This window comes from Podarcis vaucheri (assembly GCF_965113315.1).
Source record: "Podarcis vaucheri genome assembly, chromosome: 12".
Lineage (NCBI taxonomy): Eukaryota > Metazoa > Chordata > Lepidosauria > Squamata > Lacertidae > Podarcis > Podarcis vaucheri.
Genome location: NC_138750.1, coordinates 14,295,301 through 14,583,658, shown reverse-complemented (window position 1 = coordinate 14,583,658; position 288,358 = coordinate 14,295,301). Strand labels below are relative to the sequence as shown.

At 42.7% G+C, this 288,358-nt stretch overlaps 2 protein-coding genes and 1 long non-coding RNA gene across 8 annotated transcripts; all 3 read right to left on the bottom strand.

Annotated features, from left to right (window-relative positions):
- Positions 1–81,920: 81,920 nt before the first annotated feature.
- Positions 81,921–98,194, bottom strand: LOC309515373. The gene is made up of 4 exons (XR_014212431.1): positions 98,111–98,194; positions 96,162–96,308; positions 90,717–90,793; positions 81,921–82,171 (listed from the first exon to the last, which is right to left on the bottom strand). It is a non-coding gene; the product is annotated as an uncharacterized lncRNA (long non-coding RNA).
- Positions 98,195–103,878: 5,684 nt separating this feature from the next.
- Positions 103,879–110,780, bottom strand: EIF1B (eukaryotic translation initiation factor 1B). Its single transcript, XM_082193601.1, has 4 exons — positions 110,471–110,780; positions 106,398–106,561; positions 105,397–105,498; positions 103,879–104,252 (listed from the first exon to the last, which is right to left on the bottom strand). Exons 1-4 carry the CDS (start codon positions 110,499–110,501, stop codon positions 104,208–104,210), a joined length of 342 nt encoding a protein of 113 aa, XP_082049727.1. The 5' UTR covers positions 110,502–110,780; the 3' UTR covers positions 103,879–104,207.
- A 16,754-nt stretch (positions 110,781–127,534) lies between these two features.
- On the bottom strand, positions 127,535–279,305 carry MYRIP (myosin VIIA and Rab interacting protein). Of its 6 annotated transcripts, none has more exons than XM_082193000.1 (18): positions 279,128–279,304; positions 263,270–263,420; positions 215,675–215,896; positions 176,805–176,941; positions 172,918–173,001; positions 172,032–172,129; positions 170,819–170,899; positions 168,190–168,342; positions 157,041–157,218; positions 153,635–154,281; positions 149,715–149,948; positions 147,690–147,752; positions 137,521–137,715; positions 135,208–135,369; positions 134,688–134,792; positions 134,298–134,358; positions 131,386–131,507; positions 127,535–129,258 (listed from the first exon to the last, which is right to left on the bottom strand). In XM_082193000.1, the coding sequence occupies exons 2-18, from the start codon at positions 263,377–263,379 to the stop codon at positions 129,226–129,228; spliced, it is 2,685 nt and encodes an 894-aa protein (XP_082049126.1). In that variant the 5' UTR covers positions 263,380–263,420; positions 279,128–279,304; the 3' UTR covers positions 127,535–129,225. The 6 variants fall into 6 exon arrangements, with proteins under 6 accessions (XP_082049126.1, XP_082049129.1, XP_082049127.1 ...); XM_082193003.1 differs by having other exon boundaries at positions 279,213–279,263; XM_082193001.1 differs by lacking the exon at positions 279,128–279,304 and adding an exon at positions 279,076–279,097.
- Positions 279,306–288,358: the final 9,053 nt, after the last annotated feature.

The window sequence follows — 288,358 nt, the reverse complement described above, 5'->3', positions numbered from 1 at the left end:
ATTTGGGGGAATGGTTTTCAGAGGGGCATAGTTCAGAAGGCAGAAGCTGGGAAGTACTGGATGGGGAACAGCTAACTGAAGAAACACTGGAAGAGAGAGTGGGTTAACAGATTCAGTCTCTGGATAGTATTCATCTCCCCTTCCCCAAAGTCACAGAGAGCTCAGAAAGTGTCAGAACAGAAAGCGCAGAGGCTACAAGCTCAGAGGCTACAAGACGTAGGAGTGACGGTAGATTAATAGGGACGGAAGGGGGAGTGAGCCTTAATTGGGAGCACCGCCATTCTGGTTAGACGCTTCCTTTTGTCATTCGCTGTGTTTATTAAAAAAACTAACTGGTAAGAATTCCCTTTCATTTGATCTGCTCATTTATGGCCACAGGGGAGGAAGCTGATTCCCCAAAGCCTGACATGTATACCGTGGAAGCAAAAGGAGAAGCAAAAATATTCTGGTGAAAAGCTGTACTAGTTGAGCCGCTCAGGGGGCTGATGAGACCTTAGGAAGTGAAAGGAAGCATGTGTTCCATATCTCTTTCTGGAGTGATGGGATCTCTTGCACCACTAGTCCCACCCTGGCATGGATGACATAAGGATTTTCTCTTTGGTTGCATATGCACCATAGATTTAAAGCACATGCCCAAGAACATAATTTACCCATCATAGAGCTATAACCTACAGCCCTCTTAACAAACAATAGTTCCCATGATTCGGTGACTTCCGGGGTGGCGCCACCGGCAATGGCGGACTCCCTCTGAACCAGAGGGACCAGCTCCGCAAGAAACGGGTCTTTTCCGCTGCGGCGTAGCGGGGACCCTTCTGAAAATCACAGGCGGATGAAGCCTGTGACTGTGGGACTCGGCGGGTACCTTTAGCGCCCCCCAACCGACAAAGGAACCCACAAACGGGCTCTGAAGTGAAGAGGGGGAAGTGGCGCGGTGCTGTGAGTTTACTGCTTTTTCTGTGGAGCGAAGCCGCATAGCCGTTGCCAGAGATCGCTGCCTTTTTCCTGGGACAATTTGGCATCTAAAATAACTAACCGTGAGTACTGGAACAGTAAATATTTAGACTTCAGATAAGAATTGGCGAAAGAAGAAGGAATTTGGACTTTAAAACGAACCCTAATTTGGTACTGAAACGGGAAGGATAAACAGGAAGTCACCCTTCCGTTTCTTTGTAGTTAGAACAAAGCAAAGACAATACAAACTAGAGCCTTAAAAATTACTCCTAAAGGATCGACTTTCATCATTTTAAACCGCTGAACCCCTCTTCGGCAGCAGGAGAAGAAGGGGGAATTTTCCTGAGCTGTTTAAACCTGCAGAAGTGAAGTTAAAGTAAAGTAATTTTTCCACCGTCCTGACCCTGGAGCGGGGTGTCAGACTTGACGTTTGAAGCTCATTGACCAGAAATAAATGTCTTGACAGATAGTTAAAAGAAGAGAAACATTGTGATTCCATTGTTTCCTTTCGTCTTTTAAAAGAACAAATACGGACAAAATATCTTAAAATTGAAACTGTGTTGTTAATGTTTCTAAGGAAAAGAACCACCAGAAGCTTTCCCCCTAGAGGGGAACTGTGAAATTGTAACTAAATCCTGGGAACTTGCAGCTGTTATTGATTACAACTGTGGGAAAGAATTCGTGACCTTTCAGAACAATGCCTTCAGAAGCACTGTTGGGTGCTTTCTGTAAAATAAGTGCCCTATTGGATCAGTTAAGCCAGAAGATGGATTTTATGACTAATGCGGCCAGAACCTTTGAAAAGGTAGTGGGAAATCATATGGAGCCCACCGAGGAACCAAAACAGGAGCGTGCCATGACAGAACAACTGAAAGAAGAGGATTTTGTTGAACCATGGGCGCCAGGGATGGAGGGACTTTTGGCCCAGCAAGAAAATGAGTCTCTAGATTTGATAAATGAAGTTGGAAAAAACCAGATTCTGAAAGATAAAGTTTGGTTGGAAATGGAGGGTTGGATTGACCCCCCTATGCAGGGATGTTTGGACTCTCAGAATCTGGCAATGGGCCGTCAGAGGTTTGGAGCTGATGGGATTTATCTTGGAGGGAATTGGAAACATGTTTACTACCTGAAACATGTTTTAAAATACTACATGGAGCTTAGTCTGGACTATGAGAAAGGGGCTGATCTATCGAAAAGGGTCAAAAACATTATTAAGCTGGAGTTCCCACGAGTGAAAGGAAAATATAAAGAAGAACTGCGGAAGGGACATGGAAAAGATTTGATGGCCTCGGATATAAGATCACCAGTTTGAATGGGCCAGACTAAAGGGACAAAAAGGACTGATAATCCCGGGACTGGGGGGAGGGGACGCTGGAAAAAGATTGGATTGTTTTTTTCCTCTTTTTTCTTTTATCGCCAGAAATGTTTTTATGAAAGTTGCAAAAATGTTGAAATGGATTTACTAGGCTCTTGTAAGAATGCTTAAAGGGCAGCACCCTTTCAGCGAAGCGGCAGGAGAAGTGGAGCCCCTTCCATTTCTCCTCCCGCTTCGCTGAAGGGGCGCTGCGCAGAGAGGGAAAGCTGTGCAGCGCCTCTCCAGCGAAGCGAAGCCAGGAGAGCAAGAGGGATTGGTGTGCACCGATCCCTCTCGCTCTCCAGGCTTCAGTGAAAGCAATGCGAAGCCATGGAGCCTGCATTCACTCCATAAGACGCACACACATTTCCCCTTAATTTTTGGAGGGGGGAAAGTGAATCTTATAGAGCAAAAAAATACGGTATATATCTGTATCTGTATCTATATCTACCCAAGATGTTAGTATTTTAATTTTGCTGAATCTGTCTTTTGTTCTGTGGAACCTCGGGTTGCAGACGTAATCTGTGATGGAGGCATGTCCGCAACCCGCAACATTCGTAACCTGCAGCACCACGTCTGCACACGCATGTGACGCGATTTGGCCTTCTGCGCATGCTCGAAGGGCGATTTAGCACTTCTGTTCATGTGCAAGCGGTGAAACCTGGAAGTAACCTTCTGGGTTTCCCGTGGTCTGCAACCTGAAAACGCGTAACCCGAAGCGTCTGTAACCCGAGGTACCACTGTACTGCTCTGATTAATTGTAGTTTTTATTGCTTTTATTGTTATTCTTTGTCCTGGGAACTTTTGATTGGAAGTGCAGTAAATACATTTTAAAAATTTAAAATCAAATCATTTCACTCACTATTTAAATTCCAGCAACACTGAGAGAACTTGCCTGAATGAAAACTACATGTGTACATAAATTTGCTAATATTGCTTATTTCATTAAAGCACTATGTCTAATAGAAATACTGTAGTGCAATTGAATCATAAAATTAAAATGCCCAAAGCTCAAATATTGAGTTTACTAGATGAGGACAGCATCATTAACTGTTTTGCAATTGCAATGGACTGCTCTGAGACTTCCAGGTATTAATATTTACCACATTGCTCTTTTAATTATTTTTAATTATTGAGTTCCAGCATCAGGCTCCCCAATAACCCTACAATTGTTTACTTGAATTAAAAGAAGTCCAAACTGGAGACTATTTTGCTAAACAACTCAAGGGAAGAGTGTTCTCATTTTTATACATAACAAAATTGGCTTTCATTAAACTGCATGACCTTGGCTGAACATAAATTTGAGTTGTCAATACCACATTCTTCCCATAGCCCTTAATTGTCCCACTGGGATTTCTTTTGCAAATAAGGAGGGATTGAAAATATTGTCTGTAGCCGATTTGTTGTGCATACTAACATGTTTCTGGCCTTTAACAGAAGCCCAGTGTCCCTGAATTAAAGCTACATTTTCACTTGGAGAAACAGTTTCTCTAAATTATTGCCCTACTCTAGAAAAATCCCTCACTGAGCTTCATCAAGAAGCCCAAAGCACGGCTGCACTTTAGAAGGCAAACCAGTATTAAAACCAAATTAATACTATAAAAATCCAATTAGTTTCAATGAAGCCCCCTTACATGTAGCATAAACTAGAATGCCTCTTTGAGCTTCATTCACAACTTTTTCCTCCATTGATTGAAAGGTGGAAAGGCCCCTGTGAACCATTTAAAGTTATCTCAATGGCTAGATACAGCATCTGTTGCTAAATGACAGGGGATTATATGAAGAGTGTCCGTTGCAGTTTGGAAGGGATGAGCCCCAAAGAGAAAATCAGCCCATTCACATGTATACAAACTTCTAGTTCTTGGGCAGTAGCTGTGATCCATTGGCTAAACAGAAATAGAATTCTTGATGCTTAGAGGGCTGCTCATGAGCTCATTCATGAATGGGGGAGTGACTGGTGTTCATGCATACAGTGGAGCCCCTCTGCCAGAAATAATGCTATAGACCTATTCAGTCATTCTCCTCACTCTCCACATGTAATCACCATCACAGGATGCAGTGACATAGCATGGGTTGCCAGAACCCGAGGCAAAGTCTAGGGCCGTCTTAAGCATATGCGGTGCCAGGGTGCAAAGATGCCTGCCCCCCCCCCGGTTGCCCAGAGTTGTCAACCTTTTTTTAGGAACCTGACACCACGCTTATCTTATCTCTACTCAGGAAAAGAAAACAGGAAACATAAGGAGCCCAGTGCAACAAACAAGCCGGAGGTGTTGGCAGGCCTATCCATGGCCCTACACCAATCCCAGGCGCGCAGGAGGGCAAAGCCGGTCAGCCACTTCAGCTGGCCAAACTGCGGGAGGCAGTGGAAGACAGGCGTGCCTGGCGTTCTCTGGTCCAGGGGGTCACAAAGAGTCGGACACGACTAAACGACTAAACAGCAACAACCCCTGACCATTAGGTCCAGTTCGCGAATGACTCTGGGGTTGTGGTGCTCATCTCGCTCTATAAGCCAAGGGAGCCAGTGTTTGTCCGCAGACAGCTTCCGGGTCAGGTGGCCAGCATGACTAAGTCGCTTCTGGTGAACCAGAGCAGCGCACGGAAAAGCCGTTTACCTTCCCGCCGCAGTGGTACCTATTTATCTACTTGCACTTTGACGTGCTTTCAAACTGCTAGGTGGGTAGGAGCTGGGACCGAGCAATGGGAGCTCACCCCATCGTGGGGATTCAAACCTCCAACCTTCTGATTGGCAAGCCCTAGGCTCAGTGGTTCAGACCACAGCGCCACCTGCATCCCTAAAGTACTGAAGTGTTAATAAAAAACCATCTAGTACAAGCATTGATGCCACTAGCTGGTTTTTTGGGGGGTGGGTGGGGGATAGTTTGGCATACTACCGGACTAAGGAAAGCATCTAGCCGTTGACAAATATAGTAGGATTATGAATTTTGCTTTCAATTACTTTTCATAGTACAAGAAAGTGTTTTTCTTATCATAGGATTGGTCTTTGGTCAATGGTTTTATGCCTTTTTCAAAGCACCTGTATTCCTCCCAAAACGAATACATGGGAGTTGTTAATATGATGTAATATAGTCATTATTTGATTCTTTTAATTGCATTTGATACATTCTACACAATTAAATTGCGCTACAGCCTGCAAGAGTTCTTCCAATTCAGTTGGACACAAGCGTTTAGGAGAAATGGTTATGATTCTTACTACATACACAAAGAACTGGCGCACAAAGAACATTGAAGAAAACCGCCCAGACAAGAACTTAAGCCAGATTCACACCCACTCATCTGTTGCTTAACTTAAATCAGTCAGAAAGCAATTCAGTTTGTAAGACAGTGACATATTAAAGCCAGTGAAATTGGTGTGAGTGGTCTGTCATAACAAAACACATTGAAGAAATATGACCTTGTGTACTCTCCCATTTTGGCATGAGTTCAATAGGCCTTCCCCGGCAGCACTGTGAACTGAAGGCCACCCGCTAACAAGATCCTGATAGAAAGAAAAGAAAATGGAACGAATTCTTTCAGCAGCTGATCAATAGCATTGACTTGAAGGTGTTAAACGAATGGTGCAAAGCCAGCTCATGTCACACCTAATTGCCGTGGCACCCTATCAAGATTGATCTATGCAATTCAAAGTAAAGCATATGTTAAGCTGCCATTGATTGGAATAAAAGTGCGATCTCCTAAGCATGGCCTGCTAAAAGAACATAATGTATAACCCCAGCCACATGGAGAGCAACTGTAATACTACTACTACTACTACTACTACTACTAATAATAATAATAATAATAATAATTTATTTATACCCTGCTCATCTGGCTGGGCCTCCCCAGCCACTCGGAGCGGCTTCCAACAGAATATTAAAATACAATAGTCTATTAAACATTAAAAGCTTCCCTAAACAGGACTGCCTTCAGAATTAGCTCATGCTTGGCACTGTCTCCATGCTGTGGCACATAGTTCTACACATGGACTGCCAACGCAACTGGAGGGCGTCTTTCACACCACTACCGGAAGCCGTGTTGGTGATCTAGACAATGCAGAAGATTTTCAGGGTGATCCATACCACACTTTACTTGTAGAGCAAGAATGGGGAAACGGTGGACCTCCAAATCCCATAAGCCTCACCCACACATCTGTCAGGCGGCAGAGGAACCAACCCCAACCGCAGGTTGCCAGGAACAGATATGACAAGAAAAGTCCTAACCATCTGCTTTTTATTCAATATTTACAGAGAGACTTGAGAATGTAGCTTCTTGGAATAACGGCGTTGTCCCGAGTAAATCTCCACCTCCCTTTTCTCCCACTTCCTCATTCGTCAACAGCACCACCACCCCTATGGTTGCCACTTAGGGCCATCTGTCTTCAAGCTCTTTGCTCTCCTACTTTTAAGGCTCGCCGGGTTCTGAGAGATGGTGGGTCTGGAATGCTTTCTAATGATAACTGCCTCCTCCTCTCCCATTATTTCCCAACTTTCCCCTCATCTTCCTCTGAGCTGTGACCTCCCTCAAACCCCTATTGTAATTCTGAACTGTCTTCTTCTTCTTCTCTGCAAGGGTCAGGCTGGGGAGGTGGTCTCCACCATTCCTCCTCTGCCCAGTCCCTGACACCATCACATCCAAGGAGAGTTCTACTTTAGCAACTTATGGAGAGCCACCAGGTAGCCATTCCTGGTGAAAGCATGGAGAAGACACCATGTAGAAACTATGTCAACCAGCCTAACTGCAGAGTCTACCATTTCCTAGAAGAACTACAGCTTTAGCTGTGGCAGAGGCTGGTAAAAGAGAGCGAGTGACTGAGGTAGCAAAGTTGAGTAGCCTACTGCCTAAGCGCCAGCTCCCCAGCTCAGCTTCTTACCTTAAATGTTACATTTCTGTTTTGCTTAGAGATGGAATTAGTGACTCTTTGAGAAAAGTAAGGTTTCTTCCTTTTGTTGGGTGTTTGGGAACAAAATACAAGCAGGGGATCAATTGGGAGAAGGGATATTGGAAGGACAAACTATTTGTGGGGGGGGGGATCTGTGAGGGATTGCTTGAGAAATGATATCCAACAATAACATGCTCGTTTTGAATGGCATTTGAACTTCAGAAAAACTTAATTGCAGGTTGGAGGAGGGGGGCAGTTAAGTACATGGAAGGCCCCTTGTCATTACGTCCTAGATTTCGACTCAAGCAGAGCTCCTACTAAAGCATCATGGTTAGGTCTTAGGAGCTCCAGAAAAGAAACCATAGATCCTCAGTAACAGCCTTCATATTTACCCAAAAGGGGTCTCATAATTATACCTTCCTAGGTCTGAGAGCACATGAGACCATCATCTTGCTGGAGCTAAGTCAGAGTCTAGATTGGTGGTTGCCTAGGACAGAGCGGCACACATGCTGTGCACCTGGGGGCGGGGCTAGCCACCCATGGGGCGGGGCTAGCCACCCGCTGCGAGCGGTGAGCATCGGTGGGGGGGCACCTGTGATTGGCCACCCCCACTGCAACCACCTTCCTCCACCACTGGCCTAGGAACCACAAGTCTTTTTTTTTTTTTGAATATTTTTTTATTAGGAATTTTAACATAACAATTTATCAAAAACAAATCATCCCCATTTCCCCCCCTTTCCCCCTCCCCCCCAAAAAAACCACCCATCCCCACCCCGACTTCCCTCAGCTCCTCTCTGGTTTTTCAGCATATGTTATTCTCTGCATGTTATAAAATTGTAAAGCTCCTTAATTTATCTATCTGTATGTTATCAAGAATAAATTTGTTTATGTTTATTCAAAACCTGCCATGGAGTCCAGTTCATTTTGCTGTTTCTTTAAGTACTTTGTAAAAGGTTCCCATTCTTCTTTAAAGTCACAGTTGTCCTTATCATGTAGTTTGTACGTCAATTTCTCCAGTTCCAGGAACCACAAGTCTTCTGCAAGGTTCCTGAAGAAAGAGAGACAGAACATAAGGCAATAATATATATAAAAATAACGTTGGGGAAGAATGTTCTGACCCTTTCTCAGGACTTAGAAGAACATCTGCCTTCCCTTCTAGTGTAAGAAACAGAAGGTCCCATATGGCTTCTCCCTCCTTACTTGATACAGAGATGTAAACAAGGTGAATGTCAAGAGGAGGTAGAACATTCTGTTTTCTCTGACCCCTTCTGCTAGTAGGTGACGAGAGAGAGAGAGAGAGAGAGAGAGAGAGAGAGAGAGAGAGAGAAACTAGTACTTGCAGATTCTGTTTCATGATGTTGCTAAATATCAGCCACTCCCCCCCCCCCCCCGGATTTAATAAAGATGTTCTAAGGCTGCAGTCCTATATACATCTAACTGTGGAAGTTAGTCACAGTGGGACTTAATTTTGTGTAGACATGCATAGGATTGCACTGAAAGTGACTTCTCCATTTCTCCTTAGATATGCAATATAAGAAAGCTGCATCCTGGCTTAGGATCTTATATGAAGTCAGGGGTGGCCCATTCCATTTTGCCACCTGAGGCAAGATGGGAAGAAGCTACCTTCTTGCCTCTGCCTCCACGCCTGGCCAAAGCCTCACTTTCTGGGGTCAGCTCTGGAGAAGTGAGAAGAAGCAGTGGCAGTGATGAAATCTTGCGAGAGTTCCACAAGATCTCACCGGAAACCTCTGCTGTTGCTTCTTCTTATTTTTCAAGGGGTGGTGGCAGGGGCAGGCAGGGCACGCATAGAGGCGCTGCCCTTTGGCATTCTGCCACCCGAAGCGACTGTCTCAATTCGCCTCATAGGTCGGCCAGCCCTGTATGAAGTAGACTACCAAGTACGGTGGATGTAGGAGAGAATGCTTTCTTTTTGCTGCAGGATAGCTCTGAGCCTCTAATCCATAAAAAGAGGGGAGAAGTTTAAGAAAAAACTATATTAAGTGCCTGGGAATCTCGCCAGGTCAGTTTATTTGTTCATCTGTTGTTGTTGTTTAGTCGTTTAGTCGTGTCCGACTCTTCGTGACCCCATGGACCAGAGCACGCCAGGCACTCCTGTCTTCCACTGCCTCCCGCACTTTGGTCAAACTCATGCTGGTAGCTTCGAGAACACTGTCCAACCATCTCGTCCTCTGTCGTCCCCTTCTCCTTGTGCCCTCCATCTTTCCCAACATCAGGGTCTTTTCCAGGGAGTCTTCCCTTCTCATGAGGTGGCCAAAGTATTGGAGTCTCAGCTTCAGGATCTGTCCTTCTAGTGAGCACTCAGGGCTGATTTCCTTATTTGTTCATCTACACAATATTAAATCTTTTCTGATTGGAGTCACTTGTACTGGCTCGTATTGGCTCTCCAGCAGAGGTCTTTGTCATCACCATGACCTAAACCTGGAAATGCCAGGGACTGAGACCAGGACTTTTCTGCTGCCAAACCTTCAGCTCCACCACTGAGCTATGGAGGAGACCAGGCAGATAACATTTGCTTCTGGGCAGGAAACATAAGCATGTTTTAATTTCTGTGAATAGTCATACCGGAAAGTCGCAAGCTGCAATTAAGCAGTTTAACGGCACTGGAAATATTGGAATGTTAAGGCATTTCTTCTGGGCATCATTTACATTTACTTTTATTCTCACCATAATTCTGCTCCTTTACTAGGCTGTCACAAAGTCCCTTGTGAAACAATAATAAGCTGAGCAAACTGTAGAGCCATTTCTTTTTGCAGTGGCTCAGGTGGTTACAAAAGAAGTCAGATCTTGGCGGTGGAAGTTTGGGTGAAAACAACCTAAGTTTACTTTATCGTTTACCCTCTTTCAAGAGGTTTCAGGTGTCTTGGCTACTCTGACAAGGCATAGCTGGGATAGCTCTTAATCTGAGGGTCATGGGTTCCAGCCCTACACTGGACAAAAAATCCCTGCTTTGCAGCGGGTTGGATTATATGACCCACAAGATCCCTTCCAACTCTAGAATTCTGTGATAGCTGTGGATTATTGTTGGAAGGAAGAGTTCAGCAGGTACAGAAGAAATAAGGGAACTGCAGTCAGTTTACACTGGGGAAACTTGCAGAACTGTCCAGATTGGATGCCATTTTGAATCAAGATGGCAGACAGAACCTTTCGAATCCACACTGATTTTAACTACTGATTTCAAAGCTGCCGTATTTTGGGGGTTTCTCAGAATACACAAGCAATGCCAGGACCGCTAGTTATAAATACACCTTTGTTAAATCTATTCCATATTTTGCCTTCCTTCTTTGGTCCAAATGCATTGGTTAATTTAGCGTTAACAGCTTATTTGTGCATTTGAATCCCCCATTCTTGTACCTTAGCTATTGCTTTTACCCTCCAATACTGAGCATATACTGCATGATAGCATTTATTTATGTTTTCACCTAAGTCAATAAAAAAATAGCAATAGTTCCAGGCTCACTGCCATTCTAGTTACTCTAGCAATTGCTCTATTTAAATTGGTGCAATATTTTTGAGCCCATAGGCGGTCCCACTATAAATTCTTAAAGGGATTCTGGGTACTGTAATTTACCCTTTCTAACTTACAGTTCCAAGCCACCCTTAACAGACAGACCTGGTAAGTGAGGCTTTCTCCAGATGTGGAGGCAGAGGCCCAGGAAGGCAGCCAAAATTGTACCCTCCAGTTTTTTTGGGGGACTAACACATAATCCCTGGCAATTTTCCATGTTATCTCAGGCCGAATGCACACTGGGAGGGTATCAGGTGGGCCTATGCAATGAAAATGATCAACTCCCACCTGGAAACCTATGTCCCCAACTGTGGAAGGATGTGTGGATCCAGAATTGGCCTCCACAGTCACTTATGGACTCACTGCTAAGACCATGTTTTGGAAGACAATCTTACTCGGCTATGAGTGATCGCCAAAGAAGAAGAAGACCTTCATTGGATCCTTGGGAGGACTAATTCCCCACTCCTGCCTAGATGAAATGACAACTGAAATCTTACTTTCCTGTGATTAAGCAAAACTGAACACAGTAGGGCTCACTTCACAGTAAGCATGCATGGGTTTATATTAGGGTCAGCAACGTGTGGCCCATGGGCTGGATGCGGCCTACGAAGACTGTTTTACTGGCCCATGAGCCACCCCTGAACCAAGTCACCTGCTTGGTGAGTCCCCCATGAGCTGCGCTAAACTGGTGCAGAGCTGCACGGGGACTCGCCGAGCGGCACTGGAAATCGTGGCTGTGAACACGCAGATACCGGAAATCGCACCTGCGCATGGCCAGATGCTGAAAATCGCTTCTGCGCAGGTGCAATTTTCAGTGTCTGTGCATGCGCAGAAGCAAATTCCGGCATCGTGCTGCGCTAATCCGGCCCACAGACAATCTCCGTGGGACTGATCCAGCCCATGGCCAGTAAACCTTGCCGAACCCTGGTTTATATCGTACCCTAATAACAACACGGAGGGAAGAGAAACTGGACAAAATTTAGCCCTTTACCTTTAAGTGGCTGTTGTAGAGTTCACATGCACTTCAATAGGAAAATGCAACAAAATTTGTAATAGGCAACAAATGATACTCCTGTTACAGATAGGTCCTGTAAGACCTATTACAGTCGCTTAGAGTTGTCAACAGGCTCATCTCAGCTATCTGCCAATCTCCCATTCCCACCACCCTTCTGAGTAATACCCCTCCCCACCTTCTCACTATATAGAAGGGTCTGGCAACTTCTGTTTCAGTGTATCTGAAGAAGTGTGCATGCACACGAAAGCTCATACCAAGAACTAACTTAGTTGGTCTTTAAGGTGCTACTGGAAGGAATTTTTTTTAATTAAATGATACTCCTAACACTGTAAGTTCTCTGTGTGTCTACACAACAGAACTGCGCTTAATACTGGAGACTGATGCTCTTCCTTTTAAGAAAAGAAAATCACAGACCCCGAGAGATGTTGAAATCTTTGTCGTCCATTTAGGACGCCTATTGGCATTGTGATGCATGGGTCAATTATTTCAAAACATTCAATTTATTAGAGGAGGTTCACAAAAGGTATGGCAGTGCCTAGGCACAATATTCAGAACAACCCTATGCATGTTGACTCAGAATTAAGGCCTATTGATTTCCATGGGACTTCTTTCCAAGGAAGTGTGTGTAGTAATACTCTAATATTGCAGCCTTCAAATGAGTCTTGGCAATAGAATCTTGGATGGCACTGAACAAAAAGACACCATGTATATTGGTTGTATTTCTTCTTCTTCTTCTGGTATATATTGCTTTAATCTTTCTGCAAATCTTGGCACATTCGCTGGTAAAGAGAATGTTTTATGACAGGATTTTTATTTGCTATAAAGCAAAAATGCAGGACTGGGAGAATGGTGCTCTAGCTCATGTATCAGGGGAGGTAAACGCTTGAAAACAAATGAATTTTTAAAAACTTGGGTTTTCTCAACAGCTATCTTGAGATCAGAGCAGGCCGTTTTGGACCTAATTAGGTTTACAGAATAAAATGAGAGCGTGTGTGTGTGTTAAAAGATGAAAACAAAACAACAATGTTCATTAAAACTAATAAGGCCCCAAGGCAGGCCGCTGTGACCGGGGACATTAATGCTATATAAAGAGTTGTCTTTATTGGGAAAATTTCCTGTTTCATCTTGGACAGCCCTTATCTGATGCCCACCATTTTGCCAAATGCCCATGCCGTAGGTAACTCGCAAACAGGGATGGGGTGGAAATTTGATACCGTTCACATTTAAAGGTGAACGTTCCTAAGTCAGACTTTCTAAAACACTATGTCATTTATGTCCATTAATTTTTATGGGTCTACTCCTGAGTAGGACTAGTACTGAATACCACCCAGTATATTTTAGTCCTTGGCACACCTTGTTTTCCGTTGGTGTTTAATGCTATTTTCGAATGATTTTTGAAGCTTGCATTGATACTATTATCCTACGATATTTTAACTGGGGGGTGGCACTTGGCGTACTGGTTCTGAAGGAGGGGAGGACAGGTGACGCCACCTAGGCCCGAAGTCACCCCACCCTAAAGCAGGCTCAAAGCTTCTCAAAGCTTTTCAAAATCATTTTCTCAGCAGCTAAGCTTCTGCTCATTTGCTCTGCTGTGGCAAAGGCAAAATGTTACTTTTATCAGCAGGAGAAGGCTTCAAAAAGCTAATGAATAGACTCTGTCAGAGCAAGCCTGAGAACTGACTTTTGTCTCATTCAGTTGCAACATCTTGGACATGCTGAACCGCAAGGCTCCTCGACCCCCTTGGCTTCTCACCCCCTTCTGGGAAGAGCCCAAATGAGTCCCAAGACAGGAGCTTTCTGTTCATGCTCAGAGGAAACTCAACATGGGGCAGAACTCTTGAAGAGGAAGAGAAAGGAGAGGGAACTGGAAGGGGAATATATGCTCTGTGCAAATGACTGTGAACCCGTGCTTGTTTTGTGAATCTATCACACTTGCTCCTTCTACCAGTTCATGGATGGTAGAAATAAAGCTTTTTCTCTGAAACTATTCCTTGAGTGTCTGTTGACTCCCATCTCCCGGGCGCAAAGCTCTTCTCACCCGAGGCTAAAAAGGCTACAGTTCAGGAAACATGAATTAGACAAACGCAATGAATTCCTGGCCCCATACTTATATGCGTCAGCTATAGGCCTACATCTTAGTCGCTTTTTATGTTAGGATTTGCCTTGCCTCAGTCATAGATTTTTAAAGAATTTGCAACAAGATACTACTTTGGTTTGTGACCCGCAGTGAATTTCAAGGGATTCTGTAATGTTAAATCATATAAGATATAATGTAATGTTGCCTTAGTACAATTTTCGGTGTCTTGAGTAAAGTTTGCATTTTCCCATGCACTGAGGGAGGAGGTTAGGAAGTGGGGAAAGACATTGGGGAAGAATACAATGATCTTACAAAAGCATTCCTATGGCACAGAAGGGAACAAAGCGATAGGTATTTCTTTTACAAATGCAGATTAATTCTATATAGCTTACTGTTCTCAGTGGAGGAGAATGAACAAGCGCAAATAACAGTGGTAGATTTCCCAAGGGGGAAAGATGAATATGACAGTTTGCTGAAGGAACTCAGAGTCACAGTCAAAAATATTACCAAGCTTCAGAAGATCGAATGGATGGGCTAAAATGAACTCATCCCCACAGGTGAGAAAGAAATGAGACAAGATTCACTCCTGCATTGATAAACTACAAAGGAACTCTGGACAAAGCAAGAATGAAACTTACAAAAACTTACAAAATGTCTAAGGGGGTATAGAGAAAGAACTCATTAGTTACTGAAAAAAGTGTTCAATATTGCAAGTGAGGGGTAATTGTTAGGAGCGTGAGATTCAGATTGGAAGACGTACATTTTCTTGAAATGGGGTCAAGTGTTCATTCACTGTGGGGCGTCAGCATTTGCCAGCCTCTCGCATGAAACCTGGGGGTGTGGGGAGAAAGAAAGCACAAATCACTTACATTTCTTTGGAGGCAACTTCCCATGTATTAGCAGCCATGCCTTTTGTTATGTATTGGGTTTAACACATTTTATGTTACAAGGCGTGTTCTAACCAATCCTAGAAGCGTTGGCAGACGAATGTTCTAATGGCAAGTAAGCGCATGCTCTTTCGACTGTCAACGGTCAGTTCATGCTTGGGATTATTATCGTGTTGTCCAGTCAGTTTGGTTCTTGTGTTCCTAGGAGTGTGCTGTTGCGTGTCAAGGTCCCCAAGCCACCCCAAATAAACACACACTTCACACAGAATTTTGTTTAAGGTTTTTGGCATAATTTTAACCACAACTTTATTAAAATACAAAAAATGTGAGTGGTTGCTTAGGCATTGGTTGCAGTTATCTGACCCTGGTGGGGACAGACTGACATTTCGCACGCCCACGAAAGTCAGAAAGTGGAATACATTTTAGGAATAGCGACGGAGCAGGGAACCTGCCCTCACCTCTCCCCAAATGCTCAAAGGGGCTCTTGCGTGGCCCTAGCCCCTTGACAGGGTTCGGACAAAAGCAATGGTGAGCCCCTGTATTCCTTTAATGGAATATCCTTGCAGCAGCAGCATTAGAGGGGCAGGCACAGCCAATCCATGCCCCTCGACCAACCAAACCAAAAACCAATGCCTAGGACTTCCGGGTTGGCGCGATCTGGAAATGGCGGATTCCCTCCGAGCTCCGGAGGGAATCGGCTCAGCGGTGGATGGGTCTTTGCCGTGCCGGCGACACGGGGACCCTTAAAAACCGCAGGCGCGGAAGCCTGCGGACTGAAGACTCGGTGGGTGCCTTAAGCGCCCCCCCTGATTCGCGAAGAGCCTTTTTAAAGGCTGCGGAGGGGATACGGGGATGGCGCGGCACTGAGAGTCGATCGCTACCGCCGCTGAGCGAAGCTGCGAGCCGTGACTGGAGAGCGCTGACTTCCTTCCTTGAAATTTGGACTGAAAAGAAGAACCCGTGAGTAATTTGGAATCGAACTCTAAAAATTGTACCTTTTGAATTTGAGACGACCGGGGGGTGTGCTAAAAGGAAGTCCCCACCCCCCCTGCAGATGATCCAGAGCAACGATATAAGAGCTAAGCTGGAGTGCCTACCCTGTAAAGGGTGAGTTTCAAAAAGACAGTAACTTCCAAGATTTGGAAAGGTAAATTCGAGCAGGAGAGTGGAGTGTTGAAAGTGTCTTTGTTTTGTTGTAAACAACCCCCCCTCCCGGGCCCGGGAGCGACCTGCTTTGGAGCCTGTATAAGAGGAGCAGAATTTGACAGCTGTCAAAGCTGTCAAATGGACTGTTAACAGTGGAAAAATTGCTATTTAAGATCTCTCTGGATTAAAAAGAGCTACAATTGAATTAAAATTGTTGGAAACAAAGAAACAATAACAGGATAGAGGATTGTTGGAGAAAAGAACATTAAGTAACCAGATTCCCTCTAGGGGGAATTCTGTGGAATTACAATGGCTGTGGATGGAAAGATACTGAGAGAAATCGAAAGGATGTTTTGCCTGGTGGGAATCTTACAGGAGCAGACTACAGCTATGAGTAAACAACTGATGACCTTGAATTCTGAAACAAGTAGTTCTGCTGAATGTAATGAGGACCTGAGTGAGAAAGAATCCACAGCTGAATTTGAAATAATAAATAAAGAAGAGGAGAAGACAAAACAAGAAAGAGAACAAGTGAAGTGGGAAAACACTAACCAGAAGCTGACACCTGGAGAACACAAGCAAGGAGACTATTGGATTAAATCTACTTTAAGCCTACGAAAGATACAGAAGACGAAAGTGGAGGCCCTGGGAATTTATGGAATTCAGGAACTTGAAATAAAGAAGTACAATTGGGGCCTCCACATAGACTCTGATTTTGATTATCTTCAAGAGTCAGGCCTTGTGGAAATTCTTCAGCAGTTGTTTCTAAATATGGGAAGAGACCATGGACTGATTGGATTGATTGTGAAGGAACTCTTTCGAGACTTGATGACCGACATAAAGGACTACCAACAAAACCGGCGGAGAGGGACTGAAAGAGATTTGAGAGCCTCGGACGTGCGGAACCCAGGCTAAGAACTGTTATTTTGGACATGTTTTGGGAAGGGACGCAAATCGGGGATGGGAGGAAGGGAAGAATCTAAATTTAAACAACACTCAAGACCAGGGGGTTTAGTTAATAAGAAAATTATTCAAGATAAAATGAGAAATCGAGGGAAGAGAATTGGGGTCCAACTTAGGAAAAATGTATTTTTGCTTTTTTTTAAATAAAAGGATTAATATTAAGATAGAAAAGGAAATGCCAATTTGCTGACATAAATTTGGGAATAGGGATGCAAGGGAGGGGGTGGGGGGAAGTCAAGGACTAGGGTTAGAAAATAAGATTTTCGGAAATTATACATGTTTGTTGTCTTTTATGTTTGTTTTGGTGTTCTGTGTTTTGTTTATGTCTATATAAAATGTGAAAACCCAATAAAAATTTTTAAAAAAAACAAAAACCAATGCCTAACCACAACCTTACAAGTTGTGACGATCTGCTACGCAGTAGGCAAAAACCAAATGGCACCAGCCAATCAGCCAACTGGACAAAATTCCTACCAGGCCCCCACTCCAAAGCAGATGACCCCATGACAGGCATAGCAAGGTCAACACGAACAGCTCTAAATATAGGGAGGGAGGACAATCCGATGCACACAGCGAAAAGAGGAAGCTCAACTGTGCGTTCAGGGAGTTTTAACATTTCTGGCTGTCAATCACAAAATGGCAACATTAACTTCTCCCCAACAACAAGGGAAGCCCAATCACAACAGTGGCCAATGACTACTTAGCCCGCCTAAAAACTATGGGGTGTCTTGCCAGCCCCCACCGCAACACGTGCTCTCCATAAAGGAGAACACGCTTTGTCACTGACAAATGGTTGAATAAACTTAGTTGAGGAACTTATACTGCCTTGGGCTTCTGACTTTTCCCGAACATTTAACACCTTTCTACATACAGGCCCCTCTCCATGCAAACAGATAAATGGATACAAATCTGGCATCAGAAACAGCAGTGTTCTGAAACCAGTGGGCAGACATTGCCGGCTCTCCAGATCACCCTGTTACTGATAAATTGACCACCACTGAAGAAAGGACCTTCAAAGGGAGACTCCAGCATGAATCACGACAACTTATCAGGAAGTTTCACTCTATCACCTAAGGAATGGAGATATGGTGTTAATTGGCTAAATGTGGCCTTTTCTACATGGAACATGCCACCTTAAACATGCCCACATTTCATTGGATGTCTCACTTCCATTCTGAACAGGCTGAGAGAACTTCTGACTGTGATCAAGTGCAGCAGGGGTGGCCAATATAGGTGCCCTTTCCCCCATTTATGGAGCATGCCTACACCACTTTGTGGCCCTGTCTTTTTTCCTGCTCTTTCAGAGGCGGCAGCCATTTTGTGTTACGCCATATCACAACGTCAGCCATTTTGTATTCGGAGCTCCCAACCCTTTATGAGCATTCTAAATGTGCCTACCGGTGCAAAAGGTTGATGGTCTCTGCTTCACAGAGCCATGCCGTATTTTCATACTTCCTCTGTTTCTATTTTTGTGGCCCTTGGGGGAGAATGGAATAATATTTTCTTCACGACACCCGCTAAATAGCAAACAAGTGATGGATTTACATTTCCCATATTTTCTTTATTTTCATGTGCATTGTCATAAAAGGAGCAGGGATGAGGATAAATCCTGTATCCTTTGACACAAGGACTGTCTTAAGTAGAAATGACTTCTTTCTTGTTTACTTTCCTTTCTCTCTGGCCATCAACAGGTCTCTTCTTTCTCAGTTTGCTACTTTCCCACAGTATCTTGAAACCAAAAGGTACCATTTAAAGATTGTTCCTTCATCTTCTTTTAAACTCAAAAGGTATGAAAGTGATTGAAAGTTGGAGATTGCACATCTAACTGTATACACACACAGGAGAGGAATGGTTTTTCTTTTTTGGCTTCTGGACAGATATAGAAAGCTATTCTCAAGTTTCTTTTATTTGTTTCCTTGGGGAATTGATTGTGTCCCCCTCTTGTCACACAGTGTGCAACCTTATTCCTTTCTTTGCTCAACCAAGTTGAGAAGTTCCATTACTAATAGGGATGTAAGACATTGTTTTCCATTCCAATCTGCATCTGTTGCATGCACCACTGCTTCCATTCCACTGCAGTTCATCTTCTGCCAAAAAAGTACATCATGCACCTTGCTGTCCACTGTGTTGAAATGACGCCATTTATGTAACAAATTACTTAAATTACATTATTACTTTATTCCAACCCCATTCATTTCGGTGCAAAGGAAATGCAGTGCAAAAGGAGGCAGGGAATTTAATCAATTACATATTGGTGATAAACAGAACCTCCAGGGTCCGTAGCAGTATGCCTTTGAAAACCAGGTCCTATGGGTTAAATAGTGCCCAGAATAATTGGTCTGGACATTAATGGAAACAAGAGGATGAAACAAAGCATCTTCAAGCATTTCAGTTTGCCAGATAGAACAATCCCCCGTCTCCTCTTCATACACCGGCAAGGTTTGTTGGGTGAATTCCGCCCTATAATTATTTACGTTTCTCAGTAGCTATTTACAAAAGAAAGAGTTGCGAAGCAACTGGACAAGATTAAGCAGAGTTCTTATGAGTCTTTCCGACACTAGTGCTGATTTGGGAAGTCTATGGCACCTTCTGATCTTCTCAGATCTTTCTTGTTATGTATTCAGTGGTCCGTAGTGTCTTGCCTTGAATGCGTCGTGGGAACCCACCTACACTTCATTTCTTACCCACAGAATTGAAGTTGACAGAAGCATGAATATGAAATTAATGCAAACACTGAGTCACTAGCTTGCCAGTAACACAACTGAGAGGAGGACTTTACTTAGAATAATTCATTCAGCCTGGTTTGGTGCATGTTACTTTTATGTTTTTCCAGTTACTCATGCTTACCTGAAGGAGATATGAAAGCGGTATCACTGGAATTGGTCACACACACAACCTCCACACACATCAAGCAGAATAATTTCTGGAAAATGTGAGAACATTTTTGTTCGGAGAAAGATAGCAAATAGATGATTAAAAGTAAGGTATCAACTTCTAAATTTGATGAAATCCGCTCAAACAAGGTTTGGGATGAGGAAAGTTAAGCAGGATATTTTTAAAAAATGTCCCAAATAAAAAGCTATAAAATGGAAGAGTGATTTGGGCTGTCAACTTATACGGTTGTACCTTGGATCCCAAACACCTTGTGAGTCGAACATTCTGGCTCCTGAATGCCGCAAACCCGGAAGTGAGTATTCCATTTTGCGGACGTTATTTGGAAACTGAACACCCGATGAAGCTTCTGCAGCTTCTGATTGGCTACAGGAGCTTCCTGCAGCCAATCGGCAGCCGGGCCTTGGTTTCCAAATGTTTTGGAAGTCAAACGGATTTGTGGAACAGATTCCGTTCGACTTCGTACCACTGTATATACTTACCTGAGAATGGAACTTACTTCTAAGGAGACACATCTAGGATTGTGCTGACATTGAGGCAACCATGTGTCCTAATTTACAGGGAACAGACCCCTGTTTGGAGGAGTCTTCTATCTGAAGGCCTATCTGGTTTAAGTCCAGTTTAAAAGATAAAGGAACCATAAGAAGGGAGAGATGGAGGGGATGGATGTTGCCTGTTGACAGCAGACTGAGCAAGCACACAGGTCCCCTGTTCTCAGTCTTCCCCACTATGGGGAGAGGTATTGTCTTTCTATTAAAATTACAGTAATTATTTCTCAATTTGCATCTCTCTATAGAAATCAACACATGAACACTTTATGCAAGCTTATACCTTCCTTCCTTCCTTCCTTCCTTCCTTCCTTCCTTCCTTCCTTCCTTCCTTCCTTCCTTTTAGGACCCAAAACCAAGTCTGAAGAACTGTGGTCACACAAGCCAAACAAAGGCCATGGTGGCTTACCAGGGCTGGGCAGGGTGGGGGGACATTCTCTGGAGCTACATGAAGTATTTGGCACAATACATGACTGGCAGGCTGATTTTAGCCTGGGGAGGGGGATCGGATGCTGAGGAAGCAGGAGTGGGAAACACCACCAAAAGAATCTAAGCATAGATCTGGCGAGTGACAGAGAGCGGCTGCAGAAGTGGGAGAATTGTACCAATTAGGAAATGAAGAAATGCTAAAAGGAGAGGAGCTTGTAGAAGTGTGCGAGAGGATTGAAAAGTGACGAGTGTCACCACCCCTGTCTGTGCAATATACATTTAAGGCAGTATCATGTCACTTCAAAAAGTCATGCCTTCAGTCAAAGAATCCTGGGGATTGTACAGTCATACCTCGGGTTGAATGTGCTTCGGGATGAGTGCGTTTGAGTTGCGCTCCGCAGCAACCCGGAAATAATGGAGCGCGTTACTCCCGGGTTTTGCTGCTTGTGCATGTGCAGATGCTCAAAATGACATCACGGGCATGAACAGAAGCGGCGAAAAGCGACGTGCGCGTGCCGTTGCTGGTTACGTTTGCTTCTAGATGCGAACGGGGCTCCAGAACGGATCCCGTTCGCATCTAGAGGTACCACTGTAGTTCGTTAAGGGTACTGAGAGTTTTTTTAAAAGGTAAAGGACCTCTGACAGTTAAGTCCAGTTGCGAACGACTCTGGGGTTGCGGTGCTCATCTCACTTTACTGGCCGAGGGAGCCGGCGTTTGTCCGCAGACAGTTTTTCTGGGTCATGTGGCCAGCATGACTAAGCCGCTTCTGGCAAAACCAGAGCAGCACACGGAAATGGAGTTACAGTTCTCTGGGAATTATAGAAGAACTAATATAAAGCTGAATGATGTGCAGATGATCCAATAGAATCTCAACACTTACACACTATTATTGCATCAACGGCATGTTGCAGAATACACCCGCCAGAAAACTCCACCAGCTTTCGGTGAAAATGAAAATTTGTGCATGTGGGAAGGGGGAATACTGATGGTGTATTCCACAGATTATCCTCAACTTCCTCTGGCAACTGACTCTTGCTTCTTTCCTGACAGGAAACTCGCTCTATTATTCCACATGAGTATACCCTACGGGAACTCCATGGAAACATTCTGGGAGTTTAATTCCACCAGCCATGCTGCGTGCATTAATGCTCAATTCCCTGTGAAGTCAATTAAAAAAAGCAAGACTTTGCTAATATGCTATGACTGTGTCAACAGAATGGAAAGAATTTCAGTTTCACTGGCCCTCAAGTGCACTGAGGAATTTTCTGTGGGACTCTCGGAGGACAATAGGAGAGGTCTTTTGCACCTGGAGATGCCGGAGGTTGTGAGAATGCTGTAGCAAAAACCAGGGACGCACCACCGAGCATTTATTTAGGCATTCCAGTATTGGAGAACCTGATCCTAAAGAAACAGGGTGGTCTTGTGTCCTGCTTTACGAGGCAAGTCCTCCATTTGAAGCAATGGCGCTGCCTTGCCCCTGTGATTGAGGGGGCCCAGAGCCGTGTGACATCAGCACATTGTGTTTGCAAACTCTGTGGCATGTGCACATGACGTCAGCTCACCCCATGGCATGCGTGAGTGATTTCAACATGCCCTGTGGCATATTTGCGGTGCGCGCCCATGCCCCACAGTGTATTGATGTTACTCGTGCATGCCACGGGGCACACTGATGTGTCGTTTGGACGCCCCTCTGTTGGGATTCACAGAATGCTGTGTGAGATAGTAAGTCTGCAGGCTTGTGCAATCAGCCTGCAGTACAGTGTTGCCCCGCAAGACGAATGCCTCGCAAGACGAAAAACTCGCTAGACGAAAGAGTTTTCCGTTTTTTGAGTCGTTCCGCAAGACGAATTTCCCTATGGGCTTGCTTCGCAAGACGAAACGTCTTGCGAGTTCTTGCGAGTTTGTTTTTTTTATATAAAATTTTTATTGGGTTTTCATAGTTTATATAGACATAACACAAACACACAAACACAAAGACAAACATGCATAATTTCAAAGCCTTATTTTCTTAACCACTTTCCATGACTTCCCCACACCTCCCCTTCTTGCATCCTGATTCTAATAGTTAACTCAGCAAGTTCTTATCTCCAACTTTTACCTTATTAATATTTTACTTAATTCTTCTTAATTAACCAGATTTTAGTTTTAAACCTCAATTAAACCACGATGCTCATCATTTAAATCCTTTTCTAAGGTCGACCCACATTCCCTTCCACAAATTTCCCAATTTTTAAACTAATTAAAAGAATAAAGAACATAATAACATAAAACAAGATATAATTATACACCCTTTGTATTCCAAAGCTCTCGCCCCCCCCTTTCCCGGTTTCGATCCCCAAAGAATATCTATCAGTCTATCAGTTCTCAGCCTGGATTCCTCACGTCCAAGGCTCTCAAATCTCTCTCAGTCCCTCTCTGCCGGTTTTGTTGGTAATCCTTTATGTTGGACATCGAATCTCGGAGAAGCTCTGTCCCAGTGGGATCTATGTTTCTTCCAACCAGACCTCCATATTCAAAATCGGAGCCCAAATCATATTTCTTGTTCCTTTTAAGTCCAAATGTCCCAAGTGTCCCAAGAGCTCCAGTTTTCGTCTTAATCAAATTTGTAATCCGTAAGTCTTCCGATCTCCCCATAGGAAGATCTCTCCAATCTCGATTCTCAAATTCAAACCACATTCTCATCATCCAGTTCTTGTTTTCTTTATAATCCATTCTTTCAGGCCTCTGGTTGTCCTTTTTCTCCTGCGGCATTTCAGCTCCTCCTTCCCACTCCTCCAATTCAACACGTGTCTCCTCCTGTTTAGCTGCAGAATTTTCTTGAAACAAGTCCTTGGCACAATCCACAAATTTATTTACTTTAGAGTTCAAGGTCGTTAGGTCTGTAGCCAAAGCTTTACTCTGATCTTGCAACTTTCCCAGGAGAAAGAACATCCTATCCAACTCAGCCTGTATGTTTCCATCTGCAGCCATTGTAATGTCTCAGAACCCCCTCTAGAGGGATTCTAGTTACTTTGTATTCTTTCTCCAACAGTCAGGTTTTTATTTTGTATCTTCTTTATTTTCAACCACTTAAAGTCAGGTAAATCAAAACTAACCAGCAGAAATAGCAAGAAACAAATTTTCCAAAATTTGACAGCTTGTTTGACAGCTGGCAAACTCTTTGTATCTCCTCAACAGGCTCTCTCGCGGATCGCTCCCGGATCCTGGGGGGTTGCACGTCAGCTCCTAAAAATCAATTCTCATCCTCCAGCACAAAACTTCAAATGCCAAATCGTGGAATTAATAACTTTTGTCTCACACAGAGAGAAGTGGTCTCTCGACCTTAGTTATCCAATTCTTGCTTTAAATTATCTGCAAGACGGGGGGGACACTCCCTTTTAACGCTTCCCCCAATCGTACCGAATTCAAAGAAAAGGAGATTTTTAAGTCCAATTTCCGTACTACTCACGGGTTGTTACTTTTTGCAGTCCGAATGTTCAAGGAAAAAAGTCAGTGCTCTCCGGCCATGGCTTGCGGCTTCACTCCGTAGAAGAAGTGGTTTACTCACAGCACCGCGCCACTCTCCGTCACCTGCTCCGAAGCCTTCAAAAATGGTGCCCGCTGAGTCACCAAGTCCACAGGCATCCACGCCTGTGGTTTCTAAGGGTCCCCGCGTCGCCGCGGCGGCAAGACCCGTCTTCTACGGAGCAGATTCCCTCCGGAGCATGGAGGGAATCCGCCATTTGCCTTCCGCGCTAACCCGGAAGTCCTCTCTCGCAAGTTTATTTCCTTTTTCTTAAAGCCGCTAAGCCGTTAATAGCCGCTAAGCTGCTAAGCCGCTAAGCCGTTAATAGCCACTAAGCCGCTAATAGCCGCTAAGCCGCTAATAGTCGTGCTTCGCAAGACTAAGAAACCGCAAGACGAAGAGACTCGCGGAACGGATTAATTTCGTCTTGCGAGGCACCACTGTACTTTCTGTTAAGTTGTGGGTGAACATCTCAGATGACACAGCGATTTTTCAAACAGCTCTTGTTTATTCACAGGCCAGAACAGAACTGAACTGAAGGGTTCAGCCAGCCTGCCTATATAGAGCTCCGCTAGAACGCAACAGTAACCATTTTCTGTAACTATCCAATCACTGAACGTCACTTTTGATCCATTATTTGCATATGTGGACCTGAGTGAAAACTATCTACAGTATCCCCCTGCTGTAGAAAGGTCTTCCTGTTTGCCTTAAGGTGCAACCAGTTACTCTGTTTGACTGTATGAACTGCTCATGTATTATAGCCTGTAGATATTTGTATATATAGCTCACAAGAAATATACTGCACTGAAGAACCTGAAGCTCTGTGCATTTCTGCTAAAGCGCCACGAAGAATTCACGACACCCTTGGTATGCATTAGCTTGGGGTGCGGCCCTTTCATGCAAAATATTGAAGGGGCTGTGGCTCCTGGCCCCCTCCCACTTGCCACCTATGATTTGAAGGTATGTCCCATCTGAGTCCAGGTTAAAAAGACAGTGGTACCTCGGGTTAAGAACTTAATTCATTCCAGATGTCCGTTCTTAACCTGAAACGGTTCTTAACCCGAGGCGTGCTTTTGCTAATGGGGCCTCCTGCTGCCGCTGCACTGTTGGTGCGCGATTTCCGTTCTTATCCTGGGGCAAAGTTCTTAACCTGGAGCAATCACTCCCTGGTTAGTGGAGTTTGTAATCCGAAGCGTCTATAACCCGAAGCATCTGGTAACCTGCGGTACCACTGTAAAGATTTATAAGAACCGTTAACATGGTTGGCATTCTTTGGCACAGAGTCAGAGTTCTTTTGCCAGGGACTAGATGCCATGGGATTGAGTGCCACAGTCATCTCTGTTTATGTGTTACAGAGACTATATGGCAGCAATGTGCTTGTAAAATATAAAAACACGTAACTTTCTACAAAAAGCCTGAATTCTTAATAGACTTTTCTCCAATTCAAATCAAAGAGAAATGGTATACAACTAATGGTTTATGAGGACGTTTGCATATAAAACCCGAGTTAAACATTAGTTTAGACATCCTAAAACCTGGTCAAATGTTTGGCAAGTTCATAACTTCCCTGAAAATGTTAAATAACTTGTGAAAAATAACAAGATGTCGCTCTGCTGTAAAAATATGCATTGGTTCAGCAAAAAACATTATAAACCCGAGGAAAGATTATTGATTGTCCCAAACATGGTCTCAGCTTCCTTTTTAATAACTGGTAGATTGTTGAAATTATGAGCTCTTCAGAAAGTAAAGTTTACTTCAGGTTTTAATCTTTTTTTTATTATAACAACTGCATTTAAAGACAATTGGGGGAGTTGTCTGCTGTTAGTTGAATGGTCCAGAGCAGAGATAATGTTTGAACTTGGAGCCCATAGGAAGAAGATATGGGGTGGGGGTGGGGATTTGATTCAGATCACAATGAAAGGAGAACCTTCCTAATCCACACTTTTCCAGACAATATGCAGATGAAAACACAGCCATCCTTTGAGATTTGCACACCTCCAAATTTTCAGTGTTGTTCTCCAGGTAAAGCAATGTGTTCAAAAATACTTATTGCAAGCCACCCCAATCTTTGAGTGGCTCAAGTTTCCAGGCGTTCTGGGCACACTTACCCAGGGTCTGTGATTCTTTTAGGAAATGAGGCACAGTGGAGACTGGTGTCTTTATGATATATGATTTATTTACACTGAGCCTACAATGGAGGAATTCATGGCATTAATAATCCAAGATTATATTAGAGACAATTGCTTTGCAAAAATATGAATATTATGCATATTTAGGGGAAAAATACACTAAAATACTAGTGATTTTTCATGAGAACCTTTTTTTTTTTAATGCAAACTTATGTGGAAATAACTGAAGACTAGTGAAATGGGAAATTTGGAGAAAACTGTGAGATTCACTCATTCCTAGTAGGAAGATCTCCATACTTTTATCTGTTTTAGTATTTTAACTTTTGTATGTTTTAAAGTATGGTTGCGAATTTTCACCAGTTTATTGTTTTATCTTTTTGTAAACTGCATGGAGGTGTTTTTTTTCTTCTTTTTTCAATCAAGCTGTGTATACTTTTTTAAAAATAAATACATACGTACACTAGCCATGACTTGCAGAGTTCCCAAACATTGTGGCAACCATGATATCTGACAAATTATACCTCTTTTCAGGAAGCTAAATTTATTCCTTCCTGTGAGAACTGGAACCTAGTTGCACAGAATTCTGCATGAATTCTACTCGGGTTCCATGCTAACTTTGGCAAAAAGAAAGTCTCTTCCTCTACAACCAATGTGGAAACTCATCAGGCTAGCAGAAAGGAATGGATTCCTCTGTTTTTCTTGCACTAGCCTAGTTGGTTGAAGACAAGTATTTTTTACTAGCCTGCTAAGAGGTAGAAGCCAGCATTTCTGCACTGGCTGTTGAAGAAGGGATGCCCCTCCTCTGCAGAGAGCATCCAAATAAATTTATAAGACCCTTAAGGCAAAGGGACCCCTGACCATTAGGTCCAGTCGTGACCGACTCTGGGGTTGCGGCGTTCATCTCACTTTATTGGCCAAGGGAGCCGGCGTACAGCTTCTGGGTCATGTGGCCAGCATGACTAAGCCACTTCTGGTGAACCAGAGCAGTGCACAGAAACACCGTTTACCTTCCCGCCAGAGTGGTACCTATTTATCTACTTGCACTTTGATGTGCTTTCGAACTGCTAGGTTGGCAGGAGCAGGGACCGAGCAATGGGAGCTCACCCCATCATGGGGATTTGAACCGACGACCTTCTGATCGGCAAGTTCTAGGCTCTGTGGTTTAACCCACAGTGCCACCTGCGTCCCATAAGACCCTTAGGAAGCTAGTAAATGTTTTGGGGTATTATTAACTTTTGTTTGCAAGGTTCTGCTGATGGTTTAGTGTTTGAACCAGCTTGTGGGAAGGGGAAATTTTCAAGCAAAAATATAATACCTGCTCCTGTTCACAGCCTAGGTTTTAATTTGAGGGAAGAGAATGAGATGAATAAGGGTGTCTGCACTTCCCTCAAAGAAAGGCATGGCCCAAATTATTTGTCATGTGGTGCTGCAGACAAAAGTTGGCTAGACTTCTGAGCACGTTCTTGGTTCCTGTGCAGGGACCATGAGGCCAAACAGGCCTGATGTCAAACTGCCCCACACAAACTGAATGCATATTCTAGAACATTCTGCAACTTCACGGAATTTGCACATCAGAAAAGTCATCAAGGAAAGAGTTCCCTCTGGACAGAAATTTGAAACACTTTGGCCTAGAACAGTCTACACCATAAGGGCTTAATGGCATTCCTCTGTCTTGTTTTTGTCATCTATTACAATATTCGCCAAAAATTAGAGCTTCAAAACACAAATAAAGATTAGGTCTCTTTCTGCTCATTATGTAAACAAACACTAGTTAAGGCTCTCTATGCCCAAGAGAATATTTGTTTTAGACATTTACGAGAACATAATGCCATTACCAGCAGATGGTTATAGTCCATATGTTACAGCTGCGAAAGGGGAAAAATATATATAAAACAAGTTGAACACCGTAAAAGTTTCTCTCTCATTTGCAAGCAAGGTCAAAAAAAAACAAGGCTCAGGGGAACAGCTGTTGTGAGGGACTAGTTTGCAAATTAAGTAGAATGATTTTGTGGGGGTAACACATTCCTTAATTTCCACTCAAAAATGAGCCCAAAATCAATTTAGTTCCGTAACAATGGCATCCCCTGCCCTCAAGCTCTGCAATTAGTGTGTTGCAAGAGACAGTTGCTAAAACCTTTGTTCATAAAGGTAACGTAGACAAGAGACTCACTCACTCGCTTGCCCACTTCACATTGTTGTTGTATATAAATATATACAGTGGTACCTCGGGTTAAGAACTTAATTCGTTCCGGAGGTCTGTTCTTAACCTGAAATTGTTCTTATCCTGAAGCACCACTTTAGTTAATGGGGCCTCCTGCTGCCACTGCACAGCCGCTGCACAATTTCTGTTCTCATCCTGAAGCAAAGTTCTTAACCCGAGGTACTATTTCTGGGTTAGCGGAGCCTGTAACCTGAAGCGTCTGTAACCCGAGGTACCACTGTACATGGTAGCAGATCACTTCTTAGGTGGGAAAGCTTTAAAGAACTTAAAATGCTAGTGCATTCTAGTATAGCTCTGTTTTTTGGGGGGGATATTATTCGTGTTCACAAGTCTAACAACAGGCCTATTGTTTCTTATGTTTCAGTGACACAGTGCGTCAGTGCATATTAATATCTGTCCTGGAGGTCTGATCTATGCTGTGTGGGCCCAGATGATAATGAAGATAATTCATTATTTATACCCCACCCATCTGTCTGGGTTTCCCCAGCCACTCTGAGTGGCTCCCAACAGAATACTAAAAACATTAAAAACTTCCCTAAACTGGGCTGCTTTCAGGTGTCTTCTAAAAGTCAGATAGTTGTTTATTTCTTTAACATCTGGGGGGGTGTACCTGTATCTGCGCACATGTTGCCTCAAATCAATTTCGGGGCAGCAAGGGTGTTTAATTAGGTGGGTTTAAATATATAGGGAACACAGTTGTGAAGCAGAGCCCTGCAGTCTTCCCACCTGACAACCCATTTCCTGACAGATTTCCTAGATCACTACCATGGCCTGGCCTAACCCAGAACAATCTGGAAGTGCCTTGGCCCAACTTGGCCCAAGCCTAGCTCTCACTGAATCAGCTCAATTTGGATCAGGATTTAGCCAAATATGGTGCATTTAAATACAGTGGTACCTCTGGTTACATACTTAATTCGTTCTGGAGGTCTGTTCTTAACCTGAAACTGTTCTTAACCTGAAGCACCACTTTAGCTAATGGGGCCTCCTGCTGCCGCCGCACCCCCAGAGAGTTATGATATGAGTACTACGCAGCTGCGAACAAGCAGTACTATGTTTACATCACATGATGGGTCTAAGCGTGGGACATGATGTTCCAGGCGATTCTCAGGGTTATGTTCTCTGTGTAACATGAGACCTTCCTGTAACCTGAAGCGTATGTAACCTGAAGCATATGTAACCCGAGGTACCACTGTACAGTCATACCTTGGGATAAATACGCTTCAGGATAAGTATTTTCGGGTTGCGCTCTGTGGCAACCCAGAAGTAACAGAGTGCGTTACTTCCGGGTTTCGCCGCTCGTGCATGCGCAGATGGTCAAAATGACGTCATGCGCTGGTGCTGAAGCGGTGAAACACGACCAGTGCATGCGCAGACGCACAGTCGCATCTTATGTTCTGTTCAGGATGCGAATGGGGCTCCAGAACGGATCCTGTTCGCATCCCAAGGTACTACTGTACAACATTCCACCTGAATTTCGTTTTCTGCAAATATGGGTAGCAAGACCCTCTCCACCCTGTGGAAAACCCTAGGTCAGGTGAAAGCAAGAGAGGGTGCTGATGGCACTGGAATTATGCGATGGTTAGGGATGATACTAATGGGAAAATTGCCTTTGGCCACCATCACGTACCCTGGCGAGAGCTTGGTTGTCTGGCAACATCTGTATCACAATTGATCCTCTGGTGTAAAAGGCAGAGGAGAAATGGTCTTGCCTGTTGTGGCTGAGGTGAGGAGGTGACCCCAAATCCTTCCCACTGAGCGAGTGCCAAGGTTGTGACTAAACAGCTCTTGCTCTTATTTGGCTCCCAAATTCAATTCACGGCCTTGGGCTGGGGGCTGGGTGTGCTCTGGGGTAAAAGAATGCAATTGGCTGTAATGATAATGCTAATGATCATGATCACAAAATTTTCCCAGTCTGTATATAAAATAGTAGCTATAATGAAACCTGCCACTTTATAAATGATCAATGATTTATGTAATTCTTCACAATTGTATAAGAGTGCAGATCTAATGGCGATGATTCCTCCGACAATAGCATGTGCTCATTCAGTTATGACACATTCTATTATAGTTATCTTCGTTTAGCTCTGCTTTTCTAAATGAAACCAGGATGCAAACCTAGATCTGTCACAGCTGATGAACTTATTATTGGGCATATAAATTTCTGCATTTAATTTCTCACTGTATGTATCATCTATTAGTTCCTCATTTTTTGCATACATTTGCCCTGTCGTTATGAGAAAGATTAAGAAAGGACCATCAGTACCAGAAGTTGTGGACTTGTTCTTGTTTTTGTGTGTTAAGGGGTGGTGCTGTGGGTTAAACCACAGAGCCTAGAACTTGCCAATCAGAAGGTCAGCGGTTCGAATCCCCGCAACAGGGTGAGCTCCCATTGCTCGGTCCCTGCTCCTGCCAACCTAGCAGTTCGAAAGCACGTCAAAGTGCAAGTAGATAAATAGGTACTGCTCTGGCGGGAAGGTAAACGGTATTTCCGTGCGCTGCTCTGGTTTTGCCAGAAGCGGCTTAGTCATGCTGGGCACATGACCCGGAAGCTGTACGCCGGCTCCCTCAGCCAGTAAAGCGAGATGAGTGCCGCAACCCCAGAGTCGTTCACGACTGGACCTAATGGTTAGGGGTCCCTTTATCTTTATCTCTACCTCTTACCTCTTTTTCTTTGTCTTTATCATTGATCTGTTTTGATGTCACAGTGACCCTAGTTATGCAGATTTGTCCCAGACCCACCTCTGAATGCCATTGGTTTATAGGCTCTGATGTCATAAAGAGGTTTATCAACTTTGAGCAGATGCACATGGTAGCTAATGAACTTTTGAGAGGGCTCTGAATACTGGGGTCTATGAGCAACTTATAGGAATGAACATCCGCATCTCCGTGTTAATATCCAAAGTTCCTTTAAAGGTCACTTAGGAGATATTCAATAGTTCTGGCATATTTTGATGAACATAAATCCCAAATGCTGAAGACAGTTTGGAGACTTCAGCTGGAGCAGAATCTGGCGACCACATTGAGTGTTATTTCACCGATCCTGGTCTAACTTCACTGGCTGCCAATTAGTTTCTGGGCCCAATTCAAAGCGCTGGTTTTGACCTATAAAACCTTAAACAGCTCGGAACCACAATATCTTATGGACCACCTCTCTCCATCTGAACTGATCCAGACCCTGCGATCATCATCTGAGGCTTTCTTCATGTGCCTCCTCCACAAGAGGTCCAAAGGGTGGCAAGACAAGATCAAGCCTTTTCTGAGGTGGCTCCCCAGGGAAGCTCAACTGGTGCCTTTATTACATATCTTTAAGCGCCAAGTGAATATGTTTCTCTTCAATCAGATGTCCAGCTGATTCTATGGCCTTCTAAACATGTTTGTGGCAGGGGTGTTTTGGGTTTGTTTGGTTTTTTAATGTATTTTGTATTCTCCTTTAGTATTTTTCTGTTGTGAATCACCCTGGGATCTGCAGATGAAGGGTGGTATAAAAATTTGTTTTTATATATGCTGGAAGCCACCCAGAGTGGCTGGGGCAACCCAGTCAGATGGGCAGGGTACAATTATTATTATTATTATTATTATTATTATTATTATTATTATTATTATTTTACAAGTGTAGAGTTATAACAATACCAAATACATATCCATATTTAGAGATTTCTCTGAATCTCCAGACTTCCCACCCTCCCCTCCGTATCAACATTTGTCAACTGCGTATTATTTCATAATCTATATTTTATGTCTCTCCATATTGTCCATAATATTTGTTACATTACAAGTGTTATTAGAATCCTGCTAATGTTTTCATCTGCTTACAGTGGTCTCCTAAATAAATTATAAATTTTCCCCATTCTTTCTTGAAGTTTTGTTCTCTTGATTCCTAAGTTTTCCGGTCAGTTTTGCCATTTCGGCATACTCCAACAGCTTGGTTCGCCATTCCTCTCTGGTAGGGACTCTTTCTTCTTTCCATCTCTGCGCTAGTAGCATCTGTGTGTCTGTAGTCGCATACATGAAAAGTCTTTTCTGCTCCTTTGGGATATTGGTACCTACAATTCCTAATAAAAAAGCTTCTGGTTTTTTTGTAAAGGTTGTTTTAAACATTTCCCCCCCAATTCATTATATATCATTTCCCAGAATGCTTTTATTACCTTACATGGCCACCACATAAAGTAAAAGGTACCTTCTTTTTCTTTACATTGCCAGCAGGTATTTGTACTCGTCTTATACATTTTTCTTTGGAAAGGGTTAATGTATGAATCAGACTGCACTCTCCCCAAAATATTTTGTTGTTTCCTTTGCTCTTTGCCCCTCTGCCCTCCCCCTATGCTAACACTGGAACCACTCCCGGTCTCCTTAGATGTGAGTCAAATCAGCAGAATGAACCTCAGTGAATGAAGTGTTGCTTAAATTCTGCTATCAATATTTTTTCCCCTGTTTAAGAAAAGGATGATTTATGAGCTGTCTAACATTTGGTGACAGATTGCCTCTCTTTGCTTTTTAACAAAATCTTTTATTGCTTCCCAAGGATACTTCAGTGACCAAGTTATCACTCTTATATTTTATCCCTAGATAAAATAGTTGAATTCATTATTCCCTAGGGAACTCATCATAGCAGAGGGGTTTTGTTCTGTTTGGAGGAAGCATAGTGGCCACTGTTCATTCTGCTATTTCACATGTGTTGCATTGCAGCAGAGAAAATACTGCAGTATTGCAAATGGAAGCTGAGCAATGAGACACATTGGATGGTTACTGGAGCCCAAAGATCTGAGAAAGGAATTTGTTTCAAACAGCCTGTATTATGAGCCCTTTTACATATACAATAAGCTAGATATAATTCAGTCTTGTCTGTATTAGGCCACGATCACATGCACATTCATCTTGGAGTAAATCCCATTAAATTCGGCTGGACTTGCTTCTGAGTAGGCATGCCTAAGATACTGCTATCAGTTAAAAACAACAAATTCAGTTCCAGGGCTCACAGAAGAAAATTTATTTTTACGGCTGAAATCCTTTGCACAGCGTAAAGCGAATTGGGGGTTGCTCGTGCATAAGTTGCCGCCACTCTCAGTGAGGTTGCCTGGATAAACCTTTCCCTGGCTGGACAGTCCTGATTCTGCGTCTGTCTCAGTCACTGGCAGAATCCGTCAGTGGGCGTTTCCTGAACTTCTTCCAACATAAAAGTTCCTTGACGGATAGTCTCCGCCTAGCCTCCCTGCGCGGAAGTCTTCTGCGCAGGGTGGGTGTGGGCAGAGGAGGACCAATGCTCTCCCCGCTGGTCTCTGGCAAAGAGTCCTGGAGCCATCCCTCCGAAGCCCGCCTCTGCCCGCCTTTCTCCCTGGTGTAACGCTGATTTCCTTCCCCGGTCACTGAGTCCCCCCTTTTCCTGCTGGGACCTTCTCCGGCATCGCTCGGGAGCCCTTCCACCACTCGTGACTGCGATGGCAGTTCCCTGACACACAGTTATCTGGGGAATAAGTCCCACTAGATTCAATAGGACTTAATTCTGAGTAATTTGATTCAGTTCCCATTTAAAAGCAAATCTATCTAATTCATACTCTCTGAAACAATACACGAATTGAAACACAGCCATCCTTTGAAATCCCCACTTTGAATTTTGCTCCAGCTAAGTAATGTATACAAAAATGCATATACTATCGTTAAGTGGTGAATTTTCTTGAGGACTTTAACAAACAATAGTAAACTGATGTGGAAATGCAGAGAACTGATTTTAAGACTGGAAAAATGAGAAACTGGGAGAAACTGAAATGGACAGATTCGCTTATCTCAGCTTCTGAGTAAACATATAGGGAGAGAAAGAAATGTTGCTATTATTTTTCTAAAAGGAAAGAAAACCTATCCTTTTCTGCTCTGAAACTGCCAGGGGCTCTAAAGTGAAGCTGAACTGAGTGAATAGATTTCACACACACACACACAGAGAGAGAGAGAGAGAGAGAGAGCGCACCTCTAAGCTTTTGAGAATAACTGTTCCCTCTTGTAGTTTCCATTGTTTTTCAAGACAGCTGTGATAAAATACACAGTAGGGGGTTTAAAAGAATAACATATAATTTGTGATTGCATAAAATGGTTCCTCTGTATTAAATATTTTCCCCCTTTTTTGAAGTCGGTGCATTAGCTTCTTGAAAGAATATGCAATGCATGCATAAACCGAAACCTGATATTCCCAGAGTGGATGCTGCTAGCAGCCTACATGCCAATCTGCACACTGTTCCATTAATATTAAAGACTTTTTGGTATAGATTTTCAACTCTCAGCTTACATGCCAGCTAAACACACAGGCATTCCTGCTGGGTGTAAACAGAAACAACATTTGTTTGCTTTCAAGATATATATCACTTCAGAACAGGTTTAGGAAACTACAGCCAAAGTGCAGCACCTGCTCCTCTGGCCAATTTCATGAAGGTGGGATGGAAGGAGAAGGAGAAGGAGAAGGAGAAGGAGAAGGAGAAGAAGAAGAAGAAGAAGAAGAGGAGGAGGAGGAGGAGGAGGAGGAGGAGGAGGAGTTTGGATTTGATATCCCGCTTTATCACTACCCAAAGGAGTCTCAAAGCGGCTAACATTCTCCTCTCCCTTCCTCCCCCACAACAAACACTCTGTGAGGTGAGTGGGGCTGAGAGACTTCAAAGAAGTGTGACTGACCCAAGGTCACCCAGCAGCTGCATGTGGAGGAGCGGAGACGCGAACCCGGTTCCCCAGATTACGATACTACCGCTCTTAAGATGGAACCAGAAAGTGGGAGGGAGAGAGAGGGATAAATATGAATGTAATGAACCAGCCCTTCCTCACCCATCAGGCCAGTACAGTGGTACCTCAGGTTACATACGCTTCTGATTACAGACTCCGCTAACCCAGAAATAGTACCTCGGGTTAAGAACTTTGCTTCAGGATGAGAACAGAAATTGCGCGGAGGCAGTAGGAGGCCCCATTAGCTAAACTGGTGCTTCAGGTAAAGAACAGTTTCAGGTTAAGAACGGACCTCTGGAATGAATTAAGTACTTAACCCGAGGTACCACTGTATTCAAATTGGGTCTCTTTCAATGTAGATGCATTCAGTCCTAACTTAGATGAGTTGCATTCAGATCAAAGCAATGCAGATAAGTTGTGTTCTTCAAGTTCATCCCATCTATTGCCTCAGGGTTTCCTTTAGGTTCATTGCAGGGGGGCAGGGAGAAATCTGATTCAGTGCACACTGGTGGGCCAATCTACCTAATTCATCCTTTCTGAAACGTTTCGCGAAACAAAACCCAACCTTTCCTTCAAAATTTGCACCTCTCTGAATTTTGCCGTGCAGTTCTCCTGAAAAGTAATGCGTACAAAAATTCATATACTAGGGTAAAGTGTGGAAATTAGTGAACAAAGCATAAAAATAATTGTATAAGGGTTTTTTCTTTTTTCAAAAATGTGTATATTAGGCAAAATGCGTACAATGATATTAGGAGAAATTCACACTAAAATGATGCTGAATTTTCATGTAGACTTGGTTTTGTTTTGTTTTTTTTAATCATGTGAGGGCAAATATCATTTTGTTTCAAAATTAGTAAATTAATATTTGCTGTGACTGTTTTAGCTACGGGACACAGAATCAGTGTTGGATTGGGGAGGGCACACAATTTTAAGCTGATCTAACTTGGACAGGACACTTGACAATGTGTGTATCTTTGCATAATAGTGATCAATATGCTAACATTTGCTTTGTTCTCAAGCATGAGATGTGTATTGATATCGGACTGTCATAAACGATGGATGATGGTTCACAGGATTAAAGAGCTAAGGTAAAGTATCCAGGTCTTAGTTTGTTCCTTGCTTTGATCAATTGTCCTACATGATGAATGGGAAAGTTCAATAGTAAAGGACATCTATATTCTATAGTAATATTGTTGGGATAATTTAGTTACACAAGTAGATGGGTTGGTTTACTGTTTTTTTTCAGGGTCGGAGGCTGGTTTACTTTAATCACTCTGATTATTCACTTTAGTATATACCTCGAAAGAACCATATTATTCAACATTCTACATGGAACTAGTCGAAATAAGATTACATGCTACAGTGGTACTTTGGGTTAAGAACTTAATTTGTTCTGGAGGTCCGTTCTTAACCTGAAACTGTTCTTAACCTCAAGCACTGCTTTAGCTAATGGGGCCTCCCGCTGCCACCGCGCCACTGCTGCATGATTTCTGTTCTCATCCTGAAGCAAAGTTCTTAACCCAAGGTACTATTTCTGGGTTGGCAGAGTCTGTAACCTGAAGCGTCTGTAACCTGAGGTACCACTGTACTTGTATTTCATAACATTTGAAAATGTTCATTGACCATGGTCTGTGGCAAAAACAGAGGCCACATTTACATGGAAAGAAGTTTTAAATGTGCACCAAATAATTCAACATTAACAGCAAATGTAAACATAATGACAAAAGCCCTTCAAATATTCACCGATCATCATCATCATTATTTATACCCCGCCCATCTGGCTGGGTTTCCCCAGCCACTCTGGGCGGCTTCCAACATAATATTAAAAACACCATCAAACATTAAAAACTTCCCTAGACAGAACTGCCTTCAGATGTCTTCTAAAAGTCAGATAGTTGTTTGTTTCTTTGACAGCTGATGGGAGGGTGTTCCACAGAGCGGGCGCAACTTTGGTACCCATGGGAAGTCTTTGTGTATATAAACACTTTCATGAGGTGAAGGAAAAGGTGAAAAGGATTGTGGAGATCTCCCAGAGAGTGGAAGCCACTACAGAGAATGCCCTGCTATGTGTCTCAACCAACTTCATATCCAAGAAAGACAGAACATGAAACAAGGCCTCCCTATCTGATCTGAGGGTGTCAGAAGGATGCTAGACAGTGTAGCATTAAGTCACGTGGAGATATTTAGTCATACAGTATAGACAAAGGCATGGAAAAGGAAATCAGCTGATCCTGTAATTTTTGATAAGACTGAGCAAATTCAAGAGGGAATGGATTCCAAGCTAAGCAGTTGGCTCCTTACCTCTCTCACCCTGACCTAGCCACTGTGATCCACACGATGGTCACCTCCAGACTTGATTATTGTAACTCACTCTATATGTGGCTGCCCTTGAGACTAACCCAGAAACTCCAGTGGGTGCAGAATGCCGTGGCAAGACTCCTTACGGGGTCTTTGCTGCGAGATCACATTCACCCAGTGCTATACCAGCTGCACTGGCTCCCGGTGGAGTACAGGATCAGGTTTAAGGTACGGGACTGCCTCTCCTGGTATGTCCCACGGAGGATCTTACCGTCTTCAAATAAAAGCATCTTGGAGATCCCGGGCCACAGGGAGGTTAAGCTGGCCTCATCCAGAGCCAGGGCTTTTTCGGCCGGGGCCCCAATCTGGTGGAACGCTCTGTCACAAGAGACTAGGGCCCTGAAGGGCTTGACATCCTTCCGCAGGGCCTGCAAGACAGAGCTGCTCCACCAGGCCTTTGGCCAAGGCACAGTCTGACCCCCTCCTTCTGTAATCCTCATAGAACTCTAGCCCAATGGTTGCCATTAATTTGACTCTGAATTGATTTTAGAATGTATTTCAATTAATTGATTGTGATTTTATGTAAACTGTGTTATTTTTACTGTTGTTAGCCGCTCTGAGCCCGGCTTTGGCTGGGGAGGGTGGGATATAAAATAATAATAATAATAATAATAATAATAATAATAATAATAATAATAATTATTATTATTATTATTATTATTATTATTATTATTATTATTATTTCCTCCCTCCTCCCTACAATGTAGAACATAGGAAACTGCCTTACACTGACTAAGACTGAGCAACATCAGCTTTTCAACATTGTGATGCATCACCAGCCAAACATCGCGATATAGTGATACATTGCAATGTTGAAAAGGTGCATTGACCCTGCAAGGCACTAAGGTGAACCCACTCCAGGTCCCACGACAGGAGGAGCAGCAATTTCACACTGGCAGCTCATGGGGCCAGGGTTGAAGCAGCTTGTTCCTTCCTCTGCACATCAGGTGCTGGTGGAGGAGGGACTCAGAAGCGATTGCAGTTTCACCTGCAATATTCCACCGGGTGAAGGCGCCATTGTGCTCTGGCCGATAGGCTGGTCCTGGGCAACGTATCAATACATCACCCAGGCCTATCACTGATTGAGATCATTGGTCCATCTAGTTCACTACTGTCTACACTCGTGGTAGAGAACTTTCTCCACCCTGAAGGCCACAATCTTCTGAAGACCTTTTGCCAGGGGTGGGCAGGACCAGAGGCAAAAGCAAGGATAGCAACAAAATCAGATTTTACCTTTGTATAGCCGTCCACTTTCTACATACTCACACACTCTGCTCCTTCCTCCAGCCAGACAAGAAAGAGGCAGAGAATTATGAGAGTTTAAGGACACATTCCAGTTGGACAAAAATGATTGGGGTGCAAAGAAGAGCCAGGGAGGTGTGTGGCCTAGGGAGAATTTTGAGGGGCAGAGAGAGGGGCTTCGAGGGTTGCATTTGGCTCCCAGGTCTGTGGTCTCTCCCCCCCCCCCGATCTACACTGCCTGGAGCAGCTCTCCATGGTTTTAACTCTGTTTGGTGATGCCAGAATTGAATCTGAGACCTTCTGCATTCAAAGGAGATGGTTTATCACTGAGCTGCAGCCCTTTCTCTGTGTGGAAAATGGCATGTTAGGAACATCCTTCATATTATTTCCTTCCATAATTTTGTGACACACCCACATAATTGTCAAGAGCTCGTCCTACTCTCGAGTAGGACCCTGGCAGAGACACATGCCCGACTGGCATGTTCCCTCCCTCCTGGTCGATCGTTCGGGAACTTCAAAAGCTTTCTTCAGCCCGAACATCACAGCGACCGATGCCAACCGACACCGGCACACTTGGGGATCTGCAGAGTCTTCGCAGCTTGCGTAACAGACCTCAGCAACTCAGCATTTTTGCTAACCTAATATATTTACATATAAACACACATGGAGCACTGCAACACGGCTTCCTCTCTCTCTAGCATCAGACAGCAAAGAGAGAAAGAACAAAGGACAACAGTCCCACTTCACGGAACACAGTAACACAAACATCCTGTCTCCGTCACTTCCCACTCTGTGGAGTCAAAACATACACTGTCATGTGAAAGACAACAATCCCATGACTGCAATCGCGTAGCAGAAATTCTAACAATAATATTCTTTTGGAGGTCAGAATGATGCCCACTGTGAAGAGGCTGATCACCAGCAGAAAGGAAGGCAAGAAATGGATGGAAGAATATAAGCAGCAGGATTTATATGGTTGCCATCCCTTGGGCACTCATGTTTACATGGGGGCTGCTTAGCAGGAGTGTAGCTCAGCAGCTACACGCGGGGACACTTAAGTAATCTGGAGAACTGGGAATGATCAAGTCTGTTGCTGCATCCCTTCCCTGATGATAAATCCTGAAATTGGCAACGTTGAACTGCTTTCTCTTTCCTCACCACTGTAGAAGCCACCAGCACCGAAAGAACATTTGAGGCATAGTGGCCAAAATATTACACCATTAGACTAGCATAGACGGTACTATAGCAGAGAGTTTATAGGCTCAAATCTCTGTTGGGGATTATTTCCTCTTTGTTTAGCATAGCAAATCTAACCATAACTATTTCTGAATATTTGAGCATCTCTTGTCTAGGCAAAAATGATATATAGCTTTCTTCTCTGTTTCATTTTCTTACTATTCTGTTTTACCTGCAATTTTGTTTTCATTTTTATTGCTTACAGATTATTATTATTATCTTACTTATCTTTTTTTAAAAAAACAGAAACAAAACAGCTTTATTAAATTTTAAGGAGTTTGCAGAGTAAAAGGAGGCATTAAAAAGAAAGAGAGAGAGAGAGCTGTTTACTTTAAATGGGAGCCATCAAAGCATGGCTAGTTTCCCCCTTAGTTATAACTATATTTCAAATTTAGAGAAGTGCGTCCTTCATCATGTTTACAGAACAAGATACATTCTAGGGAACGACGACTATCAGGGGAAACAAATAAGACATAAAGAACAGGGGAAAGAACATAACAAGCACGTAAAAGTTTTGTTATCTGAAGTGATAATTTTTACCTGCCAGAGCTGTAGAAATCAGTTTCACCTGCACTATACTTTTAAAGCAGCATAACACCACTTTAAGTGGTTGTGGCTTTCAAAAAAATAATAATCCAGGGAACTGTAGTTTGTTATGACTGCTGAGAGTTGTTAGGAGACCCCTGTTCCCTTTACAGAGCTACAATTCTCAGTGTTCCCTGGAAAAGGCATTGATAGTTAAACCCGAGGCTTTTTTTCCAGCTGGAACTTTCCGGAATTCAGTTCCAGCTCTTCTCAGGTGGGCACCATTGCCATTCTAAGAGAACGAGGGAGGCATTCCTGGTGAGTTCCGGCACCTCTTTTTCTAGAAAAATAGCACTGGCTAAGCATCTCCCACATTGCAGCGTCTGAGATGAGCCCAAAGTAGCGTACAGTCATACTTCATGTTACGTCCGCTTCATGTTATGTTCTTTCAGGTTACGTCCCACGGTGACCCGGAAGTACCAGAAAGGGTTACTTCCGGGTTTCGCTGCTCACGCATGCGCAGATGTGCAAAATGACGTCACACGCATGCGCAGAAACAGCAAATTGCAACCCGCGCGTGCGCAGGTGCACCACTGCGGGTTGCGCTCTTTTTAGGTTGCGAACGGGCCTCCGGAACAGATTCCGTTTGCAACCAGAGGTACCACTGTACACCTTCTGTGAAGGTTCCCTATGTCATGAAGGGAGGGAGTCTTCTGTCTCAAGACAGGGATAAACCAGCTCCTTTAAGTAGTCTGCGAAATCCCAGTATCTGGGGAACCATGTTTCTGAAGCTAAGCATCCTGAATTGATCACCATTGGCCTTTCCATGTGAGAGTAGGATATGTATATAAACACATATTCCACATCCTCCAGCATTTTAATGGTGACATTAGATTAATTAATGGTATCTTCAACCTGGCTAGAAGGAAAGGAGTGCACTGGGAAGCCAGAGGTGTAGATTCCTCACTTTCCGATCAGAAGGTTGGCGGTTCGAATCCCCGCAACGGGGTGAGCTCCTGTTGCTCTTTCCTAGCTCCTGCCAACCTAGCAGTTTGAAAGCATTCCAGTGCAAGTAGATAAATAGGTACCACTGTGGCAGGAAGGTAAATGGCATTTCTGTCATGGTGTCCCGTTGTGCCAGAAGCGGTTTAGTCCTGCTGGCCACATGACCTGGAAAGCTGTCTGTGGACAAACGCCAGCTCCCTTGGTCTGAAAGCGAGATGAGTGACACAACCCCATAGTCGCCTTTGACTGGACTTAGCCGTCCAGGGGTCCTTTACCTTTTTAGAGTCCTCACAGAGCTACAATTCCCAGAGTTTCTTGTGAAATTGATTGTTAAAACACTTTGGGAACTGTAGCTTGGGCAGAGAGGTAAACAGGCGTTCTCCTAATAACTCTCAGCATGCTTAACAAACCACAGCTCCCAGAATTCTTTGGAGGAAGCCATGGTATCGCAATGCTTTAAATGTATGGTGTGAACACACCCCAAGAGTCTCTTTCGGCTAAAGCTGCAATCCTATGCATATTTACCTGGGAATAAACTCCACTAAACTCAGTGGGATTTACTTTTGGCAATCTGTAGGACTCTGCTGTAAAAATCGACGTGGTCTACTTCTGTTTCCTCTTTAGGAGCAGTACTGGGCAAATTTCCCTTTTTTATTGTTTTAACAGGGACTGCTATTATTCCACAGTATCACAGATTTACAATACATGGTGTCATCTTCCAATCACTGATGTCTGCAGTTTGAGCGGTCTGACAAACACCAGTTCCAATTCATGACCACAAGATGTATTGTTGGTCACCAGTTTGGATGACATTGAAAGGAGTTCAGACAAGGAGTTCCTGAAGGATAGTTCCATTGGTGGATGCTAGCACAATTGCTATGTTCCACCTTCCTGCTGGAGGCAGAATACCTCTGAATACTAGTTGCTGGGAATCACAACTGGGGAGGGAGCTGCTGTACTCATGCCCTGCTTGTAGGCTTTCTATAGGCCACTGTGAAAACCTGAAGGAGTGTCTCCACTCCCATCATCCAGCCTGGACACTGAGGTTCAGCTCCAAGGACCTTCTGGTGGTTCCCTCTCTGCAAGAAGTGAGGTTACAGGGAACCAGGCAGAGGGCCTTCTCAGTAGTCGTGCCCACCCTGTGGAACACCCTCTCATCAGATGTCCAGGAAATAAACAACTATCTGGCTTTTAGAAGACATCTGAACTTCCCGTATAGGGAAGTTTTCAGTGTTTGATGTCTTGCTGTGTTTTAATTTGTTTGAAGCCCACCAGAGCGGCTGAAGTAAGTCAGTCAGATGGGCGGCATATAAATAAATAAATAAATTGTATGCTTGTGAAACGTGGACCACTTATAAACGCCATCTCCAACTCCTCGAAAGATTCCATCAACCGTGTCTCTGGAAAATTTTACATATCACCTGGGAAAACAGGTGAACTAATGCCAGTGTACAGGAAGAAGAAAAGATCACCAGTGTCAAAACAATGATTCTTCAACATCAACTTCAGTGGACTGGTCATGTTGTGTGGTTGCTTGACTATCATCTTTCAAAGCATCTACTCTACTCTGAACTGAAAAATTGAAAGTGTAATGCTGGTGGTCAACAAAAGAGGTTCAAAGGCTCTCTCAAGGCAAATCTTAAAAAATGTAGTATAGACACAGACAACTGGGAAACACTGGCCTGCGAGCGCTCCAGTTGGAAAACAGTTTTTACCAAAGGTGTCATGGGCTTTGAAGATGCTCGAACTCAGGACAAAAGGGAGAAACGTGCTAAGAGGAAGGCACGCTTAGCAAACCCTCACCGTGATCAACTCCTGCCCGGAAACGTATGTCCCCACTGTGGAAGGATGTGTGGATCCAGAATTGGCCTCCACAGCCACTTACGGACTCACTTTTAAAACCGTGTTCATGGAAGACAATCTTACTCGGTTACAAGTGATTGCCAAAGAAGAAAGAAGAATATATAAATAAATCCATGTTGTTGTTGTCGTCACTAGCACCATCACTATTGTCTAGCTGGTCTTGTCTTATGCTCAGTGTAGAAAATCTCCCTTTTAAGATTGGGATCCAAATGACTAAAATGACTAAAACATAAGTTTTCCTACTGATTTCTCTGCCAGCATCGAGATAATACTTATGACTTCGATTTCATGATTGATGCCTGGCTGCCTTCTTTTTTTTTCTTCCTTTAATACATGCATTTATGGAATACAGAAAGCCAAAAAGAGAATAAAGCGAGGAATAACACACAAAACTCCGCCATATATACAGAAAGTGCTTGGCAAGGATAAATCCTTTTGTATTATTGTTCTCATATATTGCCTATAGCAAGACCTGCTGAATTCTAAGAACTTCTCCCCAGAATGATTGCATTCTTAACCATAAACAGGACCACAGCAAGTCTAAAATGGCAAGGCAATAATACCTGTCTATCAAATGACAAATTCTGCGTGGCACAGTTTAGCAGTAGGAAAGCAGAAGCAATCCTCTGGGGCCTCAGCGCTCTCCTGATGGCCTTGACAAACACAAATATTCAGTAATAGATTTGCTGTCTCATCCTATTACACTAAATTTTGCTTGACAGCTTCTGAATTTAAGAATGTTCACCTGCCGCACTTGTAGAAGGAAGAACTTATCTGAAGGGTCACAGCAGAAAGAAGCAGGGTGCATTCCATATGGCTCTGATCCTTGGCCAAACTTTTCATTGGCTTAAGATACAATATTACCGAGACATAGCTTGCAGGTCTAGTGCTAACCTCAAATCCATATACAACCATAAACCATGTTAAGGGAGTCAATGAGATACAGCAGCTAGAGCAGGCGTGGGGAACCTGTAGCTCTGCATATGTTTTTGGAGTTCCATCAGCCCCTGCCAGAACGGCCAATAGTCATGGATGCTCAGAGTTGTAGTCTAGGGCCACAGGTTTCTCACTACTGGGTTAGAGTGTCAAACGAGGACCTGGGAAACGAATGTTAAAATCCCCATTCAGCCATTAAGCTCACTTGGGCCAGCCAGTCATGCATTCTCAGCCTGCCCTATGTCATAGAGTTGATGCAAGAATAAAATGGGAAGAGGCAGTGGTGTAGCGTGGGTTGTGGGCACCCAGGGCAGGGCAAATGTTGTGGCCCCCTGGTGGACTGTGCAGCTGGGGTTGAGGAGGCATCGGCGGCATGCACAGAGCCCGTGTGGAGGGTGAACGGAGCCTGCTTCCAACAGGCCCCTTGCACGCTGCCGTCAACCCCCTGCTGCCAGGGCTCTGTGCCTGTTGTGGGGGTGCCTGATCTCACCCCTCCAAAATGTGCACCCAAAGCCACAGCCCCCCTGCCCCTGCTACACCTCTGAGAAGAGGGGCAAACGCGTGTGGCACCTTGAGCTCATTGAAGAGCTGGCGAGATATAAAATAAATGAACAAAACCTCTTTGTGTTTGAGGGAATCCTAATACCTCATTTACCAAAGATGGTCCTGAGAGTGTGAACACTCACAGCGAGACAATCTTTCAAGTGAATGAGAACCCACGTAAGTAAATTATGGTGCAAATGGTCTCTGTTCACTCAGATCCTTATGCTGCAAGAAAAGGCTGGGAGGGAAAGGAACACTCAGTTGTAGGTATGGAAGAAGAGGAAGAGTTTGGATTTGATATCCTGCTTTATCACTACCCTAAGGAGTCTCAAAGCGGCTAACATTCTCCTTTCCCTTCCTCCCCCACAACAAACACTCTGTGAGGTGAGTGAGGCTGAGAGACTTCAAAAAAGTGTGACTAGCCCAAGGTCACCCAGCAGTTGCATGTGGAGGAGCAGGGAAGCGAACCCGGTTCACCAGATTACAAGACTACCGCTCTTAACCACTACACCACATTGGACCGTAGTTCACACCAAAAGCGATTGCACCATCAGGAAAGAAAACCATTCTAAATCAAAGTCTAAAATGTGCTGGAAATGTAAAGAAAAAAGGGTACTTTTTATCATATGTGGTGGTCATGTAAGATGATAAAAGACTTCTGGGAAATGATATATAATGAATTCAAAAAAAATGTCAAAAATAACTTTTCCTAAGAAACCAGAAGCTTTTCTTTTAGATATTATAGGACCAGAGATCCCGACAGACCAGACAAAACTATTTATGTACATGACCACGGCTGCGTGGACTCTCTTAGCCCAGAAATGGAACGATGGTACAACTCCGACCAAGGAAGAGTGGCAGACAAAATGGATGAACTAGGCTGAGATGGCAAAACTTATAGGAAGAATTAGAAATCAGGAAGAAGAGGTCTTTAAATAAAGAATGGGGGGAAGTTTATAATTTGTTTGAAAAGCTATTGTAAACAACTACATACATTGGGAGGATTGACAGAAAACTTGTAGTAAAAATTTGAACTATGGATTGACAAAGGATTTATAAAAATATAGTTATGACAGAGATGCAGAGAAGAAAATCATTACATCAAGATCCACAGGGGGGAGGGGGAGTCAGAGGGGAGTCGGAAGGGTCTATATGTCATTTCTGGTAACTGTTATTCCAAAGTATATTGCCTCTGAGAGTAGAACTAAATATGGACTCTTAAATACAAATGAGACTGTTAATGTACAGTCACAATGAATCAATCCCCTTCTGTAAATTAGTATAACAGATTTACAGCACAAACCTCACAATTCTTACTGAGACATAGATCCTATTGAATTCAATGGGGCTTACTCTTAGCATTAGGATTGCAGCCTCAGGCAAATTTGCTGTTTTTTGCACTATTTCCTGGAAAGTTTGTCTAAATTTGAGTTTAAGCAGTGCTTTCTTCTTTTTCTTCAGGGAGTACTGAATGGCACACAGTACTGGTACCTCTTTTTTGTTGTTAAAAAGTGTAGCACTTACTGTAATAACTTCATGGTGAGTACCGGTACCAATTTTCCTAGGGAGGAAAAGCACTGGGTTTAAGTATGCTGACTTAAAAATATATATTCATATTCACACTGTGGCCTTGGGTTGGTTGTATAATAATGCCTTTGATCTGCTGGGTTTCTTACCATTTGCTCTTGTCATGCAATCTGTCTGCTTATATTAGAATTTTCTGTTGTCTTTGTTGAGGTCTTGGGATAATTCAGTTGCGGCAGTTTGACATTTTCTGTTCTTGTTTTCATTTAGACTAGTTGAAATCACGGCTCAGAACAACTTTGCTTTGGCTAAAATGATTTCCTTTTGCAGCTTTGATCTGGCTTAGTTTTGTTTTGTTTTAATCAAAAAGAAGAGCTTCAGTGTGGGTAACAAAGTTTGTTCTATGTGAATCACAAATTCATAGCCAGCTTGTGTTTGGATTTCCCCGAGTACACAAGATGCTTGGAAATGGACTGTAATATTATGAAGCAATGGACCATCATATTATGAAGATATATAACTTTTGGATTAAAACAAAATATAAAAGTTAGCTTTCAAAAATGTTTCTATTGCTTTTTGTTAACATAAATAAGGGGTCAAATGCTGATACCACAAGCTAATAATAACTAAGGCTGCAATCCTAATCTCACTTACCTGGAAGTAAGTCCCATTGAATTTAATAAGACTTACTTCTGTGTTGACATTGTGAGGATTACAACTTTGCTTGCCCCCCCCCTTTTTAAAGGTAGTTAAGCAGGCTAATAAAGTTGTCAGGGGCTTCTTGAAGGAAGGATAAAAGATCAGTAATAACAAGGGAGACCTGTAGCGAAATGTTGTATTCAGATGTTCAGGTAGTAAGTCACAAGCTGTGTGAGTGGTTAAAAAACATTGTTTCCGATGAGACCTGTGTACTGTCAAATATTTCTCCAATAGAAATTGGGACGTCCTACTCCATTATTATGATTATTATTATTATTACCCCACCCATCTGACTGGGTTGGCCCAGCCACTGGACGGCTTCTAACATATATAAAAACATAACAAAACATTGAAAAAATTCTCTATACAAGGCTGCCTTCAAATGTCTTCTAAAGGTTGCATAGTGATTTATCTCCTTGGTTTGCAGGTTGCACAACTCCATACCCTCCAATATTTCTCCAATGAAAATAGGGGCGTCCTAAGGAAAAGCGGGACATTCTGGGACCAAATCAGAAACCAAGGATGGCTTCTGTAAATTGGGAAAGTCCCTGGAAAACAGGGACATTTGGAGGGTATGTTATGTCATAGGTGGGTTCTAGTCAACCTGGAACAGGAGCCTCTTAGTGCTCCTGGCAATGTGGAGTTTCAGAAGGAAAGGAAAGGAAAGGAGAGGAGAGGAAAGGAAAGGAAAGGAAAGGAAAGGAGTAACAGTAGATGTCCTCCTCAGCTGTGCTATCTAACTTCATACATGGCAGGTGAAGGGAGTCCCTGGGAAAAGGACAGGGCCCTCCTGTTCATGAGGCAGACTGAAGCAGCTGCCTCAGGTGGCAGAATCCAAGGGGTGGCTGCAGCAGCTTCCAGGTTCTGGTGAAATCTCCTGAGCCCCATGAGATTGTGAGGAGGACTCTGAGAGATCCCACCGGAAGTTGCAGCCGCACGACCCCAGTAAGCGAGGCTTTGGCAGGGATGGGTTCTGAGAACACAGGGCATCAACTTCCCATTTCACCTCAGGTGGCAAAATGGGCCAGCCCAGCCCTGGAAAGGGAAGCAGCATCCTTTCCCATTTCCTTCCATCTTCCTTATAATGCAGGAAGATTGGCATATCTGAAGGAGCGTCTCCATCCCCATCGTTCTACCCAGACACTGAGGTCCAGTGCCGAGGGCTTTCTGCCAGTTCCCTCACTGCGAGAAGCCAAGTTACAGGGAACCAGGCAGAGGGCCTTTTCGGTAGTGGCGCCCGCTCTGTGGAACGCCCTCCCACTAGATGTCAAAGAGAACAACAACTACCAGACTTTTAGAAGACATCTGAAGGCAGCCCTGTTTAGGGAAGCTTTTAATGTTTAATAGACTATTGTATTTTAATATTCTGTTGGAAGCCGCCCAGAGTGGCTGTGGAAGCCCAGCCAGATGGGTGGGGTATAAATAAAGTATTAGTAGTAGTAGTAGTAGTAGTAGTAGTAGTATGTTTTTTACACTACTGATATATATCCCCAGTGCTATTTTTCCAGAAAAAGAATTTACCATGAACGCCTCCCTTGTTCTTTTATAATGCAATGATGCCCGTCTGAGAGGTGCCGGAACTGAGTCCCAGCAAGTTCCGGTTAAACAACAACATATGCCCCAAACCCTGACTTTCCCCTTCAAATTTAATTTATTAAGAGACTGAGAAGATCACTTAATTCCTCCCTCCCCTCTCCTCCTATTTTTTCTACCACCTTTAAATTCCACTTATCATAGAAGCTTACAGGTCCAGTCAGATTGGGGAGGAGGTGTTTAAAATGCCTTAATTTACAGACCCATGCTTCCTTATAGCCAGGGAACCCCCTAATTATACAGAAACCACTATCTTATTTTTGGACAGTCCTGTTTTGCTTCCCAACTGAAAGGAACTCAGTCACCTGAGTTCAATGTTAGAGGGACTGTTGCTAGCAATAAATTCATAAGGAATCGCAAATGCCAGCCTCAGATGTGCAGACACATCGCCAAATTACTCATATCTTTTAAAGTCAAGCTCAAACAGTGAGAGACAAATGAGGCCTGGAAAGTCCAGTAGTTTCCTTTGAATGCAGGGCAGCTATAGTTTTCCAGACTCATCGCGTGCTCCGTACAGTATCTTTTTGCACAGCATCAAGCAATTATGTGCTTTTTAAAAAACCCGTTGAATGATTTGTCCTGGTTTCCTAGTGCTATTTGGAATAATTGCTTGCCAGTGCAATGCAATAGTATATTGAGCATCTGTCTGTTAATATCTTATTAAACGATGGCCTGACTTACACAACCATTCTTCAAATAGCTGCTGTTTTCTGTGATGTTTCATTGAACTCTTTTGGGGAGAATGATCGTGGCATTTATTCGGTGCATGGGAGTAGAACAGGGCAGGGAACGTTACGAGACAAACTGGAAGTGTGAAGTCCTTATAGGTTTTCTTGGAGGCTTTTTACATCTTAATCCAGGAAAGTCCCTCCCATCTGCATTGAATCAGCCTTAACCCAGTTGTGTCATTTTATCACTGTCGAGCTACCAAAAAAAGAAGAAAAATGGAGCTGTCTGGGAAAAGGGAAACCACACTACTGAAAACCTCCGCAAAACTGCTTCAGTCGTGTGACATTTGCAGACAGAAGAATCGCAGAATTGTAGCGTTGGAAGGGACCCTGAGGATAATCTAGTACAACCATCAGCAATGCGGGAATATGCAGCTGTCCCTTGCAAGAATCGAACCTGCAACCTTGGTTTTAGCACCATCCTCTAACCAACTGAGTTATCATGACAATGTTATTTTATAACTGTTTTTTATTTTCTCGTGCACCGCTTCATTAACTTTGGGTTGTGCTTTATAAATCTGCAAATATGTAAAACAAAACAACCTGCTGTTCTTGAAAGGAGGACCTTTCTTGATCAGCACTGTGAATTCCCCCTCCTCATCGGTTACATACCCATATAAATATCTATCATAAATCTCTTTGGTTCACGGAAATACATCTTTTCGTTCGCCTAGAAACTTGCAGAAATGCCATCTCTTATTCCACATAGGGCTGCTTGCGCAGGGGTTGCGGGTGAGGGTGGTAAATGAAGAGAAGTCTGCATATTTCATTCATTTATTCATTTATTCGTTCATTAAATTTATATCCTGCCTTTCCTCCCAAAGGCACTCAGGGAAGCAAATGCAAATAAGTTAAGACAGTACAAATGGCAACAAAATAAAAACACATTTTAACTACAGTGGTTCCTTGGTTCTCAAATGCCTTGGTTCCCAAACACCGAAAACCCAGAACTAAGTGTTCCAGTTTTTGAATGTTTCTCGGAAGCCGAACATCTGATGCAGTTGTCGGCTGTTGTTTGTGGGGCGCCTGCACCAATCAGAAGCTGCGCCTTGGTTTTCAAACATTTCGGAAGTCAAATGGACTTCTGGAACGGATTAATTTTGGTGCTTTTGTTTTTGCTATTTGTTTTTGGTTTGAGGCTTTTCGGTTAATTTGTTTTTGTGACTGTGTGGAACCCAGTTCAGCTACTGGTTGATTGATTGTGTGACTGCGGAAATGGATAAAAGCCCCCCATCCCAAAAAAGATGATCATCGGTGCAGGTAAGAAAAAAAAATATTTTTTATTTTTATCATCTACAATACTGTCTTATTTATTTTATAGTACAGCACATTGATTATTGCTTTCATTTTATGGATCAATGGTCTCATTAGAAAGCAAAAATTGTGATAAATTGCTGTTTTAGGAGTTGTTTTTAAAAGTTGGAACAGATTAATCTGTTTTGCATTATTTTCTATGGGAAAGCAAGCCTTGGTTTTGGAACGCACTTCTGGTATGGATTAAGTTTGAGAACCAAGGTAAATGTAAAGGCACCCCTGACAATTAGGTCCAGTCGTGGCCGACTCTGGGGTTGCAGCGCTCATCTCACTTTATTGGCCGAGGGAGCCGGCGTACAGCTTCCGGGTCATGTGGCCAGCATGACTAAACCACTTCTGGCGAACCAGAGCAGCGCACGGAAATGCCGTTTACCTTCCCACCAGAGTGGTACCTATTTATCTACTTGCACTTTGACATGCTTTTGAACTGTTAAGTTGGCAGGAGCAGGGACCAAGCAATGGGAGCTCACCCCGTCACGGGGATTCGAACCACTGACCTTCTGATCGGCAAGTCCTAGGCTCTGTGGTTTAACCCCCAGCGCCACCCTTACCACTGTATTAAACACATCGAAAAACAAACAACCAGACCCCTGCAGTTAATTAGTCATATGAAGATAAAAGAGCCTGCTGAATCAAGTCAATGGCTTCCTTTTCTCACACTGGCCAACCATGTGAGCCTGTGGGGAACACGCAAGCAGGCTCTGAGTTCAAGAGCAGCTCTCCCCTCCTGTGTTTTCCAGCTACTGGTGTTCAGAATCTTTACTGCCTCTGTGGAAACTTCTCCCTGCTATGCACAATGCATAATGTTATAAACTTCCACAGTGTCACCTTTTAACTCTAAATGGAAAAGTCCCAAATTATGCAACCTTTCCACCCACTTCATAGTTTGGGCTGCCCCTTTTCAGCATGTTTCTTGCTGATGCCCACATTTGGGGGTTGGAAACGTGGCAAAGACTAAATTCACCCGATCGACTGTCAAAGAGCACAAAGAGAACAGAAAAGGCTGGATTGACCGCTCCCCACTTAAAACGGGGGGCGGCCTTTGCGTGGACGCGTGCAGCCCCTAGATCTGGAGCGGCCCCAACAGCATAGGCTTGGCTTTGCCTTCCCTCAGGTGGGATACCTGGAGGTCTCCGCCGACCTCAGTCAGTTGTCCAATCCCACCTGGGGGAAGCGTTGCCAAGGAGACCAGGCCAGGTAGGGGAGGGATTACCTGCCCACACAATAGAGGGAGGATCTTACCTGGGAATCCTCACTTGGCTCCAGAGCTTCTCCCACCCTACCCACCCTCAGTTAATGTCTTATTTTGCAGGTTAACTTTTCTTCACAGGTTTTGCAGGTTAACTTTTCTTCACAGGTATGCAGGCGCTGCTACGTTAAGGTCGCTGTTAAAGGGCCGGAAAGGAATTTCCCTGCATTGGCAGGTTTCGCCTTTCCCATAGCAAAACGTCACAACTTTGGCGGTATCAGGCCTTGGGCGGAATCCTTTTGTCCATCTTCCTCTTGCAGCAGCGATACCAGGGTTCCCCGTTAAAGGGGTTTTTCTGAAGGGAGGCTTCGGCCATACACCGAAAGGTCGTCATTGCTCTCTCCTGCGGCGGCGGCGTTACGGGGGCGGCCATCTCTGCTTGAACATATGTTCTCCAGAGCCGGCCCATCCCCCCCCCCACACTGGATAACCCTGATGCTCCCTAGGTCCCCGGCTGGGGACCGGGGAGGGAGAACACCCAATGCCTGAGCCAAGGTCTACCCACATTTGAAATTTAATAAAGTTGTGGCCAATTTAATCCCATAGCACGTTGTCTTGAGTCGTTATTCCACATGACGGGGGGGGGCGTGCAGGATCTGGGGACTCCGCCTGTCCACGCAATTAAAGGATAGGAGAGCAATCATGGACTCGGAGAAAGGAACAGCAACAAGCCACGCATCTATCTCTTGTAGACAAAGCCAGCTAGATGTCTGCCCCTTCTCTCTTTCATGCCCAGCGGCCTTTATCAATTAATGTTTTAAAAGTCTCATTGAGACCTCGCTAAATAATTGAGCATGGGAGGTGATCTTCCTTTATATTTTGCTAGTAAATATTTCATGGGCTTGCTTGGATTCAGAGAGAAACGGGGAGAGAGAGAAGGAGAGAGAAAATAAAGAAAATGCTGTTGTTGTTTTTTACCAGCAGTACTGCTTCTTTGAGATACTTGGCCCATACGTCTCTCATGACAGTACTATGAAAAAGAATAAATTTTCCAGAGCTAGAATTTCCTATTAGACCTATTTATCTAGCTATCCTGGGTTTGCTCTGTAGTGAGGTCTTGGCTTGAAAATCTTTCAGCAAGTTTTCTGCAGAGTTGTATGCCAGAACAGTGTTGTGGTGTGTCTTTCTCATGTGCGGTTAAAAGGAATAACATAGATCAAGCACTCGGCTCCTCCACAGTACCTTTTGCAAGAGATTTCCATCTTGTTTCCCCAAAGGTAGCGCAGTTTGCCTAGAGTTATCCAGACACATAAAACAGATTTGCTAAAAGCTTTTCACTGAACTCTGGTGAGCAGTCCCTCTGAAATCTCCCCAACACGCTATCCTTTTTGCCAAGAATGCACGTTGATGCTGTTTAAATTGTATACCATTTCAGCGTTCATGAAACAGATGGAGACATTGGCCTATGTGTACATGAATTGAGAATGGCCCATTTATAGGACCACAGGCCTTCTAAGTGTCCCTATTTTCCGGGACAGTCCCAGATTTACAGAAGTCGTCCCAGTTTCTGACTTGATCCCAGAATGTCCCACTTTTCCTTAGGATGTCTCTATTTTCATTGGGGAAATGTTAGAGGGTATGGAGTTATGCAATGCCCAAGCCAAGGAGATAAGTAACTGTACAACCTTTAGAAGACATCTGAAGGCAGCCCTATATAGGGAAGATTCTTAATGCTGATGGGTGGGGTGTAAATAATAAAATTATTATTATGGCATCGGACATCCCTATTTTCCTTGGAGAAATGTTGGGGTTATTTATTTATTTATCTAATATACTGCTGTTGGGATGCTGTCAGTGGCTCCCAGCTGGTTGCCCAGGAAAGTATAAAGACAAGAAGAAGTTTCTTGCCGTCTTTTTATTTCAGTATTACAGAGAGAGACTATAGAACCCAGCCTCTTGGATAATAGTGTTGTCCCGAGTGTATTTCCACTCCCTGTCTTTCCCACTTCCTCATTCCTCATTCTCATCACCTCCTCTATGGCTGCCACCAACAGCCCTTTGTCTTTGAGCTCTTTGCTCTCCTACTTTTAAGGCTCACCGGGTTCTGGGAGATGGAGGGTCTGGAATGCCAGCTGCTGCTCCGGTTCTCCTCCTCCCCCCCCCCATTATATCCCAGCTTTCCCCCTCATCTGCCTCTGAGCTGTGACCTCCCACAAACCCCTGTTGTAAATCTGTACGGTCTCCCACTTCATGCTCCCTGGAAGGTTCAGGATGGAAATGCGGTCTTCCACCATTCCTCCTCTGCCCAGTCCCTGACAACCGCCCTAGACCATGATACCTAAAAAGCTTGTTTCACTCCTAATATACCCATTCGATTGCTGCACTCTGCAGGACAGGACTCCATTAGTGAAAGCGCGACTCAGGATAAGAACGGTTTCAGTGTTGGTGTTGACCTTTAAAGCACTAAATGGCCTCGGCCCAGTATACCTGAAAGAGCGTCTCCACCCCCATCGTTCTGTCCAGACGCTGAGGTCCAGCACCGAGGGCCTTCTGGTGGTTCCCTTGCTGCAAGAAGCAAAACTACAGGGAACCAGGCAGAGGGCCTTGTCGGTGGTGGCGCCCGCCCTGTGGAATGCCCTCCCACCAGATGTCAAAGAGATAAACAACTACCTGACATTTAGAAGACATGAAGGCAGCCCTGTTCAGGGAAGTTTTTAATGTGTGACAAGAAATGTGAATATAGAAAAAATATATTCTGAATCCCAGAAGCCAGAACAGCAAGAGGGATCTGGCTTCTTGGATAGCCTCTTGCTGTTCTGGCTTCTGGGATAGCCACGCAAAGCCTCTTCAGGGCAACGGAATGAAGGCTCCCCCAAGAGCCGTGCTCCCTTTAAAGAGTGTGCGGAGCGTGTGTGGGGTTCTTGGGGGCTTTTCCCTGAGGAGGGAGAAGGGCAGCCCTTCTCGGGGAAAAGCCCCCACGAGCCGCACACACGCTCCACACGGCTCTTTAAAGGGAGCGCTGAGCAGAGCCTCCCACCTGCATTTGCTCCATAAGACGCACACACATTTCCCCTTACTTTTTAGGAGGGGGGAAGTACATATTGTAGAGCGAAAAATACGGTAGTTGGACAATATCGTACAGTTTTATTCAGTAAAGCCACCAGCTGGCAGAGTGCCACCTACAGCATATGCCAGGTTGTGGCTAGCGTGACATACAGAAGGAGAGAAACAACTGAGGCATTTGGATCCCAGATCTCTGTTCCAAATACCTATGGCAAACAACATAAATAACTGACAGTATCACTTAATGAATCATTGATCTCAATATCCTAAAGGCACAGATATATCACTCTGAATGTATCACCCAACCTACATCAGGAAGTTGACTTCAAGAGGCAATTATTTCTGTGCTTGATACAGTAAGAAGATGCTATTCTCAGTTAAGCTGAGCAAAAAAGACAGTTTCGGTTCGTTTTATTTGATATAGGTGCATAAATACTGCAATCATTATTAAGCCCCTTTTGAATTTTAAATGCATCTGCTTGAAAATGAGTTATAATTGGGGGGAGAAATGAAAAAACTCCTTCCCCAAGGAATAGAGGGTGAGGAGGTGCAAAGGACACAGGAGAAATTTTCCCACCGTCTACTAATAGCGTTTATATAACACATATTTCAAGACTCTTCACATAAATTATCTTGTTATAACGAATGCACACTAGCAAATTTCGTTTCAGCTGCCATCTCCTTGAGATGCAGAGAGAATTACCATTCTGATTTATTCACAAGAAGGAGGAAAATCAGTGGCTCTAGTGCAAACCAAGGTGGGTTGTGAGGGTGTCACTTAGATGACGCCTTCTTGCCTCCACACTTCCTGAGAATTTGGCTGCTTCGTCGCATTTCCAGATATATGAAAAAAAGATTTGGACAAAGGAATTGCTGAAATAATTAATAGAAGTGGAATACAAAAAGGGAGGTGTGAGGAGGTCATTGAAATAAGGGAATGAAAGATAAGATATTGAAATTGTTTGATGTGTTTTAAACTGTTTTTGTTTTGTTTTGTTAGTTTAATGTGTTAGTGTTATGTGTTAGTGTTAGTGTTATGTAGTGTTTTTGTATTGTATTGTTCATTTTTTTGTAGTGTTTAAATTGTTGGAAAAGTAATAAATATTATTTTCAAAAAAGAAAAAGAAAAAAAGATTTGGACAAACCTATAGCTCTCTGGGGCCCATAGCTGAACTATGACACATGCTGGAGCATTAATGACAAGTTAGATGGTTGCAACACAGTGGCAATATTATTTTTAAAAATCCATATCTTTATTTACTCCTTTCCTTTCCATGCTTCTGTTTAGACCTTCATTTCTATTCCATTGTTAGAGCACTGGCGTTACATGCTGAAGGACAATTGCGCAGCCATTCTGACTGCTGCATTTGTTTCCTCCCTTATTCTGTCTGTGTTCTGATATGGTTAGTTTAATTTCCAATGCTCTGTTTGGAATGGGGCAAGCAGCATGAAATCTGGCTTTTAGAGCAGACTTGCATTTAGCGGCTCACCAGATCGCCACAGGCGACCAGAAATCCCATGCAGGCACCTCTCTCCTCCAGCAGCTGTATCTGCTAGCTGTAGAACAAAAAAGAGCATCTTCCACAACCAGCATGGAAATGTTAGAATTCCTGCTCCGTGATTGCAGTCATGGGATTTTTGTCTATCACATGACAGTATGTGTTTTGACTCCACAGAGTAGAAAGTGACGGAGACGTGATGTTTGTGTTACTGTGTTCCATGAAGTGGGACTGTTGTCCTTTGTTCTTTCTCTCTTTGCTGTCTGAGAGAGGGAGCCATGTTGCAGTGCTCCGTGTGTGTTTATATGTGAATAAAGTAGATTAGCCAAAATGCTGAGTTGCTGAGGTCTGTTACACAAGCTGCGAAGACTCTGCGGATCCCTAAGTGTGCCCATGTCGGTTGGCATCAGTCGCTGTGATGTTCAGGCAGAAGAAAGCTTTTGAAACTCCCGAACGATCGACCAGGAGGGAGGGAACATGCCAGTCGGGCATGTGTCTCTGCCAGGGTCCTACACGAGAGTAGGATGAGCTCCTAAGAGGAAATACATCAGGATGGCTTGGTGCGGTGAAGTAAATGATGGAGGAAGAACCACTCTATCCCCCAGCCCACTAGGTCAGTGGTAGCGAACATGATGCCCTCCAAATGTTTTGTACTACCACTCCCACCATCTTTGTCTTTTTCTAAAAAAAAAAATATTTATTACTTTTCCAACAATTTAAACACACACACAAAAAAGATAACACAATACAATACAAAGACACTACATAACACTAACATATTAAACTAACAAAACAAAACAAAAACCGTTTAAAACACATCAAACAATTTCAATATCTTATCTTTCATTCACTTATTTCAATGACCTCCTCATACCTCCCTTTTTGTATTCCACTTCTGTTAATTGTTTCAGCAATTCCTTTCCATCTTCCTCTGTTTTCTATCCTATAATTATCTTGACACATTCTAACCTTATTTTTTCCTTTAATACTCTATTAATGTATTTATACTTAGTTCCTTATAACATTTCTACTAAAGCCATAGAACTTCATTCCAACATTTTTCTAACATTCATTAATTTTACAGTATTTCTGTAAATAGTCTTTAAACTTTTTCCAGTCTTCTTCCACCGACTCTTCTCCCTGGTCTCGGATTCTGCCAGTCATTTCCGCCAGTTCCATATAGTCCATCAACTTCATCTGCCATTCTTCCAAGGTGGTTAAATCTTGTGTCTTCCAATACTTCACAATAAGTATTCTTGCTGCTGTTGCTGCATACATTAAAAAAGTTCTATCCTTTGGCACCATTTGGCCGACCATGCCCAGGAGAAAGGCCTCTGGTTTCTCCACTCCCATCATCTTTGACCACTGGCCATGTTATTTTGAGTTGATGGGAGTTGTAGTCCCCAGCTTCTGGAGGGTATTGTGTCTGCACACACCCTAAGGTAAAGGTAAAGGTACCCCTGCCCGAACGGGCCAGTCTTGACAGACTCTGGGGTTTGTGCGCCCATCTCACATCTATTGGCCGGGGGCCAGCGCTGTCCGAAGACACTTCCGGGTCACGTGGCCAGCGTGACAAAGCTGCATCTGGCGAGCCAGCGCAGCACACGGAACGCCGTTTACCTTCCCGCTGGTAAGCGGTACCTATTTATCTACTTGCACCCGGGGGTGCTTTCGAACTGCTAGGTTGGCAGGCGCTGGGACCGAACGACGGGAGCGCACCCCGCCGCGGGGATTCGAACTGCCGACCTTTCGATCGGCAAGCCCTAGGCGCTGAGGCTTTAACCCACAGCGCCACCCGCGTCCCGTCACACACCCTACTGAGAGGCTAAAAACCTGATTTTTTTAATACTAGCTGCAAAGCAAGGTCTTCCCCTCCTCTACGACCAGCATGGAAATGCAGGTTATTGTCCTCTAAGCTACTAAGGTAAAAGGCAAAGGACCCCTAGATGGTTATGTCCAGTCAAAGGCGACTATGGGGTTGCGGCGCTCATCTTGCTTTCAGGCCGAGGAAGCTGGCGTTTGTCCACAGACAGCTTTCCGGGTCATGTGGCCAGCAGGACCAAACTGCTTCTGACGCAACGGGACGCTGTGATGGAAACCAGATCATACGAAAATGCTGTTTACCTTCCCACTGCAGCGCTACCTATTTATCTACTTGTACTGTGTGCTTTCAAACTGCTATGTCAGCAGGAGCTGGGACAGAGCAATGGGACCTCACCCCGTCATGGGGATTCGAACCACCAACCTTCCAATCAGCAAGCCCAAGAGGCTCGGTGGTTTAGACCACATGCCACCCGCTAGTGTTCTGTGGGTGGGTCAGGACCCACTAGCACTTCACAGCCTGATCCAATGTATATCCTGATCCATGTTTGGGTTAAAAGTAGGTTCTGGGTCTGAAAAGGTTGAAGACTATTGCTGTAAGAAGGTAATAAAAAAATTAAAAAATGCAGACTAGTAATTTTTTGTGGGATCATTAAAGGCTGCTTTAAAGTAACAGCCTATTTTTTACCTGCTAGACTTCTCCTCCTCCTTAACATTTTTAAAATAGTACTTTAAGATGTTCAAATCCCTTGACATAAATATCTCTCTCTTGTCATTACAACAACTCAGGAAGGTAGGTCAGTATTCTTTTATGCCCATGCTGCAGATGGAAGGCTGACTTAATAATGGCTTTCTTGAGGTCGCACAAGAAGCTGATGCCTGGTTCATCCATCCATTAGGTTGCAATCTTAGGCATGCTTAGCTAGGAGTCAGCGCCATTGAATACAGTGGCACTTACTTCCAGGTAGTATTTGTGGGCTGCCTTCCGTTTCCAAATATTTAAAGGCTGGAATCATTCCCAGCTGTCTCATGCAAATGTAAACATGATCTTCCCTCTTTCTTCTCTAGTCCTTCAGATCTTTCCCCCTTTCATGTATATTTTTGATGAGGCCTTTCGACCTGTGACCTCTCCAGAGACTGTCAACACATTTTGGTAGATTTGAACTGCTATGTCAACAGCCATAGCTATCTAAATCTGATAGCGAGGTGGCTGCTTGCGAGATCCGACCAAAATGACTTCTTGTCACGGTGGGGTGTTCTATAAATTGGCGAGCAATGGCTTTTCCATTCTGACCCCAAAAACACGGTTTCTCGGGGCAGTTGACTGGAAGGTTTTCTCATATCGCCTTTCAGAGATGTGCAGCAGGTTTTGTATTCCAAATAAGAGCAAGCAAACATTTATTGAAAGTTTAAAATTACAGAGAATAAAAAAGAGAGAAGGAGAAGAAGAAGAAGAAAGAGAAGGAAAAGGAAAGAAAAAAGGAATATATATATAATCAGAAAAACAAGGAATTAAGCAATACAAGTCAATAAAAAGAAAAAAAGAAAAATACAAAACACACAATACATCAAAACCAACAACAAAAAAGGAAAAACAAAAAATTAAAAACAAATCCAATATTCCCAAATCTTTATCTTTCGTTAACTTGTTTCATCGACCTCCTCACATCTCCCCTTTTTTAATTCTAATTATTAATTATCTCAGCAAATCCTTTCCATCTTTCACTATATTCTATCATTAAATTACCTTAATTTATTTTAATCTTATCTTACCATAAAAAGCCCTAGAGCTTAAAACTTAAAACTTATTTATACATAATTCCTTATAGTATTTCTACTAAAGCCAAATAGTTTCACTCCAGCATTTTTCTAACACTCGTTAATTTTACACTAATTCTCTAAATCAGTGTTTCCCAACCGGTGTTCCGCGGCACACTAGTGTGCCATGAGACACCGGCTGGTGTGCCGTGGGAGGGAGGCGGGCGAGTCGGGCGGCGAGAGGCGGCGAGGATCCGCGTCGAGCCGGGGGCGGCTCCGCGGTGGTGGTGCCGAGCGGCGGGGCAGCGCGCGCAAAAGGGAGGAGCGCGAGACAGCGGAGGAGGAGGAGGCCGGCATGTCCGGGCAGCAGCAGCAACAGCAGCAGCAGCAACTCCCGGCGACGGCTCCTCCTCCGCCCGCTATCGCCGCCACCACCACAACAGCTGCCGCCGCCTCAGCTGCCGCCGTCCCTCAGTCCCTCGCTCTGCTGCCTCCTCCCACCCCGGCAAGGGGAAGGGAAAAAACGTTCACTTTTGTGCGTCCCTCCCGGCGTGACGCTGCGCGCTGACGTCACGGGGCGGGGCTTTAATGGTGGTGTGCCGCGAGATTTTTTTTCGGTAAACAGGTGTGCCGTTGCCCAAAAACGTTTGGGAAACACTGCTCTAAATGAATTTTTAAACTTTCTTCCAATCTTCATCCATCGTCTCTTCTTCCTGGTCTCGGGTTTTGTCAGTCCTTTCTATCCCTTCCATCTAGTCCATTAACCTGGTGACCTTCTATCCGAGGCTCTTAAGTCTTTTCCATGTCCCTTCTGCAGGTCTTCTTCATGTTTATACCTGCACTTTACTTTATCTTCTGCTGATCTTATTCTTAATTTCCTTCCTTTCTCACTGAGGGGTAGATCTCGGGGAGACTCCAACTTGACAATGTCTTTATCCCTTCTCGACAGGTCAGCCCACTCTCCACAGTCAGCACCGAAATCCAAAAGATATTTGAAGGCATGTTTCAAAGTCCCTCCAAAGTTAAGGGCCCCCACAACTCCAAGCTCCCCCTGGCCCACAACCAGATCCCAAAAGTCAGAACATCCCTGCATACGGGGATCCATCCAGCTTCCCATCTCCAAACCAAACAGTACTCCATCTCTCCCAATCTGACTTTCTCCAGGTTCAGTCGTCAGAAACAACAACTTATTTTCCTGCAAGGCCGCGGCTCTCTCCATTTATATTACTTGAGGTTCAGCAACAACCTCCTCCTTTGTCTTCTGCACAACTTACCCTGTCAAAGCAAATTCCTGAGATGGTTCCTGAGTAGTTTCTATGTAGGTATTCACCGTTTGTCCAAAATTGCTAACTGCAACAGTCATCAGATCCATCTTTTCATGTAGCTGTTCCAGTAAAGCGCTTGTCTTGCAAAGAGCAAGCACTAAAACTTCTTCTAGACACATTCTTGCTCAAGGTCAATGTCAGGTTCAGACAATCTTTAATCTCTGCAGCTGTAAAATTCCCCAGATCGACTCCAGCAACAGTATCACAAGCTCCCTCTAGAGGAAACAATTTCTGTTTGTATCCGTCTTTTTGAAAGCAGCTCCAGCAACAAAATTACTTTCGTTTTCCAGATATTTTATTCCTTTTTATATGCAGAATGAAACATTGGAATCAATATGTTTCTCTTTTTTAACTATCTGTCAAAAAACGTTTTATTCACAGTCAATGAACTTCCCCAAAGCGTCTGTCTCTGACACCCCGTTCCCAGGTTCAAGACGGTGGAAATTTATCTTTCTTTACTCTCTCTCCTGCAGGTTTAAACAATCTAAGATTTCCCCCCTCTTCTCCTGCTTCCAAAGGGGGTTTGGTGTTTTTAGCTGATGAAAATTTAGTCCTTTACAAACGACTTTCCAGACTTTAGCTTGCAATGTCTTTGCTTCAATCTATTTACAAAAGCGGAAGGCGGACTTCCTGTTTAGACCTTCCTGCTTCAGTGCCAAATTAATTCAACTTTTAAAACTCCAATTCTTCACTTTACTCACGGGTAGTTACTTTTAAATCCAATTGTCCATAGGAAAAAGTCAGCGCTCTCCGGCAACAGCTGTGTGGCTTCACTCCGTGAAAGTAGCAATCAGTTCAAAGCACCGCGCCGCTCACCCCACTTCGCTCCGGAGCCCCAAAATGGGTTTCCCCACGAGTAGGGGAGGCGCTCTTGGTGCCCGCCAAATCCCACGTTCCCAGGCTTCCTCCGCCTGGGATTTTTAAGGGGTCCCCGCCTTCGCCACGGCGGCAAGACCCGATTCTCACGGAGCGGGTTCCTCTCTGTCAGAGGAACTCCGCCATTGCCGATGGCGCTAACCCGGAAGTCCTCTAAGAGCAAGCAAACAGAGCTAAAGGAAGATTCAGATATTAATCCATTCAGTAAACACATGGCATTGCTGCCCCTTCCCTCAGAATATGGGACAAAATGTATAATAGTTTTGCTTCTCAAAATAGTCAATAAATACCAGAATTGTCAAATTACCTAAAACCACAAATCATTACATAGCAATTTAAACAAAGAAAATATGTTACTTGCCACATAGGTCAAGCTTCACAATAGCATTGTAAGGCAAATTGCTACAGCTCCAATTTTATTGAGGGCCAATTCAAATCTAGTCCAGTCAGTTCATTTCGATGCAAAGAGTGCTCTGTGGTTTGTTAAGGGTAGTCCATTTGTTAAGCGTGCTGAGAATCGATAGTAGACCCCTATTCCTCTCAAATTTCAATAGAATTTTATTTCCTATTTCAACTCTTGGCTTATAGCGTCTTCAGACATAACATTGAAATGAACAGGAAATGAACGTTCCTCACACATCCTGTTTTCCCTTGCTGACATTAACTGAAATACCCCCCTTCCCATCCTTTTTCTTCCAAACCATAGTAGTAGGACTGGCCCCACCATTAGGCAGAGTAAGGCAACTGCCTCAAGTGGCAGATGTTGAGGGAGCAGCAATCCCACCTCCAAACATTATCTCCTTAGCCTCCAGACAATGGTTGGACATCAAAGCTATGTGAACCACAGGACCGTTGGGCATCCGCTAAACTAGCCCGCTGCCCCCAAGTTCCCTGAAGAATGCTTTCCTCTTGCCCGTGTTGAAGGAAAAGACAACAACTAGTTCATTCACGGAATGGGCAGGACACCATGTTATTTGCTAGGGTTGCCATATTTTGAAGAGCAAAAAAGAGGACGCTATGATGACTCTCATTTTAAATACCCTACTGGATGTAGGCTATAGGAGCTGTGGTATATTGCTGAGGAAGGCAGGAGAAAAGAAGAGGAAAGCAGGTCTTCAGCCACCAGTTATGTCTATGTCTCATCCAGAAAGCATAGCCAGAGATAGTTTGGCAAATCTTAAAAACCCAGCTGGGCAGAAATTTCACCCATTAAAAAGAGGACGTGTCCTGGAAAAAGAGGACACATGGCAACCCTAAAAATTGTCTTGGGCTGGTCCTGTAGGTAGATATGGAAGCTGTCTCTGCATTGAGAATTTATCAATTTATTGGTGATGAAAGGGTGCAAACCGAGGTTGTTGGGAATTGTAGCTCTGTAAGACATAAACTACAGTTCCTGGGATTCTTTGAAGGGAAGTGCTTTCGGTGTGGATTATTATTATTATTATTAATTGAATTTATATACCGCCCTATACCCGCAGGTTTTTCCTCAACCTACGTCTTAAATGGTTCATTTAAGGCAGACACATTCAAGGGCTGGTTACCAAAGAGCGTTCTTCAAGTATTAATAAATATCAGTCTTAATATTTCATGACAAAAAGCACCTCTTTAGCTATGTTTAAATAAACCCACTCCTTACCTATTAGTTACTGACATAAAGTCTGTGAGCTACAGACTATGCTGTTCCAACAGCCAAGGATGTGTCCCAATAGCTGCATGAGGTCATCAATCCACAGTAATTGCATTCATCTTTTTCATTGAGATATTTTTCTGTCTGGTTTACAAAATGATGCCCCAGGTGGAGAGTTAAGGACTGATTCCCGCCCCCCCCCCTCTGGGAACGAGCCCTTCAAAAGCAGTTCTATTAAAGAGACTATGCACAACTTCATAATCCAATGAGTGATCATTGCAGAATGCGTCTTCAAGTTAAATTACCAGCATGGCAAGAATTACTTATGTGAGTTTTAAAAATACATAACAAACGCATTCTTAAAAAAAGAAGTGGAAATATACCAGAAATTTAAATTCAGTAACAGGACCTACTGTTTGATTTGCATGACTTTTAGCTTTTTTGCTGTTCTCTGACAGGAGAGATGCTAGTTAAATGTCAACTATTAGCAGTTTGAAAGCATGTCAAAGTGCAAGTAGATAAATAGGTACCGCTCCGGCGGGAAGGTAAACGGCATTTCCATGCGCTGCTCTGGTTTCACCAGAAGCAGCTTAGTCATGCTGGCCACATGACCCGGGAAAACTGTCTGCGACAAATGCCAGCTTCCTCGGCCAATAAAGCGAGATGAGCGCCGCAACCCCAGAGTTGTTCGCGACTGGACTTAACTGTCAGGAGTCCTTTACCTTTTATTATTCCCTTTTAGCTTCACTATGGATATGTTTGTTATTGGATCAAGAAGGAACACTGATCATCACATGGATTTAACTGCTAAACTTAAGGAAGATACTAGAAAGTCTCAAGCACATTTTCCATGCGCTTAAAACATATTTGGTGGGTTTCCCCTCCTGCCTACCTAAATGTAGCATTTTACAAATAAAATGTGAGCTTCATTTATGCTATATAGATATGGGAAGAAGAAAAATATTTAGCCTGGTAAGTCCATGTGTGATGAAGAAGCACATAAACTGCTTTCGGAAAACCAAAGAATTTAAATTTCACCTTCTGAAAATGTCAGGTAATGCTAAACAACAAACAAACAACTGCAAGTCCTGGCAATCATTTTAATTATTTCTCTGCTATTTTGCACACATTTTACCTACCAAGCAAAACTAAATGATATTAATTTAACCAAAATATATTTTGAATACCCAAGTCATGTTACAACTTTTTAGCACCCCTCAGTTCTGAAATTTTGAAAGTTGCCAAACTCAACATGACCTAACATTGGTGCCTAATCCCAAAGGGATTAGGAGAATGGTACTGATCACAACTGTGGCATAAAGGGAAAAGATAACCCTCCTTCCTTTATGCCATCATCAAATTCCTGGCCACACACACCCCTGCGACTGTTAAGGAAAACCCAATTGTATCAAATGCATTCACATATTTAAAGTCTTGTTTGGCCCTAAATCGAGGAGGACAGAAGAAAGTGTCAGACATGGGAAGAAAAATCCATGGTATCAGTCCTTGCTCTGCCTCAGGGAATGACATTAGTCAGGATTGTGGGGTATAGGGTGATAGAATTAAGGAATTAATTGAGATTCACCATCCCTTTTCCATTTATCAAGCTTAATGGGTATTTTTCTAGTAAAAAAATAATAATGCTTTGCTTGCTTCTGCTCAAATCATTGTGGCATTAATATGTTGGATATGACTGTTTCATAGCAGAATTTTCAGTAGGGTCTGTTTGTCTGTTTTTCCCATCTGCCCCGTGATGTTTTTGTATCGCAGCTGCTCTTCTTGTCCTTGGTTTGATGCAATGAGAGAATATTTTAAGGCTGCCCACTGTGGAATCTGGAGAAGCGGAGCGATGACACAGCACCAAACAATTTAATTAAAAATCATCTTGAAATAGCCAACCGCCAAATTTAAGAAGAAAGAAGAAATGATGGGTAAGAAGAGCCACAGATCTATTTTTGGATACGAATCATTTCAAAATGTATTGACTCACGATGTTCTGAAGCCTTCTTCTGGCTATATGATATTGTGGTTTTCTGAAGTGAAGCACTGCTTTCATCCTTCATTATACAATACGTTGCAACTTAACTTTACAAGGGCAGTCAAATAAAACTTTTCGTTATGCCAACCATTGTTGGCAGATTTTCTCCTACGAGGACACTATGGTCTCCCCTCCTCCATATGCTTTAACCCTACTTACATATTGTGCTGAAAAGAGAGGCACCATTACACGGCCTCTTTTCATCACTGTGGTAGAGAGCTGTTTCAATTTAACAGTCCTCCTGATACACAGCAACCTGCCTCCCTCATTGGTTGTGATGATCTCTTATTACCAGAAGGATCATCTTGGACCTCCAGCACTAAATGGCTTGGACTGCTACTGCCTCCAGCCTTTGGACCAGGTTTGCTTCCCTGCTCCTCCACATGCAGCTGCTGGGTGACCTTGGGCCAGTCACACTTCTCTGAAGTCTCTCAGCCTCACACACCTCACAGAGTGTTTGTTGTGGGGGAGGAAGGGAAAGGAGATTGTTAGCCACTTTGAGACTCCTTAGAGTAGTGATAAAGCGGGATATCAAATCCAAACTTTTTTTATCATAAAGTGAAAATCCAGGCCAATTTGGAGAGATCCTCACATCTCTGAGAAGTGGGCTAGAGTGTAAAGAAGGTGGCGGGGAGGGGGGGGGAATCGTCTTGATTTCTTGACAAAAGGGATAAAAAGTTAACCAAAAGGAAAAGTTGGAGATTCTGTTTTCCTACCCAACCATGTCATGCATGGAAATCAAGAGTCATTTGACACTCAAGAATAAGACCCATGCAATGAAGATCCATTCTAATTGGGGAAGATGCATTTAGAATTGTGCACTCCAGCACAGGACATCCAAAGTGATGGGTCAGATTGCTCCTCTTCAGAACCTGTTGTCCTCAATTTTTCTGCTCCGCCCCTCCCTACGATATGCATTGTATGAAAATGCTTAGGGCCACAGTGGTGGTCCTCTGCCTTGGCCACTTCCCTTACTATAAGGCCTCATTGGTACTATCCATTTAAAGCAGTATCACTCCACTTTAAGCAGGCCTGGCTTCCACCAAGGAATCCTGGTATGAGGAATGATAATGTTGCTTTTTCACAAAAGCCACAATTCTGCAACTGCTAGATAACAACAGACAGCACAGACTTTCTTATACTTATATTAAGAGCAGCTTGCATTTAGCATGCTCATAAATAGGGCAGCTTGCAGTTGGAATAGGGTTTACTTGTCTGCTTCAGCAGGTATTGAACTCGTTTACACCTGTTAGTGGTCAGGGTGTGACTTTGTTGTTTGAGTCAATGTGTAAAAACATAGGAACATGGACCAAATAAGGAGAAAGGTAAACAGGAGCGGTGATCATCAAAATAAGAGTAATGGGAAATGTCAACAAAGGCGGGGATTTTAGTTGGGAACTTAGGCAGTCGTGATAGGCTGTAAACCTTGCAAGTACCCAGACAATGGGAAAACGGTGGGAATGTTCAGAGAGACAGGAGAGGATATATTCTTTAATTATATCCTTTCCAACTTGTGTTCTACAGTTAGCAGAGTAACATTCCCCATTTCAAACTTGTGCAGTGGATAGCGTTTGCGTCTAAAATAAGTTTCCTGGTAATTCCCCTTTTATTCCTCATGAAAAGATAGACACGGCACAGTCTTCTATAAAAGTGTAGAAAGAGTTTGCTCACTCATTCATTCTGTTCACAAATGGATCCCAAAAGGCAGACTTAAGTTACAAAAGTAATATAGCTGGAAACTATCCCATAAGGAGACAGCTCCTTTGTCCTCTCTTGGCTGGAAGCAGATGTTGCTTCTTTGAGGAATGGAGTCATAGCGAGAGAGGTGACTGTCCTACCCTGTACTTTTGTCGTTACCTGCATAGGGAAGGTCACGCCCACCTCTGGTCACATGTAGAGAAATCCTGTCCCAGCCCAGAAAGAAACAGGAAGTTTACCTGCTGGCTGGACAAACATTCCTCCTCATGTGCAAACATGTTCAGTCTAGGAATGTTTACTTGACTGCTCTGTGTTTTACATCCCACAGAAACAAGGGAGGGAACCTGCGCTTTGGGTTTAGGGAATATAAGCTTATGCTTTATCAATTTTGGGTGTGCCTACTTTGGACACCCGCTCTTGCAGTGAATGCTATTGTATTCAATAACCTCTTTGCTGCTCCACCAATTTTGTTCAGATTGTATTTTAAAGAGTGGGGTTAAGGGTCTTAGGACCCACCTTTTACCTCTAACACTGGGAAATGCAGTTTTTTTTAAGGATCCTGAGAATTATTAGGAGCAGAGCTGGCCTGCCCACAAGACTGTCAGAGCTTCCGTACAACTGAGCTGAAATAGCTCTGCTCCTCGTCGTACTTCAGAATCCATCAGGCTTTCCTCCTCCGACGGTGATTAACGACCTAAGCCTTTAATGAGGCTTCAGGCATGTTCCCCCATTCCGCAGAGTAACCAAACAGCAGCAGAAGAGCGAGAAATATGAGCTACATTGCTACGTTTATTACTAACTACGCAGGACAGAAAAGAATATACATCTGCTTTCTGTGAGAGTCAGTGAACAACTGGAACAAAGAAACAGGAAACCAGTAACATCAACATCTGTCTCCCATGAGACTTCCAACAGTCTGGAATGTAAACAGAGTCTTGTGACTCCAAATACTGCACAATGGCATAACAGAAAACTAACAGAGACAGGATTGAGCAGCCACCTTGAGTGGCAGAAGCTGAAAGATTTGTGTCCCTGCAGCTGCCCTGCCTGCCCCACTGCCTCTGCCACTGGTGGAGAAGATCTTATGGTGGGATGGAGTGGTGGCATGTTCTCATTTCCCCCTCAGGCGGTGAAACAGGTTGTGCCACCCCTGATTAGAAGACCCCCTATTCCCCTCACAGAGCTATGATTCCCAGAGCGGTTTAACAACCAATCCCTTTCCCCGAGGGATTCTGGGAATTGCAACTCTCTGTGGGGGGAATAAGCATCTCCTAACAATTCTCAGCTGTCTTAATAAAATACAGTTCCCAGCATACCTTGGGGGAAGAAGCCATGACTGTTTAAAGTAGTGTGATACTGCTTTAAATGAATGACTGGGCCTAAGGGTCTGTGCAATTTTAATATGAGCTTTACAAAAAACCTTTATAATGAGCTGTCATTTAATCACTGTTGGTTAACTGCTGTCAATACATTATGATCTTTGCATGTTTTTACACCTCTGTTGAAGTTGTACTTTATCGCTGCTTTCTCAGTGCCTTTTATCATTCCTCATTTGTTGCACATTCTTTCTACAGCCAGGTGATGGACAAGTGGACAGGTGGACAGGTGGACAGGGAATTTTGCCTGCTTTTAATTTTTTAGTTTAAAGCAATAGTGCTATTGAAAGTGCTACTCTTTGTGCAGAAATGAACCAGACAGAATTCCTCCCCCCCCTTTTTAAAAATCGCCACGTTGCTTCAAGTATTTCATGTCTGAAACCTCAGACTCCGTCGGACTATTCCACATAAACTGTTCTAAAGGACACGACTAAGCAACAAAGGGCAAACCCCTGGCAGCTTTGAAAAAGAACAGTCCTCGCAGGAAAGGATGAATTTCTGTTAATGAGGACCAGAATCCCGCAGAGAGAAAGATATCACAGAAGAATGCTTAAAAGAATGTCCTTCAGTTATAAGCCATTTCCGCTACAGATTGAAAGATCAGTATTCCATCTCAAAACGTATCTTAATTCTAGTGCAATGAAATCAGATTTGTGCTCTGAATGAATTTTCATCCACCTGGGACTCAGTTCTCTGGTAGGCAGTCTCAAGAGTTATGATCTTATTTTGTTACATGGCATGGGAGTTATGAAGGCAGCTGAGCCTAAATTTGATGGCGTGTTCAATGTGGTCCAAAAGTTAGCATGTGCTTTCTCTGTGTTACGGTTCATTCTTGTACGTCTGCATGGGCCTGTTATGAACCGACTTTTATATATTTTGATTTTTTTAAAAAAAAAACAACACCAACAACTTTGGATTTGTTCTTGGTTTGTGCTATTGTGGGGTTTGGAGCCTTAGGGGTCTCCTGTAATTAGGATATTTAATCAAGCAGCCCTTGTACATCTGCTTTGTGAACTGTTGTTGAACCACCACCACCTTCCATGAGGGAAAATGATCAGTTGCTCCATTGTCACATTTCTGCTTTGCATTTTGCTGAGCATATTTTGAAGTCTCTGGTGCTGCCCTATGAGACGGTAAGCTATTGGGTCTCTCTTTGGGGGCATCCTAAATGAATGAGGCTGTTGTGGCCCACTTAACTGGACACTCTAGGGAGCATTACCACATTTCTGGAAAGACTGTGGTCTCCAGTGCTTTCTTTCTTTTCTTTTTAAAATATTTTTTAATTAGGAATTTCAACAAGACATTTTATCAAAAAACATATCATCCTTAATTTCACCTCCTCCCCCCATAAAATAACCCCCCTCCCCCCTGACTTCCCTCAGCTCCTCTCTCTGGTTTATCAACAAATGTTATTCTCTGCATGTTACAAAATTATATATAGATCCTTAATTTATCTAACTAGCTGTTATCAATAAAAGTTTGCGAGTGTTTATTCAAAACCTGCCAAGGAGTCCAGTTCATTTTGTTGCTTCTTTAAGTACTTTGTAAAGGGTTCCCATTCATCTTTAAAGTCACAGTTATCCTTGTCCCATAGTTTGTGTGTCAATTTTGCCAATTCTGCATAATCCACCAGTTTTTCTTGCCATAGTTCTTTAGTCGGGATTTCCTCATTCTTCCATCCTTGTGCTATTAAGACTCTTGCCCCGTTGTTGCATACATGAAAATATATTTCAATTTCCTTGGCAGGTCTTTCCCTACAATCCCTAACAAAAATGCTTCAGGTTTTTTAACAAGTGTTAGATGGAACATTTTCTTCAATTCATTGTATATCATTTCCCAAAAGGTCTCCGGTGCTTTCTATCATTCTACGATGTCTGGAAACTTAACCTTATGCCTTTGTCTTTCCGCACATTGTGATTTCTTGGCCCCAGTTTCAGGCTGGTTTAATATTATTTGCCTTGAAGTTTTAGTTGCTTATATGTTCCACTCTGTTTCTCTTTTAGCTGCTCCTTGGTTAGTTGACACTAGGTGGGCAAACTTTTTTGATGTCCATGTTAAGTATAATCGTTTAATTGACACTGAAATGAAGAATGATTAAATGTGCATTGCTAACTCTGGGTTTTTTCCATGGCTGCATACTGGATTTTAACTAGCTGATAATGAACTGTGAATGTTCTCTGCTCTAGTGCTGAATATTTACCTTTGAACATGGGACAAAGGAATTTGGTTGCAAATCTCCATTTTGAAAGGGAGTACGTAGCTTCATGAGAAGAGAAGACTCCCTGGAAAAGACCCTGATGTTGGGAAAGATGGAGGGCACAAGGAGAAGGGGACGACAGAGGACGAGATAGTTGGACAGTGTTCTTGAAGCTACCAGCATGAGTTTGACCAAACTGCGGGAGGCAGTGGAAGACAGAAGTGCCTGGCGTGCTCTGGTCCATGGGGTCACGAAGGGGGACATGACAAAACGACTAAACAACAACAACAAGTAGCCTTTGGTTTTTCTTCCCAGGCTCTGTGGAGTGAGGATGTATAAATGACTCTCTTGAAGGGAGAAAAATCACTTTTGGTTTGGAATGGTTCTCTCTCAGCCTTACTAAGAGATGCCGCGAGCTTTGGATGGATGAAACAGTATTTGACCCACGCCTTATGCACATGAGCAGACAGGCAAGTCCATTCCATGTTCATGCAGGTTTTTGAGGGAACCCCCCCCCCAAAAAAAACCCCACATGCTTTCAACTGATATGAATACCAGAGGTGGAGCAAGCCGATTGGGCACCTGGGGTGGCGCGCATGCCCTGCGCCCTTGGGTGGGGCCAGCCGCCCATGGGGGCGAGCGAGGGCAGGATGCTCCATGGGGCCTCTTAGGAGCCTGCCTGCCTCTGTCCCCTCAGCCATCCTACAGCTGAGGGGAGGCGGTGGGCAGACCATTTGGGCACCACGGAGCCTGTATGTACCCAAGCCACAGCATCTCTCCCAGGAGAAACATGTGACTCAGACACACTGTAGACCCTGTGGTGAGTGCCGCCCGGCATTTTGTCACCCCCAGTGATGAAACCCAGTGGTTCACCTCAGTGGTGACACCCAGAGCAGCCCGCCCCCACCACACACCCCTTCCTCCGCCCCTGAGAGTGAGAACTGTCGGATTTCAAGCCTTATCAGAGGAACTGGCCATGCTCCAGGCACCCGGCTTGATCTCCTGGTTGACCTCCCTGTCTGCATTCCCGGCAGGATACAGGCGAGGTCATGATCGGCGATCCTCCTCAAGCGTGAGAAGAACACACCACTCTTCCCTGCTCCCTGCCTTCCCCCAGGGAGGGGAAAGAGATAGACAGAAATGTATTTACATGCCTTTATTTCTGTCTTTGCAGCATTACAGAGAAATGCGTCTGCTCTCATCAGACTCCAACAGCAGAGAGATGAACTCCACCTCCTGTATTTCCTGTACAGGTCAAATGACACTCTGAGCTAACATCCGGTGCTCAGCACAGTGAATAGACTGCCCCTTTTTTCTCACGGTACAGTCCCAAACATTCACATCCTGTTTTGCTTTCCAGCCAGCTGCAGCTCGCGGTCGCATTGCTGCTTTTCCGTAACAAGAACATGGTGCAATGGAAACACCTGCCTAATATCCTTTTTTTAAAAAACTAAATTTTTACTATTAAAATAATTCAACATTAATACATACATGTTACGAATATACAAACATACATTTCATGCAATCCTTTAAAAAAAGAAAAAGAAGTAGAAAGTTGGTTTAAAAGTGTGTGAAAGAAAGTAATAGAAGTGGAAAGAAATTGCAATTGAGTAGATTGGAAGTCTAACACAAGGGTGGGGTGAGGGGTGAGGGATGGTGGTGGGCAAAGGAAGTATCTGTGGGATTGAGTGTGGGTATGTATGAATATTTTTAACACCTGCCTAATATCCATTGGCAAGGAGTTCCAAAAAATAGGTGGTCACGCTAAAATATTGATTCCTTGCAAGTGTGGAACCAGTATCATATGGCATACAAATACAGCAAAATCTTTGAATAGAATAGCTTCTCTTCCATCCACCAACCTATTTTCTAGATATTAATCCAATTCTTTTGAAATGCTATTTTTACTGATTCATCAATCTGCTCTGTGTCAGCCATGCCATTGTTTCGGCATTCTCCCTTTCTCCCCAGCCCAGTTATTCTTATTGTTTTTTCACTGTAATTTGGCCATGATGAAATGAAGACCCCCCCTTTGCTGAATTCAATTTCAATTAATGGTGACAATGGACAAACTGTAATAATGTACCTTCTTAACCTAAAGGCAGCCGATTTCCACATTTTGACATTTTCATTATCCAAACTGTCAAGACTAATCTGGAAGGGAATAGAAAGTTATGATTGGGAAGGAACTACTCACCCCTCTTGTAATCTAATAATTCATGTTTCTTAGAACACACCATGATGACAATATATTTTATAATTATTTCATCTCTTGCTAACAAAGGCTAACAATGCTGAAAAATTAGGGCTAGTGTAAGGAACACTCATTAAATGTCCCCATAGACCTAAAAGAGTTGGCAACCCCCAACTTTTGAATCGGTCTTCTTCACGTGTTTTATTTATGGGCAGTGGAACTTATGTCCAGAACAGACAAAAGAACATAATTCTTGCCAGGCTAGACAGAACATCGGGACTGAGGTTTTGTTGTTGGGGACTGAAACCGGGAAAAGGGTGGGTGGAGTTTGGGAATCCAAAGGGTATATAAATATAGTTTGTTTTATTTTTATTTTTATTTTGTTTTGCTATTGGTATGGAAAGGGGGAAAGACGTGGAAGGGAAACTCTTGGTCGACCTTAGGAAAATGACGGGTAAAATTGAATAAGTTGAAATTGTTTTATTTTTTAAAAATGGCCTAAATTAAATGAAAATAAAGTGAGTAAACATAAATCGAAGAAATGGAAGAAAAAAGAAAAGTTAATTAATAAAATGATAGAATAAATTAAATTAAGTTAAATGGGAGAAGTAGATCAAGGATTTGTTGAACCAACAATTGAAACTGGAATACAGGAAGGGGAGGTGTGAGGAGGTCTGAGAAACAGGGTAAAAGAGAATAAGTATATGAACAATCAGGTGTTTTTAATTGTTTTTTTATGTTTTCGATTTTTGCATTTTTCTTGTTTTTTCTTTGTTTTTCTTTGTGCTTGTTGTTATATGTTTTGTTCTTTATGAAAATGCTAATAAATATTCATTCAAAAAAACAACAACAAAAGAACATAATTCTTCACAGAGCATGTAATTATACTAAAATTTGGTGGATATAGTAAATATGCATATCTCTGATGAGGAGCCAATACACCCTAGAGCAGGGGTCTGCAACCTTTAAGACAAAAAGAGCCACTTGGACCCGTTTCCGAAGAAAAAAAAGAACCTGGGAGCCGCAAAACCATTGTGACATTTAAAACATGCGTGCTGCTGCCCTCCGATCTGACAGCGGGCGGGAAGGTGATGTCGGGACGGTGCGTGACTAACGCACGCGCCGCCCCCATGCGACGTCACAGCCAGTACAGTGCCCGCCACAGTGGGGAGTGTCGGGGCGCACAATGCGCCTCCTCCCCTCGCTAGTATCCGCCCCGGAGCCGCGGCAAAGGTGTAAAAGAGCCGCATGCGGCTCCGGAGCCGCGGGTTGGGAGTCTGGCTTATACCTGTGCTCCCCGAGGTTATTTATGTATGCAACTACTGCGGCACGTGTTTTGTTAGCCCCAAAATGGAAAACTTAAGTTGACAGAATGTGCACAACTCGCAGACTTAATCTATAGAATAAGAGAACAAGAACATACATTTAAAGAAGATTGGAAAACATCTATTGAATATATGGGAAACAATTGTGTACAGCTGAAAATGCTGGCAGTGTTAAGATAAATTCAACCGTGTAAACAAGTTATGATGGATGCAATAATGGAATGCTGAATGTTTTTGTAAAATATGCAGGGATTTATGATATGCAAAATGAACCATGGAAAGAGAAGAAGGGAAGTCACTGATATCTTAAGGATGTAAAATGAGTATTTTAAATTGTAAACAGAAAACTTAATAAAATTATGTACAAAAAGAAAAGAAAATAATGTGTAGAGTAACCAGCCTGATATAATGAGCATGCTTGAGTCTAATTAATACATGAAAGAGTTAATGCCATAAAGTAAGCTGCCCTGCCAAGCTTAGCCTATGTCACTTCCCCTCACCTTGGGAGAAAATGGGCAACCAAGTCTTCTGTTGTACTTAGTCTACATGTGAATTCTGTGTCTGAGAAGCTCTGAACTGCTCCCTCCAGCTGCATGGCTTTTGTTCCAGATAAGAACGAAGTCTGAAACTAGTGTTTTCCTATGGTTTAGGAACTTTTACCATTTTGTAACCAAGCAACGTTTTACTGCCTGTGCAATTTTTTTGGACTGCCATATGGGAAAAGCACATGAATCTGACCTTTGAAGAGTTTTGTAAGTAAACCATTTTATAACTTACTAGATGTGTGGTCTGCCTTTATGCTAGGGAAGCTAGCAGAACAGCTATTAAAGTAGGATACTTTGGAATTCACATTTTAAAGGTTTTACAGCCTATATTTACATGCCTTTATTTGCTGCATTTTTTGCAGTTTTAAATCTCTGCTGTGGTTCGCCCACAAAAGTGCCTGTGCCCTAAACCTGGGTCTTGGCTTCTAAGATTGCCAACAGAATGTTTTTAAAAACGGTGGTCTTCAGAACTTCAGGCTGAAGGTCCCCCAGTAAGCTTCATAGCTGGGTGGGGATTTGAACTCAGATCTTCCAGGTAGAACACTCTAACCATTTTGTCACACTGGCCCTGGATTTGAAAGTGTTGCTGGTGTACCTGAATTGGGCTCAGACTCTCTTTCAGTCCTGATTCTGGGAAAAGTTAGAGGGGAACGCAGAGGGGCTGCCAGTTTTGAAGCGACTGCCACATATTGATTTCCCAGCTCCCTTTTGCGACAACAACGTCCCTGAAACTCCATTGTGTGCTGCTCCCATTTAGCCAGGACCCAAGGAGAGGGGCTGCATTCTTCTGTGGCCTTAGCCAGTCATCACAATGAAACCTTATTGAGCGGTGGAGAAATGGAATTAATGAACAGATTCTTCCTGCAGCACGAAGTGGCTGAAAATAGTATGCCTGCGCTGCAGAAGTTCTTCACGAGAGAACATTTCATTCCTACATTTAAAATCCAAGTTAAAAAAGAAAGGTTTCCACTTGCTTCTGTTCCAAAAATACAGGTTCAAAACTGCCCGTCCCCCGAAAATCGAATCGTATTGTTGTAAAACTCAGAACCAGCATGACTCATTTCAACAAGCATAGAGCTCTTCTTTAGAGAAGCCATGAGACGAGATTAAAAATTATAAACAACATTCCATAACTGTGTGTAACCGATGGCAATTATTATAACATATCCAATATATTTAGGGCCACTTTCGAACTGTCGCTGAATGAAGGAATCTTTATTTGCGTCAGCCATCGGCCATAGCAATAAAACAGCAATATGATATACAAAGAATAGAAGTAAAAAGTCAATTATATAAAATACATTTTAGGGTTGTGAGTCAATAGTCAAATAGTGGATCTTATTCTGATTGCCCCAGCTAAAAACCTTGCAACCTTTCAAACTGTCACTGTTTTGCTGGTGGGATTCAACCCCACTCCTTTCCATGGTAGAAATAAACTGGAATTTCTATTTTTTTAATAGTTTGTTGGTTTTTAAACATTTCCAAAGTGATAAAATAGAAAGGAATCAAAAAGTTGATTCTTGCAACATTGGTGGAATCTATGCGCATGCTAAAAACGTCGTGAAAATGCGTTTTTAAAAAATTGTTTTGAAAAATGTTTTAAGTTTGCTATAGCTCACTGTGGCCATATAGTGTCACAATTTGTTTTATTTACAGCTGTATAACTGAGTCCATTGGCACCCTTGAGAAAAAACTGGATCTCTGCACTTTCCTAAATAATGCTTGTAATTCAACTATAGATAAAATGAGATGGTTTTTAAAGATTTTTGCATGTTGGTGTTCTATTGTTTTGTTCTGTTATGACAAGATGAGTCACAGGTGGAAATATCCCTAATATTAGAGGGGGAAACTATTATCAGTATCTACCTCATGGTTTGTTTCCAACTGTTTTTTGAAAGTTGCTAACTTATGAGTCTTTAGTTTATTTTTCTTCCAGCTATAAACTTTACCCTCTTAATCATCTCTAAAATCCCTCTGAATTTTTTTTTTTTTATTTTTATTGTAGGCCTTTCATTCTGGTTAATTATTATCTGACTCCTTGATGATCTCACATGGTTGATCAGATCTGCTGTTATATTATCCGTTTTTCTTTTAAGTTCTTTCTTAATCTCTTTAGTCCCCTTTTTATTTTTTTAAATGATTATAGAATTGTAAAGTTGGGGGACCCAGGGGTCATCTAGTCCAACCCCCAGGAATTCAGGAATCTCAACTAAAGCATCCATGACAGATGGCCAATCATTTGCTCAAAATTGCCATCCACTTATTTTTAAATTCCTCATTTAATGGAAACATGCCTTGTTCTTTTAGAAAACTCAAACCTCTTGGGATAAGATTCTTCTTGCAATAATCCCTCTGTGCTTCAGATTTCATATATTTCATTTTTAAGAGCTCGTATTTATCTCAAAGAACTGATGCATTAGGTATGATCATTTGGATTGCTGTAATGTGTTCTGTGTGGGGCTGCCTTTGAAAGGTGCTCAGAAATTTCAACCGATTCAAAGAACTGCAGCCAGATTCTTAGCTGGGACTGGTTATATGACTCCCTTGTCACAGCAGCCTCTCTGGCTATCAGTCTGCTTTGGGACACAATTCAAAGTGCTGGTTATGACCTATAAAGGCCAACATGGCTTAGGTCCAAGATACCTGAAAGACCGTTTTCCCTCAAACAACCCTGCCCGTGTTTTGAGATCTTTGGGATCTTCACGGGAATGCTTGGTGGGGATGCAGAACAGGGCCTTCTCGGTGGCTGCTCCCACACTTTCGAACTCCCTCCCTAGAAAGGCTAGACTGGCTTCCTCCTTGCTGTCCTTCTGCCAGCGAAGATGGTCTTCTTCCAACAGGCTTTGGGGAACTGACTGCTTTTAACGAATGGGCTGATGCTATGCTGTTTTTATTGTAATTCACTGTATGTATTTAATAGTCTCTCTCTCTCTCTCTCTCTCTCTCTCTCTCTCTCTCTCTTTTCAGGTCATGTATCCACAGCAGGAACCAGGCAAGGAATGACTGCTGGGAGGAGTGCAGAAAGAACAGATGTCAGCATAGGCAGACACCTCCATCTGCCCCAGCTGCAACAAAACATGTCTCTTCTGCATCAGTCTCTACAGCCACAACTCTCCAAAAGTTTGACTTCACCCGATGAATCTGTCTGGGGAAAATCTGAACTTGTACAAAGATAATTATGAGAAATTATGGAATGAAATCAAGAGAGATTTGGAGATATGGTCAAATTTAAAATTGTCATTAATGAGCAATTCAGTGGTTAAGATGAATGTGTTGCCACAGATGCTTTTTTTGTTTCAAGCCCTCTGAATTATAGACAGTGTGAAATGTTTTACAGAATGGAAGAAAGCTTTATCTAGATTTATCTAGATAATTCTGGGATTAAATATTAAATATAATCAATTAAATATAAATTACTTACAGATTCTAAAGAAAGAGGGGGATTTTCCCTGCCAGACTTGAAAATCTATTTTGAAGCAGCAGTGCTTTGTTGGATTAAAGAGTGGATACAACTAGATAATGCTGATGTATTAGATTTGGAGGGATTCGACAATGTGTTTGGATGGCATGCATATTTATGGTATGATAAGGTAAAGGCCCATAATGCATTTAAAAATCATGCAATTAGGAAATCGTTGTACAATGTTTGGATAAAATATAAAGACCTTTTAGAAAGGAAGACGCCCAGATGGCTTTCACCAATGGAGGCAAAGGCCCAGAAAAAGTTTAATATGGATACCAAATGGTTGAGATATTCAGATTTATTATTGGAGGATAAAGAAGGATACAAGCTAAAACCATTTGATCAAGTTAAAGATAAGTTAAATTGGTTACATTACTACCAGATTAATGAATTGTATAAATTAGATAAGAAAAACATGTTTAATGCTGAATTGGGAAGATAAGAATGATGTCAAGAGAATAAGTTAAGTTTATGAGAATTTTGATATGGAAAACCGTTAAAATGATATGCATTGAAATTCAACTAGGGGGATACGAGGAAGTCACTCAACAATGTTAATAAGATTAGTTTTAATAAGGTTATGATTTTTGTTTGTTGTTTGTTTTTGTTAGTGTGTTTATAATTTTGTGAAAATTAATAAAAAAAATTTGGGGGGAAAACACAAAAGTTTGACTTCACCCCTGAAGGCACACTCTTCCATTGTCTCCTGAGACAGACAGATACTACACAATTTTACACACACACACACATACATATACTGTATATTTGTTGTTGTTGTTGCTTAGTCGTTTAGTCATGTCTGACTCTTCGTGACCCCATGGACCAGAGCACGCCAGGCACTCCTGTCTTCACTGTATATTTACATAATATTTAATTCTATCAATATTTAATTGTGTTGTTTTTTCTTGCGTCCCCCGCCCCATGCTTTTAGCTGTTCTTTTATTTTTCTGTAAGACACATTGAATCCCTATCAGGGAAAAAGGCAGGGTATAAATAAATACTAATACTGATGATGATGATGATGCTGTTAAAAAGGAGGAAGTATCTAATAGTTGTGCTATCTGTTCTTCTGTGTAACTAAATGTATCTATTTGGCTGGTCATTAGGACCACCATTCGGACTACCTTCTACCTTCCCAGGGTAGAAACCCACAATACAGGTTGAACATAGAAGGAAATATATCACATCAAACTGAAGACATGTGATTAAAAAAGAGAGAAAAGATTGGATTATAACTGTGGCTGGGGGCGTCAGAGAGACAGCAAACATCACATTTTTGCACACACAACAGCTAAAGAATTCCAGGATGTCAAGGGTAAAGTGCTAAAACACAACCTACACCCACGTAAGTCAGATTTTTACTGACAGAATAGTTTCCGAATTTCAGAGTACCAATCCTGAAATGCATGTGAACATGTCGGATATTTACTGGTTGAATACCAAAATGGAGAAGGGGTTTTTGGGGGTGATATTTTAAGGAGCAGATGTTCCATTAGAAAACATAACATAACCCGGTCTCACTCTTCAAAAAGGGTAGGAATCACTCTGATGGTGTGGGGGGGGGGCAATGTGAGTATACTTCTATAAACAATCCATCTGGTTGGACCACAGTCATTGTTTCTGACATGCAAGATGACTTTTGCTTTCATGCTCTCTCTATGATTATCCTTAATCTCATATAGTACCCTATCAATATCAGTACCATGATAGTCCAAGGACGTAATTGGTCTCAGGTACGCTAGTGAAGTGCCTTTTGTAACTTTTCTATCCTTCCTTAATATGAACATTTCTTTGCAATGGCAGCCTGGTTAAGATTGATTTTCTTTTCCCTCTGTTGCTTATCTCAAGTTCATACGTTTGGCTTCTGTTATTGACTTTCATCTTGGCTCATATATCATCCCATTGAGAGCGCAGGCAAATCAATGTTTCTCACTAAACATATGCTGCTGAATTGCTTTTTACATGGAGAGCGTTTACCTGCATACAGGAACAGAAATCAGTAGGACTCATACTGACATTGTGTAACCAGCAGCTGTATTCTTAACTCCACTGAGGTCTGTGAAACTATTCCAGTGGTTGTAACTTAGCACAGACTTCACATCCTTTTCTTCTTTCTATTGAAAAAGAGAGCGTACCTTACTTTGATGAGGAAAGGAAGGCTTTTTGAGGCCAAGCGAAAAGCTCTCCTTGAATATTTAATTTTTTTCTTTCTTTTCTGTAATTTTGAAATTATTAATAATTTTTTTTTTAAAAAAGAACCTGCTAGACTTGTTTGCCCAAAAGAAAACAGGGAATGAAAAGAAACGTGCATGCACAGCATGGAAAATGAGGCCTCTCTATAAACACAACCAACTATTTTGACAGCTATTATCTCCAGAATTGTAAGAATTGTGATACCTTGCCAAATCACCACACACACAGTTAAAATAAAAAAATTCCTTCCAGTAGCACCTTAAAGACCAACTAAGTTAGTTCTTGGTATGAGCTTGGTATATATCTGTAACACACACAGTTGTCAGTTGAAGTTGGCGTGTTTCTGCTTAGTTTTCTCCTGTTTCCAACAGACTACATGCATCTGGAAAAAGTGTGTGCACGCATACAGACAACACTCATGCGCACACAAGCTGCATTCTCACATAGTGATAAGCCAAACGATGGCTTCGCTCAAACGTGTGAACGTGTTGATTCCTGTGAAGGAGACTTCAGGTGTTTTGTCCATCTCCTCCCCAGGCTGTTTAGGTCAGTGTAGCAGCTAAGCCATGGTTTAGCTTAGCATGTCACCCAAACCTTGGATTGTGGTTAAGGTATCTGCTTCCACGATCTACAGCCAAGGTTTCTCCCATGGTTATAGATTGTGGAGCAAAGACCTTAAATCAAGATCCCATGTTTGGATGACACACTAAGCCAAACTATGGTTTAGCTACCTTTCTGCACTCAGCTAAAAAGACTGGGGAGGAACAAAGCACTTGCAAACCTTTTGCTGAAAGCCAGCACTCTCACAGTTGTGGTAAACCATACTGCGACTTATCGAGGCATGTGAACCAGACTGCTATTTTATCTCCCTCCCTGAGCACAACACAGCCAAAGGGAGCTGATAAGCTGCCTGTGTGGACAAAAAACCCTCAAAAAAAACCAACTTGAATATTTGTGGAACAAAAAAAAGTGGCCATTTTTTATTGCAAAGAGGAAGAAGAAACACTTGAGTTTGTTGAAAGCACCCATGCTGGAATCTGCCAGTTGGTTAGCTTGGCTTTAGTTCAGCAGCATCCACACTGTTCAGCTGCTGCCTCGATTGCCTCTGTTCTTCCACTGAGCGCTTAACCTCTCTGCTTCTGCAGCAGATGGGCTGAAATCTCTGTAGGGAACGTGTGTGATATTTACGGCCAGATTAGCTAGAATATAAGAACAGCCCAATCCATATGAGATAATCAATGGGTACCAGCAGATGTCATAGCACCACAGTAATTAGAAATGGAAAGCTACTGACGCAACTTTAGTTATTGTGGGGAGAGGCAAATTAGAAAACCCGAAGCTTAAGGGCATTCTGTTTATCTACCAGAGACTTGACAACTGTATGTCATGCAATTGATGGGCCCTCCCTATACAAGAGTTCGCTGGTGACTCATTTTATCTGTGGTTGTAGATCTGTTTGGTTGTCAAGTAAGTACTTCTCTTCATGTCAGATAGTTTTAAGGGGGAGCAGGAAACACTCAGGGCCTGGGGCTCATGTGTGCCAGAATCTTTGACATGGAAACTCTGTCCTTACACACCAGAAGCACAGCTGTTCATAAGAACACAAGAAAAACCCTGGAAGAGCAGGTCAGTAGCTCACCCAGAGCAACAACCTGTTGTGGTTCGAGGACCCGACCCCCGCGAAGTGAAATGAAGACACAAGGACACGTGATATAAGGTTGATGGGCTAGAAAAGGCCACAACTTTATTGATTACAGCAATGAAAAGGTATTGGCTTAGGCATTGGATCGCAACAAGTGGGTTTATTCACCAGTAGGTGGAGCCTGTTGATGCTAATCCAACTATAGGCTCACCTCTGCTGTCACCGAGGGTCGTGCTATGGCCTCCCACCAAGCAGGCATCGGACAGAATACACGACCCCCAGACCCCCAGATTCCTTTAACGGAATACCCCTAAAAATTGAAGGCATAGGCGATGGCCACACCTAGCACTTCGACACACCACAACACATTATTCCAATGCCTAACGACGGAGTGACAACGAGGAATGAGGCCAGGGAGAGGCTGGCGCTGCAGCAAAAGGCTGCTGAACACGCCCCCTCCGCGGCACCTGGTTGGGTGGCTACCGGGGGGGCGTGAGCGCCAGCCAGGTGAGCTGGAGGCAGGGGGCCACGCCCCCTGCTGGGTGGTGCTCGGGCTCCCGACCACAACCACTCCCCTCTCTTTCAGGGAGGAGAGTCTTTCTCACAGTGACCAGACTGGTGGAAACCAGCCACTAGAGAGTGTGAGTGCAACTGGACAGAGTGCCTCCAGCTGTGAAAGTAGAACAAAGCCATAGCCTTTGTGGAAAATGGAGATGAGAGAGCTCACTGCACATAGTTTGGCGCTCTCTCCCACAACCAGCTTGGAGCTGCAGAGGAAGATACTGTTTTTTCACCAGTGCAGAAGTGATTAAGGTCCTAAGTCCCCATACCATGGAGCCTGCGCTTAAAGCAAACTTTGCCGAAGACCTACTTGCAGCGAGCCAGCCAATCTGACAGCCAATCAAAATATGTCATGGAAATACCATCCAGCAACCCATGACATTGGTAGCGCTAGGAAGCGGGTAGCGCTGTGGTCTAAACCACTGAGCCTCTTGGGCTTACTGATCAGAAGGTTGGCGGTTCGAATCTGCACAATGGAGTGAGCTCCCGTTGCTCTGTCCCAGCTCCTGCCAACCTAGCAGTTCGAAAGCACACCAGTGCAAGTAGATAAATAGGTACTGCTGCAGCAGGAAGGTAAATGGTGTTTTCGTGCGCTCTGGTTTCCGTCACAGTGTCCTGTTGCACCAGAAGCAGTTTAGTCCTGCTGGCCACATGACCTGAAAAGCTGTCTGCGGACAAATGCCGGCTCCTTTGACCTGAAAGCAAGAAGAGCGCTGCAACCCCATAGTCGCCTTTGACTGGTCTTAACTATCCAGGGGTCCTTTGCCTTTACCTTTTACCTGTCTGGAAAGGCTAGTGGAGCAGCCCAAAGAGTTATCATATAGTAGAGGTCAGAATGAACCAAACTCCACTGTTACTGAGCTAAATGGCAGCATGACTTCCAGTTAGGCAGTAGCATTAACAGATCTTTTCTGGCCCAGAACAATTTGATTTTGGGTGCGGGAAACACTCTGGGTTTTTTCCCTTAGTGATTTGGAAATCTCTCTTGATGTTCACCTCTGGCAGTCAAAAGATCCCTGCCACTCCACTCTGTTTCTCTTGAAACATCTGGTCCTTGTGAATCTCAATTCAATTCAAAAAAGTCTGAGCAACGCACTACTTGGACCCACAGCAGTCAGTGCCAGGAGGCACCCCAAAGAAAAAAGGCAATTTTGAATACCATTTGTAAGTAGACTATTTGTATTAACTTGGCATTCCCCAGCAGAATACTTTTTGGATGGCACAGTTCCTTTCAAGGCTGTTTCACTGATTTTCTGTCCCCATCTCTTTGAATATAGAACTGCCAAATGGTAAAAGGTGAAGAGGCCATTCATTCTTCCCTGCCTCTGCCTGTTTTGCCTTCCACCCACCACTTAAAAAAAATACAATTAATTCCTCAGTGTTTTCAAACAAGCCCAGCAGAGGTGCATTGTGAACCAGTGCCTGCAAAGTGAATTTATCCTGTGGGTGATTTACGCAGTGGTGGGCAAGCTGTCACTCTCAGCCTCATTTCATGGGTGGAGCTGTGGGCCTTGGAAGGAGAAAAGGAAGGGGGAAATGGGAGGGGGGAGCCAAAATGGATGGAGCAATGGAAGGGAGAACGTGGGAGCCCTCTCCAAGCAGCCAGCTCAGACCTCTGCAATAGTGACTGGTCCTTCCTTTGGGAAAGAGGGAGGAAGGGAAGGAGGGAAGGGGAAGACAGTAAGTAAAGATGGATGAATCTGTCCATTTTGGTTCCTCCCAACCTGTCATGCTTCCAATTTTAAATTCAGTCCTCCACAGTTCTGCAGCAATTTGCCCTTTTTTTGTAAAAACAAATGAACAAACCATACACAAAATCCTTATGGAAATCCATTTGCATTGTTGTGCCAATTTCTCCCAATAAACACATTTTTATCCAGAAAATATCTAGTATTTAGTGCTTAGTCACAATTAAGAAATAAGATAAAGGCTTTTTTCAAAGGTGTATCAGTTGTTGCTGAAGTAACGCAGCACTAGGAAGCATAAACATATGTTAAAGTAGAATGAAGGAAGAGACACCAGGTGATCTTTCTTGCTTTCTTGCTTTCTTTTTAATTTGGGAAAGGCTCAACATTTTGAGCGGTGAAAACTTAGAAGGAACGCTGCTTTAAAAATGTCAATACAATTACGCTGGATACCATGGAAGAGTAAAGTGACAAGCTAGACAGGGGCTGTCAAATGCTGCCCCTATAAGCAAAAGGAAGAAAATAGGAGTTGGGTGGTTGTTGTTTTTTCATTTATGGTTGGAATGCTAGACAGTAAGGAAATATTAGTGAATGGCTACAAAAAGGTAAAGGGGTAAATGGACCCCTGGCCATTAGGTCCAGTCATGACTGACTCTGGGGTTGCAGTGCTCATCTCACTTTATTGGCCGAGGGAGCTGGCGAACAGCTTCCGGGTCATGTGCCCAGCATGACTAAGCCGCTTCTGGCGAACCAGAGCAGCACATGGAAACGCCTTTTACCTTCCTGCCAGAGTGGTACCTATTTATCTACTTGCACTTTGATGTGCTTTTGAACTGCTAGGTTGGCAGGAGCAGGGACCGAGCAACGGGAGCTCACCCCGTTGTGGGGATTTGAACCGCCGACCTTCTGATTGGCAAGTCCTAGGCTCTGTGGTTTAACCCACAGCACCACCCGCGTCCCATGTGAATGGCTATAATTATAGTCACTTTTTTAAACTGATAAATTTAGTTGTTAACCTACTATTGTGCCTTTTTAATTCTACTAAAGGTTACTGGATCACTAGGAAAATTCAGGTGCAGACGGTACAATTTGTTTTGAAAGAAATCTTTATGCTAAATATTGGAAGATAGATTCTAAACCAGGCAACATAAAAGTAGGTGGCAAGTGGTAGGAACAAGCTAAGAAACACTGAGTAGATGTGAAGAAAACACATGGCATATAAAGAAATAGGATAACTTTTAGTTGACTCATATTCAGAGTAAACCAACTGAAATAAATGGACTTAAGGAATTCACATTTAATTTAGATGCTCTTCTCTGACTTGATTGGCTATCACCCTTTTTAAGCAAATGGAATCCAGTAGTCCAATTTGCACAGATATTTAAATATTTTAGATGTTTAAGATCTTTAGGGTACTTTAATAATACTTCTTATTCTTATTTTATTTATATGCAACCCATCTGTCTGGGTTGCCCCAGCCACTCTGGGGTGGAATCTACACACATTTAAAAAACCACTCTGTAAAAGCATTTTAAAAAATACATTGAATTTTCCACAAGGCTCACCACTGCCATCTAGTATCACATTGTATATTGCACTTAAAACACACTTAAACCGTTTTATTGGTACAGTAGCTATATAGCTGAGTCCTGGGTGACTCCAAACAAAATATTAAAAGCACAATGAAACATGTACAAAAACTATTAAAGATACTTAGGATGTTTAAACAAGAAGTTTTAATAAGATAGGTTTATATGCAGTCCTTTTTTTCTTAAAAAAAGTTTAGAGGTACTCTCATTTTGACTCAAGAAAATCACCATTTTATAGTTCAAATTTGGAAAAATAAATACAGTAAATGGACAAAAGTACAAAGATTCACAAAATGTTTAGGGGTATGAGTACCCCTGCGTACCCCAGAAAAAATGTATGTTTATATGTTTATATGTATGGCTATTTTTGTAAATTGATTAGCTCCCTCCTTTTCTGGTTAAAATAATGAACAGCTCCCCCGCCCCCCCCCCCAAAGAGAGAGAAATAACATTGATAGGCTAGAGACTGTCGCCATATACAGCAAAGGACCTTTTCATAAGGATTATTGATCATCCTAGACAGCAGAAAGCAGGGGTGGCGCATCCTATTTTGCTTCCTGAGGCAAAACAGGAAAGTGTTGTCCCACCACCACTGCCCTGCAGCCGAAGACTCCCTTACTTGGGTTGTGCAGCAGCACCCATGAAGCAATGAGGATAGGTTCTGTCAAGATCTCATGGCACATATGAGATCCCACAAGATTTTGGCGACAGCTATGCAGAGATGAAATCTGTGGTCTGTAATGATCCAAAATATTTAAACATGCACTGTACACAGTGTCGGATTTACGTATAAGCTAAACAAGCTATAGCTTAGGGCCCCACTCTCTTGGGGGCCCCCCAAAAAAATAAAGGGGGAGAAAACTGGGTGTACATTTCCACAATATAAGATAAATAAAATAAAATAAAATAAAATAAAATAAAAAAATAAAACCTACATACAGCAACAGTGTTTTGTTTTGTTTTGTGTAGGCTCCTATGATGTAAGTAAAATACATATTTTGTTATGTACAAATGGCTTTAGATACCTATTAGGTCCATAAATTACCACATAGCATATATTCAACACAAAAAACATCAACAATTTGTTGTAGACAAAGGACATCTGGACATATAAAGGGTCTCATTCAGTAGCTTAGGGCCTCATCAAACCTAAGTCCAGCCCTGACTGTACGCCAGAAGCTGTTAAGGGCTAATGACACACACATACACACACACAAATATATATAGTAATATACAGTGGTACCTTGGGTTACATACGACGCTTCAGGTTACGGACTCCGCTAACCCAGAAATAGTACCTTGGGTTAAGAACTTTGCTTCAGGATGAGGGCAGAAATCGTGCTCTGGCAGCGCGGTGGCAGCTGGAGGCCCCATTAGCTAAAGTAGTGTTTCAGGTTAAGAACAATTTCAGGTGAAGAACGGAACTCTGGAATGAATTAAGTTCTTAACCCGAGGTACCACTGTATATATAAAAAGGCAAAGGACCCCTGACAGTTAAGTCCAGTCGCGAACGACTCTGGGGTTGCGGCGCTCATCTCGCATTACTGGCCAAGGGAGCCAACATTTGTCTGCAGACAGTTTTTCTGGGTCATGTGGCCAGCATGACTAAGCCGCTTCTGGCGAAACCAGAGCAGCGCTTGGAAATGCTGTTTACCTTCCCACCGGAGCGGTACCCATTTATCTACTTGCACTTTGACGTGCTTTCGAACTGCTAGGTTGGCAGGAGCTGGGACCGAGCAACGGGAGCTCACCCCGTCGCAGGGATTCGAACCACCGACCTTCCAATCGGCAAGCCCTAGGCTAAGTGGTTTAGACCACCCACGTCCCTTAATACACACACACACATCTAGGCTTCAACATACAGAGGTGGGAGCAAGTTATTGAAAGATTAATATCATCCCAATCTGATGTGACTCTTGCAGAGGTTGCTGTAAAACAGAGCTGGCCTTGCCATCTTGTGGCTGAAGCAAGATCTGGCATTCATAAGGCAGTAGGAGCCGACTGTTTCTACTTACTCCCGAGAAACAGGAATGAAAAAAGCAATTTGCTGTTACACATGGCAGAACCTTAAGCCACGATGAGTGAAACAAAAGAACTTCTCAGATCATAAATATATGATAAGCTTTGTATTCAAAGGCACCAGCTGACGAAACACAAAGGATAGCCTTTTGGAATGTTGTTGCAGAAATGGAATGAGAAATGGAATGGGAAGCGTTGCAGTAAAATAGGCGATAGTCCCAAGTTTGTGCCTGGAGCAGGTAAAACAGGAGGAGGAAAGACAGGGGCTAGGGTAAGAATTTACGTAAATGCAGTTACATTTACTGATGTCTTTATTACACTTACACCCCCCAACTTTCCACCACGTAGGTCAAAGCAATCAAAATGCCCACCCTCCATTTTATCCTTACAACAGCCCTGTGAGATAAATCAGGCCAAGAGGTAGTGAGTTTCATGGTTGCGTGGCGATTTCAGCCTAGGTCTCCTCAATCCTAGCCCAACACTGTAACCTCTACATGCCTCTGGCTCATATTTAGGCTCAGTTTTTGGATGAGGGCTGACCTGAGCCAGTTCACATAGAGTGGAAGCCCCCAGGCCCCTGCGATCACCTTGGAAGCCAGCATTAGCACAACCAGGTGTCTTCATCTGCCCCAGCTGCAGTAAAACATGTCTCTCCACCTTCAGTCCCTGCAGCTACAGCAGGCTCTGTAATTCTCTGCAAAGCGCATTCCTCCCATTGTCTTCCAAGACAGAAGGATGCCAACCAAGTCCCAAATGGGTTCAGCTCGGCTTCTGTTCTGGCAAGGGTTTTTTTGTTTTGAGCAGGAACTCAGGGGAACTGAGTTTCCTTACCTTTAAAAAATTGAATTATTAATTATTTATTATTATTATTATTATTATTATTATTATTATTATTATTATTTTGTCTGGGGAGGACTGGAATGGTCATACACCCAATTCCTGCCAAAAATTCACCTATATCAGTAATCAATAAAGTTGTGGCCATTTCTAATCAGATACAGTGGTGCCTCGCAAGACGGAAAACTCGCTAGACGAAAGAGTAGAGTTTTCCATTTTGGAGGTGCTTTGCAAAACGAATCTCCTATGGGCTTGCTTCGCAAGACAAAAATGTCTTGCGAGTTCCTGCGGGTTTTTTCCCCTTCCCCCCCTTTTTCTAAGCTGCTTCTCAGCTGATCCGATAAGCCGATAAGCCGCTAAAATCGCTAATAGCGCTAATCCGCTAATCCGTCAATGGGCTTGCTTCGCATGATTAAAAAACCGCTAGACGAAGAGAATCACAGAACGGATTCTTTTCGTCTTGCGAGGCACCACTGTTGTTGTCTGCTTGAGTTTATTAATCACATCTTATATTTAGCCTCTCTCTCTCTCTCTCTCTCTGTGTGTGTGTGCGTGTGTGTGTGTGTGTTTGTGTGTGTCACTGTGACTGGGCCCACAATACGCAAACTAACTAACTCCGTGGTGAGTTTCCCCTTTTTTCCAGAAAAAAAACTGTGTTCTAGTACGGTTTTGGATTACCGTATTAAGGATCTGCCTAACTACCCACTATCAAAGTCAATGTCCTTGGCTTTTTCTTGGTGGGGTGGAAGAAACCCAGCTTAAGGGTCGCTTTCAGTGCAGTTAAAAACATATGGATGCTGTTTGGAGAATCTGCAAACCTCTTCAAATAGATAAGGACCGCCCTCTAGTGGCACTTAAGAACTGAGCTGCGTGCACAAAATACTTTCTGACAAAGAAGGCTGTTACTCAAAGTAAGTAGCCTTGCATAAACCATTTCCTCAAATATATTCACCATATGAAGGCCAAAAACATAGATAAACACAGTACCATACCCTGAAAGCAAGCGCTACAGAAAAATGCCAGTTGCCATTTAAATTTTAAATCTGCTTAGGAAACAGTGGCCTCTACTGGAAAAACAATGTAAGTAGCAGTAGCCTGGGATCTGCAAAACCTCTGCAAAAGGCATGTCAACATCAAACATCAGGAGGCAAAGCAGAGAGACACAACTTGTGGAAGTTATTGTTATTATTATTAAATGTATTTAATAAAAGAGGGAGCCTAGAGGGAAGAGGTTAGGGACCCCTGAGAAGGAGGACAGCTGCCCTTCACCCAGCTGGTGACCAGATCTTCTCGCTGGGAAGAGGAGGGAAGGGGATGGGCAGGACACTCCCAGAATGCCTTGCAGCCCTGCCAGACCTTGGAGGCTCCATCGTGGGAGACACCCCATGCTGCAGCAACACCAGCAACTCACCAGAAGCCATGGTCCTCCCTCGACTCTTGCTCCTGAGGGTCATCAGAAGGGAGACGGAATCAGCTTGGATCAGTGGCCTAAAAACGAGGGACAGAGACATTCGGGGGGGGGGGAGCTAACCCTTCACCACCCCAAGCCCAGGGGGGACCTCTTATGGTATATGCATGCTTTTAACCACTTTATTTCATTCCAACTTTGTAGATTAAGTTTTAAAAGTTGTTCCTATAAGCCAGTTGAAGCTTTGCCGAATAGAAGGCATCAGCCCTTATAATATGGAACAGTTCAAGGCTTAATGACAGCAGAGCAACCAGGACAGGACCAGGGCATCCGCATGTGTTTGTGCTGTGTGCGCATGCACAGTGTAGGGCATAGCTGTCAACTTACAGATTTGAAAATAAGGGACCAGCAGCCTCAAAAATAAGGGATCAGCAGCCAAAATAAGGGATTTTAGACAACCAGCTCCCTTCCTTTCCTCCATAACAGTCACTCGAAGGAGCCTCCAAAACAAATCCAAAATCCCTCCCCAAGAGATCGCCGCCCGCCATTGTACTCAACCAGCTCCTTTCCTTTACCCCCACCATGTGCCCCCGCTCCAGACAGACCTTTTCCCCGGCAAGGGTGAGTGGGCCGTCAATGACGTACTGTATTTTTCGCCCTATAGGACGCACTTTTTCCCCTCCAAAAATGAAGGGGAAATCTGGGTGCATCCTATGGGGCGAATGCAGGCTTTTGCTGAAGATTGGAGAGCGAGAGGGGTCAGTGCGCACCGACCCCTCTCGCTCTCCAGGCTTCAGGAACACATCCTCAGCCTAGGCAGCCCTACGGGAGGTCTGGCAGGGATGTCTAGGCTGCGAATAGCAGCCTGCCGCCCGGCGGGCGGGGCGCCCTGAAGCAGAGCGCCCCCAGCGCCAGGCAGACATCCGCAGCGTGGGGAGCCTTGCAGGAGTTCCCGGCAAGGCTCCCCACGCTGCGGATAGCAGCCTGCCGCCCCGCAGGGGGGGGCGCCCTGATGCAGAGCGCCCCTCGCGCGGGGCAGACATCAGCCAGCCCCACAAGCTCGGGGGACAGCAGGGAGGCGCAGCGCCGCCATCCCGCTGTTCCTCGACCTGGTTCTGTTTCCCCGACCTGCTTTTGGGGGGGAAATAAAGGGAATTCCCCCCCTTTATTTCCCCCCAAAAAAACTAGGTGCGTCCTATGGGACGGAGCGTCCTATGGGACGAAAAATACGGCATCCATCTGATTCTGAGCACAGGTATGTTCAACTTCTGAGCCCCTCCGAGCCAAAGGCAGAAAGCCCAGCCAACAGCCAAACAAAGCCTCAAGCGGTGGTGGTTCCCACAGCGCAGCAACCTGGCAAAGGGGATGCAGCAAGGAAAACCACCGTCACCTCTCCGCTGGGAAGCGCTGAGCAAAGGCGAGTCCTCAGGCAATGTGGCCCATTTGATCGGCACAAGGCATGCAAGCTCCACCCCCCAGTCGTTCTTAGACTCCTTATTGGGTGAGCAACACAGCCAAGCAACACAGTTGGAGCCTCCCTCCTCCCTGGCCGGCAGGGAGGGAGGGAGAGGAGCTGCTTCCTTTGAAACCCGGGAAATTTAAGGGACATCATCAATAAGGGACAGCAGCAGGAAACAGCGCTGGGATAAGGGAGTTTCCCACCAAATAAGGGACGGTTGACAGCTATGACAGTGTAGGGGTGCTACTTGCTGAAGGTACAACTGAAATATGAAGGGGAGAGGGGAACGATGGGGCTTAAAAGGGAGACCCCTGCCTTCTTTCAGAAGCATTACAACTGCAGCCGCCAACTCTTCGTCTTCAGGAACACTATGAGATCTTTCAGAAGCAGGGCGTTCAGGCCTAACACACACAGACAGACAGACAGAGAGGGATTGTTGCTCACCCGCTCCACTTATCCTGAGGAGAACATCTAGGTGCCAGGCTGGAGAACCAGGCCAAAGGCCCAGCAAGTCAGAGAGACAAAGGCAGCTGGACCAAATCAGGCCCTTGAGCCCATCTAGACCAAAATGGCTCTCCAAGGTCCCAGGCAGGGAGTCTTCCCCTGAGCCCTACCCAGAGATGCCGTTGAGGCTGGGACCTTCTGTATGCCAAACAGGTGTTCTGCCATGCTACAAAGGCCCTTCTTCCACCCAAACAGGGTCTCTCTCGGAGAGTTGTGATCTGTGGCTTGTTGCATGAGAGCTCTAGCTACCCATGAAAGTTGGATGCTTCGACAGCTAAGGTTCTACTATGTTTTAGGGATTGCATTCTAAAACTGCTTGGTTCTCTTCATCTTTTCGAAAGGTGCCCGGCCACCTTTGTTTGGTCTGTCTAGCTCAGCCCTGTCTCCTCTCGCTAGACCACCACATTCATCCCAGATGTACAATTTCACCAATTTTGCCATCAAAGGAACTAGAAAAAGGCACCGAAGAAGTGTTGGCTCCCACTGACTGTCGACTGAGGCCAGACATCAGACACATGGAGAATGGAGAAATTGATCTGGCTAGCAAAGAGAAAGAGAGACTAGAAGAGCAGCAGAGAGCTGCTTGTAAGGAATGTGCAAAAGACGAAGCCAAATGGAGAACAAGATGGTTTTATCAGGGCACCAATCCATACCTTGGGACTCCTGACTGGTTATACTCAGGAGGGTACTTTGACAGAAACTTCTTTGACTGTCCAGATATATGCTGAAATCTTGAATGCAGTTGCTCCTTTGCCCAGGTTTGGCAGACTTTACTCCAGTGACTCTGGCACCACCATGACCAGAAACCATCCTTTTTCTAAAGCTAAATTTTAATGAAAATTATCAGTCATCGGTGAAGGAATTGTCACAGTTTTGATTACCAAACTGTCTCCTCTCGCTGGCAGAGCAGTGGCTCTCCAGGGCTTTTAGACTCCAGAGTCTTTCTGCCACAAAGCCACAACCCCTCCCCTTTTTGATTCCTGTCTTAATAGAAAGGGGGGTGTCTAAGTGGCAAAGCCAACTGCAGAGGACGAACGCATGCCTCTCCACTCTGAGAGGCCTGTGCCACGTATGTGTGTGTGTCTTGGCAGAAGAGGTTGTTTCTTTCACATGCCCACAGTTTTCTTCTCACAGAGGGGAAGAGCAGGACAAGGCCAGTGTTATGTACTGAGTTGAATAGGATCCAAATTGCAGCAGTCTGATTGGTCCTAGAACAATAGGATTCAGAATGCAGCACTCTGATTGGTCCGCAGGAGCCACCCAATCCAACTCCAGGTGGAAGTGAAGCCGCAACCTGATTGGCCTACAGGAGAATCCCAGAATTAGCCAATCATGTGGCACCCATTGTGTAAATAATGTATATAAAGCAGACATTTTGGGGGAACTTCCATTCCTCACCACTATGAGCTGAATAAAGAGCATGAAATCCACACTCGACTCCAAGTATATTTCAGGGATTGGAGGGGAGGGCAAGGGGAGGCCCTACCTGGAAATGCCTGGCCAGTGGGTGACCGTTCTTCCACAGAGACCTGGCATCCAGGCACTTTTGGTAGGCAGCCAGCTGCTGCTGGTACTCTGCCTGCCTCACTCCTTCAAGGAACTCCTTACACTCCTTGCATGCCAGGCAAAGGCACTGGAGCTCACAAATTGACTCTGAGCAAGGAAGGTGCAGAGAGAGAGAGAGAGGCATAGAGGCTGCCTGCAAAGTTGGTTTCATTTTATTAGCTTGAAACCCAACGCAGATCCCAGCACAAACTAGGAACAAGGCTGCATTGAAAAGCAAACAAAATTATTTGAATTTGTTGAATTAGCAAAAATGACACAAAAAATCAGAAACCAAAATAATACAAAGTTTATTAGTGACTGGAACAAATTTATGATATACATTGAAGGGAATTATAGAAACTTAAAAACTATAGCAGGTTTGACATAGATCTTACGATGTGTAAACCATGAACAATTATCGGCTGCAGGAGAAAGAAATTACTTATACTAAGAAGCCTGAATTCGGGAGGGATGGAGGTCAATAGGTGTGTAGAGGAATGATTTAAGCATTTAAAGACATAAAGACTCAAGTGTGAAGACTAAGAAATGTAATGGAAATTGATGTTATGTTTATATCTTTTTTGTAATTGTTGATTTGTTTTCTTTTTGGTTACCTAAGTGAAATGCTGATAGGAAAGTGAGCTGCTGAACCACACCTATGCCCTGCAGACACAGCCCCACAGGGCACTAATTCAAGCAGACGGGGTTGTATAAACACAGGACATCATCTCTCCCCCCACCATCACCCTCTTGGGCGCTGGCTTTCCCCAGTAAGGCAGGCTCAGTGCAGCTCACAACCTCCCAAAGTTAGGAAGCATATCAACATGGAATCATGGAGAGACCCAGCTCTCCTGGGACACCTTCCCCACCACACAAATATATGGAGAAGGAGGAAGAGGGTGCTGGGTGATATTATTCAGCAGCAGAGGGTAACTGGCCAGGTGCTGAATCTTGCAGTCCAGGAAATTGGTCAGCCGGTGGTGGTGGCATTCAGAGCCAGCATACAACAAAATGGATGAGACTTACCGTATTTTTCGCCCTATAGGACGCACCGGCCCATAGGACTCACCTAGATTTTTTTGGAGGGGGGGGGGAAATAAAGGGAAAAAAATTATTTCCCCCCCCCTAGGCACGGGGCTGGGGAAGCTCGGGCTTTGGCAGCTTTGGCATCACTCTGGGAGCTTGCAGGGCTGGAGGAGGGGAAAGCCCTCCGCCAGCCTTCTCCCGCTGTCCCCCGAGTTTGCGGGGCTGGCGACGGGGCTCTCCTGAAGCCTGGAGAGCAAGAGGGGTTGGTGCGCACCGACCCCTCTCGCTCTCCAGGCTTCAGCGAAAGCCTGAATTCGCCCCATAAGACGCACCCACATTTCCCCTTCATTTTTGGAGGGGGAAAAGTGCGTCCTATAGGGCGAAAAATACGGTAACTGAGAGCTGAATCGAACCAGAACTGAACTGAACCAAAATGGCTGCATGACTCTGCTTTTATACAGTCACACTCATCTGCTGAATAACTTACAACAGGAACAGGAAGTTACACACACACACACACACACACACACACACACACACCGGCTCTGTCCACTCTAGGAAGTAAAGCATGTTGTAACTGACTGCACTGATGTAACACATCCTACTACAACAACCCTGTGAGGTTAGACTTAGAGGCACAACTGACTGCCACTTCCATCCTCCCCTGCCCAAGGCAGTGGATACCTCTGAATAATCCCCATTCCTGGGGGTCATTGTGCTTGCGCTCCTGCCCTGCTGCTTGTGGGCCCCCCTGAAAACAGGCTGCAAGACTGGCTGGGTCCCTTGGGGCTGATCCTGCTGCAGAGCTCTTTGGGTGCTGTGCTTTCTCCCTCTGCTCCTGACCTGCCCAGGAAGAAGCGGAGGCCTGGGCCAGCCACAGAATGGGGACCGGTCTGGAGAGGAAGCAGACTTACTGTGAATCTTGAGCAATTCTTGTAGGTTGGGGAAAATGAGGGCCAGCTCCTCCTGTTAAAGGCGTTTCTATTTATACATCCATTGGCAAAATAGGACCACCAGACTATGCAGCGAGTGTAGGTGGGAGGCCTCTGTCATAAACAGCTCTGTGCAAAGAGGGCAGAAGAAGAAGAACATCAGGTTGAGGCTGAATCCTAGCAGGGTCTGGCAGTGGCGTAGCATGGGTTGTCAGCACCCGGGGCAATGCAAGTAATTTGCGCCCCCTAACCCGTGGATTTGCGCCCCCTAACCCTAACCCCCAGATGTTACGCCACTGGGGTCTGGAAAAGAGGCAGCTGAAGTGGGTTGTTCTTTCAAAAAAGACTTGGGCTCTGCCTTACAAGGAGAGATGGATCCTGCTCTCCTCCTGAACTGGGAGCAAAGCCCAGAGTGGCCACTGGTGGGGCACCAAGGAGCTGCCTTGTCCAGTCAGACCATTGGTCCACCTGGCCCAAAGTGACCTCCACGGCAGGTGGCTCTCCAGTGCCTCAAGCAGGGCTCTCTCCTTCTCAGGCCTTCCTGGAGATGCTATCACACTTGGGGTTCATGCAGGCAAGGCAAGTGCTCCACTGCTGAGCTATGGCCACTCGCCAGCCTAGACACCAGGAACCACCCAATGGCTCTGCTGGTTTTAAGGTGGCGAGACTGGTGTGGCCACACTGGGTGCCACACTGCAGGGGGTGCCAAGACGATGCTTTGAAACAGAGCACAAGAGGCGGCAGTGGGCTTGGCGGGGGGGGGGGGGAGTTGCACAGGGTGGCACTGGAATTTGAGAGCCCCAAGTCCACCACTGCCATTCTGGGTCTTGTTTGGAGAAAAATTCTCTCCTGGCCATTTTCGAGAACTCAAAAAGTTCCAGGCTACCCTTGGGAGAGAGAAGGAAAGAGATTATGGCTCTTCTGTGGAAGAAGGGAGAAGCAGGGGTCTCAAGTCTGTGCTATAGGTCTCCAGCCCTTGACCTTTGGGCTCTCTTGGGGTTCAGAGAGCCAGTGTGGTGTAGTGGTTAGGAGCGGTAGTCTCGTAATCTGGTGAATCGTGTTCGTGTCCCCGCTCCTCCACATGCAGCTGCTGGGTGACCTTGGGCCAGTCACACTTCTCTGAAGTCTCTCAGCCCCACTCACCTCACAGAGTGTTTGTTGTGGGGGAGGAAGGGAAAGGAGAATGCGGGATATCAAATCCAAACTCTTCTTCTTCTTCAGCATTTTAACAGGGGAAGAAAGAAGACATGTATTTCCCCGTTACATCACTGATAGCTGAACACTTTCAGTTTGGGCGAGGGGGGGGGAGGTTATTTATGTATGCTGCTACTGCGGCCTGTGTTTCGTTAGCCCAAAAATGGACGAGTGAGGTCCCTACTAAAAGTGATGGAATATGTTCAGCTTGCAGACTTAACATAGAGAAAAAGAAAACAAGAAGAACGTATGTTTAAAAAAGATTGGAAAATATTTATTGAATACTGTATATGGGTGAAAATTGTGTACATTTCAAAACGTTGGCAACATTAAGATAAATTCAAGAGTGTAAATCAGTTTTCATGGATGTAACAATGGAATACTGAATGGTTTAGTTTAAGCAAAATATGCAGGGATTTATGGTATGTCAAATATTTGATTATTTGATTGTTGTTAGCCGCCCTGAGCCCGGCTTCGGCTGGGGAGGGCGGGATATAAATAAAATTTATTATTATTATTATTAAATGAACCATGGAAAGAGAAGGGAAGTCATTGATATTTTAAGGTTGTTTAAATGAATATTCTAAAATGTAAAACAGAAAAACTTAATAAAAAATTATACAAAAAAAAATGGGGGGAGGGAGAAAGGTCAAATAAGCAAGGAGCATCTTTAAAAACTAGGCATGTGGAGGGGGCATGAATCTTCATGATGTCTCCCCCCTTTCCCATGATTTTACCTTCTGCGAAACCAGCAGCACATTATGCATCAGGTCTGAAAATATCCAGAACAGAAGTGATCTGATCTTCAACCAACTGGGCTTCAACTGGATCCTTTCAAACAATTCACCTGGCCTCCTAGGAAACAAAACATTCTGCAGGATTCCGCAGCCGGTTGTGAGGTCACAGCCTGGCCAAGGACTGGAGCCAATGGGCTCTGGGCTCCAGGAACGCTCTCTCCGCCATGCCCATGTCACCTGGGCAGCTGCCAAGCGTCTGGCCCAGCCCTGCATTGACCCCCAAAGCAGAAGGCTCAGGCAGCTGGAACCCTTAGAGTTCCCCCCAATCTTCCCAACCTTGCACCCCTCTGGAGAATCGAAGGAAATAAGGCAGGCCGTGACTGTGATCCAGTTTCTGGCACCTCCTTAAAACTCACCTGTTTGCCCAGGTGTGGCTGGATAGTGGGCCATCATTTGGTCACGGTGTAGTCTAGGTTCCAGGGAGGTGAATGTTCTTTTTTTAAAAAATGAGACGGGGGCTTCATTGTATTAGAATCATAGAGTTGGAAGAGACCACAAGGGCCATCGAGTCCAACCCCCTGCCAAGCAGGAAACACCATCAGAGCACTCCTGACATATGGTTGTCAAGCCTCTGCTTAAAGACCTCCAAAGGAGGAGACTCCACCACACTCCTTGGCAGCAAATTCCACTGTCAAACAGCTCTTACTGTCAGGAAGTTCTTCCTAATGTTTAGGTGGAATCTTCTTTCTTGTAGTTTGGATCCATTGCTCCGTGTCCGCTTCTCCGGAGCAGCAGAAAACAACCTTTCTCCCTTCTCTATGTGACATCCTTTTATATATTTGAACATGGCTATCATATCACCCTTTAACCTCCTCCAGGCTAAACATGCCCAGCTCCCTTAGCCGTTCCTCATAAGGCATCGTTTCCAGGCCTTTGACCATTTTGGTTGCCCTCCTCTGGACATGTTCCAGTTTGTCAGTGTCCTTCTTGAACTGTGGTGCCCAGAACTGGACACAGTACTCCAGGTGAGGTCTGACCAGAGCAGAATACAGTGGCACTATTACTTCCCTTGATCTAGATGCTATACTCCTATTGATGCAGCCCAGAATTGCATTGGCTTTTTTAGCTGCCGCGTCACACTGTTGGCTCATGTCAAGTTTGTGGTCAACCAAGACTCCTATTATGGAACCACCTTCTCTCTCTGGGTGTTCACTCACATTTGCCGCCTCTAGGCATCTTTTTAAAAACATGTTTGTGCACCTAGAGGCCTTTCTTGGTGCTTTATTGCATTATTACATGAAAACTCAATTTTTTTATCTGAGGAACTTGGTATACGATGCAATTCCTTTCTCCAAATGATCTTCACAAGAACCCTGTGAGGTACTCTAGACTAAGAGCCCAAAACCTGGTCCAAGCTCACCCAGGGAGCTTTATAGCCAAGAGATTTCAACCCCGGACACCTGGGTCCTAGTCCGGTCTGGACACTGCAGTACATTAACAACATGGATGGCTTTAAAGGAGGATCAGACTGAAGGAGAAGGCAAACCATGGCTGCAATACTTTGCCTTCCCAATCAGAATTACGGTTGTAATGCTTTGGAACAGGGCTGGCCCAAAACATTTTGGCACCTGAGGTGAACCATGAATTGGCACCACCCACCCACCCCAATTCGTGGAGGTGATGGTATGGAAGAAATTTGGCTTCGTTTGAAAAAAATTTACAAACCCAGGCTTTTAAACACAACGCTGTAGTCTCCACACAATGAAGCCCGCAAAAATAAAGTTGTAGTGTTTTGTGCCCTTTGGAACTTGAGTTTACCTGCTTTTAGCATTCCAATTCTGATACCAAGGAACTTTGTGCAAGTTCAGTGTTGTTCCCACCCGCCCCCCCCCCACCGCTGCCTGCCCAACACTCTCAGGTGTCAGGTTCAAATTCCAGCTTCTTTGTAAAGCTCACATGGTCACTTTGAGCCAATTGCAACCTCTCAGCCTAACCCATCTCACCAGATTGTTGTGAGGAAAAAAATTGCAAAGGAAGGGATAATGTGCAATACCTTTATCTCCAACAGATAAATGAATTTTTTTTTTTAATTTCTAGAGTTGGGAAAAATATCTGAGCCTAGCATGCAAAATCCTAGCCCTTGCATTGCATGGTGCCTTGCCGTCTACACACATTAATTAATCCTAAATTTAATTTTACAAAGACCCAGGGAAGGCAGCAAAGTCTGCCATCCTTTGCACACTCACCTGTGAGTAAGCCCAACTGAGCATAGTGTGGCTGACTTCTGAGTAAGCATGCGTAGGTTTCTGCTGCAAATCCTATAGACTGACTGACACGAAGCAACCAAGCAGGGCAAGCACAGAAAGGAGAAGTTAAAAATCAGCACCAAGGAACCAAAAACAATTTTTAAAAATAAAAATGCCTCTTTAAAGACAAATACTTGTGCCATCCCCAAATCCCGTGTGAGGCATGAGTCAGAAAAAATGAAATGCATTCATAGAGGCGCCTCACGAGGCTGGAGGAACATCGCCTGGCTGTGGGGCGTGAAGGCTGCTCCCTGCAAGGCCCTTTCCACCTGGCCTAGGGGGCGAGGCCCAGACTCTCCAGCCCCACTGAAGAGACTCCTCATGAGGCTGGAGGAAGACAAACTTTCCCTTTGCTATGCTTCTCTCCTGCTATTGAAAGCAAGCAGCATATTATTATTAAATGGCCTTGGTCCAGTATATCTGAAGGAGCGTCTCCACCCCCATTGTTCTGCCCGGACGCTGAGGTCCAGCGCCGAGGGCCTTCTAGCGGTTCCCTCACTGCGAGAAGCCAAGTTACAGGGAACCAGGCAGAGGGCCTTCTCGGTGGTGGCGCCCACCCTGTGGAACGCCCTCCCATCAGATGTCAAAGAGAACAACAACTACCAGACTTTTAGAAGACATCTGAAGGCAGCCCGGTTTAGGGAAACTTTTAATGTTTGATGTATTACTGTATTTTAATATTTGGTTGGAAGCCGCCCAGAGTGGCTGGGGAAGCCCAGCCAGATGGGCAGGGTATAATTATTATTGGCTTGCAGCAGCATGTGATAACAAGCAGGCTGTATTAGAGGCCTGTCTAGCAGTCTAGCTGACTGATTTGGGGCAAGGGTGGTCATCTTGAGGTAGTGAAGGCATGTGACGGCTTCCCAGCTTCTCCTTTCTCTTCTTTTGACAAAGGGGGGAACAAGACAGTATATGATTTTGGGTGGCAACTGGCGGCCACCTCATTCTGAAGCCACAGGAACCACCAGTTATGATAGCCGATATTCTGGCTAACCAGGGAAATGGGGATTGACAGCAGCCCACCCCAAGGAATCACAGCATCCACAACCAGTTTCCGGGCCAGGAGGAAACACTGGATGTGAATGGTAGCAGACACACATTGCTTCCAGTTTGAAGTACTGCTACCTGACCTTGGAGACCTGGTTGAAATGCTACACAGCTGTTGGGACCTGGTTTAAACTGGCAGGCACCTAAGTCCTTCACCAGTTATAGCCCATTGGGGTTTTCCTTCCTATAGCTAGGAGGAAGGATGTACAATCAACACAACATTCAGTGCTAAACCAATCTAATTAACAATTGACTATTGTATTTGATTGAGTTAATGTGGAGCGGAGAAAGCTTGGATTCCTCTTCAAAGCAAGCATGTGCACCATTTGCATGAACCTTACAGAAGGGTGTTTTCCGCTTCCCAGTGTCCACAAAACACAGCTACTTGTGCTACTGGAAGTGAAGCCAAGGGGCACACTCAGATAGGCAACTAGATTTAACATGTAAATGACAACACATTTCCCCACAAGAGCTCAAACCCGATCACATTCATAAAGATGCAACATCAGTGACATTTCCTGAGTTCGTCTGCCAGGGGAACCAGAGAAACCAAGCTGAAGTTTTGTAGTGTGTTATTTCATCTCACAATATTTATATGCAGCTTGAATGTCATAAAACTTCAGTGGTTTTAAAAAAGAATAAAACAATAAATTTACCAGTAGGAAACCATTAAAAGCAACTATTTAAAACATTTTAAAATATTAAAATCAATGAAGCTAAAAACCAAATCAAAATATAATGCTTGTCTAGTATTCTTAGTGAAAACTCAATGTCCAAGTCACAGGAAGTAGTTATATTTTTTGATAGAAAACCAAAGAATTTGAAGAGATTTACTGATTTGCCGAGTGTATTCATTCACAGAATAGAACTCTCAAAAACCTTCCCAGTCAGAAATAGGTCACTACCCAGCTTTTTCGAAGTATCTGGTTAATATGTTATAGCAGTGATCCCCTCCATTACAAGGTGGAATTTATTCCGACAATTTAAACAAGTCTGTTTCCCTTGCTCTTTCAGAGTACTATCTGATAGCTGTTTTTGTAGAAGGTTGCATAATCAAAGTCCGATACATTATGCACATAATGTCTTCCAAAGTAAGTCACTTTCAAGGTCATGCAGCAATCAGCAGAGCCTAATACCACTTTTTTACATGCAGTAGTTCCTATCAATCTTCAGCTAGTACATTCATTCAGGCAGAACTATGTCATAGGTTTATGAGACACTTCAAGCAATGAATGCTGTTAGGCTCTGTGCATCCACCTTTAGACCCCATGTGCAAGTAGGGACCAGTTTCTTAACGTTTTAGCATATGGTGGTTTTACTGCTAGTCACCCCCCCACACACACCCCACCGTAGGTCAGGTTATGATCTGGTAGCGGTCATGCACAACAGTAATTAACAGTAGCTAGCTACTAATAAACTCCTTGAATCTACTTCAGCTTGAAGTCAGTTCTTCCAAGACTTCCTCTTCATTTTCATTCTGGCTCACGGCAACAAGTATGTGAATAACCCAGACTGAAAATAACAAAGGGGCTTCATGCAGCCTGGAGAACGAACGGAGCCATGCTGTGAAATGGCATTGTGAGAGCAGAAATTGTCAGTATTCTTGCAGAGTTTGTAATATAAATGCCGGCAGCTGCCTAATAGTTTGCAATGTCAGCTAAACCTAGAATGGTCACATGGACGTCCACATTTTTCTGATCAAGCTGAGGTTGGCACCCACCATAGCTAGTAGCATTTGGGAATCATTTCAAAACCCCTTTGTGCCTTCAGACCCTGAGGAATAGGATTCACTGTGTTGATCCTGAATTCCAAGCCAACTTCATCGACTTCTCCTGCCAGATTTATAGTTTGCAAAAGTGGTTAGAGAAAGCACCAGCACTTACTTCAGCATGAATTCAAGCTCACCAACATATACATTCATGAGAACTTATGTTTTGTGTCTTCCAAGTTCAGGTAAGGTCTATATGCCAGGTTTAGAGAGATATCAGCAGTTGATTCTCCAGAAGCTATTTGAATATGATCTGGAATTCCACAGTATACTGTAGGCTCTCCAAGAATCCTTGTTAATTCTCAGCATTCAAGCACCGAATTCTTCATAACACATAGGATTCTCCTAACCTGAAGCTAGGAAGGAGTATCTCCCTGATAAAGCAGCAGCAGCTGACACTACTACAAAAACATTCAACAGAATTTCCACTGCCAGAGGCCAGGATTAAGGATGATAAACTACATTTTTACCCAATACAGTCTGTTATGTAATCTTTGGCAACGCTTACAGTCAAAGTATATTTAAATGTGTTTGTGTTGGCTGTTTTCTTCTCAGATTTTACTTAGTTTACCAGGTAGCCAAGAAGCTACTAACATGCTTATGATTCACTGAAGGATCTTGTTTAATGCATCCAAAGCAATCAGGAGTTTTAAGATAAGAGACGTTTTTATTTAAGCTGCAACACACATGGTTTTAATACAACATTTAAATCAGGTGAAAAGTAAAACACTGAACTATCAGCAGTAGAACATTTCCATTGGAAATGTGTTAAAATTCTCAAGGATCTCGTGTTACCATCTTACCGCAGTTTTCTTATGTGTTTCTAGCCTACACTCCATATGTTTTCTGTAGTCATGCAAAAGCAAATAAGATTTTGAATGGGAAGTCCATCGACTGCAAAGAATCATTTTTCACAGAGTAGCCAGCTTGGGCAAGAACAAAACCTGCAGAAGTTCTTCATGTAAACACACACATTTTAGAAGCCATGAACTTTCAGCTGCTCTTCCTTGACAATGCCAACCTGCAGAAGAGAAGGAGATGGCAGTAAGCCCGCAGCAGTTAGAACCTGAAAGTCCAACACAAAAATGAAGTTACACACTTATCAATCCCAAGGCAGATGGAGAAAGAGTTAACATACAGATGAAACTGTACCAATGTACAATGGGAGGGGGAGAGACTCTTTTCGGTCTAAGGTGTGCACAGCTTCCTGGTGTGCAACTGTCTATGGGTTGCAAGCCAGAAACAAAAATGAGTGGACCAATGGAGGCGAATCTTACCTCTGTTATAGTTGGCTACATGAGAGCCAAGGGTGGGGGGAAACCAGACACACACATGCTATCCAATGAAGAATTATTATTATTAATAATAATAATAAATTTTATTTATATCCCGCCTCCCCAGCCGAAGCCGGGCTCAGGGCGGCTAACAACAATCAAATAATCAAACAGTAAAATAGTTACACAATCTAAAAATATTTCATTATAAAAATTAGTTAAATCAAATTGAAGGCAACCAATTAAGCAAAATTCTGTGCAGGTTGCCAGAGGAGGGAGTCAGGCTGCGCCCTGACCAAAGGCCTGGCGGAACAACTCTGTCTTGCAGGCCCTGCGGAAAGATGTCAGGTCCCGCAGGGTCCTAGTCTCTTGTGACAACAGTATTACTGTTCAAGGACTTGTTTCAGGCAGGCTAAAGTACTCAAGGAGGGAGTGGAGCAACTCCTAGTACGGGGCATGGACCCAGGGAGTGAGTTTGGCCTTGGGAGAGTCCCGAGGGCTGAAGAGAGAAGCCTGGAAGAACACATCTGCCCCCTGGACCAGTGCCCCCCCCATGGTACAAGAGGATCTACAGCAGCCATTCTTTTAGGTTACATTCAGAGAAGTGCCAAGCAGTGCCTTATGTAATTAATTAATTTCTTGTGATAAAATCCAGATGCTCAAATATACATCTACGCCTTCCGAAGTCAGGCCTGTTGCACTCCTCCCCCCCTTGCCGCCAGTATGACTCAACTCAACCCTTTTAGTCCAGGCAGCAATATGGCTCACAGCTAGGGGTAGTGACTCACTCAACCCTGCCATGTTATGTTACATTCAGAGTCAAAAGAGTCTCGCTTAAATAGGCTTCCGACTGCATTTTAACATTTGAGCAAGCAGCCTGAGCTCACTGACCTCTAGGAGGAATTGGCAAATGTTCTTCCTCTGGTCCCCTTGCAACTGGATCACTTCCCCGTATTCAGGATGCTCAATCACAGTACCATTACAGGCAAATTTCTACAAAGAAAGGTTTAATGCTTTTAAAAACCCAGTTGCAAATTATGTTTAGATCACTTTCAGAAGAGAACCAAAATCCATTATTTTGGTTATTTTTTTCCCCCTTCAGAAGACATGCTCCAAAGGTTTTGCTAGCAAATGAGATATATGCTTTTCTAGTGATGGATTTTGGCCGAAGTTCCTAGATGCTTGGAGCTTAGAATTGCAGAGCTCAGCAATGCCTAAATCAACTGCAGGAGTCAAATCAATGTCCTGGCCCAACTTCACATTTCCCCCTACAACCTGACCACCACAAACTAGATGAGTACACTATGTTTTGCTCCACTCCACACCCAACCTCAGATATCTTCCCGTATCACCTCCCAGGGTTTTTCCTCTTTGCTCCAGGCTTGTCTCCCCACTTTTTTTACTACTGTTCTAGAAATATAGAACTAAATATTCAAAATAGAACTCGATGTAAAAATATCAATTCCTCCTCCGCAACACAATTGGCATTGTCAAAAACAGGCAACACGGTACTGAGCTATTCGTTCCCGGAACAACTTTCTGGTTACCTTTTGCAGCAATATATCTCCTTATGTGGCTTTTAAGTCATTTTAAAGGGTCTGGATCCATTCCTAGACAGTGACAATTGTAGAAAAGAGCATGAAAGCTGGTTATTGCAACTAAATTGACCAGCACACTGCTCAAACATTAATTTTTTTCAGTTAAGACTGGCTGCTCCTGTCAGTGCATTCAACATCTGAAATGGTCTTATACTGGAAAGCTGTCTCAACCAGAACATTTAACACGCCTGTCGCAGCATTTGATCTTTCACTTCCCCACTGGAAATTGTTAATTTACATGCATTTCTCTTTCAAGCACAAAAACTTCAGGACCTAGGAGAAGAACAGTGCTACCTTTTTGAAGGCTTTCACAAGCTTCTTTTTGTCATAGTCATCTGCAATTCCCTGAACAGTAGTTAGTGTCTTTCTGCCGTTTCGTTGCTGGATCCTTATATGAATGTAGTCTTCAGTCCCTGCCGGGAGTAAGTCGTCACCCTTAGTTGCATCAGCAAAGGGGTCTGGAGGGGTGAAAAGTCCACATGAGTTAGTCCGATGCAAACCTTCAAGTTCCTACATATTTTGAATGTCTTTTCCAAATGGTAGATAAAACATAATCTAAACTACTTAATCCAGGCAGCAGCAATTCTTTACCAGGTCAATACAAACATGATCATGATATATTGTCACATATGGTAATTTCTGCATATCTGTGGGTGTTGTCTGCTCTCTAAGGCCCATACCTGGGCCCTTTTTCTCATTGTCTACTACAGACTAACCCAGTCTTCATCTTACCTTGAGAACTTGCTCAAACACTAACCAAGAATACTCTAACACAAATGTATTCAGGACAGACTACTAACTGTGGGGAGAAAAACATACCAGCAACCATAAGTAGTCTGATATTCCATTAGGCACCCTGGTAGTGACAAGGTTTTTATTTTAGCCTTTGTCCGCTAGTGCTCCCAAACCCACCAATTCCTCCAAACCATGTTTCACTGCTTGCCTGCTACTAAAATAGAAGCTCTTTTCCACCTATGCCTTGTTTGAGGCTCAATCTGAGGAAGATCAGTTCCCTGCTTTTAGGCCAACCAGCTACCCGGATGAGGAAAAGGTCAATCTACCTTCAAAGAACTCCTTCCACAGCAGTCTGCCATGCAACTCCTGTGCATTGTAGAGGGGAGATTCTGGGGCCACTTCCAAGGTACACTGTCGGTTCACACCAGGCACTGGAGAGGCCTGTTGGGCTTACCCATTGACACATAGGAGCCCCCCTGCAGCTGCACAATGAACCTAGAGGTAATGCTTTGGCAAGTTAACAAGGGGAGGCAAGGGCAAGTCCAATATAAACACTGGGTACAAGCTGTACAATGAGGGAAGGCAGAGAATTCCAAATGGCCCTAGCATTCAAATCATATTGCATGAATGAGGAAACTGTGGCCCTATGAGAATCATTGGCTCCAACTCCCATCAGGCTACTTCTGCGTCACTGCAAAAGTTACAACAACTTGTTCACAAAGTCCAATATGTCAAAGGCTAGTTCTGAGAGGCTACAAGCCTGTGACACACTTCTGGCTGTAGGGAGGGCTGGAGCACCTTATTGTCTTTCGTGTTTTTATTCTGAATGAGAAGCAACGAGTCATATGACCTCCCTCCCTGCAGTCAGAGCTTAGACAAAGGTTGACTACCTCCGTGAACTCCTTAAAATGGTGCTGTGTTCTGTGAAGCAGAAAGTGGATTATGGGAGAATACGGCACAATTTTAGCTTAAAGAATCTTCCACTGCTCCCTTAGCTGCAGAGACCAAGCCTACAAAATCTGCACTCCTTCATAGCTACTTGTCGTTCCCCAACTGAAAGTCCAAGTGGAGCCGCACTGAAAAACCATTATCAATTTTCCACCTTTCCCTCCTTTACCAATCGACAAATTCTAAAGTCCTATCCAATTCAGGCATAAACCTCTACGAATGAAAACGTCTTCAAAAAGCTGTTTTCAACAGATCAGGGAGTTTATTCGTGGCAAGGTGGATGTATCTGTGTTCAGTACAAATCAAGGAGTGCAATTTTAGAACTGATGGCTATGGCAAAGATGATAAAATGAAGGCTCTTTGCATAGAAAGAGGAATATCACAAAATACAATTCCCTGATAAATTCCCTGGATAGAGGAGAAATTCACCTCAAGACTGGTAGGAGAAAATGGAGAGACTGAGGTACAAAAGCTTTGCCTAGGCCAGGGGGTGGGGGGAGATGTTGCTGGACTCCCATCTCTCATTAGCTTGTCCAGCATGACCTGGGATGATGGGCGCTGTAAACCATCAACATCTGGGGAGGGGGACAGGTTCCCCACCCCCTAAACCTAGACTGGAGAGGGGGGGAATCACTTGACTGAATGCTCCTCAGGAGAATAATGTCAGATAGGCACTGAGTCATTGATCCCTCAAGAAAGAACATGCAACAAGGCAGCTCTCCCCCCGCCCGCCCCCCCAAAATACAAGTATTAAGTTAGCAAATGAAAGGAGAAGGAAGGTTTCTCAGTTATTATAGCACTGAGGAATGAACTGCAGGGCTGGTGATCTCAGCTGCCCAGACAGCTTGCAAGATGTCAAGTGGGTAGAGCTAGCCAAATTCCTGAACCGCAATGCTGGGGAGGGGGGCAGGGGGTTCCTTGAGGCAAAGGGGTCCCTCTGCCCAGTCCTTCTGCTGGCAACGAAACTCTGCTGCAGGTGAGGAAGTCCCAGGAGCAAGGGGCACCCTAATGTGTCACTCAAACAGCAAGTCAAGTCGGTGGAAGCTACCACTGGTGTTACATTCCTGCTGTTGATAGCTAGCAGAACACACACCTCCCTAAAAGAAAAAGAAACAAGAGAAGAGCTTGCTGGTACAAAATCCACTGGATCCAGAGTTGGCCCTTCTGCCATCGTGTGACAGCAACAGACCCAGTTTGGGCCTCTTCCCATTACCAACAAGGGTTCCCTGCCCCAGCTGAGGATGCAAGACTTGCTACTACTCCACTAACCCCACCCTTGCCGGCCAGGAGGTTGCATTTTATCCCAGTTCTTAAATACGCTGTTAGTACAGCTTTATGTCAACAACTGGCAATACTAATGTGGAAGGGTCTACAGTAGGCTACAAAGCAAATTTGGTCAACACAGTAATAACAAATGGAAATAGCTGGATCGGGTGAGTGAGTGGGTAAGGTCTTGTGCACTAGGCTAGCTAGCTATATAGAGGGTGTTGCACTATATAGAGGGTGTAACTGATTTGTCACAAATATATCAGTTACGGGAGCAGGAGTTTACTGGTGAAGACATCAGCAAACAAAGTCTTAACAGCGGACTATACAATATGGACCAAGGTTAATAAAGTGGTTTAACCTAGCCCAGTGTTTCCAAAAGCTGCGTCTCCAGCTGTTTCTGGACTACAACTCCCATCATCCCTAGCTAGCAGGTCCGGTGGTCGGGGATGATGGGAACTGTAGTCCAAAAACAGCTGGCGACCCAAGTTTGGGGAAACCCACAAGCTACACTAAAAGTCCCAGTTAGCAAAACAACGGCCAACTAGCAGAACACAGTAGAAGCCTGTTAAAAAGATACCATAATGAATAATAATAATAATAATAATAATAATAATAATAATTTATTATTTATACTCTGCCCATCTGGCTGGGTTTCCCCAGCCACTCTGGGCAGCTTCCAACAAAATATTAAAATACAACAGTCCGTCAAACATTAAAAGCCTCCAGATATCTTCTAAAAGTCCGGTGGTTGTTTTCCTCTTTGACATCTGGTGGGAAGAACTCCGGCCCTCCCATCCACAAAACACAGGCACTTTTAAGCCACTGAACACCCAACATTTTTAGATAGCAGGGGTCAAGCAGAAGTGTCCCGGCCCCATAGCAAGGAATCAACTCTGCGTGAAAGGAGAGAGGGTGAAGGGTGTGGGGGCAAGCGCAGAGGGGCTGGCACAGCTCACCTTCCCTTTGTCAGACCAGGGGCAAGAAGATGCCAAGCCCCGTGCCAACCGGGGCATCTTCCGCAGCAAACCCTTGCAGCTTAACAAAATGGACTGGGCGCAGCGTAGGAAAAGAGGTGTCTCTGTTGAGACCCCCCCCCCAAATCTTGCGCGCTCCATCCATGCACCCATTTATCTCAACCTCCTGGGTGCTGCGCAAAGGGATGCAAAGGCTTTGCCGTGTGTGTGTGGGGGGAGAGAAGATGGCAAGGGGGGGCGGAGGCAAGAGAGGACCCCCCCTTATGCGCACCCCGTTTGCTGCCAGGATAACGGACACCTGGGATGGGCACCCCCGAGCCCCCTTTCCCTCCACCAAGACCGAGGGAGCCCGGGGCGGAGGTGGGGCGTCTTCGCTGCCGGGCCTTTGCGCCAGTCCCCGTCCGATCCTGCGCTAGCTGCGCGGGGGCCGCCGCTTCTTACCGAAGGATTGGAGGTTCTGGATAGTGGACATGCGATTCTGTGGCTGGGCGCTGCTCGGGGGGAAAAGGCCGCGGCTGCGTTGGCCCGGGGCTCCCTCAGGTTCAGCAGCGAGAGGAAGCGGGGGCCGAAAAAGAGAGAGAGAAGAGAGGGAGGGAGGGAGGCAAGCAGCCGGCGAGGCCCGGGCGGCGAGGAAGGCAGGCAGAGCGGACGCGGCGGGACAGAGGAGAAGCAGAGGCGGCGGCAGCAGCAGCAGCAGCTGATCTAACGGCGACGCTCGCTCACAAAATGGCCGCCCGCTCGCCCGGAGCCTCTCCTTCGCCCAAGCGCGGGGCACGTGATTGCAGTGGGATTCGGCCCCCCGCCCCGCGCGGAATGCCGGGAAACGGAGTCCTCTCCGCCAAAGGAGAGCGCGCAGGAGCTCGCAGGAGGGACTACAACTCCCGGCGGGCATGGCGGGAAAGGGTTTTGTTTTTGTTCTGGCGCTCTCCGCCTCCTCCCAACCGCCTTTTTTGGGTGTGCTTGCCGTCGAATGTCATGTCAGGACGCGTGCAAACGCGTATTGCGGGTGATGATGATGATTATTATTATTATAAATTGATGTGTTATATATTATATTCTAAATTATAAATTATACATATTATATAAAAATTATATAATTATATATAATTATTTTATGAATTATTTTATATATAAATTATATATATTATAAATTATATTTTCATATATTTTCATTTATGATAAATTATCGATATTAGTATTATTATTAATAATTATTATTATGTGGCCAGCATGACAGAGCCGCTTCTGGCGAACCAGAGCAGCGCACGGAAACACCGTTTACCTTCCCGCCGGAGTGGTACCTATTTATCTACTTGCACTTTGACAAACAAATAAAAATTGTGGCAATGCTGTATAGTGGTGAGTACCCTCAGGGGGGTAAAAACCACTGCTTATTACTGTACTTCACACTTTTAGCTAATAAAACAGCTCTATGACTTCCTTCAGATGTCTTCTAAAGGTTTAATGTGGAGTTACTTATCTCCTTGGCTCAGGGTGGGGGGGGGGTCACATAACTTCATACCTTCCAACATTTCTCTAATGAAAATAGGGCTGTCCTAAGGAAAAGCGGGACATTCCAGGATCAAATTGGAAACTGGGACGGCTTCTGTAAATCTGGGACTGTCCCTGGAAAATAGGGACACTTTTTGATTGAAGTGACCCATTTGTGAGCACCAGGCACTCTGCACATGCTCTCTTAAATTGCCTTTTCTGAAGATCCAGAACCCCAATTTAATAAGGTACTGGGGCTTCACCGTGGCTTATAAAATTGAAACTAAGTTATGATGCAAATCTCAAAACATTTCCTTCTGTTTCTTGACTTTGGCAGCCTATCTTGGGAACGCTGAGAAACTGCCCATCTCGAGAGGGGACAAGAACAGTTTGTACTTTGAGAATTAACAACTGATCTTTCAGACCCTCCAAGTACCCCTATTTTCCAGGGACAGTCCTGGATTTACAGAAGCCGTCTGGTTTCTGGTTGGATCCTGGAATGTCCCGCTTTTCCTCCAATTTTCATTGGAGAAATGTTGGAGGGTATGGAGTTATCTGACCCCCGAGCTATCTGGAAGCAGCCCTGTATAGGGAAGTTTTTCAAAGTTTAATAGGCAGAGTATAAATAGTAAAAATTATTATTATTATTATTATTATTATTAAACAGAGCACCCCTATTTTCATTGGAGAAATATTGGAGGGTATGAACTTTCCCTATCTTCTATGCATGTTTGACTCCCAGTCCATGATAATGCTCTGAAAGTTATACTGCTGAGTCTGTACACTAGATGGTGCTCATCTATAAAAAAACATTTTTTAAAATCTTTAAATGTGCTTCCTCTGAACCCGGAGAATTTGTGTTTGTGTGTGTGCCTGAGTCCCCCAATTCACATGCAAAAAACTGTTAATTATGCTCTGCTACATTTATGTGATGATTTGCCTATCCCTCATAACTAAACAGTAAACTGGGGGGGGGGCAGTTTAATGTAAATAGGAATAATTTACTGCTTCGTTCCCCAAAACTAGTTGACAATCCAAGCAGTTTGTTTCTTTTCTAAACAGCAAATTATGGTAGAATGAGCAAATTTTAAAGCAGAGGCTGGAAGGGACATCACAATAGTGAATTTTCTGCATCGGCAGGGAATTGGACCAGATGACCTTTGAGATGTTTTCCACCTCTACGATTCTACAGCTCCCAGTGTGAAAATACGTCTTGCAAACAATGTTGTAAAAAGTAAGGCAACTGAATACAGTGGTGCCTCGCAAGACGAAAATAATCTGTTCTGTGATTCTCTTCGTCTAGCGGTTTTTTCGTCTTGCGAAGCAAGCCCATTGACGGATTAGCGGATTAGCGCTATTAGCGGCTTTTAGCGGCTTATCGGATCAGCTGATAAGCGGCTTAGCGGCTTAGAAAAAGGGGGGGGGAACCAGCAGGAACTCGCAAGACATTGTCGTCTTGCGAAGCAAGCCCATAGGAAATTCGTTTTGCGAAGCACCTCCAAAACGGAAAACTCTTTCGTCTAGCGAGTTTTCCGTCTTGCGAGGCATTCGTCTTGCGGGGCACCACTGTATATAAAATGATGAGACAAGCCTCTCTTGGGAAAGGACACTACAAACCGCCCAGTGTTGGATTATGAATCTGCTGTCCTCCTTTAGCAACACAGTTCCTTTTCCTCCAAGGAAGAGTAGCTTTCCTCTGTGTTCTTCGCATTTGGCAGAGGAATATTTATTTATTGGAGAGTCACAGAATTGTGTCAAACTTTCACGTTCTCCAGAACTCTTCATCAGTCAAGATGATACAAAAAGCTGGCATTGGTGAGACGAGGAATTTTTAATTTTAAAAAAATATATAGAATAGGTTGGATGTTGTAACCTTGAGGTCAGCTGGTAGGGTAACTACAGGGGGAAATGGTATTACTTTGTGGTGGAGAAACTATGTATGGTAGGTTTTGCTTTATGCACACATATAACGTTATAAAGACAGCTGACGGTTTCTTTGGGTTGTATTCAAAGTAGTGCTAAGGGGAGCGTTCCATCAGCACGACTGCATAATTCAACTTTTCCATCTCTCCTCTCCTCCTCCTCCACGCCCCCTAAAACTGTTCTGGGTCCCCCCCCCAAACTAATATGAAGATGGGGGGCATGATGGGGGGAGCAAGCACCCTTTCACAATTGGAACTCATTCTGCTTGTGCAATAATTTAGATGAATACCACCCATTGTGTGGTTTCTTTTTATGGATGATTTTATTTTACTCGTGTTTTAGGGACAACTGAAGACGGTATTTTAGGCCTTTGTTTGCACTTTAAGTACAGTGGTACCTTGGGTTAAGTACTTAATTCGTTCTGGAGATCCGTACTTAACCTGAAACTGTTCTCAACCTGAAGCAAAGTTCTGAACCTGAAGCACTATTTCTGGATTAGCGGAGTCTGTAACCAGAAGCGTCTGTAACCTGAGGTACCACTGTACTATGATCAGGCCGATGAATGATGAGTTGGTTAGTTGACTGAGTTATTATCTAAAGAATTTCATATCATGTATGTGCAAAGAAGACACTACCATTTGACTCTACCAAATGCACCATCCCTATTTCTTCCAGAGATGCCTAACATCCAGATTGGCAAGAGCTCGGCAGTTGTGGCAGGAAACCTAGGAAAGGTTATCAAACAGTTATCAAGTTTGCTAATTCTGTCTTGAAAGTACTAAACAGGCCTAGGATTACAATAAGAATGTGGTGTAGTAATATGGATTGAAGACAATAAGAAAAAAGTTGAATATAGTAAATTGAAGGAACTAATTAGAAAGATGTTTGGGAGAACTGTTACAAGGTGCTATAACAAAATTCAGTTAGGGGGGATTTGAGGAAGTCACTTAACAATGGAATTTAAAATGAATATGAGAAGGAATATGTGTTTTTGTTTTTGTTTATTTTTTTTCTTTCTTAGTATTGTAATGTGCTTTGTTTTGTGTGTTTTATTATTTGTTATAAATGTGGAAAATCAATAAAAACATTTGGGAAAAAAGTTTGCTAATTCTGAGAGCTCCAGCAAGGAACAGCAACTTGCTGGTGACCGGTCTGCTTTCTCTCTTTTAGGAAAAAAAATAGTAATCGATGGCATCACTCGCCAGGCCGGTCATTTTGTCCGTTCAGCCTGACAGTGATGAGAACGCAGTGTTAGCATTCCAATCACGAAGAGAAAGCTATAAAAGTCACAGCCTCCAAGCTGAAGTAGTGCTTTAGAAAAAAAAAAACCCACTTTGTGCGTCTCAGTACAACACAGTACGTCAATGGAGACAAAAAGCTTGCCTATTTTAGCCTTCTGTGTTTTTTATGGTAGCCATTGAATGAAGTGCATGCAGCAGGGAAATGTGAACATGAATAAACCAAGCTATCTGTGTCAGCTTTACTTGCTTGGAATAAGCAAAGGGGTGTTTCTGGGGTCTAGTAACTAGACTCTAGTTCCTACTGAGGAATCTTTTCTCCTCTTCCTCCCCTTTGCCACCACTTCCAACTCTCTCCAATGTTCTCTGCTTTCTCACTTTCTCCTGAAGCTGATTCCTCAGGGCTCATTGGGCTGGAGTAAGAATTGGCTACAAATAAGTTGGTATGGAAAGTTCACAAGTAATTTGGGGTATGTGTGCAGAATGGGTGCAGGATGAACTGGAGCCAAGGAAGCCTATTTTAAAAGTATATATGTAACATTTCCAGTAATGTGAAAGACTTTGCTCAGCAGCAAACCACACATTATGCCAACTCAAATATTGAGTTGCCAGTGACCACATTTGGGATTTTGAGAAAGTGCTGTTGGTGCCTGCCACAAAATGGCTCCTGTAGAGTGTATGGAGTAACACAAAATGGCTGCCCCATCAATGGGGGGGGGGGAAGGCTCCTGTATCAGCTACCGCCACACTTGCGCACATAGAAAAGCACTTTGCCCCTCTCCTCTGTTCAGAACAGAAGGGGAGGTGGGTGCCCAATCTGTGGGATCGCCATCCTCATATAACCAACACGCTGAAGTCTAATTAATGCATGAAGGGGTTAATACCATGGAGTAAGTTGTCCTGCCAGGCTTGGCTGACCTTGGGAAGAAGATAACCATGCCTTTGCTCCCTTCAGTCTACCTGATGACCCAGCGTGTCAAGAAGATAAGCTGGTTGCTCCAGCTCAGCCGCATGGCTCTCACAAGCCATTCTTGTGTTCCTATACCAATAACTTAGGAACTTTGGAACTAAACCAGGCATAGGCAACCTCGGCCCTCCAGGTGTTTTTGGCCCATGATCCCTAGCTAACAGGACCAGTGGTCAGGGATGATGGGAATTGTAGTCTCAAAACATCTGGAGGACTGATGTTGCCTATGCCTGAACTTACTGCCTGTGCCACCTTTCTGACTGATGTAAGAAAAGGCACATGAACCTGGTCTTTGAAGAGTTTGTAAGTAAACCTAATTTTAACTTACTAAACATGGGGTCTTTTCCTGTGCTGGGGCAAGAGAGAAGCTTTGGGATGCACAAGGGCACATTTTAAAGGTCTATACTTCCCCACTTTACTACGCTGTGGATTTTTGAGGGGCTATTTACTGAAACTTTTTTGAGAGTGGTACAGGAGGCACTGTATGTGACAAAGTCTCTTTGGGGGACAGTGCCAGGAAGGAGAGGTTTAAGCAGTTCCTTCTTTGACGCAACCTGTCCTCTTCTGAGAGAGGGGAGCTTTGCAGCTACTTTAGACCGTTGCTGAGCAATACGTGGCTTCGCCCTTCATGTGTGCCTGGGTATGCAATTAACAAGGCTGCTGTGTCTAAATATTGAGTCGCAAATGCTCACCCTTTTGTTCCTGAAGTACAAAAGGAAATGTTCTGAAGGTAAGAAATGGAGAAGACGGGGCTGATATGCATTATTGACTCGGTCATCTTCAGAAAGCGGCATTGTGACTCCCAGTCTTTGAAGGGAGATGATGGCTCATCAATTAGGCAAACTCGCCGTGTTGGGTGATGGCTTCCTTAAAGCACACACTCCACAACCTGAGAATGATTCTCTTCTTAAGTTAGGGAAGTGGAACATAGCCAGTTGCTGCCCCATTGCTAAGGGTGAGCTGTGAGCAGTTGTCACAGGTGACAACTTGAGAAAGAGGGATGTGGAATACATCAATGGCAGGACATCTGCTTTGTCTGCAGAAGGTTCCAGGTTCAGCATTTGGCATCTCTGGGAAGAACTGGGAGTATCTTCTGCCTGGCATCTTGCCTCTCAGCCTACCCTACCTTTCAGGGTCGTTGTGAGAATGAAATGGGGAGGGGGAGAACCATGGACACCACCTCACGTTTCTTGGAAGATATAAGTGTAACCCTAAAGAAAATACAAATATTTGTTTTAACAAGCTGCTCTGAATGAGGATCTTTGGCTGAAAGGTCGCTAATACATTTCTTGAACAAATAAACTATGTAAAAAAAAAAATTCCACACTACTGGACATTAGTTGGGAGCGATGGACAGCATTCTTGCTCTGAAAAGATCAATGAAGCAGAAGGATAACTCATCCCCTACTATCTTGCTGCCCCTTTCTGGGCGGCGGTGGCTGAGGACGTTGCCCAAGTTGACTGTTCCTTGCTAATAAAGTGCTCCCAACACGTACTTTGTCAACACCACTTCCAGCTAGCCTCTTGATCTGCTTTTAAAACAGCACTACTAGAATGCATGTCCCTGTATTTAAATGTTGCTCATTGATGCAGCTGACGTGTTCTCATCCATTTCCCCTCTTCCCCTCCCCACGACCAGATCTATAAAGAGTCTAGCTATGGTTGGCTTGGAGCATTGGTCACCTGTTGAGCAGCCCCTGAGGAAGCAGGTAAGTGGGATGCTCTCGCTTTGCCCATTCCTCTTCTCTGGGTTCCTGGGAGGGAGAGAAAAAGCAGCAGAAAGGCTTCTGTCCTTTGAGACGGACTGAACAGAAAGAAAGAAGTCTAAACCATGTTATTTGTTGTGGGCAGGTATGAAGGCAGCCAAGTTAGACTGTTTATTCTTATTTTCCTCCTTTCCCCCTTTTTGTGGTGATCTCCCTTTCCTGCAAGTCTACCTGTAGAAACAAAGATCTGCTTCCCAGTTATTTGATTTTGTGAGTGTATATTATTTTTATAGCCCAAGCAGCTCTAAGGTTTATGTGCTGTGCTGCAAGCAGTGAACTTTATTTGCTAAGTGTGTTTAGGATAACAGCTTTATTCATAATTTTACCCCACCTGTTCGATCTTAACGAAGCTCTTCAGGCAGCTAGTTCAATGGTGTTTACTTTTGAGTAGGTATGTATAGGATCCCACCCCTAAAATGTGATCCCTCCTCACTGATTGGCTTATTCCTAAATTCCACTGATAAGGAATAAGCCACAGCGGGTAGCTCTGTGGTCTAAACCACTGAGCCTCGGGGGCTTGCTGATTGGGAGGTTGGTGGTTCAAAGCCCCGCGATGGGGTGAGCTCCCGTTGCTCTGTCCCAGCTCCTGCGAACCTAGCAGTTCGAAAGCATGCCAGTGCAAGTAGATAAATAGGTACCGCTGCGGCAGGAAGGTAAACAGCGTTTCCGTGCTCTCTGGTTTCCATCACAGTGTCCTGTTGCACCAGAAGCAGTTTAGTCCTGCTGGTCACATGACCCAAAAAAGCTGTCTGCGGACAAACATTGTCTCCTTTGACCTGAAAGCAAGAAGAGCGCTGCAACCCCTTAGTCGCCTTTGACTGGACTTAACCAGGGGTCCTTTACCTTACCCACATTGGAAATAGAAAGGTGGTTTTTGCACACTTGGTTTTCTGTGGCATTTGTCTGTGCCTCGTGGTAATCATGTGCAGCAGTAGATTCCCACCCCCCTTAAAAGTTCAACATTCATAGTTAAGGCCTGATATCCAAAACAAGTCTTGCTCACTGTTCGCCCAGCAGGCTTAAAAAGTCATCTACTAAAGGTCCTCACAGCTGACAGAGTAAAATGCACAGCACAGTTTGCTGAAAATAATCAGGTGTAAATCTTGTAGCCAGAAAGTCTGATCTTGTAATAGCGCCCTGTTCTCTTAGTGGCAATAGTCCCAGCGAATTCACCGCCTCAAGTAAGTGGGAAGGGATTGAGAAGTGCAAGCATATCTATTCCACTGGCTAATCGATGAGTGTGGAGGATTGTTCCTTCTGATGCCCTTCAGTAACTGGAATCCTGTGCACACTTACTAAGGAGTAAACACCACTGGTTGCAGCGAGGAATTACTTCTGAGTAAACATGCACGGGATTGTGGGGTAAGGGACCGAGGGGATGCTTGCATGCACAGTCCTGAAGTTAGTGCATATTGTAGAGGGGTGAGGTGTCAGAACCCCCAAATGTTCCTATTTTCCAGGTATAGCCCCAGATTTACAGACGCTGTCCTGGTTTCTGATTTGATCCCATAATGTCCTGCTTTTCCTTAGGACGTCCCTATTTTCATTAGAGAAATGTTGGAGTGTATGGAACTATGCGACCCCCCGAGCCAAGGAGATACCGTATTTTTCACTCCACAAGGCGCACCTGACCATAAGGCGCACCTACTTTTTTTTGGGGGGGGGGAATTCAAGAAAGAAAGAAAATGCGACTCTTGGGGGCTTTTGCGGGAGGTGGGGGGAGTGAGAGAGCCTCGCTCTGTCCCTTCCCCCACCTTCAGCAAAAGCCATGGATAGCCGCGCGAAGCCTCCCCAGGGCAGCAGGATGAAGGCTTCGCAGGCCACCCCAGAGCTGCTCAGGAGCTTGTGGGGTTGGTGGGGGAAGCCTGGCTTTTCCCCACCCCCAGCCCCAAAGAGCAGATCAGGGCTGGCAGGGGAAGCCCGGGGTCCCCCCCCAGCCCCAGGGACCACACATTCGCTCCACAAGACGCACAGACATTTCCCCTTAGATTTTAAGAGGAAAAAAGTGTGTCTTATGGAGCGAAAAATACGGTAAGTAACTCTGCAACCTTTAGAAGACATCTGAAGGCAGCCATAGAGCTGTTTTATGAGGTGAAAGTGTGAAATATGGTAATAAGCAGCGAGGTTTCCCCTCCCCCAGGGTACTCACCACTATACAGTATTGCCACCATTTTTATTTGTTTGTTTATTTGCTGTCCACAGCAGCCATCTTGTGCTGGCACCCACGGCACTTGCACCAAGATATGAATACCTTTTTCTTTCCTTTCCCCCCTTTCCCCCCAACCAAAAACCCAACTGGAAATGAGGGAAAATAAAGAGAGTGCCTCTGAGCATATGTAGAACAGGTGTTCATCCCCGCAGGCCTGGCGCAGCAATAAAACTGCCAGCACATTTGCCAAGCTAAGCAGGGCCAGTTATGGTTTCAAACTGGATGGGGAACTATATGTTGAGATTCCTGAATTACAGGGGGTTTGACTAGATGACCCCACGATAACTTCCTACTCTATGATTTTTATGAACTGAAATCGGCAGGCGCAGGTTATATAGACAGAGCAAGCTTTTTAAACGTTTAATATTTTGTTTTATATGTTGGAAGCCACCCAGAATGGCTGGGGCAACCCAGTCAGATGGATGGAGTGTAAATAATAAAATTGTTATTATAATGGAATAGGAAGTTCCTATTTTCATCAGAGAAATATTGGCGGGCATGAGGTGTTCTGACCATGAAAGGAGGGGAGCGAGTTATCTTCTCCTTTGCCTCAGGCAACGGGAATGGTTGCCTTAAATCCCTTGCTTGTACACTTTTGAAGGCATCTGACTGTTTGGAAACAGAATTCTTGACATCCTAGATAGTCTTGGTCTGATTCAGCAGTAGATGAACCCTGAATTGTTTTTCTTTTTTAAAAGAAGGATCTCTATTTAGCCAGCAGTCAAAGAAATAACACATTCATGATTTAACTTTTTAAAAGTGTACATATTTATTTCTTCATGCCTCACTTTTCTCAGAGACATAAACAATGCAAAGAATGGATTCCACATGGAAACTTTCAAAATGTGTGTGTTCCTGTTTGCTAAGGCTGCTGGGAGTTGCTTGGAGACCCCTCACGGCACCACAATTCTCAGCACCCTTAAGAAACCACAGTTCCTACGATTCTTTGTGGAAAGCCATAGCCGCTACAGTGTAAAAGAGGGCTTTCAATGTATGGTGTGACCAGCATAAATAAATCAGTCCACATGGCAACACTCCTCTGGGCCCCATTGCACTGACTGGGTACATCTTTTGTTGTCCATAGGGATGCCACCAGCTACTATGGGCTTAGCCACACCGTCATTTGTTCCACCGCTTTGCTCTGGGAATACCTCCTCTTTAGTGCTGAATCGGAACAAACAGCAATCGGGTTTCTTGCGGGTTGCTGTTTGTTCCAATTTAGCACTAAAGAGTGCATTTCCCTTGGGAAAGTGGTGGGGGATGGCCACTCAGATCCATGCCTAGAAAGTGCAGAAACCTTGCTTAGACCTGTGCGTGGTTGAACCCAGAGGGTCTAGTAAACCATGATGAGAGTGAGATTAGGGCAATTAAACTGAAGGAGAAGGCATTGATATGTCGAATTCTTCAGCTGGATAGTAGTTCCAGCAATGAAGAAAGGAGAAGTGTCATTAACACAGGACCATAACAGTTGGCAATGACTCCATTGAGAGAGCAGGGCTGGCCCTTAATAATCTTGTACCACACTATGTTATGTATTGATGAGTGAATTAGTTCACAAATATGGACTATTTGGTTCTGTTTAAGCCTCTTAAGCTTTGTGTGCAGCTCTCAATTGCCAGTTGGTGACTTTCCTCCTTCTCAATGATGCATTATAATTTCTTGAAAGCTGGTATATTTCTCCTTATTCTTTCTTTTCCATGTTTATGCCTCAGGTTTCTAGAGACGACTCATCATGTGTGGTCTTGCCTTGGGGTTTCCTCCGTATCAGTTTTGTCCTCGACCCAAATCACCAAAATTGATTACAGTCTACATCTTGGTGCTGATTCTATCAGTCAGTTTCACTTCCGGCCAAAGAAGCTACTTTAAACACCAGATTGACAACCGAAGTGAGTAGCAACTTCTCTGCTTTTCATATTCTTACTCTTTTGCTTTTACTTAAAAAAAATAATCAAGAAAATCAAATTTCAAAGGTCGTGTTAAAGGGTAAAGGGACCCCTGACCATTAGGTCCAGTCGTGACAGACTCTGGGGTTGCAGCGCTCATCTCGCTTTATTGGCCGAGGGAGCCGGCGTACAGCTTCCGGGTCATGTGGCCAGCATGACTAAGCTGCTTCTGGAGAACCAGAGCAGTGCACGGAAATGCCGTTTACCTTCCCGCCGGAGCGGTACCTATTTATCTACTTGCACTTTGATGTGCTTTTGAACTGCTAGGTTGGCAGGAGCAGGGACCGAGCAACGGGAGCTCACGCTGTCGCAGGGATTCGAACCGCCAACCTTCTGATCAGCAAGTCCTAGGCTCTGTGGTTTAACCCACAGCGCCACCCACGTCCTTTTAAAGGTCATGTTAGGTCTGTGTGAAATGTCAGAATGATGCTAGCAGGACTAAATTAGGAGTGGAGGAAGAGGAAGTTTTTAACTTCCTGTCTTGCATTTTGCCCAACTATGATTCCACCTCCAGGGTACTTACCGTAAGCTGTTAAAAGGGTTTGAGCCAGGTCAACAGCTCCTTCTCATTTTTCATCCCATCTTCCCTCAGCCAATGCTCTCAGCAGTCTGTGGCTCAACTGCTCTCAAGATTCCTTATGTTTTCGAAGCTCACAGAGCCATTTTAAGGAGTTTTAAAATAGCCAAACAAATTTACTTTTGGATAGCCCAGTTTTGCTACTAATGAAAAGTTGGTTATTGTAGAAGGAAATGATAACAAGGAACTGAATGAGTGAAACATAAACTCTGGAACCATGAAATAAGCCTACCTTAAGCCAGGTTGGGTTGTTGTTATTTTGTTCTCAATGAACAGTCTGTGGGGAACAGGGAGTCTTCTGGCAATTAAGGTGAAGATCATGAGGGACAAAACTAACTTCTGCAGAGCATAAAGACTCATTCCATTAAATGTTATGGAAATTTGCGGTTGAGATGCATGAGAAATTCCCTCTTTGCAAGTTTCTGTACCAGATGTCCTGAACTGCCTTTTTCAGACTAATATCTGCATTGGGACTTAGATGTTGCAACTCTCCAAATATTGTGATATAGTACTTGTGAGTTTAAATAGGTATTTGAGTAAGTATTTTTTTTTTGGGGGGGGGTAAACATTGCAAATTAGTGTGGACATGTAATTGACTTACGAGTAAAGTCTGTGTGAGAGAGATGGACATAAAATAGATTGATTCATCTGTCCCTAATCCTAGGTATTTTACAGAGAAAGTAAAAAGCAAGCTGCTATAGATTCTTCTGTACTGGCCCCCAAAATGCAAAGCCCTTAAATAACAAAACAAACAAGAAAATACAGGAGCCCTAAAATACCCAGACCTATATGTATTTCATCTTCAAGCAATGTTGAGTGCTGTGACTTGTAGTTGCGCTGCAAATTGGGCAAATCCCTCTCTCATTTTGTACCATTTTTTTCTGTATTTGCTTTGCAATTTGTGCATCACTTATTCTGGTCTTGCAAGTCATAGGGAGGGGCAATGCCCTATGGAAGACAGTGGGACTCTTCACCTCCTTCTCTGCCCCACCAAAGATCTGTTTTAGCCACTACTACTAATATACACACCTCAAGGGCACTGCAAGTAGGCTAGGCAAGGGAACTGTATTGAATCAGGTGAAAGAGGGGTCTTGTCCGGGCTGTAAGTTGTTTAGCCTCACCACAATGCATCTATCAACAACAGGATGTGGAACCACTCTGGCTGAATTCCAGATCCTGAATCCAATTAGGCCAATGTGGGTTGCTTTAGGATTGGGCTGGAGTGAGTTGAGGCAGCCCCAAGTCACACTGAGTTCACTTGGAGTAATCTGGGGCTGTCAAAGTGGGTGGAGACTGGGTGGCACAGGGAGGAGACACAGGCAGGGCTTAATTAAATTAATTAATCAATGTGCAACACCTTGATTCAGTTTGGGAACAGATCTGGGCTCGGACAGCTGCAGAGCATCCCGGGTTGTGCTGGAGCCATTCCAAAGTGCCACATGGTGGTGATGTGCAGTCTTGATTTCCATTTCAAGTTGCATAGTGAATATATCACCTGTCCTTTGACTCTTGTTGATACTATCCCTTTTATTATATGCATTACAGTGGTGCCCCGCAAGACGAATGCCTCGCAAGACGGAAAACCCGCTAGACGAAAGGGTTTTCCGTTTTTGAGCTGCTTTGCAAGACGATTTTCCCTATGGGCTTGCTTTGCAAGACGAAAACGTCTTGCGAGTGTTCCAATTTTTTTCGCTTCCCCCCCTTTTTCTAAGCCGCTAATAGCCTTTTAGCCGCTAATCTGCTAAGCCTTTAATAGCCGCTAAACCGCTAATAGCGCTAATCCGCTAATAGGGTTGTTTCGCAAGACGAAAAAACCGCTAGACGAAGAGACTCGCGGAACGGATTAATTTTGTCTTGCGAGGCACCACTGTATTGGTAAAAAATATTGAAGGCATGTTCTTCCCTTGGGTTTGTTTTATATACCGTCTGTCAATAGCGACAAACCTTTGAGTGTTTTCCAAGAGACCAGGGGATTTACATTGTTAAGCCAAGCATTGCTAACCGATAAATGGGTTGATAGGTCTATGTTCACCAACTGCTTTGAATTCCAGGTCCTGAGATTGATCCATTTTGGTATGTGGGGCGTGGAGTTCGACCCATTGGCCGGTTTGGGAAAAGGCAGCTGAAGTTCGGTTGGAATAATCTGCGGTCTAGAAGCAGAAACCTGGAACTTATCTTGACTGCTTTACAAAAACAAGCAGCACTAGAAGCAGATGATGATGGCTGGTGACTTTCTTTCTGCTCATTCTACTTAACAGAAACAAACTTTCTTTTCTTTTTTTCACTTTAAGTGCCATCTCCTTTCTACACACTCATGCTCATTTGCCTGGTCTAGATTTGCTGCCCTGTACTTATTTCGTGTGCAAATGGCATGTACTTAAGATTCAAAATCTTGAATCCAATTCACGTCCAATTCGTGTAGTGAGCACAAATTCAGTCCCATCTTCCACCCCATTACCTTTGTCAGGAGACCAACAGTCTCAGAGCTGGCCATGAGAGCTGTTTATGATGGTCCATACAGCATGTGCCATAATACACACATTACCAGAAACTGGATGCAAGGGGACTTTACTCCATGGGGTACCCATATGTATGCACAGGAAGCAGTGGTCACTCTTGCTTAACTGGGGTAATTTTACTATTACACTGGGCAAAAGATGCCTGCATTGCAGGGCGCTGGAACCTCGTGGTCCCCTTCCAACTCTACAATTCTGTGATAGTTCGACCAAAAAGATATGCGCTTGAAATAAGTTGTATAAAAAGTTATCGGTTGCATCCTCTCCTGCAATATTTCACAGTGTGTTATAACGAATGAAAACAACACTGATAAAAGCATTATGTAATGGTCACTATTAAAAAGAAAGAAAGATGTGAAATCTGAACTCTTGTCTGCTTTTAGACTGTTACCAATACAGCAGCTTGGCTGCATATCTCATTGGCACCGGCAAAGCAAGGCGATACCTCATGAACTGGAGTTGGTTACTGGAACCGGTCATTCAACAAGTGTACAAAATGTTAAGAAAATTGGATGACATGAGGTTAAAAAAAAGTTGGATCACTTGATGGAATGACCCATACGGAGAGCCACTTGAGATTTGGGGTTCTGTCAAACTCAGATCCATAGCCTGGGATTAATGGAGGGGACATAACAAAAATATGTGGATGGGAAGCATGTTGTACAAGTCTCTACTAGTTCTCCATGTATTGGGCTGTGGCCTAGTTCTCTTTGAGATGGACGTCTCCTTAGGGCATGGCTGGAAGCATTCTCAGGTTAATGCAGTCCTCCAACATACGATAGGAATGTATGAGCAGCAGGTTCATCTACTACTAGAGCGTATACTGTATTGTAATAGCTGGCCTTAAATCCCATACATACATCTGGTCAGCAATATATATATATATATACAAATCCAAACATACTGAGTACATTACATGTTTTCTGTATCAATCAGGGCCCCTAAAAACCACGTATTTTTCCGTAAATCATTTGTTTTACTCTCATATCATTTCTCTTCACAATAATTCCTGGCAAAAATGCAGATAACAACAACAAGGCAAGCATTAAGTTCCACTCAGACTGAATCATATTATCTTAACCATTAAAATATTCTTCATTTATATATATAAAAAAATCTAAATATAAATATTGACACTAAGGATTGAACTCACTGGATGACAAAATAATTATTTGTGTGCTATAACATATACATTTTATGGTTTTCTTTAAAACGGTAAATTAAATCTTTGCACATTTGGCACAGGTAAACCTTTGTAAAAATCGAAATGCCATACAGCAGGCAGGGATTTGACTTTTTTTTTTTTTTGCAATGTCTACAAGTACACATTTTTGTCAAAGATGACTGAATAGTTTAACATTTGAACACAGTAGTTGCTTCTCATGCCTCTTATGGAAAACATTCTATTCCAAACTCAGTTTTGTTTTATATCACACCAACAGAACAAAAGTCAAAGAGTTATCTATTAAAATTAGTCATGTTGGATTGAATATTACATACACAATAGTAGCTAATAATATCATTGGACAATTATGTAGACCAGCCATCATTATTGACATTTCATTAACACACACAGACCTGCAGAAACAAGAATCTAGGAATGTATCTTGGACAAGTACAGAAAGAGTGGTGTGAATGGAAACTGACACTATTGTATTAGACCCCTACTTTAGTTAAGTAGCTTAGTTTATTTGATCATATACTATATGGATGTTTTTTATATACTGCAGAAAAAAACCCTGCCATCTGAATAGTCAAGTTTTATAAAACTTAGTAAGAATTTCATGCATGTATATAATAGCATCATTTTGTCTGCAGCATTTTAAAAAAGGGAGTGAATGTGGATAGGGATTTTAGATAAGGGCCTAGGAATACACAAACCCAAATGAAAGTAATGAAACTAACACTGTTGCAGGTACACAATTCCATTGTAGTGCAATCCTAAGCCTGTTTACTCAGCAGTAAGTGACATTAAGCTCAGTAGGATTTACTCCCTGGGATTGCAGCCAGAATCTGTTTTAACCAATCTTCTATTCTTACAATTAAAGAGTGGTAAAGGTATTAAGTCTAGCCTTTTAATGCATGCTTATGAGTGAAGTGGGTGTTCTAATGTGTTAGCATTTGTCGCATAGAACCTGGGTTGCTAGTTGTACGAAGATTATCAGAGGAAGAGCAAGAGGCTGCAATCTTGTACACAGTGTCCTGACCACAGTAGGGCTTGCAGCAACAAACCTAGTTGCTGTTCAGACGCATTCTAATGTGCCCAGTGTTGCTGCCTGGATTTTAGCTCACATACTCAACCAAATCAACTGCTAAAGCCACTAAATGATTCTGGCCCATCACCAGTCTTTGCCAGCCAAGTCAGCCATAATGAGCACATAGTAAGCAGTACAGACTGATTGATGGACCTCACTTGTCTAGATTGTGGGGGTTGAGAGCCCTGAAACAGAACCATCCATCGAAATTATGACTTTCTGAAAAGGACCAGTGATTCCAAAAGCCCCTTCCGCACACTTTGGTGGGAAGAAAGGAATCAATAATAGACTCTCAGTCGAGGGACTATCAAAATCTGATCATTAAACTGCAAACACACACTTCTAAAAGTATATATATATATATATATATATATATATAGTCCCATATTAGGGTGATCACCTACACTTTATGGCTAGCTCACTTTTGTAACTGAAGGTGAAGCGGATGTGCATTAATCTGAATTTTATATTCTAGGAAAGGCTCTGAAGTTACAGACTCGGAGACCAGTTCTAGCAGTGGAAAGACTAGGACTGATTTCAGCTGCACGTGCCTTTTGTTGAGAATGGGAGAGATTTATAATTCATCCAGGGGGAAGTTCATTTAACAAGCAAATATAGAGTGCTTCAAGATAGGAATTTATTGTGGAATCAGGACTGCTCATGAACACAAGGTTTGCCCAGCATCTGCCTGGCACGGTTGTCATCAAAATGCCAGTCCATACCCTTTTCTATACACACACCCCAATTTCCTTAACATGGAAGGTAAAATACCTCATTGAACATGCACAGCCATTGCTGGTGTGAAAGTTCTTTAGCCCAGTGGTTTGTTAGGTATGAGTTGGTATATTGGTAAACGGCCTCTACCACCACACTCCTACCTATGAGTGTGCACTTCACATGAGCACAACCTAGCCATTTTGTTTCTGGTGGCCATGGCCCAAACAATACGAGTGTGCCTCTTTCTGCAGATTGCCACATGTGGAAGGCATGTCCGAATTTCAACAGCCTAGTTTGGAGCAGCTGCTCTCTCAAGATCCTCAAACAGTACATGCAGGGAATTACTGACTCAACACACAATTTTAATACAGAGGTCTTTGGATGAGCATTTCGGTTCTTCGTTGCTGATGTGCTGCTGTTCTTTTGGTTGGGGGACTGTTTGTTTATGCCGCTGATGGTTACAGGGGTCTGCAAAGTATTACATGATTAATTGTTTTGGATACTGCTGCATCCAAATCAAACAGCGGATTGATTTAGCTAAGTATCACTCTTGCAAAAGACCTCAGTATTATTATTATCATTATGGAAAAAACAAATGAATGGAAATTTATTCCTGCCCCCCAAGCACACCCACCCCGAAAAAGAAAGTACAAACCTCTGTTTCCTGTTGTGAATTAAGATAAATAAAGGCTGGTAATAGCACTTCTGGTGATTTTTTTTTTTTAATGAATGCACAAAAGTACCTGCACATACACTCAGAATGGAACTGTGGTGGGGGAGGGGGTTTGATGGCAGGGACATAAAAGGCTCAGCACAGATGCTTTATTTCAAGCTCTGTGAATGGCTAATAATTGAATAGCAACAGATGTCCATAACTGGGAGGAAACGGAAGCTAATTTGACAATAGTGTGCACATAAAAAAACGAATCTGAGCTACCTTTTAGATTTATAAAGCTCGTATCTGGAAGCACCCATATCTTCCACTTACAACACTCATGGAAGGCAAGCACAGATCACAAACGAAAATATGCTTCCCTCCCATTTAAGCTCCCCAGTGGCCATCCCTTTCCAGCATTGCTTTGTGATTTACCCAGTTACTTTTGGAGTTCCTCTTATTGCTCAACAATACATACATGACTATGACTGTGTGAACAGTAAGGTCCCAGCAAATCTGGATGACGGGGTGGATGGCTTGAATTTTTCCTTGATCTACACGTGGGATATTGGCTGACGTTAACGGATGAATTAGGAATACAAAACATACTGCAATTTAAAGACAACGAATTTTAGAACAGTTGACAATGTGGGGAGGGGGGGGGAGTGCATCTTAAAACATGGAGCCTTGCTTATATGAAACTCGACGTTCTTTTTGGAGTCTCATGAGAACTTTAAGGCAGAGCTTCCAACAGCAGACCACAATGCTGAAGACTTGAACAGCTTTCTCAGTGAGGTATCCAAGCAAAGCCCTATTACGGAGGCATTGTGGGTTCTTGAGGGTCCATTTTTTTATTGGATGTATACAATGGCTGTTATATAAAGGCACTCGAGTGTGTAGCCTCAGGCAGTGTGTTAATGGCAGTAGAATTCTAGAATTCTAGTACATTACAGCAGACCCTATTGTTGGTTCCTAAAAAGGGAAAATACAGAATTAAAGAAACATTAAAGTTGATAACGAAATAATATAAATATACAGCAAAACTTCTAACAGGCAATTATTTAACTCATGGGATCAGACTATTTATAGGCTCAACGATCCAAAGTCCACAATGGCGAAAGGGTTATTCCAAAAGTCTCTTGGTCAGTTAGACCTCGCTGTTCTCCCCACAGCTGAACAAAAATTGTAATTTAGGCTTAACATGTTACTCATTTCTAAAACTCAATTTTGGCTTTGAAGTTCAAAATTTTTTAATTTAGAAACTGAGATTTTGAAGGCATTTTATAACCAGGATGATGTATCACAAAAAAGATGGCGTTAAAAATACACAGGTGTTTTTTTGAGTCACAGCATGAAGTTCCTGCTTGATTCAATACATTTCATTGGTAAAGACTCTCCTCCCTGGAAGAGAGGGGAGTGGTTGTGGGCGGGAGACCGAGCTCCGCCCCTGGTAGGGGGCATTAGCCCCCTCCCCTCCTTACCTGGCTGGTGCCCACGCCCACCGGAGGTAGCCAACCAGGTGCCTCTGGGGGGCGTGTGTAGCAGCTTAATGCTGTGGTGCCAGCTCCGCCTCCTCCTCATTCGTCGTCGTCCCTCAGCGAGTCATTTTCCATTTGGCATTAGGCCTTTTGGTTTTTTCGCCTACCTCGTAGCAATCGTCACAACTTTTGTGGTATTGGTGGGTAGGTTAGGCATTGGATTCATGTGTTGTGCTGTGTCAAGGGCTAGGTGTGGCCATCGCCTATGCTATCTACCGTGGGTTATTCCGTTAAAGGAATCTGGCGGTCGTGTATTCCGTCCGATGCCATGGCACGACCCTCGGTGACATCAGGGGGTGAGCCTATAGTTGGATGAGCATCAACAGGCTCCACCTACTGTTGAATAAACCCACCACCTATAGTCATCCAATGCCTAAGCCAATACCTTTTCACTGCTGTAATCAATAAAGTTGTGGCCTTTTCTTGCCCATTAACCTTATATCACGTGTCCTTGTGTATTTATTTCACATAGCGGGGTCGGGCCCTCGATCCACAAACGAATTTTAGAATTCAAAACTTGCAATGAAGTTTGAATGTTTTTTGTTTCCCCCCCTCTTAAGATCTGGGTTTTGGGAGAGAAACAGCAAACCCAAGAACCAATGGGATGAGTGAGTTTGGGAGAGGTGGGCCTTGGGCTATCTCAGGGCTACGCTGGCCCCCCTCGAGCAACTTATGTTGGAAGCTCGGCTCTGCCCTCGCCGGTCCTGGAAGGAGCCTTTAAAAAAGTCCCATATGCTCAGAGACTTTGCGCCTGTTCATTGGGGGACACAGGAAGCCCGGAGCACTTGTTCTTTAGATGTCCCTTTTATGAAGAGGCACATAGTAAGACCATGGATCCCCTACTGGTGAGGCTCGCTGACCTCCCGGAAAAGCAAAAATTCAACCTTTTCCTGTTAGGCAAAGATCAGAAGATGACTCGGATGGTCGCCAGATTCTGTGTACAGATCTTCAGGCGCAGACCACCCCCCAACTCAAACTAGTGCGTTAAGAAAATCCCCAAACTTGGTTTTATGGGTGACTCTGGGTCAGCTCCCTGCGGCAGTTTATTGTTGTACATTGTTTTTAAATTTATTGTTGTGCATTGTTTTAATTGTTTGTTTTCCTTCTGTGACTATACCCCCACGTGTGTTTTATAAGCTGGTCTCCGACTGTAATCTATCTATCTATCTATCTATCTATCTATCTATCTATCTATCTATCTATCATCTATCCATATCTCTCTCTCTCTCTCTCTCTCTCTCTCTCTCTCTCTCTCTCTCTGTTGGCATAAGCCCCCAAAGGGGTGTTGTGGAGGGTGAGTAGAGTATTACACCTACTCCAAACCTCTTTTCACTCGGTCACAAGACCTGGCAACCCGGCAGAAGTTATACGGGCAAACGGGGTGGTGTAAGTCAGACTGTATTTCAAAGGCTTGTTTTCTTCCTGCCAAGCTCGTTCTGGATCAGCTAGCAATAACCTCACTCCTGAAAAGAGTTTGGAACTGGGGTAACTTAAACCAGCATCAACTTATGCCGGCTTCCTATGCTTCAGGTTGCTCTGTAAGCTTCTACTTAGTACTTACCTTCTTATCCTTGGCAGTGCTTTTCCTCTCCTTTTTGGTTCTCTGCGTAAGAGATCCTTGGAGTATGAAATTCCTGTTGAATGTTCTAACAGGTGTAACTGGAGATGCGTCCATGTCTTCACCTGAAAAAAGAGTCGTCACCAGCGTTCTGCATAAATTCAAGAGAATGATGGAGGAGGCAACATGTGTAGCTAAGCTCCTACAAAAGAAGGGGGGCAAGGTTCAAATCTGGAAGATGCAGTATGAGCCATTCTCAACATGGTGGCCTCCAGATGTTTATATGACTGTAGTGCCTATCAGCTCCATCATTCATCAATGATGATGGATTGTGGAAGTTGTAGTCCATCAAAGCTGGAATGCACCCATTTGCGAAGGCTGCAGTATGTCTTCCAATCATGAGACGACACTACCTCTTTCCTGTGGAGTTATCTCTTGCTGAAAATGCACCGCGTAATTTCCTAGGCTTCCCTCTGAAGTAGGAAATTTTGGAGGTGGTAGAAAGAGACTTTCAACCAAGTATTTCTTAGGCTGTGCTGTGTACATCTGAAGCACATTCAAAGAAGGTTCTTTCCCTCGAAGAATTCTGAGCACTGTAGTTTGTTACGGGTTGCTAGGAACTGTAACTCTGCAAGGGATAATGTACTGTGCTCAGAATTATTAGAGGAGGGGCAGATATGCTTAGAATGTGCTATACAGTTATAGTGCATATGCAAATAATCAATACAAATGACATGCTTGTTATAATGACCCTCAAGAAGAAATGGCAAAAGATAGTTAATATCAATTTCATTCAGCTTTAACGACAAAAAAGCCCAGAAAAAAATCCTGTCCCAGCTCCACCCAGATATGGGAAAAAATGGGAAGATTAGGGCGGGGAATGTAGCTGGCAACCCACCCTCTCAAAATTGTTTCTAAAATGCTTTTCTAAAATAAAACTGTTCCTGCTAACTTCCATTCATTTGCAGTGCTGTATATTCTCAGATGGAAGGGTCAGTGAATTCCATGAGATACTCCCAGGTAAGTGTACACAGAAAATATTTTAAGGCAGCAATTTTATTTATAATAACGTTATGATTGTTTGTTTTTAATCTGGCTTTGAAATATCCAAAATTTTAACATGTATAATAAAATTATAGTTAAGTGATGTGAGGTGAGAAAATTCTTGAGAATTCTCTGGAGAATATTCTTCACAAACTGTAAATTCTAATGTAAGAACTAGTTTTACAACCCACATTTTAAAGAAATCTAGTAAATAATAAGTCAAGTTATGATATTGCCAGTGTAAGTAATGAATAATTAATTTTTCATCCAGTTACATTAACGGGCATTGTGTCATTCGCCATTGGTAGTTCTGAAATGTAAGCTACAGAAAACATTTTTATTTATTTTTAGTTTTAAAAATGCTATTCATTTAATTTGATGAACATTTGTATTCGTATGTATTTCAACTATATGTAATAGCCTTTTTTCTATTTTGGTGTGACCTTATTCTTTGCAATTCTATACCCTTGGCCAGTGTGTGTGTGTGTTTTTTTTTTTTTTACAGAAAGCACGTTTAATGCTTTATACACTTAAAGTACCTAGGCCTATATAATTATGTGTAACAACATGTGAGGTGGCCTTGATTTAAACAGTTGACGTTTCTATATTTTTATTTAGTGCCAGTTGCTGGTTTTTGCAGTGCCATTTACCAGAGATTGGCATACTGAAATATATTATCATATAATGATAATATATTCAATGTTAATGGCTTCTTTATTATATGTATGCATATAGCTTTGTTTATCAAACTATGTTTTAGTCACCAAAATAGTTATTAAGTGTTAGAACTATTGGAAACACAAGATAGCCTATTACTGAATTTACTTGTATCAAACCTTAACATGCCAATTGTATTTTTTGACTTGTCCTATATGTACGTGTTCTAATGGAAGAATAAAATACGATTTAACTACTGAGTTTCATTACACCAAACCTTAACATGACAATCACTGGTGCCATCACCTTAGAATAGTTTGGTGCAAAAAATCAACAAATGTGAACTCACTGCATTGCCCCATTGCATAAAAGTATCTGTACAGTTTTTGGTTGCCATCTGAACAAGTTTACCCATGAATAAACATGTATATTAACTAACTATATCATTTTCAATGCATTAAAATTATATCATTTTCAATGCATTAAAATTATATCATTTTCAATGCATTAAAATGAATATTCTCCTATTTCAAATGAAAATACTCTAATATTCACATTAATCGAGAATATTCTCCAAAAGATCATTCTTGAGAATTTAACATCACTACTCATAGCATAATTTTCCATTGTTCCTAAATTGGTCATATTGGCTGTTGGCACCCATCTTTCTTGAGAGACAATGAAGGGCACCCCTGGGGGTGAAATCAAACCACTGTGTTAGCAGCACTGACATAATCTTCCTGGGATGCCAGCCTGGGCAGAGTGTCTGGAGTCCTGGGCTGCCCAGACAAGACCCCCCTCTCAGCCTCGCTGATGTGTTCCAAAGGAAAGCAGAGCAATGTGTTTGGCACCAGTTTGGCTGCAGGAGTTGCTGGAAGGAGACATAGAAGGTGCCATCCAACTGTCTTAGGGACTCCACTCTGGATTTGTGTAGGGTTTAGCCTTTTCTTCTCCCGAGGATACCCCACAAGGCAGCAGAGATTTAGGATCAGAGTTTTCCTTCTCTGGATGGGCTACCTTCCCAGGTTGACAGGCCCCATCCACCCCTCACTTCCCTCTAACAGCATATGCAGAAACCGCCTTCTTGACTGTTTGGACCCATTCTTGGTCTTATCCACTCAATCTGCCAAAGCCTGAGCTCAAGTGCAGGGGAAGTCAATATGTACTACAGAATCAAAACAAGCATACTGTTATTTTCCACTCTTTTTCAGTACCTGTCACTGGTGGAGCTGGAAGCTTTCGTCTCTGCTGTCTTGATGTGTCTATCGTGTGCATCTATGGGATGAAAAACGCCCCACAGTTTATTAGTAAATAATTAGCACATAACAGGGAACCAATACTGGCTCCAGTCCAACTCTGGCTACATACAGCTGGTCAAATGCAAGGGCAAGTAGTCTGGACCACAGTAGACCAGGGACATCCATCCCCACCTGCCTTACAGACCCATGGCCAGCTTAATGAGGACTAGGTAAACATTATGTTGCAGACGTTGACACACATTTCAATGGGCATCTATACCAGCTTTCGCCATACAGATGTGTGCCTGCTTCACTACACAGGTCTGGTTGGATCAGTAGGGTGGCTACTGGTTTAATTTTTCTCACCTGGTTTGTTTGCTGTTGGTCACGTTTCCTTGTCAGATGAACACACGGAGCTACATTCAAGCCTGCCACTGTTAGCGCTGAAATTCTGCTCTCTATATCTGAAATCTTTAAAAGAAACATTCAAACAATAATTAAAATCAGCAATAAAGCTGTAAACAGATGAAAACACATATCCGGGTAGACTTGTTCAAACAGAAATGTTTTTAGTAGGAAGGTGTCTGCCTGGTGTCAAAAAGCAGGGAGTCCCATGCTGCCACACCAAAGGATTGATTTCTTACAAATGTGGAATGAGTATTATGTGACATTTGTAGCAGTACCAGTTCCACAGATTGAAATGGTCAAGCAGGAATGTATGGGGAAAGAAAATCTTGCAGGAAAAATGCTTGCAAGTTGCTAAGGGCTTTATATACACTATTGTGATGAATGTAGCTGAGTCCATCTCACATGTTGTTGTTCAACACAATGAAAGAATACGAAATTATTGGCAGGTACGAACTGGGGAGCTAGCTGTTCATCTCACCTGAAGTTCTGCATGATGAACCTGTGCTGCTGCTGTTGCCACTTGGTCTTCCAGGTCAGCCAACTCTGATTCTGAACTAATGCTGTTAATTCTGCGTGCTGCATCCTCAAGGTCATTGAGCTGACTCTCCAAGCCATACACACTGCCGGCTGTTAGGTAGACCTAAGCAGTACATGTGCCAGAATCCAGTTAGGTAAGTCTACAGCTTTGGGGCCTCTTTAAGTACTAGGGCCTGAGGTTCCTGTTGCCACCCCACTGACCACTACTGACCAACATTCATTCATTCATTCCACATTTTAATGTGTTTCTCCATCACATTTGGAAGTGCAAAAGGCAGTTTCTTTTCTTTTTTTTGTGTTTTTGTTTTGTTTAAAGTGGATTTGTTGTGCTAGGGCACGCTTTAAGCCGCTTTAATTAAGCAAGCCTAAATTTCCTCCCTTCTGCAAAACACTAACAGTCTGGCAGAGGTGCTTTAGAGACAAACGTGTAAGTAGAAACAATTTGGGATGCCAGTGTCTGCAAAACATTGCTTTGGCCAAAGATCATACTGTACAAGCAAGAGGCACTTTTGCTCATGCAGGTGGGGAAAGGGAGAAGTGATTTTCCTCTTCTCCAGCCCCAGGTCCTGCATTACCAAAAGTGGTTCCAGAGCAAGTATTTCAGGAGAATACAAGAGGACTTTTGATATGGGGGGGGGATTGTGAGTCCCATCCCTCCAAAGAAGCAGGTGTGCTCCTAACTCGCACAGTGGGATATTTGGTTCCAAGCCAATGACTCCAAATTGGTTTACATTCATGTAACTACAGTGGTGAGTCTGTGTGTGATCATGAGGCTATCTTCAACATGACAAGTCTCAGCTCAAAGGATAAAGGTAAAGGTAAAGGGACCCCTGACCATTAGGTCCAGTCATGGCACTGGGGTTGCGGCGATCATCTCACTTTATTGGCCGAGGGAGCCGGCGTACAGCTTCCGGGTCATGTGGCCAGCATGACTAAGCCGCTTCTGGCGAACCAGAGCAGCGCACAGAAACGGCGTTTCCTTCCCGCTGGAGCAGTACCTATTTATCTACTTGCACTTTGACGTGCTTTCGAACTGCTAGGTTGGCAAGGATACAGCCCTTTAAAAAATGCTCCCTCCCCCAGGTGATTTTACATTCATTCTGTCCCCAGAGGAGCTTAAGACAGAAATGGATGAATAAAAGATGAACATTCTGACTTAACAAACAATATGCTTGATTGATTTTGGAATATTAATGAGGACTAGTGAAAATTCGCAGACGTGCTCTGTTTGTAAGTTAAACTTAGAGAGCGTACGTGTGTGCTTGATTTTCTTTGCTAATCTACTTGTTCCGTGCTTTGGTTCGAGACCTCATTCATCTCTCGCTGACTATGGAAAATGCCCCAACAGCTCATCCAAACCTGGCTTCAACTTTACTACTACTACTGCATAAATGTGTTTTCCTGAATCAGAGATAAGTAAGCATGAAAGAAGTGATTCACACAGAGGGACAGATATTTATTATTATTATCATTATTATTTATTATTATGCTGCCCTATACCTGCAGCTCTGTCTCTGTTGCTCTGTGTCTGTTGCTATCCCATTCTTATATCTCCTTTGCCTTTGTCAGACACATCTGCTGCAAATAGCAACACCCTAGTGGTCCCGGGCCCTAAGGAAGTTAGATTAGCTTCAACCAGAGCCAGGGCCTTTTCAACACTGGCTCCGGCCTGGTGGAACGCTCTGTCTCATGAGACCAGGGCTCTGCAGGATCTGATTTCTTTCCGCAGGGCCTGTAAGACAGAGTTGTTCTGCCTGGCCTTTGGCTTGGAGCCAGTTTGATTCCCTCCCCCTCTTTCTTTTTTCTTTTTCCTTTCTCCTCCTGTGATGAGGCTGCATTTTAATATTTTAATGTTTCAATATTTTAAGTGTTGTATTTTAATCTTGTTTTTAAGTTGTATTCATTCAACTTGTTTTTATTATTGCTTGTTAGTAGCCCTGAGCCTGGCCTTGGCTGGGGAGGGTGGGGTATAAATAAAAATTATTATTATTATTATTATTATTATTATTATTATTATGCTGCCAGATGCATTTTAGAACCATGATTCTAAATTTCACAGGGATAACAATAAGAATGGGGGGCTTTGCTCTGATTAATAATACCTAAACAGGGCTTTTGTCTTTTAGTTTGCTTGGGTTTTTTGTATACACAATTGCCATTCAAAACCAGCGGCTCTCTTTTCCCACAAGAGTAAGCTAAGCAGGACTACCCACAGCACAGACAGATATCACATGAAGTCTTCTGCCACTCTTACATTTTCTTCCAGTGTGGTGAGCTGCTCATCAAGTCTGATAGGGTCTGCACCCAGGGGGAACTCTCCTTTGCCTTTGTCAGACACATCTGCTGCAAAATCACAAGGACCTGTAGATTCTGCTATGAGCTCCTCTGTTGCATTGATGACTTTTAGGACCTCAGTAGATATGTTGCAGAGAGACACTGCAGAATATTTCTGTTGTAAAACAGGAAAGTTTCTTGTTAGAAGGAAGAGGCAAATGTAGTGAAATTGTTTTGCTTCATGAATACACAAAGGCTCCCACTTTCCTTTTTTGATAAGCTCCCGTTTAGCCCCATAATCTGCTTACAACACGGAAACCATAATAATAATAATAATAATAATAATAATAATAATAATAATAATAATAATAAATTTCTTGTCCTGCCCTTTTTTTTTGCAAAATTTTTATTAGTTTTTACAATATCAATGACAAACAAAAACATAAAACAAACAAAACGTAACAAACATAAATCATAACCTTATTGAAAATAACAGTTATTTACTTTGTAAAACGACTTCCTCGTTTCCCCTTAGTTGAATTTCATTGCATATCCTTATTACGGTTTCCCAAATCCCAATTTTAATACCCTTTAAATTAAACATTAACATCTTTAAATCTTCTCCTTGTTGTATTAAACATATTGTTTTATCAGTTAACATAGATACAATCCTAAGCCCTTTAAGTATCTGGATGCTATTTCCAGTTATTTTAGCTTAACAAATTTAACTAAATAATCATTAAATTTCTTCCATTCTTCATGATGTTCCTCCTCCTTCTGGTTGCGGACTCTTCTGGTTAGATCGGCTAGCTCCATACAGTCCACCATCTTCATCTGCCATTCTTCTACTGTTGGTAATTCTTGAGTTTTCCACTTTTTAGCTAACAAAATACGAGCCGCAGTTGTGGCATACAAAAATAGATTAACATCTTTCTTGGGCAATTCTGAACCTGTTATTCCAAGAAGAAAGGCCTCTGGTTTCTTTATAAATGTATATTTCAACATTTTTTTCCAATTCATTATAAATCTTTTCCCAGAAGTCTTTCACCTTGGAGCAGGTCCACCACATATGAAATAATGTTCCTTCCTTTTCTTTACATTCCCAACATGTATTATCACTATTATGATACATCTTTGCTAATTTTTCAGGTGTCAAATACCATCTATACATCATTTTCATAATATTTTCCTTTAACAAAGTACATGCGGTGAATCTCACAATCTCACCCCTATCTTCCACAATCTTTCCCAGTCCTCAAACATTATGTTATGTCCTAAATTCCTTGCCCAATCTATCATCACCAATTTAACTTGTTCATCTTTCGTATGCCAGCCCAGCAAAAGCTTGTACATTTTGCACTTTGCCTAGCTAAACAAAAAACTATTTGGGTCTCTTGCTCTTTCAAGTCACCCTCTATCTATATAATGAAGCTGAATGTTGCAGAGATTTTTCCATATGGACTTTTTTTTAAAAAAAGCAGATTACGACTAAAGATAATGGGCTTATGAATCAAACACATGTAAAATTGAGTGAAATAGAATAATCTATCTATCCTGAATCATACCCACCATCTCCCTAGTCTTGGAGTTGATTGGGGTTTGAAGAATAGACAGGGAGATTGGCAAAGCCATGGTGAAATCTACTCTCACCAGTGATCTGTATCTCCCACCAGTCCAGTTGGTATAAAACACCAAATCCAGACCATGGTCTACAATGTGCTTTTGAACATGTTGCCATTCTCCTTATCTACTCATGCATGAGCTTCATAGTTTATACAGTGGTATCTCGGGTTAAGTACTTAATTCGGAGGTCTGCACTTAACCTGAAGCACCACTTTAGCTAATGGGGCCTCCTGCTGCCGCTGCGCCGCCAGAGCATGATTTCTGTTCTCATCCTGAAGCAACGTTCTTAACCTGAAGCACTATTTCTGGGTTAGCAGAGTCTGTAACCTGAAGCATATGTAACCCGAGGCACCACTGTACTGGCAATGTTATTCAGCACTCACAAACAAAAATCTGATGTAAATAATAAAAAAAACCAATAGTTTCAAGAATGGTTTATTCTTTTACAACAAATCAGATCCCATTGTATTTTGAGCTGCACAGGGAACGAGTTGGCTCTCCTGCAAGAGAACTGACATGACAGAATGTTTGCTTATTGTTGAGGACAACAATAAGTAAACGTTTTGTCATGTCGCCTGAGACAGTCGGCTTCAAGTTTGGTTATTTGCAGACTATAACAGGGTACAGATAAGTGGAAGCTCTGCTGGCTCTGACCACGCTGTAATTGCTTTCCTAGCAGGTTATGGTTTCCTATCCACAGAACAAGCAGTGTTGTACTTTAGCTATTTGGGAAGTAGACATAATTCGGTGGTACTGCATTTGCTGTGTACACAGGCGGCTTCCGGTTTCATCTCAGAAGATGTGTACGTAGCAGGTCTAGAAAAGATCTCAGTTCGATACCTTGGACAGCTCCTGCCATTCAGAGTAATTAGCCCTGGCAAGATAGGGCAGTGATCTGACTCAGCGCAAGGCAGATTTGTATGTTCGCATTCTTCACATGCCAGTTCGTCAGTAAGATGTTTACCGAATAAATGCTCTTTCAATGCCTTCATACATTGATCTTCCAACATATGGTTGAAGCATCATGATTAGAGAGACACTCAGGCAGCAGGTTAGATAGAATCAGGTCTTTGGCCTGTCTGGCAAGAATAACAGTGATAATTAAAGCAGCCAAATGTTACCTGTCTTCACAGACTGGGAGATACTTGAATCATGAAGAGCTGCTCAACCTCTCATGATGTTTCCAAGTTTCCCATTTACTCTTGCAGATGCCAATTAGTTTGAAGGAAATCAATAATATTTAGGGAGAAATCAATGCTGTAGAGGTGCTTGGTAGTTATTTTAGGTATTTTGCTTTCACTGGCCTCTTTTCCATGCCCCATTATTCCATTAATTATAATTAATTTTTTTTATTAAAAAAAAAAAGCTGCCAGAGCCATTACATTTTCTTCAAAGTATCTACATATTGACAAATGTTTCAGTCTTCAAAGAAATGTGCCCGGAGTTCTTCCTTCTTCATAATCCAGACAGCACTTGAAAAATATTTATTAAGTCTTAGATCTTTATGTCTTGCTGCAATCCTTTATAAACAGGTCACAAATGATGTGAAACATTCAGAGCTTATGCACACAACCCGAATATCACCAGTTGTTACATAGACCAGCAGTGATGATGGTTTTACTTTATTGACTGTGTAAACACTTCCAAAAATATGTACAATCGTATCTTGGTTTTCAAACAGAATGCATTCCAGAAGTCCGTTCGACTTCCGAAACGTTCAGAAACCAAGGCGCGGCTTCCGATTGGCTGCAGGAGCGTCCTGCAGCCAATCAGAAACTGTGGAAGCCACGCCAGACGTTCGGCTTCTGAAGCAAAGTTCGCAAACTGGAACACCTACTTCCGGGTTTGTGATGTTTGAGTTCCGAGTTGTTCGTGAACTAAGCTGTTCAAAAACCAAAGTACGACTGTACCAGTGCCTGACTCAAGCAAAAAGATGACTATCACGGGCATCCCACAATGGATCATTGGCCAGTGGCAAAACCTCAATGGCAACTACCAACATGGATGCTCTCATTCCTGAACCAGCAATATTACATTTGATTTCCCATGAATTACTACTGCTTCCTATCATGAGAATACCAGTTGTGGCAAGTATTAGAACTACTGTAAAAAGAATCCATTGCATTAAAGTGGATTAGAAGAGACTCATTAGTAAGGGTTATCCAGAAGAATAGCTCTATCTGATAGACCTATTTTGTTTTTGTTTTTTTAAATAATATTTATTGCTTTTCCAACAATTTAAACACTACAAAAAACAACAACAACAAAAAAGAATAGACAATACAATACAATGCACAAACACTACATAACACTAACACTAACACAAAACACTAACACATAAAACTAACAAAACAAAACAAAAGCATTTTAAAACACATCAAATAATTTCAATATCTTATCTTTCATTCACTTATTTCAGCGACCTCCTCACACCTCCCTTTTTGTATTCCACTTCTGTTAATTATTTCAGCAATTCCTTTCCATCTTCCTCTGTTTTCTATCCTAAAATTATCTTAACATTCTGACCTTATTTTTCCCCTTTAATATTCTATTAACCTATTTATAATTCCTTATAACATTTCTACTAAAGCCATAGAACTTCATTCCAACATTCTTCTAACATTCATTAATTTTGCAGTATTTCTGTAAATAGTCTTTAAACTTTTTCCAGTCTTCTTCCACCGACTCTTCTCCCTGGTCTTGGATTCTGCCAGTCATTTCCGCCAATTCCATATAATCCATCAACTTCATCTGCCATTCTTCCTGGGTGGGTAAATCTTGTGTCTTCCAATACTTCGCGATGAGTATTCTTGCTGCTGGTGTTGCATACATAAATAAAGTTCTATCCTTCTTTGGCACCAATTGACCGACCATGCCCAGGAGAAAGGCCTCTGGTTTCTTCAGGAAGGCATATTTGAATACCTTTTTCATTTCGTTATAAATCATCTCCCAGAATGTCTTAATACTTGGGCATGTCCACCATAGGTGAAAGAATGTACCTTCAGTCTCATTACATTTCCAACATTTATTCTCGGGCAAATGGTAGATTTTTGCAAGCTTGACTGGTGTCATGTACCACCTATAAATCATTTTCATTAAGTTTTCTCTTAAGGCATTACATGCTGTGAATTTCATACCTGTGGTCCATAACTGTTCCCAGTCAGCCATCATTATGTTATGTCCAACATCTTGTGCCCATTTAATCATAGCTGATTTCACCATTTCATCCTGAGTATTCCATTTCAACAGCAAGTTATATATTCTTGACAAATTCTTAATTTTGGGGTCTAATAATTCTGTTTCCAATTTTGATTTTTCCACCTGGAAACCAACTTTTTTGTCCAAATTGTATGCCTCCATTATTTGGTAATAATGGAGCCAATCTCGCACTCTGTTTTTCAATTTTTCAAAGCTCTGCAATTTTATTCTGTCTCCATCTTGTTCCAAAATTTTCCAATATTTCGGCCATTTGGCCTCCATATTGAGTTTTTTCTGTGCCTTCGCTTCCATTGGTGACAACCATCTTGGGGTTTTCCTCCCTAACAAATCCTTATATCTTATCCACACATTAAACAATGCTTTTCTAACAATATGATTTTTAAACGCTTTATGTGCTTTTACCTTATCGTACCACAAATAAGCATGCCAGCCAAATGCATTATTGAAACCTTCTAAATCCAACACGTCAGACCTATTTTGGAAGCAGTGACACAAACTCTCTCTCTCCCCCTTCCCCTGTGCAGAAAGCAGGGATAAAGGGCATAAGAGAAATAATTGGACATGTGGCCATGAGAACCAAGAACCACAAAGCACAAAGCACAATTTCTCCAGGCTGTAGCGCTTTTACAAACAGATCTCTGTGCTATCATATCTCTGAATTGCTGTTTTAAATCATGGCCTATATTCAGCCTCTAACTGCCCAGTCTATAATTTCAATCACCTGGATGATTTGACTCACCAGGAGAAAGTGGGTTTTTGGAGGTAATGGAAGAACCCTGAATCAGGAGGCTGGCTCTGATTTTCCTACTATAAATAAAGTAGGTCTAGCCATCAGAATAATGTTGAAATGTTTAGGTGGAATAGGCGTTCCCTTATAGTCATAAGAATGTACAAAGAAAGGTCAAGTAAACAGGTAGACAACTGGTACTGGGGAGAAAGCCCTTTTGACTGGCATTTACTGTATCTGACTCTTCATACTGCTGAAAACTCATCCTTACCTACAATAGGCAATTCTCAAAGATAGCTGTCACATCTACTCTGTTTCTCAGCTAAGCAACTATTAGGGAAGTGACAGACATTTAGGCAATCTAGCTGTGCTGTTGCAGTTATAGAGCTAAAGAGAACCGAAATCCAAAATATTAGCTAAAGCTTCTGCATCAGCTCTACCAGCATTAACTTTAAGCAAATGGCAATTGCTAACATTTAACTGCAGTAGCATAGCATAGGTTGCCAGTGTCCAGGGCAAGGCGAGTATTCTTGGCACCGCCCACTGATAGGCTGGAACGAAGAGCCAATAGCTTGGTGACCTATCCAAGTGGCAGCTGTGGCACCCTGTGAGCATCAAGCATGGTGGAAAGCAGGATGGGGGATTGGGTGGCAGCATGTATCTTTCTAAAACCCATGCAGAGGGCATCCTAGGAACTGGCTGTCATTGCAGATAGGAACATGGGAATGTGTCTTTGCATCATTGGTCTATTTAGCTCAGTATTGTCAACATTGACTGGCAGTGGCTATCCAGGGTTTCAGGCAGGGGATTTTCCAGCCCCTCCTGGAGAAATTAGGGATTAAACCTGTAACCTTCTCTTTTCCATTGAGCTAGAGCCTTCCCCCCTCTGGAACTAGCTTTGACTTGGAGACCTTCAGCGACTGTTGATGACCTGCCAGTAGGGATGGAGGAGACATTTTGAAGTGAACTAACCTAATTTGCTGATCACAGACAATTTAAATGATGGGGTTTTTTATGCTTAAAAGGGACTGGCCCTATGATTGAGAAACTGACCTGGGGAAGGCAGAAACCGATTCATCTGTTCCTACCTACTGGTAATTCCACTAATGACAAAGAGGCTGGTCATGAATACAGGAATGTAGCAAATAGCATTAGGCTGAGATCTTTCCCATACATCCTTTCCCCCAGTCTGTTCTTGTTACTTGCCAACTGAAAGGTTAATGGTGCCAATTTGAACACTGAGATCCCTTAAAATTGGTTCCACTGAAACTACGGGGTGATAACATTTGTGAATGGCAACCAGTAAATTCAGGAGGAGATCCAGCAAAGAATGGGACAGAAGTAGAATATGAGAGGTAGTTTAAGGGGAAACCAGCACTTTTGTTTTCTGTACTAAAAACCTACATCAGTTCTTGTTAACTTCCTCACTTATGTAGTTACCAATATTTAAGTGGTTGTGGTACTGGTATATTGTATTTGCATGCCTGATATTGAACTTCCATCATACATTATTGCATTGGAACCTGATTTTAAAGGGTATTTGAATTCTATGAATATTTCCATGCTCCACTCCAAATATCCTACTTTTAAACAGGGTTTTGTTTTTTTTTAGATGAGGCTCAAAAAGGGAACAAGTGGAAGGGGATCTTTCTTGCCAAAGCAGTTGGGCTGCTGTTCTTGAGCTCCAATTAAGATGCAGTTGTATCAGAATGTGGATAGGGGTGCGCATTTGTATGTGAATCTCATTGAAAAACCAATTCAATGTGAATAAGCAGCATCCGCATTCAGATGTGCACTATTTTGTACTCACATCCAGGATGCCTCCTATCTAGACACACTGCACTGCTAAGCAACGGTCTCATGGCAATATAGTGGGCACCCCAGTATGGCGGCCTCAACACTCTCCCCTCCCGAAAACTGATGGTCGCTCCCCCCTCCCTAAACCAATTTAAACTGAGGACAGACTTTTGGTTTCATTTGCACCTGTCAGTGATGCTGTCACTTTTAAGTCTGATTGATTTCAATGGGAGAAATAAACTTGCGCTTAAATTTAACCCATTTCAATAAACTGGACAGAAAAGTGCTTAACTTTGACTGGGCCATTACTTCTAAAGTTTTGGTCATAGCTGAGTGAGGTAGTAGGAACCTTGGACACTGAATTCAACGGTGATTTATGCAGTGACTTACGCTATCTCTGAGGAAACGTCAAATCAACATGAGGCACACAGAATGAGTGCATAAAAATCTTTTCCATCGCTAATGGTTCTTGGCAGTATTGACCACATCCTTAAATCACCATGCACACATTACAAGCTCCATTATTGAGGTGCTTTATCATGCTCATAGCCGTGTGGCTGTTCTTCAGTCAATATCTGTTGTCTTCATCTAAGGGGTGGTAACAGGTTGTACATTGATTCATCATTGTTGGAGTTACGCAATTCACTTCAGACTTCACAAAAATATTGAGGGGGGGGGGGAATTGAACTGTACTTCATACCATGCCTTTGACTCACTTTCATTCCTTCAATTTGCATTCCTTTTAAGTCTCACAGTAAAAATGGCTGCGCCAACTAGTTTCTTAGAACTAACAGCAAACTTTCTGAGTGCTGAGCCCAATACTCTGGGGCATTTTTTCAGCCAGAACTCAATAGAACCCTGTTCTGGTACCTCTCAGGTGGGTGCCATTGCCATTCTAAGAGAACAAAGGAGGTCTTTAAGGAGGCATTTTCTAGAAAAATAGCACTGCTTATACTGCCAAAATTGTACCATCGAAACACAACAGGGAGGTATCAACAGGCTTTAGGGAACCCCAAATAGTCTGCCCTTGGATAAAGCAACCTCCTACATCTATATTATTGTGTGTTCTAAGCAGTTTTCTCCAAATTTCTGATTGCAAGGCACACTTTTTCCAAATTAAAATTGGAGTCACACTTCTCTTCTCCAGCCAAATATCCAAATATACTTCTCTTCTCCAGCCGAAAGCACCAGCCTGAAGATGACGAGTGAGACCTCGTCGAAACGTCGCCCAGACACCCCGACTCTTACACGGGAAGACACCCGAAGACACCAAAACCTACATTCCTGTACCCGTGAAAATCTACGAAAGCTCTGTTCCAGTAACAAGAAGCCGAAAGCACCAGCCTGAAGATGACGAGTGAGACCTCGTCGAAACGTCGCACAGACACCCCGACTCTTACACGGGAAGACACCCGAAGACACCAAAACCTGCATATATATATATATATATATATATATATATATATATATATATATATATTATTTTTACTATGTAGGAGCAAGAATAAGCTGCCCCCAGAAGAGTCCAACATTGTCACTGTCACTGTCTTAGGTCAGAAGTCAGGCTGACCTAAGACATTTAGCTGAAAGCAAAGGACAAGATGGTATTCCAGTATATTTGGGAAGGGGGAGAATAATAATAATAATAGTAATTCTATTATTTATACCCCACCCACTTGGTTGGGCTTCCCCAGCCACTCTGGGTGGCTTACAGCATATCTAAAAACATAAAACATCAAGTATTAAAAACCTCCCGATACAGGGCTGCCTTCAGATGTCTTCTAAAAGTTGTGTAATTCTTTATCTCCTTGACGTCTAAAGAGAGGGTGTTCCACAGGGAGGGCACCACTGCTGAGAAGGCTCTCTGTTTGGTTCCCTGTAACTTCACTTCTTGCAGTGAGGGAACCAGCAGAAGACCCTCAGTGTCTGGGCTGAGCAATGGGGGTGGAGACACTCCTTCAGGTGTACTGGGCCGGGGCCGTTTAGGGCTTTAAAGGTCAGCACCAACACTTTGAATTGTGCTCAGAAACATTCTGGGAGCCAGTGACGATCATTTAGGACTGGTGTTATATGGTCCCAGCAGCCACTCCCAGTCACCAGTCTAGCTGCCGCATTCTGGATTAATTGTAGCGCCACGTAGAGTACATTGCAGTAGTCCAAGTGGGAGATAACTAGGGCATGCACCACTCTGGTGAGACAGTCTGTGGGCAGGTAGGGTCACAGCCTGCATACCAGATGGAGCTGGTAGACAGCTGCCCTGGACACAGAATTGATCTGCGCCTCCATGGACAGCTATGAGTCCAAAATGACTCCCAGGTTGCGCACCTGGTCTTTCAGGGGCAAAGTTACCCCATTCAGGACCAGGGAGTCCCCCACACATACCCTGTCCCTCCCCGCCAAACAGTACTTCTGTCTTGTCAGGATTCAACCTCAATCTGTTAGCCACCATCCATCCGCCAACCGCCCCAAGACACTCACACAGGGCCCTGACTGCCCTCAAGCCCAGAAGTCTGGCTCATGTTTTATGATTAGGGAAAATGAACAGGTTGACTATCAGCAGCATACAAAACAAAAGTTTGACTCCTTTGTTATTGTTTTCTTTTGCTACAATAGGTTTTATCTGAATGGTGAGCAGAACAGTTAAGAAGCAACTTAGAAATGCATTATTAGAATTGCTTTTTATCATATCCAAACCCTGCAAACCTCAGAATACGAGTAAATGCATGGAAGAGCGATTATTTCAGATGAAGTTCACTAGCACACATAAAATCGTCCAGTCTCACCTGCTGAAGTGCTGAGGTTAAAAACTGGAGTTTAAGATGGAGATCAAAAGCCTTTTGTTTTTCCTAGGTAGTTGGAAAGCAGTTTAGAAAAGAAGAGGAGAGAGAAATTAGATAGTGATAGACACAATTCACTGGGCAAGAGCTATGGAGTGAAGGGAAGACAGAATAAAAAGATTTTAAAAATGTGTACTAGTTTGAACCTACCATTAAAGGTTACTATCCTGCCCTCAGCTGCACATGGTTTGGGGAAATGGGAGCTGTTCCACCATGGAGCTATCCCACACAGTTGCCGGTATATCGTGGGCAGGAAGTAGAGTAGTTTTGTGGGTCTTCTCCATCTGCTTGTTACCCTCCCCCCTCACATTGTTACTTGCTGCCCCATTACAGTAATAAAAGTAATTAAAATGGAAGATCATTTAAAGGGTTCCCCTGCTGTTGTTTGAAATACTTGTTCACTCATTAACACAGCGAATCAACTTTTATAGTGGATGAAATGCTCTCAACCAACTGAACAATTTATCACTAGACTATGTTGGATTAAAAAACCACTATCTATGAAGGCAGTTCTTTGAAGTTTCTACAGCAAAAGAGGACTTTCTCTCTTAAGCGTAAAATGTAACAGGCAAAAGCTCATTCATGGCGAGGATGAAACACCTAACTTGGATACTTTGTAGTTAATCAAATTTTATAAAGTGAAGTACTTTCCATCACAACATCACACCAAAATGGTTTTTCAAATAAACAAGCTCAAGGTTAAGCAGTGTTGCAGCACAACTAGGCCTAAAAGATCACAATTTCAAATGAGTACTGCTTGCTTCAGTTGTCTGATTGTCATTAAGACCCTTTTTGTCACGTGTCAGAATTTCAGTTGCTGGGTGAGGTAACTGGATTTTCCACTGTAGCACCCAGTTTATGAAACAACCTCCCCAGAGTGGTTTGGTTGGTGCCTCATTGATCACTTTTAAGCAGGCACTAACAATCTTATTATTTTCGCAAGCATTTTTGAGAGAGAAAATAAATCATTGGTTTTGCTTTTCTGTTTCACCTCTGTTGATTGCTGGTTTTTTGTTTGATTATAGATAGATCGATAGATGATAGACAGACAGACAGATAGATAGATAGATAGATAGATAGATAGATATTTAAAGTCACATTGAGTTGGTATTTAGCCTAGCAAGGTGGGTTACACATTTTAATAATAATAAAAATTAAATGATTAGCATTAGTATCTTAAAGCCACAGTCATTCCAACCTGAAAGGCAAACCATGTGCTAGTTTTGCAAACAAGCCAGGAATAAAAACAGAATTTTCATGTTTCATAAACTCTGGAGCAGGAAAGAGGAAACAGATCCATCTGTGCGGACTGCACGATGACAGGAACTTTATGAGTCATCTGTTCCAGAGTTGTTACTTGTCATCAGTCTTGGTAACTAATTAGTGACTAAACTTTAATAGCCAATTGAATGCTATTTGCTTAATCACAGCAAATGATTTATCAAAGCTTGAACTTCTACAGATCATAGAGTTTACTCCTGTCATCTAACTGTATGAAACACTTCTAAAACCACCACCATTTACCACTTAAAATATATCTATGTTCTGCAGGAACGGAGATTGGAACAATATACCAATGGGAGTTCTATGTCTTATTTGATTCTTGTGCTTTTGTATATACCTTTGAAGCACTGCACTGCCCAGATCATCTATCTATCTATCTATCTATCTATCTATCTATCTATCTATCATCTATCTATCTATCTATCTATCTATCTATCTATCTATCTATCTCTCACCCAGTCATAACATGCTACTCATAGCAGCTACAAGGAAATGAGGTGGAGACTTAACGATGTAATGCCGCCAGCCACATGGTGACTGGATTTACATTGGCTAGGATGTGGATGCTGGCAAATCACAACTTGTACTTGTGGCAACCGCTGCTTCTAGGCACACACAGCGTGTCTCCTGCCCCAGTAGCATATTCACCCGTGTTTGCAAACCGTTCAACCACCAGGCACTACCTACCTTCTTTAGCTCCTCCTGAATGCATTTGCCACTGTCTTCTGAAGATAAGCACGATTTCTGGTTCTCAGATTCTGTTCTTGGCTGTGACTCTTGTTCCTCTGAAGAGGTTTCCCTATTGTCACTCATTTTTGCAGCCAGTTCATATAACCTTGACTTCAGCTTTTCTTCCATAGGGTCTGCCTTGGTCTGATGGTCTTCACTGCTTATGTCAGTTTCTGATAAATCATCAGATGCCTTAAATATATTTTTTTAATTAAAAAAAAGAGGGACAAAGAAAAAGCATCTCAAAGAGAAGAAAATCAAAGTTATATATATACAAAAGCTGTTCAAAAAAGCTGTTTATACCACAGGAGATCTATAAGCGTATCACTCTGATGACAACAACATAAGTACATATAGTGGTACCTTGGTTCTCAAATGCCTTGGTTGCCGAACATTGAAAAGTAAGTGTTCCTGTTTTCGAACGTTTTGCAGAAGCCAAACGTTGGATGCGGCTGTCGGCTATTGTTTCCGGGGCACCTGTGCCAATCAGAAGCTGCGCCTTGGTTTTCGAACATTTTGGAAGTCAAATGGTCTTCCGGAATGGATTAAGTTTGGCGCTTTTGTTTTTGCTATTTATTTTGCATTTTTGTTTTTGAGACTTTTTTGGTTCATTTGTTTTTGTGACTGTGTGGAATCCAGTTTAGCTGATTGATTGATTGATTGATTGATTGATTGTGTGACTGCGGAAATGGATAAAAGCTGACTATCATCAGTGCAGGTAAGGAAAAAAAATAATTGTAATTTTTATCATCTACAATACTGTCTTATTTATTTTATAGTACAGTACATTGATTATTGCTTTCATTTTATGGATCAATGGTCTCGTTAGATAGTAAAATTCACGTTAGATGGCTGTTTTAGGGGGTTGTTTTTAAAATCTGGAATGGATCAATCCATTTTGCATTACTTTCTATGGGAAAGCAAGCCTTGGTTTTGGAATGCTTTGGTTTTGGAACAGACTTCTGGAACGGATTAAGTTTGAGAACCAAGGTACCACTGTATGGAGAAATAGGTTTTCATTTCTGAACAGCATGTGCTCACTACAAATCCATTCTCTAAAATAAATAAAACAAACCCCAGCTTCATGTTTGATCTTGCACCACAGCTTTTCAGCTTGATGTGATATCTTACATATCAATTTTTTCATGACAGAACAGGAACATTATTGTTTTATTTGTGCATATGTTGTATACTCCTCTAAGATGTATGTAATGCATTTTGTACAGTAAGTAATCTGTTGGATACATCCAGGGCTTAGGATGGGAAACATTTCCTTATTGTGATGTTACACACACACACACACACACACACACACACACACACACACAATTTAAAGCAGCTTTCAACATGTTAACTGTGCAGACAGAGGTAAGACATGGTTTGTTCAGACTGCTAGGGAATCTCTGCTCAAGCACTAAATCAAATTACTCTGAAAAAGGAAAGTATTGTCCTGTGGACTGTAGCTGTGCTAGTGTCAGAAATGCTTTTTATATAGCACCTTTTGACATCAGTGCAAGGAATGTCACCTGTCCGTGTCAGTGCTGTTTTGAATGTTCTGTTCTTTCAGAAAACTCTCTCTCTCTCTCTCTCTCTCTCTCTCTCTCTCACACACACACACACACACACCCCGAACAATTTTTGTCTTTGTAAAACTGTGAACTTCTTTCCTCCAGAGATAGAATGGTGCATTTCATAGAATCATAGAATTGTAGAGTTTGAAGGGATATGAACATTAAAAGCAATCTATTCTCCTTGACTGCCCAAAGGGAATATATCTAATTAATTATTTCTTTAAAATTGCATGCTGCTTAATCACAGCCATCTCTAAGCAGTGTATGGGAGACCCAATACAATAAGACTAAAAATGAGCTGAAACTATAAAATCAGAATTAAATTAAAACGCCTGTTGGAATAAAAAAATCTTCAGCAAACACTGGAAGTAAGTTCAACAGGGAGAGGGGCTATCTGACCTCAAGTGGAAGGAAATCCCACAAAATTTGGCCCACATGCATGGCTTCAAGTCCTTCTGAGTTGCACTTTCATAGGAAAAATAACAAGTCAGAGAAAAAATAGGTTGTGATCTGAGTAGTGAAGAGCACAAAGGAAAACCCCAAGACAGAATCAAGTCACCCAATAATGGCATCCGTTCATGGTACCTATGACTATTAATGTGATGTTTTTATCTACATATAAAACTTTTCAAAACTACATCATCTAATTTCACTCTCTTTCATTTAAATCTAGTAAGTGAAAAGATAGACCTGTTCCCAACTGGACCAGCTAAAGTTATCGCCACATGAAAAGTTTAATTTTTTCTTAAAAAACTACCTCTTGAAATGTGATCTGAACTTTGACAAAATGTACATTTGATTTACTAAATGGCTCTTGCTTGTTAGACGCTGCAACAACCATCCTGTATGTGATAACAACAGGGCAAGAGATGCCAGCAGCTCTCTTAGCCTTGAGCATAACAACATCCTAAGCACAAAGTGAAAAAAGCTCTGAATTGGCTTGCAGTTTAAAATTTGATTTCCCCGCAGTATACTAGCTAAAAGCACCATCTAGTGGAAGCCGGGGAATAAAAAAATTGAGTGTCCTAATTGTAGCAATCTTGCTAATAGGCTAACGTGTAAAATAACTGATGAGGCCATTAGCTCAATATTGTTACTTACTAAGGAAAAGCATTATTAAAATATGTGTGCCCGCTCCCTCCTCTCTCTCTTTAAACATAGCAAGCCTTTTATGAATAATAGTAGAATGGACCGAAACTTTGCTTTGTAGTAAAAAAACCAATGCAGAATGGGTGTAATATTGTAAAGTATTAATAACATCCGTTTTCCATACTATGCTTGCCTGTGGCTGGGTGGCTCATTGGAATATGTTGGCCCTGCTCCACTGTTAGCAGCAGACTATTTTAAATTAGTATACATTTAAATAACTTAAAGCAGCCTTATTTTTACCCCCAGCCAAACACTCAACGATGGCTCTGTGGGTAATGTTCTCCCCTCTGTCTCTTTTAGCCTCAAGGGGTTACAAAGGGCCGAACTAAACGTGCCATTGAATTTAATGGGCAGGTTTTTAAATTCCACATTTCATCAGTGGGAGTGGCTGAAAATTATCAGGATCACTGCAGGTAGGGCCGCTAATACCAGATTCAGGGATTTCCCCCAGGACCACGGCAGGGGGCAAAAGGGTTGAATCCCCCTCCTATTAGCTGCTATTCTGATAAGTGTCACCCACAAACACACACAGTTCATGCTGTCTGTCTTAAACAAAACCTGCGTGCTAAGTAAAAAGACACATTGAAAATCATATCAAGATTAGCATATCAGCTTGGCCATTCACCAAACAAAAGGCAGTGTCACACCAACCCACTCCCACATTCCCACTCTCCAAGCCATTAAATTTTATGATATGCCACATAGACAGTTACATATGACAACATGGGTCGTCACTTCTTTGTGATCAAGGTTACCAAAACCAGGGGGTGCATCCTGTTTTCAGAGTAGTTTCCACAGCCTATGAGTGCCATTTTGGGAATGAGAATGAAGGCCAGAATCACTGTAAGTATGCAAGCCAAAATGGACATTGTTATGCAGCATGGCTGCAAATACGGTATTCATTGTATGTAGCAAGATACAATGTACTGTACTAGGGAGGCCATCCTTGAAATTTATGTATCATATGGTTACAAACCCTCCTGTATGGAAAAGTACCCAATTAACTTAGTTTATTTACTGCAATTGTCTTTGCCACAATCCTGACCATGACATAAAACCTGAGCAATGAGAATTAAAACTGTGTTCTTGTGTCTCTGAACAACAGAGATAGATTTGATGCTTGCAGGCAATACATTGCATTAATTGAAGCCTAATTACCTGACTTGTGCTCAATTTCTTCATGTGCGATTTTGTGCGGTTTTTGCCTTTGCATAAATCCTCTGATGGAGTCTTGCCTTTTTTCCACCTCCTGGACCTCTTTTCCAAGTCATGATAGGCTTCTTCGCTTTCACTGCTATCTGAATAGTCTAAACTGGTAGCTTGTGGGTTAAAGTTCACATCTAGTTCCTCCTGGAATTGTGCTTTTTCCTCTCTGGGCTTACTGTTACAAGTTCTCCTCTGTATCCAAGGAAGACAGCTAGGCTCCCTAGCCTCCCTTGAAGAACTGACTGAGGATGTTTCAGAATCAGAGTACGCTGCCTCAGCATTGGTAAACAGCCCAGATGATGGGGAGGCCACAGGCTGGTACAGTTCATTGCCGCACTCCCATTCAGCATTGCACTGAGAGCCAGCGTAATTTGACAGCTGCTTGGGTCTCTGTCGCAGCTTGTTCAAAGCCACGTTCCAGTCATAGTCGCCTTCGCTATCAGAGCCCATCTCATCATAAGCAGATACAACGCTGGATTCACTCTCCAAGGCTTTGAACACTTGGCTCTTTGGTTTGGCAAGCATTCGTGGGCGAGGCAAGTTGACGTTTTGCAGGGCCACCCAGTTTCCATCTGTGCTTTCGAAAACAGGGGGGAAAGCTAAGGAAACATAAGAAGAACATACAATTCCATCATTATTGTGTTGCATTACCCTAAAATGTTCTACCATACCTGGGTCTGCTGTGTCACCACAAGAAAAGATTTGCACAGTATTTCATGTCACAGATCTTGGGTGGGAATAATAGACACTTGCAAGAGGCTTGCATCCAAGGTCTAATGGTAATGAGGAGTGGACCAACCAGGGTTTGATCCAATTTATTAGAGCAGGCACCCCCAAACATGGCCCTCTAGATGTTTTGGGACTACAACTCCCATCACCCCTAGCTAACAGGACCAGTGGTCAGGGATGGTGGGAATTGTAGTCCCAAAACATCTGGAGGGCCGAGTTTGGGGGTGCCTGGTTTAGAGGACAAGGGACCCTCTGGATTAGAGGGCAAGGGACATAAACAGATCAAATCCCATCTATCAATATAGTTAGTGGCATAATTAAGTTTTAAGTTATATTAGTGCTGACAGCAAACAGATTTCAGTGCCTATAAGCACTGCACATGTGCTGGGATTTGTGATTTAAAAAAGGCTTCCCGGAATGTGTGCTTGAAGAATCACAAATGTGTTTGATTGGCACTTCTTCTTGCCCAGCTGTTCCTGCTGACAGTGCTGACTCTATGTAAGGTGCCAATTCATAAAAGGATGCACCACTGATTTGCATTATGTGTGCAGAAAATTAATTTCAGGCATGGAGGACCATTGCTAGATCATTGTACAATAAGCAACACGCTGAATATACATACACTTTCTAGCACACTGTAAGAAAATCTGTTGTATAATGTCACTTTATAAGAACCAACCATCTGGGCTGCAGTTTCACATTGCCATAAATGACTTTTAAAGTGGACAGATTAGATGGCCTTGAAAATACTAAAGCTAGAAGCTTTATCTGTCCAAGCCTTAAATAGCCTTATTATGTGCATATTCAGCTAAATGTAGTGATTTTATGTTTTGTTAGGTGAAAGCATGGGTCCCCAGTAGTTTAATGACCATAAATAAGTTCCTGAAACTTGAGATAATTTCACTTGCAGCATTATCTGTTCAGCACAGCATATATTATTAATAGATAAAATCTACAATATAGTAGCGACAATGATTGTGGGAAGGCTGGAGCAAAACACGGCTAAAATCAGGGAAAGCACAAAATGTGAATAAGCAGAACTGTCAGGTTCTTATTTAAATTACCACAGCCTATTTATGCTTGCAAATTGCTGCTTATGTCAAAGACACCGTGAAACGCCTTGGGAGATAATTCCTTCATGCTAAAGAGGTCAAGGTCCTTCCCAAGACTGAATCTTTTGAAGTATTCAGTGCTTGACTAGTGAAGTTCACATAAGCATCATCTGCTAGTGCTTATTCAAGCAACGTCACACAAAATGTGTGCACAAATTACCTTCTTGGGTTTCTGGAAGAGCTGCCTGGTGGCTTCTGCCACCAGTGCATTAGGTAGCCAGTTAAGAAAAACTATCATTAGCTACAGCTGTCCTGATTCAGCCAGGGTCATGCATGCTTGGAAACTGCCTTTCATGGATTTATTCTTAGCTGGATAAGAAGCAAAATGTGTAAAACATAAGGCAGGCGCCTATAATATTAGTATTTAAAACTGAACTCTTCACTCAGTCTTTTGCTGAGGGGTGATCCATCTATGTTTATGTATAAAGCTGATCCACTGATTTGTGATACATTTTGTACTGAGAAATGCACCATATTTTTTGCTCTATAAGATGCACCAGACCACAAGACACACATAGTTTTTGGAGGAGGAAAACAAGAAAAAAAATATTCTGAATCTCAGAAGCCAGAACAGCAAGAGGGATCACTGCGCAGTGACAGCAGCAATCCCTCTTGCTGTTCAGGCTTCTGGGATAGCTGCGCAGCCTGCATTTGCTCCATAAGACGCACACACATTTCCCCTTACTTTTTAGGAGGGAAAAAGTGAGTCTTATAGAGCAAAAAAATACGGTAATTTACTGTTGATTTTTTTGTTATGCTATTCACCACCATATTTTTTATTTTTATTTTCTTAATCTTGATGGTTTATAGGGTTTTGTTTCTGGTTTTGGTTTTGCAAATAATAAATAAATAAATAAATAAATAAATAATTGTTGTGATTATACACCCACACACAATCCAGATGTCAGGGACTAATAATGAGCACTGGTAAGCAGTTTAGCTTTAACCCATGCAAGACATAGCTTTTATAACAATTTAACATAATTATATGTTTTGAGGAGGTCTCCTTTCCATTTGACATTAGAATCATATGTTTGTGTCTATGGCAAGAGGTCAGATACCTCTTCTTATGTAGGCTACAGGTTCTGAATGTCCAAAATTCGTTCATATAACATGGTAGGCCAAGCTATGCCTTGGTAAGGCTGCGTAAATGTGCAGGTTCCCAGAGAAAAGCTCACGGCCATCTTTTTACTCTTTTACATCTTTTACAGCTCTTTTTACTGTTATACCAAGCCTTGGCACGTGGTTGCATGTTTGCACAGTCTTTGCTATGCCAAAGTTTGGCTTCCTGTGTCATGTGAAATAGGACAGTGAGTCAGAATCTTTAGCCAAATAGGTGGTTATTATGAGCAGAAGTTTCAAGAGCAACAGCCCATTCAGTCAATTTGTGGGTGACTGTTCCTTTATTGTACCCCTTTAAGAAGTTCTTCTTCTTGGTTTCAGCCTAAAACCTTAGGGAGAAGTAGCTACTTTCACACAAAACACAGAAATGTTATGCAGGCATGACAGTCCTTTACTTGGTTCGTTTAGTTGGTCCGCACTCTTCCAGCTGGGCAATGCAGAAAGCCTGTCCTCTTTCTGCTTTCCACTCGGGCCTTTGGGTTGTCTCCAGAGAGATTCGGGCACAGAAGATGCACGGTCCCTGTCTCTGCGTGATGCATCTTCGTTGGTCAGAGAGAATGCAGACTGAGACCGCTGTTAGGGGGAAATATGGAGAACGATATGTTTAGCAGAAGCCAGCTATGGAGATGTTAAATGTTACGATACTTGCAAGAGCAGCGCTGAGATAAGTGCAAATCACTGAAGGGAAAGAGAACAGAATTTCGTTACTTCCGTATCAAGAGGTAAACTCTTTAATCCTTCCATTGCTAATTCCTTTTCAGAAATGCACGCGAGTTAATTACTAAGGTCATGTCATTATATATGGAATAGTAATTAACAGAAAACAAACCAACAAGATAACTAAACTTATTTCAGGACTGTACTGCTTTATGCTTTCCCAAACAGATAGAAGACATCCCTCCCCTTGACATGGCCTCTGTGTTGCTGCTTTCTATTTCAGTATTTTCTAATGAAGTAGTTGTTCATTCTGATCATAATCAGCATACACAGCCTCCTCCTATCTTCCCTTTCATCCCCATAAGGTGAATAAAATAGGGACTTCCTATTCCATAACAACAACAACAACATAATTATTTACACCCCATCCATCTGACTAGGTTGCCCCAGCCACTCTGGAAATCTTCCAACATATATTAAAATATAATAAAACATTAAGTATTTTTTTTAAAAAATCTGTATATGGGGCTGCCTTCAGATGTCTTTGAAAAGTTGTAGAGTTACTTATCTCCACGGCTTGGGGGGGGGTGTCACATAACTCCATACCCTCCAACATTTCCCTGATGAAAATAGGGACGTCCTAAGGAAAAGTGGGACATTCTGGGATCAAATCAGAAACCGGGATGGGTTCTGTAAATCTGAAACTGTCCCTAGGGACAATTGGAGGGTCTGGATTTGAGCACAAGTGCGCTCTCCCCTCCTGTGGTAGGTAAAAGTTCTTAAAGAAAAAAGGAAGCTATACAAAACTGAAAGGAAAGCAATTATATTTGCCATGCTCAAAATGATTATGTCAGCATTTGAATGCAAAGAAATTGTCAGAAGCAGCTGAATATTATTTTCCTGCCAAATCAACCCACATCGCTCCCCATCCCCACCCCGCCACAATCTCTCCACAATTCCATTTACTCCATGTTCCTGGAGAGATTTAGACAAGATGGTGCTGATTGCATCCTCAAAAAGCCCTTGTAAGGCTATTTCTCACTGCTGATGTCAGTTTTGCTTGGGGGTTTAGGCTAGATAATCAGATTGTGTTTTATTCTGATAACCCACAGGGTAATTGAAATTGTTAAAAGTCAGAATCACTGGTGCAAGCACTAGTAAGTGAGAAAGCAGTAGACATAAAGGAAAGCAATCAATCATGTTCAATATACTGTAGGAAGAAAATAGAAGGAGGGGAAAGGGCCGAATTTGCTAGAGAGGCATTACAGCTTGAGGCATTCAGACCTCTTAAAAGGTAGGCATTTAGCTACAACATTTGACTTCTGAGAGTGCTCTTTTGCTGTCAGCGCAGGGGGTTGGTTATTTCAAAGTCTTATTCAGACAATCATTTAATGTGAGGCAGTTAACTGCTAATTACTTTCATTTTGCCCAGAAGCTCTCATTCAATGGGTGGTTTACTCATTGAGGAACCTACGCAAATTTTATCTTGGGGGTGGGGGAATGCTGTTGCCAATCCCACCTGCCATTGAACCAAGTGGGTTTGACCATACACCATTTTGGCTTTTAGCATGATTCCTGAAACTTAACCCCTGTGTATGTTGCAAGCTTACTGTATCAGACGGCTTACGGGGCAGGAAGAGGGGTTTAATGGACTGGAGTGGCTAGAACTCGGAACAGGGGACACCCCTCCACTGCAACATTTTGTGGTAGGTCAAACTTATCCCTTAGGTATGCCTGAAATTTTATATGTGCACAGCTGGGAGTAAGTTTCATTGAACTTAGTGACAATTAATTCTGAGTAACCATGCACAGGATAAGTTTGTGGGGAAAAGGCGGGGAAAGTGATAAAGCTACATTTTGGTGGTAGTGGCAATGGTGGGCTCTGGTAAGTCAACAAAAACAACCAGTAATGAATATAATATCTAAACCCAAGCACTGTAATAAAGTTAATCAATTTCAATAGCATAAAGTTACATTTGACATTGAAGCAAGTTAGTTCTTGCTGAGCTACTGAATAACATTTCCCCTTAACAATGCCTCTGCCTCTGTAAAAGAACAGAGACACTGTTTAATTAAAATTGAACACTTTGGAAAGAAGCATAGGGTAATATTGGGAGAGACTGATTCTCCAATGACACCACACACACACACACACACACCCCGTGGCTATGACCCCTGCAGAGATTCCTGATTGCTTGGGGCAGTTACAAGACATCTGCAGAAATGCAGTTGGTGAATAGTGACAGTAGGTGAACTTGAAAGAAACGGAGGTTAATGATTGTTGGAGGGTAACCAAGATACATTTCTATTAGTTCTGACACACTAGATAAGCCAGAGGCCACACAATCATAAGCAAATTGCCTCCAGGTGACCTAATGTAAAGCGCGGGCCAATTGAAGCTGCTCTTGAGCAATTAAATGCTGCATTTGGGAAATGCCAGTTAACATTATCTCCACCGCACCTCATTCTGCAGCGCTCCAGAGAAGGCTGCAACTTGAGCCAGCTAAACCCGCCAGGGATTTTCAGTGCAAGTAGCCTTAAAGGTGCATTTCTCTGTGCCCTCACAGAATACGTAACCCACAGGCAACTTTTAAGCTTGAAAACGTAAGGTATTAGGATGGCTGGCGCTGAAAAGCTAATGCTAAAATTAGGCCTCCGTCAGCTGGCAGCAGGGGAAAACAATTAAGCATTTATTTTAAGGTTCCAGTGTGCCTGCTTCACTTCAAAAACATTTTTGACCAGTTTTGAGTATATATCATGGATTTTATCCAATGGTGTCCCTCTGTTGGCCAAAGACTCTTTGATCTAGTGGAGACTCCCATAGTTGGAATGGGGAGGGAGACTATTTTTGCCAATTCAGCCCCTCCCCACAAGCTTTCAGCACGATCTGCCATGTTATTCCTCAACCTTTCGGAACAGATTTTAAGGGGGTGATGGGGGGCTGATAGAGGGGAGGGGCACATTCATTGCCTGTTCTACTTGCCCGTTGTTTGAAAATTGTTTCAAGCAAATAAAAGTCTACATAGTGCAATAAAGATCTAGCAAAAACAGATTATCTGAAGACCACAGAATCTTTTTAGTTTATATAACAAACTGTAAGGTGCAGTTTGTTTGTCTGTTTCAGCCAATAAAGCGAACTACTGCTATATCTGCAGTACTGCTATTCTTGGCAGAATTACAATTTAAGATTTTTTTTAAAAGTCAGGAAGTAGATTACTTATATATCTGCAGGAAATATTTTCTAAATTTGTAAGAAAACTAAAGTATTATCTACCCACAAACTACTCTGCAAACAATTTCCTCTCAATTCATTTATTTCAGTGTTCATTGCAGTGAGAAGCTACCTCAGCAGGTGGCAGCAGAAGCCAATAAATTACTCTCCCCACCACCCAGCCATGCAAGCTTATTTATAATCTATGCCAGCCGTGTCACAGTTGGGCCTGCCAAAGACGAAAAAGAAAAAGAAAGTAAAAATATTTTGAATATTGCTAGGCGGAAATAAGGTGAAACAAGTAGACAAACATTACAGTGGTACCTCGGGTTACATATGCTTCAGGTTACATACGCCTCAGGTTACACACTCCACTAAGCCAGAAATAGTGCTTCAGGTTAAGAACTTTGCTTCAGGATAAGAACAGAAATCGGGCTCTGGCGGCGCGGCGGCAGCAGGAGGCCCCATTAGCTAAAGTGGTGCTTCAGGTTAAGAACAGTTTCAGGTTAAGTACGGATCTCCGGAATGAATTAAGTACTTAACCCGAGGTACCACTGTATTAGGCAACCATTTGTGCATTTGACTACTGCTAGGAATTGAATGGGACTCAGGTGGCACTGTGGTCTAAACCACAGAGCCTAGGGATTACCAATCGGAAAGTCGGCGGTTCGAATCCCTACGATGGAGTGAGCTCCTGTTGCTCGGTTCCTGCTTCTGCCAAACTAGCAGTTCGAAAGCACATTAAAGTGCAAGTAGATAAATAGGTACCACTCTGGTGGTAAGGTAAACGGCGTTTCTGTGCACTGCTCTGGTTTGCCAGAAGCGGCTTAGTCATGCTGGCCACATGACCCGGAAGCTGTCTGCGGACAAACGCCGGCTCCCTCGGCCAGTAAAGCGAGATGAGTGCCGCAACCCCAGAGTCGTCCGCGACTGGACCTAACGGTCAGGGGTCCCTTTACCTTTCAGGAAAGGAATATCTATTCTGGTTTCACTCTCATTCTCATTTCTCCAATCTTGCATTCAGTCCTCCTGAAAATTAATCAGTACATTAGTACATAGAATCATAGCCTTGGAAGGGAACCTGACCGTCATTCAGCCCAATCTCCTGCAATGTAGGACTCTTTTGCCCAACATGGGGCTCAAACCCACAACCCTGAGACTAAGAGTCTCGTGCTCTAGTGACTGAGAAGTGGCTGGAACTTTGTCCTGGGCCATGACACAGCTCCCTTAGAGAATCACCAATAGCATCACTGCCCCTTAAGGAGAACTGAGGGCTTCAGACAGAGAAGGACTACCCTAGGTCCAAATGACTGCAAAAATTATGGGTACTGAAAATGAAAGTTGAAGGATTCTTCCAGGCACTTGTAACATATTTTAATATGAATTATTGTACCTAAAAGCTGGCAGGGGCTGATGGCAGCGGCAGTCTAACAACATCTTTAATAATAATGATAATAAATATTGAGGATATCACTTTAGCTACCTCTGCAATAAATGTTTCTCATCTCAGTACTTCAATTTGACTTCCAACAAGGCAATCAGGCAATATATTTTTAGCTCATTAAACAGGTACAAGATACTCCAAATGCATATAATTACTGCAAGAAACAAAGTGGCACATGCATAACATGATGCTATTAGAGCGAAATTCGTTATGCACATCTAATGTATCAATACTTTTCTTTTGGTAAAATTTAGCAATATGTTTCCTGTTTTACTGTTAAACGTGAGCAATTCCTCTTAAATGCAAGAACGTAGAACCCTCCTAGCCTTGAGTAAACACTTTGGCACAGACTGTTAGTTCAACTTAGCTTCCACTGAAATACATTGGACTTCAAATATTTGATTGTGATGAGACTTAAACTCAACTTAGTCTGGATCCAGCAGCATGTAAGCATCACTTTTTCTATGAGGAAAGCAGGATAGACTAGGTAAAAAGGTAAAGGACCCCTGGACAGTTAAGTCCAGCCAAAGGTGACTATGCAACGCTCATCTCGCTTTCAGGCCGAGGGAGCCGGCATTTGTCCACAGACAGCTTTCCAGGTCATGTGACCAGCATGACTAAACCGCTACTGCTACATGGAGGATCATGACGAGTGCCAGAGTGCACAGAAGCAGCAGTTACCTCCCCACCGCAGTGGTACCTATTTATCTACTTGCACTGGTGTGCTTTCGAACTGCTAGGTTGGCAGAAGCTGGGACAGAGCAACGGGAGCTCACTCCGTTGTGGGGACTTGAACCGCCAACCTTCCGATTGGCAAGCCCAAGAGGCTCAGTGGTTTAGGAGAGACTAGCACCGCCCCCAGACACATTAATCTCCCTGTTAATAAAAGCATGAGTTGGGGCAATGATGAAATGCACATTGCATGGATGAGGCTGACAATACATTCAATTTCTTCATGATCTATGTCTTTGCAGCCCAAATGACATTGATTTCAAGTATTTCAAAATACATTCTATTCTGACACAGAAAATGTTATAAAAGAAGACTCGACTGAAGAGAAGAGATCTGAAGAACAATTTCCCAGGCAGCAGTTTAGCACTCCTTTCTAGAGAATACTCTTTCTTTCTTTTTTACTTTTTCTATATCTATAAACTCTGTGGAAGCAATGTTTAGCATTAGTGTAAATAGATCAGATAAAAAATTAATAGCCTGGAATGCTGTACTAAAATATTGCATTTATATCACAGGTTTCCTCCAAGGAGCTCGACGTGGCACAAACATTTTATTTTCATACATTTTAAAAGCAACATATTTGCCACATTTTATCCACTTTCAATCTGATCGGTTAAAATTCTAATTCCATGGAAACCAAGCAAGGCTGAAACTAATCATGTTTTTAAAATGTGCATATATAACTGAAATATTACTTTCTATTTACAAATATTCACATCTGAATGCACAGCATGCACATTGTGAATTCAGGCTTTGCTGTGAATATTTGTTTCTGTTCCATAGTCAATGGCACTAAAATAGCCATTAATGTAAATGAACCTATTACTCAACAGAATTTTTCATGCTAAGTAAGTGTGCGATGTCAGGGTTAGAAGCACTGGAGCCTATGTGTGAAGTCACAGCTAATGAATATAGCTTGAACATCAAATGCTAATAAAGTTCTGGTAATGAACTCAGCATGTACTTATTTGTAAGCTAAAAATTATTCATGAAAAAAATCTAATGGTATGTTTCCAATTGAAAATAAATGTGTGGAACAAATACATTGTTTATGGGCAAGCTTCTGCTTGAGGTCTGGCCTCTGCTTTCAAATGCAGGTGGACAGGTGTTCTTCTGCATAATATTATCTCATGCATATGGTATTACAACTCAAATCTGAAAATGCTTATTTGCTTAATTTTAAATCCTGCCCCCCAATAAACCCATGTACTATAACGTATCTGAGCACCCTGCAATTAAACTAAGCTGATGTTTAAGCCTACTTCTCTGTTGACATTAATCAGCTTACAACCAAGTAGTTCGGCTGAACTCATTTGTGGATTGTGATGCAAGGGCAGAATTAAATGCAGGCTTATTGGGGAGTTTTCCATTTCTGAACAGCACATTTGACGCTTTAATTGGCAGAGCGTTTTGAAGAGGACCGACTTCTCAGTGCGAATAGTGTGCAACATTTTATACCTATGTACATAACCTCTCTCAACAGAAGACTGCTAAGTGCTTCTTAATGATGATTAGTTATGCTTTGCAAAACACCGAGGAACTGCGTTACTGAAATTATTTTGCAGTGGTAAATGGGGCAATTAAAATTTGGAATAATGACTGAACTGGTGAATCCAGAAAAATTGGATGTTCCACGGTTGGCAAGACAAATGTTAAGATCACTTGATCTCAGTCATAACAGTATACCATATTCACAGAAAGTAGTTGTCACCAGGTGTTCACTGGAGTACCACCTTTATAAGCAGGCCAAAACTTGACCTATTGCTCCAGTGAAACTACCATATTTTTCGCTCTACAAGACGCACCAGACCCCAAGACGCACCTAGTTTTTGGAGGAGGAAAACAAGAAAAAAAAATTCTGAATCTCAGAAGCCAGAACAGCAAGAGGGATCACTGCGCAGTGAAAGCAGCGATCCCTCTTGCTGTTCTGGCTTCTGGGATAGCTGCGCAGCCTGCATTTGCTCCATAAGACGCACACACATTTCCCCTTACTTTTTAGGAGGGAAAAAGTGAGTCTTATAGAGCAAAAAATACGGTAGATATCACACACCAGCTCGGCACATCCTTCAAATCAGCACTTCCCTTGTTAACAATGCTAGGTTTGCTTTTGTTTCCTCACTTGCTGTGCTTTTAAAAGTCCTTCACTTTCCAGTCTTGCTCCTTCCTGATGTGTTGCACTCAGAACAGCACCCATCACAGCTAATCAGAGCATATTCCTTGCTTCTTTGACAGAAAAAGCCTATAGGCTTCCTTTTAAAAAAATAAAAAATAAAAAATGCTTTTATGTGAACAACCGCACAAATGCACCAAACTAAAAATACCTTGCTAAATACTTCAGTACAGCAGGCTCCAGTTATCACAGATTTTTAATTAAGCCTTAAAAGTTTTAAGATCTCTGACAATGAGTGGAGATAACATGCTGTTTCACGGAAATAAATAAATACACACTGAAGCTTGAGTAGGAGAAACTGACAACATGCCTTGTTTCTTCTTTTGGCCTATGAAGATCAAGGCTTTCCCTGCAGATCACTTGATTTTTCCTTGCCATGTTCCTGCCATTTCACAATCTTCTGGCTTTCCATTAGCTGTTGCATCTAAGGCAGTGTTTCTCAAACTTGGGTCTCCAGCTCTTTTTGGACTACAACTCCCATCATCCCTAGTTAGCAGGACCAGTGGTCAGGGATGATGGGAACTGTAGTCCAAAAACAGCTGGAGACCCAAGTTTGGGAAAGCCTGGTTTAAGGGCTCATCCAGACTTCCTTTTGTGCTGCATTCCTAGACACAGATGCATACTTTCCCTCATCCCACACAACACTTTCCCTGTGAAAACCTGTTCTATACTGCTGAATCAGAGCAAACAGCAATCCACAGGAAATCCAAATTGCCATTTGTTCCGATTCAGAGTTAATGAGCAGGTTTTCCTGAGGAAAGCAGTGGAGCAAAAAAGGGGAAAGGGGAGGGGCTCAAGGTGGTATACATCATTCTCTCACTTTTAATTTAATCTCTACAACAGCGCTGTAAGGTAGGTTATGCTGAGAGGCACTGACAGGCCCAAGGTCACCCAGTGAACTTCATGACTGAGTAGGGATTTAAACCCTGATTTCTCAGGTCCTAGTCTGACATTTTACCACTATATTACACTGGCTCTTTTTATTTCCCTCCTTATGGAATTGTACAGCTGGCAGGGACTATGGCAGTCATCTAGTCCAATCCCCTGCAATGCAGGGATCGTTTTGCCCAATGTGGGGCTCGAACCCTCAACCCTGAGATCCACATGTCCAACCAACTGAGCTATCCCACATAACATTTATACCATGGACTACTTAACAAGAGGGTTCTAGACAGAAGGAATAAACAGTCGCCATTGAATGTGCAAATTCATATGCACGGAACAAAGTTCTGTAGAACTATGTGGAAGTAAAGACTCTCCTGCCTGGAAGAGAGGGGAGTGGTTGTGGACGGGAGCCCGAGCACCGCCCCTAGCAGGGGGCATAGCCCCCTGCCTCCACCTCACCTGGCTGGCGCCCACGCCCCTCGGGAGGCAGCCAACCAGGTGCCTCGGAGGGGGCGTGTTCAGCAGCCTTTTGCTGCGGTGCCAGCCTCTCCCCGGCCTCATTCTTCGCCATCGTCTCGTCGCGAGTCACCCACCCTCCACTCCCTTAGAGTTAGGGCTTAGGTCATTGGCCTTGCTATGGACCTTAGGTTGGTCGCCCTGGTTGTCTAGGGGGCCTGGTAGGAGTTTTTCCATTTGGCATTAGGCTTTTTGGTTTTTTCGCCTACCTCGTAGCAATCGTCACAACTCTTGTGGTATTGGTGGGTAGGTTAGGCATTGGAATAATGTGTTGTGGTGTGTCGAAGGGCTAGGTGTGGCCATCGCCTATGCCTTCATTTTTTGGGTATTCCGTTAAAGGAATCTGGCGGTTGTGTGTTCTGTCCGATGCCTGCTTGGCGGGAGGCCATAGCACGACCCTCGGTGACATCAGGGGGGAGTCTATAGTTGGATTAGCATCAACAGGCTCCACCTACTGGTGAATAAACCCACTTGCTTTAGAGATCCAGTGCCTAAGCCAATACTTTTTCCACTGCTGTAATCAATAAAGTTGTGGCCTTTCCATGCCCATTAACCTTATATCATGTGTCCTTGTGTATTCATTCCGCATCGCGGGGGTTGGGTCCTCGAACCACAAGTCCCATTTACATGAGAAAAAGCAAATGCTTAGGATCTTTTGCTGGAAATCAGAAGTGGGGAGACTTTTGTCGTACCCCTGTGCTGTTCGTGGGCTTCCCGCGAGCATTTGCTTAGACACTGTGAGAACAAGATACTGGACTAGATGGACTTTGGGCCAGCAGAGCACTTTTCATGTTCCTATGCTAGTTTTATAAAAAGTGAAAAGAAAGAACATCCACACCCCTAACATTTATTCTTAAAATAAGCCTTCAGTGCCCTCTGAGCCACCGTCTGAACATTTTACCAAAATTCTTCCACCAGTCTCCCCGTTCTGCAGAAAGATTGCTTTTCACCCCTCCCTGCCATGAATGGCTGAAAGAGGCAGAAGTTATCAGAACAGCTGTACTTTGGTCCTGCTATGTTCAACGACGTCTATATAATTATCTGCCAGTGATAATAATAATGTTACTGAAATGTCCACATAGCACACCATGTTCTGAGGCATTGCTGTGGTTTAACCAGTTTATAAGACAAACTTGTGCTCTGCTGAAGAAAAGGTCAACTGCAATCTCAGTTTGGAGAAGGAAACATGGGTTATACATTTTGTCATTTATAAATAAACATGAGGAACCGTGAAAGTATTCAGTCATTATTATTATTTTTTTGTCAACGTAAAATACACCACAAAAGACTTCCTTTTATTTTGCTTTTCCCTTGCCAATCCTGCATCACATCACACTTTACTGCTGTTTGTCAGATTTTCTGCAACAGTCTAGCAGGCTATAAAGGCTTTATGCTGAGAAAAGAACCCAGGGGATGTGGGAACAGCCTTAAATATAACATGATATATAAGTGGCTGTTAAATTTACCTGGGGAAAGACAGCAAAGAAGCAATTTTAAAAGCCAGCATTTTAAATTGAATGTTGAACTGACACCTTAAGTTCTGAGAAAAGGGACTGCAACAACACATCAGCTCGCAAAGTGGAAGTGCTTTACACTAAGCCTCACTGTTCTCAAAGCCAAATTGAGGCTTGATGCCAGGAAAAATCTATATCCTCAGCTACAAACACAAAGGCTTCCAATGCTGCCCGACTTTCCTTGCCATTAAGTACTCCTGTCCTATTCTGTTGTTTCCAGTGGTTTGACTCTTGGTTTATGAGCAAAATCAGGACCCAGTTCACTACCCTTTGTACGAAACAGCTCTTAAGTTCTGATGCCAGCTAGCTATAGTTATATTACTTGACATCCCAGCATCCATGTACCTTCCTTTTTCCTATGTATCCATTTTCAAGCAGCTGAGGAAACTGTGATGGGTCAGATCTGGTAGCTCACCCATAATGTGTACGATCCCCTGCGACTCCCCGGGAAAGTCAGCATGCTCTGATCTGAGACAGTAGCAGATGTGAGGCCGCTGCTGCTCCTGGACTGCGGCCATTCGAAACCAGCTTCCACCTGCTCATGTTTGGTTTTCTGCTTCCTTATGATCTGCAGCACGTCGAAAAGGAAACAAGGAAGGGTTCAGTGCAGAGCATTGCCACGGGAGCCATACCAAACTGACTTGGGACTGAGTCATCAAGATGTGAGACAGAAGCCTTAACATGGCTTCTTCTTTTCCTCTAGCTCCTGAAAGGTTGATGTTTGGGCAAGTTGTGTGCAGTTCTGTTATCTCAATTCACTGTACTTATAAAAAGCCCAAGAGTGAATCATAACAACAAGGTGTGTGTACACACAGACACACACACACACACACACACACACACACACGAGTACTTCTATTTGCATTGAAAAATCTTATCCTTCTAGAAATTAACCTCACGGTGCATATAGAGAATTAGCAAAACTTTGGAAGTGGGCTAAGACATTAGGTGCTCATTATGTGTAATGTCTATGCAGTCTTACGGCTTGTCCACACTTGTCCCATGCCTAGAAAGTCTGGGTTCCGCTTGCCCAACCGCTTTCCCCAGGAAAACCTGCTCTTTACTGCTGAATTGGAGCAAACATCAATCCATGGGAAACCCAATTGACGTTTGCTCCAATTCAGCGGGAAAGAGAGGGTTTTCCCTGGGGGAAAGCAGAGAGACAAGCAGAAGTGTGGACAAACCCTTAGCCACTAAAACAGATCTAGTAGAGGCATTTTAAAGAAGTATTAAAGGTACTGAGGTTATTTGAATGATACAAATAAGGGAGGGCTATTAGCACAGCATGTTCAGTGCTTTTCTCTGGCCCTAATTTAGCAGACCTAAGCACTTCAGTTTAATAGAGATCATGGTGCTCTATGGCATATTACATTTTAACCTGGGGAAAGAGAATGAAGAAGCAGTTTAAGAAACTGGTATTTTCCCCATGCTTTCTCTTGTTAAGAGAAGACTTGTTTTCACATGCAACGAAGAGGCATATACCTCTGCTGAGTGATACATTTCTCACTGGGTTTCATTTATACTGCCTTACTAAATCCAAGTGCATGTTGATCTACACAGCTATAAGCCCTTGCTGCAATGCAGCACTGATTTCATATATAGAACCAAACAGCCCATGAAGAGGTTAGGGAAACACAGCAAAATACACTCTGAACTAATAATACGTTCTAGTGAACGGAGGGATCCTGCAGTATGAAAGTAAACTGGTTGTCCCCAGTGTAAATGACAAGAGAGGGAAATAGTTTTTTTACTATCAGAACACGGGGGTGGAAGTAATCAAATAGATACACCAACTCATGCCAAAAAAACAACCCACAAGCACCACCACCATACCATTGGGCAGAATAATGGGGTGAGGTGGGGGAAACCCTTGTTTGCCCAACAAATAACACAACATACCCCCTCCTTCTGAGTTGTGTAAAGTTCTGAGCAAAAGCTATTCTTTACACTTAGTTTACTATGTAAAGGGGATTTCCATTAGAGCTATGGAGTTGCAACAGAATTCTATTTATTCTGACTACTGCAGCTTTAAGTAGTCAGGCTTACGACAGGGAAAGCAACCCCTAGAACCACCACATGGCTTGCTGGAACCTTACCTTGCTGTAAGGAGGCATGGACCACCCCTTAACCCACTCAGCCAGTCCCCCACTGGCCTTTTTAATGAGCCAGGAAGGACAAAGATCTAGCACGCCTTTGGTAGCTCTCATATTTCCAGGGATCTGGTCCACACCCTTGGGCTATGCAAATTGGGGGGGGGGGACCCATCCATTATCATTGGACAAGCAGGGGCCAAAGTTACATCCACTTGACCAGTGTCAAGTATTGCATCCAAGTCAGAATGGATCCGAGTGATTTTTGTCAGCAAAGTGCTGAGCAAATTGTGTTGAGTAGTCAAATTTCTCCTCCAGAGTATAAAAGATCCCTGACCACTCAAAACAGCTCTGCTGGATGACTGCTTGCTGATGCAATGGAGGCAGAGAAAAATGTTGGATTTTTATTTTTTTGCTGCCCGCACTGCCACAGAGTAGGTCTTCAAGTAGGCTGCAGCCTGTGTTCAGTCAGACTTGTCCCAAGTATTCTGCCACTGTGGATCAAATTATGAGTTACATTAATTGCATGGCTAGGAGCCATGTTAGGGGTTTTTAGAAATGTAATACAACCTGTTGGGTGGGGCAATTTTCACTGGGACACCAGGGTGTGGGGAGTGTAGCTTAACCATTCTTTCTGAAGCTGTGATCCTAATGAAAGTTGCCACGAAGTTAGAGTTAGGGCCAATGGGAGCCCCCCTAAGCTAACTTTAGACAGGTGGGGTGCTTTTTTGTTGGGATCATGGCTGGAGAGGCAAGTGTCAAAACTCACCTCCCCATGCATTGTTGCCCTGGTGAAAACTTACATCTTCCATGCCTAGGATTACATTAAAAAATAAATAAATGCTGGCATGACAGCTAGAAAATTCTACAAACATACTGATAACTGTTCAAAAGTTTCTATACATTATCATTCCTAGTAGTCAAATCACCTAGTAGCGAAGTCTTGAGTCATACCTTCTGGACAATGGTGGTAGCAAGCTCTTCTATCAGCTCCTCCTTATGGTCCCGTAAGTAACAAGCTTCGTTCTGTTTGTCCTGCACAAAAGGCATGCACGGGTATGTACTGCATAAAGCAACTCTAAAAATGCACAGAATGCCAATAAAGAAAAAAACTGACAGCTGTTGACAAAGCTCAGAAACACCATGGCCCTTCTACTTTGCTCCTTTCATTAATTTCTGTGTGGTTAGAACTTAGGAGGACTAATTTTAATAGCCTCTGGAAAGGTTACAGGGAGTGGACCGACTGCTTTCATACTCTGGACTTCCCAAATGTATCTGGCTTAACGCCGCAGGAAAGATGACGACAGACTAGAACAGCCTTTGGTTTGATTAAAGATGATGCTTTCACTTGGCAAACCAGTCACAAACCCTCCAAACAAGCAATAGGAAATGTTGCCAAAGGAAAGTCTCCAGCACCTTTGCCATCTCCTAAACTCAGGCAAGCCTAAGGCTTGCCAAGCCAAGTGCCTATGGTGGCATTTGAAGAGGTGTGTTGGCTGGAGGAATTGTCAGTAGGTGGTAATCTGTTGCTTGGGGGTGGGTTGGGGGATAGACTTAAAAGTAAGTTATTGTCATCATTCTTGGTGCAATAAAAGGTAAAGGACCCCTGGACGGATAAGTCCAGTCAAAGGCGACTATGGGGTGTGTCGCTCATCTTGGTTTTCAGGTCGAGGGAGCCGGCGTTTGTCCACAGACAGCTTTCAAGATCATGTGAACAGCATGACTAAACTGCTTCTGGCACATAGAGGACCACGACGACTGCCAGAGTGCACAGAAATGCCATTTACCTTCCCACCACAGCGGTACCTATTTATCTACTTGCACTGGTGTGCTTTCAAACTGCTACATTGGCAGAAGCTGGGACAGAGCAACAGCTCACCCCATTGCAGGGATTCGAACCACCAACCTTCGAATTGGCAAGTCCCAGAGGCTCAGTGGTTTAGACCACAATGCTACTTGTGTCCCCTTCTTGGTGCGATAATGAGGATATAACTACACTGCAGAGCTTTTGAATAATGCAATAAAATATCCTATGATGGTGAAGATCAGAGTCTTCTCTGACTACACCGCTCCTGCTAATTAAGCAGGAGCTATCTTTTTTTTTTGGGGGGGGAAGAGGGTGGAAATATCATTATCAAAATAATGAATGTAATTACAATATTCTTACCAAGCTGTCTCCGTACATCTCTGCCTTAGAAATAGCTTCTTCTATTGCTTCTTCTGCAACACGCAAGGCCACAGCAAGGGTGTCCATCATGCTGTGTCCTAAGCAAAGAATGCATTAAAGCATGTTTAGCATTTATGGAACGGAGGAGAGCAGTGAAGTGGAGCAGGGCGGCAGCGAGAAATGCCTGTTTTCCAGAACCCCTCTCTTTCTAGGAAAAATGCATCCATTCACCATTTCCCTTCCAAAAATTATCAGTCTGTGCAGATAAGACTGCACTGTGTTTCAGGTAGGAAGCAGAATTTGCTTGCGGGCAAATAACTCCAATTGACTACAAAGGAAGGCAAATAAATACTTTACATATGATATATAACAAGAGCAATCCCACATCTGAGCTACTCCAGCTGCAGGGTTATCGGATATGGAAAACCCCTGTTACAGCCATGATAGTCAGATATGAGGATAGAATACCACAAATATGCCAGGAGGACACTGTGGTTGAGCTATAACTCCCATCATCCCTGGCCATTGGTCATGTTTTCTGGGACTGATGCGAGCTGCAGATCAGCAACAGCTGGAGGGCCAGAGGTTCCCCACACCTGCCCTAGAGCAACAAGTATACTTAAAGATACACAAAGTTAGGAAAGTGACGGGAAAAGGTGTGGGGTGAAAAGTGGGGGATGAACAAATGATTGGTGTGAAGATGTATAAATACTCTGAAAGCATATCAGAATGAATGCAAAATAGACAGGATGTGTGGAGTTTTTTCATCTTTCAGCACTATTATCATATGGAGGAGATCCATCTATGGTCCAGGTCATTTCATCCAGTAACTCAATTTGCAACAATTTAGTTATAGTAAAACACATGCACTTTTGAACGTAATTACCTTCTGTCTGTCTGTAGAAAGTAGAGTCACTGCCACAAATGCTTCCTTCATTTTCTATCGTTCCCTCACAGAAGCTTCCTGCTTCTACTCAAAAAGAACATCATTGTCATCGTCACTGTCACTGCCATTCACTAATGCCATATATAACTTCAGAAGAAAAGGGTTCCCTCTAGAATGTGGCCGTTATTTCTAAATGCACCACCATTAGAAAAGCAAGCAAACGGGGGGGGGGGGGAGTGAAATATCCTTAACACAAAAGACATGCAGCTGAAAAATAAATCCTTTTTAAAAAGAAGTTATTGTGCTTCGTTTTTCAAAAATATTTCTTTCCAGAGGAGAAAAATTTATCACACCTGGCTAATCCCTGGATTCAGACAATGGCTGCTGGAGTAAGAGAGAGAACTATGAAGTTAACAATAAGCAGAGATTGCAAGCAGAATGCCAGTGCAGAGGACTTGCTTTGAATGTGACATTTTGGGCTTGAAATAGATCACGGATTCCAAAGGGCATCATTTCGTATAAGAAAAGGAAAATTAATCCTGCTTCTGTATCAAATGGAACAAGAGGACTATCTCACAGTCACAGTGGAAAGAGACAAACATCAGTTGCCAGTGATGGAAAAAGAGAGGACTTGTTTCTCTGAAGCCGATATAAGCTCTCACAAACCCTGAGGGGTAAAGTGATGTTTTATCAGTATGGTTAATAAGCCAGTTTTCTGCCACGGACATTATAATAGAATTAGTAGCAACGTTTCCATCATGCCTGATGGGAGAAGAGGAGAGTATGCTAAGCAGCTAAGAGGCAGCCTTGCTCAGCTCTTGGCTCATTTGTCATTTCCTTCCTCCTTCTCTCTCAGCATTGGCTTGGTTCCTGGGACGAGAAGGTAGCTCTTCCCCTGCAAGCCCTTCTTCCCAAACTGCAGCTCCCTACCTAAACTGCTGTTGCAGGCAGTGGCTTGAGTCAGGAGTGGTTAGGCAGCCAGCAGACTCAAGAGAGAGAAATAACCGTAGTTTATTAATATACAAGTTCCATGGAGGAATACAGCGCAGGTACTGTGGCACAGAGATTGAAATCCACATGGATTTTTCAGAGTGATTTGTGAGCAGGATACTGAAAGGAAGTTTCGGGGAGGTGATGGGGTGGTGGTAGGGGGAGACTGGGCATGACACAGGAAGGCTGGTACAATTTAGATGTTCCTGAATTACTCTGACCAAAGAGGAATACTCATCCACCACCCCAAATCATTTCAAACTTTCATGTTTTATTTCTCTTTGAGTCCCCCTTTTCTGTTCATCACTTTCCTGGAAGGGGCTCTATCCAGACACAAAGGATACTTGGCACTTCAGTGTGGTCAGAGGCCAGAACCTCCTCAGCAATGACAGCTCAGGCTTATTCTGGAATGTGCTTTGGAAACAGCAAAAGGGGGTTCTGGACATGCTAGTGTTCTCCTTGCCAACAGCCCAGGCTTCAGGCATGAATGTTGGCGATTATAAACTCTGGGACCCTGTAAGATTCCCCTGCAGCCAATTGGGTTACATCAGGGGTAGCCAACATGGTACCCCTCTATATGTTTTGGATCAGGGATCAGACCATCAAGGATCATGGGAGTTGTACCTCTGTAGGGCTCCCCATTGGTTTCCCCTGGGTTACAGAGGAAGCTCATATAAAGACAAACAATAGACTGAAGTCCTTGTTTTTGTTGTAATTGTACTAATAAATATGATGGATAGAAGACTGATTTCTATCTGTTCTCTGCTGCTTGGAGTTGCTTGGAAGCAAGGGTACCTCTGGGCTGCATTATGTTGGCTGTCTATAGTATGAAAGCACAGATGATGAGTAGCCTCTTACTGCAAGGTTTCTGCCACCTTCGGCTCAGAGATCTTTCCATGCTTTTTTGTTTTTTTTAACCAGCATAATGTTTTCCATCTCCGTAAAGACATTCCCTGATGGGAATTAATACAAAAGAAGGAAAATGTTCCAGCAGAAGTTTGCTAAGATGACCTAACATATAAAGAATGGTACTTGCAAAAAGCAAAAAATAATAATAATTGTCGGTTAAAAATTAGATGTAAGGATTTTAATTGGATTAGAACAAAGCTAAAACAGAGGCACCCTTAAGAATTGATAGCAATTTTTCTATATGTGCTAATTATGGGCAATGGCACAGCCATGGGTACCACCTGCATGGCTTCACATTATGCACACTTCTTCCTTAACTCTGCTGTCAAATGCTTCTCCCCTTCCTGAAACACACTGATGACATCTTCATCATCAGCACCCATGGGCAGTAAATCCTTGAGGAATTGCAAGGAGGCTTCTATAAGTTTCCACCCCAACTAGTTCATTCTGCACATTCATATTCTGGACACTACTGTGCAGCTACACAATGGACATATATAAGCATTGCTTAGACCAGAAACCACTGACACATATTTGCACAATTCTAGCTTCCACCCAGAACACACCACAAAGCCCATTGTTTATTGCCAAGTCTCATGATACAACTGCATTTCTCCCAGCTTTGTTAGGACACAGATTCATGCCTTGATATACATGAGACATTACAGATCAAGAGCCAGTAATAACTTACTACAAGACAGATCCAGAAGAAAAGGTGACAGGATACTATATCATGTCCCATACTGCTCACAGCTAAAATCACTCCAATGCATTTTCAATTTTCCTGGATAATAACACTTTTCTCCCACAGGCCTTGGATAGCAAACCTAGAGATAGCCCACTAATTTAAAACAGCTGGTGACCAGCAACAGGACACATAACAGAGAGATAAACACAGAGGCTAGATCAGAGGCCGGCAACCTAAGGCCCATGGGCCGGTTCCAGCCCATGACTTCCTGAATCCGTGAATCGGTGTGGGGATTCGGTGCTTCTTTCTTCCCGCAGCGCCATTTTTTCTCTCACCGCGGGGACCAACTTCCGCCGTATATGCTATTTCCAGCACACACGCTTTTTCTGGTGCTCTTCCGACCCAGAAAAGCGCCGGAAATAGCTTCAGCACATGCCCAGGTGCGCATGCTCCAGCCCACTGAGAGGTCTGCCAGGGAGTGGACCGGCCCAGCCTCAAAAAATGTTGCCAACCCCTGGGCTAGATCCTGCAACAAGCCTAGATGCATCTTTCTGTCCCTGTATACACTCAGGCAACACTATTACAGGTTCTAAAGTCAGCTACAATACCAGGTTTCCACCCATCTTCCAATGTGATACATGCTCTCATCTGCAAGCAAAGCTCTTCTGCATAGACTGAGCAGGCTGGTCTCTACACATGTGAGTACAGGCAACACACCCACACCCAATTTATGTTCTGGGTGATCGTGGGCATACGCCTCGTCCCACCCTGCCTCGTCCCACCCTCTTCCGGTGTCAAACACGGCACGCACAGTTCTGCATGCATCGAACAAGCGCAAATTAAGAATTGCCTGTAAATGGACACAAATCTGACATCAGAAACTGCAGCAGTGGAAGAACATTTCAGTCTCCCGGCATACCCCTATTGCTGACCTGAAAGTTATCATTCTCCAGCAGAGGAATTTCAAATGGAAACACCAGTTTGAAATTTATAAATCAGACCTAATCAATAACTTTTATTCTGTTTGCTTTAATCTTGAATGCAGACAATAGTTTACAATCCCACTACAGGTAGCAACTAGCATAAGAAAATGAGGATAATGCCACCAGTTACTGCTGTTAAGAAAAGCAAAATAAATATTCATAAGCTTTACACAGAATTCTCACAGATTTATGCTTTGCATTCCTGCCCTCCATACCCATGTATGCACAGATGTGATAAAGTGGACTTGTGCCCATGGACATTTATGCTACAATAAATCTGTTAGCCTTTAAGGTGCCACAAGACATTGCCTCTATACCTAGTATATCAGAACAAGCTCCGGTCTCCAGCCGATGTTTTCTGTATAAATTCTTCAGGACTTTAGCACTTCCAAAACGCTTGAAGCGGCTTTTCACATTATTGTAGTACCATTCCAGCGACTGAGCTCGTAAAAGTCTGGAAGAAAGGAAGAAAGACAGATTTCAGAAAATTTAGAACCAAGCTGGGGTTTCTTTTAAAACAATTTCTCAGTAGTTTTAGGAAGGCTGGGCTGGGGTAAAAATAAGGAAAATATATAAACTCTAATCACCACCCCTGGTTTTAGCCCAGCTCTCTATCATGGTATTTGTTGTAATTTGTCTAATCTGCAAACTGAACACATTTTGATGCTCTTACAACAGATAACATTATGGTTTTAGGTTTGCACAAGCAAATAATTATAGTCATTGTTCAGGTGCTTTGAATTCTTCTTTTCTCTGTTTCGCAGAGGTTTTGAGAAAACATTATTTTCATAACAATGGAACCCACCAAACAATTGGATTCATGGTATGTTGGTCACATCTTCCCCTGCCCCTCCTCCCTTCCTCTGGTGATCAGAAACAATTTTGAAATTCACTTTGCTATGCTTCTGGCGAGTTTTTAATCTGACATTTGTCCGATATATTAATTTCTACCATGAAGTCTAAATCTGTGTATCTTTTCTGCATGAATTCCCTAACAGATTGTGATGAATCTTCTAAAGCTTTTCAGCCTCTTAGCGTTATGTTAAGTCACAAATGTCCCTCCTGATTCCTACTGTATAGAAAGAATCTGGAGGGGAAGGAGCGATCCCTGTTAGAAGGTATTACAATAAAGGGCCCATTCAAAAGATAAATAAGGACACAGTCTGCTTGTTTCAGAATCCTTTAATGTTGACCTGCATTTTGGAAACCACAAGTAACCATGTTCTGCAAATGCAGCCTTTCAATGTATGTAGAAAACTGAATAAACTCTACCTCAAGATCTATATATAGAATCATTTTCTTTCACTTACCTATATTGCAGTATATGCCGATTCTCTCCATGAAATACAAATGCTCATTTAAAGAACACTGTCATTCTCATTTTAAAGGGGAAAATGGCTATAGCTATTTTCTTCTAGTTTCCGTGCTACAAGGACAGCCATATTAATTGTTCGCAGCCTGAAACCCCAAGGCCATAGATTGTGTTATGTAAAGTCAAATCCTATTAACAGGTGGTTTAAAAAAAAATCCACAGAAGCAATATTGTGACTGAGTATCAGGATTATGTGTCATGTGATGATTCAGTCCATATTCAAGTACTGAAAAACTGACTGGTTCAATGAACGAACCCAATGTAAAAGTGTTACTACAAACCATGAACTGATGAGATCACACAAAAGTAGAGTGTAGAGGCAAGAAAAGTAAGGGAAGAAAGAAAGAAAGAAAGAAAGAAAGAAAGAAAGAAAGTTGCTTCCACAGAAGCTCTTCATTCTGAAATGAGAACAGTAGGTAGCAAGCCTGGCCTTAAATCTTGAGTGGTGCCCATGACCTGGTGCAAAATTGAAGTGATGTCGAACCTGGTGCCCATTTCCCTCCAAGGTGAGAGGAAGTGACATAGGCTAAGCCTGGCAAGACAGCTTACTTTATGGCATTAACCCCTTCATGCTTGAATTAGACTCATGCACGCTGGTTATATGAGGCTGGGTCCCTAGAGGCTGATGAAGCTACTCATCAGCCATGCACTTGAAACTGAGCAGTAAAAGAGGCAGAAGCTGCAATGAAGAAACAACTAATTTAAGGTATGAAAACCTTGAAAAGACTTCTTAGCGCTTTGCCAGCACCACAATGGATGCCACAGTTGCATTTTAATAATGGCCCCAAATCTTCTCCGGAAAAGACCATAGGGTGGCACAGGCAGACTGGAGTGCAACATGTGTTGGCAAGAACATTGTCTGGATTCTCCTTAAAAAGTGAGTGATGGCAATTCCAGGCAAGAAGTGTAAAATATGTGTGCGGGACAGGAAAGAATGTGTGTCTTTGAGATTTGTGGTGTGTGTTTGTTTGTGTGTGATAGTTGCTTGACATTCTCCTTGGAAGCGCTGTGCCCCAACTGCCCCAGTGGACCAGCCTTCACAGAGAAAGATATTCATGAGAATCTGAAGATACTGGCAACATTCCTTGCAAGCTTCTAACATTTCACAGATTAAAATAGATGATATGCTTATAGCACCTTTCCCACCCCTCAAAAACCACTGCTCAGGCACCATCCCTCTGCATCAGACATTGCTCAGTGCTCTGTTCCATCTGCTATATTCATTTGCCCTTTGATATCTTCCACTATTTTCCACTCACTGAAAAATCCCAACACAGTAGTGCATTTTTTTAAAAAATAAATCTACCATCACATACTTGTCCTACACCAGGCTATATCAGCAGTCGAAAACAGATCTCAGCATCTCCAGCGTGTGATTCCTCAGTGTACAAATACGTATGCATGTGTGTTAGAGGTTTAATGCATCCATCCACCCACCCACCCACCCACCCAATCAATAATGTAATATCTAGAGATTCTGAGAAAGGAGTGGAACTCTGAAGACTGACAATGCTAGCAGCTCATTGCGTGGCAAGGTCCCAAACCCTCCCAGGAAGTGGAATAAAGACACACGAAATAGTATTTTAGGTTAGTGGGCGAAAAAGGCCACAACTTTATTGGTTACAGAATGTGAGTGGTATTGGCTTAGGCATTGGAAACCACACGACTATATCTGACTCCTACCTGTCTGCAGGAAGTCTTGGAAGGGTTAACCACCAGTAGGGGGAGCCCTGCCGATGCACATCAACTAGGGACTCCCCCAGGGTCACCACTAGGGGTGGTGCCATGGCTCTAGCCCCCCTGTCTGGGGCTTCGGACGGAGACCATGCCCCCAGATTCCTTTAACGGACTACCCTTGAATTAGGAAGGGTACGTGATGGTCACTACCTCCCCTCCCCTTCAACCTAATACTCCAATGCCTAACTGCCTAGTCTTACAAAGTTTGATGATTTGCTATGAGGTAGGAGAAAAAACCAAATGGCCGGTGCCAATTTGCCAAGTGGAAAAATTCCTACCAGGCCCCTTGGACAACCAAGGCAACCAACCGAGGTTCATAGCAAGGTCAAGAAATAAAAGAGCCTAACCTAAGGGAGGGAGGGCAGAAGAACTAGCCGAGTAGGGAGAAAAACTGGGGCGAGTCCTCGGCCCTGGGCAGTTTAAATAGCCCGTGCCACACCGCCAGACCATCCGAATTGGACGGTCTAAGGATGACGTGGCCAAGGACCATCCAATGTTTGCAGGGGCGATCCCACCCTGCGCACGTGAGGAGGGCTTGCTCCCAGCCCGCAACGTCATCTCTCTGGGAACGGGAAATGGCTTACTAACACTATTTTAATGAAGCATCCTCAGAAAGCAAAAACAGGGGAGAAAATGAGGGCAGTGATTTATCACAGAAGTGAAAACAAGGACTGGACCAGGTAAGCTAGCTAAACACTTGGAATGCATGCAGCAAGCACTCAAGGGCTAACCCTTTAGAAACTCTGAAAAATTCCAGGTTTCTTTTTTAAAACCTTTAAGCTCTCAAGCCTGCAGAGGAAACCTGGAGAACAGCAGTGAGTGGAATCAACCTTAAATGCTCCTATATCAGAAGCTTATTTGTAAATATAGCAAAATATAAAACAAGTTTAATTCCCCCAGCTCATCATTTTAAAGACCAGTTTATTATTCTGAGAATATTCAGGTTCTAGGACAAACATACAGCCCTATTCATTTCACTAGCCGTGATCCAATAATTCATCTGATTTTGGAAACACTGCAAAAACCTGTCAAGAGCAAGCCAGAAAACCAGTATTGTAGCTGCAGTCTTTCCACTCTGGCTGGTGCAGTGCTAGATGCTGAACTAATGCTGATACCAGATGGAAGGAAGATGTCTTGTCCCAGGGGCTAAAAGACCTCAGTTTCATTAGTTTCATAAAACAGACACATCTGCCCATTATGGTTTTCTCACCTGTGAAGGAACAGCTTTCTAGACAAAATGAGTAAATGGGTTTCAAATGGAAAATTAAATATATATGGTTTTCAGTCTCCCAAATTCAGTTTTTCCTCGTTTTGCTTATAAAACCCTGTGAAAACCACTCTTCACTGATGTTGCCAGCTACTCTTTCAGAATGCTCCTCAACAATCATTCATATCATGCCGTCTTGACTTAATCCATGGTCCCCAATGTTCTTGGGGTATACCCCAAGGACTTTTCTTCCATTCCTATTTCAATGCTTGATGTCACACGGTCAGGAGACATGCCCCCCCCCACACAAACGAGACACCCCTCCATCATGGTGCTTTAGTGAGCAGACAATATATACTGGCCCTATCTCATATGTTCTGTTTTGCTGCGCCGGGCAGTTGATTAAGGGACCTTTGTAGCACATGTTTGTAGCAAGTATACACCAGAAAAAACAGCTATATTTAAAATCTGGAAGCTGACACATTATTTGGAACATAAAGCTGGCATATGTTCTGCATGCCTGACCTGCCCCTGCCCGCCCCAGAATGAACTAGACATGAATAAATAAAGGAGAACATTGCTTTCGGGTTACCTGTCCACAATAACTATTAAATATTAGCAGATCTATGTTTCCACATATTTGTTTAGTTAGTTAGCACAAACACTTTAAACTAAAAATATGCAGCTCCTCCAATTGCTACAATTATATGTATGACTTAAAACCAACTCACCTGAAGAATTTTGACTACTGACTTTTACACAGTGTTGCGAACTGTAACTAAAACAGCTCTGGGATTTATTGCAGTGAGGGCTTGGCCACACTTACCTTTCCTCCACACTTTCCAGGCATGGCCAGCTTTTTAAAGCTCTGTGTCTGAGTGCCCCCTTTTGTTTTTGCTGCAGAGCTCCCCCCCCCAAACCCCTCCCCCACTCTAAAATGCTGAATTGGAGCAAATGGCAGTCCACAGAAAACCCAGATAGCAGTTTGCTCCAATTCAACTTTAGAGAGCGGGTTTCTGCAGGGAAAGCTCTGGAGCAAAAAGGATGGTGGGGGGAGGTCTTTGGACACAGAGTTTTAAAGTGCGGACCTGTGCCTGGAAAGAGTGGGGCAAAAGGTAAGTTGTGGCTAAGCCCTGAGTTTGCTACCACTAGACATCTATGGCTATTCCACTTCCAAAACAGGGATTACACAGAAGAGTAAAAACCTAGGAACAGGTCTATGACACACACACACACACACACACACACACACCTTTTTATGAACTGTCTTTTGAATCTCACCTAGGGCCTGTCCTTCTACTGGCTAGCACTTGAGTTCTAGGCACATGGAATTATTTCTGATCTTGCTCAATAACACTCATTTAGAGCAATTAAACCCAAGGGCGTATTTGTTGGTAAACATACAGTAGTAAAAGGATAAACAAATACAGTCCAGCTCAACACAAATAAGATTGAGGCACTATTAGTGGGTAGTTCCCTAGACTGGATAAGTGGGGTTCAACCTGTCTGGATGGGATTGCACATACCCTAAAGGAGCAGATACACATCTGGCTCCACTGCTCTCACTGGAGATATAAGGCAGAGTGCTGGCCCAGCAGTGACACTATGCAGGCAGGGATAATCCAGCTTCTGTTGTCTATCCTATGGTAGCCTCTAAGTCAGATGACTGCAATGCATGGTATGTGGGGCTGCCTTTGAAGATGGTTCAGAAATTGTAGCCAGTGCAGAATTCAGTGGCCAGGCTGCTGACTGGGACCAGAAGGTCTGACCGTGTAATGCCAGTTGCATGCCCAACCGCAGAACCCCTGCGCCTGATCTGGAAGGGGTAAAACAAATGGACACGACAATTGTCTGGGATTTAAACTGACCACGACTTGTGTTGATTTCAGATGTAGGAAGCCAAAGGCATTGGGCATGTATCCCTCTCAGCCCCCTCCTGGGGGTCTGAGGTATGACAGGGTCTATTTGGGAGGTGGGTCCATCGCAAAACACAGGTTTACGCAGATGCCCCCCCCCCCCAAAGCTGAGGGAAGCTCTATGGCCCACTAGCCCTAAGCAGCTGGCTCTTTGGACAGAGACTTCCCTCCAGATCCCTCTAACGGAGGCCCTGTTATTGCCACCGCAGGAAAAAAGGGGGAAATAAGTCTCCACTTCAACCCCCCCACTCGAATGGATGAAAGAATACAGGATTCTGCCCAAGGCCTAAACAGCCAAAGTTATGACTATGGGGAAGGCGAAACCTGCAACGCAAGGAAAATTCCTTCCCGGCCCTGAATATGACAACCGTCCAATGACCACAGCAAAGCCCTCCTGGCTGAAAAGGAAACAGTGAAAGCAATAAGCAACTATTAATGAAGGGAGGGGGCAGGGTAGGTGACACTCAGCAGTGCCAGGTGGGTGGACCTGAGTGAAGCCTGCTTCCTTTGGGTCCATTCCCCAAGCCACAGCTCCAGGCTGCTGCATTTGAATTGCCCGGTTTGGCAGGAACCTGTGAGCCTCTGCGGTGGCCAAGGGGGGTACTGGCACTGTCAAAACATGGCGTGGCGCAGTGGGGCGGGCCAAGGGAGGCACTGCGTCAGGCGGCCGCCACCACCACTCTTTGGGAAAGGCCTGACCGTGTCACACCAGTTCTGGCCTGGCTCCACTGACTACTGATGGGTTTCCAGGCTCAACTCACATTGCTGGTTTGGATCTATAAAGCCTTATGCAGCTCAGGAACCCAGCAGCTCAGGAACCCAGCGCCTCTCCAGCCTGGGCCTGAGTTTGTTATCAGAGGTTCTTCTCGGTGTGTCTCCTCTGGCAGATGTGAACTTTTTCAGTGGTAGCTCCCAGAAGGCTTACCCCAGGCAAACCCTAGTGTCTAAGGATCTACTTAATATATTCCTGTTTGCAAGACATTATTATTATTATTTAGAAAAGAAACCGAAAGATAAATGTTCTCACATCTATTCATGCATATTCTATGCATTATTTGGAAGTTTGATAACTCACTAGCTATAAAACGTAGCTTAGCAACTATCTAAGATTTAGCATACTCTTATGTTGTCATAAACCATGGTGTTTCCCTAGAATGGGTGATTTATGACACTGACATTCTCTCTCTCTCTCTCTCTTTTTTTAAAGGGAAACTTTTGGAAACAGACTTTTGCTTTGCAACTGTTGGCCAACCAGGAACGAGAATTGTGATTTGCAAGTTTGGGGCCAGCCAAGCAGGAAGCTAGTTTTGTTCATGGCCCTTGTAGGTGTTCTGTTAATTACTAAATTGCAAATGAGGCAGGAAAGGAATCTCTATCAGAGTCGGGAAATTTTACAGTTAGCTAGGTACTCAACAGGTAGGCAGGACATGTGTTATGTTCGAAGAGTCAGTGGCTCTGTATGAGACCTTGGGGACACATTTAATGGTTCTTGATATGTGAGTAATGCAGCATGTTCTCATAGCAATCTCGGAACCAGTTATAGACAGTTAAAGTATCAAAACAGTGCATTTCTGGCCATTTCTGTTCATTTACATTCCAAATAAAAATATTGTAATCATAATAGCAAGATAATGTAAAACTTCTGCAGCTGTTCCTTTGATGAGTGTATCAGCATATGAAATCTGCAGCTGAAACACAACAGACTTTCTGTATAATAACTTTTGAATTGATCTGTTTCAGGAGACATTTTAAATGACAACAATTTTCTGTTAAAAATGACAGAAGTACAAAAGCACATGAATTGTGTTGTGCAGTATTAAATATTTCATTAAATAATGGCATGCAGTGCTGCATTTCAAAGCAGATTATTGATAAATACCACTTGTCCTAATATAACCTGTACACAAAACCTAACATAAGGTTATGAAATGTGGTTACTGTGTGTTTCTATCCTGCTTTGTCAAACTGGAATGACTTGCATGCCATTCAGAAGATTCCAGTTTAAAAGAGAAACCTAACATTCTATGATACCTAGCAGATATCAAACAAAGCAATGTATAAATCATAAATTAGTTATTTAAAATTACCTAAGAGGAGGTTTCTGTTTCTGCAAGCTTCACATCTGTCCAAGGATTCTCGAAAAATAGCAGAACAAAAATCTGCAGTTGCTGAAGCATAAAAAATATTCGCAAAAGAGATACAAGGTCATCTCTATTTGAAAAAATAAATAGCACAGGATGAACCTGTTGATATTGCAGAGTCCTTTGCACAACGGAATGATGAACAGTACGTGCCACATGCTTAAAGTTGCTTTATTTTCAGTTCATTGTTGAGAAATTACAAACATGCATCTTGCCTCTGCTGGAGCAGAGAAGCAACTCTCCTTCTCCTCGGAATAACGAACACCGAGAGCAGAGAGAAACAGGAAACTAGTGTACGTCACATCCAGCTTCCCATTCCCGTGGGAAAACCCAACAGTACTCTGACTGTGGAATGTAAACATTGTCTTGTGACAAGCACTTTGCTGCACAGTGAAGAGAGCAGAAACCAACATCCTCCCCCTTTCCGTGAACATCACTGGGCAGCGTGTTCGTACAATATCAGTACAAACCCAACTTCTGTACATAGGTACAGTGTTGATCCCTTGATACAATCTTGGACAATACATCAGCAGGAATTTCATTACCTGGCATATAGGACACCTTTACGAGTCCTTTCTGAATATGTTCCCTAGCATGTTGCACCTTCAATTGCAAGTGCTTCGTGCTTTGCTTACAACCTTCCGAATTCAGCAAAGCCAAACATGCTTTGTTGTCCTGGTAAACCTGGATTGGACATTTGACAGGAATTTTCATGTCTTTGCACAATTGTAACAACCATTCACAATCCTTAAGTGAATAAGACAGTGCATTCAGTTCAGCTTCACAAGTACTTAAGCTAATTGTTGTTTGCTTCTTGCATGACCAATCAAATAGACCCTGATTGTACATGTAGCAAACTCCAGACGTACTTTTCCTGTCTGTAGTGTCACTTCCAAAACTTGCATCTGCAAAAATCTCAAGACCACCATACTTCTGATTGTTAAATCTCAGTCTGTAATGCATAGTGCCTTTCAAATAGCGTGCTATGCGTTTCAGAGCTTTCCAATCCTTAACAGTAGGATTGTTAACTTGTCTGCTTAGCAAATTACAGCTAACAGCAATGTCAGGTCTTGAACATCTGGCAATGAAGTTTAGCTTGCCTAGCACACTTCTGTACAGTGTAGTGTCTGAAAATGCTTCTTCAGTGTCTTCTACCTGATAACCTGTTGTCATCGGTGTGTCTACAGGGTTAGCATCCATCAGGTTTAGTTTGCTTAACACATCAGCAATTTTCCTTGACTGGTGTACTAGAATGTTACCACTTTGATCTTTCTCTATTTCCAGAGATAGGTAGTTGTTTACCTCACCAAGATCTTTCATGTCAAAATGCTCTTTCAGTTGAGCTAGGGCATTATTGTACATTGTGACATCTTTCCAAAAGAATAAAATATCATCAACATAAAACAAACAGTACAGTTTCTTTTGCCCCTCCTCTTTGACAAACACACATGGATCAGCTTTCCCTTGCTGAAAACCTAGAGAAAACAATGCTTCAGTGAGTTTTGTGTGCCAACACCGTGCACTTTGTTTGAGACCATAAAGGGACTTCTTCAGAGCACAAACAAATCCCTGTTTTACCTGTACGCCATCAGGTGGAAGCATATAAAGTGATTCACCTAGAGATCCGTACAAAAACGCTGTATTCACATCGTGGTGACTAATGTGTAGATTCTCCTCTGCAGCTAGCTTGAGCATAAGCCTAATGCTCTCATATCTCACCGTGGGTGAGTAGGTCTCGTGATAGTCTTCACCTGGTACCTGTGCAAAACCTCTGGCTACCAATCTGGCTTTGTGTCTGACTATCTTGCCATTTTTATCTGTCTTCGCTTTGAAGACCCATTTGCTTCCAAGCAGTTTCATTCCTGGAACTACTGGAACTAGCTCCCAAGTTTTGTTCCTTTCTAAGGAATCAAGCTCAGCCTTCATAGCATTTAACCAAGGCTCAGCTTCCTTAGAATCCAAATCCTGGATTTCTTGGAAACTTGAAGGTTCAAATACCTTCTTGGAGCTTTTAACAGCTGCTACTGCTGTCTTAGCAAATTCATCAGCAAATCTCTTTGGAGGTCTGCCTTTTGTGGCTCTTTGTGACCTACGAATCAGCCTTTGGTCTTCAACACTTTCCTCTTCCTTCTTAGGAGAAAATTGACCTATTGTGAACAATGGTTCCTCCAATTCCTGATCAGAGCTTTCAGAGGGTCGCATAGAGGCTTTCGCACTCTTGAAATCCTCTGACTTATCTGATTCAGTTTCAGACTCAGAATCAGAACCTTCATCAGTGGGTGTGGGTTGTTGTTGCTTATCCTCAGTCTCATCACTGTCATCAGGATAACATTGAAAAATTCCCACGTTCTCCCCCCACTTGGCATTGTACTCTACACTCCTTGTGAGCCTTATTGTCTTAGAGTCAGTCATCATTATTCTGTAAGAACCTTTCTGATAACCTAGAAAGATACCATGCAATCCACGTTTGCCTAATTTGGAGCTTTGTGGTGAGTGAATCCACATATCAGAACCAAAAATTCTCATGTGTTTGATGTATGGTTTCTTGCCAAACATCTTCTCATAGGGGGTACAACCAATCGCTGAAGATAACCTGCGATTGTAACTGTAAACAAAACATGAGAGAGATTCGGCCCAATAACTCTCTGGAAGATTGGCATCATGCAGCAAGGTTTTTAACCCTTGAAGCAATGTTTGATTTGCCCTTTCGCAAAGTCCATTCTGCCATGGCGAGCGAGGACTGGACAAATCGTGTTGAATTCCTTTCTCAGTCAGAAAAGCTTCAAACTGCTGAGAAGTGAATTCTCCCCCGCGATCTGTGAAAAGAATTTTTATCTTCTTACCATGCACATTTTCCAACCAAGCACAGAATTCCTTAAACCTTGGAAACGCCTCTGATTTCTGCTTGAGATTGTACACGTAAATATACCTGGAAAATGCATCAATGAGAACCATGAAGAACCTATTGCCACCTAAAGAGGGCGATAGTGGACCGACTAAATCAGCATGAACAACCTGGTATGGTTCTGTAGCTTGCCTACTAGACACCTTACCTTTCGCAGCCATTTTCACCTTGTTTGCTGCGCATGCCTTGCACTTCATGTGGTACCTGCAGGGTTTAATAGTCATACCTTCAACCAAGGTAGGCATTTTAGATACTGCCTCAAAATGCAAATGACCAAATTTCCTGTGAAAATCATGAATACATCCTGCATGCAAACTTTTGTTAGAACCTGCAATGCAACAAGTATCATTCTGCACAACATCATCATAATACAAAACAAACAAACGATCAACACATTCAGCATGCAATACATAATCGTCTTTCTTTGTGATGGTGCATTTCTTGTTCTTGAAGGAAACGTCAATGTTCCGTTCATTCAGCTGCATCACACTGAGAAGATTGTGTGTGGCATCTGGAACGTAAAGTACATCATGTATCTCTAAGTCCAAACTGTGAAGAACAACAGTTCCGTAGCCTTGACTGGGGATTGTGTGGTCATCCGCCTGGTGAATCGCACCTTCCTGCGGTGTAAAAGACACGAACAGTCTCTTATCGTTGCACATGTGGTGTGTAGCTGCTGAATCAACAACGAAGAAAGATCTAGACGTCTTCTGGACCTTTGCAACCTTTGGAGTGAAGCGTGAGACCATTGCCTTGTGCTGCGTTGTCCTGGAGACCGGACCTTTGCCTTTGCTTTGGCCTTTTCCACGCGATGAGCTTCCGCTGCGCTGCTCTGCCTTGGCCTTGGGATATTTGCATTCCCTCTTCATATGGCCTAGACGCCCACACGAGTAGCATTTCACTGCCTTCAAAGCTTTGGCGCCCTCTGGTGGTTCCACTGCACTCTGGGATGACATCTGTGAAGACTCCCCCTTACCCATGCAGCTAGCACCCCGGCGATCTGCTTCATTCTGGATCACGGCAGTAACATAGGCTACTGTGAGTTGAGCAGTTGGTTGAACAGCAATCTGAGTGGCAACGGACTCCCAACGTGGACCCAAAGAATGTAGTATCATGAAGGAATACACAGCCTCCGGAAAGTTGAGTCCTCTCTGGTGCAACTCATGTCTCAGATTTTGCATCTCCATCAGGTGTTTACTCACATCTCCACCTTCAGCAAGAGCCATATCATGCAGCTTGGCATAATAGTACATTGAGGAACCAGCTTCTGTCCTCAAGTGAGCCTGTCTTAAAGTGTCCCAAATTTCTCTGGCTGTGGTCTTTCCACGCAACAGACAGAGCTCTTCTGGGGATACTATCAACGTAAGCGTTCCCCGTGCTTTGGAATCATTAGCATTCCAATCAGCTGTAATTGGAGCTGGGGGGTTGTCTGTAATAACATTAAACAGACCTTCTTTCCGCAGAACTGCCTCTGCATATAGCACCCACTCCGTGTAGTTATTCTTATTGAGCTTAGGAATCCCAAATGCATCAACCAGCTTTGCGTTAGCCATTTTCTGCTGCTTAAAACGAGCTGCGTCACAGTCCTGCAGCTTTAGCCAAAAGCACTATTAAAAGTACTTTCGTTTTCCCAGCCATCCAAGCCTGTGAGCTTGTGCCTTTTGGAGCCTTTGCCTGTTACGCGGCAAAACGGCTTTAAAAGTTCAAAGTCCAGCCATAAAGCATAAACAAGGAGCTGGCAGGCTGCTCCGGGAGCATGAGCACATACCTTCATCAATCAAACTTGACGCGCAGAGCAGATAACGCCGATCCGTTCCTCTGTTCCTCTGCCGGCATTCCTCAGTTTGATTTACGTCTTTCTGGGCCCGATAACCAAAATGTTGATATTGCAGAGTCCTTTGCACAACGGAATGATGAACAGTACGTGCCACATGCTTAAAGTTGCTTTATTTTCAGTTCATTGTTGAGAAATTACAAACATGCATCTTGCCTCTGCTGGAGCAGAGAAGCAACTCTCCTTCTCCTCGGAATAACGAACACCGAGAGCAGAGAGAAACAGGAAACTAGTGTACGTCACATCCAGCTTCCCATTCCCGTGGGAAAACCCAACAGTACTCTGACTGTGGAATGTAAACATTGTCTTGTGACAAGCACTTTGCTGCACAGTGAAGAGAGCAGAAACCAACAGAACCATGCAAATGAATTCTGTAATCCTGATTATTAAAAATGTGCACAGCTTTTTATTTACAATACGAACAGCAAAAAGTCAACAACCTGACCCGAGATCTGCTCCTCACTTCAAGAACACGTTGCAAACAAACAGCTGGAAAATCCGAGCTACAGAGAGGAAGAAAGCACTCACCGCTATTAACAAAAAAAGCAATTGAAATTCATTTGAAGCTCTCTTAACAAACCACATTATTACCCACCCACCCCTTGAATTTCTTATACTACATCTGCTCAGATTCAACTTTTATCTCTAAATGGTTAATCCTTCACTCTGGAAGTCTAGCCTTTGCAAAAAATAGAGATGTGAAGCCTTCTTATAGAAAGCATGTACGTCATATTTCATCCTCCCACTCGGAGAAGCTGTGGATATTTGGAGATGTGCAAACTGTTCAAGGCAGCATACTGCATACGTGTGGACAGAGGAGGTATCAGATAAACAACTAGCTCTACAAATGCAAGTCTCAGCCCTTAGTTACATTGCAGTTCTTAAGAGAATTTGGGTACCTCTAAGGTGCCTTGTTGGGGCAAGATTCCCAGGATATGGGAAAGTATACATTATACTATATATGTACTATATAATGTACTATAACATAGTATAATATGGTAATATACTATCATAGCCCAGAAAACCTCAGTTACTATCCAGGGTCATCTGAGCTGGCCACAGCTGCAGAAATGTGACTTGCTTAACACACTAGAAGCCACTTCTAGCCTTGCTTGACTGGTTAAAGAAGCAACATGGGTTTCCTTATACTTTCTCCAGGGAATGCTAACGGTAGTTTAAATGGACTGAGGAGAGTTCCTACTGCATGTGGCCTATATATTCTGCTATACTTTTTATGGTATGCATTTTATATGCAAATAAACATCTAAGCATTCTGTGCAGCAGGGTAATTCTGGTTTTGCTCCCAGGAAACACAGCAAAGTAATGCCTTCAATGTTTTATGCACTTTGCAAGCGGAATATGATTTGAAACCACCTGGGAACAGTTACTTTTGCTTCTTTATTTATTTTCCCTCCTATGAGCCACTAATTGGAAAAGTGATGCATTTAAATGCACATCTTTTTCCAGCAGTGCTGCTGTGTTCATACAGTATGTTCAGCCAGGAACCAGATGCTAGAAATGTCAATTTTGCCAGCTGTCCAGCAGCCTACCAAAAGGTAGAGGCCAGTTTAGGAGATTAGAAGAAACCACTCCCCGCTCTAAAAACAGAATCTACACATTATACAAATGAGATTTTTAATCCAAGTTTACCTAGCCAAAAGGGGTTAGAAATCTGAGCACAAATGCCAATGAGTTTTGGATGCCCATAGGCACTTATCTGAAAAACTGGAGAATTTGGAAAAACAAAGCCTATTCCGTTGCCACTTGCAATTTACTCCCTGGCTCTTCTGACCACATTGTAAAGCAAACAAGTGTCTATCAGCTACCCGGCACAGCATTAATTTGGAGTCTGTTTGTCAGGAGTGCATGCAAGAGCCAAGCCCTGTGACCGGTAGGGCTTCGCAGGACTGGGGCTTTCCTAAGTTTGTTCTGAAGAGGCAAGGCACAGGTGAGGCCGATTGGTAACACACAGCAAGAGCCGGGAAGGGATATAAAGTCAGCATTTCCCTTTGGCTCTTTGCCACAGCAACACGCGTCCTGCCTTGCTGCATTTGGCTTCTTGACTACTTGCTTCCTGACTCTCGGACCCTAGACTCCTGGTTTCCTAACTCTCAGACCCTTGACTCCTGGTTTCCTGACCCTCGGACCCTTGGCTTCTTGACTCCCAGCTCTCTGACCCTTGGACCCTTGGCTTCTGGACTCCCGTTCCTGCTCCCACCCCGCCGTCTTGCCCCCGGTCCCGACGTCCTCTGCCAGGACTTTGACAGCCTGTAAACCGGACCATGACACTGTTTTTCCTTGAAAATTTTGGGCAAACGTGACATTCGGCATGTGTCAGAATGCAGGCATTGGGCCTGGGAAGCCATTTTGGCCAAGCCACACCCATCTTTCCTGCACCTGATGTAATGTAAGGATGCAGGTGCCTGCCGAAAGCAAGGATTGCAGGCCCTGTGTCTTTCCTTATGTGGTTTGATTTCAAACCACATAGATAAAGGAAAATAGGTTGCCTGAGTGGACTGTGACATCAAGTGATAGGCGTGTTCCCCATCACTGCTATAAAGGGAGAGCATTTAAAGTGTGGCATGGCTGAGGAGGAGATGGGTACTAGACTGTTCCCCTACCCACACTTCTCCTCTCCCAAAGAACAAGCAAACCAATCAAGCCAGGTTCCTCCCAGCAGCTGTTTTCAGAGATCAGTATAGTGAGAGCAACAGGGGATAAGCAGTACTTAGGGGGGCAATGTGGACAGCACCCTCCCTGGATCATAATTTAATTTGTCCCTCAACACACATTTATGGGAAATGGACAATAATTCAGTTTCAATGCACAGGTATGGCAGTCAAATCTAGCATGTTTCACATAATTTCCAGGCTGGCCAACAAGTGAAACCAACAAAAACTTTGATACGAGTCTTCATGAGACCAAATATTCCATAGCCCTGTTTGGCTGAAACCTTTTTCTTGCCTCAGAGAACTAATTTCCCTTGCACAACCTGTTAAATCTCTTTATGTTTTAATTATGGGTGAGGTCCACTGAGACCTCACACGGTCACAGCAAAATGCAGAAGAAGCAACTGGCTTACAAAAAAGTGTGGTGGCATCTTGTCATGCCCTTTACACTATTCCTGACTCTCAAATCTTTCCTACTGCCATCAGTTTTTGAGAGGTGCTGACTTTATTTAAGGTACATGGTGTGCTGCTGAAGAACAGCGCCAAAAGTTAAAATACAATATCAACCCATCATCAATCAATAAAACAATAAAGGGCAAAGTAAAAACATCAGCAAGGAAATTTAAACAAATAGTCCACACATAATAAGCTCATCACATTACGAGCTGCTTTGCCTAATGATGGCACTGCATTCTTGCAAAAAAAAAAAAAAGTCCCCGCTTCAGATATTTCACACCACAAAGCTTTTACAATTATCATACGTATAAACTGGGCCAAATACTCAGTCGAGAACACTCTCCCCTAAATTAAGCAGATCCTAAAGGTCAGTAGGAAGGACACGGGTGGCGCTGTGGGTTAAACCACAGAGCCTAGGGCTTGCCGATCAGAAGGTCAGTGGTTTGAATCCCCGCGACAGGGTGAGCTCCCGGTGCTTGGCCCCTGTTCCTACCAACCTAGCAGTTCTAAAGCACGTCAAAGTGCAAGTAGATAAATAGGTACCACTCTGGTGGGAAGGTAAACGGCGTTTCCGTGCGCTGCTCAAGTTCGCCAGAAGCGGCTTAGTCATGCTGGCCACATGACCCAGAAGCTGTACACCGGCTTACTCAGCCAGTAAAGCGAGATGAGCGCCGCAACCCCAGAGTCGTCCACAATTGGACCTAATGGTCAGACCTTTACCTTGAAAGGTCAGTAGAAGAATGGGCAAAATAGATATTTCAGATCAGCCATGATCAAACCTCAGACCGTTGTTGAGCATGTGAACAACTGGGAAGAGAACTGGGTAAGCAAACTGGGCTGGTGGTGGTGGGGAGGTTGAGTGAGAGTAGCATGATCATGGGGCGAAGGGGGGATGCTGAGCTTGCACCAGTGGAATGACCTAAGGGAGGGGGAGGGGCAGCAGTACAGGTGAGCTGGGGAGGTTTGGGGAGGAGTAAGGGGTTTAGGCAAAGAATAAGAGAAAGGGGGCTTTGAGCAAGGTTGGTGGGGGTAGGGGGGGTTGGTGACCAAAGCGAGCAGGGGTACCAGCCCCATGTATCATATACTTTTGTTATATGCTTGCTCATCTACTACATTTTGGTGTGTCATGCTGTTGTTAAAGGACCCAAAGTGGCACCAGGGGCAGGAAACACATCCCTAATGTTCAATTCTGTGACATTAAGCAGCGGAGTAAATTATTATGCCAAAATTTAATCTTCACTTAAATCTAACGTAAGAAATTAAAAAACTTTAAGAAAAGCCCTCTTGGGTCAGCCCAAAGGGCTATCTAGTCTAGCATCCACAATGACCAGCATGCGTATGGGAAGCCTGCAAGCAAGAGTTGAGTGCTACAGCACTTTCCCCACAACAACAACAACAACAATTTGTTATTCATCTGACTGGGTTGCCCCAGCAACTGGTATATACAGAAGCGTACTGCTCCCAACACTGGTGGTAACACACAGACATCATAGCAAGAAGCCACTGATAGCATTATCGTGAATTGGTCTAAATGCCTTTTGAAGCCTCAGATAAGGAAGCTAACCTTAAGAAGAGCCAAACATTTATGTTAGAAGATCAGCATTTTCACATTGGAGCTCTTGAAGAGGAAGGGTGGGGGTACAGCTTTAATAATAGGTTTCTTGGTTCTCCTTGTTAACCACACTGGAATCCTTTTGGTCTGGGCAATACATCTATTCGAGATGTTATCTGTTTGGGCTTGTAAACAACTCGCATGCAAGGATTTTGTATATTTTGGTTAGCCATGAAGGCAAGCATTCTAAATAGCTGACTATACGAGGAGAGCTGAACTGTTTGATATAATATAGTGATAATCTGCATTAAGTATACTTAGTATTCATTCCGATTAATTCAGCTAAATTGAATTCAGCTGAAACAGTGGTAGGGCAAACAATAAATCCTTACTCTACCACCAGCTGTTCACAACATTGTACATAACTCATGCAATCCTTTCCTTTTGTACAAAAGCTAGACTCTTCTAGCCAAAACACTGGGAGTGTGGCTGATTTTTTTTTTTAATGACTGATGCTTTTATGAAAAGATAAAGAGCTGTTGGGCAACACCTGCTTGTTCCCTAGCTAGGATTTTATCCTTTTTTATTTTTCAGAAACACACAGATGCTGCACAGATTGCTGTTTGTCCTCTTATTGCTAAGGCTGCATTTTTAGTTTTTAAAAATGCTTTTGGCTAATGTGATCAAAAATACCTTCACGTGGTCAGTGATGGCTAGGTTGTGTGACCAGCTTGAAGCTTTTAGCTTAAATCTCAGAGTTTATAAACAGAACTGCAATATTCACATCTATGCCTGGGATAACTTGAAGCTCAAACGCAGTAAAGAATGCAAGGACCGAAAGCAACATTCACAGAGGAAGTCTTGCTTAACGTAAGGTGGGGACAAGGTTTTATATTAGAGCACCTAAGTGTTATTTTTATGATAGGGTGTGTGAGCTTGCAAAGGCCCTCAGAGAGGGTGCGGTGTTTTCCTGTGCGTTCTACAAAGAGACACTTACAGGGGGTGGGGAAAATACTATGGATTGTATTCCAAATTTCTGGCTTTCTTTTGTGACAAGAACACAAACTGCTTTCCTCAGGGCTGGCTCAAGTCATTTGCATATGTGTCAACTTTTCCCTTTTCTTGCAAGGAATCCTATTCAGAATAAGGGAATTTCCCTTTAAAAAAGGGAAACGTTGACAGCTATGATCATTTGTTGCCTGAGGCAAAGGATGAGGAAGCACAAGCACCCCAATTCCACATACGCAAGTGAACCAGATTAGCTGTTGAAGTCTTGTTTGAAGGCAGGAGGCTAGTTTAATATCTTTTAGTTCCTCCCCGCTGCCCTAAAATTCAACTTTAAAGGTGCCTAGTATAAAAGCTCCTGATTCTATTTGTGTGCAATTTGGTAGGTTTCTTCTTCAGGAGTACTCTCTCATGTCTGAAATTTTCAAACCAATTTTCCATAACCACTGCAACTCTGAAATTGAGCAGGGTTTTAATGCTCTCAGCAGGGAACACCTTCCCTATGAACTTCATCAAATTCTGCCCCAAAATGAAAGGTTATGAATGTTTTCTTAAAAAAAGAAAAAGAAAAAAGATCATCAAACTTTAAAGGCGCCCATCACAACAAAACCTACACCTATTTGCCTGTAATCTGGCAGGCTGTAGCAACAACTGTGTAGCTATAATGCCTACAAATTTCATCTACAGTGGTACCTCCAGTTGCGCATGGGATCTGTTCTGGAGCTCTGGTCGGATCCCAAGGAATTCACAACCGGAGGTGCCTGTTCTGCACATGCACGCGGCACAGTAGAGTGCTTCTGCGCATGCGGTGAAACCCGGAAAAATACTTCCGGGTTTGCTGTGTGTGTAACCCAAAGGATACGCAACCAGAGGTGTGCGTTTCCAGAGGTACCACTGTATTTCTGTCAAAAGGAAATTAGTTATTGCCTTTTAAGGTTTCTCAATACTGAATTAGCAGGGGTGGGGGGTGGGGAACAAAGCAGGTGCAGCCTGAACTGGACCAAATTGGGCAGGCTATAAAGTGCCTTGGATCAGGGCCGGCTGCTTTGTGATTTTGATCCCAAACATGTGATTGATGGGCATTCCTAGTAAGTAGCCACATTCTCTCTTTTGAAGTGTCCTTGTCTCATGCATAGTACAATAAGCAGAACGACTAGTGCCAAAACTAATATACATAGGTTTACTTCAGTACTAGTCTTCCAAAAATCTGTAAATGTGGAGTTTAGACTTGACAATAAAACAAGAAGACTGTGTTCAATTTACAAACGTATTTAAAGTTTTAATGTGGATTTCGTCACCTCCTAGTTTCCGTTTTTCAACATCTGTCCAGCTTAAAGTTTATATGAAGGGGCTTCTGATATTTGTGATGTGCTCCTGGGCAAATATTTCTGCTCCATGTCAGCTTTTTGCATTTTCCTATGCTTTATGGATACTTATATTCCTAAGGAGTTACTTTGCCTTTGCTGAAAGGGGAAACTATCACATATGTGACAGATTACAAAGCAGCATGGAAGGAACTTAGAATGTCACTTGCAAATGAAGTCCTACTTCATTCCAGAGGTGAATCTCCCTGACGAAAGAGGCTGTGGGCTTGACATCTCCCCACATGCCATGCTCTCCAATCTGCAATCTTTTCTCTTTGATGTCTTTTTAAAAAAATCTCTAACATGGGAGAGGGAATTTCAAAACCTAAACATCCCAAATGCTGTGGTTGGCAATATATAACCAAAACTGTATTTGGCACTTCCATATTTGCCAAAATGGCTTACCATAAACAAATCACAAGACAAGCAGAAAAGAAACTATAAAAAGTAGAGTATGAGTTCCATGAAAGGAATGGAAGGAAATCAGAAATAAAGAGGTTCTGTAGCCAAGTAAGTTAAAAGTCGCTATCCTCTGCTTTTACTTCCCTACACTAGGAATAAAAGAAAGCATTAAATTCAAATCTGATAGCTAATATTTTGTCAGCATCCCATTGATTCTATGCTCCGTTATTATTCATTCAAGCTCTATACATGAGTAGTTGAGAAAACCAGCTGCAAAGTGCTTAACTAAAGCTTATCATTGCAAAAAGCCAGTAGTCAAACGCAAAAGCTCACTCCCAGCCTTGGGAGAGATCCATAAGATTATCAACATTTCATATAAATTAATCCATCAAGTGGACAGTAATGGATCTTATCCTCCAGCAGAATAAATATTCAGACATTACATAATCCTTAGGTAAGCACTTGTACATATTGTGGAAATAAACATTCCCCCAGCTATAAAACCTTGTCATACTTTTTGCAAATGCAGCTACACTAAACTTGCCGTTTTTTAATTACTCAAAGTAAGAGTTAGTAGAGGGGGGTGTTGAATAATAAGGAACATGCTTATATTCATTGTGACCAAGGTATTTAATAACTCCAGTGTGGAGTAAAAGTACAGTACATGTTCAGTCCCCTCTACTTTGTTTCTTGTCTACTGGAGAGAAAAGCGCTGGCAAGGGAGGCAAGGGATACAGGATGACTTTATGCTCACCAGGTCCTCTGCTCCTGCTCACAGACTCTGCTACCTCTGTGAATTGAGGCATGTATGCGTCTACTCTACCCAGCAGAAGGTACGGTGGAATTCACCCTCATCTACATGTAATTAGGATTGAGGCATTACATACTTGTTATGTTGTCTTCGTTTAATTATACGGTTGTATATAGTTAGTTTTAAACTGTGTGTCTTACAAATTAAAAAGACAAACACAACTTTTTGAAAGCAGGCTTCCTCAACCTGGGGCCATCAATAAGTTTTCGACTACAGACCCCATCATTCCCGATTAATGGTCATGCTGGCTGGGAGTGATGAGCGTTGGAGTCCAAAACATCTTGCTGGGGAGGGGTAAGGTTTATTTTAGGTTTATTTATTTAGGCTGGGGAAATCTGGTTTAAAGGAACTTGGCTATACCATTTTATGGAAGATCAGCAGCTAGGCTACAGGATCCAATGTATGGACAATTTAAATTTTTTCCTTCCCCGCCTGCTGTTGATCTCTTGAGGTTGAAATTTTTTAATTCATTAATAGCAAAAGGTGGCTGCCTGGTGGAAAACTAAAAAGAAGAACAAATGAAGATGGCACTCGGGCACTAAGAGATGCTATTCAAAGGTCAATTAAAAGGCTGTCCCCTTCTTATTACTAATTCCCCATCTGATAACTATTGCTCAGGCTCCTAGCCATAATATTCACCACACTGTGGAAACAGGTCACATTCAAAAATAGGAAGTACAATGGTACCTCGGGTTACATACGCTTCAGGTTACATATGATTCAGGTTACAGATGCCGCTAACCAAGAAATAGCACCTCGGGTTAAGAACTTTGCTTCAGGATGAGAACAGAAATTGTGCTCTGGCGGCATGGCAGCAGCAGGAGGCCCCATTAGCTAAAGTGGTGCTTCAGGTTAAGAACAGTTTCAGGTTAAGAACGGACCTCCGGAACGAATTAAGTATGTAACCAGAGGTACCACTGTAATAGGTTTTGCACCATGAGTATAGCCAGGATTTATTGGTGGAGCAGGCTTTATGTTGGGGGGAGGGGCAGAACTGAGTTATCTGCAATGCAATTGGTCAGTTAGTTACCGTAAGTATTTTTATTTATTTACATGATGGGGGGCAGCTGCCCCCCCCCGCTATGCCCATGGTTTGCACTATGCTTACAGCAGATGAAGAGAAGACCCTCTGTAGAAACAAACAGACACCATGGAACACTGTAATTGCTGTTGCTAGTAATAGTGCAATAAACACTGGTCCTAAAGCCAGCAATGCCATTCATTTATTTGTTCATTTATGCCTGCTTTGGATAGTTCATTAGGCAAAATGATATAGCAACTGAAGGCTTTATGTTTTCACATGTTTTCAGGATTGCTCCAGGTACCAAAAGCATAATATGGTATTGTTTGGGAGTTCAATACTGCCCTAAAATGTTTAAGCTTGGTTTTAAAAATTTATCAAATGCAAAAAACAAAACAAAGCCAACAACTTTAAAACCCAACCTAAAGCCTATTATTATTGCCTTGGAAACATCTCCGTTTCATTCACACTCTCTGTTTAAATAAAGCAAATGTTCATTTGGTGCAAAAATGTCCACATGGAAACATCTTCTAAATTGAATATATTTAGCTGTATTAAATTCAATGAATCCTGCAATTCACTGAAAGACATTACATCTGTATTTTGCAGCACTATAGCATTCAGCAAGATGATTTCGGGTGCTCTGCAATGAAAATATTTGAAAGCTGTCCACCATACTGTTTCTCAGTGCCTTAAAAGGCTGGCCGATACTGTACTGTGTCTCAGGAAGCAGGTGTTCTGGTGTAGATTAGGTGAACGGGTGCGATGTTGCAGCGTATTTGCAATCTCTTCAAAGGAGTGGGACAACTAGCCTCATATAACCAATATGCTTAAGTTTAATTAATGCATGAAGGGGTTAATACCATACAGCAAGCTGTTATGCAAGGCTTAGCTATGCAACTTCCCTTACCTTGGGAAGAAATAGATAATCAAGCCTATTGTTTTCCCTAGGCTGGCCTTGAGACCTTAACGAGGAACATCTGCATTTGAGCTCATCATTCTAGAATCTTTAACAGCCTCCCTCACAAACCCACAAGCTAACCTTAAAGGCAGGCTTCCTCAAAATCGGCTCTCCAGATGTTTTGAGACTACAATTCCCATCATCCCTGACCACTGGTCCTGCTAGCTAGGGATCATGGGAGTTGTAGGCCAAAAACATCTGGAGGGCCGAGTTTGAGGAAGCCTGCTTAAAGGGAACTCTATATCCACAGTCACTGAGGTACCGTATTTTTCCGTCTATAAGATGCCCCCATGTATAAGACACCCCCTATTTTGGGGGACTCCGATTTAAGAAAATGGGGGAAGATGGCCCCCATATATAAGATGCCCCTAAATGTTGGACATTAATTTTTAGGGGGAAAACCTAGTCTTATACACGGAAAAATACGGTAAGTTTTACTGGCTGTGCAACTTTTCTGAAACACATGAATTTGACCTTTGAAGAGTTTGTAAGCAAACCATTCTTTTTTTAACTTACCCAACATGTGGGTACTTTTACTACACTGGAGGAAGAGTGAAATTTTAGAACTCAGGGCATATTTTAAAGGGTCTAAAAGCCGTGTGTGTGTGTGTGTGTGTGTGTGTGTGTGTGTACACACACCCCAACACTTCTTTGCATGTAAGTAAGCATGTATGGGGTGGGAGGCATGGAGATGAATGCACCAGTTCCATCTGTTGAACTCACATGTTTAAAGGCTTGTGAAGCAGGGAGTTTCCTATACTTGTGGAAGCTCCCAGTACTGTTTAGTACCCTGCAGTGGTGACGGGGACAGAGATAGCATGCTCATCTTAACCACTCATATATTTGCTTACATGGAAAGAAAAAGTGCCAGAGAGGGAAATGTGAAATGCAAACAAAAATGCAGATTGTTGTGATTATATTCAAGTTTAAATTGAACACTCAGGGATTACTTAATTAATTAACATCTGTAATCAACCTGCCCCTGTATTGGTTTGCTTTCCATATTTTTTTTAATAAAATATTTATTAAGGTTTTACACAAAACATACAAAAAAGTAAAAAAAGAACAACAATTAACAAGAAAATTACCAAAAAAGAAAAAAAAGAAAGACCTAGAAAAAGCCAGTAGTTAAAAAAATAAAAAAGAAGAGAGAAAAGAAAAAACAATATCTTAAAAAGAAATAATCAATTTTTCAATATCTTTAAGTTCATTTGCTTATTTCCTTGACCTCCTCACACCTCCCCTTTTGTATTCCCGTTTACAGCAAATCCTTACCCTCTTTCATTTATCTTTACTCTATGATCTTAACCCATTATAACTATATATTTTCATCCAAATAACTATCTATATTTACATGTTCTTATTAGCCTTGATACCAAAACCACTTATTTTCAGTCCAACATCATTTTAACATTCATTAATTTTACAGTATTTCTGTAGATAATCTTTAAATTTCTTCCAGTCTTTTCCCACCATTTCTTCTCCCTGGTCTCGGATTTTGCCAGTCATTTCTGCCAGTTCCATATAGTCCATCATCTTCATCTGCCATTCTTCCAGAGTGGGTAAATCTTGTGTCTTCCAATACTTTGCAATAAGTATTCTTGCTGCTGTTGTAGCATACATAAAAAAAGTTCTATCCTTCTTTGACACCAATTGGCCGACAATGCCCAGAAGGCAGGCCTCTGGTTTCTTCAAGAAAGTGTATTTAAATACCTTTTTCATTTCATTATAGATCATTTCCCAGAAAGCCTTAATCCTTGGGCATGTCCACCAAAGGTGAAAGAATGTACCTTCAGTTTCTTTACATTTCCAACATTTATTATCGGGCAAATGATAAATTTTTGCAAGCTTGACTGGGGTCATGTACCACCTATAAATCATTTTCATAATATTCTCTCTTAGGGCATTACATGCCATAAATTTTATACCTGTGGTCCACAACTGTTCCCAATCAGCAAACATAATGTTATGTCCAACGTCCTGTGCCCATTTAATCATAGCAGATTTAACCGTCTCGTCTTGAGTGTTCCATTTTAACAGCAAGTTATACATTCTTGAAAGTATCTTTGTTTTAGGATCTAACAGTTCTGTTTCCAAGTTTGATTTTTCCACCTGGAAGCCAATTTTTTTGTCTAAATTATAGGCCTCTCTTATTTGATAATAGTGAAGCCAGTCTCACACTTTATCTTTTAGTTTCTCAAAACTCTGCAATTTCAGTTTATCTCCTTCCTGCTCCAAAATTTCCCAATATTTCGGCCACTTGGCCTCCATATTAAGCTTTTTCTGGGCCTTTGCCTCCATCGGTGACAACCACCTTGGAGTTTTGTTTTCAAGCAAGTCTTTATATCTTGTCCAGACATTAAACAATGCTTTTGGTTTGCTTTCCATTGTCCTACTGATTAAGGCTGCAGTCCTCATCCCTCTGACCTGGGAGGAAGCTTCCTTAAATTCAATAGGACTTATTTCTGAACAGACATGATTAAGATTGCACTGCTACTCACTAAGGCTGAACTGTGCTCCTTCATGACCTCAATCCTGCAAAGTATTGTCACTAGAAGAGGACCACGGCGTGGGTGAGTCTTCACCCCCCATGCTCTTTTGTGGAATATCCTGCAGGATTTCTGAAGTGCTAATCAGAAAATAGGTGGCAGCATTGAAGGGAGGTAGTAAAGTGACTCTGCTGAAGCCTCTCTCTTTTACATCTGAGGACTGTTCAATAAACCACCTCAACTGACTGAGTCAATACCAAATTAAAGGGGCAATGCAGTGTTGAAAATGAATAGGCGAAATAAATGAGGTCATGAAATGTAGGTGCAAAGACTGCAAAAGCCACTTCAGCTCAGTCCTTTGAAATGCTTTGAGTAGTTATATTAAAACAGTGCTATTAAGGTAGAAAGAGGGTTTTTTAAAGAGCAACAGAGAGAGAGAGAGAGAGAGAGCGCATCTCTTTGAAATAGTGCATATTTCAACCTAAAATTCCTTTGGGAATTTCAATACACAAGAGGGCACCCATAAAAAAATAGAAGGCTTTTTCCTCCTCAAAGGGTTTTCTCAGTTTTCTTTTCCACTCATTTATATACACACATGCACACTTACATAGCCTAATTCTCCTATTTAGTGTGTGGAAATTGAAACACGAGCAAAATGGCTGCTTACCTGGTCCGAAGGGTGAGTGGCTGTTGTGACCCGGCACAGCTTCTCTGGCACCCTCCAGAGCCACCATGTTGCTTGAGGCCGTTTGCTGCTCCCCCAGCTGCTGCAGAGCATCCCGGGTTACCCCCAGACCCGTTTTTGAATTCTAAGCCAATCCGCAGTGGCCTGGGGGTGGGAGCAGGGCATCAGGAGCAGACCTGGAGTCCACAGTCTTCATTCCGGTCCACTCCCTGGCCATAAACCCGGCCAACGCTGCATGCTGCAGCTCGGTCAGCCCAGGAGTGCTACCCACCCGTCCCACCCTCTATTATAGGGTGGTGTTTTTTGATGCCATAACCTTTTCCTTTTCAGATTGTGCAGGCATAGCTATGGTTTATAATGGTTGCCATATTCGGAACCAGGAATGAATTTCCCTTGCACTGCAGGTTTTGCCTTCCCCATAGGATTAATCACAACTTTAGGCCTTGGACAGAATCCTTTAGTCTAACACCTACCGGGGGTGAAGTGGTTACTCTCTCACACACCCCTTCTTGCAGAGGTGATAACAGGGTACTCCATTAGAGGGATCTGGAGGGAAGTCTCTGTCCAAAGAGTGAAAGCATGTGGCTAGCAGACCATAGAGTTTCCCTTGGCACCTGGGAGGCAGAGGCGAAGCTAGGTGTTCCGGCACCTGGAGTGGCGCACATGCTGTGTGGCGGGGCAAGCATCCCATGGGGGGCAGGGGAGCCACCCATGGCAGGCTGCTTCCTGGTTGGTGGGGGAGGGAGCCGCGCCATTTGCCAGCAGCCTTCCTCCCTTCCCTCTTCCTTCTGACAGCTTGGGGGGGGGCCTCCCAGGAAGCAGCCCAGGAGTGGGGGGCAACGGCACACCGCCCACCCGTGACTCCCAAAACTCCCCCGAGCTGTCAAAATGAAGGGGGGTGGCCACTGGCAAGGGGGCACAGCTCTGCCCCTTCCCCCGACGGCTTGGGATAGGCTTGGGAGTTGCGGGTGGGCGGCGTGCCAAATGTCACCCCCCTCAGTGATGTCACCTGGGGCAGACCGCCCCCACTGCACCCCCTTCCTCCGCCCCTGCTTGGAGGTGGGGGTCCATCTGCGTAGACCTGCGTGTTGTGATGAACCCAGGATTGACCCTGTCATGCCTCAAGACCCCTGACAGTGGGCTGAGGGAGATACATGCCCAACGCCTATGCCAAGGCTTACCTACATCTGAAACGAATAAAAGTTGTGGCCATTTTAAATCTCGGATTGTTGTTGTGTCCCTCCCTTCCCTTAGCTGGCTGGGCTCCCAGGGGCAGGGACTCAGCACCTGGGTATGCAACTAATTCTGCTTTCCTCCTTTTCTCACGTTGTGCATCCACTTGTTTATCAGACAGCAAAATGGAATGGGAATTGCAACACGACCAGTAACAGTACATATTATGATAGTGAATATGATAGTGTAAAGCAGGGATAAGGAACCTGTGTTGGACCTTAAGTCCCATTAGCCCAGCTGGCATGACCAGTGTTCAGGTATGAGGGGAGCCGTAAGTCCAGGACCATGGGTTTCTCCACCCCTAATGCAAAATGTCAGCAGGCATCCCTTAGTTCACAATATAATACACATTAGTTTGTGCAACTGCTTCAGAATGGGGTGGACGGAACCCAGTAGTACAAAAGCTGTTTGAAAAGCAAGAATATTTAGGCTTTTTGTGTAAAAGTGCTGCAGAAATAAAGGAGCAAGTTTGCACATTCCCAAATGCATGTCATTCTCTGGAGTAAAGGATGGAAAGGACATCAAGGGGAAAGGGAAAAAACACATTGTTTGAGAGTGCTTACAAGTAAGGTACAGAATCAAACTGCAGGAGATACTACTAATTTGATCCCTGGAAAATGTATATTCTTTCAACATGCATGAACCCTGCAGATTTTATAGAATGTAAGCTGTGTTTTCCTCCTTTTGTCTAATCACTAAATGGCAAACTGGGACACTGGGGTGCTTTCACATGCCATGTTTATGCCAAGCAGCTGTCCTGTATATCTAGGAAAAACATCTGAAATATTTTATTATTCACTGCCACGAATGCTCTAAAATTACCGCTATGAATGCTCTAAACATTAAACCTGTCAGATCATAGGAAATCTCTTATGAAGAATGCTTAAAATTCAACCTTCTCTACAGTGCAAGGCTTCTTTGTTCCTACGTTGACACTTTACAACCAAAACGTAGGTGTTTAGAATATCACAACAGCTTAACTCCCCATGGCCAAGGTATCTCTAAGCTAAACATGTTTGAAAGGATATGTCAACTTCTGTGTATGAAACTAGACATAAAGGTAGGTTGGAATTGCACAATATGTTTCTGACACCACGAAAACATTTTATGTAGCCCATAACACATGTTCACGATGAGCTGATCCAAATGTTCAGCAAGCCATGGCATACGATGCCACCTCACAGTAAGGCTGGTCCCATCATTAGGTAGGGTGGGGCACCAGATTTTAAAATACAATGAAAGAGCATAAAATTGTCAGTTATTTAGGTTATACCTTGGAAGTACCTTGGAAGTCGAACGGAATGCGTTCCAGGAGTCCGTTTGATTTCCAAAACGTTCGGAAACCAAAGCGCGGCTTCTGGTTGGGTGCAGGAAGTCAGACGTTCAGGTTCCAAAGAACGTTCGCAAACTGGAACAATCACTTCTGGTTTTGCAGCATTCAGGAGCCAAAATGTTTGACTTGCAAGGCGTTCGGAGTCCAAGGTACGACTGTACCAGGGGGAGAACATGATTTTGGTTTTGCATCTCAGGCATCAAAATACCTTGAGCCATCTCTGCTCCAGAGGTGCACAGGTGAGATTGCTTGCTTGAAAGCAACCTGACATCAAACTCTTCCTGTGTTTATTGTGTTTATTAGAGCATTAGTTTATAACACTGCACATGCAAAATATTTTCAATATGTGGGAAGATGTTAAAACATGTGATACCTCAACATGCATTCAAAGGTGTCACTTTTACTTCAGCATTAATGAATTAGGCCCGGATTAATTCATTAATGCTGAAGTATAAATGTATAACTGTTCCTCTTCAGTCAAATCTCTCATAAAAGTGCATATTAGAATGTATATGCAACTGGACATTCTCTATTATAACACTACCAAATTTTGTGGGGGTGTGAGTGAGTGCATGTGAGTGCATGCATATATCATATTATATATCATATTAGTGCATTAAATGAAATAAATCTCAGTCTACTAGTATCTTTCCTTTAAGTGTGGGCACCTTGCTGAAGAAAAGGAGTAGCAAATAATGTGTGTGATAACAGAATGCATATAAGAATGTAGTAATGTCAGCAGCCTTTCCCCCCATTTATACCTTCTTCTTCTGCATTATGCAGCTTCACTCTTTTGATTTCCTTCCCTCCCCTCCCCCCATCTTGGAGCTCATGATATTATTTATGTGCTATTAACGCTCATAAATAATTTTGAATTATTTGAAAAATAAACAGAGCTTCATTTATTTATTTTTTACTACTTAAAATTCCATTAAAAAATTCAATCAAACAGGGCCACTGCTATGCATGAGCTGTGGGACTTTGACATTTCTGACAGCAGGGGACTGAAAGCTTTTGCTTCCATTTTCAATTGACTGCAGTTTGGCATTATGTCCAAAGCAGGGGGTGCAGACCCTATAGAACATCACTAGGGCATCTGGTGATTGTCAGGTCAACTTTGGCCTGCCTCGGGTGGGAGAAAGATAGAGCTGGCCCTCCAGATATAAATGTTTCCCAACCCCTGGTCTAAGCCGGAGGAGTTTGGTAAGCTATAAAGGGAATGGGGGTGGAGAGCTGTAAGGGTCGGGGGTGCACAGAAGTGAAGTCCTTTGGCAAGGAGTGGCGGCTTTGGAAGGGTGGCAAGAGGAACAAGTAGGGGCAGTAGCCCCTAAGTATTAGAATCTTTTCTTAATTTTGTTATTGGAGAATTTGCACCATTGCTCATGTGTACCCATTTACTCAAGAAACATTGTTCTAATAATATATTTTTTACCAAAAGCTAATCCTGGTTATATACACAATTCATAAATACTGCATGATGCTGTCTCAAGATATGGCCCCTCCGGTTTTTCAAGAAACTGCATCTGTGTTCTGCAATGTTCAGTTATAAAACAAAGTACATTGGTGTAAATGTACTAAGTACTCCCTTGCTGACGACTGAAGTGACCAAAGGAGGAATGACCACTGGGAGGACTGCAGAGTGATGAAACGCCATGGTGCACCTGTAGCAGCACAACCGGACGCCTTAATCTGCTCCACTGGCAAAAAAACATGTCTCTCCTATATTGGTCCTATATTGGTCTCTGCAGCCACAGCAGGCTCTGTAAGTCTCTGTTTGACTTCACCCCCAAAGGCACACTCCTCCATTGTCTCCTGAGATAGACAGCTGCCAACAGAAACATATATGCTGATATGCTCCGTTTATTTCATCTGAAATAAAACCAAGCTTGGCAGGAAGGCAAGCTGAGTTGCTTCATAGATCTCGTTTCCTTGACGCTGGAGGAAAAGGGAATGATTTTCTATTTTAGCCAGAGCCTATGCAGAGTTTCATGCCAAGAGTACCAATCATGGATTCACTGTTTTTCATCCAAGTTACACAATCCATTTGTGCTGCATTATAGACTGAAATACAAGGAATGGTTTGGAAGAAAATAGCGAGGTTTGTGGTTAAACTCTCCAAAATTACAATATGAAATGCCCATTTTGCTTCCTGTGGAAAAAACAGGAGTTTTTAATTGGTGTTGTTGCCCCTGATTGCTAAAGCACATTAATAACTAAGGAGGTGTTCGTTTACTGTTGCTATTCACAGCCAGCAATGTCTCCAAGTCTGGAATATTTCCAGTGTTAATTATCTCCATTAATAAGATACCAATGCCAGTCATAACATTTCAGTTTATTTCTAAAGAAGGATAAATATAGTTTTGGACGAAAGACTTGAAAGGAAACGTAAAAGCATAACAAGGGACTGTTGGAGCAGACCAAAAGCTGCCCGGTTTAGCATCCCGTTCTCACAGTGGCCAACCAGATGTTTATAGGAAGCTTGCAAGCAGAAAATGAGCACAATAGAACATTTTCATTCACCACCTTAGAAGACACAGATTTTAAAAAAACTCATTTGTGAGAAAGGGCTGTATAAAAATTGATGATTGGTAAAAGTAGCCCTTAGTCTGGATCATAATTCACCAAGCCTTAACTCCAGGATATATTTATAATGCCAACATTCAGCCACAGACAACAAAATATGAAAATAAAAGCACAAACCTTTGAATATCCTCCTCCACATACCTACTGAAATTTACAGTAGGTGCTCATGTGCAGGGTGTCTTTTGCAACTAATTGATATAAGTCATCCTTTGTGGTCTGATGGCCGTGTGTTGAGGAACAAGAGGCCATTCCATGTGCCCACAAAGCTGAACTACAAAGTTTGCTCGACAACCAAGGGACAGAATCACATTTCTGGCACTTCACTGCTAAGCGCTAACCTATGTTTTCAGTTCTCAGTGGCAAGTTCTCTTTATAGGAGTTCCTGATTAAGCCCAGATCACCACAGGCAGGAAGCCAATTAGTACAGCCATGTGGATTTCTAACTGCCGCAACACACAGAGAAGTCATTTGAATCGGTCATGAGGGATATATCAGAGAGAGCGGTGGGAGGGAAGCGATAAGCCCCCTTACTTTAGAGGTTACTTTAACTACCTCATTTAAACCTGCATTTTAAAAGCTAAACATCCTTTGCCGTTTTAATTTTGCATTTTACTACTACTAGAGCTTTGTATATTAAAAGGTGTGGATTTTGACCTGCTCCCTCTGAAATCAGACTGCAATATTCCCTGCCCATGATTTCCATTTTCAAAAGAATATTCTCTGCACACCGCACAGTATCAGGGCACAAGGATGCGCCAACCCTGTTTGAAATTACTCTGCCCATGGCGGCTGTTTGCATGTGACCAGCAACTGCTGTGCATCACATTGAATGGCCTATTTTCTCCACGCTGCTTCAAGGCAGGGCCATGGAGAAAAGCCACTCCATCTACTTAGCGAGCTGTTGCACATAAACAGCTCATCATGTAGACACAGGCCCCATGGGAAGCAATTTAACACAGTCTCAACGTTTCATCCATTCAGTGTACACGAGCCCTCAATATTTGGTCTAAAGAAGTTATGGAAATATTGCTTCCTGCTACCTAATGGGATACTAATTGTTTTAAGTGTATGGTTTCGCCATATGGAGAATATGCTTATTCAGTTGGGCAGCAAAGTATTGCTAGGAACCTTTAAAAAAATCCCATATAAGGCATATTCTCATCTACTGCTTTTAGATATACAATGGAATTGTCTATAAATGTTACGTGTAAGGACATTTCATATATCATTTAAGCATCTGAAGAGAAACTGAAGTACGAGAGGATACAGTGACACATCTTTGTGCTGGTGACTTCTGAAAACATTAGTGATAGCCTTGTGTGCTATTTCTGACCTTTTATTTTAATCGGCACACAGAACATTCTCCTACTGTCCTCCTGAAGTGCGAGAATACTTATGTAACAAAAGGCAACCTTCAAGGGCGGCTTTGGACTCTTCTTGCCCTTTACGAGGCAAAAAATTGGCACCCCCCGTCTCCCGCTTTCCGTTCTGCTCAATTCACTATGTCATAGTTGCAACAACCTGCGGCACCTCCGAGGTTCAGAGTCCAGTGTGGTGGAACTCGTTGCACTGCCCTAAATACGCCTCGGCTACCTTCTCTCCCTGCCCTCCCCATATCTAACAACAACCCTCTGTCAGTAGGTAGACTTTCTGCTTTATTCTGTCACCATTTAAATGTGCCTTAATCCCCAGAGACTAATCTTTCACCTTTTCAGGAGTGGAATGCATGTTTCTCCTAATTTTTTATTCTTTTTAAAGCAGGCAAAATGAGTTCCCCAACTAATTTTTGAAGAGCTCCTATATCTGGTTCACCAGAAGCAGCTTAGTCATGCTGGCCACACGACCCGGAAGCTGTACGCCGGCTCCCTCGGCCAATAAAGTGAGATGAGCGCCACAACCCCAGAGTCGGCCACGACTGGACTTAATGGTCAGGGGTCCCTTTACCTTTACCTATTTTCACTTAGGAGCAGGGCTTCAGAACAAATAATACAAATACGCTGATGATTTGAAGTAGACAAGAGGGCACTAAGTCCACTTAGACAACAATTCCTAAACACAAAAACTTGAGAGTAAGTCTCATTGAACTAAGTAGACATCGGTGGACTTGCATTGCAACATAGGTAACTAATAAAAGTAGATTTCTTCAGTCCAACTTTTAAATTGGTTTTAATGTCTCCTTTTTGCTTCTCCCACTTCAATCTTACATGCTGTTTTAGTGTAAATCGGGGTTTCTTTTTTATTAAAGGATGTTAGGAGTGCTCTTGAATAAAAGGTCATTTGCCATGACCCCGAATCATAGAATTTTATAGCTGGAAGGGACCCCAACTACAACCCTCTGCAATGCAGGAGAAAAGGCCTGAGAGGAAAGCAGAGAAAAGCATTTTAAATTTCCATTATTGAAGCCAAATCTAGATGATTACCTAATGGATTAAGCAATTAAAGTAACATTTGAAAAAGGCAGTCAAGGAAAGGTAACTATTTTACATAGATAAGTCCTTAATCGATACAACTCCAATGCAAAAACAAGCAAACAAAACCACTCTGGATCACAACATACTGAGTGCAGCTAAGGAGAATAACAATTACTGTATCTTATCTGAAAGAAAACAATCTGCTTATCACAAAATGTCTATGAATGTATCTTCCATTGCAAGACCGTAACAGTACAACATGCATAATTTAAACACAGATTCTGCATATGTTCAAACATTTTTTTTCCAGAACTTTGCAAGGCACAATAAAGGTGGATAATGACTGTGCAGTTTCAGCAGAGAATACTGCAAGCAGTACATTTACAAGGTTTTCTAAAGCACCAAGAGGCCAACTTTTTCCTATTGTCCCCCCCACCCATACGACTTTGTGCTAAGTGCACAACAGTCCCTGGGAGAGCGAAGAGTGAATAACTGAAGACAAAGCTTTCCACAGGCAGCCTGGGAAGAAGAACTGATAGACTTTGTGTTATTGATAAGGCAGGCTGACTGTCTCCAGGTCTCAGTTGTGTTTTATATCAAAATACACCAGTAGTAAATAGCAGTGCCTCTTCTTACTGGAAGCTTCTATTACAGCAAACTGTAACTGACTTAATCCCAGTATATATTTTTAAAATGGGAGGGGGGATAACACCCATCCAAATGTCATTTGTCTAGAGATTAATCGCTTCTTCTCAGATTCATCAACTGAATGTGGCTGTCATGTTTCAATTCTAATGCATTCTAAACTTTTGATCATTTTTGATAGGGCAGTTCACACCATTTAAGCCAACATTGAGAGAAGTGTATAAAAGAACAAGCAAAACAAATCATAAAAGACATTAATAAATAACTGTCACGGGAATTGGGGTTGCTTGTGTGTAAACCTCTAGCTGTTCCAAACTGCTTAGGGTCGGTTGTATCTTTCCCTGACTGAGCAGCCTGGGTGCTGCTGCTGCTCAGTCGCTCGACAAATCCGTGAGTGGGCGTCTCCTAAATTTCCTCCAGCATAAAAGCTCCTTGACGGACAACCTTCGCCTCGCCTCTCTGCGCTTAACCCTTCTGCGCAGAGTGGGCGTGCCCAGTGGTGCCCCTCCACTCTCTTCACTGCCCTCAGTGCCAGGATCTCGGAGCCTATCCTCCGAGATGCTTTCTCCCTCTTCCTTCTTCCTGGTGTCACCTGGACATTCTTCCCCAGATGACGCTCTCTCTCTACCCTTACTCGTTCCTTCTTCTGCAGAATCGGAAAGCACCGCCTCTCCCCTCTGCTCCGATGTCAGTTCCCTGACAATAACAAAAGAGATGGAGCTGAGAAAGCATCTACCCAAGATTCTGCCCAGTGTGTGAAGAACAGTGTACCCGGCATTTAAAGTACTTGGTTCCTTCTGGTTTGTGTATAATAAGAAGCAGCTAAAATGTCAGAAGCAATGGAACATTCAGTAAGGGGAACAATTACTTGAATTTATTCATGAAATTTAAATTATCTTGTTCTATTTATGTTGTCTTGAGTAAACAGATAAAAATTAACTGTTTTTAAATCACAAAATAACAAAGAGTTGATCCTTCATGGAAAAATCTTGACTCAACTGTACAAAAACTTATGCCTGCATATGACAACGCACTTGGAGCTGTGAGAAGGTATACTGAATAGAGTGTTTTGCCCGAGGCTGGTAGTTCGTGTTTTAAGACCCATTTTTATGCTGAGTGCCAGCTGTGCAAAGAGACAGTCCTCTGCACCAGTGACAGCATGTCATCTTTTGAGTAGGTGAGGCTGCCTCCCTTTCCAACCGCAGAACATTTCAGCCCAGTGCAGCACCCAAATGCAAGGGTCAAACGCTTTTAAAAGTCTTCCTGTACCACTGAGAGACCATTTCCCCACCAACAGCACCTGAAGTGGTTGCCGTCACGTGCTGCATCCCTGCTTTTAAAGCACGAAGAGTGACTAGTGGGGTGCCACAGGGTTCTGTCTTGGGCCCGGTCTTATTCAACAACTTTATCAACGACTTGGATGATGGACTCAAGGGCATCCTGATCAAATTTGCAGATGACACCAAACTGGGAGGGGTGGCTAACACCCCAGAGGACAGGATCACACTTCAAAACGACCTTGACAAATTAGAGAACTGGGCCAAAACAAACAAGATGAATTTTAACAGGGAGAAATGTAAAGTATTGCACTTGGGCAAAAAAAATGAGAGGCACAAATACAAGATGGGGGACACCTGGCTTGAGAGCAGTACATGTGAAAAGGATCTAGGAGTCTTGGTTGACCACAAACTTGACATGAGCCAACAGTGTGACGCGGCAGCTAAAAAAGCCAATGCAATTCTGGGCTGCATCAATAGGAGTATAGCATCTAGATCAAGGGAAGTAATAGTGCCACTGTATTCTGCTCTGGTCAGACCTCACCTGGAGTACTGTGTCCAGTTCTGGGCACCACAGTTCAAGAAGGACACTGACAAACTGGAACGTGTCCAGAGGAGGGCAACCAAAATGGTCAAAGGCCTGGAAACGATGCCTTATGAGGAATGGCTAAGGGAGCTGGGCATGTTTAGCCTGGAGAAGAGGAGGTTAAGGGGTGATATGATAGCCATGTTCAAATATATAAAAGGATGTCACATAGAGGAGGGAGAAAGGTTGTTTTCTGCTGCTCCAGAGAAGCGGACACGGAGCAATGGATCCAAACTACAAGAAAGAAGATTCCACCTAAACATTAGGAAGAACTTCCTGACAGTAAGAGCTGTTCGACAGTGGAATTTGCTGCCAAGGAGTGTGGTGGAGTCTCCTACTTTGGAGGTCTTTAAGCAGAGGCTTGACAACCATATGTCAGGAGTGCTCTGATGGTGTTTCCTGCTTGGCAGGGGGTTGGACTCGATGGCCCTTGTGGTCTCTTCCAACTGTATGATTCTATGATTCTATGATTCTATGAAAGAAAATGTAACTTTAACCATGCCATGGTTCACCCCACTGAGAAAGGAAGGGATCCCGTGCAAGAGAGTAAGCTTGACTTCCAGTCAAAGTTCCAGCACCTCCCATTGAATCCATGCATTTTAAGGGAATGTGGATGCATTGTAATGACAAATAAAGCAAGAAATACATCAAAGTTTTTGAAACATCAGGGAATGTTTGCTTCTAGTTGCATGCAATCTGGTTTAAAAAAAAATTAAAATCAACATATAAACCCAAATTACATCTTTCGCTAAAACTGAAAAAAATATATCTTTCAGCCGCACAAATGTAGGAGTTTAATATGGGCCTGAGCGCCTTAGCGCTTTCCACTATTTCCAATGGTGTGGCTCAGTCCTACGTTCCAAAGAGAAACAAGGCATCAGTGACAGTCTCACCTCACCAATGCCTCTACCTATTTGAGTTAGCACTGAAGATTAGCTTGGATAACCAAAATCAATAAGCGCAATGATGCAGTTATATTTAATTGTATTTTTCTCTCTTCCCCCATCCTTAGGGAGACCACTACCCTTCAAACCACAATGTTAGGGGTGCTGCAGGGATAATAGACATACAGCGTTCTGTGGATGCCATGGCAGAATGACCCGCTCATGGCTCCCTTCAATCATAGCATGATAAATGTTCCTGAGAATCAGCTCTTAAAAAGGGATAGGTCAAGTCAGAATGGAATGATGAATGGAAGATGCGACTATTAACAGAGCACAGGTCTCCAAGTATTTGTATGATTGTGGGGATGCTTTAGAATGACACTGGGAAGCTGCTAAAAGATGAAATAGCATTATTGTATTCATTTGAATGTATTTAAAGTATTTCTTAAATGCCCTTCATCAAAATATTTCAGGGTGGTATACGACAGGTAAAATTCACACAGAAGTCTAATTTAAAACCAACAAATATACTTAACAAAATACAAGAAGACAAAAAACACAAAAAAACCCAACCCCCAAAATACCCAAAGCTAAAAGCAGGAAATAATACAACTTCCCTTTAAAAAAATCTACATTTAAAATGTCTGGGAAAACAGGAAGGCTTTCAATTGGTACTAAAAAAACTTGTAATGTTGGTATCAGGCATGTTTCCTTAGGGAGAGAATTCCAAAATTGCGGCAGCAACAGTGAAAAGCTTCTTTCCTTTGTTAAAGTAAAAGCCCAGTTCACATGTCGCAGCAAGCCAGAAAACCACATTTTACTGTGAACAAGCACTATACTATTACACACTGCTGAACTGCTCCTGTTTCACTTCACCCTGGAGCCAGGAGAAGCGAATCACAATACTTATGGTTTGATTCGCTTAAACCATGATCAGGAAGCCAGTACCGAAGTTCGGCTTCAGACCGTGATTTGCTTGGAGAGAAACAAACCATGGACTTGCTTCACACACCAAACCCTTGTGGTTTGCTGCTTCCAGTTCCCAGAATGGCAGAGTGAAATAGTAGTGATTCGGATTGCGCATGCAGTCATATAGTGAACATCTGCTAAAGAGGGTAGTTGGAACATGGCCTTTCCCAAAGATTTTACGGCAAAGGCAGGCTAGCATGGGTCAAGGCAGTTCCTTCAGGTATTCAAATAATGCTACCTGTTCGTTATGCACACAGGGCATCACACTTTGTAGAACTTGTATGGGACTTTGCACAAAGAAGTATCTGAAGAAGTGTGCATGCACACGAAAGCTCATACCAATAACAAACTTAGTTGGTCTCTAAGGTGCTACTGGAAGGATTTTTTTAAATTTTGTTTTATCACAGTTGCCAATACAGAGGTTTCATATGTCTCTCTAAAACCCTGTTATGCTGATTTGACATTTGGTCAAAGCAACTTGAAAACAAAGCTTGGTAAAAAGAAAAGAAATGAGCCATATGCTTCATGAATGAAGCAAGATTAATAGAAGAATGAGTAGGACTCTCCAGAGAAGCAATGGACTAACAAGTCACACAGCAAAATGTTGTTTTAATGGAGTAAAATTTTTGTCTCTCTTTGTCTCATCTGTGTCAACGGCTTGCAATTTAAAATAAAAAATAAAAAAGGTCAGAAGGCGGCATCAACCCTGTTATTTATTAGTATCACAAAATGCACTCACCTAGCTTGCTGGCAAACACTGCAGAGCCAACCTTTCTCCTTCCTTTGATAGGAGCTGCAGTTCTTGCAGATGTTGTATTTGCAATCCTGGCACTGCCGCTTGGTATTGATGAGAAACGTAAAAGGGGAGCAGCAACGCATGCAGCAGCGCTCGTTAAACCTCTGCTGCTTGGAGAGAATGCTGCACTTGTTACCCTCTTCATCGAGCTTCTGCTTCATTTCACTGGAACCCCAGAAGAAAGAAACGAAAGAGAGAGAATCAAAATAATGCCGTTTCCATTCAGCAATCGGACCAGTCTTCAAAAGCACAGGGACAGGCCCTCCAAGTGTCCCTATTTCCTAAGATTAACAGAAGCCATCCTGATTTCTGATTTGATCCAGGAAACTCCCGCTTTTCCTTAGGATGTCCCTATTTTCATCAGAGGGTATGGCATGAGTACTCAGGGCCATCTTAAGCATATGCAGCGCCAGGGTGCAAAGATCCGCCCGACGCTCCCCCAGGTTGCCCAGAGTTGTATACAGTGGTACCTCGCAAGACGAAAAGAATCCATTCTGTGATTCTCTTCATCTAGCGGTTTTTTCGTCTTGCGAAGCAAGCCCATTCACAGATTAGCGCTATTAGCGGCTTTTAGCGGCTTATCTGCTGATCTGATCAGCTGATAAGCGGCTTAGCGGCTTAGAAAAGGGGGGGAGGGGGAAAAAACCAGCAGGAACTCGCAAGACATTGTCGTCTTGCGAAGCAAGCCCATAGGAAATTCGTTTTGCAAAGCACCTCCAAAACGGAAAACTCTTTCGTCTAGCGAGTTTTCTGTCTTGCGAGGCATTCGTCTTGCGGGGCACCACTGTACCTTTTTTTAGAGAGCTGACACCACGCTTATCTCTGCTCAGGAAAAGAAACATAAGGAGTCCAGCGCAACAAACCAGCCTGAGGCATCAGCGTTGGCAACTGAGCGAAGCCAGGCACCTTGTGGTGTAAGCAGCATGCGCTGGTGGGCCTCTCCATGGCCCTATGCCAACCCCAGGCACAAAGGAGGTCACAGCCAGCCGGCCACCTCAGCGTTTTGCTGGCTTGCTCGCTCGCTCACCCCTGAACTCACGGCGCAGAGCCAGCATCCCTGGCGCCTATGGTTAAGACGGCCCTGTGTGTACTGCAGGTTTGAGGGACCCCTGGGGCAAGCTCTCATTGAGAGGGCTCTCCAGTTCATGCTGCCCTAGTGGCCATTCCCAGGTTCTCTACCCTGCCAATGCCATGCCTGCTCCTTTGCTTGCTTGGCAGCCCCACACTCCTGCGCTGCACTGCCATCCATCCAAGGGCAGGATCACCCTTCCTGTCGCAGACTTGTTGTTGTTGTCTCACCTGAATGTCTAGTCCAAGTATTCATCAACCCAAGCTTGTTGGCTTACCCATCTAGGCAACAGGCTGTCTGTCCGCTAGCCATCTGAAAATGGCACCCAGAGCATGTGCAAAGAGAACTACTCTATATGATTAGATAGCACTGTTGCCTTCCCATTTCCTCTGAGATCCATTTTCAAATTGGCAGCTGGTGCTGACCTCCCACCCATCCCACATGCTTTGTGTGTAGGTGGGCAATATCAGGTTTTCATTATCATGGTATATCACCAGCTAAACATCACTGATATACTGAGATATCACAATGTTTGAAATAAGGAGGCATTGCAAGAGGCTGCCTTCATGGTTTTTACTGCATTGCGATTTTTGCCAGCGCCTGCTCTTGTGATTTTCTGCCCCGTGCACGAGGCAAGGGAGGGCAGAGCCGACAGAGTTAACAGGGGCTGAGGGTGGCGAGGCAAGCATTTGTGGCTTTTCCCGCAACATGATTTTTGCATAGCGCGCATGCACACACACATGTACAATGCATCTTGGAATGCTATTTTCACTAACATATGCCTTTCTGTGCACACTTTCCCCCAATATACTCATTTTTCTACACATTATTTGGTTGGAGTACTGAATTGCAAAAATTTGGAGAAGTGTGAATTTTGAATGACAACTGTGTTTCACTTCACTTCTTGCTTGGGGAAGTGTGAGCTAGGTTTCTTTGCATTAAAATGTAAACAGAACTGAATTGCTCCCTCATTCCTGGATTAGATTTAATGAAAGACTCTTAAAAACTATACTGGAATGTTGTTTTAGAATCACAAATCTGTGAGGTATAGTTATTTTTAGTCAATACTCCCCCACCCCATGCCTTGAGGAGGGATAAATGAGGTCTACTGCAATGTGCTTTGAAGATTCCAGAAGCCTAGGAGTAGTGAGCCATTAAACTTTAAACAGCCTAACTACATTCTCTAAAGAAGTTATAAAGGTTTAATGCCAGTTTATGTAATGTTTATATAATGTCATATATTATTGCTCTTCTGTTTAATGCTCACTAGAACCTGTTGAGTGGTGTCCTTCATTCCATTTGAGTGGCCCCTGCTTTTATAATTTCCAAAACTTGTGTTTTATATTTCCCACAGTACTAGCCTAATAAACCACACTATCAGTCTGTGTTACACATGGCAGTCACTTTCCTCCTTGCCGGTTAACAAAGGACTGTCTTCTCTGCCAAAGCAAGCATCCTGAAGCCCTGAGAAAAGTAATGCAGTAAGGGGACAAAGTAGCAACTGGTCTCTCTAATGTAGTAGCAGTAGGAGTAGTAATCATCATCATCATCACTTATTATTTATACCCCGCCCATCTGGCTGGGTTTCCCCAGCCACTCTTTTTTAATGACCTTGATGACATTATTGATTTCATCTTCATAGCCTCAGAATCTGTTCACACCTCTGCTCTTTCCTTCTCAGAACATTTCAACCATTTGCTGCATTAGGTCAACAAACAACGAGAGAGAGCTAGTCTGAGAATGCTACCTGCTATCCTGCCAAATCTTTACCTAAAAGTTTCTAGTGTAATGCTATCTGTCTATCTACTGTTTGCCAGATCCCAGACCAGGATACAAACACATTTAAATGCATAACAAGACCATAAAACAGGGGATAACAAATCGATATGAGATAAACCATCCGCATTATAACCAACATGCTAAGTTCTAATTAATGCATGAAGGGGTTAAGACCATAGAGTAAGTTGATGTGCCCAGCACAGTTATGTGTCTCTCTCTCACCTTGGGTGGATGGATTATCAAGCCTTTGTTCTACCTCATGTGAACTGACAGAGCCAGCCGTCACAATGGCGCTGTTTAGCATAAAATAAAGACACAGAGAGCCAGCAATATTTTCATGGATGGAGGGCAGCTCCTTTCGAACTTCTTCTCTCCTCTCCAGTAACTTTTATTATCCTTTGTTCTCTCCTCTTGCATGGCCGTTTGCCAATGTCTCAAATTACCTACATCCGGTCATGGCTTAAACCCACCCATCGCGAAATAGGGTCATCACTGCCCAGAGGAAACACAACTCCATTTAAGGTCAATACATTCCAATACATTGTAAAGCTCAGAGTGCTGGTCAGCCAAGGTCAGGGGGCACCCTGCAATATTACAAGCCTTTGCCGTGGCTTTATGACTCCCACAGTGAACCTTACCAGTAAGGAGGTCTAAGATGAATGCTCCAAGCTTAGACCGCATGACTTAAGCAAGCCTTCCCCCCGCCCCCAAGGAACCTGTGTCTTTTGCCTAAGGATACAAACCAGGGTAACAGCTGCGGCTGGTATTTCCAGACATGGGGAATCAGCCATTTTTTTGTTTCTTCTTCCCAAGCAGATTTGGTGTAGTCTGGAAGCTGCATAACGCCTACATGGTCTCATTTGAATGTCTGCTAACTCCTTCCACATTCCTACTTAAGTCTTTTACAAGATGTAGAGTCCAGCCAGCTCCCACCTTACCCCTGCTTTGGTTACCATCTAGCCCGATGAAGAGTTCTGAATAACTCAAAAGCTTGCACATTATTTTGTGTCATTTTGGTTGGCTTAATGAAAGTATTGCTCCAATATGTATTTTGGAATCGGCTGATTCTGAAAGCACTAAACTTAAAAAAAACTATAAAAAAACTTTTAGGATAAATAGACTAAGAGAAATACACTTTAATTAAACATGCCAAAAACGTTTACTGAATAGAACTTATCTGTGAGTAGGCTTTACATAAATATCGTGGCAACTGGCAAGGGCACTGCTAGTTGTTAATTCAGTGTATTAAATACTCTGAGGAACCCATGTTCTAATTCCGTTGCCAGCTAATTGAGAAAAAAACACAATGCACCCTTTGAGAATATAAAAGCCGGAAGTTATTTGCATCTGTCTCTGGCACTAATTGCACTAAGAAAAACATGGAAGGAAATCTGGCATTGGTAATGCATTGAGCATAGCAGCAATAGAATTCATGGTCCCAGGTAATATAGTCTGAAGGCACCTGAGTGAGAAGCTACCACCTGAACAGAAGTTCAGTAGTTCTGTTCAGTGCTTGGATGACTGCCATGGAATCACATGTATGGTGCTTGGGTCTCCCTACTGAAGGAAGGTGGGAAATAAATGTAAGGAAATAACAATGCTGTTTTATGGTTACATTATGACACTGTTCATAATTTGGATTTATTCTAACAGAGGAACACAACTTGCATTCTAATGAATAATGAACAGTGGAAACTCACTTTCTAGAAAACATCCCTAGACAGTGCAGAGTTGGAATTGTAGGAATAAAACAGAAGATAAGTCTTCAACATTTGAAATGATAAAATATTTATTTCCTCTACTTCTAAAACTCCCCAGATTTATTATTTAATCAGCAGAACAGAGGGGATATTTGTTAAAGTTCAAAGAATAACAGATGCATCAAGGAAAGTGGTAAGTTATGCAAATTGGACAAACATTTCAAATTACGCACTGTGATTGCCACTACTCTGTTTTAAAAAGACTGCACAAATAAATATGACCCCCCACCAAGAATATTGATTTTATATTTGTCTCATCTGGTTTCATGAACTGATCAAAGTTTGCTTTTTAATTTCACATTGCTAAATTAAGCTCACCTTTAAAATCAACAGGGGCAAAAATTAATGTAATTTATTGCATGTTGAGATGGCATGTGAGATTAATTCACACTGAAGTCTAGTTCACATAAACAACAGATGAGGTGTTAAAACTGTGCCTGGATGACTCCACTTCAAAGGGAGATGGGAAATTGCATGATTGAATGCTTTCCCAGGAGAAATATTTCCTGCTCTCATAAAGTGGGTAATTCACACATGCAACCCTGACACCCAATTTCAGATATTTTGACCTTGAACCTCTAGAATGTGGCACCTCAAGGGTGACAACCAAGATAAATCAAAAGTAATTTTATCCTATCAAAAGGGAAATACCATACTTATTAAAAGATGTAACATGGGATCAATAAACACAGACTTCATAAGCTACACACTAACAATAGGCTAAATTTAAAAGGGTTTGCAACTACTAAGAGTTAAAACTAATCATATAGCCTATGAGGTCTAGGACCACTAGGATCATCTAGTTCAACCCCCTGCAATGCAGGAATTGTTTGTGGGGCTTGAACCCAGAGTTAGGAATAAGCAAAATTCACCTTAACACACAGAACCTAATAGTAGTATTTGCTGGCACTGTATGCATGCACAGAGTACACAGTCTGACAAAATGCATGAGAAAATAAATATATCTAATCTTTGGGCTATTTCTTATATGAGGCAGCAACTGGTTTAAAATGCCCCATTAGATGTACAATTTTAAAAGCAAATAGCTCTTAATGCATTTTCCCTTGAGCCTCAACATTTCGTTATGATTTACTGTCAAAACTGGTGTTTGCTTTCCGTTGCCTTGTGGAACCCTCTGGCAGTGGGGCAGCATACAAAGCTGAAAATGAAATTGCTATCATACAATAAAAAGTTTCAAAAAAGTAATAAAGCCATAGCCGAACATCTTCAGCAACTTCATTTTCTAGAAAATGTTGGTATTTATCATGAGCATCTAGTATGGAATCAAGTAGAAGTATTTATTTAGATTTATAGTTTTATTTGAATGCCCATGGCTAAAATATCTCATGGTCCAAGTGTGGCTTCCAACAATATGCCTGGGCTACAGACTAGCCTCAAACTCACACAAGACTGAGGCTCTCATTCTGTTAAAAGATTTTTCAGTCATCATGTACGGAGCCAAGTGTGCTGCTCAAACGTTACATGGTTCGTGGAAAGAGTGCAGTTCACATGGGAAGTTAATTTGTCCTAAGTGGCCTCCAACATATCATTGGATTAAAGTTATAGAATTTTGATTTCTTCTTCCTCTTTGTCTTCTTTTCCTCTTTCTCCTTTGCTCCCTTTCTCTGCTCCTTACTTCTAGTTATGGTTTGAAATATTGATTTGAGGATCTCTTTGTTCAATGATAGATAGGGCTATGAAGAATTCAATATGCAAAAGGTTCCTTTCCCCATCATTTTTTCCTTTTTTATTTGGCTGGTGCTTTTCCATAGAAGTAGAGGATATTGTTAGGAAATAATGGTGTATGATAGCCCTTAGGCCTCTCCCTTTGTATGCTGAATGCATGATCTACTCTGTTTTGGAAAGGGGTTTGTCTGTTGGTCCATATTCCCACCCATCTGCCTCGCCATATGTAGATATCCAAATGCCTTTCACAATATTACCATCCAATCTGTCACAAGGGTTCCAGAAGTGGAGCAGCCATTTTTGTCTACATTTGGAAATGTGGAAATGGTTGGAGACCACTTTGAATCAAGATGACGAACCGAACAGTTCCAAACTCTAATGATTTGGACGTCTCTGAAGATATTGTCACCCAATTTGGCACCAATAAGCCAATTTCCAAAGATGGAGAAGGATTGAGATAGCACTGGGTGCCATTTTGAATCAAGATTGTGGGCTGAACTTTTCAAAACTGTGCTGATTTTAATCAAATTTGACAGTAATCTAATAGGGTTGTGTACCATATTCAGATAAAGCCTTACTTCTGAACCAAATTGGGCAGATTTGGGTAGATTCAGGCTTGGGCTGAAGACTTTCAGCTAATGAGCAGAGGGTACAATATTGGTGGCTGTAGGGGTCTTAGTCACCAACATGTTACCCACAAGGAGCACACTGGGGAAGTAGATAACTGTAATAAGTTTAACAACAACAACAACAACAACAACTATTATTATTATTATTATTATTATTATTATTATTATTTCCAAAATAAAAAATCAGACTATTTGCATTAAGGAAAGTGATTGGGAATGCACTAGGAAGTATGGAATAACAATTGCTTGACATGATCTTGTACAACCTCCCCTCAGAAACAAATCAGAATGAATGCTCAGTAGACAGTGGACATCGTATAATCTCCCAACAATGCTTCTGCAAACTAATCAGGCTGAATGCTCTGGGTGAATGCAGCCAATATTGCAAATGGGGAAGACTGTTTTTCAAAACTTTCCTGGGTTTCCAACTTGTGCAAAATTTGATAAGAACCCACCCTCTGTTGCAGCCAGGTTTTGTTGCTGCCACACTTAGTACCACCAGCAGCATTATGTAAGTATTTCTATAAATATTAATAAGTGAATTTGGTGGGACAATAATTGTTCGGGTTTGTCCAATAATTTGCAATGGTATAATGGTGAGTCACAGTGGATGTGCCACACAAGAATTTTTATATCATTTCATAGCATAAAATTGTCCTGCAGCAGTGGTTTAACATTTGAAGTGATGTGGTAGACTAAAAGCATTTATTATGTAATGTACAGACATTATGTGAATCTCATGATTTGAGTAATGATTAAAGCATCCTTTAAAACTGAAAATAAATGAAGGGGAAACATGAGAGCAACCAGTCAAATATAGCTTTCGGGTTTTGCAAATAGAAAGGAACAGAGATCTCTAGAGCTACTCTGATAGTCTGAGTGCAATATACCAGCAAATTGGCTGGGCAGGTGCCAAGCCTTACAGATTCCATATGGCTCAGTACCGAGAGAGATAAACTTTAATGCAGCCTCCAGAAAAGAGAATAAAAATATTCAGTTTCTTCTTGATGCACAGAAGTCAAGTAACTTATTTCTAATCAGAGCCTCTGCAAGATTTACAATCCCAAGGTTCATCACAGAACTGATTTCCAAGAAGCCAAGTTATTACGGTATTTGTTTGGTGCAACCATTCTATACCTTCCTGATAAATGCTTAATCAAATAGTTCAGAAGTAGGTGATCCTATAATGGTCACTATTATGCCCAGTGGCTGCAGGCTTCTGCAGTGTTTATCACAGTTCTACTACTGATAAGAACTGTAGAGAAGTAGGGTAGGTCGACTTAAACCTGTCCCCAACCTTTGGGTGGACATCTCTAGGTTTGTGATCCAGAAACATTGGTGAGGTATATAGCTAATCCACAAACGGCTCCTTAGAAACCTATAAACTAGGGTATATGGCATGCAGCACAGATACCTGCTATGCTAACACTAATGTTCAAAATGCATTCTGTAGGGGCTTGGATATGCCAAGCTGATATTAATGTTAGTCCAGGCAAAGATACCTGCTAAAACAAGTGTTTTCTTTTTGAAATCAACTCCACTCTCCAGAATAGAACCATCTACTTCTTCTGAGTGCTACATTCTGGCCTCTAATACTATCCTTATTGGAAAGTTTATATTCTACTTCTAAGACAAAGCTGGTTGTAGAGTAATTAAGGAAAATAACATCTGTACATTAATCATATGGTTTGAGCAATGCCAAACTAGTTCTCAGGGTGATGTATTTAATGGAATAGTCATCTCTGCTGTGAATGATTAGATGTATTTCCTGCGCTGGTGTTTCAAACTGGATTATCTTGTGTTAACTGTTTGAGAAATACAATTTTACGCCTCTCTATTAGCTGCCCACTGCCATTAGTGCAGAGTGAGAGAAGGGGGGCTAGGTGCAATTTGGGAACCATGGGCAGACACCCTTTTCCTCCTAAGATACATTACCAAGGAATCAAAGTTTGAGATCACTTTCAGATTCCATACTGCTACTCCCATATGAGCAACCCTAATGATTTAATGTTGAGGGGAGGTGGAAATGTTCTATGGGAATTCTCAGCTAAGCTTTTTCACCAATTGCCTTAGAGATTTCTTCTACAATCAGATGCAAGAGTGGACATTTCATTTTACATTCAGCTTCCTTTCAGCTCAGATCTCACCTGGCCTTCGGTAATTTATGGCTGAAGATGTGCCTTGACACAGAAACAAACAAAAATACATTGCAGGATGGGTTTCAGCAGTTTTGGGGGGATAAATAATATACATTGTTAGGTGCTGAAAATCCAACAGCAGAACCACTAAACATATAGTTTTCCATTTGGACCCCTTACACAAAACACCACTTGAGCAAGACAAAGTAACTAGCATATAAAGCCTGGTGTAATGAGTGTGGGGTTGCTCGTGTGTAAGTTACCGCCACTCCTGGCTATGTTGCCTTGTTAAACCTTTCTGTCTCTTCACTTCGTGGCTGCCTCAGTCGCTAGCAGAATCCGTCAGTGGGCGTCTCTTAAACCTTTTCCAGCATAAAAGTTGTTTGATGCCAAGTCTCCTCCTACTCTCCCTGCGCGGAAGTCTTCTGCGCAGGGAGGGCGTGGGTAGCGGAGGACCCGTGCTCTTGCCGCTGGTGTCCGGCGAAGAGTCCTGGAGCCCTCTCGCCGATTCCCCCATCTGCCCCCCTTTATCCCTGGTGTTGCACTGATTTCCTTCCCCATCTGCTGAGCTGCCTGTCTCCCTGCTGGGTCCCTCTCCAGCATCATTTGGGAGCCTTCCCTCCGCCTCTAGCTCCGATGTCAGTTCCCTGACACCTGGATTAATGACTAATACTCTTCACTGAATTATGACAGTGTATACAATACTATTTTCCTTTAAAAACTCAATGCTGGGTTTGTTACAAAACAAAACAAAAAAGTGAACTGCTGAAAGGGATTAACAGGCACATGAAAAGAACTAAATAAGGTAAAAACCCAGCTTTCCTGCTTGGTCAGCCTCCAAACAAATTAGGTCATCCAAGAAATGCCAAGAAAGTTACAGTTACAGATAGGTAGCCGTGTTGGTCTGCCATAGTCAAAATAAAAAAATTCCTTCCAGTAGCACCTTAAAGACCAACTAAGTTAGTTCTTGATATGAGCTTTCGTGTGCATGCACACTTCTTCAGATACACACAGAAAGTTACATTATACATCATGCAAGCAATGCTAGAAGACAGGTATCAGTGGTCATCCTCACCAAAGAAATCACCATACAAAGAATGGGCATTATGCAGAACTTAAAATGAATGCAGGAAAATAGCAACATTTAAATGGTCAGTTGTGCTGATAATCACCTCTTTAAAAAAAATCACCCCTGCCTTCTGTCCGCATTGAAAGCAGCTCACACATTTAGTAATACTGGAAACGTACTGAATAACAAGAAGGAATAAAATAGATTAAGGCTGCAAGCTTAGCAATGTCTACCCAGTAGTAAGACCCATCAAATACCATGAAACTCACTCCCAAGTAAATGAGAACAGGATTGCAGCAGAACTCCTCCATAAAACTTTCTGAAGTGGTTGCTCATCTAGAATGCCTTTCCAAATTATTCCAGGAAAGGCAATTGTGAGCTTCATTAGGAAGTAAATTTCACAAGGTCAGAGCCACAACCAAAAAGACCTTGCTCTACTAAATCATTATTCTCGCAGAGGTGATGGCGGCAGACCATATTGCAAAAGATACAGTAACAGCTAAGTATAGTTGGTGCTCAGTGACACAGCAAACCTCTTATCATTGTGCTGCATAGACCTGTCCCACTCTGCTTTGTATAAGCTGCAATACTATCGCCACATTTTATTAACAAGTGGAGTTACGTTGATGTAGTTGGCTAGGTTTAATCCACAGCTTCTGTAGGTAGGGCTGGCGATATTCTCTGCAGAGCCACTGCCAGTCGGTGGCTTTTTTAATGTGTAGGATTGTTTTTTTAAAAAAAACCACAAACAAACAATAAACAACAACAATACTTCTCTCCCTTCCCCAAACAAAGATTGGCCAACATTTATAAAGAAAACAGTATCTTTCAACATGTCAAGATTGCCATGGTCTCAACACCTTAAAATATTCTCTACAGTTAGTGTAGACAATAATGGGATAGAATGACCTGTAGTCTAACAGGGACAGTTGGAGCATATATGACCATCACCATATTCAGGCCTTTTTGACTTTATAAATTACACCAACTTATAGAAGTACAAAGTTATATAAATGACATAGTTAAGAAGGCAGGATAATGAGAGTTGCCATCAATACTGCTGTAAATTCCGCTCTGAAGTGCATTAAAAGTCGCTGCGGGAAATGATTTGAAGGGTGAAGAAGTAAATAAATACATAAATAAAAGATGTAGACCAGGATGCAAATAATCACATTGCGCTAGTTTCTTGCCCAAAGGTACTTTACACTTTAATTTCTCAAATCAAAATCTGCATAGCAAATGTGGTTTTTTGTTTTGTTTTTTAAGTCTTCTTAAAGTTTCAAAATAAGTTTGCTATGCAGCACAGAGAGGATGGGGCTGATGTTCAATTAAAAAAAAACCAATTTAATTGGCATGTGTAAGCCTTTGGTTGAATCTAAAGTGCTTTGGAATGTGACAATAGAAAATGCTCAGGTTGTATATATGTGTAAATAAAACCACATATTCTAAAGACACCACAGTCTCCACTGCCATTCATTCCTAGGAAATTGAACTCTGGGTATGCACTGGAACCTGTGAAATCTCACTATTTAGAATTGGGGTGACTGTGACAATAAGCCATATTGCTTCACATAAGCCACCAGTGGCTTTACTGCCAGTTAATATGGAAGCAAACCACTACTGTTTAAAAAGCTGAGTGCAAGCACAAGTGAGTTCTACCAGAACAGCAACTGATTTGCACACTTCTACCTTTTACTGCCCCAAGCAAGTAACATAAAACAAAACAAATGGTAAAGCTGCTTCTTAATTGCAGTTTATTTTCCAGAAGGCTCTGTGCTTTTTAGGTACCTTCTGTTGTTTCTTATTCTGAACATCTGCTTAGAGGAAGGAAACTCAGGAAATGCTAACAGCTTAGTTATGCAGAGGTGCTGGGGGGTGTCAAGAGTTTCTAAACAAGTGAACACCTCCATGGTGATATAGAGACTATTAACAACACAATCCCATTCATATCAATATAGAATCATAGAATCATAGATCATAGATTCATAGAGTTGGAAGAGACCACAAGGGCCATCGAGTCCAACCCCCTGCCAAGCAGGAAACACCATCAGAGCACTCCTGACATATGGTTGTCAAGCCTCTGCTTAAAGACCTCCAAAGTAGGAGACTCCACCACACTCCTTGGCAGCAAATTCCACTGTCGAACAGCTCTTACTGTCAGGAAGTTCTTCCTAATGTTTAGGTGGAATCTTCTTTCTTGTAGTTTGGATCCATTGCTCCGTGTCAGCTTCTCTGGAGCAGCAGAAAACAACCTTTCTCCCTCCTCTATGTGACATCCTTTTATATATTTGAACATGGCTATCATATCACCCCTTAACCTCCTCTTCTCCAGGCTAAACATGGCCAGCTCCCTTAGCCATTCCTCATAAGGCATCGTTTCCAGGCCAATTCAATTCAGGCACTTACCCCCACTATAGGGCCAATTCTGAAGAAGTGTGCATGCACACGAAAGCTCATACCAAGAACTAACTTAGTTGGTCTTTAAGGTGCTACTGGAAGGAATTTTTTTATTTCAATTCAGGCACTTAGCCCCACTAACCCCAGTGAGGCTTACTTCTGAGAAGGCATGTATAGAATTCCACTGCAAGGTAGTTAGCCAGGAGTTCTTTGCCCAAGGAAACTGATTATCCTAGTTCAGTGGTGGTGAACCTATGGCACATGTACACATGTGCCAAGGTGGGCACGCAGAGCCCTCTCTGGTGGCACACACAGTATTGACACATCTGGGTGGAGGCAGCCACTGCCAAAGAAGAACCCTGCCCCCTCCGCCGGCGCGGCCGCTCCTCCACCAGCCGGGGTGCTCTTGGGGCAGCTCCCCAAGTAGGCTGCGCGCAGCCGGCCCCCGGTGGCCCCAGCCCCAGCTGCCGTGCCAAGTCAGGAAGCGCCATTGACTGCTGTGCACCATCTTTACTGAGAGGCAGCAAGCCAGAGAGTGGGGCTGTGCCGTGCCTGGGAACCTGCCTGGAGCACAACCTGTCCTTCGGGGCGCTGCAAAGACGTGGCTCCCATCCAAGTTCCGGGGCCCCACCGGAGCACCACCCAGCCCCTTGCCTGAGCCACGTCTTGCCACCGCAGTGAAACAGCGGAGCCTATACAGGGTCCAGGGCCTCCTCCCGGGAAATGGGATACCTCAAAAGCCCAGCCGGCCCACGCGGCAGAACTTGGGGCAGCGTGCTTGGAGTGGGGTCCCTGGCTGGGGCGGGCCTTCAGCTCCGCTGGCGGGGACGCAGCTGGTGCCTACTCCTACAAGTCTTCCCCAAAAACCCCTCCCCAAAAAGCTCAGCAAATCCAGGCAATCCAACCCCCCACCAAAAAAGCTCAACAAATCTGGGCACATTGTGTTGGCACTTTGCGATAAATAAAGGGGTTTTGGGCTGCAGTTTGGGCACTCGGGTCTCGAAAAGGTTCACCACCACTGTCCTAGTTCTTAGTTTCTGGGTCCTGAGAAGTTCAGAGTCCTCAGAGCAAGAGAAACTCAAAATACTGAAGATAGGAAGGTGACCTGTTCTACATACTGTAATGGTAATGGTATGATGGTTTGACTATTAATTCTGATGGACATTTAGTATTGGTTGTCTTTGTATGAGTGATGCTTTAGATAGACTGTGGGCTGTTGTGGTTTTAATAGGCTATGGCTTGATTTCTGTCTTGTCATTGTTTTGTTTTAATCCTTTGTATATTCTATATTGTCTGCAAACTACCCTGGTATTAGTTATGTGGGAGACATCTGCAAATGTAATCAATGATAATAAATGTCTGCAAAATTTAATGGAGAATAAATAATAATGTATGTCTAGATACAAGTTGTTTTTGCTCTGGAGCAAAAGTAACTTACATCAGGCAGCAGGGAAGTGCTGGGTGGAGATTTGGAAGGTGGGAAAAGACCTGCCATTTTGCCAAATGCTCTATGCCTACAGGGACGTGGGTGGCGCTGTGGGTAAAACCTCAGCGCCTAGGACTTACCGATCGCATGGTCGGCGGTTCGAATCCCCGTGATGGGGTGCGCTCCCGTTGCTCGGTCCCAGCGCCTGCCAACCTAGCAGTTCGAAAGCACCCCTGGGTGCAAGTAGATAAATAGGGACCGCTTACTAGCGGGAAGGTAAACGGTGTTTCTGTGTGCGACTCTGGCTCGCCAGAGTAGCTTTGTCACGCTGTCCACGTGACCTGGAAGTGTCTGCGGACAGCGCTGGCTCCCGGCCTCTAGAGTGAGATGAGCACACAACCCTAGAGTCTGTCAAGACTGGCCCGTACGGGCAGGGGTACCTTTACCTTTACCTATGCCTACATGCACACAGAGGGTGCAAAGGGGACGAGTCTTCATCAACTGTTATGGTAAACAGGGACTGAGCTCTCTCTTCTTGGACTCCACCGGATGTCATGATCAGTACGGAATTGCCAATGACAGACATTAAGAACCAAAGCCATTTTTTTGCAAGAGTAATACTTAATTAGAAACAATTGACTAAGGCAAGTCAAGGTTTCTCCCTTGAAAACCATTGCCAATTCTATTGGGTCAAGAGATTACAATCCCATGCAGTGGAGCAATTAATTTGTGGTACTATCTCAGTTTCTGTAGCACCATTCCCTTATGAGCGATCCCAAAATTTTCTTCTAGAAATGCAGGTATCCAAATGCATAAATATCCTAGCACTATTATGAAACTGAATATATATGTGCTAACCTTCCTTCTGTGGAGAACCATTTAAATGAAGCTTTTCATGGATCTTTCACACATTCTAAGCACAGATGCTACTGTTGCCCATCCAAGTTACTTTTTAATTTGCTTCCAATTATTAATTCTATTAACTTTTATTAGCTAGAGGTGCAGAGCTTATCCAGTGCCATTATGGAAATGGCTCAGCGGAACCTTCATCCAGATACCAACAAACATTTGGGATGCCATCTGAAATCCACTTCTCCTTTCCACAGACTGGATTCCGGTAGCTTCCATCTGGTAGCTGTGGTGCACACATGCAGAGACTTCCTGTGCAGATAAGTTGATCATCACATGCATCAAGAATAGGAAACCTCAGGCTCCTTCCCTCCCTTAACCAGATTTGGGAAGGCACCATGAGGGTTGGGGAGAGTCATGCTCTCACACAGGGCACTATATTACCAAGGTCCACCCCTGCAAGTAGACATGCATAGAATTCAACTGACTCAGTAGCTTCAGCATTTGTCTTCTTTTGTGTGTGGGGGGGGAGGCATTTTGTACTCGAGACCTTTACACAAAAGATTATTGCTATGTTTAAGCATATAGGCTTTAGTGCTGTTTTCATCTTTTGGCTGAAGATCCAAAGGATCCCGTAGATCTGAAGCTGTTGGAGCGCCAGTGCTACCCTAAAATGCCCATTTTGGGACTATCTGTAGGTTATTCCCCAGTAGAAGAACTGCTGGCAGTGGCTTTCTACCCAGCTGGTAGATGCTGGAAAACTAAATAGATAACCGTGGCATTTGCAATCAGTAAGTGCTGCAGATAAGCTAATAGTCTTCAGGAAACACCCACATGCTCTTTTCCCACTGCAAACCATTAAGGTAGCCTTGGAATTTTCATTCCAAGTCATACCTTTCTATAGTTCTTGTTCCACTAGATTTTAATTCTGCACCTAACTCTGTCAAGGTTACTTACAGGCCTCTCAGAAATAATGTTGCAAAGGAGTAACCTACAAGAATTAACAATCTTCTACTAATTTAATAAAGAAACTTCATCAAATTATGCAACTGCTTTTAGAAAATGTTCTGTGCAACCAAAGTAGAATTGAGACCTGTGCTGTGCCAAAGTACTTAGCCTTTTATTATCACACTTTTTCACTGCTTGGCTTTCCAAGGTATATGTACGTTGATAGACGTAAACTGCTATTCAAAGCCCTAGACAGCATATTATGTCTTCACATCGTCACACAGCTTATTCACATATTCTTTGAAGCAGCAATTTCTCAGCTCTTCCCGTAATCTCACAATCTGAGTGAGTGTGCAGGACTCTGGCTGCGTGGGACTGGAGAAATCTTCCACTGGCTAGGGTTGCATATGAAGAGGACACTGATCTGGAAATTGGCAAGTGCCTTACAGGCTGGGTGTTTACTGCTGCATTAATGGGTTCCTTCCATGCTCTTCCTACCCACAATGGAGGGCAAATCAGGTATCCCCTTTCTTCTTTCCTATTATCTGCTGAACAGTGAGAAGAAAGCAATGGAGCTGAGGGGAAATTTGAAGTTTGGTGCTCATCAGGACAGCCTGTAGCAGGAGAATAAAAAGTGTCGGCAGTGCATATACTGTACATAATGGTACATGCCTAATTTATGAAGATCAGCATGACTGAGATTCTATGCACAGTTGGCTATGGGTGACTTCCAGTTGTGCTTACTTAGTGATTCTTACTTCAGACCACGTAGGTTCAACTTGACATTTAACAAAATATATTTCTTGTAAAGAAGTGTTACCAGTATGAAGTAGGAACCCGGTCTAAGAAAAGAAAAACTCTCTACCCTTTGCCAGACTATCTCCCCATTCTCTGGCTTCCTCCTTGCTAATCCGTCACAACCAAACTTGAAAGCCTCAGGATCTCCTCACTGAGTTGCGAGAGGCAGGAGACTCTGTCCATTAACCTGGTGCTAAGGCAAATAGTTTTATTTTATTTATGTAACGAATTTTTATCCTGCTCTTCAGCTTTAAAAAAGACTCCTGGAGGGGTTTATAAAGGCCATGGATAAGACAGCCATCAGGCTTACTCTCTGAAAGACGGGACACAAAAAGAAAAGGAAGGAAGAAGGAAACAGAAAATTCAGGCCCAGTTTCGTGGTTACAGAAGATGGGATTGCTCCTGCTCTGAAAAACGCCCTGGAGCTGCACTCCTCTGCATTCCCATTCAGTTGGAAAGAGGGCAGATCTATGAACACAATAGCAATCTGCAAGCATAGCAGCAGGAAGTGTGCTCACTGCTACATTCTTGGAAGTCTGCTTTTGCCTCTGCTTGACACAGTCCAGACATTTCTTCCCTCTCCTGTGCTGCTAGTTAGAAGATTTCCAAGCACAATCAAAGGCTATATCCATGCCCCACTGCTATGTTTGCGGAGCTCCGCTTGCTTCTCCCATTTCAAGAGGGAAAACTAATTCATGCTACCAATCATCTGTTTGGTGGGAGAAAGATTTATGAATTAGAGTGGATTAACGCAGCATTAAAATGTAGCTTATTTTTTATTTCATTTAGTAACTGGTGGTGGGTTGAGCTCAAGATGTGCAGTACTCAATCTTCCGATTTTCAACATTTAGAAAGCTAGAGCCCTTTAAACACTGGTTCAAATGACAAAATTAAAAATATTTGCAATCATAACTAAATAGCTGGATCTGATGTAGAAAATTACAAAAGGGGGTTGTTGCTTTTTAATCACAGTAAATAAATAGCCATTGCTTCAATATGATCTTCTAGCCTGCTCCCAACATTGTCCCCAATAGCTGCTTTAAAAAAACTGTGTTCTAATTTCATAGAATCCAAATTATTAAGCAGACTCTAATTTATGATTCATTAATCCAGTCAGGAAATTGTTCTACAAATGTCAAGTGATATCAATACTACTGAAAATGAACCAGCCACATTATTGATGCACATTATAAATAATCAGCTGCATCTCATACAGACCAAATAGTGAAAATAATGAATGCTTGGGCAGAATTTCCTCTATTTTAATAAAAACTATCATTTCAAAGTGGCATTATTGATATTAATCATAATAAAACCTTTCTGAATACTCTTCTGGGTCCATCTTCCAAAGTTACAGATACCAGAGTATCTGTACCACAACATATCAGCTGAGAAAGGGGGATGTACAAAACTTGTGGTATATTCCTTTAAAGCAGGAGTAGGCAACCTAAGGCCCATGGGCCACAAGCAGCCCACGGGGGTCGTTTAACTGGCCCGCAAGCTGCCCCTGTACCAAGCCACCCACTCAGGGAGTCCCTGCGCGCTGCACTAAACTGGCACAGCGTAGCGTGAGGACTCGCTTCCGCGGTGCCGGAAATCGGCATGCTCAGACACCGGAAATCATGCAGATGCAGAAAATCGTGGTCGCACGCTCTGGCCCACAAAAGGATCTCCGCTGGAGTGAACCAGCCCAGGCAAGGTAAACCTTGCCAACCCCTGCTTTGAGTAGGATGATAATTTATTTCAAAGAGAAAAATAAGTATCTTTACACATATTCACCATTCTCAATAGCATGCCCTAAGCATATTTGTGATATATCTATATAGATCCGTGGTTCCCAACGTGGGGCACACACCCCACAGGGGGGCAATTTGATTTTTAAGGGGGGCAATTCAAGAATGAGTTAGACCAAGTTATTGGCCTTTTAGGCTTCCTCCAAAAGATTAGGAGTTCACTTTTTGAATACTAAGAATTATATGTCGGGGGGGGATCATGATTTTAGAGATGCTTAGGTGGGGCATGACCAAAAAAAGGTTGGGAAACACTGATATATAGATATAGATTAGAGAGATAGAGATAGAGATAGAGATAGAGATAGAGATAGAGATAGAGATATACAGTGGTACCTCGGGTTAAATACACTTCAGGTTACATATGCTTGAGGTTACAGACTCCGCTAACCCAGAAATAGTGCTTCAGGTTAAGAACTTTGCTTCAGGATGAGAACAGAAATCGGCTCCGGTGGCGCGGCAGCAGCGGAAGGCCCCATTAGCTAAAGTGCTGCTTCAGGTTAAGAACAGTTTCAGGTTAAGAACGGACCTCCGGAACGAATTAAGTACTTAACCTGAGGTACCACTGTAGATAGATACATAGATACATAGCAGCATGAGAAGCCTCCCAGATAATGAAACATGCATTATCAACCATATATCTGACACATGGCCCCTTTGGGAAAAAGCTATCACCCAGGAGGGCAGCTCCTGGAGAGGTGACTCACAGGGAAGCCCTGGCTGGAGACATTTGTCACTGCTCTCACGGGCTCCAGAAACAAAGTGTATTAACCATTAAGTCAGCTTGTAGTGAGTTTCTACAAAAACAGTTGACAACTCTGGAAAGGTCAGCACAAGATGTCAGACATGATTTCCGCAAAACAGACACCTCCAATAGAAAACCACATGAAACCTCTTTTTGTCAATGGGCTCATTACAAGGTTTATAGAATCATAGAGTTGTAGAGCTGGAAGGGACCACAGGGATCTGTTGGAGGTCAACAGGAGATCAAGCCGGGTGCCTGGGAGAGTTGCCAGTTTCTCCTGACATGGGCTTGATTTCCGACAGGATCATCTAATCCAACCCCCTGCAATGCAGGAATCTTTTGCCCAATGTGTGGCTTGAACCCACAACCCCTGAGGTGCAACTCAGTCATATTTGGAATAACTGAAAGAGCATTCCTGCTAAGACACGACAGGCACCCATGATCTACACCAGGCATCCCCAAACTTCGGCCCTCCAGCTGTTTTGGACTACAATTCCCATCATCCCTGACCACTGGTCCTGTTAGCTAGGGATCATGGGAGTTGTAGGCCAAAACATCTGGAGGGCCGCAGGTTGAGGATGTCTGATCTACATTTTCTGGAAACAACTGAGCATGTTTTTCTTCTGACAAGGTTTTCCAGCTGAATGAATAGATCTCCGCCATGGTATTGCTTTTAAATTTATCTGCTCTTATTTCCTGCACTATTTTTAACTGTTTTTATTGCATCTTGTATGTTGCCTTTAGACATTCTGTATTTGTTTTTAGAACTTTACTGGGTTGTATCCGATTAAGTCTCACTCAGAGAAGCTGCAGATCAGCAGCAACAGTTGCACACAAAGAGAACAGTAGTAAATTAGCCCTCTAATGACATATTTTGTCTCTGTGCATCCAACCCTCCTTCTCTCCCAATGCAGATGGACACAGCAGCAGCGTTTAAAATGAGTCAAAGCTATTACCTCACCAATCCTTATAGCTGCCATTATTCTGCATAAGTGGAATGGAAAAGCTACGGCAGTCTGGATGCTGCTAACTCCTCCATCAGCCTCAGATAGGTGCAGGTTTTTGTTTCTGCCTTCCGGGCCAATAATGATAAGCTGTGTGGCCTTATTGAAAATGACTGTCCACTCTAAGGACACTGTTCAAAAATTACATAGTGGAGAAAATGTTTGTGTGCCCTCCTTAATTCTGAAACTGGCCTGGCTGTGGTATGCATTAAATAGTTTGTGGCTGCACCAGGCAATTTAGTTAGAAAGCTCAACCCAAACAAGGGACCAAGGCCTTCCTATTTACTTCCATTGCAGCTTCACCTCTGCAGAGGGATATATCTAACTGACCCTGAAGTGAAGCGGTAAGGAAGTCCTTGCTTGTGAGAAATTTCTTATGCGCTTTGCAGCAGCCACTGGATAAGGCAGGTGGCTGAGCCACTTTTTTGTCCTAGGGGCCACATTTGCTGTTGCCCAGCTCTCTGGGGGCCACATGTCAGTGATGACTGTGGCTAAAGTTTACATGCATAGGTATGCATGCACAGACAAACACACACACAGAGGAAAAAAATATTATTCATTCATTTATATACTGCTTAATGTGCAGCTGGCATCTAAGTGGTTTGCACAACATACAAAAACTGCACAACACCATGTGTGTTTTTAATACACCATAATTAAAATATGCAATAATACAATCTCATTTAAATATTAAAATATAAGCATCCATGACTGAAATATGTGATAACACTATCTGATTAAAATGGTGACTAAAAAAAGGAGACTCGGGTCACGAGAACAGAGGAATGCCTGTGTAAATAGGCAGACACACACACACACACACACGCACACACGTAAACAGGGAGGTGTGCATGTACAAACACCCCAACATAATTTCCACCCACTGTATATGAAAATTCGTCTTGAGTCTATCTATATTTCCTCCCTCAACCAAATGATGCAGGAAGACCATGCAACTTCATAAAATGCAAGAGTGTGGCTTTCTTGTTCCATGCATGCTTCCCCACACTACAGGGAAGCTGCAGTACCTGTGCAGAAAAGAGATAAAAGGGACTGATACAGGTAAAGTAGCTACACTGTTTCTACTGTCAGCTTTCATTTTTGCGTGAACAAGCCAAAGGAGACTGAGAGGATGAGAAAGACATTTAGGGAGACAATCTCTGCTATGGCATTTCTTTAAAGAAAGGTGAAATAAAAAAGTGGCATTGAGCTATTTTCCTATAGTTGGATTAACATATTACACAGATTTTTCAAATGAGATGACAAATCTAGTATAATAAAGGGTGACAGCTACTTTTTTGCATTATTAGCTAGCTATATTAATAAAGAGTCATAAAGCAACTCACTCTCCATGCTCTATGGAAGACCATGACACCATGAGATCAGAATTCAGGCTAGCACAAATCATATTTACAGCTGGACGCTTGATGCTGATATCCAGTACGTAAACAAGACTTGAAAAGGCAATAGCCAGATGTATGGCAATACCACTTGAAAGAAGTGTCCAAAACAACACCCACCAGAGGGCAGCATTGTATGTATACTAAAATTACTAAATGCACCATTCATTATTTATGATATTGCAAGCAATTCTAGTTTGAAAACTAAAGGAAGACACATGATCAGAATCAGGTTTAAGAGTCCTGTCCCCCCCCACAAATTTTAAACTTACTATTTTTTTATGTTTTCCCCATCATTATTTATAAAGATGTAAGTGATGGTAAGTGGCTGTCTAGAAAAACCATGTTTAATATAAATTTTGGACTCTTGATTGGATGGATTTATTTCAAAGTGCAGTACAATATACACAAAGGGCTGTTTTTGGAGGAGGGGAAAATCAATGCAATCTGCAGAGTCAGAATTTTCCTGATTAAGCCAAACTGGATGGATCTCATGATTTGGAATTTGCAAGCCTTTCCCAGTATAACCACTGCAAGGGAATGGCAACTCCCAGGCAAAATGATTTATGCTGCAATCCAAATAAATCTTACTAAGCAGTGAGCTCCATTTGTCACACTAAACCATGGCTTATCATGGTGGGAATAAACTGCAACAAGCCTTTGTGCAGCCTCCCCGCCCTTGCTTCCTCTTCTCCGCAAGGAGATCGGAAGAAGAAGAAGAAGAAGAAGAAGAAGAAGAAGAATAGTAGTAGTAGTTTGGATTTGATATCCTGCTTTATCACTACCCTAAGGAGTCTCAAGGCGGCTAACAATCTCCTTTCCCTTCCTCCCCCACAACAAACACTCTGTGAGGTGAGTGGGGCTGAGAGACTTCAAAGAAGCGTGACTAGCCCAAGGTCATCCAGCAGCTGCATGTGGAGGAGCGGAGACGCAAACCCGGTTCACCAGATTAGGAGTCTACTACCCCTAACCACTACACCACACTGGCATCCACTTCGACTTTAGATTAACCACAATTTAGTTCTGGCATTAACACTAAATTGTGGTTAATCTTAATTAACATTTGTTGAAACAAGCCAACTTCAAATAAGCCATAGTTGGCTGGATTCAGGATAAACAATAAGCTGCATTTAATCAAAGATGGAAGAAAAATGCTTCCCAACTCTTCATCGGAGTCACACTGGAGGTCCACACTGTGGCTTGTTCCAGGCACAACGAACAATGGTTTATCATGACACCTAAACCAGCTCAAAGGTGCCTTTAGGTAGCGCACAGCGTTCTTGGAGGATATGGATTACTTGGCACCATTTCAATTTGGGTTCCAATGTGGTTTTGGGACTGAATCAGTCTTAGCTGCCCTGATGGATGACCTGTATCAACAGCAGGAAAAGTGAGACTTTGCTGCTGCTTCTGGATCCGTCCACAATATCCACTGTATCCTGCTGAACTGCATCTGTGGGATGGCCATTGGGGGACACTTATTTACCGTGGTTCTGCTCCTACCTAGAGGGCCGTATCGAGAGAGAGTATAGTTGAGAGACTATGTTTCAGCTCTGTTGGGTTTGAAAGTATGGGGTACCACAAGGTACAACCTCGTCCCTAACACTGTTCAACATCTAAATGAAGCCACGGGGTTTGGTCATTAAGAGTTCTGAGGCAAAGTGTCATCAATACACTGATGACACACAGCTCGACTTCTCCATAACATCTGAGTCAGGGGAGGCTATGCAGGAAATGGCTATGCATGGTCTGGGTGCAGTGGTGGACTAGATGCAGGCTCAAATCCTGGGAATACAGAGGCACTGTGGGTTGGTGGTTCACATGCACTGGGAGAACAGGTCACTCGCCTGTTCTGGATGGGTTTGCACTCCCTCTGAAAGAACAGCTTTAGAATTTGGGTGTGCTTCTGCATCCAACTTTGTCACTGGAAGCTCAGGTAGATTCAGTGGCTAGAGACAATGCATGGTGATCCATGCATTGGTAACCTCAAGACCTGATTACTGCAGTGTGTGGGGCTACTCTTGAGCCTAATCTGGGGGTTCCTGCTGGTGCAAAATGCAGTGGATAGACTGTTGATAGGGACAGATCATCACCACTACATAACCGAAAGCTTGAACTGGCTGCCCATACATTGCTGGGTTAGATTCAAGGTTTTTGTATTCATTTACAAGGCCCTTAACAATTTGTGTCCATGATACCCCAAGGACCACCTAATCTCTGGACTTTGGAAGAGTCACTGTTAGTGGTCCTCCATGGCTTGGATGCATAGCTCATATCTACCAGGAGTTGTGTATTTAATATTGTGGGCCCAATTTTATGGAACTCCCCTTCCAGTTGAGTTCACATAGGTCATCTCCCTATTGAATTTCTGCTGCCTATTGAAAACTTTTTTTCATTCCAACAGGCATTTAATTGAAGTTTGATTTCATAGGTTTAACTCATTTTTACTTTCCGTATTGCATCTTCGTAAACTGCTTTGAGACAATTGTAGTTAAGCAGAATAGAAATTGTTTCAGTAAATAAAATACGTAATAAATAAAATAAAGAGGGCATTTATGTAACCAGAGGACGTGAATTCTTAAAAAACAATAAGTATATCTATAAATGTCTATAAATGCTCAGTTTCATAAAATACAGGCAACAGCAGCAGTTGATGATCCTTAGTGTGGCTTGTTATGGTGGGGGAGAGGGAGGAAGTAAGTTGTGTGTAAGATCCTTCTAACTCCTGGTTCCATCAAGGGTTAAAATAGAAGCCATACTATTTTCCTGTGTTGAGGTGAAAGCCTGGGCGTTGGGCCAGTAAGGAAAACCAAAGAAATGGGCTCTGTGTGAGACAGTAAATGGGTGAGGCCCCTCCTCCAGTTCGCAGTTAGTTAGAAGGACAAAGCACCAGAAACTCCTGGAATCTCACACTACTCAGAGATTGGGGTAGCGTGCAGCAGGCTAATGAATCTCTTCATCTACCAAGGATTCTAAATTAGGTTCAATTTAGCATACACTGGTATTTTTAGAATCTACAGTATAATACATAAAAACATTAATATCCATAGGCATACTCAATAGCTGCCAGCGTCTTGTGATCATAAAACAGGAACGCATCGAACTTATAACCACCAGAGCATAATTGATCGCACATCAACTTAATAGCATGTAAATGTTCCCAGCTGTATTTGCTCTCCATTACTTTGCAACTAGGGATAGGCGTAAAGCTGTGCTAGTGCACTGAACACTAAAAATATACTAGAACACTGTTCATAAGCATACAAAAGGCTCAGTGAAGGTTACAGCATTTTAAGAACTAGAGCTGCAAAAATAAATTTGTAACAACTTGACTCTACGAAGTATCAAAATACCACATTAAATCCCAACTCAGACCAACTCACCAAGGCCAGCTGAAGTCTATGCAGACTTCCCAGTGATTTTTCCAGTGTTTTGAGGGACAAATAGAATCACAGAATTGCAGAGTTGGAAGGGAGCACAAGTGTCATCTAGTCCAACCCCCTGCAATGCAGGAATATTTTGCCTTCCATTTTTGTGAGTCTACAAACTCTGTAGAGCCAATAAGAACATCTCTTTATATGTTCTTGCCAGATGGCTCCAGCAAATTGTATGCACAGGGTATTTTTCTTGGGTGGTCTTAAAGAGTGCCGAGAGAGCGGGAAGGTTTTTAATTGTCAACTTAAATAGTACCACTGATGGAAACAGAATACAAATTAGGTCCTTTTTCTGAGGAGCTATTCTGGACTGCAACTTCCATCTGCCCCAGTCAGCCCAGCCAAGCTACTCATGGCTGATGGAACTTGAAGTTCAAAACATCTGAAGGTCTAGTCCATTGGCTAACATTGGTAATAAAATGCATTTTAAATAAAGACAATAAACTTGTTTTAGAACCCATGGGCAGAAGCACACACTAGACATTCCCCTTGACCTAGAACAACAGCCCATTTCTCAAAACACGCAGTACAAATGGAAAAATCTTTCCAGAAAAACCACCACAGTAAAAACTTGGGGAGAAAAATGCACAATACCTTGTCAATATGCCAGTCTCCAGTCAAAACATTTAATGTCCCTGAAGTAATCTGTTTAATCCTTTCTACCCTCATTTAGAATGAACCTTCTACACTACCAAGTTTCAAGTCAATTCATTGAGCCATTTTCCAGCTATATAGAATCACAGAATCACAGAATCTTAGAGATGCAAGGCATCTAGTGCAGCCCCCTGCAATATAGGAATCTCAACTAAAACATCCATGACAGATGACCATACAACCTGTGTTTAAAACCTCCAAGGAAGGAGAGACCTCTTGTGGGAATCTGTTCCACTGCTGAACAGCTCTTACTGTCAGAATCTCATTTCTTGCAACTTGAAGCCATTGGTTTGAAACAAGCATGCTCCCCCCCTCCATGCGGCTGCCCTTAAGGTACTTGAAGACGGCTATCATGTCTCCTCTCAGTCTCCTCTTTTCCAAGCTAAACATACCTAGCTCCTTCAAGCATTCCCCATAAGCCTTGGTTTCCAGACCTTTGATCATCTTGGTTGCCCCCCTCTGCAGACGTTCCAGCTTGTCAGCATCCTTCTTAAACTGTGGCACCCAGAATTGGACACAGTATTCCAAGTGTGGTCTGTCTAAGGCAGTATAGATTGGTACTATTACTTCCCTTGATCTAGACACTATACTTCTGCTGATAGAGCCTAGAATAGCATTAGCTTTTTCCGCTGCTTTTCTAAAAAATAGGTTTTAACCTATAAAACCTACTACTGCTTCGAAATTTTCATTATTATGGCACAATTTGATTCAGCCAACTCACCTTATCAATAAGGTTACAAGTGGGGCTGTATAATATATCTCTATTCTCCTCCCCCCACATCCTTTTCTGTTCCTTTCTGCCTGACACTTACTCTCACTCCAGCCAGCATTTCATTCAGACCCCCACAATAACCTTCTCTCACAACAAGTTCATGCTAAACCTTTTATGATGTCAGGTGTAGGGCAGGTGGGTTTGGTTGCCTCAAAATGGCCTGATGGGCCAAATGAATGGGCCTAGTGTGCCAAGTCTGACCTGTTGACTAGAGGTTCCCAACTCCTAGTTTAACTATCAGGTTGTACAATATTAGATGTTAGTGCACTAAATGTTTACAGTGACACATGCTGCCAGATTCACACAACCATTTGACACCACAATCATCAATAGGCTCCAACTACTCTAAATCTCATTCATGGTATATTCTGCCTAACTGCTGTTATGGCTATCTGCAGGACCTAAGTTTCCATTTGCAGTTTTCAAAGCAGTATTAGAAATGCAGGAAGGAAGTGCATGGGGGGGGAATAGTAATCACAAGTTGTTTTCAAAAAGAAGTCAGCCAAGAAAACACATTCAAAAGAAGGTCAAAGGGTTCAAAAATGTCAGAAGGTGAAATACAGCCTAGAGACAAAGAGAACAAAACTGTAAAAAGAAAAGGCAGGTTACTAGCATAGAAAATGAAAGCATTCCTAGATATATAAAGCTAAAAGCAGCCCTATTGATAACCAGATTTTTAGATACCATTTATCAATTTTATTTTTTGAAAAATGGTTTTCCCCCCCTTTACATGGCAGCATAAGTACTGTAGTGTCTGAAACATAAAAAGTGTGAAGAAAAGTAGACAAAGTCCAGGGATCCATTGCCAAGTTTACCTTCCCATTGTGCATCTATTCATATAACTGGGCCACCATGAAAAGTCTGAAGTGGACTTTAGCAATAAGAAAAAATTAAAATATTTGAAACCAGAATTGACTATACAAGGTTTGGCAGATGTCACCATTACAGCATTCATCTTTGCCGTAATCCTGTACTTTTTATAACCATTTAACCATGATGCTTTCCCCCCCAAAATTGGATAAACTATAGTTTGGCATTGGTGTCACAAATTCCTTCAACTATTCCTATCCTGCTTTGCAGAATTACAAACCCCTAGGTTCGCAGGCAAGATGGAATGGCTACTAAACCAGTTACATTCTTAGGGTACAATGGCAGAAGAGAGAGGAAAAAAAACCATGTTGGTTTTTTTACTGAAAACAAGAAGTTGGGGCTTATATGATGATAATGAGAACTCACTATGAAAGAGAATTCAAAATGTATTGAGTTCCTCAGAATTCTCTACTAGCCAGAAGCAATTCAGATTTGCTATATAACACTTTTACTTAATATCATATTTCAGGAAGTAGCTTGACCGCAGCATAATGTGATGTCTTACATATAAGAGGTTGACATGAAAACTGAGTATACAATAAAAGAAAAGCAGGATGTTTATTTGACGTTGTTGTCATTTGTTTACTTACTACATCTATATTTTGCCTTTTTTTGCAAAGTGCCCAAGGCACAGTTTAAAATAAAAGCTAATAATCAATGTAATTCTTACAATGTAAGGCTGAAATCCCAAAAACATTTATCTGGAAGTAAGCCCCATTCAATACTATGGGAGTTAGTACTGTTAAAATGTTTGGGACGAGATACAAAAGGTGGAAAAGAACGTCTAGCCTAGGAGCTCTCCAGAGAGATGTACATAACCCTTGTAAACAAATCAATGATATTACTAACACTTGAATTTAGTAAAGGAGGTATATCAGCCATTGGCCCTGTCTGCATGTCACACTAAGCCAAACCCTGGTTTGGTGTGAACACATATGGTATGTAGCTCCCAGAGAAAAGCCTGCAGTCACTTTGCTTCTTCTCGGTCCTTTCTGCTTCCATTCCATGCTGAGCTAAGTTGTTTGATCCAGAGCTCACTGAATTATGGTTAAGCTATCTCTTCCCTTGGTTTGTTCTTGGTTACAGTTCATGGTGGGCTTAACCATGAGCCCTGATTTGGACATGCTAAGCCAATTATTTCTGCACAGTTTTATTTACACTACTTTAGATACTTTGTAAATTAAGAACAGCACCATAAATTAATAATATTAGCAACGTATTCTGTTTATAATTAAGTTAAGAGAAAAGTCAAGTGGGGGGATCATCATCGGAAACACTGGATTTCTAAGTAATTTTGCTTTTTAATTACATTTGGGCTTACAAAATGTGATAGTAAGAAAGCCTGCATCAAACATTCCTTGATGTCTCTTTTAGTAGGGTTTTCCATTACTAATAATGACTGCAATCTCAAATTCAGTTACTAGGAGGTGTGGAAATGGTCATATGTTGCCTTCTTTGTGAGAAGCCAGAAAGCATCTGCTTTGTTTCTGATCAGTTCTGTAAACATATTAAATGCCCAAGAAACGAACCGTGAATGTGCAAGAAATCTCACAGGTTTTGTCATGCCATTTTGTTCCTGTGGGAAATGTGTTCAACTCAGAATTGCCAAGTCTCTTCTCCCACCCCTCACAGATGACCTTTTCTATGGAAATTTCCATTTGGCCTTAGAAATACTTGAACAGAGTCTACCATACCAGATACTGTTTTCATGGAAGACAATCTTACTTGGCCACAAGCGATCGCCAAAGAAGAAGACCATACCAGATATCTTAAACATCTTCAAAATAATCAGAAAGATTAGGACTTGCTGCCTTGCATTTATGTGACTCCATAGAAAGGTTCTTTTAAAAAGAAGGTGGCAAGCCAAAGTGCATTTTGTTCCTCTACTGGGTGCAGAGTTTTCTATCCTGTGTGCATGGATTGTAGCCAAAGGGAAGAAGTGCAGCATCTTTCCTAGGCATGCCTACTCAGAAGTAAGTCCTGCTGACTTCAATACAACTTACTTCCAGGAAAGTGTGTAGAGGATTTCAACCTCATGTCTTTTAGATATAATCCCATATGATGGCTGTAAGATACAGAAAACGCGAATCTCTGCAAAGAAGGAGAAACCCAGGGATGTGGTGGGGGAGGGGAGAGTTGTAAAGCATAACCTGAGATCTACCAAAGGGCAAGACATACATAATATCTTATCATGCTCTCAGCAAAACAAGCATGCTAGGAAGTCCTCTTCTGACAATTCAAAGGATAGGCTCGCCAAAATGAATGTAAGAAAGAAGTAAACCAAGTCAGCCACCTGTTTAAATATTAGACAATCCATTAATTATTGTAACAAGCGCCATTTGAATTATGCAAATATTTGATTTCTGCCCTTCAGTTCAGGAACTGTATATAATCTTTATAGAAACTATGATTTGTAATCTCCAGAAATTACAAGATACGCCTTTTGCAAGATACATCTGAAGGCAGCCCTGTTTAGGGAAGTTTTTAATATTTAATGCTAATTTGTGTTTTTAATATTCAGTTGGGAGCCTCCCAGAGTGGCTGGGGAAACACAGCTAGATGGGCGGGGTATAAATAATAATAATTATTATTATTATTATTATTATTATTATTATTATTATGTGGTCTGTTAAAACACATTAGATAAAGTTGATGAAATCATTAATAACCGTGAAAAACGATTCACTAGATAGGCAGATCATCACAAGAATTTGAGAATTAACAGCATGGGTATATCATACCTTTTATATTTTCCCAACTCTCCTCATACTTCGCTGGCTTTTCCTGAACCTTCTCTGAGAATGCTTGCAAAATATGAAGTCTTTTTTTGTTACAGAGAGTTTTCAGAGGAAGATTGCAAATTTACCCTTGTGCAGTTATGAAGCATTTATTGGGAGGAGAGGACAGGATGATTATGGTGGTAGATACTGGAAAAACCTTCTTGGTCTTAGCCAATTCAGCTTCTGGTAAGCCATGCACCTTCAGTTATGCACAGGATTCAGCTTTTGATTGTGTGAATATGTCCCAACAGGGCTTTAAATCAAGCTGGCAATGGCTGTACATCTATGGTGTGATGAATTGTTAAACTATCAAGCAGCTCTCTTATAAAACTCATTAGAAATGCAGCTCAATGTCATCTAAAGGTTGCAAAGTGCCTTAAAGAATTCAAACAACTAAATCAATACTTTAATTAAAGGAGATTGAATTAAGTGTCAAGGGACCTTACCTATTACTGGCAAAAGAAAAACAACCCTTGCACACATCCCCAATTTTTGATATTAAATAAGACTCATTAATAAGATCTAGCAAGGTTAATTAAGAGATAATGTCAGTGGAATGTGATGGCACATAATTGTGGTACCCAGCTACTTGGTAATGAGAAAAAGAATGTCTATCGGAAAGCAAAGAGAAAAACACTGCCTTCTCCAGATGTCCTGTTTATATTGAGCATTCATCCTGATTTGCTTGCACAAAGCTTACATGGAGGTTAGACTATGTCTTGTCTTTACTGAGCATCTGCTCTGATTTCTTTTGTGGGGTGGTTTATACTGCCTTACCGGTGGGGTGTTTACAGTATATGTCTTCTCATTAATCATTTGTTCATAGCATGTTTTTAAATGCATTTTCCAAAACACAATAGGTCTGTTGTTTTTTTAAAAGTGGATTCATTGTGCTAGGGCAGCTTTGTGCTTTAATCCACTTCAATTCCAGCAAGCCTAAATTTACAGTCTGTGCTTGAATCCCTTCCACAAAATATTTACAGACTGGAGGCCCCCACTGTTAACCTGAGCAGTTTTAAAGATAGCATGAGGTGGCTAAGAACTGACTCGACACTATGGGCCCCTGTACAGAAAATGGTCTCCACAAGAGGACCACTACAAATAAAATCTGTATTGTGAACTCTGCACACGGGTCTTAATATGTAGCACCACATACTGCAGAGGCTCCACATCACTTTATGGCGTTCCTGACGACAGCTTATGGACATTACAAGTAATGGCTCCAGAGTGGAGAAATCACTTTGTATCTGACTTTGAGACCTGTTGCCATTGCAAACACACACCACAATAATTAATCTGCTCCTTTTTATCCTGAGTTTGGCTGCTGTCCTTGAACTTTTATGTAGTTATGTCTCTGCAATACAAAATACATTTTTCATACGATAGGATACAAGAGTATGATGTGCCACAAAAGAGGGGAAAATATATAATTGAAGCAACTGAGAGGTCATGCCACCAACAGTATTTTATTCATGTCTATAGTAAGAAGGATGGTTCCAAAATCCTTAAAACGCTTCTGTGATAAATGGAGAAGTCTTACTTTCCTGTCTAAAGACAATTATCTTTTAAGAAAACCAATATAGTCCTTATGAATAATATATATCAGGATGTCACACATCCAGGAAGCACCACTTTTTCAGTTAAAAAAATTGGGCGTCTGTAAGAAGAATCCTATATAGTAGCTTAGCTCCATGTGAACGTGTACTCAGACTCATAGCTACTAACTTAATGACAAATATGATTTTTATTCACTTCTGTCAGTTTGGCAAAAACAGCGCACTCAGACAAATAGACTGTACTTCATGGCTCACTTTGTCAACGGAGCTGTTGAACCAATTTCAGCTGCACATCAAGCCATAGGAGAGATGAAATAAAAGTGAATGTAGCAACAGAGACCTGCTTGGGAAGGGGGAAAACGCTACCTTGGGTTCAGATTTCCATTTTCATATAGACAAAAACAATTTCTTCTGTTTCTCCCCACCCCCAATGCTGAAGCTAGCACAAGTGAGTTTCTGGGGGAAGACCCTCCTGCCTGCCTTTTGCCCTTTCCCAGGAGGAAATTGTGGCCTTCCAGATGTTGTTGGACTCCAACTCCCATCACCCCCATGCAGGAATGATAGGAGGTGTAGTCCAACATCATCTAGAAGACTGCAGGTTCTGTACTAGTACAATAGCTAAATCAGCTTGATTATTTACTAGAAAATATATGTTATTACTAATGGAAGAGAATGGCTCACTTGTCATGTATTCTCATAAGTCACTCACCAGGGCCAAAGCTATGTACTTAAAAGACTAGGTCACAGGGCAATGGTATAAATTTGCATGTGCTGCACTGATATATCATGATGCATATTTAGGTCAACTTTCAGAGGAGAAAAACAAGTGTTGGCTCTTACTGTTAAGACTTATTCTGGGCTATGGTTTGCCAAGAGGATGTTTAGGATATGTGGATTGGTCCCTCCACCCCACCCATAATCTTTTGGCAAGAGATGCTGCTTATGTACACTAAAACAAGCCTTGCTCCACCATCTAATGTAACCCTCACCCCATACATCTTCCTCACCCAGCGACTGCATGTATCACTCCCGTGACCAGTCAATGATATCCTCACACAATATCCAGCAACCTCAAGTCAGCACTATCTGTGTTATAATAATAATAATAACAATTATTATTATTATTATTATTATTATTATTATTATTATTATTATTTATTTATTTATACCCCGCCCATCTGGCTGGGCTTCCCCAGCCACTCTGGGCGGCTTCCAAAAGAATATTAAAATACTATAATACATCAAACATTAAAAGCTTCCCGAAACAGTGTTGAAACTGGAAAGCAAATTAAGATGTTGGGTGACTGGGGACTCAGATACAAATAAAATGTTTTACATGTGTTGTAAAGTGCAATATAAAAATGTGACATTAGAGGGCAAAAGTGAGCTATGCAAAAGTCAACGTATTTTTTCAAAACGTTTTAAAATAAAGCATTTTCACAGCGTTTTTTTAATATGTGTGTAGGGTCCACCTGGGATACCAGCACTATACATTATAGTGTGCCCAGCCATCCTGCAAAAAAACCAATGGGGAAGAAGCAAAAGAACAAGCGCCTGAGCAAAAGACCTTGGTCACTCTGGGACACCCCCTAATAATACCCACGGCACTAATCTCCCAATGATAAAAGTGATACAGGGAGAAGGGACCAGCGCTAACTCAAATCCCTGAGGCAACTACAAAAAAAAAAGGATCATGGAAAGCTGCAAGAGGGGAGAAAGGCTGATGAAAGGAGACTTGATCAGGTCCATATTTTGGACATCCCCACCCCATCCACCACAGCGCGCGCGCACATACACACACACATTGAATTATATCAGTGTTCTGCATATGTTCTCTTGCAAGCTTTTTTGCCTGGTTACTATGTTTTAGAACAAACAAATACAAAACAATGGAAGGGCCCTTTTTCTTTTAGAGCTGCAAGTCAGGAAAGAGGAAATCCTTTGGGCACAGACAGAACATGTTGCCAAGTCACAAAAGAATTTATGAACTGAAAACAGGGCAAGAACTTCATTACTTGAAAAAAAATCAGTTTGTGGGCATGTCACTCCGGTGTTTCGTTTTGCTCTGTTTGCATCAAGTTTGTAAGACACGGCTGAAATCTATATATGTTAAAGATACAAAGACTTTAAAAACAGGTTGCAACAGCTGATTGTGACAGCAGGCTTCTAAGAAATTCAAAGCAAACATTCAATGAGGTAGCTTAAAGCAGTGCCAATCAGGACTTGGCCAAGATCCTACGGAGGTGCTCAGGGAGGTGAGCTAGAGAAGAATTATGGGAGATCAACCAGTATAATATCTGATAATGTATATATTTAACATTTAATATTTTACTGATTTTGTTAAAAAGTGCAAACATGACAAAAAGAAGTAAAATAAAGAAAAAAAAATGTAAAGCATAAAAGCACCAGAGCCCGGAAGGACAAAAGTACAAAGAAGCACATGAATAAGGGCCTCAGATGATGATTTCAGGATTCGGATAGGTTCATATGGAGAGAGGCGTTGAGGTCCTGAGCCATTTAAGGCTTCATAGGTCAAAACCAGCACTTTGAATTGGGCCCGGAAACTAATTGTAGCCAGTGCAGTCGGACCTGGATCGGTGTAATATGCTTGAACTTTCTTGCCCTGATGAACAACCTGGCCACTGATTTCTGCACCAGCTGAAGTTTCTGAACCATCTTTAGAGGCAGTCCTGTGTATAATGCATTGCAGTAATCTAACGTAGAGGTTACCAGAGCACAGACAACAGAAGCTAGAGAAAGGAAGGAAGGAAGGAAGGAAGGAAGGAAGGAAGGAAGGTAGGAAGGTAGGTAGGTGATGGAAGGCACTCCACGCCACTGAGACACCTGAGCCCCAAGCGACAGCAAAAGACCCAGAAGTACCACCATCAACAGCAGGCAACAATGTTACTGTCCTAAAAGAAAATGAGATTAAAAATTAACAGGAATTTTGAGGTTGTTGAGGTTCAACAAGCATCAGCCAAGTAATTCTCTTTATGTTTGTTTAAATTACAAAATATTTAAACTTCAAGACAGAGAAAAGAACTGGAATTTACAAGGTGAGCCTCTGTATATAAAACAGTTTATAACTTCAGTGAATATAGGAATCAGATGCACAGTCTACTCTTTGTTTTCTTTGCAACATGGGATTGACGCCAAAACCATTGGGTTTATTTCTTTATTTTAAAAAATATGTTCCTAGCTTGCATCAAAGCGGGAGGGGAGCAGATCCTAATCCCAACAGACAGCTTGACACTTGTCAAACTATTTTTAAAATGCTCACTATCTGTATACTGCATACTGAATTTGTCAGAGTACTGCTTTTCACTTGCAGGTTAAAAAAAAAAAGTACATTTGTACTCATTTCCTAATTTACTACTAGAGGATAGAAGTTGTCCATGGAAATGTTAACTTTTACCTTGGAATCTTAGAGGTTATCGTCTGGGACAAATAATGTCATACTGTCATATCCCAAGAAGTTTAATTTCAGTTCCAGATAAGCTATAAATACCGAGGGCGATTCCAGAGGAAATGCCTCCAAAACTTTAAGATTTAATAGGAGGCACTAAAGAAGGCCAATCTGCCAAGTTAAAGAACACAGGACCTGCAAACAAAGAGCCTTGGTGACATCACTTGGTAAAATGCAAATCAATTTCCCACTTCTCACTCCTGCTCACAATATATTGTGCCAGCACAAATGTGAGTGTAGTTTTTCAGTAGATCAATAGCTGCACTGTGGGTATCACCTTGACATGTTCAGCCTGTTTCTTTTTAAAGGGTACATCTGCTCTCCGACTGTGAGAAATGGAGCTATATAACCAGACGCTAACTTTTAAAACAGCAATAAAAAGTATCATTAAAATGGCTAGGCAGTGTTGGTAATAAATGGGGGGGGGGCGCAAATCCCTTTCCAAGGAGTGTTCAAATTGGTTCAACCATGGGGTGAGGAGGAGTGTCTGTCACAGATAATTTATAGTAATTCCATCATTGCTACACATCCATCCATGGGGAAACAATGCTCATTAAATCCAATTAAAAATCCAATTAAAAGCAACATTTTTGATCTGATATAAACTGGTTTGATTAATCTAGAAATTAATCTGATTAATGCTTTCAGCCCTAGAAAAATATAGTTCTAAACAAAGATAAATTGAGAGGGAAACACTGAAAAGGACAACCAAAGGTAAAGGTAAAGGTAAACCTGACCATTAGGTTCAGTTGCAGACAACTCTGGGGTTGCGCGCTCATCTCGCTTTATAGGCCGAGGGAGCTGGCGTACAGCTTCCATGTCATGTGGCCAGCATGACTAAGCCGCTTCTGGCGAACCAGAGCAGCACATGGAAACGCCGTTTACCTTCCTGACGGAGCGGTACTTATTTATCTACTTGAACTTTGACGTGCTTTCGAACTGCTAAGTTGGCAGAAGTGGGGACTGAACAACAGGAGCTCATCCCATTGCAGAGATTCGAAACACTGACCTTCCGATTGGCAAGCTCTAGGCTCAGTGGTTTAGATCACAGCGCCTCTATTGCATAAAAGTATGGGAAAAGCGAAATAATGCCAATGATCTGAACAGGGTTTCTTTACACCTAAACTTATATTGTCCACTATTTGAAACACTGAAGACACCATGGAAAAACCACAGGGTACTGGAACCAGCAGACTCATAGAACATTCAAACAGTTCAGGGATACCAGGAGTCCCTGAACTTATTTTACAAATAAGATATAGCTTAATGGTGAAGCAGGTGTGCTACAGGTAGGAAGGGGTACATGAGTTGCTTCTGGAATTACAAGCTGAAAGCTTTTCACGTAACACAGACGGAAAGGGGTCTTGCCAGATGTCCTTGATACTTATTGAAATATTACACATTAGGTTAAGTAAGCGATTTTTAAAGCTCCACCTTCAGGCTTTCTACTTGTGCAAAATCACACATGTGGGGGCAAAATGAGTGCAGAAGGCGCCTCACTTCAGAGGGCAATGGAAAAGTACATAAGAGCCTGCTGAATCAGGCCAATAGTTGCATTCGTTTATGAACAGAACTAAATAAAACAGAATTGTGCACAGTTGTTTCCTTCTCCTGTCCCCTGGAAGAGCAGCATGTGCGTGTTTTGCTGATTGCCATTAAACAATTTTAAACAGCTGATATTAGGAATTGAATGCCGCAGTCTTGCCAAATGACTTGGAATAAACAGATAAAATATTTATGCTAACAGGCCCAGATCTTCCAGGCCAATGAAGCGGTGCTTGGCTCCAATCTGGAGTCAGAGAATGGGAGCCAGGGTGTGATGTGCAGCCGGGAGAAGCAAGTTTCAGAATGCCAGTCCAGGCAAATATAGGCCCAAGGGGAAGGGCCCAAGGTGGAAATTATATCTGACTGCACTAAGCATTGGCCATAGTGCCCTTCTGGAAGGACTCTGGGGTGGGAGGGAGATAATGCTCTGCTCCTACCTACAGGGTCATTGCCAGAAAGCAGCACTAGGGGGCTGTTCCTCAATCCCATGGCTTTTGAACTGTGGGGTCCTATAAAAGTCCATTCTGTTTCCTACAGCTATACGAAACCACTGGGATTTGGAGCATGGTATAATCAGTAAGTTAATGACACACAGCTATATCTGAATCAGGAGGTGCTGTGTAGGGTGTCATGCCATATCTATGTATTTCAAGTTATAAGTGCACCTGCTTCTGGCCAGAATTATATCTGTACATCACCAGCATTCCTTATTGCCCTTGGTTTTCACCATCCCTTCTTTCTGTCATAGTCCGGCTGTTCCCTTTTTTTTCAGGGGCCATCCAGAGTTCTATTCTTTTATTTCTTCTGCCCTATTTCACATATGAATGCACTGCCTTCTCTGCCCTGCACTTGTCCTTGCCTCCACTCATCCTGCTTTCATCATTTTCTTTGGCCTCTGAAAACAAAAGATGAAAACATTTGGTTTTGTTTGAAGCAAAGAAAGAACAGGGATTTTAAGACAACCTCAAGCTGCTTCTCAAGATTTCCTCAAGAAACCTCAAGATTTCTTCTTTTTTGGCGATCACTTGTAGCCAAGTAAGATTGTCTTCCATGAACACAGTCTTAACAGTGTGTCTGTAGGTGACTGTGGAGGCCAATTCTGGATCCACACATCCTTCTACAGTGGGAACATAGGTTTCCGGGTGGGAGTTGATCATGGTGTTTGCCAAACATGCCTTCTTCTTAGCATGTTTCTCCCTTTTGTCCTCAGTTTGAGCATCTTCAAAGCCCATGACACTTTTGGGAAAGCCTGTTCTCCAACTGGAGCACTTGCAGGCCAGTGTTTCCCAATTGTCAGTGTTTATACTACATTTTTTTAGATTTGACTTGAGAGAGTCTTTAAACCTCTTTTGTTGACCACCAGCATTACACTTTCCATTTTTAAGTTTGGAATAGATTACTTGCTTTGGAAGACGATAATCAGGTATCTGAATAACATGAGCAGTCCAACAAAGTTGATGATGAAAAATCATTGCTTCGACACTGGTGATCTATGCTTCTTTCAGTACACCATACACAAAGCGCAACAGGCTGAATGATAATAATTGTGAAAATTTTACTGGTTATTTCCTATCGTAAAGGTCTAGCCCAGTATGTGCAAAATATACAATTCATATGTACGGTGTATAACCTATGGGGCTAATTCCAATATTAATACATTTTTTCTTTTCTTATATGTTCTTACTGCTTGTTCTTGTAATTTCCTGTACACAACTGTCCCGGATTTGGAGGTACTGCAAGCTCATTTCTAATTTGTTTTTGCAGAATTTATGAGAGGACTTCAGCAGCTACGGGGGAGTTGTGGTTAAGGAGATGCTGGTAATGTTCTTTCCAGCATAATGCAATAGCTTCTTTATGTTTCAGAAGTGTGGTACCATCTGTTTAGGCATAGGGGGCATATGCCATGATTTATTGGCTCATAGATGGTCTTTGTGACTTTAAATAAGTTCTTTGCATCATGATTGTTGGCTAAGTGCTGGATCTCTTGAGCTTTTTTATCCACCAGGTATTCTTTAGTTCTCTGGTTCTTCTTTGAAGCTCATCCTTAGCGTTGGCATACATTTTTTTCTTAGTGGTGCAGTTTCTATCTCTTTGCCAGATCTGAAAGGCCCTCCTTTTCTTGTCAGTAATGTGTTCAATCTCACTATCATTCTCACCAAACCAGTCCTGGTGTTTCTTGGTTTGATAACCAATAGTTTGTTCACAGGCTACAATAATGGATGTTTTTAGCTTGGTCCAGTGTTCCTTGATGTTATCAGGGAACTCTGAAAGCAGATTGTCCTTAAGAGTTCTTTGGAAGCAATCCTGCTTAATAGGATCTTGAAGGGCTTGAGTGTTGATTTTGTGCCTTGGTTTCCTTCCTTGAAGCGTGTGTTTAGGTATAATCTTGACAGCCATCGTGGAACATATTAATCGGTGATCTGTTCAGCAGTCGTTGGCACTCGTCATAGCTCTGCTAAGGAGCACATCACAGCGATCTTCGGCTAGGACAATTACATAGTCTGAGAGGTGCCTAGCAGTTTGAAAGCACGTGGAAGTGCAAGTAGATAAATAGGTACCACTCCGGCGGGAAGGTAAACGGCATTTCCGTGCGCTGCTCTGGTTTGCCATGCTGGCAACATGACCCGGAAGCTGTACGCCAGCTCCCTCGGCCAGTAAAGCGAGATGAGCGCCTCAACCCCAGAGTCGTCTGCGACAGGACCCTAATGGTCAGGGGTCCCTTTACCTTTATGAGGTGCCAGTGGTTCAACTGAGGGTGCCTCCATTATGTTTTTAATTTATTTATTTTGTCGAAAAGTGTGTTGGTAGTAACAAGGTTGTGCACTGCATATATAGTCAAAAGTAAGATTCCATTCTGATTGCTGTTGCCAGTTGCTTCTTTCCCTGAGAGCCAGTGTGGTCTAGTGTTTAAGAGCAGTAGACTTGTAATCTGGTGAACTGGGTTCGTGTCTCTGCTCCTCCACATGCAGCTGCTGGGTGACCTTGAGCTAGTCACACTTCTTTGAAGTCTCTTAGCCCCACTCACCTCACAAAGTGTTTGTTGTGGGGGAGGAAGGGAAAGGATAATGTTGGCCGCTTTGAGACTCCTTCGGGTAGTGATAAAGCGGGATATCAAATCCAAACTCTTCTTCTGCTTCCAAATAGTCATAGGCCACAGATCGAAATCTCGCCAAACTCTTGCATTAAAATTACCCAGGGGGCTTGACAGCATCGTTCTGATGAGTCTGCTGTTGTCTGTGGCAATCACACATTCCCCTTGGGACTCCGCTAACTTAATTCATCACTTGGGAGACATTCTCACAAACAAAAATAAATCTCCCCCATTGCAGCTTGCTGTTGTGCAGTGATAATGTTTCTCCTCTGCTCAGCAATGGGTGAAGGAAATTGGGGTGGGGTGGGGGAGATATTGTCCCATTATGTACTGAAGCAGCTGCTCAAGACTCCTTTGAAAGTTATCCCATTCCTACCCTTCCTCCATGATTTTCAGATTTTGCTTCACAAGAGCCCTGTGAATTAGGATAGGCTGAGAAATACTGATTTGCCCAAGTGAGGTGGATGTAAATATTAAGCTGAGATTCAAACATCCAGACATGGTCAATGATGAGAGAACTTAATGCTTTATTCTGTTAAGTATTTTATAACATTCTGATTAACAGCACTAACTCAAAAATAAATTAATTTACACATTTAAAATGTGTTGTTCTTCATCTAATGTCGCTTAATCTAATTTAAAATTACAGAAGAGGAAGGAGCAAAATGGTAGGTTTGTTTATATGAGGGCAATGTAATAATATTTGGCTCAAGAGACAGTGACTGAAATAATTTTGTTTTCTTGGAACCAAAAACATGCTGGTTCTAACTGCTGTGGGTTTTTTTTGTTTGTTTCATTGCCGTGCAATTAAATAGAATTTACCTCCAGAACCCAGTGCTTCCGAACACCACCATGTTTGGTGCAACATATCAAATAATAGCATTTAGAGATGTGCTATACATACAGATATGCATGAATCCTTATGTTCCTTTTAATAGGTTTGCTATAAAAGGAACAACTGTGTCAGGGGAGAAAACCCATGAAGTATGTGCCATTTCCGTATTGCCCTTTTCTATATGTGAAGTTGATTAAAAAGAAAAAAGAAAAGACTACAGTCATTCAATTTTCTAGAGTTTTGGAGCTAGAAGAACTATCCAGAGAATTCTATGCAAATGTGATATTGTAAACTGGAAAACTCATTCAATTGGTTTCTTTAGGTCTTATACTAAGTAATATCTCATGCTTTGGGTATTATGATTTAAGAAAGATTTGGGGGGAAACAACTAATTATAACGGATCAAGAACGCTTTGCAGACTGAAAACTAGGCATTTAAAACATGGGGACAAAGGTTATTACAGCCAAGCACAACATTCATGAAATTATCAAGCTCACACAGAAGTTGTATATGTTCACCATTGGCAGTTTTCTTAGCTTCTCTTCTCAGAATATGCAGGGTCTCTTAGAGATCTTATTTCTCAGTTTCAGACATCTTACATAAAGTACTTTTCACAGGAGATGGGGAACAACCTTATTTGGCAAGATTAGGAATTTCTGACTCATTTCATTTCACTCCAGGATAAACAGCAGTGGTATTATCTACGGTCAGGAAAGAGAAATCATGGAAGCTGAAACACCCTGGAATTCTTTGATCATGGGATCTTAGGAAACAGCAGTACAATAACTTTTTTAGTTTAGTCTAGGTCCAGCTGGTTGGACAGTGTTCTCGAAGCTACAAACATGAGCCTGACCAAACTGCGGGAGGCAGTGGAAGACAGGAGTGCCTGGCGTGCTCTGGTCCATGGGGTCACGAAGAGTCGGACACGACTAAACGACTAAACCACAACAAGGTCCAGCTATTGTCTCAAACCTGATTCATGTATCTTTCATACTGGAACTTGTTGCAGAAAAGCAGAAATATCAGTTCTACACAACTTAAGCTTTACTGAACTTAACCTCTACAAAAGTAAACAGCCCAAAGCATCTCTACCAGCACAACTGTAGCTGCGAGTACAAGCCGTAAGCAAGGTTTGGTTGGGGGTTTGCAATCCATGGTTTGTCTGGAGTGAGGCAAACCACATGCCACAAACCACAATCTCCTTCCTTGGAATCCTCACACTCATGCATTTCCAGTAAGCCATGGTTTTGCATAACATCATGTGTGAACCAGTTTATGCATTCTGAGGATATATGTCCCATTTTAAAACTGGGGGGGGGCACTGTGGCATTGCAATCAGCGGCTAGCCTAAGGTCAATTAGTGCATCTATAGACAATAATTATTAAGCAGAAATAAATAAAAGAATCATTATAAGCATGTGCAGAATGCTCTCCCAATGAAAGTAACTGCATTAAGAAGACCGAGTTCTTCATTTATCAGAAGGGGACACCTGATTGTGATGTCAGACAGAGGATTACAATTTCTGATAGACTCTGTGGAGAAGAAATGGAAAATATGCTCTTGTTCATTGTGCATACCATTTGTCTCCCTTCATGGCCCCACAGCACAATCCTAACAGTGTTGACCCACACGTAAGTCCTATTGAATTCAACCAGACAAATATCCAGTGGTACCCACTACTATGTGATACATCCCAGGATTCCATCCTGCTTTTGAAAACGGACTCATGGTTTGAACTCTGGTGAATCTTGGCACAAGGATCTAACTAAATTGGAGCGTGGAGGATGAAGGAAGATTACAGAGACCAAAAAAACGCGGGGGTGCGAGCCATTTGTGGAAAATTTTCTGGAAGGAAAGAGGATACGAAAATCAGATGTAAACCATTGTAAGAAGCAAAGCAGAAGGTATGTTTTAAAAATGTAGCTGTTTTCTGACAATGGAGATGCAGTCAGTGCTTAACATATTTAAAGAGAAAACAGCGCTGGGGCTTTAAGTCATGTGCAAGACAGGATAGATAGATGATAGATAGATAGATAGATAGGTAGGTAGATAGGTAGATAGATAGATAGATAGATAGATAGATAGATAGATAGATAGTACTACCCTATAATCTGTTCTTCCATCTTACACTTAGAACAGAGGAGCAGGTTGCTTCTGAACACTTGCTAGCTCAGTTTATTCAAGGGCCAAGCCTATAGTATCCTCCCTTCTGGTTTTTCCTCCTCTCCACCTTCCTTGTTGCAGCAGCCCAGCTTATGAAATAAAAAAAAAAAATATTTTTAAAATAAATATAATGATGATGATGATGATGTGCTGTCTTCTACTATGCTGGATTTTTTTTTTTCAAATATTCATCCTGTTTTGTGGAACGTCCATTTTTTATTATACAACAATCAATAATGTATAGGAGTGAAAAATGGGCTGAACACATTTTTCTTGCATAAGATCCTCCTTGTCATGCATCCCCAGTAGGAGGGGAGGTTCAGAGAAAATGGGTCAATAATAATGCGTCTAATACTTAACATTTTACACTGAGGATTCTCGGAGGGAAGTTAAAAAGGGAAAACAGCATTTTAAATTTTTGGAGCTTGTCTCACTGAAAAGTGTATGTCATATAGCTGATTACTATAGGTCTTCAATAATTCTGCTTCTTCGTAAGATAAAGAATGTAAACAATTCAGAAGTTTGTTTACAGATCTGATGAGTGTTTCTGTTTGGATACCTAGTCTATGGACCCCAGTTAGCATAGGCATCAGTGCATAAGGAAATGTAGCTGCATCGTGTTAAAGACATAAATTTGGCCTGCTAAGAGCATTTGCCAGAGTGGAAAAGTAAAGCATCAATACAGGATATAATGGGATTTGGAGCTCCAAAAATCAGAGCACCATTGCTGGAGCCTTTTTGTTCAGACCTGCTATTGAGCACTATAGACTAGAACAAGCATCCAAACAATATTAGGCCTAGCTGCAGCTACCCTATGCAGATCTGCCTGGAGATTGCGATGTTAATAAAAGCTCTGTAAAAGCATTAATGAGAATTTCCATAATTTTTGTTCGTAAAGGTTTTCCTTCCTCTTCGAGATTAGCTCTTTATTGCTATAGAAACTAGGAAGGCGATGGCTCTCATCAGTCACCAGAAACAAATGTAATACAAGGTTGTCTTGCCACGTCTTCCAGGCTCCTTATTTATTAAATTTGTATATTGCCCTTAATCCAAAGATCACAGGGAGGTTCACAACATAAAAATGCTAAATGGGAACACAATGTGCATCATAAACAGAAACAATCCCTTGATGCAGCCCTACATTTCCTTTAAACATTTAAGTCCTGTGCTAATCTGGTTTGACCCTTCTTGATCTGGAACATCTTGTAGGCAACAAAAAAATTGCAACCCAGTTTATGAGAGGAGGCAGCAAGCCAAGGGAGAGCTATGGCAGGATGATTAGTTGGGGAAAGGCCAGCAGAAGGAAGAGGCCTGAGGAGGCAAGAAAAATTGTGATGGTAAAGAAGGCAATGCGAACCTTTGGTTGTAGCCCTCTAATGCATAACATTTATTTTATTTATTTAAAGGATGCATGTGAATAATCTTATTTGTATGCTGCCTTTCCACAGTTCAAAGCACACTCAAGGCAGCTTGCAACATGAACAAATACATCACTACAATGTAACAAAAGTGGTCATAAGCAATAAATTAAACATTTTTAATTGTGTGTGTGTGTGTATACCAAACCAAAAAATTTCCACATAAATCACAACAAAATCTAAAATAAAGATACAAAAGAAAAAAGGCAACAACCGCACTCAACAAACTCCTCCAAACAATATCCCCGACCTTCATAAAACACAGAAATAAAACCATGTTAGAGAGGGGCTACAATCCAAGGCATGATTCTTCCTTTGTTTTTCGGAAACAAGTCCCACTGAAATAAATGGAACATAGGAACTTTAGTGGAACCTGGTCCATCTGGCCCGGAATCCTGTTTCCAAAATGCTATATCAAAGGTCTCCAATGCGTAAGTCAAGAAAACTTATCTTACATGATCTCATTTGTGTTACCAGCCTAGGAAAGTGAATAATACTCCTTCTATAAGGCTATCAGGCCCAGCTTCTGAATACACAAGATATCCATAATTAAATATTGATTTTACATTCCAGCTACTCATTATCTCATAGTATGCCACATCCTGTGAGCTAAACAATAATTATTAATTTGTCTAGCGGATAGGGTGTTGACCTACAAACTTAAACCAGGTTAACTCAAGAGATCTTAGAACAAACTTCAAAATGTTTTGTGCAAACATTGTATTAGTTTACACAACCTGATGTTCTGGGCATGTAGAAACATGTGGTTTTGATTCAGCCTTTATGGGATTTTTTGCTGTTTCTCCTGACAGAATACTATATTGGTACTGAATGCACAATGTTCCAATAAGTGAAATAATAGAATAGTCTCCCGCTACCTACTGCCTGCTTCCAATTCACCCCTTTTCTGTTCTTTACCTTTTTCTGTTTTTCAACTATTTCCCCCTGTAGTCAGGAACCCACCTTTCTCAAGAACCAGGAACACAGATATAAGATTATAATGTAGATACTATACAGGAGCAGATGGCACAGCGGGTCAGTGCATCTAGCTGGTAACCAGAAGGTTGGTGGTTTGAGCCCACCCAGAAATGGCAGTGGGTAGGATTCCTGCATGGGAGGGGTTGGACTAGATGACCCCCAGGGTCTCTTACAACTCTACAATTATCTTTGATTCTATAATCTGAATGATCAATACAAATCAATGTTCCACAGTATACCTGGAATTCTGCTGCGCGTAGTGGAAATAAAATTGAAATTCCAGAAATATTTAATGGACATCTGATACAGTATTCAAGATGGAGAACAACAGTGTTGAAATATTTATATTTTATATTGCAGTAAACAACAGCAATGAAATAGTCTTACCATAAACTTCAAAGCGCCAACAGATTCATCTGATAACCTCTAGAGGCCAACCTTGGAAAACCCTATTAAAAATTTTCAACTGTAATCAAAGAATGCTTCTTCCTGGCTTGCTGATTTTCTAGCATACCTTTTTTGTGGGGGGGGGGAGTATAATTCAGTTGTGAGAGCTCCCCCTGCCCAGTCTGAAGTGGGAGAAGCCAGACGCAAGCCCACCATTCAGTGAGAACCAGAACCAAGAACTACTGTTGTGATAAAAAGTGGGGCCAGAACTGCTATGAAATGTCAGACTTGTTTCTAGGTGCATCACTTATTCTTTGGCATACGATTAGGCACTGAATTATGATGAAAACGGCAATTACTCTCAATTGTAATCAGCAGCTGCCACATCCTGCCATCCAATGTGAAGTTGTTAAGGTGCCCATCATTCTAACTTGTTGTTTCAGGTTGTCATCAAATGGAAGTACAAAACAACAGTTCCAGGTCCATTTTTTCATAGCTTCTTTGAGCTCACCTCTGTCTATTAAGTGTCTTATGTATGGACACAGAAATGAGTCCCTTGGTAAACACAAGCCATGGGAATATTCCCGCCCCTTCTCTAGAAGGAGTGCTTAAAGGAAACACTTTCAGCTTCTTACTGTAGGTTGAATATAAACTAGTATTATATAGGAGGCATGTGGGAGTAATTCATGTCATCGGTGACATCTAAAGTTCCAAACTCAAATGTTGCATTAATTAACATAACACATGTTTTAATATATTCCAAATCTGTTGACAGCTCATCAAAACACTCCAAAGCTGACCTTGCAACAGATTTGAGAAACAAGCTTTAGAAATATTGCCCTATCACAGAGTTCAACCGAGTTATTAGCTACATTTTCACGTGCTACTGGCAGAAAAGAACCAAAGGAATTTCAGTTACGACAACAGTACGGTTTGCTCTTTCAACACAGCTCTAAACCACCGACCAAATGAAATACATGAAAAGTTGCTCATTGCCAATCTCTAACACAGAGATGGATAGTGTTGCAATATTCTTGCATAAAGTATGTAGCAATGGCATGGCAATTACTGAGTTTTAGATTAAGGTGGTATGGTTTTAGTGCTCTCATCTCTCAGGTGGACTTCCACATCTGGACAAAAAAATGATGAATTCTGATTAAGTAACTATAATTTAATTTTCAGTTAACATGAATGGTAGGCTAGGTGGTTGGTAGAAATCCACAGCGAATGAGGAGTATTAACAGCCACTAATAGAGAAGATAGCTTAACTTATAGTTTCCTGCCTTATTTTTCTTCATTGGCTATCATTTCACTTATTACTTTATGCTTAAATAACTATCTGAAGCAAAATAGTTATAACAGGCCAGGGCATTTGTAACCTCGGTTCTCTGGAACTCTTGCCCTTTGTCTCAGCTCTGAGCAATAAGCACTGGCAGAGGAACGGGGGTGCAGGGGGTGCAGGGGGTCAGGGGGTTCGGTCCGCCCTGGGTGTCATCCCTGAGGGGGGGTGACCTTGGCGTGCCGCCCCCTGGGATGCTCCCCGCGGGCAGCTAGCCCCATCCCCATGGGTGGCTAGCCCCGCCCCCAGGTGCACAGCCTGTGCGCCGCTCCGGGTGCCAGAGCAACTAGCTCCGCCTCTGGCAATGAGCACGGTACTATTACAAGGAATCAGAGGAATCCAGAATAGCCCAATCTAAGTATCAGGTGCCTACCAAATATCTTCCACACCTTGACCAGAATGCACAGCCTTGGCCACATCTCAAGCAAGTATATACCTCCATACTCTTAATGAGACATTATGCAAACAAGTTACAGAGGGATTTCTCTAGCAAGTACCTTGCCCTCCTCCCTCCCCCAACTAGAGCAAGGTGCCCCAAGTCAGTCTCACTTTCCACTAAAAAAAACTGCATTGGTGGTTCAGTGGTAGAATTCTCACCTGCCACTAAAAAAATTTCTTAAGTTTTGTAAAAGAGAAGTGTTGGATTCTTAATTCAATCACATCAAAATATAATGAATTCAGATTACAGATGGTGCAAAATGTATACCACTCAACAGTTTTCTTATATAAATGCTTATATGTTCCACTTTCACGGGTCTTACCTCAGTCTATCTTCTTCTTTCTTGCGGAGGGTGAAATCTCGCTGGACCACCTGCAAGACATGCTCCGCTTCATCATCAGTCAAGCCAGACAAGTCTAGCTTCCTCCCCATGGTTAGTTCTATCTTCAGTGCAATCAATTAACGAAAGGAACCTAAACCACAAAAGGAAACAAAATAAAGAATGTAAAAACTAAAAACTCACTGCAGGTCTCCAGTTGAGCTCCTAAAAATTAAAAAAGAATACTCATTTAAAAACTGGTATAATTCACAAGAGGGTGAATCTTTTTTATATATGTAGAATCAATGTACATCTCAGGCCTACAGTTCTTACGAGTCAAACTGAATGTCAATTTCCAGCTCAGGGAAAATATTCACCAGATTGATCAACAAAACAAAATGAAAGCAGTTTCAGGGAGCTGCAGTTTAGAGAAGTTTGCATGGCACTGGCAGGTAGATGCTCATCTCTTTCTCTGCAGTTTTGTTTTCTTACCCCTTCAAGCTGCTTTTCTCCCCATGGTGTGGGGTAAAAAGGTACAGATAACTGTCCTTTTTCATACCAAGAGCAAAAAGTAGTTTGAAGTGTGTGCCAGCATGGAAGGTGGGGAGCAAAATGTATGGCAAAGACAATATTTTTTAAACCTCTTTTGTTCTCACCAAGGTCCCATCCATACGACCTGTTTATTGAGCATTCATCTTGATTTTTTTGTGGAGAGCTTAGATGGCATTGCATTGAGTGTTATCAGACACTTTCCAGTGCATTTTCCTGCCATTTTGCTTATCCTAAAAAGTCCAATCTTTTTGCCTAAAGGGTTTGCCTGTGCAAAAGCTCCCAATCCACTTTAACTGTGAAACCAAGTTCTGGCACAGTCTAGAACTGCCCTGCTGAATCTGTTTCTGAAATGTTACAGTTCAAAATGTCTAATGCTCCTCTCTCCCTCTAAAACAAAAACAAAAAACTTCACACAGAAAACTAGTATGTTAGGATTATGTTCAGGATTATAGGCAACCATTTCCCAAGATATTCCATTATACTGTACAGTGGTACCTCAGGTTAAGTACTTAATTTGTTCCGGAGGTCCGTTCTTAACCTGAAACTGTTCTTAACCTGAAGCACCACTTTAGCTAATGGAGCCTCCTGCTGCTGCCACGCCGCTGGAGCACGATTTCTGTTCTCATCCTGAAGCCAAGTTCTTAACTTGAGGTACTATTTCTGGGTTAGCAGAGTTTGTAACCTGAAGCGTATGTAACCCGAGGTACCACTGTACTACCACCCAACTCAATCAGCAGTCTATATTCACTAAGCATGCTCAGTCTTCTTCTTTTTTTTGGGGGGGGGAGAATCCTTTAAAAAAAATCACCCAGCTGCAAACCTTATATATTTTGTTGGAAATTATTATTTAGTTATGGGCATGTGGTTTAAATACTTACGCATGTTGTGTTTTATTGAATGTTTGTATACCACCTTGAATCCTTTGAGATGAAGGGCAGTTTTAAAGTGTAACAAATGCACAATTTGGGGATTCCTCCAAGCCTACTGAGACCTCCGCCTTGCAGGTGGATGGACCTGTTTCAACTATGAAGAGATCCACACTCAAAAGAATGAGTTTGCTGTTAGTAAACAGGAAATGCTACATTTGGAAAGTGGCTTTGAAATTTCCTTACAATCAGATTCTAGATGCCAAATGCAAGTTTTTACATGCAAGATTTGGAGGACAGAAGTAATCAAAGCTACTTAATTCTGAACAAGAAACTGAGACTGCTCAAGCACTTTGAGTAGTGCTGCCTTAGCCTTTGATCCTCAAGGCAATCCAATAATAAGCCTGTCCATAAAGCTAGAACTAATGAACAACATACACAACTCCAGTAAAAATGCACACACACACACACACACACACACACACACGGAAATGAGCATGAGTTGTTTAATTACTCTAGGGAAAACCAAACCAAATTCCCAGTTCCCATTTTTATTTTCCCCACAGTACTGGCTATTAATTTATGTACATAGCCAACAGAAGAAGGCACCATGAGTGAATTAGCGGGGGGGGGGGGGCTGGATTTCAGTATTACTGGCAATACAAGTGTTCCACTGTTGTGAATCAGATCTACACACAAAAAAGCATGAAAAGAATAAGAACAGACACATCACACAAATACTAACTTTAGCTGGTGAAAATGGGAGTGACCAGATAATCTGGTCCACCTAGGTCAACAGTTCTGCCAGCCATCATCATTTAAGTTCCATGAACATTATTCAGCTTCGGCTCATGTTTGCAAGGCCAGACCAGGACTGATGCAGTTGCTTATGGGTCAGAAGATAGTGAGATGCAGAGCTGATCATGTAATAATAATAATAATAATAATAATAATAATAATAATTTATTATTTATACCCTGCCCATCTGGCTGGGCCTCCCCAGCCACTCTGGGCGGCTTCCATAGAGACAAAAAATACAGTAAAATATCACACGTTAAAAACTTCCCTGAACAGGGCTGCCTTAAGATGTCTTCTGAATGTCAGGTAGTTGTTTATCGCTTTGACATCTGCTGGAAGGGCGTTCCACAGGGCGGGCGCCACTACCGAGAAGGCCCTCTGCCTGGTTCCCTGTAGCCTCACTTCTCACAATGAGGGAACCGCCAGAAGGCCCTCGGCGCTGGACCTCAGCGTCCAGGCAGAATGATGGGGGTGGAGACGCTCCTTCAGGTATATATGTGAGGTAAATGGCTACTGGTAATAGGCTAGGACAGTGGTTCCCAATTGGGGGTCTGTGTAACCCACCCAGAGGGTTTGTGGCACCATTCACATAACAAAAACTACCACAGTGGTATCAAAATTTTCAGAAGTTTGGCTTTTGAAAAACAGGGGATCTGCAGCTAATTGGGAACCACTGGGCTAGGATATGGGAGAACAAGTGAGTCTTTTTTTTCAAAAGTCTCCTAGCTTACTGGCCATGTACCTGCAACCATACCCTATTTAACAGTAGTAGTACTGTATTTATACCCCACACATCTGACTGAGTTGCCCCAGCCACACTGAGCAGCTTCCAACATATATAAAAATATAATAAAACATTAAATATTAAAAAAACTTCCCTATACAGTAAGTATATGGTTTTCCCTGTAGTGATGTATGGAAGTGAGAGCTGGACCATAAAGAAGGCTGATCGCCAAAGAATTGTTGCTTTTGAATTATGGTGCTGGAGGAGACTCTTGAGAGTCCCATGGACTACAAGAAGATCAAACAGATCCATTCTTAAGGAAATCAGCCCTGAGTGCTCACTGGAAGGACAGATCCTGAAGCTGAGGCTCCAATACTTTGGCCACCTCGTGAGAAGAGAAGACTCCCTGGAAAAGACCCTGATGTTGGGAAAGATGGAGGGCACAAGGAGAAGGGGACGACAGAGGACGAGATGGTTGGACAGTGTTCTCGAAGCTACCAGCATGAGTTTGACCAAACTGCGGGAGGCAGTGGAAGACAGGAGTGCCTGGCATGCTCTGGTCCATGGCGTCACGAAGAGTCAGACATGACTAAACAACAACAACTTACAGGGCTGCCTTCAGATGTCTTCTAAAGGTTGTATAGTTACTTATCTCCTTGGCTCGGGGGGGGGGGTCATATTACGCCTCCAATGAAATTAGGGACGTCCTAAGAAAAAGGATCAAATCAGAAACTGGGACAGCTTCTGTAAATTCAGGACTGTCCCTGGAAAATAGGGACACTTGGGAGGGTCTGCGTAGCTTACCTAACAAAATATATGTCTTGGTAACTCTGCCACTGGAAGAGTCAATAATAATTAAGGGCAATTATGGCTTGGGAGGAAAGACTTAAAAGGAAACATAAGAAGAGCCCAGTTGGATCAGAACAAAGGCATGCCTAATTCAGCTTCCTGTTCTCAAGGTGACCAACAAAATGCCTATTGGGAGCCCGGAAGCAGGACCTCAGCATTTGGAGGACAGTAAGATTTTAATAGGGAGCTGCCTCTCTCTGGAGATCTGATGTGAGACACTGGATTCAGCTGCCTGCTCTTCCAAGCTGTGCCTCCACCACCTATGCTCTACCTATAAAACAATTGTTTGTTTGCAGATAAACTCAAATATTATAAAACACTGCTAGCTGCCAGTAACTGAAGGAAATGGAATCTGGGTAACTGCTTTGCCCCTTATATTCTCTTGAAATCTTTTAATCTGGCTGCTTTGCTCCTACAACTCCAGTTCCTGAAGTGAAGCTCTAAAGAAACACTCTCCAGAACTTTAGACATGCTCTTTTCTGCACCTTTTCCAGCTCCACAATATACTCATTGGGATGCAGTAATCAGAACTGTACATGGTATTCCAAGTATGACTGCACCATAAGGCATTATGCTACTGGCAGTTTTATTTCTGAACCCCAAAGGAATCTATCTTTTTCACAGCTGCAACACACTGGGTTAATGTTTTCACTGAGATCCACTATGACTACAAGATCCATTTCCTGGTCAGTCCGCCACTAGTTCAGCCCTCATCATCCTATATGTGATTTGTTTGCCCCAATAAGCATCACTTTAACAGTGCTATTTTTCTAGAAAAAGAGGTGCCAGAACTCACCATGAACACCTCGTTCTCTTATGATGGCAATGGCACCCACCTGAGAGGTGCCGGAACTGAGTCCCAGCGAGTTCCAGCTGGGGGGGGTGGAATGCCCTGACTTTGCACATACTTACATTGAAGTAAATGTTAATGCTCATTCGCCCAGGCAAGAGAGATTCTTTTGGAGCTTTCTGCAATCCCTTTTAGTTTTTACTATCCTGAATGATTTAGTGTCATTTGCAAATCTGTCTATCTTCTCTGCTCACCCTTAGCTCTGAATCATTTCTGACTAAGTTAAAAATCACTTGTCCCAATACGCCCATTATGGCTTCACAGAGACAACAGGCAGTTCCTACCTTAATACTACCACTTTACTATTGCTGCTCCACTTGACTAACTCACATTGGACTCCACCCACAAGGCAAGACTTCCCCTATCTGGTGCCCCCAGATGTTTCAGACTCAGGCCAAAACATCTGGAGATCATCAGATTGGGGAACACTGCAGAAGATCATGATCTGCCAACACAATAAAATGTAGTGTAGTTTTGCAGAAAACAACAGGTGTATGTACTTTTCTAGCCTTTGATTCCAATATGTCAAAACAGTTTACAGGTATTAATTCTGCTTCAAAACCATTGTGACTTAATTCTGCAGAATGTTTCCCAGGTTTTGCAGTGGCAAATTTACTGGAAGAGACACATTAAAAACAGGTAATTGACTCTGGGGTTTCTGAACAGCACGGAACAACTTTGCAACTGCAAATAGTCATTAAGCTTTACCAAAACAACCTGCTGCTGGTGCAGTATTTGGCCAGTAAAGAGTTGATGATCAACACATGGACTTGGGGAAAGTCAGATCATCAGGATTGCCATTAATGGCTATGACACAGAACAGAAGTCTGAGCTACTGGAGCTAAGGCAACACCCCATAAATATGATGAGTACAGTTGCTACTGAATTTCAGTCAAAGCAAATTTATAATTGAAGGAAGTCAACGTATTTTCAATAAGATTAAGACATCTTGTAAAGGAAGTACTGTTATCTGCTCTTGCCAGGTTGACCATGAGGCCACCCACACTTCCTCTCATTCCAGTTCAGCCCTTAAATGAATAAGCCCTTTAAGAAATACCAAGTAATTGTTCCTTACGTCTATGAAGGGTTGAATTAGAGCTTCACAGTACAGTGGTACCTTGGGTTAGGAACTTAATTCATTCCAGAGGGCCGTCCCTAACCTGAAACTGTTCTTAACCTGAGGTACCACTTTAGCTAATGGGGCCTCCCGCTGCCGCTGTGCCGCCAGCACGCCATTTTTGTTCTCATCCTGAAGCAAAGTTCTTAACCCAAGGTACTATTTCTGGGTTAGTGGAGTCTGTAACCTGAAGTGTCTGTAACCCAAGGTACCACTGTACTAGAATTGGAACCCAGAACCTAATGATATAATGTCCACAATGCAAAAACAGTTGACAATAACAGGGGGTGTTGGCAATCCTTGGAGCACCTGCCCAGTGCCCCAAAATATTGATACACATTCATATGTATTTTTTAAAATTATTGACATTCATTGATTTGGTGTGTACTAAATTGAGTTCAACTGGATGCATCCAAACACCTGCAATTCACATAGGATGGGAGCTTTGGTGATCTTCATAACGATTTCTGTTCATTCTAAACAATCTAGCAAAGTAACTGCTGGTGATATATGAACTATGCTGCAAAAGCACTGATGGTCCTGAGAAATCCATGCCAGTTGTTGCTTCCCCCAAAACGTATGCCACTCTTTGTTTAGATTTACTACCAGTGGATTGGCAGGAACAGTTCTAAGTAATTTTAGCAATTGATCGAATTTCAGGGATTGTTTTAGAGGCTAGACACAAGCAACATATAGTTTTATTATTACAAAGATTGCATACCTTTATGTGCAGTCTAAGAAAAGTGCTATGAATAAAATTATTGGGTAAATAGCTTCACATTATTTTATCAGCAAAATGTGGCACGCAAAATTCAGGAAAATGTTGTAATTCTTTCCTTAAGACCTGAACTTTCAAAAGAGTATAATTATCCAAGAAAACAAGCTGATAGTGTTAGCAGTCAAGACAGAAAAATGTGCAGTATCTAACTAAGCAGCCACATGAATGAAACAGCGCCTGTTGAAATGGTCACATGAAATAAACACGAGACAGTGCTTTCACTGAGAACTGCCTGCGAAAGAGAGCAACAAATAGCATATTGTTCCTTATTAACACAACATCATTTTCTTTATTATAGAGATCAGCTAACCATACCATACCACTTTTTTTTTAACAGTTGGACAACGTTATCAAACAACTGTTCTAAAAACCTATTATTTGCACAAATATATTTCTTTAACTTGCAGAAGCAGTTGCATTTTGAATTCCTCCAAAATTATGCCGACGCTATCAAAAACTATTTGTACCTTCCCTTTAAATCCCTGGTGTAGTTCTGTACAGAAAGATGGACCCAGAGAATTAACCTGGATTGAAACTTCACATTTTTTCCAACTTTGCTGACCTTCTCCAGCAGTGTAGAGACACAGGAGAGGGATGACTGGGTTCTAGGGTTAAATCATAGCTCAAACAGAGAACTAGTAAGACCAGCAGGATCCTACCTGACCTTAACGTGCAGCCCAGGATCTCTTGCAGCACATAAGAGTTCTACCGTAAAGGCTGTTAAGCAAACCAATCAGCATGGAACCGGCATTTCAATATATGCTGGAAAAACACCAGTTTAGAACTGATGTAAATTTCAGACAAGTTCCTTACACTACGCATGACAACTGTTTTCATAGTATTTGCCTTCTCAAGGGAAACCAGTTATCCAATTCATAAACCACATAAACCTGGAGTCAGCTTGCAAAACTTCACTTTCTGCTTTTGGCAATGATAAATCAGCCATCCCATTCACCACAAGCAAAGAGTGGGCCATGGGCATGAAAGTGGAGTCAACACAAGCAAGTTTATTTGTTGAACCATGACATTCATAGCTTGCCTTTATTTCATTGTGTAACTACAAGGCGACCCAACCAGACTTAGACCTGCTTAGTTTAAGCAATGTTTCTTTGCCCTTTTGAGCATGTCCTCAAACCAGTTTGGAATCTGGATTTATTCTGGCTTATCTCTAGAGCAACTCAGGAGGGTGCATACCTTTGTTCAGGTCTGGGGAATCACAGAAGAGTTAACATTAGCAGAACAAAGATACTCTCAAAATTGTTTCTAAGGAGAAAACACACTTCAGGTTGTATTTTTATTGGGACTGCTCATGGTTTTGGGGAAATCATCTTTATATTTCTAACACAACCTTTCAGGTGCCATAGGAACAGGCAAAAAATCGTTCTTAAAAGAGACAGTAGATCAAGCCCTGTCAACATTACTTTTTTGATAACTAAAATTGATCCTGATGGCTAATTATAGGGTGTCTTGGTTTATATCCCACCTGTTAAATAATGACATTTACTATTCATTACCCATTTGTATTCTCCACTTACATTAACAGGACTCACATGATGGCAAATGTGTGCAGAATCGTGACCTGATCTTATGCAGCAAAACCTCACTTGTTTACTGATACTTAGCCCAAGTAAATGTGTACAGGACAGCAGCCTAAGTATAAGCACAGATTTGACCCTTTTAAAATAGGAATTAGAGACAGGTGATGCTATGCAGCAGCTAAGAGCAACAGCTATGCTCTCAGAAGTCCCTAGTCCGCATACCCTAATAATAAATTATTCTTATAATATTGTTTTCAGCTATAAACCTCTGGGCAGGACAAGTTACTGTCTCTCAGCTTCACCTGCAGCCTGCAGTAAAAAGACTGCTTACCAGCTATTATAAGCTTTGAGCACTTGAGAGAGTGCCAAATGAAAACTAAATATTACTCTTGTTGCTGAAATTTTCAAAGAATAATAAAATCTGAGACATAGGTGGAATCTACACACATATAAAAAACGCTGTGAAAATGCTTTTAAAAAGCGTTTTGAAAAAGACATTGAATTTTGCATAGCTGTCATCATCTAGTGCCACATTTGAATAATGCACTATACAGAACATTTAAAAGGTTTTATTTGCAGCTGTATAGCCGAGTCCATAATATACTATTTTAGCTCCTTTGGTTCACATCTTTTATTTATTCTTTTTAAAAAATAGTTATTCTGCTGAAGCAATTTAATACATTTATTTTTGTGTTTGCCTTTGCTCCAGAGGCTCCCCAAATACTAAAGATAGTTCTTTTGCCAACAAATAGAAGGTGGGTCTATGGTTTAGTACTAAGGAATCAGTTCCCAGAGTGGAGAAGTAGTCTGGATTTGAAAGGCCATTTTAAAGTCCCACATGGAAAGAACAAATTCCAAGTAGTAATGAATCCCTCTGCAGATATTCAAAGGTAATATTTCTTCATGATTTGCATATTAAAGCTGGCCCTGAAATTGACTGCAACGATGCCGTTTGGAATGTGGGGTGTACAGTGATGCTCAACATCGCAGTGCCTGCATGTGCAACAAAGACCAGGCTGGCAGTAGCACAACATTAGTCTCAGTCCCATCCATTCTCTCGCTTAACTGTCTAAAAGAAAACATGCTTTAATTTAGCAGAGGGTTGAACAAGACAGTGTTCTAGCATGATCTGTTAACTGTTCAGGAGAAGTCGACAGTCAATCAAGAGTTAGATCCAGATCCAGATGAGGTTTCTGAGGACAGCACAGAGAGAGGCATGGTCAAGAACCAACCAGGCTGGAACAAGAATTTTTATAAGCTGAGATCAATGCAGAGTAGCTTTCTGGTGAAAAGGTTACCTTGGGAGGTAGCCAAGGTCTGCAATAGCAAATGAGCAGAATTTATATGTAGGAGTGCTCAGCCAGAAGCAGCTAAGGAAGGTACAGGCTTTTGTAGGCTTCTTTTTCGCCTTTCCTTTCTTTCTCTCGTTTTCTTTTCATACAAAAGTGTGAGGGACCAATGGCAAATTAGATTGGCTCCAGTCCCTCACTTCCAGTTCAAGACTGGCACATAAAGATGCGTATCCACTGTTATAAGCAGAGAGAGGGGAAGGAGAAAGCAGCAACCAAAATGCAGAAGGAAAGGGGCCAAAAATACAAACACTACCAAAACTACCTAATAATCATCCTAGGGCTGAAAGAGTTCCAGAAATCCATCTATCTTAGCTACCTGCAAGTGCAGCAAGGCTATCCATTCACTAGACCCATCCAATCTGATCAAATGCAGCAGTCCAGGATACAGAATAGCACAGGGTGAGAAAAGCTACGCTAGGGAAGCTAGCTGTAGGGCAAGTGGCCCAGATGACTGAAGAATATAGTCATGGCCTAAACTACATCACAATTTTTGAAGTGTAAAATTATTTCTATCTCACTCCCCCCCCCCATGTAAATCAAAGTAGCATATAGCAAAACTCTGTAAAATATACACAAACAATAGAACACAGTATAATCTGTTCCCTCCTGACAGCTCTGCTAGCTGCAGCCTCAAAACAGCATCCCAAAGCAGCTAAACGTGATAGTGCACGCAAATAAGGCAATAAATTTCCACTGCTAGTGCGACTAAGAAATAAATCAATTTCCCTTACTGTAAAAGAAAGACATTCACAGTTTGGGGTTGCGGGAGAGAGATCTGCCTAATTTTGGAGCCACGATTACTATTGGTAATTACGTCACTACATGGTCCATAGGCGCCAACTCTTAGGGGCTTGGGGGCTTCACGCAGCCCCCCCCCATAAATTATATGAGGGGGCCGGGGCCTCCCCAAAGCTGATGGGCATTGCCATTCAAATGGTGTACGTGCACTGTGTCATGAGATCAATTATCTGAGGCGGAGCTTATATCCCTCCCTCAAAATTCAAGTTGGCATCCCTGACCCAAACCTTAGTTACCTAATCTTATCTAGAGAAAGAGTGTCTTCCAAAAATAAAATATGGCAACAACTTGAGATCATGACCAAAGAGCTACCCAGCTACCCTTAAGCAATGCATGCAAGTCCAACCCACTCATCGCCTCATCTTTGCTTGTGGTAGGAAAAGGAAGGGGCAGCACCAAAAGGACTACAAGCAAAAATCAAAAAACCTCAAAATGATGCTCAAAATAAATAACTTTATTAGAAAATATATGCTTGTGTGATTTGGTGTGCCACATTCTTCAGAGGCAAATAAATTGTTATTCATTCAAAGCATGCTGCCTCAGACCTAAAAAGACAAGATGCCAAAATGAATTTCGAAGTATACTTCTGCATAAACTTCTCAAATTCAAGCAGCATTTTGAATATTTTGCCTTGCGGGCGCGGGGGGCTTGCAGGCCCTGGTGTCCCATAAAATGTTTGTTTGTTTTTTAAAAGCAAAACTTAACTCATATACCCAGAAAACACTCCCTGCCTGACCTTCTGGCCTACAAGTGAAACATCATCAATAGCCATAATTCTTTGCACAGATTTCTCTAAATCATTTTATTACTAGGAGTTAATTGCAGGACACAACTACAAGCTTATTTTAATTTGGTGCCAAACTGGCTTCCACTGAATCAGCTGTGCTTCATCACTGGAAAGCTGGCAAACTTATTTGTGTATTTCTTTATGGAAACACATTAAGGTAAAATGGCCTCTTGCCTTGGTAATAAGCTATATCCATTTTTAAAAGCTTTCAAGGAACTAACACAGGGCAGTAAAATATATTGAATCACTCGTCTGATCATGAGACACATACCAGCATTGTTTTGCTAGCTCTATTCATACATAATGTTTTTGTAAACCACTTTGGGTTGCTGTTGTTGTTTTTTTACAATCAAGCATTGTATATTTCTAAATAAATAAATTATATGCTCACCCCATTTCTCCAGGTGGCACAATGTTAGTGGAATGTGGTTTCTTTTGAAATGAGGCAGTTGGAGGCTTATGGAATTTTGTAATATTTTAAGATTATTTAAAATAAACAATTTGAGATTGCAAAGCATGCAGTTTAAACGCTCCAACAGCAAACACCACTGCCCCACAACAGGTATGCAGAGGAAGGCAGCTAGTACCCTAAAATATTTACACAACCTGAGCTCAGCCCTCCCTTATAGCTCTCCTAGTCTCTTACTCCATGTCTCAAAACTGCAGTTTATATATTTCTTCTTTTCGCACACTGACATAGATTACCGTATTTTTCGCCCTATAGGACGCACTGGCCCATAGGACACACCTAGATTGGGGGGGGGGAATAAAGGGGGGAATTATTTTTTTCCCCCAGGCGCAGGACTGGGGCGAGGAGAGCCTGAGCTTCCCCCTACCCCAGCCCCCAGAACGGGTCCCAGAGCGCAGCTTCGGCATCGCTCTGGGAGCTTGCGGGGCTGGGGGGATAGCTTCCTGAAGCCTGGAGAGCGAGAGGGGTCGGTGCGCACCGACCCCTCTCGCTCTCCAGGCTTCAGCGAAAGCCTGCATTCGCCCCATAGGACGCACACACATTTCCCCTTCATTTTTGGAGGGGAAAAAGTGCGTCCTATAGGGCGAAAAATACAGTACATCATCCTTAGCTGGGGTGTGGGGGAAGGTAAGCTACATATCCCCTTCTCCATTTTTTTTTTTTAAGTTCAGAACATTGCTTCTTGATGTAGGACTACTTTGCAAACTTCAAACCATTAGCTGCCATTGAGAGACATCACTTAAATGCTCACAGCTGTTGAATGTCAAATCCCAGATTCTGGCCAGGTATGGCCTTAAAGCAAAGCGACCGCTATTGGTCTGCCCAAAAAAAATCCAATAAGAAATCCAATAGGTTACATAGGTTTAAAATTATTGAATTGTTGGATTAACAGTATCAATTAATTTAATGCCACCTTGCAGCTGAAGCAGTTGGACCTTTGAGATACTGTTCTGTAGGACTTAACTCCAGCAATATCTTTCAAATAATGCATAGTCTGTTTTATTAATAAATCACAGATTTATATATATATATATATAGTGTGTGTGTGTGTGTGTGTGTGTGTGTAACACGTATACACACTTTAGTACTGTAACTGGATATTCTTCATAATAATATAATGTTTTGGTATCATGAAGTTGTCCACATCAGTTATGATAACTGTAAAAGACCAACTTTTCTATGGCTTTTACCCTTCTTCAAAATCACAAAGCTTTTCCTCTGACTCTTCTAGAATACTGTATCTAATTCTCAATTCAGTATAAAAAGCCTATCTCCAACTAGAATCTAGGCTCTGGATGCCTGCAGAACAATTGCTTTGTTGCACTAAAACTGTAATTTCTTGGAAATGCATGTGCAGAACTAATTGAGTAAAGAAAATGCTTTTGCTAATCAAGTTTGTAAACTATTTTTAAAGAATAGCAAGTAAAGAGTAAGGCTTAAAATGTGCTGTCATCAAATATAGCTGTGAAGCCAAATAGATTACTATTATGTTGCTAACATTAGCAGAACGTCCCAAAATCAAAAGAGCGTGCCATGGCTCTTTAAAGCGTAGACAAACTTTCTTCATATGGTTGACTTTCATTTCTCACATGCCAACCAAAGACTGTCTGCATCGATGCTTGTGTTTTTGGAATGTGTATGCATAATAAAAATCATATTATCCCAGAACTGCAGTGAAATTACATCAGAGTCACTTGCAGCTAACCCAGCACAAATGCTTAGGAGCAGGCTCACTTTACAAGGTAAATAAAAAAGCAACGATTTCCCATTCCTGAATATAGTAAAGCAAACCGTCAGCCAAAAGACCACTAAATAAATCAGCAAAAACAAAACCCAACAGAAACACACACGCACACGTTAAATAGGAAAGGGGTGCTGTCAGAACAATTAACAAGCTTTTGATGAAGTCACCAAGAAAGGAAGACGGGTGAAGAGTGCCTGAAACCAGCATTTAGACTGACAGTTGCTAATATGCTAAGCAGTTCTTGTTTGCAGGTACTCTTAGCATAAGATATACTTCATTAACAGTTGACCTTTACATAAACACAAAAACTCAAAACACATTGAAAAGTTTCAATCACTGCTGCTTCTGCTTGTTAAACAGAATTTCCATTGATACAGCTTGAAGGGAAAAAAACCTTTAAAGTTTGGATTAATTTCTTATCTTGTATAATATTCCACTGATTATTTTAGACCATTTTAATGAATGGTGTAATGGAGGGATGCCAAATTTAACTTGCTGTAACATTAAAGATAAAAGAAATGGACATCTATTATTTATTCATAAATTTTCTGAATGACAATGACAATTGGGTCTGAGAATACCCAAATATAATAAGAAAACATCCCATATTGGTCAATAGAAGCAGATGATATATTTGATTAAGAAGAGTACATAACAAATATCTTTGATTTCTACTAGCTACCTAATTAAGTGTAATCTGAATACCTTTGATTCTCCAAGTCTGTATTTTGACCCTTAAGGTTCTCTTTCTTCCAGTCATCAGAAAAAAATACACTTGTAGTTTACAAACTTTGAATAACCAGCATACATACTCATGTGACTGCGATTATATTTTACTTATACATCAATTGTGCTTTTTGAAGTCAAGGTTTTCCCTATGATGATTTATTTGAACAAAAATATATTGAGCGCATAACACTTTTCTTCAGCATCAGTAATGAACGCCTGTTCTGTCCTTTTTCATCTACTTCAAATCCCATAGCCTTCTTAAACATCCTTATTTGTTCATACATTGTTACGGTGTGGAAACTGCTTCCCTAGCTGCGTGTGTACAAAAGCAGGATCTTTCAACATGTTATTGTCAATGCAAGTCAAAGTCAAATCTCATTTGTAAAAATAATAATAATAATAGTAATAATAGTTTGCCAATGGGTTACAAGTAAAGGAAAAGTGCTTTGTTTCAATCCTATGCACATTTACCCACTTTAATGCAATAGAAGTTGCTTTCTACTACACATGAAGAGGGCTACAAAACTCCCCAAACGTTTCTTTAACGTTTAGATGTGCTCACAATCAGTTACGTGGGTGGCACTGTGGGTAAAACCTCAGCGCCAAGGACTTGCCGATTGCATGGTCGGCAGTTTTAATCCCCACGGAGGGGTGAGCTCCTGTCGTTCGGTCCCAGCTCCTGCCCACCTAGCAGTTCGAAAGCACCCTTAAGTGCAAGTAGATAAATAGGTACCGCTTTATAGCGGGAAGGTAAACGGCGTTTCCGTGTGCTGCTCTGGTGCCGGTTCGCCAGAGCAGCTTCGTCACGCTGGCCACGTGACCCGGAAGTGTCTCCGGACAGCGCTGGCTCCCGGCCTCTAGAGTGAGATGAGCGCACAACCCTAGAGTCTGGCCCGTACTGGCAGGGGTACCTTTACCTTTACCTTATGAATCTAATTATTTCAGGTACTTCTAGGCATGCAACCTAGAAGGGTCAATGACCCTGTTTTACTAAAGTCCAATACAATGATAGCAAAAACTACTCCTGGACTCTAAATTGTTTTTAATGGAAAATTTGTGTGTGTGTGTGTGCGCACGTTCCATAATTCTTCTCTGTTATAATTATATGTTCCTATTCAATTATCAATAAATGTTGATACCAAGGTCATATGCATAACAACAGCACTTACAGAGCAATCCTAAGCAGCAGTCATGTACAGTTGCAGAGACAGAGCCTCAGGAATACATTACTGCAAGTCCCCAGGAATCTCTCCAGTTAATGCTCCTATACTACTCACAACTGCTGTTTTACATCACAATGCACCAGGAGAGCTCACACAGCACAGCCCTCCCCCAACCCCATCCTTGGAGCAGAATATTTGCAGTGCGTACCAAAACCCTGCCTAAGGCAAGGGTTCAAGAAGTAGGAGGGACCAGATTTCATAATACAGAGTAGTGGCAGAGACAGAAAGTGACAGCAACAACCTCCAGTGGCTCTGTATACAGGGGACAAAGTTAGGAAGCCAGAGGTGGGAGTTTGGCACCACTCACTTTTAGCAAGCCTAACAATAACAGCAGCAAAAACCCTGAGAGGAGCAACTGTCAGGAAACTCCCAATAATAATAATAATAATTTTACCCCACCCATCTGGCTGGGTTTCCCCAGCCACTCTGGGCGGCTTACAGCACATAAAAAATTGTAAAACATTAGACATTAAAAATTTCCCGATACAGGGTTGCCTTCAGATGTCTTCTAAAAGTCAGATAGTTGTTTATTTCCTTGACAACTGATGGGAGGGCATTTCACAGGGTGGGCACCACTACTGAGAAGGCCCTCTGCCTCAAACTCACACTGCAAATGACACAGGGCAGTTCCCTACCACTCGGCCACAGAAAACAGATACATCACAGGGCATTCGCCTCTTCTCTTACCCACAATCTGCACACCACGTCATCTATACCAGGAGCACCGAACAGCAGGAGAAGCCCTTGCCAGGGGGAGCAACTCAGATCTTACATTCAGGAAGTATACAGCCCCCACACTAGGAAAGGTGGGACTGTACACCTTTCCACTTAAACCAACCAGGAAGGGCACTACAGGGTCTGTAGGCTGCTCCCTACATGAGCCAACCGGTGCTTTATTATAACATCGCACCTCATGGTTCTACCCTCACCACACCATGCCAGATGACTGCCTCATGTACCCTGACATTAGCTCCCATCCCACTTGTGGACCCTGAAAAGTCAGTCTTGCCTCGGGAGTTCCATCCCAATGGGGTCAGCTGGAGCCAGGTCCCAGAAACAACAGCAAAACAAATCATATGGCAGTGTGAAATATTTTATTGAATATCTTCTGGGATGGAGGAGACCCCGAAAGGAAATGACACACATCTGGGGTTGCCAACCAGTCACTCCAGTAGGTGCTTTGCAGGGTGGGAGGTGTAGCGTCCTGTATGACACCAGCTCCACATCAAAAATGCCTTCATGTGTTGTATAACTACCATGGAGCTTGCCAGGGCACAGTAGCCTGCCTACAGGGAGCAGGAGAAGGAGTAGGAAGTATCCTGGCCAATAGTGCTGGTCAATGGTTGTGCCTCATGATATGCATAGAGTTAGTTGCAAGGTGGTTCCCCTACTTGTGGCAAAGGGAGACACTGTGAAAGAATGACATGCGCTACGGCTTAAATCTGTGCCACCCCAACTCTCCCATGACACTGTTCATTTTAGGCATTCTGCCAGCGTATTTGTAGTGTTGTGTCAGTGTAGCCACCACAGTGATGCCATCTCCCTCATTCCACCAGTTCCTGACAAACCCTGTAGCCCCTCAACAGGCAGAAGTCATGGACAGAACTGTGGCCCTAGTATGAAATAATCAGACAAGTCACTTCCTGGCAGTTAATAGAAGCAGATATCTTCCTGGGTGCAAAAACCAAAATTTCTTCCCAATATCTGGAAGAGCATTTTCAAAGGAAGAGTAGGGATGGGAAGCCTGACCAACACAAGACCGGTTATGCATCTTTAAGCCTTGCAATGCTAGTTAAAGATAAGCACATAATTAATGGACTTAAAGGGGCTCAGCTTTGACCTTGCACCCCTATTTCTGTAGAAACCAAGAGTTCTTGGCTCCAACAGCCAATTTGGAAAAGGAAAATATGTAAGCTTTTTAATGCACATGCAGCATATTCATCAATATAATTCCCTTAGGCATGGTTGTATTCCCTAGGATATACTTAACAGCACAGCCACATTTTAAAGCATTTTGCTTCATTTTTTGTTCCAATTTGGTTACATTAATTTAAAAATACAGCTCAGCACAACATCACTGATCATTTTAATTAATTTGCTTAAGACAAGTTAACTTTGACCAGATGGCATTTTCTTGCATAATTGCAATGTGCTGTCCTCACGTTAATGTTATAGTAACACATGCTCTTTCCTGTGATTTTGAAAGGTGCTGCTGTATATACTAGCAGAAACAATGCAGTCACAATATTGCATGTATAATATTGTGCACTACGGTTTCCAAAATCTATTGGAAGCTACTGCAGAGCAAAACATTGTGTTGCGTTCTAATAAGAAATAATAGGAGCAATTATTTGTGATCAGATAATGATGTTTTAATAAATCTGCCAAGTTATTTGAGCAGCTGGCCACCAATCCAAACTAAATAAATCTGATTAGTGTTTTAATGTAAATAAATGAAATGAGCAGAAAGGGACAATGGCTTCAAGCAAGTTGACACTGCTCGGGGCTTTTTTCATAATATTTTTAAAAAATAAAAATAAAAAGATGAATTCGGGTATGATGGAACTGTGATTTCCAGACTGTTACAAATTCACCTTTTTAATGACGTCAAACACAGACATAAAACCAACTTTTACTACGCCCTCAAGAGAAGTTTGGCACAGAGCAAGTAACACACACCCATATACACAGACACCTTTGGTTGATTCAGCAGCGTAGAAGAAAGGCCATCACAAATTATTTTTCAAACAAACCCCAAACCCGGATACAGTAGCTAGCAACACAATAACTTATTCAAAACAGTGTACCAACATATTGGCTTCTAGGCTAGCAGAGAGGGATCAGCTGAAGGGTACAAGCCTAGAGAGCAATCCCTGTTGATCTCTATGGGACTTACTTCCCACTAAACATGCATAGCTTGGGGCTTCACATCATTCAAAGCAATAGCAGCCTTTCCCCTTTCGTTCATCCTCCCTGCTTGCTCCATCTTCCTCTGCCTGCCCCCTTTCCTTTAACACGATCTCTTCACTTAATGCCAAGCCAGTTGTGTGCCATTCGGCCCCTAGCGTTGGAATTACCTGCAAAGGCAGTTAAGGAGCAGCACAAACGCCACACTGGAGCCCAAACTCCGGCAGCCAAGGGGGAAAGAGAGAGAGAGCTGATCTTCAAGAATATATATATATCCCAAGGAATCCCAGCCCTCTTTTCCCTCTAAGCCACCCTGGCGCTGTCCTAACGTCAAAGTCAGCCGGGATCTGCCTTCCCCGCATGACCCAGCTGGGAAATTGTGGGCATATTAGCAGCGTGTGTCCAAGCGAGCAATCGCCTCGAGAGCAGCAGCACCAGACACATTCTCCCTTCCCCTGCAGCAGCAGCAGCAGCAGCAGGCACTGCGATAAAGGAAACCAGCAAAAAAAAGAGAGGTGGACAATTATCAGTCCTCGCAGAACGCCAGAGAGAGAGAGAGATGCACCAAAATGGAAGCTGGCGGGCAACTTCCCCCATGGATTCTGCCTACCCACCGACCCCCACCCCCAACTCGGGCAGGAGTCCCCCCCCCCAAAAAAAACACGTCCCCAGAGCCAAAGGCGGGTCCACAAGTCCTTCAAACCGCGTCTCCCCCCCCCATTACACCCCCCAACCCCACCCCGCATGCATAGGTTGTCACGGTGCGGGACACCTTGAGGCGCCGGTTCTTTTTCGCGCCCAGAAGGAGAAGGAAGGAAGGCAGGAAAGAAGCCCACCTTCAGGCGCGCGCCGAGCGGCTCCCCGATATCCCGGACCCGCAGAGGCGTCGGCGGCGTGTCCAGCTACGAGGCGCGAGTCTCCCGGGCGCGAGGCGGGCGTCCCATGAGGAGACCGGTCCGGCGAGAAAGAGAGCGGCGGCGCTGCTGCTTCCTCGGCGCTGCTACCCCGGCGGCTGTCACGGGAGAGTGACGGCTTCCCACCTTCTCCCGACAGGGGCTCCTCCTCCTCCTCAGAGAGCGCGGACGGGGCGGCCGCGGCGGAGCCAAAGCGTCGGGTCGTAACGGCGGCGGCAGCGACGGCAACGACCCCGGCCAAGCCGTTCCCGCCCTCGTCGCCCTCTCCGGGCGGCTGCGCTGCCTCCCGCCGCCGACACCTGGCCGGGACGCCCGGCGGCCAATCAGAGGGAAGCGGCGGCCCCTGAGGGAGGAGGAGGAGGAGGAGAGGCTGAGGCGGGCGGTTGAGGGAACGCGCGCGCGCGCGCCGCGGCCGCGCTTTCCGGATCTCGCCAACGAAGCTGTTCTTGCCTCTCGGTTGGGGTGGGGTGGGAGGCGCGCGCACCGCTTCCCTCGTTTGCGCGCGCGGCGAATGCCCGGCCGTGGCGCGCGCCCACGTTGCAGCAGTTGAGGGGAGTTTTCGTCAAAGGAGCGGCGGGAAGGGAGGCAGCTGCTGCCCCTCAGGAGAAAGCAGCAGCCAGGGAGGGGCTTTTAAGTTAAAGCACAAGGCGGACACCCCCCCCCAAAAAAAAATATTATTGGAATGTAGGGATGTTATAACATAGAGGAGAGGGCTCTTGAGCATGGGCAGAGTGCACTGGGGGGCCGCAGGGAGCACACAGCTCCCATGCGGGTTCAGGGAAAATGTTTCCAATTAAGTTTCTACCTTTTTCACATACACGATCCAAGCACAATTTCGATTTTTCTCTTATTCTTGTCGACTTGCCTCCCCGTTTTCCATGGAGTCGTTGTTTCTCCCCTTCTGCCCCACCCTATCTTCTTCTACCTATTACAGTGGTGCCCCGCAAGACGAATGCCTCGCAAGACGGAAAACTCGCTAGACGAAAGAGTTTTCCGTTTTGGAGGTGCTTCGCAAAACGAATTTCCTATGGGCTTGCTTCGCAAGATGAAAATGTCTTGCGAGTTCCTGCTGGTTTTTTTCCCTCCCCCCCCCTTCTAAGCCGCTAAGCCGCTTATCAGCTGATCCGATCAGCAGATAAGCCGCTAATAGCACTAATCCGCTAACCCTTCAATGGGCTTGCTTCGCAAGACGAAAAAACCGCTAGACGAAGAGAATCACAGAACGGATTCTTTTCGTCTTGCAAGGCACCACTGTAAATCATAACCCCAATATTATAATCTAATTACTTCTGTTTCTCGTAGCTCAAATCGTGCGTGTGAGTTTGTCATACCTTAATATTTATTTAAGTAGTCCGAAAAAGGCACCTCACCCTTAGTTTCTCTTGAGTTTGCTGTTATTTTTGCCCGTTCTGCTAGGAAAAGGGGTTTCCTTGGCAAAGGCGCTCGTCTGCATGCAGGCCTCTGCCACGGCATCTTTCCCTTTCTGAGATGATACACGGAAAGAGGTGGCTTGTCAGTTTATTGCATTGTTTATTATTTTCCCCACAGCTCAAGTGCGTTTTATAGTCCAGCATTAAGAACAGGTATTTTTAAAAACGCCAAAACAAATGCCATATAGTAATAGCATTAGTAAAACCAGTGTGTTCCTCATAGGAAAAGGAGAGAGGCGGGAAGTGGTGGTTGATTTTTGTATTTTAGAACTCAAAGGGCTTATGTTTATCATTCCAGCAGCATCATTTCTGCATCTTCAACCTTCAGTGTTTGCGAAATATACTGCAGACTGTGGAGAAGTTAGTATTCAGCAGAGCTGGCTAGGGGCAGACTCCTAGCACCAGAGTTGGCAAAGGAGACACTTTGCAAAGAAGGGGAAGGTGGCGCCTGCAACATTTATTCTTGAAAGGCGTAGAATCGAATTGTGGATTTCTAAGAAGAAGGGCATGGATCGTGTGCTGTAAAGTTTGTTTTATTCTCAGCTGAAGACAAGATGAAACTGCAGCGGCCCAAAATAAGAGAGTCTGGCACTATATTTTGCCAGGGGCCAATGGCTGGATGGACTGCTTATGATTTGTTTATAAAGCACATCACAGCTTTTGTGTAGCTTTCATACCAAAATATGGAGGGAAGAGAGAGCGAGGAAGAAAGCAGTTGCCTAAGCTGTAAAATGAATCTGTAGTGAGTGAGGTCCCAGCTAATGAGAACTGGCAACTTAAGTTGACAAATTATGCACAACTTGCAGATTTAACGTACAGAATCAGAGAGCAAGAAGAACGTACGTTTAAAGAAGATCGGAAAATCTTTATTGAATATATGAATAATAATAATAATAATAATAATAATAATAATAATAATAATAATAATAATAATAAATTTTATTTATATCCCGCCCTCCCCAGCCGAAGCCGGGCTCAGGGCGGCTAACAACAATCAAAATAGTTCAACATTCTAAAACATTCATTATAAAATTAATTAAATCAAATTAAAATCAAATTAATGGCAACCATCAAGCAAAATTTTGTGCAGATTGCCAGAGGAGGGGGTCAGGCTGCGCCCTGACAAAAGGCCTGGTGGAACAGCTCTGTCTTGCAGGCCCTGCGGAAGGATGTCAGGTCCTGCAGGGCCCTAGTCTCTTGTGACAGAGCGTTCCACCAGTTTGGAGCCGCGGCCGAGAAGGCCCTGGCTCTAGTTGAGGCCAGCCTAACCTCTCTGAGGCCTGGGATCTTTAGGGTGTTTTTATTTGCAGACCGTAGATATGGAAAATAACTCTGTACGGCTGAAAATGCTGGCAGCATTAAGATAAATTCAACAGAGTAAATAATTTTTGATGGATGTAATAGCGGAAAACTGATTGGAATGGTTATTGTAAAATATGCAGGGATGTAAGAATTGCAAAATGAACCATGGAAAGAGAAGGAGGGAAGTCACTGGATGTTTTAAAGTTTGTAAAATGTTTATTTGAAATTGTGAAATAGAAAATGTAATAGAAATTATTATTTTTAAATGAATCTGTAGAAGTGGGTCTAGAATACTCAGCTCTCAGATTAACAATACAACCATAGAATCATAAGTGTGGGAATCACATGCTATGCTCTCTAGGGTTTCCCCGTGTTTTTCTCTTCCCATTGTATTGTGTTTCCCCCATCTCCTTTTTATTATTATAATAAAACTCCTTTTAAAAAATCCTGTAGAATCACTTTTAATAATTGGTTCTTGAGTTTAATTCCCCCCCCCTTCTCTCCCTGTCCCATTTTCCTCGTGTGTTGTGGTTTTTTAGATTGTAAGCCTGCGGGCAGGGACTGTTTTGTTCTAAGTGTATGTAGGCCACCACACTTGGAGCATTTTTGGCTGAAGGGTGGGCTACCAAATACTCTAAAGTATTTATTATAATTTAATACTTTTAGAGTTGAGATGATCCCTAGAGCTAGTCCAGCTCCCTGTTCAGTGCAGGAATCTTGCAACTACAGCAGGAGGTTTAGCTGAGTGCTTCAGCGTTCCCTGAATTGCTAGAATAACTGTATCCTTGCAAAAAACTAAATCCATCACTATTGTTTCTAAAGGTTTATGGGAAGCCTGTAAAGCAGATCACATTAGGGAAGAGTGGAACAGGGAGTTAGAATGTACTAATCAACCTTAAAAAATGGGAAGTGGTTGTAGGATCCATATGAAACGTTTTTCTAGATTTAAAATTTGTTGAGCAAAAATTGTTGCTTTGGGTATGTTGGACTCCACATCTCTTTATGATGGCATTGTTTAATTTAGATAGATTCTGGAGATGTAATGCTGGAAGTGGCTCATTGAGGCACATGATGTGGGTTTTCCAGTGATATCGCCTTTTGTTGCCCATATTAATTTTGTATTGGCAAAAACCTTGATATTTGTGGCTGTCCATGTACTTTTGAATTATATCCCTGCCATATGACGATTAAAAACAGGGCAACAAAAATGGACTTTAGGAGCCTTAATGGTTGCTAAGATACATATACACTTTGAGCCTGGAAGCATAAATATTCACCCTCTATTGTGCAATGAAGACAATGCCCTTGCTACATTAGAACATACTTTTATAAACATTGATTTTGTTTAGATATCTATTCGGACATTTGAATGGCACATATTCATTTGTATGTGTACATTAAGATGGATATGGTGATGTTCATTGTACAGTTAATGCGAGCTAAGGGGGAGTTCTTTTCCCTCTTCTCTTTTCTTTTTCTTTATAAATGTGCAATAAAAACAATTTTGAAAAATTGAAAAATTCTGAAGAAAAAAAAAAGAACAAGTCTGTTCCATCTTCTGCATGACAGCTTTCAAATATTTTAAGAGCGTTATCATGTCTCCCCTTATTCTTTCGTTCTTTCGTTCTCCAGGCTAAACACATCCAGCTCTTTCAACTGCTCCTCATAGGACATCGTTTCGAATACAGTCCTATACACACTTAACCTAGAAGTTTGCCCCACTGAGTTCAGTAGGAGCATATGTAGGAATGTAATTCCCAAGTTCCCTTCTGTGTGCATTGGACTCACGCTGGTTTTCTTGCTATCACTGTAAAGTGGGAGACAACCTTCAACACCCTTCTTCTGCAGGCTAGATTTACTATTATGCTGTGTTGTAGATTCTAGCCAAACTTGAGAGACTGCTGTGGGGAAAATATTTTGTGGAGATTGCAGTATTCCTGGGGTTGTTGTTGTGTTTTTTTAATGTAGGTCATCCTTCTGCATTCGCATCTGCTCAAGTGGCAAGTCTCAGACATAAAAATATAATTGCTGGTAGCCGGGTTAGTCTGAAGATGTGTTGTTTGTTTGCTGTTTCAAATTTCAGTTGAGCAGTTGTCAGGAACAGTAGCTCACAGATTGCCTCTAGGCCTCCAAACAGCTTTATCTGGCCCCTTAGTGGACCATATCAAATTTAATCAAGTTATGACACACAAATAGAATGCCAACAGTTACAATTCAATTCCTTCAGGATCCTAAGAAAAGCTCCTTCATGTTGTGTGTGTTCATATGCAGATGTCTTTAAACTTAGAATCATAGAATTGTAGAGTTCAAAGGGACCCTGGGGGTCATCTAGTCTAACCCCCTGCAATGCAGGAATATTTTGCCCAATGTGGGGCTCAAACCCACAACCCAGAAAGTAAGAAGTCTCATTCTCTACCAACTGAGCAACTCAATAAGTTCATGGAAGCAGTTAAAAGCCAAAGTTTCCATTTTCTTTCTTCAACTGATTGAAAGCTCCATTGTGTCTTTGGATAATGAGTCCTCGCTGGACAGATAGTACCTAATTAGGTAACAAGCAGAAGGCGAAGATCCATATTTTGTGCTGTGGAGCTCTTGCATCTGAATGCTTTCCACAGCAAGCTGGAGTTACGACTGAGGTTTGCACTCCTGCCCTAATATCTCAAAGCTCTCTTCTCCTTTATTATGTTTACCGTACTTTGCATTATGAGCAAGCAGGGAGAACAGAAACAAGACAAAGCAAATGGCAGATTTATGAGAAAGTCAAGTGCTTGACAGAAGGAAAAGGACAGAATCAGGAGGAGAACATATCTCCTTAGGACAGGACGTTCTGTAATATTTCTCAGCAGAAGACCTGGAAAAAAGAAAATCTTGATAGGCTTTCTTATTTGTTGCAACCTCTGGCCGGCGGTAAAAATTCTATTCATCATGAAATCAAGAAGATCTGTCCTATTATTAAATTTGTCATGAATTGTCTACTTCATAATCTGACCATTTTTCAGAAACATCTGATGGGGAAAACATGACTGAGTGTGATGAAGTTACAAAGGTCCCAATGTTTGCAACCATTTTTCTTTAAAGCAAAAGCATACTGTAGTGTATTTTAAATGTTGAATAATCTACTGGAAAATTGTGCCATGAATACTAGATATAAAAAGAGAAATGAAAGACCAAGGAAAAAATTGGGTTGGCGTAAGTCTGCAGCAGTGTCCGGGTGGAAGTTGGTCAAATGTCCATGAAAATCCCTCGGACTGGGAGGGGGGAGTTGCATCTGTCGGCCACAAATATTTCTAGAAAAGAAAATCCTAGCCAAGAGGTTAAAGATGTTGAAGTTTCTATTTTAAAATCTCACAGCTACATGTTTTCCA

Bases quoted from the DNA above. Each gene is read 5' to 3' on its own strand.
- EIF1B (XM_082193601.1), bottom strand. From the start codon at position 110,501: ATGTCCACTATCCAGAACCTCCAATCCTTCG. The intron at 106,562-110,470 runs GTAAGAAGCGGC...TCACCCCTCCAG, and splicing joins CCAGAACCTCCAATCCTTCG to ACCCCTTTGCTGATGCAACT. The intron at 104,253-105,396 runs GTCAGTGAGCTC...TCTCTTCTGCAG, and splicing joins TTTGCCAATTCCTCCTAGAG to GTTGGCATTGTCAAGGAAGA.
- MYRIP (XM_082193000.1), bottom strand. From the start codon at position 263,379: ATGGGGAGGAAGCTAGACTTGTCTGGCTTGACTGATGATGAAGCGGAG. The intron at 173,002-176,804 runs GTATAGAGGCAA...CTTTTTGAGTAG, and splicing joins AGCTTGTTCTGATATACTAG to AAGCAGGAAGCTTCTGTGAG. The intron at 168,343-170,818 runs GTATGACTCAAG...GACGTGCTGCAG, and splicing joins CTACCACCATTGTCCAGAAG to ATCATAAGGAAGCAGAAAAC.